This window comes from Emys orbicularis, chromosome 2 (assembly GCF_028017835.1).
Source record: "Emys orbicularis isolate rEmyOrb1 chromosome 2, rEmyOrb1.hap1, whole genome shotgun sequence".
In the NCBI taxonomy this organism is placed as follows: Eukaryota; Metazoa; Chordata; order Testudines; family Emydidae; genus Emys; species Emys orbicularis.
The window spans coordinates 32,251,667-32,540,024 of NC_088684.1; the positions used below are offsets into that span (position 1 = coordinate 32,251,667).

At 42.1% G+C, this 288,358-nt stretch overlaps 3 protein-coding genes across 5 annotated transcripts; 1 reads left to right on the top strand and 2 right to left on the bottom strand.

The window, feature by feature from the left end:
* Window positions 1-1,471: 1,471 nt before the first annotated feature.
* ENY2 (ENY2 transcription and export complex 2 subunit) lies at window positions 1,472-9,854 on the bottom strand. Of its 3 annotated transcripts, none has more exons than XM_065399247.1 (6): window positions 9,749-9,854; window positions 6,800-6,895; window positions 4,860-4,930; window positions 4,348-4,389; window positions 3,048-3,122; window positions 1,472-1,723 (listed from the first exon to the last, which is right to left on the bottom strand). In XM_065399247.1, the coding sequence occupies exons 2-6, from the start codon at window positions 6,865-6,867 to the stop codon at window positions 1,647-1,649; spliced, it is 333 nt and encodes a 110-aa protein (XP_065255319.1). In that variant the 5' UTR covers window positions 6,868-6,895; window positions 9,749-9,854; the 3' UTR covers window positions 1,472-1,646. The 3 variants fall into 3 exon arrangements, with proteins under 3 accessions (XP_065255319.1, XP_065255320.1, XP_065255321.1); XM_065399248.1 differs by lacking the exon at window positions 9,749-9,854 and adding an exon at window positions 7,448-7,534; XM_065399249.1 differs by lacking the exon at window positions 4,348-4,389.
* Window positions 9,855-10,161: 307 nt separating this feature from the next.
* Window positions 10,162-129,352, top strand: NUDCD1 (NudC domain containing 1). Its single transcript, XM_065398764.1, has 10 exons — window positions 10,162-10,323; window positions 25,533-25,687; window positions 54,696-54,881; window positions 66,761-66,944; window positions 79,086-79,271; window positions 82,895-83,099; window positions 92,739-92,883; window positions 104,016-104,141; window positions 123,882-124,041; window positions 129,060-129,352. Exons 1-10 carry the CDS (start codon window positions 10,206-10,208, stop codon window positions 129,350-129,352), a joined length of 1,758 nt encoding a protein of 585 aa, XP_065254836.1. The 5' UTR covers window positions 10,162-10,205.
* Window positions 129,353-255,004: 125,652 nt separating this feature from the next.
* Window positions 255,005-264,960, bottom strand: TRHR (thyrotropin releasing hormone receptor). The gene is made up of 2 exons (XM_065399730.1): window positions 264,181-264,960; window positions 255,005-255,412 (listed from the first exon to the last, which is right to left on the bottom strand). The coding sequence occupies exons 1-2, from the start codon at window positions 264,958-264,960 to the stop codon at window positions 255,005-255,007; spliced, it is 1,188 nt and encodes a 395-aa protein (XP_065255802.1).
* Between the last annotated feature and the right edge of the window lie 23,398 nt (window positions 264,961-288,358).

Below are 288,358 nucleotides of genomic sequence, written 5' to 3' on the forward strand. Positions count from 1 at the left end.
GCGGAGGTTTCATCCATCCTTTCACAAGGTTCGCAAGCTGACGTGATGGGATCAGCTCACATATCACTGTCAGTGGACAAGAGCTGGAGACAGTGAAACAGTTCAAGTATTTGGGGCAATCATCACTGATGAGGGATCCAGGGCAGAAATTTGGGCAAGAACTGCACAAACAGCAGCAGCAGTGGCAAAGCTAAAGCCAATTTGGAGGAATAAGAACATCTCCCTGGAATCCAAACTGAAACTGCTGCATGCATTAGTCATCTCCATTTTTCTGTATGCATGCGAAACATGGACTCTTACGGCAGAACTTGAACGTAAAATACAGGTTGTAAAGATGAGATGCTTCCATAAAATCCTGGGCATCTCCTACTTCGACCACGTCACTAATGAAGAGGTCCGGAACATCATCACCCAATACGCTGGGTCATATGAAGACCTCCTGATGATCGTGAAGAAGTGCAAGCTGAAGTGGTACAGCCATGTAACAAGATCATATGGCCTATCCAAGATCATCCTCCAAGGGACAGTACAGGGGAAGAGAAGAAGGGGTAGACAGAAGAAGAGATGGATTGACAAAATAAAAGAGTGGACAGGAATGGACTTCGCAGAGACTCAAGCACTAACACACAATCGTCAGGCGTGGTGACAATTGGTTGATTGCTCACCAATGGTGGTGCCCCAACCACCAATGCGATTATGGGAGTGATGATGATGATGATTGTAAGTTATTTCAGCACAATTATTTATTGTTTCAATTTGTGTCTGTTCTAGTCAGAATTTTAGATTCATCAGCTTGATGAAAAAGAAAAAAATTGCCAGTATGTAGTACCTTTATCCAGAAGGGCCTCAGTATATGAAGTATACTGAAGCATATCTGGATCTCATACACCACTGGAATGCTGTAAGGATGAAACACTGCAGTTGTTATGCAGCAGTAGCGGCATTTCTTTTTAACTAAAGAAAGAAGTTAAAGCATCTTTTGGTAAAGTTGGAATGTGAATCCAGGTTCAATTATTATCCAGAAGTCCTATAAATTATATACCTAAAAAAACTCCAAAGAAAGCACTTTTTGTAACTTTCTATCACCATATGGGATATTGGTTAAGTACTTGGTGGGAAGAATGTCATCAACAGAATTTTGTACAGAGTCCTTATTTTCCTTGGTGCTATCCAACTATTAACCATACTAAAAAGGATTTATACAATAGAATACTGTGTTCTATTGTCCAGATATTTACTTTTTTCAGATCTGCATTTCTATTATATTTACACACAATTTTGAAAGAGTGAATGTGTTTGTACTTACCAGGTTGATGTATTCAAAAATCATAAAAAATGCATTGACTTAACGTAATGACTTAGTGCAAAGTAGCAAAAGATGCCTGGAAATTAACATGTCACCAGCTTAAAAATCACTCAGTATAACAGAAGATAAGAGCCTTCAAAACACACATAACCACAAAAGTTTTTTTTTTTTTTAATTAAAACAGCAAGTTTAAGAAATTAATGCAGTGTAATGAAACACTTGTAACTAATCATACAAAAATGAACTTAAATTCTAAAACATGAAAAATGTATTCCAATTTCTGGCATGACTTACATAATACAGAAACACAAAAATACTGTACTCAGAATTAATGTCAATCTTAAAGACTGGCATGCTGGGCAAGGAAAGTTCTTATTCTTTGTAGGAGTTCTTTCTTTACACTGTCTGGTACCAAGGCTGAAATACAAATAAAAAAAGCAGGTAAGAAATAGGGAAAAAAGAAAAAGATATATGCAGCGCAGTATATCATAAGTTGCCCCTGCAATTCTGTTGATGCATGATAGACTTTCCTAGAACGCCACCAAGCCAATTCAGCAGTCTCCTGTTGGGGTTGGAGAGCAGAAGAAGGAAGGATTTATATTTGGCAATAGGTGGGATGCAATCAGCAGCAAAGGATCTGACTCACTTTCTACCTCATAAGCTCTGTTCTCAAACTGAAGAGCTAGGGCAGCAGTTCTCAAATTTCATTGCACCCTTCTGACAACGCAACTCCTTTCTGACAACAAAAATTACTACATAACCTCAGGAGGGAGTACCGAAACCTGAGCTTGCCCAAGCAGGCAGGGGTGAGGGGTGAGAAAGGCTGAGCCCCGCTGCCCCAGGCTGGCAAGCTGGCCAAAGCTGAAGCCCAAGGGCTTCCCTGGGCAGGGGGCCTGTAACCTGAGCCCAGCCGCCCAGGACTGAAGACCTTGGGCTTCAGCCCTAGGGCTGTGGGGCTCGGGCTTCGGCCTCTGGCCCCAGCAAGTCTAATGCCAGCCCTGGTAATCACATTAAAATGGGGTCCCAACCCACTTTGGGGTCCCGACCCACAGTTTGAGAACTGCTGAGCTAGGGGAATTCTATCATGGTGAATAGCCAGGGGACGAAAACAGGAATTCAGAGGTTTCATTTCTGAGCATATTAAATAGGCATTTTTTTGTTAGTTTGTTTATTAGCAGCTTTATCTTCTTTAACACTAGAGGTTTCCTAGATGGCCTGACTGGCTGTGGGGTAACTGAATGGACTGCAAAAAGGAGACTATAACACAAAGCACTTTTCTTCATGAGATGCAAATTGTCTCTCTTGCTGCTGCTCTTGTTATCTCCCCCCGATATTCCACTGACCTGTTAACCCAGCCTCACAGAGGTCTCCAGCCAAAACAACAGAGATATGAACACATCTCTCCCATACACCACACACACACAATTCTACTACGGTCAACGAGACCACTGGGGCATTTAATTGTTAAGCAGATTTTGCTGTCTTTTTAAAAGAAAGTTACATATAAAAAGATTTATTTTAAATACATGAGTCAGCGCAGAAACGATAAGGCTTTCATGGCAATATGAATTTACACATGTAGCCCATTTGTGATTACTAGTTAGGCTATTATATAGTTTCCTCTATATGCAATGTGTTAAAGTTATTGGTGCTTAGACAAAGTTTCTAGAGTATTTAAATGTGTAAGCTTAGTGTGGCATTAATGGTTATTTTTTGCATTAAATGACATTACTTTTCTTACCTCTACCTTTGGGAGTGATTTCTGCCACCAAGTCATCAACAGTAACATGCTCTAACCCCTTTTCTTTGATTACATCTAGGGAAGACCAAGAAAACCACTTGAATAGTTTAAATCCATTAATTAGAAAAACAGGCCTATTCAAATATTATAATACAAAACCTGCATATGTAGGTTAATCATATATATGTAATCCTATATATCATCATATAATTAATCATATATATGTTATCCTACTGTGGATTTAGTCTAATTCATATTATGGCGTTCAGATTACTATATCAGTGGGCGTGGTATAAGAACCTGAAAAGACAAGCGCACAGATCAATAAGCTCACTTGACCACCATTTAGCAAATCTATCCTGTATATACCAATGACAGGCACTGTCTGGGCATGTAGCAATGCAGCAATTATTTACAAGTCTCTAATTTCAGTTAAATATTATATGTAACATTAACCAGAAGCACGATTGTAAAGATTTGAAGACAATTAAAGAGATAAACACACTAATACTATACTGTCAATTGCTCAGGAATATAACAGCAATTTTGAAAGTACTCCTTTAGAAAGATCAGGTCTATAGCAAACATGTTCACAGTATTCTCCCTGTTCATGTTTTAGTGTGTTCATATACATATTAGGATTATTTTTCAGAAAATCACTTTCCTTAAATATAGTAAATACTTTTGGGAAATGCAGAACCCAATGCTGAAAGGAATTTCAACTTTGATGAGCATAGTTCTGCACTGCTGGAATGTGCTCTGCATTTGTAAATAATGACTGTTGTAACCAATACTGTAAAATGTTTCAGTTGAGAATAGAACTGAATAATCCTAGCACTATAAACTACTGAAAACTGTACTGTGACTGCCATCAAAAATGCCATTTGGGCACAGTAAATCTTATCAGAAGAAACTTTAAAAGTCGATATTCAAAGTTTTCTTTGTTTTGCTTTTAACAGGAAAACAATCATGTGCTGGTTTAGAAAGCTGCTAGCCCTCCATGGAAGCTGACCATTTTGATAATAAGAATTTTATTTAAATTTAATACATTCAGTATTTACCTTTACTATCGACACTTGAAAACAACATTTTGGTAATTAGCAGTTAATCTGATGCTGTTTTCCTTCATCTAAATCGGGGATTTTGTTTTCATGAAAATTTTTCACAAAAAAGAAATAAATGCACAAACACTCCTCCCTCCCATACAAACACATCTGCAGAAAATATCTTAGTTGTCCTGGGAGGCATCAATGGTTTTTAAATAAATTTTATCTAGCACAGACTATTATTTATGGCATACCTCTCTGCTTGCTGCTTTTATCCTCTTGTGACATGAAAATGACTTGTCAAAATGAAAAACTGTATCAGAATCAGTTCTTTAGACGTTAGCAATCAAGCAGTCACACATTTTAGAAGCTTAAATACAACAGACCTTGGCAACTACAATGAAGTCCAAATCAGAGGAAATTTCAAAAAGTCAGCATCAGCCAAAGATGTGAAAATGCATTTTGGGCTACCCAGGTTGCCTGAGAATTGGTGAACAGAGATACATCCAAGATGATTCCAAAACTACAAATCACCAATGTGAGTACAGTTGTAGTGAGAAAGTATCCCATAAGAAAGCATTCATACCCTGCCTCCAACTTTTGTCTGAGATGCTCTCTTGCCCAATAGCATCATCTCTATCTTATTCACACTGACCTTCAGGTATTCAAGCTTTCATCTGGAACTCTTATTTGGCTAGAAGTGATGTACCTATTCTCTTACCTTAGGCAATAACTAAGGGTGTTGAATGTAGTTAACCTTAATTACCTTTACAGTGTGCCTTCAACTGATCCTTCCAGCCACATTCAATTAATTTGGCTCTCAGCAGCTCTTTAAGGCTGTAAAGATGACAAAGTAAACTTACTAGAAGAAAAAGTGTTTTTAACTGCAAAGAAAGAATATTTCACTTCAAAGCAGGTTATAAAAAATACATCACTGTAAGCCTTTGTAGGCACAGCTGCACACTAATTCATGCTGGGAAATAAAATAAGCTACTGTATTCAAAGGGATCCAAGATGGCCAGGAGTAAGTGTAAGTGACTTTCAGTGTAAGTGACATGATTTCAAAGAAACACTTGTAACTCTGAATTTGACGTATCCAAACTATGTTTTCATTGGAGATTTAAACTGGGCACTGAATATCCTATGATATTTTTATCATCAGAGAAGTCTGGGAAAGGGGGAGCAAGCCTGGTATATAACCTCCTCTCAGCACAATCAACAAGTGCAGAACAAAACTGAAAAGGATTCAAGACAGTTTCACTCTATTTTGTTCCTTCAGCTATTGGTGAAGAAGCACAGGAGCAACCCTCCTTTACTGCCAGGGGGTACGCTGGATATGGGAAAGCAGCAGACTAATACGTAAAGAGGTGAAGGAGAAACAAATTAAAATAAGATGTGGTAAACTAGCATAGTGGCTTAGTAGCAGAAATTTCGGTCCTTTACTACATGGGCTGGGAGCGCACTTAGCCTTCGACCATCCTGCTTTGCTCAAGCCATCCCCCATTTTTGACTGAAGGAGTTGGCCCAGCAGTCTGAAGTGTGAAGTCTAGTCCTCTTTGACCAGTAAGATGTTAAGAGGTAAAATGTTTGGATGAGGAAGGACAAGGTAGGGGATTCTGGAAGACCAAATTAAAACCAATTGTGGTTGCTTTGCTGTTTTGGATAATTTGAATTCAAGAAAAAATTCTACTGCTCCACCACTGTATGTAACAGAACACAATCCTGATACTGTGCTTAGATTTTATTTGTGCAATAATATTTTAGGGAAACAATTTCTCTCCACTCCTCCTGCCAAAAAAGTTGATAAAAACTTATTTTACTCTGATTTAAGAGTAAACAATGCCTCATTATCCTTTTAAGCATCCTAGTAGCAAGTGTGCATTTTTTCAAAGCACTATTCCAAAATACATCATCACAACTAGGAGGGGAACAAGCGAAAAGTAACATGGCAGTGATTCACAAAACATGATAATGGGAAGGAAAATGTCCATGAGAGAGGACCTCTCTCTTTCAAGGGTCTCAGAAAATGAAGGAGTTGGAGATCCACTGATGCAAGGGATTTTAAACTTAGAACATTCTGACAAAGAGGGAGAAACAGTGCATATAGTATGAAGGGTGAAAGAGAGGGAGGAGGAAGAAGAGAGTTGAGAAAGCAAAGAAAATAAGTTATAGCTTAGAAATTCTATTATCCAGTCTCTTCTGGCTACCAATTCACTGTTAACTAGATAGCTGAAAGTCTAAATGAGAGATATTCATATTCTTCTCTCATACAGAAGCATGAGGGAAGAAATTCGAACACAGAAAAAGGAAAGTGCACCTCTCCCTCTTGGCCCAAAAAAAGAATAAATTGCAACCTCGTTGTTTAATCGTGTAATTTTAGATCCAATAAAGATGTTTTCTCCATTAACAACAACCCTGGTGTTCACTTGGGATTTATAAGCCAACTTTCCCACCTCTTATTATTTTACCAGCTTTTTTGTTTTAGTTAAAAACTGGCCGAGAGGGTTTATTTTTCCTTATTTTTGAATATTTTAATTAAGTCTTCTTTACTGGTATAATACACAAGATTTTCCCTACTGTTTTGCAGCATTTACAATTATAGAAGGGATTTCGCCTTTTTTACTTTTTAGGACATCCTTCATGCTATATCATTTTATGACATTTAATGAGCATAAAAACCATATAAGAAAAAAAAAATCTACTTACCGTTCTCGCTCTCCTGTTTCTATTAGTTTTTGGTTAATAGTTGCTCTCATCTGTGCATCTTTATTCATTTTGAAAACCTAGATTTCCACAGCAAATCTATAAAATTATATAAAAAAAATTTTTTAATAGCATTGCTTACTAGTCATTTGCAACATAAGAAAACATGTATGTAATTAAACAATTAAGTTTCCCTTACGCTCTCTACAGTCTGTTAGGCCTGGTCTACAGTAGAAAATTAGTTCGGCTTAACTACGTCAGTCAGAGGTGTGGAAAATCCTCTCCCCTGAGTAGCATTGTTAAGCCAACCTAGGTCCCCATGTATACAGTGCTAGATTGACCGAAGAATTCTTTCGGCAATCTGGCAACCATCTCAAAAAGGTGGATTACCAATAGGAGAACCCCTCCTGTCAGCATAGGCAGCACCTACACTGAAGCACTACAGCGGCGCAGCTGCAGCATTTTGAGTGTAACCCCTCAGTTTTTGGCATTTGTTTAATTTACACAATTAGACAAGAGAAAGATGTTAACTAAACTTACTGAAGACAGTCACAATAAGTCATCAGTCACACATTGTTTATATCAGAAATACTGATTAACAGAACTCAGCAAGGTGATCACATATGAATGAACCTTACTGTCCTCACATACATTCAGAAACTACTGTTCACTGCTGATGACCCAGTCAAACGGTATACAATAATCTTTGCTTCCTGATTAACTAGTGTTTTCTGCACAGTCACCTCCACTTTAGAATTCTGGTAAAAAGAGAAAAAATTGTCACAGTTCTTAAAGTTGTGTGCAGTGGTGCTGTAGCAATGTTGGTCCCAGGATATTTGAGTCACAAGGTGGGTGAGGTAATGTCTTTTGTTGGATCAACTTCTGTTGGTAAGAAAAGTACTGAACTCAGACAGAGCTCTTCTTCAGACCGGAAGAGCTCCATGTAAGCTCAAAAGCTTGTCTCCATCACCAACAGAAATTGGTCCAATACAGTAGAATCTCAGAGTTCTGAACACCTCAGGAATGGAGATTGTTCATAACTCTGAACAAAACGTTATGGTTGTTCTTTCAAACGTTTACAACTGAACATTGACTTAATACAGCTTTGAAACTTTAGTATTCAGAAGAAAAATGCTGCTTTTATCCATCTTAATTTAAATAAAACAGGGGTTCTCAAACTGGGGGTCGGGACCCCTCAGGGGGTCACGAGGTCATTACATGGGGGGTCGCGAGCTGTCAACCTCCACCCCAAACCCAGCTTGCCTCCAGCATTTATAATGGTGTTAAATATATTTAAAAGGGTGTTTAATGTATTGGGGAGGGGGGTCACACCCAAAGGCTTGCGATATGAATGCGGTCACCAGTAAAAAAGTTTGAGACCCACTGAAATAAAACAAGCATAGAAACAGTTTCCTTACCTTGTCAAATGTTTTTTTTTTTTTAAACTTTCCCTTTTTCTTTTTTAGTAGTTTACATTTAATACAGTACTATACTGTATTTGCATTTTTTTTTTTTTTTGGTCTCTGCTGCTGCCTGATTGCATACTTGCAGTTCCAAATGAGTAACTCCAGTGTTTGTAACTCTGAGGTTCTATTGTAAAAGATATTACCTCATCCACCTTGTCTCGCTAGTCATTAAATTCATGGCTCTAATAAGAGATTGCCAGATATTTTGATGAAGGTATGTAGAAAACTTTTGCTCCTAAATACCAGAGCTGCCTGTGATAATATGTACACATGATAATTTCTCCACCACTAAAGGAAAGGGAGGACAGATAAACAAATATAGTTTAATTTTCATGAAAGGACTAACAGAACTCACTTGAGCCACTTCATACCCACAACTTTATCACCTTACCTCGAGATCTGGTATTTCAGCCCTGATTTGAGGAAAGGCTGCTATCTGCCCTGAACTATGGAGTGGTTCTATGACATGGTCAAATAAGAAACTGGAGACCATCAAATTCAGCTGTGCTTGTGTCAGTCCTACTGAGCTGATTGCTCTCACCTCCCTGTGTAATGATGCAACAGCCAGCACCAGGACGGCAGCACAGATTTAGCAAAGTGGGGGTGAGGTACTATAAAGTTAGAAGAGCTGAGTTTCAGATAACCTTCAACCAGAGGGCCTTTGTACCCCACACCCCCGAGCCTCCACAGGGTAGAGACTCCATAGCACATCTGATGGAGAGGGAAAACCAGCACCACTCCCCAATAACCTGCCGTCTCCCTACCCCCAGCCAGTGACCAGACCCCCTCCCTCCCGGCTAGTTACCTGTCTTCTCCCTCCCAACTTCCACCATCAGCCAGTGACCAGACCCCTTACTCCCCCACTTCCCCGCCCAGTGACCTATCTTCTCCCCACCCCCCACCCAGTGATCATCCCCCCCGGGCAATGACCAGACCCCCACTTCTCTCCAGCCAGTGACCTACCTTCTCCCCATCCCCCCTGCCAGCGAGTGACCCGCCCCTCCCGACCTTCCCCCAGGCCCTGTGGGTCGGGGCTAGGGTGACAAGACAGCAACTGTGAAAAAACGGGACAGGGAGCCGGGGGGGTAATATGCGCCTATATAAGAAAAAGTTCCCCAAAACAGGACTCTAGGACTCTCTGTCCCTTTAAAACCAGGACATCTGGTAACCGTAGTCGGGGCTGAGCTACGCCTACTGCGGGGGAGGGGTAGCCACAGCGCCGCCGCCCGGCCCGGGGAGCACGGCGCCAAGCCAAGGCTCGCAGGAGCCCCAAAGCCAGGCCAGTCACTATGGCAGCCCTTTGCGCCTCGCGGCGTGGGGAAGCGCGGGCCTGGCCCCAGAGCCGGGAACCCAGCCGCGCGGCGGGGGTGGGGGCGGGGACTTCAAGCCGAGTCCCGCGGCTCCCTGCCCACTCTGAGCGCGCCCCCGGCCCCTCCTGCGGAGAGTCGAACCCCGCGACCGGTTCGCTCAGGACCCCGGGACTCACCCCCGCGGCGGCGCGCCCAGCTCTGTGGGAGGAGAAGGCGACGCCGTCTCCCAGGGAGAACCCAGCCCTGCCAAGCTCCTGCCCTTCCCTTCGCGCGGGGGATCTTGGGAAATGGAGTGCGGGACAACGTCGTCCCTTGTTCAGTTTAAAAACTACAACTTCCAGTATGTCCTAAGGTCTGGGCGCTCGGACGTGCCGGTGCCCTAGGAGGCTAGAACTACAACTCCCAGCATGCCCCACCTTCTGGCCACCCCCGTGCGGCATACAACTCCCGACATGCCTGGCGACTGACAGCAGCGATCCCTTGCGGTTAGAGCTCTAAAACTACCATTCCCATGGTGCTCCACGCTCTGCATGCTCCTTACCTGAGCCAGTGAGGCGCCTCGCTTCACGCACACAGTTTCCTTCCAAACTTTCTCCCTCGTCGCAGGCAGTAACTTCGGGCCTGGCCGGGGGGATGGAGGCGGCGGCCAACTGCTCCCTGCGCGTGAAGCGGCTGCTCTTGGACCCCAAGTTCGAGGGCTACAAGCTCTCCCTGGAGCCGCTGGCCTGCTACCAGCTGGGGCTGGACTCGGGTGAGGGGCGCTGGGGAAACGTGGCGGCGGGGGCGCGGCCGCGGCCGCGAAAGGGCAGGGTCGCGGGGGAGGAGGGGTCTTGGGGCTCCTGAGTGGGGAGATGCCGCTGGCAGGGGAACCCCGCCGCGGCAGCGCTGCGGGTGCTACTGGGTCTGGGTCTGGGTCTCTCCTTGCAGGAGCCGGCGTTTGTTTGCCCTGGCTGAAGCCTTCCCGCCGCGGGTTGCTTTGCTCTGCCGCCCGTCCGTGCGGGGTAAAGTCATTCCCGCCCCAGGTGGCTGGCAAGCTGCTATTGTGCTCGCCTGCAGGGCAGGTGTTGGGTAAACGTTCTCCGGGGCCTTGGGACAACCCCTCGCCTCGGAAAGCCCCAGGCCGGCTGGGAAACTTTTAAGGTGTGTGTTCCAGGTTTTGGGGCATTCGCCTCTAGAGCCACGTGTGCAGTACAGGCAGAGATCGCCTGTGTGGTCAGGGTTGTCATCCTCCGCTGATAGAGCTGTTCTGGCAGAAGTCTCTAGTACTCCTGGTGTAGGCCTGCGCTTTCTCTAGAGCCTCTGTCAGTCTGCAAGTAACTTCTGAGTTTTGTTGGCTTTGGGGGTTTTAGCATTTCATCGTTAATATTTCGTTAACACATGGTTGTGGCTGTAATACTCCCCTCTCCCCATACGCCTTCATCAGTAGTATAGTGATGTCCTCTTGTAGTGTGGTCCTTGGAGCCTGCACTGGGCTCCATCTTTTATATCAACCTCTTCCTAATAGGTGTCCTGATGAATTTGAAGCCCTCAGATCTTCTGGTTTCTGGAAGGGAAGGAGGAGCCCATTTTTTACCTTCCCATTCTGAGACTTCTGACAGTCTGTCTCCCAGACTCTTATGGGTTGAAGTTTTTCTGTACTTTTCCCTCAGCCTGTATTTTTTTGGGAGTCCTTGTTCCGGGTGAACAGTGCTAGTGTCTGTCTTTATATCCCGCCTTAAGATATGAACAGTCGCAGGTGAAATTTACATGTTTTTTGTTAGTTTCAAAGCTGCTCACCCAACAGTAGCTCTGAAACTGACCTTGAGGTCTTCTAATTTCACTCTCTCAGCTGCTTGGGAAAATTATGAGCAGTAGCAGAGATACAGACCCTAGTATTGCCAACCTTAAGTGTTTAAAAATCATGAACTGGACCTCAAAATCATAAGATTACCTTAAAAATTCATGTATCAGAGGGGTAGCCGTGTTAGTCTGAATCTGTAAAAAGCAATAGAGGGTCCTGTGGCACCTTTAAGACTAACAGAAGTATTGGGAGCATAAGCTTTCGTGGGTAAGAACCTCACTTCTTCAGATGCAAGACATCTGAAGAAGTGAGGTTCTTACCCATGAAAGCTTATGCTCCCAATACTTCTGTTAGTCTTAAAGGTGCCACAGGACCCTCTGTTGCTTTAAAAATTCATGAGATTTTTAAAAACAATTTTTTTTTTTTTTAAATTTTCCTTTTGGTTTTTGAGCCTGTGTGGTTCATGCATCTGAAGAAGTGGGTTTTTTTACCCCTGAGAGCTTATGCCCAAATCTGTTAGTCTTTAAGGTGCCACTGGATTCCTCGTTGTTTGTGTGGTTCACGTTTTCAAGCTTTGTCTCTTCAGTCATAAGTGCTAAAGATGTACTATTTTTTTTTAAATAGAAGCTGAGATTTTTATATAAAATGGCTATAAGATGGAACTTTAAGAAAAACACTAAATGTTATGAGATTTGGGGGAGGGGGAATTAAAATTAGCATCACCAAAACAACGCTGCATTGGTTTATGCTTGGTTAGCATTTGGAAGGTTACCTGCACAATCAACAGTGCTGGGGATATTATTATTATTTTTTTAACTTAAAGCTTGAATTTTACAGAATTTGATGTTTGAGGCTTGGAAAAATTGCCAGTTGTCATTGTAATACAGTTAACAAATAGTGCCTAGAGACCTCAGTTAGGGATCAGAGTACCATTGTGCTAGACGCTGTACAAACGGCAAATAAAAATAGATCCTGCCCCTGAGAGCTTGCAGTCTAGGATTACGATTGGACCCATCAGGTGAAGAAATAGAAGAAATTGAGGCATGGAATGGGAGGACAAGATGAAGGTAAATGACCGTATTTTGCGTATGTCTTTAATTTTTTTACTATAAATGTAGCTGAGTTGCAAAGTTTGTCTGTGGAGGTTTCAGAAGATGGTCTTCAGAAAACCTTTGATTTATTTTATAAATGGTAGGTCAATTACTTTTCCACCCAGGTTACAATTTCTTAGTCCTGTATATAGTAGGGTCTAATTTTTATCACTGAAGCTCTCCATATCTGAGCCCAACATGTGGTCAGAAAGGAAAATGGCTTATTCAACTGATAGAGTTCTATTTATAATTAAAATCAATATGCATAGTTATAATGCACTGTATTGTTTCATGTTTCAGGGCATGTCTTGTAATAAAACATTAATCATGTTGTCATGGGCAAGACATCTTATTGATCAGTTTTGATTTCATACTTTGTAAATCTTTTATAAATAAGATGTTTTAGGACTGTAAAGTGCTTTGACTTTAATGTTCAGCCCATGCAAAGAGCACATTAGACATAGCTGTAGTTTTAGTTGATGGTTTTGGAGTAGCTGAAAGTCCTTGTGTAGTTTATTATTTTATATTATAGTAATGACCAAAATATGCTAGGTGCTGTACAGTAGAAAGACTGAGACCCTGTCCTGAAGAAGTTGTAGTCTGAGGACTTAATCCTGCACTGGGGACCATGAGATTGAATCCTGTGCACATGTGGAGTCCTATTGAAGTCATGAGGTGTAATCATGGAGTTCAATGTGCTGTACTGGAGGAACCTAAGAGTATTGCAATAGTTAAGGCTTCCTGAAGATACATGCAGAGATGTTTGCAGTATTCTATTCTGGCAGCACTTCTTAGATGATGGCAGTAATAAGATCAGTAAAAGAACCTCAAACACTGATGTGTGGAACTTTATTCATGAGAGTACACTAGAACCTGTGTGATGGCCAAAATCAGAGGCAGGAAAGTAGCCTAAATAGACCAGTTGTCTGATCTGGAATTCTTGCTCTTATGTATTATATATGTGTATTTATTTTATGTTTCGGTTTACTCTACAGACTGAACCTTGGGTTAATTTATTTGGTAGAGTCTGTTCCATCGGAGTTTCTTGTCCACTTTTTGTTAGATACTTATAGTGCAGTATCAGTTTACATTGCTATGAAGTTATTGATAAACAGTTATGTTAGTACTGTTTGACTTCATCAGGGCTTTTCTTTTACAATTGAGTTTGATAAGAGAGAGAAATCTATTGTATAAGCACATGAATGCAAGACTTCAGGTGTACCATGAGCACACACAAACTGTTAAGACTATTATTAAGGTTGTAAAACTAAGCACTCAAAGTTAGCAAAAGCCAGAATTAAGGTTGCCAATAATGCAACTTTAATTTGGCCTCCTTTTGTGTATGCATTCTGATGGTCACATACAATTTTTTTCCACAGGACCCCCTAATGTATTAACATTTTTTGTGTATAAATTGAAAGCTAAAATTTAAATAAATTTAAAAAATTAAACTGAAAGGACAAATTTCATCACATTATGTTGACACTCACATGGTTCATCAGCAGGGTTGGAACCTTCAGATCCACTGCATAGACCTCTGCTATTTGAGCTAATGGAGTAACTAATAGCATTAGTAGGTTGTCATTCTCTGTGTGGACCAGCACTAGAGGTGGGATGGGACACTTAGCCAGTTAGTTTCACAGATATTTTCTGTCAGCAGAGGAATGGTGAGACTCAAATCTTGGATTCCATTCCAGGCTCTGGAAGGAAGTATATTCTAGTCGGCACAGATTGTTCTGTCCTAGGCCTTGGCTACACTGGCGCTGTACAGCGCTGCAACTTGCTGCGCTCAGGGGTGTGAAAACGCCCCCCCCCCCGAGCGCAGTGAGTACAGCGCTGTAAAGCACCAGTGTAATCAGCACCTGCAGTGCTGCACGCTCGCTCGCAGCGCTGCAAGCTATTCCCCTCGGAGAGGTGGAGTACTTACAGCGCTGCGAGAGAGCTCTCGCAGCGCTGGCGGCGCGACTACACTCGCAGCGCTGGGAAGTCCTGAGTGTAGCCAAGGCCCTAGTTCTGTGTCTCCCCCACCTCAGGCTTCTCATCTCAGTCCCATTCTCTTCCCCTAGCTAGTCCCAGTCTCCTCCACTCCTTGGGCTTCTCATCCTACTCCCAATCCCTGCCCATGGCTCTTCATCTGATCTCGGTCTTCCCTCCTTCCACTTTACTGGTTCACAGTCTCCCAACTCCTCATTCCCACCCCCAGCTTCCAGTTCCAGTCTCCACACCTGGCTTCATGTCAGTGATCCAGTGCTGGTTTCCTTCTCCCCCTCCCTGCCACACCCCAGTCCTATCCACAACTCAGGTTCCTCCCTTGTTCCCTCTGCATTCCAATCAGGCAGCTCCCTTCTCCACTTTGATTGAGCTCAGCAAGGGGGCATTAAGAATACAGAAGAGACAGGCTCCCTGCTCTACATTCAGGTGCCCAGTCCCAGACTGGAGCATGTTCAGTGTGGATGGGATCTTTAGTGAATTGAATTGCTAAAATATAGGAAATCTTTCCTGAGCATGTGTAAACTGATTTTTACAAAGGCTTTTAACTTAACCAAATATAGGTGGATTTTCACAGGGACTGCAAAAAGTACTTCCATAATGCAAAAATCCCACCCAATGCCAAATTTTAAATCCCTGCTCCAAAGCATGCTTCAAAGCATGGGGGCACTAGACCTGTTCAGAAAAGGTCTCCAGAATGTTTTAATGTGTACAATAATGTATTTTTCCTAGTCTCCCTCTCAGACATGGCTGAATCATTTTGGCTGAAATTTAAAAAAACAAACAAACAAACAAAAAAAGTCAGCCTGAGGCAGACTCTCAGCATGAAAATTTCAGCCTAAACAAAAGTGTCCACAAGCTGACTTAAATATGATGCTCCTGTGTCCAATATGGGTGCAAAAGAAAACCATTTCATTTTGACTGTATAATTTGCACATTAAAAAAATACTCGCTAATCTTTTTTTTAAGTATAAATAAATGGAGGTAAACATAATGAGACACTTTTTTTCCTCCAGAAATGTCTGAACATGGATGAAAGTGTCACCTAATTAAAAACATGCATTTGACATTTTCTTGATGATCAAACTGGTGTCATCTCTGAAAAATTATTCCTGAGGGCATTCTGTTCCAAAACACTAAAAACTGTGCGCACAATATTTTAAAATTTTGCAAATTTTATTTGTCAAATAAATGTGGAGGCTCCAGCGTGGCACTGGGGAGCACAGGCCACTGGCTGCACAGAGGTGGGAGATAACTCTGCAGCTCCCCCCAAGGACACGGACTCAGTGGTGAGGCTGCACCCAACCCTGACATGGCGCAAGGACTGGGCCTGCCCCAGAAATACCCCAGGGCCCTGTCCCTCTGCTAGGTGCACTAGGTGTGGGCAGGCAGGCTCAGCCCGGCAGAATCCAAGTGTGGAGGGGCTTAGTGTGGGGGGGATCCAGGTGTGAGCTGAGAAGGTTCTGTGTGGGGCAATCTGGATGCAGGCAGCTCAGTGGGGGGTACAGGAGGAATCTGGATACACAGGGGCTCGTTGGGGGGGTTCTGGGTGCAATGGTAATGGGACTCTGCAGGGGGGTCCAGGTAAAGGTAATTGGGGCTCAGCAGGGGGTGGGAGGGTCTAGGTGTGGGGGGGATAGAGCTCAGCAGGGGGGTCTGGGTGTGTGGGGGTTTTGTGGGGGCCCCAGATGCTGGGGGAGTGGGGCTCAGTGGGGTGGGGATCTGGGTGCAGGTGGCTTGTCTGGGTGGTCCAGGTGCAGGGGGGTGAGGCTTGGCAGGAGGCTCTGGATGCACGTAGTTAGGTGGATGGGGGAGTAGCTCCCTATACAGCTATCCCACCCCCTGCAGCTGAGGAGCAATGGGCGCAAGAAGCGGGGTGGTGGTGGTGGTGGGGAGTTTGCAGAACTTCCTGCAGCCTGGGGAGAAATCTGGGGGTGGGTCTGACCCGGCCCCGGATGCCACGCAGGAGAAGAGGAAGTCCTGTCCTCTCCAGCCCAGCCGGGACTAGCAGCTGAGCCTGGCACAGGGTAGGAGCAACCAGCCAGGTTTTCCCCAGTTCTGCCCCACAGTGATTTACCTCTCTGTCAGCTGCTCTGGGCACCCAGAACATACTTCTGGGGAGAGTTGCATGACTGCTCTTGTGGCTTCCCTTTGCTTCCCTGTCAGAAAGTCATTTTCCTGCACCGAAGCAAAGAAATCTGCAGGGGACATGAATGCTGTGCATCCGTAGGGGCACAGAATTCCCCCAAGAGTAAAAAATATTTAAGGAAGTTTGTATGTTGGAGAGCCTAAGGTAATGACTGCTCTCAAACATAAAGAAATCTTCCCATCTGCTGTTACAGCCCCAGCCTAGAAAATAAAAGGATGAGACAACTCTTTAAAATAAATCAGTGAAGTTGGGAAATAAATTAACTGGGTTATTAAATAATATGGTTATTAAATGTATGTTTATAACTTTTACAAAAAATTGTCTTTGATTGTGAATGTTTTTATATATTGTAACTATGTATGCACATATTATAAACATTCTTTAGCTTTGGTGAAAAATTAAGTATTTCATTTGTAAAGGATTTAGAAATTAAGTTTTTTCATGACATGTTCTTCTTTACTCTGCAAATTACTCTTTCCTTCATTCTGAATTTCAACTTTAAAAACCTTTTTTTTGAAGATGCATCTGCCGAGTGTCATTGTGTGGTAGGCGACAACAAAACTGCACAATAACACAGTCCAGTTGAATGAAATAGGTGTTCCTGTTACAGGGTTCAGAGGCACTGACCGGTCCCCAGAGAACAAGTAACTCCAGTTCAAGTTCTTTCCCTTTCATTATTGCTCTGAGGAAGAGGTATAAGAGAGAGGCTGATAGGGAAACAGAGAATGAATGTCATTGAATAGGCAGGGCTCTACACCTAGACTCATAGAACTGAATTGAACCTCAGGCAGAGGTGTATTTTTCTGTCTTTGTGTCACTTAATTTCTTGTCACAAAAAATATTCCAGAAGAAAATACTGACAAGTTTTTTTTTCTACTTCATAATTCCATTGGTTTACATATATTTAATGTAAATTGTTCTTGCAATAGACATAAATCATTTGTGAATGAACCCTTAACATATTTTCTCTCTTGTAAATTAATATCTGCTGTATTTTGTCTTGCTTAGTCTGTTTTGTGATTGCAGTGCACAATAGATCTCATTTGTTTAATATCTTTTTTAGTAACTGAATCCAGTAAAAATACTTCACCAATCATTATGTATTTTTCAGATGAAAAATTTTTTTTTTCAGCTAACTGTTTTATATGTCATGTATGAATAAAGGAATACAGAAGCCTGCTTTCCTTAATGGCATGTTTTTAAGTGATTTAATCCTTACATTCTTTCCATCCTGCCACAATCCGGTGGTACAGTTATTAATTTAACATTTGTGCTTAATTTCTTCAAGCAGGTTTTAAAACAAAAATAATTATCTAGGAAAATACCTATGGTCAATAAATAGGAACTTTGTAGCCTACTTGGATCTTGGGAGGGTGGTCCTAGGCCCGCCTGAAACTTTAAGGCCTCAAACTCCCTCAACTGAAGGAGGGGCCACAGAATCAGGACACAACTGCTGTATTCGGACAACAAATGAGAGCTACGCAGATTGACACCTACAGAGAATTAATATGACCTTTTTCCAGTGCAGTATTTTGATAAGTATACATGAAGTACCAGGTTTCATCCACAGGGTGGCATTGCAAAGCAAAGAATGGCAGTATATAGGAGCATAGTAAGCACTTCTTGTCCAAAATGAAGGCAAATTTAATAAACAGTTTTAAAAATGTTTACTAGTAGTTTTCTCAACCTAGAATGTATTGAAGACAAAATCTAGAAAAGCTTGTGAGACAGTTACTTTGCTGCTGCTGGTTCATTGGACGAGGCTTATGATGGCAGACCTTTATCAGCTTTCATTTTTTAAAAATCACTTGTGGGACAATGCCCTATCAATACAGAAAAATAGTTGTATCAATTTAAAAAAACAACAATCCCAAAACAAATACCAAAACTTTCAAAGGTGGGTAAGGAGGCCTGGTTCCTTCTGAAAGTTCTTGACACTCTTCTTAAAAGGCAAACAAAAACACACTACAGTACTTAGTGCTGATGAAGATGCTGGTTTGAGTGTCCTGGAGGAGCGTTCCCACATTTAAGCCCCTTTGCTTTCAGTTTAAACCGATTTTGTTTTACTGAAAAAATCCCAGGTTTTACAAAAAAAATACTCGTTGTTGTTGTTTTTTCTGGCTGGATTTGAACCAGTGTATCAAAGGCTGTGTTTCCTGAAGCATTCCTGTTCTTCAGAATTATTTTTTTGTAGAAACAAGATTTCTTTTCTGACTGATCTGGCTTAAATTCGCAGTCATTTTCTTTTAGCCTAACCTCTGTTCCTGATTTATCTCCTTTAATCTCTTGGCTCTCTTTTTAGTTTTTGCCTTGAGTTCTTTTGCTTTCCTCTTCATCTCTTAGGACTGCCAAGAAAACTTGAGCCTTTAGGACTGTAGAAAGAAAGGGCTAAACTTCCTCTTCGTTTAGGCCTTTCTAACATAAACACTATCTAAGCATTTGGTAAAATGACAGCAGATGGCACTTGTGCACAGGCTTCTTTTCTTTGTAGAACCTGCTTCATTTTATTTACTTAGGGCTGAAGACTTTCTTAAGCAAAACTTTTTGGTATAACCTGAAGGACACTTATTACTACTCCTGGGGGAATTCTGTGCCAAAATTTAAAAATTCTGCAAAATTTTGCATATTTGTCAAAATAACACAATATAATCATGCCAGTTTCAATTATTTTTCATAATTTATTTCAAAATACCTGTCAGCAAGTAGGTCTGTAACAATACAGACAACAAAAATGATACAGCAAAGGTTTTTTGACAAATAGATTCTTTATTAGGCATATTAATACAGAACTATGAGTAATAATTCATTTAAACTACAATACAGAAATGTATTTCCTGAACCCCTCTGAAGCAGTGCAAAGGCTTGGGAGAGTCAGGGTTAATGGAGAAGCTGAGGGAGAGGGAAGTAATTGCTGGGAAGGAGCCTGGGAGTGACTCAGGAGTGTTGCTGGGTGTGGGTGGGGAGAAGTATGGAACAGGGTTTTCTTTTGGGGGTGTGTTGGGGGGAGTTGACCTCCCTGATGCAGACCCTGGCAGGACCCTTAGCCTCTCCCATTCAGTCAGGCACATCTGCCTTGTCCCCATGTGTACCTGCACTCCCATTCAGCCCCTGCCCCAGTCTGTCCCCCCACTAGCCCTTCTGAACCCCTGTCTGTGAGTCCCAGAAGCCTCATGTGCCATGCTCTGTCCATATCCCATGCCTCCTCACCTGGCCCTGCAATCAGGGTGCCGTGAGGAACGCAGACTCTCCTCCTCCCTATCAGCTGCTGGTCAGCAAGCGGGCTGCCCTCAGTTCTGGTGCCACAGCAGCCCCTGGCAGGTGAAAGGCATAACTGCAGTGCCTCTTTGGCAGAATGCATTTTCTATGCAGGAAAAAAAATCTTCAGGGGATGTGAATTCTGCATGTCCGCAGTGGTGCAGTATTCCCCCAGGAGTAGGTTGACATAATCTTATTTCAGTTATTTAATTTAACCATTAATTTGGACATTTAAAAGAAAGTACAACATGAGACCTTAAGTCCACACTTGGGACCTGTTTAATAACATCTCAATTTCATACAATACCTGGATCCCATTAATAGAGGATTTTATATAAAGTAGTTTCAGATGTTCAGTGCTTTCTGAAATTATTTCAGGAGGGAAATAAAACAAATTAGTCCATTCACTGAAGCACATATCCAAACCATCCAGTATCTTGAGTAATTGGTCATTCCAGATCAATATATTATCTTTTTGTATGCTCTAAGAGCTCTGTCCCCCATTCTCATGAGGCTCACCCTTGTTGATATAGCATAGCTTCATAGAAGTTGTAGTTGCATAAAGGGAGAATGGGGGAGAGGGAGGGAGAAGAGGTAGTTCCATGGAATGCTTTGAATGTTGAGATTAAAATCTTGAATTTAATGATGTTCTTGAGGGAACCAGTGCAGAGAGCAGGATGTTCATAGCGCACACTGTTGATGAACAGGTAGATTGCTGAATTTAGAGCCAAGTGGACCTTTATCAGAATTGGTGGCTTCATTCCTAGGCATGATGCATTGCAGTAATCAAATTGTGAATGTGTGAACTGCTGTGGCCAAATCAAAATCTTGTAGTATGAAGCACAGACTTCTGGCCAGTTGTGTCTTAGAGTTTTTAGCAGCTGTGACTATTTGTCTAATTTGACTATTAGTATGTAAAAGTAGCAAGGAGTCCAAAAAGACCCATGATGACTGAATGGCAAATTACTATGATGATGGAGGGTAATATAGATATGGGGAATTCTTTGCAATTCTTCTTTTTCCTCCATCATGCAACCTCCATCTTACAGCAGTTTAGTTTTAGTCAACTATTGATAGGATTGGCAGAATTAATTTTTTCGTATAGTTTTGGTGGATATCTGTTTAAGCATTTTTCTATTTTTATTTTAATTTTTCAGTTGTGCAATATTATGGGTTTTAAGCATTTGTTTCAATTTTTCTGTTTAAATTTTCACAGATGTGGGATGTTGTGGGGGAGGTCAGACAATTTACTGACAGTAAATGCTGAGTTTCAAAAAGTTAAAGCACAAATTGTCAACATCATGTGAAAATATACAAAGTAAATATCCTTCAGTCTGTTGTCAAGAATCATTTTTCTTCCATTTGCATAGCTCTAAATTTTAATTATCAATGGAAATATTTTTTTTGTTGGTTTGTGTGTGGTAAACTTGATATTTACAGATAAAAATCTAATCCTTCTAAGCCTCATCTGAGTGCTGATGGCTCTTTAGAATCAAGATAGTAGGAATTAATGCTGTTAGCATTTGATGCTTGCAAAATGTAGAGCTGGGTGTTGTCTATGTACTGCTGGCATTTCTGCTTATGCTCTTTCAAAATCTTCCCCTTCAGCTTCATGTAGGTGTTGAATAGAGTAGAAGGAGAGGATTGAGCCTTGTAGGACTCCACAAGTGAAGGTTCTAGATGTGGAAGAATAGCAGTCCTCAACCCTGTGGATTCAGTCTGAAAGGAAGGAATGGAGCCATCTGACTGTTCTGTTCATCCCTGCTTTGTCTCTGAGACACAACAGGAGTATTGATGGCCAACATGATCAAATGCCATAGAGAGATCCAGCTGTATAAGTAGTAGCTTGATATTTGTATCTCAGTAGTGCCCAAAGGGTCCAATAAGGATCAGGCCCTCACTGTGTTTAAAAAATGTGGTCCTGCTCCCCCAAGGAGCAGTCCTACGCAGAGACTCCCTTTTCAAGATAGACTAACAGAAGCAAAATGTGAATGGTATTTATCTTGTTATTCATATTCATATTCCCCTATCTGGGTGCTAACATGTTGCATGATTGCTAATCCAATGTGCCTTTCTTCCATCCTGCCCATCCCACAGAAATAAAATTGGGGCTCTGTGTATGAGTGAAGCAGCCAACCACATGATGCTTGTAGGGTTACCTAGGGATGTGGTGGAATATCCTTCCTTAGAGGTTTTTAAGGTCAGGCTTGACAAAGCCCTGGCTGGGATGAATTAGTTGGGGATTGGTCCTGCTTTGAGAAGGAGTTGGACTAGATGACCTCCTGAGGTCCCTTCCAACTCTGATATTCTATGATTCTATTACAAAGGATGGTCTTTTCCTCATATTTAATATGAAACTTCATACTTGCAATGGGTCCTCAGCAGGATAAGTGCATTTGATAAGTTTGATTAAACTTGATTTAGAATAAGTTTTAAGTGCTGAGAAACTGTGCACAAGCAGCACGTGAATTACCACACTTTTTAAGCAATGCACTGAAGTGAATTAATAATTACGTCTCTATGGGTTACTGCAGCTTTCCTAGTAGTCCTTTGTGTTCTGGCAGTAAGTCTGAAGAGAAAAGCTTTACGTTCTATCTTGCTTTATTGTTCAATTATACTTACAAAAATGGTATTGGTATTTACTCTATGGAAAATAAATGTAATTTGTGGGGGAGAAAGCTTGTTTATGCTAATTTGATAGGCTGCTATGTTATATAAGTTGATTAGGACACTTTTATTGTAAATTGTGATTTATAATCCATTCCCCGGTAAACTTACACAATAGGACTGAAATATTGTTTAATTTCATATATTTCTTTAGTAGCTGAGTGAATGTGCAATAAAAGGGACACAGAAATGGTTTACTACTAACCAGTTAGTCCATTAATACAAATTAAAATGAATCACTGTTAAGATCTACCTCCCCATTCAATTCACACCTACTCTTCAAACTTCCCTTGCCACTTCCATTAGTGCCCATTCTAAAGTTCTTTGTAAACAGTATTTCCCAAGAATGTAAAACTTGACCATTTAAATAGCTGGATCTTTTCTGGCATGGTTATTTTGTTTCATTTTAATACCTAAACTGTTCTTTATAAATTGATTTATGTTTCTGGAATTTAAAGTGTTGTGGAAACACTAATATTTTATCAAGAGAATAATACACTTTTTTTCAAGGATGAAATTTCTTTTGTATTATTATTCAGTACTTTACCAACCGGAAAGCTCTATAAACCGGCATTTCTGATCTTCAACCGGACTATAAACCAGACTTTTAATGGTGTGGGGCCGATAGGCTCCCTACCTGGCTCCGTGTGGCTCCCTGGAAGCGGCAACATGTCCCTGCTGCTCCTAGGCAGAGGCAGGGCTAGGCGGCTTTGTGTAATTTGCGTGCTGCCCCACCCTGAGCACTGGCTCCACAGCTCCCATTGTTGTGTTTGAAAAGCTTGTTACCAAGTGAGACAATACCTATTGCTTTCTAGGTGAAAATCCTTTAAATGCTTCAGTGTGTGAATCCTACTAAGCCAAAAAAGATTAGTTTGGTTAATATATCAGTACATGGAGCAGATGTTATCAACTTGGTCCCACTGAAAGAATTGTCTTGGACTATCTTTCCAATTAGTTTTTAATTAATTACAATATATTCACCCTGTTCTCTGGTCTTCTCATTTTGGGGATTATATAGGGCTGGAGGGATCCTTGAGAGGTTATGCAGTTCCTCCCCCTGCGCTCAGGTAGGACCAAGTATACCAAGACCATCTCTGGCAGGTGTTTGTCTAACACAGTGGTCTCCAAACTTTTTTGATTGTGCACCCCTATCAGTAAAAATTTTTTGAGCAACTGACAAAGCAAAAAAAACCAAACGCTCCTCTTGCTGCGCACCCCCAAGGATCCTCTTGTGCACGCACCCCACTTTGGAGACCACTGGTCTAACCTATTCTTGAAAACCTCCAATGACTTGGATTCCACAACCTCCCTTGGAAGCTTATTCCAGTGCTTAACTACCATTATAGTTAGAAAGTATTTCCTAAACTACATCTCCCTTGCTGCAGGTTCTCTTGTCCCATCTTCAGTGCACATAGAGAACTATTGATCACTGTCCTCTTTGAAGATATACCTATCTCATAGAACTGGAAGGGACCCCAAAAGGTCATTGAGTCCAGCCCCCTGCCTTCACTAGCAGGACCAAGTACTGATTTTGCCCCAGATCCCTAAGTGGCCCCCTCAAGGATTGAATTTATAACCCTGGGTTTAGCAGGCCAATGCTCAAACCACTGAGCTATCCCTCTCCCTTTATAACCAACCTTAACATATTTAAAGACTATCAGTCTTTTTTCCTCACTAAACATATCCAATTTTTTAAAACTCACTAGGTCATGATAACATCTTTGATAAAGCTTCATTTCACAAACACTTCTAAAGTGCCATTTTGGCAATAGCTGTCTTTAAGTGCTAACTATTGTAAAATATTTAGTTAAAATGAACTAAATAAGAAAGAGGCTTACTGATTCAATCATCGCTGGTACGTTTTTTTTCCCCTCTTCATTTTTGATACTTTAAGAAAATCCTCTTAAAGCTTGTGGAATGGGACAGTAACTTCTTATTCACTGCAGAGAAGCTGAAATCCATTGTACAATTCTGCAAAGCCACATGATTTGGGCTGCCGTGGGGTTGCTGTTAAGTTGCAAGTATCAACAACTATGAAAAGGCATGCTTACACAGTCATTTTATAAAGGTTTTATGTAAGAATATGACTGGATTTTTCCACTAACTTTTAGGTATAGACTGTTCCGTAGTCTAAAACCCGATGTCATGTGGTGATGTGTGCTTGTTTGTTGCTACTTTATCAATGATTTTTGTAGGAGTGGGCAGATTAAAACACCTCATTCAGAGAAGTGAACGTGCTGAACTACCCAGGGGGATAAAAATGCTGAGAGGTCTTAAGGATTGAGTTGTTGTGGCTTTTTGGGGGGGGGATTGGATGGATGACTGTATTTTTCAAGGTGAGTGGTACATTTGCTTCCCTGAAGGAGGTGTTGGTAACTTCCATTAGCCGTGAATAGTTTGATATTTATTAGCCAAGAAGGACGTTCTCAAGACTCCTTCAGCTTCAGTGAGTGTGTTGAGGCCATATACCATCAAATAGTGGCATGGTGGCTAATGTCAACTCTGGTTCAGAGTTTTCTGCCTTTTTAGTGGCTGGTGATTTGACCCCGTGGCTGGATTATGAAGTCCAAATTGCCAGGCGGAATAACCCTGCTGGCTGTGGTTTTGCAACTGTGATGGAGGTAGAGTAGAAATTTTTTTTTTCTTTCCTTACTATGGTGGTGTACTTCTGTCAGAAACCTTTATGCTCTTGATGAATGGATTTGGAGTGAGTTTTTCACAATTGATGTTCTCACCTGGTGCCTATGTGCTTCATCTGCTGAAGTTTCATGGTGATTTCCTCAGCATGTGTGGGGGAGGGACAGTGTAGAGTGAAGGCATCAATGGTAGTGGTGATCACATAAACATAATTCCTCCCATCCTCAGTCTCCTTAAACCAGTCTGCATGTAAAAAACTTTAAAATCATTAAGCTTTCAGCACAAATTTGGAAGGCAAGCCACCCAACTACAAGCTCAAAAGGCTAATAGTGCAATATGATTAACTGCATTTTCTAGTTGTTAAAATTAGTCTTTCTGGCTTTATTTTTCAGCTGTAGCAGAAGTGAAACTTCGAGATGATCAGTATACCCTGGACCACATGCGTGCCTTTGGCATGTATAATTACCTACATCTTGATTCTTGGTACCAGGATAATGTCTACTATGTTGATCAACTTGGAAGGGTTATGAATTTATCAGTGACTCTGGTAAGAATGACATTTATTTTAAATCAATGAAAGAGATGTGGTGGGACAAGAGGAAAAGAAAATGAATAGTATGCAAGCACAGAAAACTGAAGAAGGGAAAATCCGAGGAGGAGTGTAGAAAGCGGGGGTGGGGAGCGGGGAATCTATAAGGGAAGTTGAGAGGGAGTTCTATGGCCTTTGTTATACCAGAGGTCAGACTAGATAACCACCCATGGTCCCTTCTGATATTGGTATCTATGACTTGGAGAAAGAGAGAAGGGTGCAAGGTAGGGTGTGGGGTTTGAAACAAAAACCAAGGCAGTGATGGGTTTCAGTACTGTTTTCTCCCAGCTCTTCCTTTTCTGAAAAGTGTCCTACTTTATTTTCATTCTGAAAGGGGAAGAGGAGGGTGCCTAGTGACTGGATGAAGGGGAGAAAAGAGTGGCACCCTTTTCTAGTTGGCAAAATGGTCCTCCTTAATTCTTCTTGACATGTTCTTTTTTTAATTTGAAAATCTCTTCACGGTATAAGCATAAGAGAGGTTGTGAGAGGTGGGAGTTAGTGACAAGGGCAAAAACTTAATTTGGGCCAAGTAGATGGGTGAAGGACCTTTGGGTTCACTTAGTGGAATCTGAGTAAATTAGACCAGTGGTTTTCAAACTTTTTTTTCTGGGGACCCAGTTGAAGAAAATTGTTGATGTCCGTGACCCATGGAGCTGGGAATGAGGGGTTCAGGGTGTGGAGGGAGTCAGGGCTCTGGGCTGGGGATGCAGGCTCTGGGGTGGGGCCAGGAATGAGGGGTTTGGGATGCAGGAAGGGGTTCCAGGTTTTGGGTGGGGGGGGGACTGAAGGCTGGGGCAGGTAATTGGGGGATGGGGTTGGGGCACGGACTTACCTCCGGCAGCTCCCAGTTAGCAACGCAGCCAGCGTGCAGAGGCAGCCTTCCCGCCTGCCCTGGCACCCCGGACCGTGCTGCACACCAGAAGCGGCCAGCAGCAGGTCAGGCTCCTATGCGGAGGTGTGCAAGCGTCTTCACGCGACTCTTGCTCGCAGGCACTGCCCCCCCACCCAGTTCCCATTGGCCGGTTCCTGGCCAGTGGGAGTGCAGAGCCAGTGCTCGGGGTGGGGGCAGCACGCGGAGCCCTGTGGCCCCCCTGCCTAGAAGCTGGACCCACTGTTGGCCACTTCCGGGACGCAGTGCAGTAACAGGTAGGGACTAGCCTGCCTTAGCTGGGTAGCTCCACTGATGGGACTTTTAATGTCCCGGTTGGCGGCACTGACCAGAGCGACCCAGTGTCTGACATGCCGGGACCCAGTACTGGGTCACGACCTGAACTTTGAAAAATGCTGAATTAGGCTAAACCAGAAAAGATAGTGGTTCTGTGGTTTTATATCGGCATTCTCCAGTAGTAGAATCTATGCTATATTTTGAGGCTGTTTTATTTGGATTCAACAATTTCCATTATACGGTAATTCTGTATTCTGCAAGGGAAGATACTACCTGGACACAATGTTTCTGATACATGTCTGGTATTGTACTTAACAATAATTGTAATAAGCAGACATTGGGATTTATGGGAAATAGGAGAACATGTTACTGGTGATACTAAAATGGCATTTACAAAGTTAATATTTTTAGCTTTGGACATGCCCATCCCATGTGAAGTAAGTCTATATCTCTGACAACTGAGGCTTATATTTAATCGGACAACCTTTACAGGTAATGTGTAAGAACATGGCTGAAAATTTGTGATTTGGTGTTAAATTGATGTTTTGATTGACTCAACACTTTTCACTTGTCAATATGGATTTAAACATTTTCTTTTGGTTAGATAAACACTTTGTTCATAATTGGATCTAGTTGTGAATTTAAACAGCAGTGCCTCATGCATATTCTTGATTTAACATTTTAGGGTCGGAGGCAAAATAAAATGCTGATAGATCATTCACATGATAAGATTTTCTCTGGTAGTGAAAGATTTAGGGCTGCTAATTCTGTTTTCAAAACAGTGGTAAATTTATATAACATGTCAGTGGAATTGTGGAACATTGTTACAGCTTGAGGATTATAGAGACTGTAAGCCTATAAAATACCAATTTGTTGTTTACTATTACTTTCCTGTTCCTTTCTCATATCTGTGTTTTGGTGGTGGCCTCCTTATTGAAATATGGGGTTTTTCCTAGGCTATATTTGGGTTAGAAATGAAGGCTGTTAAAGATTTTTAGGAGGTGGGAAGGGATATCTGTAATCACTTAATTATAATTCTTGTAGATGTTTAAGATCAGTGATGATTACATATACTTTCCAATTTACCTTGATGGAAAGCAAGTTGGCTGCAATGATGAGGTTGAAGAGTGGCATTGTTAGAGACAAAAATGGAGGGGAATCCTTAGGTGACTCAAAAAAGGGGATGAGGAAGGAGATGGTCTGTCTTACCAAAAGGTTACCCAGCTACCCTATTTCGCCTATCTTCCTTCAAATGGCCTAAACAACTTGCATATTGCTTTGTCACCTTAACTTTTAGATACACAATCTTCTGCATAGTTGCTTTCAGGACCATGCAGTCTTTTCATACTGTTATCTCTGAGCTCTACAGAACTTGGTTTAACCCTGCTGTCATGTATTTAAGCCATAATTACACTTAGTGGCAGTAATGAGATATCTGACCCTTTAAGATTGAGAATGTGAGTCTCCATGGCTATGCTAATCCATTTCAGTGATTGGACTGCAAAACAAATCTGTGGGCTGAAGGAAACCACCACTGAGAAATTAAGTGGGTCCACAGTGGCAGTTCATGGTTAAGAGGGTTGCTCATTCCGTTTAGGACTTGGAACTGGAGCATTTTAGTATGTGGATGGATTGAGGCTCCCCTCTTTCTTGAGCTAAAAGTGTTTACCCAAAGCTGCTGGGCATAGTAGGGCTTTCTGGGAAGAGTGACACTTTATAAGCTACTTTCCCCTCATAAGGTGAGGCTGTCGAACGAGTTGTTTCTGTATCTCTAGGAGAGACTGTCTTTACTTGTGGGTTTTGGACTTTGCCAAATCTCAGGGGACAGTCAGTATTCCCAGCAGAAATGTCTGGGAGAAAGAAACCTGTCCAACGGAAGCATTTGTGAAGGGTGGGTTTGCAACAGGGCCAATTATTTGTAGTTTTACTGTATTATAGGGCTGAGAAAGGAAGGGTTTTATGGATCCCATCACACTGAAGTCTAACTTTTTCGTTTGTTAAAAATAGTGAAATACTCTCTCCAACTATAATTTTTTTTGAGCATTTAATTAAGAACATAATTGCCCACTTCATAAGAGACAGTAGTTGGCATCTGTCATATGCAGTTAATTGAAATCATATGGATATTCTTTCATAGTACAATTCACTCTACAGAAATCCCTTGGCAACGAATAGGGAAATATCACAACGACTCATTAATATCCTCCCATAAGTGGTTTTTTTTTGTTTGTTTTTTGTTCTATTAAAGTCTGTGATTACTTGTCACATCCTCATATTCTAAGCAGAGAAATCACTTGTTTCATGACTGTTTTGTTTGAGGTGGAAAGAGAACTTTTTAAAGGTATGAAAATTAATTTGTATACAGAAACTTCAATAAGATCACTCACTATGAGCATGCTTCACCACTCATATCTATCAAATGTATATCTATACAAGCAGGACCGGCTCCAGGCACCAGCTTACAAAGCAGGTGCTTGGGGTGGCCACTTCGGAGAGGGGAGGCATGTCCAGCTGTTCGGCGGCAATTCGGCGGACGGTCCCTCACTCCTGCTCCGAGCGAAGGACCTTCCGCCGAATTGCCGCCGCAGATCGTGATCGTGGCTTTTTTGTTTGTTTGTTTGGCTGCTTGGGGCGGCCAAAACCCTGGAGCCGGCCCTGTATACAAGATATAGTTTCTAGCCAGTGATACTATTTAACTACATGATATAAATGAGTATCACCATTGACTTAAGTGGCAATATCTATCAAAATAAAAAGTGAAATGAAGAACAAATATAGATTCATTTTCCAAGGGGCTAGATCTTGTGTCCTTCCTTCATTACTTATCAGATTTTTAAAAAAGCAGGTAAATACCTTCTCTTCTGCTAGGGTCTACGAGATATCTACTTCTGTAGCAACTTTCCTCTGAGGATCAAAGTGCTTTACATACATCTGCAAATGTGATGTAAATAACTATTATAACTAGCTTACCAAAGATGCCATCCACAAATGCAGAGATGAGTACAAGGAAGTCTTTGCCACTTTTTCAGATAACAAACATAAAATGAAAAAGATGAGAGATGATCATGTGCAATTGTTCTAAACTGCAGTATGGTGTTCAGAACACTATTTAAATCTAGTTGAGAAAGAAGTAACATTATCTTAGCCAAAAGCAGTGTGGAAATGTAAAAATTCTTCCACTATCACATTCAGCCTCATGGTGGTTAAATGAAAGGAGGACTGATGCCTCAGTTTCTCAGTTACATTTAGTGGAACTCTTGAGAGTATTGTGCTTCTACATTTGTATCCAAGTATCATATGTTGAAATTTGCATTGAGGTTGAGAAGAACTTCATGTAAAATGCATATTCTATTTTGATCAACTTAACTGTGTGGGGCATTGTAGGGCGCTGTGAGCCCTGTGCAGGACTTGCAACTGGAGGCCCTCCAAGCTGCTAGGGACCAATAGCTTGAGCTGTGAGCCATGCTCAGGGCTCATAGTTGGAGGCTCCCCCCGCTGCCAGGGGCTGACAGCCAACAGGCAAAGTAAGTAATACAGTGTCTACAAAGATACTACATCGACCCAAGAGCTACGCCTCTTGCGGAGGTGGCGTTGTTAGATTGGCTTAGTGGGTGACTTAAATCGGTGGGAGCAACGTTGTAGTGTATGGAGTTAGGTCGACGTAACCTGTAGTGTAGACCAGGTCTTATTCAGAAGTAAATTGATTTTAGTTCTTCTTTGAGTGGTTGCAGATGTGTATTCCACTCAGGTGTATGATTGTCTAGTGCACAGGGAGCTGGAGACATTTTTCTTGTAACTGGATCTGTTGGGGCGGCATGCATGCCCTATAGGCCTTGTGGCTCCTCTCAAAGCTATATAAGGTTGGCACTGCCCTGACCCCTCTCCCTACAGCTCCTTCTTACCTCCTGCAGCCTGAATCAGAAATCCCTGTGTTGGTTTTCTCCTCATGGCTTTTCTTCTGCATCATAGTTTGTGGCTCAGACCTTAGTAGTGTAAATTAGCAGCAGATAATAGTTGTAGTGTAGTTTTAGTATAGTGTTAATTAGTCTATTATTATGTTCTGTTTAGAGTTCATAGTTAGTTTGTGCTGCCCACCACTGTAGGTTAAGCAGCACTCCATGGGCTTCAAACATTGCCCATCATGTGGGCTGTGACCTGCTGCTTATTGTGCCTTGGCAAAGGCCATGTTAAAGAAAAGTGTTATATCATTCTTTTCTTAAAAGAACTCAGGTTGTCCGAGACCTTCACTGAGGCTGCTTCAGAATTGGGACTTCAGACTGTTTGGTCTATTGTCCTCAGACATTCTCCACCTCTGTCAGAACAGACCCCTGGACTCTGATTCCCCCTTCAAGAAGGGGAATGGTTGTGCATTGCCTCTGAATGTCCATTGTTCAGAGGACTCCTAAAACAGTCCAGAGATGCCTGAGATTGGAGAGGGATTTGTCCTCCTCTTCATATAGATCAGGGCCTCAGCATCAGCAAGACTCAGGTTTCCAGTGTAGAGCTTGGGTGCCAACCCCTGTCTCTGCGGTACCAAGGCAGGAGGATCCTGGCACCATAGTGTTGTCTCTGAAACCATCTGCAGGGTGGTTGTTGACTGGGTACCTATGGATACCATTGCAGTACCATTACTTTTGGTGCAGTTGACCATACCAGCTTACATGGCAGCATCAGACTTGCTTTCTGTCTGTCTGTATCAGCATTGGCACCGGGCTGGTACCAGCCTACTCCAGGCTCTTCATTCTCTTCAGCTTTGGGACAGATTGCCTTCAGCTGTTACCATTGCAGAAGCAGGCACCATCCGCGGCTCCTGTGCCAACTGGGCAGGTATTGCCCTGGCCCCACACCGCTCCTGGAAGCGGCCGGCACTGTGTCCTTGCGGCCCCTGGGGAAGGGAGGGGCAGAGGGCTCCACGCACTGAAGGGTACCTCCACCGAGGCTCCCATTGGCCGCAGTTCCCTGTTCCCAGCCAATGGGAGCCGTGAGGGTGGTGCCTGCAGGCAAGGGCAGTGCACGGAGCTCTCTGCCCCCCGTCTTTCTCCAGGGGCTGCAGGGATGTGGTGCTGGCCGCTTCCAGGAGCGGTATGGGGCCAGGGCAGGCAGGGAGCCTGCCTTAGTCCCACGGCGCCACAGGGGTGGCAATCCCGCGGGCCAGATCCAAAGCCCTGAAGTTTGCCCACCCCTGACCTAGATGGAGCTACTGTAAAGTTGGTGCATAACTGGTTGGAAAAAACATTCCTAGAAAGTAGTTATCAGTCGTTCACAGTCAAGATGGAAGGGAATATCAAGTGAGATCCTGCAGGGATCAGTTCTGGGTCAGATTCTGTTCAATATCCTATCTTCACCAATGATTTAGATAATGGCATAGAGAGTACACTTACTAAGTTTGCAGATGATACAAAGCTGGGAGGGGTTGCGAGTGCTTTGGAGGATAGGATTATAATTCAAAAAGATCTGGACAAGCTGGAGAAAGAGTCTGAAGTAAATAGGATGAAATTCAATAAGGACAAATGCAAAGTACTCCACTTAGGAAGGAACTATCAGTTGCACACATACAAAATGGGAAATGACTGCCTAGGAAGGAGTACTGCAGAAAGGGATCTGGGGGTCATAGTCATGAGTCAACAGTGTAACACTTGCAAAAAAAGCTAACATCATTCTGGGATGAATTAGCGGGAGTGTTGTAAGCAAGACACGAGAAGTAATTCTTGCGCTCTACTCTGATTAGGCCTCACCTGGAGTATTGTGTCCAGTTCTGGGCGCCACATTTCATGAAAGATGTGGACAAATTGGAGAGAGTCCAGAGAAGAGCAACACAAATGATTTAAAAAAAAAATCTAGAAAACATGAACTACAAGGGAAGATTAAAAATATTGGGTTTGTTTAGTCTGGAAAAGAGAAGACTGAGGGGAGACATGAAAACTGTTTTTATCAAGTACATACATTTTTTTACAAGGAGGAGGGAGAAAAATTGTTTTCTTTAACCTCTGAGGATAGGATAAGAAGCAATGGGCTTAAATTGCAACAAGGGCAATTTAGGTTGGACAAAAACTTCCTAACTACCAGGGTAGTGATCACTGGAATAAATTGCCTAGGGAGGTTGTGGAATCTCTGTCACTGGATATTTTTAAGAGCAGATTAGACAAGGATGGTCAGGGATGGTCTAAATAATACTTAGTCCTGCTATGAGTGCAGGAAATTGGACTAAAAGACCTCTTGAGATCCCTTCCAGTCCTACAGTTCTATGATTTTTTTTTTTTTAAAGTAAGTTTCTAGTCCCCATTGATGTGGAGAAAAGCTGGAAAATGTGACCAAAGTTGAGCCTAGAGGCTCAAAAACCACAAGACAAATCCCCAATTTATTATTTTTTAGGAAGCTCATGTTTAAGTCTTGTGATTTGCGGGGAGGGGGACAGTCCTAACTCATGATATTTGACCACTTGGGGTTGGCAGTACTGGAAGTGGCTGAAATGTGCCTGATGGAATCTAACCCTGAATTTCAATTTTCTTTTCTCTCTCCTGCCAACAGTTACATTTGGGATTAAAATCTGGGCCTCCAACTTTGTTTGCAAAGGAGGTTTTGTGGCAGCTCATTTTGGTTAAATGCTCCTTTTAAGATAGGTACTTCCGAGTGTGAAGATTATTTTCCAGATTTTTTTGTAATCTGTTTCTTTCTTACATTAGATCTGTCAGGTACTGATTTCCCTGTTCTGGTTGTAGGAGTGAATTGTGATCTTTGGAGGACCAGATTGGTGATGTCACACAGTTCTGAAACCTGAATTTGAGACTATTTGGACACTTAGAGTTAAGACTCACTATTTCCTCTCCTTTCAATTGGAGATTGAAAGATGTGTGGTCTCCTGTGACATAACCCTGAGCATAGCCCTGTGTCATTGCTGTATTGTTGACACTTTTATTTGAGTTGTAGGGTATTACAGAGGTCAGGAAAGACTTGTTTCTCTCACATATTCATCAGTGCACAACTTGCTAGATATATTATACGCTACTTCACCCTAAAGAAAATCCTATGTTTCAATGGAAGCTTAAAAATTAAGTCAAAATAAGGGAGCTGAAATGACTTACTTCTGCTCTTGCTTGCTCTTTCACTCTGCCCTCCAACAAGCTTTTTAAATGAGTGGCGCAGTTCAAGCAGGGTAGTGATGCACATATAGCAACTCAGTATATCACCGTTAGGGAATTAATTTGCAACTACTCAATTACAGGCTTTCTAATTGCCTGACAGCTTTGTGTAATACACTGTCATTTCTAATCTGAATTCGAGTAGGCCCAAAAGGCAATTGAGCAATATGTTCTTACATCTGCTCATCAGCCAGTCCATTTTGTTACTGCTTATTAAAATGGTACATACCTTAAATCCAATTTGTTTTGTATACCCATGAACATCTTGTAAATGCAGGTCTAATTTTTAATATCTGCAAGATATGAGAAGTTTCAAGTACCTTCAAAAATAGTGTGTCAAAGGCAGACAAAGCCTGGGCTTTCACAAAAAAAGTTTTGACCAATTTTAAAGACCACTCTGCATATTTTATATTTTGTGGGGTTTTTTTGCTTCAAGCAGGTCAAGGAGTAGGTGGTGTGGTGTTGTTTTTTTAATAGTAGGAGTGGAAACACCCAAAGCTAACGTTTGTTTTTGTCTAGTGTGTGATATCAGAATACATAATGGGCAAAGATGATGAGGTTCCATAAGTACATAGACATTGTTTAAATAGTGTGATTGTGACTTTAGGATCTGTAACAAGACATTTCTCATTTATCAACAGTGCACTGTTTTCTTGATCTCCTGCGGAAACTTTATACAAAAAGGGTGAATTTGGCCTTGAACACAAGTAAAATACTGGAGAAGTTGTCCTTGTTTTCATAGGTACCATATTTCCCCAGGATTTTATGAAAGTGGATGTAGCTTCCATTGTTGCACCAGAAAATATTTTGGTGACATAAGGGCTTCTCACTTTGAAATGTAGTTCCCTCCACCATTTTCATTATAAAAATATGCAGGTACTCAATTGGCAGTACTTCTTTTTAAATACATTGAAATATAAAATGTGTCTCAACCAGCAGTCTACCTCAGGTTCTGTCCCTGTCCTGTTTCTCCTTCAAGTATTTTTCCAGCTCTTTTTTCCTCAGGTTTTTTTACTTCCAGTTGTCTCCTTATTACATTTGTCAGTTCTTCCTTAATTCTTGATTAATTTCTTTGATTCTATGTTGCTTACTTAGAAATTCTACATCAGCGCAGCTGATGAAGATGCTGTATGCCGAAAGGAGAGAGTTCTCCCGTCGGCATAATTACTCAACCTGCATGAGAGACGGAAGCTATGTCTGCAGGCGAGCATCTCCCTCCAACTTGGTGTTTGTGTGGACAGTGCTTAGGTCGCTGTAATTTGCATCGCTCACGGGATGGCTTCTTCACACCTCTGAGCGACATAAGTTATATCAACATAAGTGGTAGTATAGACCTGCTTTTAGTTGGATCTCCGGAATCTTTATTTTTCTCATGTTCCTCTTTGTTTTTAGTATGTATTTTACTTCCTCCTTTTCTTTGGTCTTTTTTTCTTTTCTATCCGCAGTATAGGATGTAGCTAGAATAATGCCTCATTTGAAGTGAAACTGCTGTGATAAAACACCAATAATTGTCTAACACTTCACAGACTGTTATATTTTTAATGACTACTGAATCAGGGCTGTCATACCATTGGGTGTTTTGGGGAGTTCATTAGTCTCACATTGTGAGTCAAAGCTGATCTGCAAAAGGTTTTTAAAAGGATCTTCTGGTTGTTTTTATGATGTCTAAAAGTGAATGAAGGGGGAAGGGTTTAAGGTTTTTCTGGATTTTTATCTTAGAACAGCGGTTCTCAAACTGTGGGTCAGGATCCCAAAGTGGGTTGCAACCCCATTTTAATGAGGTCGCCAGGGCTGGCTTAGACTTGCTGGGGCCTGGGGCCAAAGCGGAAGCCCAGGGTGGTAGCCGAAGCCCGATCCCCACCGCCCAGGGCCAGAGTCCAAGGGCTTCAGCGCTGGGGGGTGGGACTCCGATTACAGGCCCCCTGCCTGAGACTGAAGACCTTGGGCTTCTGCTTTGGCTCCGCCACCTGCGGCAGTGGGGCTCAGGTGGGCTCACGCTTCAGTGCCCGCCCTCCTGGGGTCGCGTAGTAATTTTTATGTTAGAAGGGGGGGGGGGGTCTCGGTGCAGTAAAGTTTGAGAACCCTTATCTTAAAAGTATCAGGAATGTGAAGTCTGGTTTTCCTTGGTTTTGTTGGAGGATCTCTAATGGGGCTCAGTTCATGCATATTGTAAACTCACACACATTAATGGAAGGGGTGAGGAGGTGTTCCATGAAGAAATCATTTATATAATGTTAATCAGTCACTGGAGTTTTAGCTATTAAACTAAAAAACACAAATACTCCAAAGCAGAATTTTAAATATAAAAATCTTTTCTGTCTTGATTGTTTGATGTCTCTGAATTCTTTTGATGTCATAGTTTCACTAGTTCTAGTTTCACTAGTTCTACCTTCACTAGTCTTTCAAAATGTAAAAGACTTGAATTCCTAGGCTGTGTCTTTATAAGGAGAACAAAAGTGTGCTCTTAACTTGGCCTGATCTTTAACTCAATCTGTTTAACTCGTGAAAACTACAAACTGTCTGGTCTTCATTTTAGGATTTCTACCTCCAGTTAGTTAAAAATACACCTATTTTTCATAATCAGCACAAAGCCCTACTAGTTTTTAAAAAAAACCACCCTTTAGTTAAGAGATTCTGGATGCCCTCTGTAAACCCATAAGGAAGCAAAAAAGGACACAAGCCAAATATTCTTATCCTCCTTGTACATTCTCCTTTGAGAGGTTTTTAGCCCAATACAACTTTGTGTTTACCATGTATTATGTTTTGCTTCTAAGATTAATTTGAAAGAGCTGTTACTCTTAATGTGTTAATCAAGGTATAATGTGTTTACACTTACTGTGAGCAGTGGTGATTGCCAACTATATGTTGGTTTTAATTAGGGCTGTCAATTAATCGCAGTTAAGTCATGTGTTTAACAAAAATTAATCACGATTAATTGCACTTAACAGTAGAATACCAATTGAAATGTATTAAATATTTTTGGATGTTTTTCTACATTTTCAATATTGATTTCAATTACAACACAGAATACAAAGTGTATAGTGATCACTTTATATTATTTTTTATTACAAATATATGCACTGTAAAAATGATAAACAAAAATTGTATTTTTCAATTCACCTCATACAAGTACTATAGTGCAATCTCTTTATTGTGAAAATGTAACTTACAAATGCAGATTTTTTTGTTACATAACTGCACTCAAAAACAAAACAGTGTAAAACTTTAGAGCCTACAAGTCCACTCAGTCCTACTTCTTATTCTACCAATCCCAAGTTTGTTTACATTGATGGGAGATACTGCTGCCTGCTTCTTATTTACAATGTCACCTGAAAGTGAGAACAGGCGTTCGCGTGGCACTTTTGTAGTCAGCGTTGCAAGGTATTTACATGCCAGATATGCTAAACATTTGAATGCCCCTTCATGCTTCGGCCACCATTCCAGAGGAAATGCTTCCATGCTGATGATGCTTGTTTAAAAAAAATAATAATAATGCGTCAATTAAATTTGTGACTGTACTCCTTGGGGAGTCTCCTGCTCTGTTTAACCCACATTCTGCATATATTTTCATGTTCTAGCAGTCTCGGATGATGACCCAGCACATGTTTGTTTTTAAGAACACTTTCACAGCAGATTTGACAAAATGCAAAGAAGTTACCGATGTGATATTTCTAAAAATAGCTACAGCACTCGACCTAAGGTTTAAGAATCTGAAGTGCCGTCCAAAATCTGAGATGGATGAGGTGTGGAGCATGCTTTTAGAAGTCTTAAGAGCAACAGTCTGATGCAGAAACTACAGAACTCAAACCACCAAAAATGAAAATCAACCTTCTGCTGGTGTCATCTGACTCAGATGATGAAAATGAACATGTTGTCAGTCTGCACTGCTTTGGATTGTTATCAAGCAGAACCCATCATCAGCATGGAAGCATGTCCTCTGGAATGGTGGTTGAAGCATGAAGGGACATATGAATCTTTAGGGCATCTGGCACGTAAATCTCTTGCAATGCCAGTTACAATAGTCCCATGTGAACGCCTGTTCTCACTTTCAGGTGACATTGTAAACAAGAAGCAGGCAGCATTATCTCCTGCAAATTGTAACCAACCTTGTTTGTCTGAGGGTACGTCGACACTACCCGCCAGATCGGCGGGTAGTGATCGATCTATCGGGGATCGATTTTATCGTGTCTAGTGTAGACATGATAAATCGATCCCCGATCGCTCTGCCGTCGACTCTGGAACTCCACCACGGACTGAGTGGACTTGTAGGCTCTAAAGTTTTTCATTTTTTATTTTTGAATGCAGTTTTTTTGTACATAAGTCTACATTTGTAAGTTCTGCTTTCACTACAGTACTTGTATGAGGTGAATTGAAAAATACAATTTTGTTTTGTATAGTGCAAATATTTGTAATAAATATAAAGTGAGCACTGTACACTTTGTATTCTGTGTTGTAATTGAAATATATTTGAAAATGTAGTAAACATCCAAAAATATTTTAAAATAAATGGTATTCTATTGTTGTTTAACAGTGTGATTAATCGCGATAAATTTGTTTAATCACTTGACAGCCAGCCCTAATTTTAATATGCATTTTTATGGGATTCTATAGAGGCTGCACTGCAAATTAAAACATTTGTATGTGACGTTTTTCCAGCTAGCTGTTTTTATAATTGAATTAAAATTAATGAGACAACATTAGTAAGGTAGTATGAAGCTCTGTCTGTCTGTCTAATCTGCTGTTTGTGATAGGTAGATATATGCAGTCTCACGTCGTAGCTGGCAACTTTGTATTTAGTTATTACTTGTTGGTATCAGTTAATACAACAGTAGCACAGCTATGTGTAATTGCTTCTTGTTTTCAAACAGTTTCTAGGACTCATTTGGAGAACTTTCCTCGTTGCTGGGCGAAAAAATACCTATGTTAGTGTAGTTTAATATGAAGACTATAATGCTCATGAGAGTGAGGTAGCCACAATTCAAGCTTTTCTCTTGCCCCAGTATTGCAGCTCATTCATACCAACACTACAGATAATCCATGCCTTAAGCCAGGGGTCTCAAACTCAGATGACTCCAAGGGCCGCATGAGGACTAGTGCATTGGCCCGAGGGCCGCATCACTGACACCCCCCCACACTGCCTCTGGCCCTGCCCCCACTCCACCCCTTCCAATTAGGCCCCGCCCCTGCCCCACCCCTTCCCTGCCCCATTCCAATCCCTTCTCTGAAGTCCCCACCCCAATGCTGCCCCCAGGGGGTGCAGAAAGGGTGCAGGGTGCAGCGGGGGCTGAGGGCAGGGAGTTGAGGTGCAGGAGGTGTGCAGGGTGCTCAGGGCAGGGGGTCGGGGTGCAGGGTGCAGCAGGTGGCTCAGAGCAGGGAGTTGGGGTGTGGGATGCGGCAGGGAGTTGGGTGTGCAGGAGGGGTTCAGGGTGTGAGCTCCAGCCTGGTGCCGCTTACCTAGAGCAGCTCCGGGGTGGCAGTGGCGCTCACTGGGGCCAGGGCAGGCTCCCTGCCTGCCTTGGCCCCCGGCTCCGTGCTGCTCTGTTCCAGGAAGCAGCTGGAACCGTGTCCCTGCAGCCCCTGGGGGAGGGGTGGCAGCGGCGCTCACTGGGGCCAGGGCAGGCTTCCTGCCTGCCTTGGCCCCCGGCTCCGTGCTGCTCTGTTCCAGGAAGCAGCTGGAACCATGTCCCTGCAGCCCCTGGGGGAGGGGGAGGGGCTCGGGGTTCCCTGCTTGTGCTGCTCTTGCCGCTCTTCCAGGTACCTCCCACGAAGCTCCCATTGGCCACGGTTCCCTGTTCCCGGCCAATGGGAGCTGCGGGGGCGGTGCCTGGAAGGAGGCAATGCCGGAGCCCTCTGCCTCCTTCCTCCTCCCCCCCGGCCCGAAGGGGCGTGCTGCCGGCTGCTTCAGAGAGCAGCGTGAGGCTCGCAGTGTCAGGAGGCTATCCCACGGGTAGGCAGAGGGGCGGGGGAGGGGGGGGCACGGGGAGCTTGGCGGGCCACACACAAGAGCCCCGCGGGCCGCATGTGGCCCACGGGCCGCGTGTTTGAGACCCCTGCCTTAAGCATCACTGCTAATTGAGTGAAAAAATCTTCCGTCAAAGATGCATGTCAGATCCAGACTCTATGTTCTTAGTTACAGATCTTCAGCTAGGGATATGAAAACATTTTGGAGGCAACATCTGCGGTATGGATCTGAGAAGTTTGTCCTTGAAACTTGTTGAACTGTATGTGAGCTGAGACTAATGAAAGATTCCTTCTTGCTCTCTCCTACTGTCGCTCTTTTTTTCTTTACAGCTCTTTTGCTTCCAAATCAACCCCTCCAATCACCGACCCACCCTCCCCTTTTGTGAAGTGATCACATCTGTTCTCCTTGCAAATCTTTCCAAACTTCTTTGCACCCTGTTAACATCTTCCATGCTGTTTTAGTGTAGGGATGCCAGATTAAAATTTAAAATGAGATGTGGGCTTCCACTCCACACTATGGTGAGGACTGAAGAGTCTGACTTGAAGTGCAGCACCACTTTTCATCTGATGGCTCACCCCACTCCCATTTGTCCTACAATTTTTTCTTCTCCTTTCCCGGGGGCTTGCTGCCCTCACTAACTGCACCATAGTGATATGGTCTGTTGTTTATTTTTATTATGGTAGCCCCTATTTATGAAGTTTATACAAAAATAAAATGTTTAAAGATCAGGGTCCTGTTGTGCTAGGCACTGTACTAACAAGAAATAAAGAAGACTGTCTGCCTGAGAGGATTTACAATCCAGTTTTCTGATATGAAACAGTCATTGGGCTCAGACAGAAGTGGCGGGTAGAGTTGAGAGGATAAGGTAACAATAAAAAAGTGGAAGTCTTGGCTCACATGTTGCCTAATCAGAATTGGTGTCTTGTTAATAGTACTGTTAATCTCTGATTGCTCTTCTCCCACAGCCCCCCGACACATACACCTTACTTCCTTTTCCTTCCAAACGTAGGCACGATGCTCCTTAACAAGAATATACTCTACCTTAATTGCCTGTTCCTGGATAGATCACTGCCTCTTGGACCTGTAGATTGCATATCCATAGGGCTTCGTCAGCAATATGGTACTGATCTTATATATTGCAAGGACTCCTAATCATCTGGACATCTTTAAGACTGTATGCTTTTGGGGGGCGGGTACTGTCTAACTGCATCTTTCACTGGCAAACAATGTTGTCACAGTATTTCTCATTTGTTTATTAACAGTCGACTATGCCACATTGTCCCTTTTCCATGGCCACATTTTTTGTGCCATTGTACTCTAGCAGTCCAAACATTTATTCACAAAAGACCAATGCAAAATTAGACCTGCTTGGATAGAGTTTTAACTGATATTAGGATGTTTTCAATGCAATTGTGAGACTGTTGACAGGAATGTTTCTCAGTTGTAGTCACTGAAATCTGCATCTTGCCCTATATCCGCAACGTGCAAAGGTTGATGTTGACAGGAAGAACACAGTTGAGGACATGAAATCCAGGGCTAGGGGCTGAAGAGCGTGGGTGAGTTGCCAATGTAAACACGGGCCTATTGTTGCAAAACTGTAGCTCCCTTCAGAACCTAGCAGCCATCAGAAGTTGCTACTGGAGCAACAAGATCATTCTTCCCCTGAAACAGGGTGCAACGGAGTGGGATATGTCAGAGTTCATAATTTCACACAATCTTGTTCTGTGTGGAAATATTGGACATTGACTGCACAAGCCTGGACATACCCACAGACAACCTGTTTTATTGCATTCCAAACAGAGCCCTCCCTAAGTAAAATGTGTGATACCTTGTTGAAGGACTATCAAGAGAAATCAAAGACCACAATCTGGGGCCAGTGATTTTGAGTGTGTTTTGACTACGGCCTACCCCCATGAAACAATGGGTTTTCCACCACAGGACCTTGAGGGGAAAGGGGCAAGCGAGTGGATCTAAAACTTCCTAGGACTGAGGTGGCCAACCTGAGCCTGAGAAGGAGCCAGAATTTACCAATGTACATTGCCAAAGAGCCACAGTAATATGTAATGATTATATATGTATAATGGCCAGGGTCAGTTACAGTGCCCCTTGCATTCAGGTCAGCGTGGCCTGGCGGTTAGTGTCAATATAACAGCCTCCAGACACAGGGCAGTGCGGCCTAGTGGCCAGAGTCAAGATCATGACCCCCAGAAACAGGGCAGTGTGGCCTAGCGACCAGTACCCGGGGGGGCTGGGTAGGAGGGCTCAGGCCCACCCAACTCCACTGGGCCCCAACCCAGGGCCCTAACAGTGGCGGAGTGGTCTGCCACTGGGTCAGCGGGGACTCCCACCAAAACACGCTGACCTCACTCGGATGGGAGATACCACTCGTTCACCCTCCCTGGGTCATTTCCTACCGTGTTTCCCGAAGCCACAGTCCATGGGGTATCGGGGTCTCTGGGCTCCTCAGCGTGGATGATTCCCTAGGACTCTGCTGGCCACAGACCTCCAGTCTGACTCTCAGGATCTCCGGCTCCCACAGGCGAGGAATGGGACGGCTCTTCTTCCCCTCTGGCAGCCAGCCCTTAATGAGCTGAGCTGCTTCCTTTTATACCTAGTCTCCAGCTGGAGCATTCCCAGCAGGGTCGTGGTCTCCTTGGCCCAGAGAGTGGCGTTAGTCCTCGCAGTACCAGTGCGTAGCAAGTGTGCCCCGTCACATGAACAGATTTCAATCTTACAAAAATTCTGTTATTTCCATCTTGGATGTGTGACAAAGCTCCAACCTTGTCTCAGTGGGTCCCGCGCTTCCAGGCAGATTACGCTAGCCTCATTGTGACCCTCCACGTAACCCTTCTCTTTCTAGAGGCAAGGGTCACAGCCTACTGAGCCATTTACATCATAAGCCAGCAAGGGAGGTGGGAAGAAGCAAACCTCCCTCACACAGTCTCTGTTGTCTCAGTCTCTGTGATTAATCGGGGATAGTGGGGGCAGAGGAGGAGGGGAGGGAAGCCCGGGCCCACCCTCTACTCCAGGCTCCAGCCCAGGGACTCTAATGGTAGCAGCTATTGATAGCAGTCTTCTTGAAACAGGACGAGTAAAATTCCCTGGGCCACTTCCCCATAGCAGCCCCCACACTTCCTCAAGGTCTATTTCACTCTTACCTCTGGACCTCCTTCCTTATGCCTGATAGTGTTTGTACTGCCCAGTTTCCCCAGCAGCACAGCTTCCTCCTACAGCTCCTGACACACATCTCTAACTGACTAATTGGGAGGCTTTTAACTAATTCCAGCCAGCCCTTGATTGGATTCAGGTGTCCCAATCAACCTAGCTGTCTCCACTGCTTTCTAGAAGGATCTTAATTGGCCCCAGGTGTCTTTATTAACCCAGAGCAGCTAGATGCCATTTGGTTACCATGGTAACAGGGATTTGTTTAACCTGGGGCTAACATACCTGTTTCTCACTACTTTCCTATAGCCATCTGGCCTTGCCCCATCACAGATGTTGCTTCGTCAGTGACTAAAGGGAGCTTCAAACAATCGGCTTCGGCACTAAAAGGGTCAATCAGAAATCTGATTTGAGGTCTTTCTCCACTGCAAATCTTGGAATCTTTCCTTAACTTTCCAAAATTGTCCTTAAGATCTTTAATCACGCTCACATATCTAGTTGTGCTCCGTTTTAGGGGTTCTGCTGCACCTTCTTTTGATCGCTTGAAGTTGTGGCATTGAGGGAAAGTGTGTCGGCTTTCCCTCAAGCATTTGTCTGTGAAACAACTGCAGTTTGTTCATGAACACAAATACACTTTGCACTAGATCAGACAGCAACTGGAATTTTCCTTGTAAGTCCGCGTTTAGTTTATCCAAATGCAGCAGCATTTCTGCAAGAAATGCCAAATCTAGATCCCACCAGGATCTGTAAGCTCGGGGTGTATTCTGTGCTGCTTCTCCATAAACAATTTTACTGGTTGCATGAGCTTGAAAAAAACGGGAAATAACTTTACCTCTCAAGACCCATCGAATTCTGCAGTGAAATGGCAAATTGGCAGGGGAGTTGTCTTCATCTAGTTCTTCAATTAGATTTTGAAATTGTCTATGATTGAGTGCATTTGAGCGAATGAAATTCACAATGTGCAAGAGAGGTTTCATGATGTGATCAAATTTGAGATTTTTAGATACCAGTTGCTCCTGGTGACTAATACAGTGAAATGTCCAAAATTCAGGAAAGCTCTAGTCAGACTTACAAAGCCCTACTAATCCATTCACAGATCCCCCACATGGACGGAGCCCCATCCGTTGCAATGTCAGTGAACTTCTGAGAAGGCAAGTTTGTTTTTTGCAACTACAAACATTAATGCCTCCTTTAGATCTTGTCTAAAGTTCTGTCCTTTAGTGACACGATATCGAGGAGTTCTTCCCTTACAACTAGTCGTCAGACACAGTGTGGACAAATACTGATAATTGAGGTGTATCCTATACATTGCATGACTCATCCAAAGCAATGCTCAAATACTCTCACTGCTGAAGTCGTGAGTGCAGTTGCAATTTGATGTCACTTTCCAGGTCACAGATTCGGCGTTCTGTTGTGTGGTGTGAAAGCTACAAGCCAGAAATTTTCTTCTGTAGATTCTTGTTCTCTGGTGACAGGATTGAAATCACATCAGTGAGGCACATAATTATAAACTCACCTTCAGAGTAGGGCTTTTTCGCACGGACTGTGTGCCAGGCCACATAATAGGAGGCTAACATTACATCCTGCAGTCGGTTGGCAAATCTGGTGAAGAACTGGGCTTCTACATAGTTTTCAGTTTTAAAGTGTGGTGTTCAGAATCTTGTGGGAATTCTTGATCCATATGTGCATGGCTCAAAGCGAAATGGTGCTGCAAGTTTGAAGATTTGAATTGAGAGATACATGTCTGGCAAAGAAGACACATGGCCTTACCATTACGTTAAACGAAAAAGTACTTATTCTCCCAGTCCTGTTGGAAGCCTGGATTTTCATCTGTGTATTTTCTTTTCCATTTTCACTTGCCTTCCATTGTTAGATGGTGTAAGAAAAATTTGGATAAAAATTTCCATAGCAGCACACAGTGTTTACACTCCCATTTCCGAGTCCAAACTGAGTAATGTGCTCATCGCGAGCAGTCACTTAATGTCACAGGGGTGATGTGACATAACTATGGAAGCTACTCACCGTGTGCTTGTGCAAAGATTCAAGGAGACATGCGCCCACTTTCCAAAGTGCCGGGGGGTGCTCGACCCCCAGTTCTGCCCTGGCCCTGCACACACTCCACCCCTTCCCCCAAGTCCCCAGCCCCACCTTGCCTCTTCCTGTCCCCCCTCACCCCCCCTCATTCTGCCTTCTCCTCTGAGCGCCGCGTCCTTGCTCCTCCCCTCTCTCCCCAGAGTCTCCTGCATGCCACGAAACAACTGATCACGGCGGGTGGGAGGCATGGGGAAGGGGAGGGGGAGGTGCTGATCGGCATGGCCTCCGGAGGGCAGGAGGGGGCTGTTAGGGCTGCTGGTGGGTATTGAGCATGGAGACAGATGGGAGATGGGGAGAGGGAGGAGTGAGGATGCGGCGCACTGAGGGGAGGGGGTGGGAAGGGGCAGGGGCCTTGGGGGAAGGAGTGGAGTGGAGGCAGGGCCTGGGGCAGAGCTGGGGGTTGAGCACCCCCCAGCACACTGGAAAGTTGGTGCCTATAGCTCTAGTCCCGGGGTCGGCGCCTATGCCAGGAGACACATATTAACTTCTGAAGAGCCACATGCAGCTCTGGAGATGCTGGTTGGCCACCCGTGTCCTAGGAGCACAGGGGGAAGACAGAGGTCTGCTTAAGAGGGGGATTCTGCCTGTGTAGGGGGATTGACCATGTGTAAGCAGGACTTGCAGGAGAGAGGATAGGCAGACTCTGCCCACCCTGACACAGAATCTCAGAAAGGGTGAGCTGAGACTGGGTGTGTGTGTTTGAGAACTTATGTTTTCAAAGATTGGTGACACTCAAATGCTTTAACAAAGTCACTGTGGTTAAGAAATTCCTTTGCTTAGCTTTAGCTCCTTGCTCCTTTCCTGCTATGTCATCCCTGAAATTCCTGTCCTTCCCTAAACTAGAAGCCCAGCATACCGACAGCCAAGGTGGAGCTACGAGAGAGCGTGTAAGCAACTGAGGTGCTTGGAGGTCTCAGACATTGATTTCAAGGTCTAAGGCTGCTGAACAGTGGCGCCCTCCATCCCAAGGAAGGGTGTCAGACCACAGGTCTGACCCTGAGAGTGTGCCCTCCCAGAGAGAGTCCCAGAACTAGGAGGAATGACCAAAAAATGCTACCCAGACCAAGTTGGCCTTGGAAGCATGTGGCATCCAGAAATTGGGTCTATGCATGACAGACTGGTGAAGGGGTACTGGGCCAGGTTATCTCTTAGAGCATTCCCTGGCTTTTACTCTTAAGAATAAAAGATGCTTCCACTGAAGCCCCTTTCCTCCTTGTCCCCTGTGGTAGCAAATGTCACTACTGATGCATCATTGAGCCTTTTCTAAAGTGTTAATATTGATACGTTGGTGGGTGAAAAATATTTAGAATAACGACTTGCCATATTTGTAGCCTTACAGAAGAACATCTTAAAATTGTTACAGGGCCTGCCCACCGATCGTTAAAATAATACACCAGTGGGCAAATCCAAAGAAAAAATAATTGCTGATTTAATATTTGGGGTGGATGGGAGGAATGTGGGACAGTTCTGTAATTTAGCAAGGATAGAGGTTGTTGAAAAGATGTATGTCCGTGTAAACAAGTTATTGAATCATACATTGAGAGAGAAGAGAGAAATTCAGTACTTTTGCTGTGGAGATTTCATGATTAGAAGTCTTATTTTATAAGCCACTTTTGTGAAACCCTAAAGAAGATGTTTCTGTTTCTTCTAATTGTGCTTGGATGTGCTGCTTTAGTGCATCTGTGCCTCCCTTGTTTATTAATAGCACTCGTAGCTGAAAGGTTAGAATGACATACTGATCTAACTGCAAACTGATTCAGGAACCAAGTCAGGAATGTATTCAGTGTGTGTGTTGCTTTACCCATAGTAAATGCTAACCATTCAGGCCTGTTTACCTTGGAGATCTTGGTTATGAAACAGACCTTTAGATTTTAGGTAAATAGAAGCTGATACAATGATGGGATTGATTTTTAAGGGAAGAACACCTTCTGACCCTTGCCACCTTCTAAGAGAGCTTCTTTGATATTTTATATTACAGTTAGTCGATATGCAGATTGAACTGTATTTGAAAGAAAGCCTGGCCATACAATTGAATAATTTAGAATGCCGTCACCAATCCTATCTATTTTGTCTAACTGCTATATAGCACTCATCACCATGGTGTCTTGGTGCTAGGGTATAGGCATAATATAATTAAAAAAATAAAGGCAACATATATTTCATTTTTCAGATGGGTAATGAGCAATTTTTCTATGCTACTGCAGTTGCAAGACTTTATATGTAATTTTAAGATATTGGTGGTCAGCTTTCTGTGCATAAAATGGACACCTGTTTGTGAAGATTGATGTTTGTTTTCCTGTTAGTAATTGCATATATAAGAAATCCGTTGTATCTGATGCTTACAATCGGTAAGAAAAGAAAATGCATCAGATAGAATGTAGAGTTTTACATATCAAGATGTAAAATCCCATTGTACTTTTTTATTATAACACAAAGCTTTTGTTTGAGTGCTTGAAATGTCCATTACAGTGTGTGTGTGTGTGTGTGTACGCATGCGTGCCTTGTGCACTGGTGTGGAAGAATTTTCCGTACTAGTAGGGGCAGCCATGCCTGCGATCTTATGTCCCTTGTGCTCCAAGCTGAGGGTATAAACGGCGGTGCTGCCCTGCCCATCCTTCAGTTCCTTCTTATAGGTCTGGATGTTGTTCAGAGAGTGCTGTCAGCTTGATTCCTCCTGTGAAAGTGCCTTCATGGTTAGTTGTCTATCTGGTTATAGTTAACTGCACTTGTTTTGGGGTCCCTTTGGATCCTCTTTCATTTTCCCCCCCTTTTCTTCTCCCCCCCCCCACCCCCCACAATAGTTTGTGGGCTCCGGACTGTGCCCTCTACTTGGGAAGCCTGTAACGAGGCCTTCCAACTTCAAGCCCTGCTCCCGGTGTGTCACACTGATGCCCATCAGTGATCCTCACTCTTGCTGTTTTGAAGTGCGTGGGTGAGGATCACATCAGGATGGGTGTCCAATTTTCCAGGGCTTCAAGACAAGGACTAAGAAGCAAAGAGAACAGTATCTCAGATACATTCTCATGGAAGTCGCCCTTTGCCTGGCATCAGAACCACTTGTGTTGGATCAAGGGAGTCCCTCCATTACTCCTTCCAGGAGTGGTCCCATGGCCTTATAATCTATGGACATACAGAAGGAGAGCCCCCTCACTGGAGCAGTCTTCAAAGACGCACAAGCATTCTGAACACCCTTGACCTCCAAAGCTTACAAGAAGGATAGCTTTGAGATCATCAGAGTCCTTGGTATGGGACTCCTCTGCTACAGAGGTTAGCCATTCTGATACTGAAGATAGAGAGCAACCTTCAACCTGCCGCTTCCCAGTACCACAACCTGGTGACTCTCTTAGAGCTGAGTCCTTGTCTCTGGTACCTGTTCGAAGACCGTCGAGACCAGCTACTTCCTTGACACAAATGGTGGAGCCATCAACCCTTTTCACAGTGGGGCAGAGACCCCTGGCAGTACAGACCACTCTGGGGCTTATTCAGCTGCAAAAGATCTGCTGAGCTTCTTGGTACTGCTCTTGCTGATCATCCAGACCCACAATGTCCTGCTGGGGCAGTTGCCCATGGTGCCCACGTTGATGCCCATATCTGTATGTGTTATGGCACTGGTGACTTCAAGCCCGATATTGCTTCCCTCGATCCCCTAATGCCAGCTCCAAGATCACCATAAACCACTCTGCCTCAGATCATGGTACTGATAGCCAGGAAGCCCCTGATGTTGCCACCAGTATGTCCCATCATAGATCACAGTCTTGATCTCAGACGCTGACAGCTGGTATTGCACCACCTGGCTTACAGAGTCCTGAGAGTGTGAAATGGGTTCCTACATTTCCCACTTCAGAGAATCCAGGGCATCCTCTCAGCAAGTTTGCCGATGACACTAAACTGGGACGAGTGGTAGATACGCTGGAGGGTAGGGATAGGATACAGAGGGACCTAGACAAATTAGAGGATTGGGCCAAAAGAAACCTGATGAGGTTCAACAAGGACAAGTGCAGAGTCCTGCACTTAGGATGGAAGAATCCCATGCACTGTTACAGACTAGGGACCGAATGGCTAGGAAGCAGTTCTGCAGAAAAGGACCTACGGGTTACAGTGGACGAGAAGCTGGATATGAGTCAACAGTGTGCCCTTGTTGCCAAGAAGGCTAACGGCATTTTGGGCTGTATAAGTAGGGGCATTGCCAGCAGATCGAGGGACGTGATCATTCCCCTCTATTTGATATTGGTGAGGCCTCACCTGTAGTACTGTGTCCAGTTTTGGGCCCCACACTACAAGAAGGATGTGGAAAAATTGGAAAGAGTCCAGCGGAGGGCAACAAAAATGATTAGGGGTCTGGAGCACATGACTTATGAGGAGAGGCTGAGGGAACTGGGATTGTTTAGTCTGCAGAAGAGAAGAATGAAGGGGGATTTGATAGCTGCTTTCAACTACCTGAAAGGGGGTTCCAAAGAGGACGGATCTAGACTGTTCTCAGTGGTAGCAGATGACAGAACAAGGAGTAATGGTCTCAAGTTGCAGTGGGGGAGGTTTAGGTTGGATATTAGGAAAAACTTTTTCACTAGGAGGGTGGTGAAGCACTGGAATGGGTTACCTAGGGAGGTGGTGGAATTTCCTTCCTTAGAGGTTTTTAAGGTCAGGCTTGATAAAGCCCTGACTGGGATGATTTAGTTGGGGATTGGTCCTGCTTTGAGCAGGGGGTTGGACTAGGTGACCTCCTGAGGTCCCTTCCAACCCTGCTATTCTATGATTCATTGCCCCTCTCATCGAAGTCATGCTAACAAGAACAGGTTGAAGGACTGGAGTCCTGGTGTAGGCACAACTGGTGTCTGGTGCTATACCAGCCCCACCATTGGCCTTTCTGGGTACCATGGGAGATGTCACCAATGTCCAGGTCCTTGTCTCCACTGCTCTACTGAAAGACATCCCCAAGAAGGGAAGTTTCCCCATCTGATACCAATGGACTGTTCAAAGTCAGTACTGAGCAGCCACTGCATTACAGAAACATGCCCCTCAAAGATGGAGGTTTCACCTGGTGATGATGACAGACCACTTGATGTTGGTAACGAGCTTCTGCTGGGCACCAAAGATCAGGACTGCCCACTGCCTGTATTAACTGTTTTCTACGTTGACAGTTCAAGACCTTCTTCAAGATGGTCCTAGCCTGCTGCCTCTGAATGCATCATCCTTGTCACGACTCGAGGCTCTGGTACCAAACACACCTAATGATTTTAAGTCCTGTTAAGAACTCCTGAAAAGGATGGCTATGTCCCTTGGTATACAAATGGAGCTTGTGGAGAGAAAAACCTCACAAATTCAGACATTTTACCTTCTGCCTCAAGTTGTCCTCCCTATAAGTCAATAATGTAACATATTAAAGCCTTATGGGAAATTCCATCATCCATCGTGCCTGTGGCGAAGTGTATGGAATGCAAGTACCAGGTTCCATCACATGGGTTCAAACAGTTCTGTCAGAACCGCACCAGGCTCCTGGGATTGTTAGCAGTAAATGAAAGATTTGCCAAGATAGAGCAAAAGCTACACTGTAAAGAAAAGGATGCAAAAGATTTTTAGTAGAACGGTTTATTAAGCTGAAGGTTTATAGCTCTGCATAACTCACCATCAGGCCCTTTGACCCGTTATAACTAGGATGCTATGTCCAGGTTCATCAGTAAACTGCCTGAAAACTTCAGAGGCAAGTTCCAATTCCTCCTGGTGAAGTGTTGACGGGTTGTAAAGTTTGCTCTGCAGACTTCCCTGGATGCTGTAGACTCAACTGCCAGAGTAACCGTGATGGCAGTAACCATGAGCTGCTTGTTGTGGCACCAATTGGCGATTTATGTGGAAGTACAAGTGATATTGAAGATCTCCCCTTCGAAGGCTGTGCTTTAGTGTCCTGAAGACTGATGAAACATTACATATGTTAAAAGATTCCAAGGCAGTGTTGAAATTCCTGTATAAACCAGCCATCAAAAGAGCAAAATTTTGACCTCAGTTTCAACTGAGGCAGTAGTAGTCTATACCTAGACAAGTAGACCAGTGTAGGCAAAAACAGAGGCAACGAAGGAGGGGAGTGGTTATTGAAAACCAATTTAATCACATATAGAGTCCTTCTAATCTGAAGAGATCAGTCACGTAGCCAGGTTAATATGACTTAAGAGCTTAACCAATAATCACAATGCTGCCAATCCTTTAGTAACTAAAATCTAATGGTTTATTAATAAAAGAAAAGAGGAGAGTTAAAATGGTTAATAGATCATATACATGCAATAATTACAATGTTCTTATCAGGTTTGTAGCAGTGATGTTATAGACTGCTGGCTTGTAAGGTGTCTCTGCTAACTTCAAAAGATTGGAACATCCTCAGTTCATAGTTCAGTATGCTCCTTTTAGTCATAAATCCACAGTCCAGAGAATCAGGGCAGGAAAGCGACAAAATGGAGTAATTCCAGGGGTCTTTTAGACCCTCTGCCATGTGTCTGGAAATTTTCCATTTCAAACAAAGCTCACAACGCAGTTTGTGGAAAGTTACTGGTACAAGATGGAGTCCAGGGTGACATGAGCATATCACATGTCTTGATGTCTCACAGGGGGGTAGCCATTGGCCCCTTGGAGGCTGAGGAGTCTGCAGGAAGAGGCTGAGGAGTGTGCAGGAAGAGACATTTGGGTGAAATGAGTCTCTTCTATGGCCCATTGTGAGAGCTAAGGGTCTTTAATAGGTCATCAAGCTTGAGTAGTCCATTCACTAGACTGGGTGTAAACTACCTTGGGTGTTACCCCAGGCACAAACACATTTGAAATACAGATATATAGCCAATATTCATAACTTCAGATCCAGTGATACATGGATTTAAACAGGATAATCTTATTTATCAATTTTTAACTTTCCATTGATACCTTGCATGATATACTTTGCACAAAATTTGTTGCAATTGTCTAACTGTGGCAATATCAATGATATACATGGTCATGTTTCAGTCATACAGCATCACACTTAGTAAAGGCAGAATGACATTTAGGCACATTCCTGGCTCCTTTTTGATGGAATTGATACAGAGCACTGAGTGTGGGGTGAGGGAAAACCAAACACAATTGCATTGATCACTGGATGCAGAATAGAGTAAATTTCAAATATTAAGCTATGTAATAAATACAATTTAACAGGAACATCCAAACAGGTTACACTGATGGAATTTCTAATATGATAGATGGCAGTTTCTGAACTCAAAAATTGTTGCATCCAACATGGACAAATTCTGTATTAGATTTCGTCTTGATAAAGAGGACCTGACCACAGAACTAAAAATCTGTGGTTGCGTAGGTGCAAGTTATCATTACTTACGTTTGTTGAGCGCAAACAGAATAGAGTCTAAATCAGTAATATGTATACAAGGTGTCTTAAAAAGAACAATTTCAGAAAGCGGTTTCAACAACAGTTGAGCCAGATTAGCTGGAAGAGAGAATTCGAACAAAGAAGTGTGAATAATTGGGAATGATTTAAGTTTTTAATAACTGCCCAAAAATCCACAGGTCTAAAATTGACAGATGACTATACTGGTGGGAAAAAAACTGTTTTAGAGGGGAAGTGAACGCATCTCTCTCTCTTTAACAAATGGAATAAAGTGATGTTGATAAAAATTAATACAAGTTAGAAGCTAGAAATTGTAGAAATTTGATAAAGCAAAAAGACCAAAGAAGAAAACAATGGCCAGCAGAGTTAAGGACAATAAGTTTAAATGTGAAAACCGAAAGGAATCCTAAGAATGACACTGGTTTGTTATTCAGTTGAAATGGTAGAATAGTTAATAATGTAGAAGAGGCAGAAATGATCAATAGAGATGCCCATTCTGTATTTGGGGGTCAAAAGCCAGATGATGTAGTCATGTCATATGATGAAATACTTTTCTTTCCAACATTAACTGAGGAGGCTATAAAACAGCAGCTACTAACGTTAGATATTTTTAAAACATTAGGTCTAGACAACTTGTATATGAGAGTTTAAAAAGAGCTGGCCAAGAAACTCTGAAGTGTTGATTTTTTTCACTAAGTCTTGGAACATTGGAAAAATTCCAGAGGACTGGAAGAAAGGTAATCTAGTGCCAGTGTTTAAAAAGAGTAAATGGGATGACCTGGGTATCTATCTAGACTGGTCAGCTTGACATTAAAAACTGTATCAAAATGCATGCACACAAGAGGCTGAATTAAGCTTGCACAGTCCTATCCAAATCTTTTCCCCACCATGTCATGTATGAAAAGACTGATATCAGTTACTGTTTGCTTGCTTGTTTTCTAGCCATCACTTCTATTAAAATTTAGCTTTCTGTATAAAACAACTTTTCTAGAAAGTTGAGAAACCGAATGCATTTCTTAATAGGCCAGTTAAAGTTGGTTTTAATTTCTAAATCAATTTAAAAAATTTTTTTAACATCTGACCAACTGGCTTTCCCATGGTGTTCTCAATCTTTAAAACTCTCAGATTCTTGATTTGGGTTAAAATCTGGACTGTTTACAATAGTTGATTCATTAATGAAGGAAAATAACTTGTTCTATCCTGAGCCCATCTGGTTTGTTCTGGCCTTAAAGTATATGAACCTTTGACAAAGGATGTGTGTAAGCTTCTGGAAGATGTGATTTTTTTTTTTAATTATTATTATTAATCCAGAGTAACCTTTCAGTATTTACAGTACCAATTATTTTTCTTTCAATAAAGACCTAGTGTCTGGATGAAGTAGAGAACCCACAATTCACTGTTGCTTTGAGCAGGCAGCCTTGATAGTACTGTATAATATTTGGAACAGCTGTGTCCACTCTGTTTATTAGATCTGCATATAAAGGAGATTTTGAGACTCATTTGAAGTCTGATCCCTTCTTGATCGTTAAGTATCAACACAGAGGACTAGACTTGATGACTTCTATATTTCTGTGATTCTATCCCCTAGCACTTCTTATGAGAATAGAGATGTTAACTTTCACACTCCCAGTTAAATTCCAACTTGGGCTATTATATTCTAACTAAAATGTTTCTGCAGCTTTAGTTAAATATGATTGTGATCAGTTAAGTCCTAAACAGTCTAATGTTGCTGAGAACTGAAACATGGAAGTGGCTTCATCTCAGTAGTGGATGAAGTGTTCCTGTGTTTGTACTATGTCTATTTCAGTTTGTAAAGTGCTCTAAGATGAAAGATAATTTCTTAATATAAAATATTTAGCATGTTGGTGGTGACAGATGTAAGAGCTAGCTATAAAATAGAATTAGCTTGTTCTGTACCATGCAGTTAAATTTGAAATGTGGGTATATTTTGTCTGATTTAGCAGAGGTTATTAGCAGAGAAGCTGGTGAACAGGTTTCTTAATCTAAAATTGGGTGTAATAAAACAACTATTCATGAAATGTTTTATTCATATCTAATTCTGTCAATATCTCATTGCTTTTTGCTTATAGGACACTGCCTTTCGAAAGCCGAGAGAAGTATTCAGGCTACCTTCAGACGTGACCGCTTGTGATAATCGCCTTTGTGCATCAATACACTTTTCATCTTCTACCTGGGTTACCATTTCAGATGGAACAGGAAGTTTGTTTCTTATTAAAACGGGCAAACGTGGAGATGCTGCATCTGAAAAGTGGGAGGTAAGTTTTGCTAAAATATTAGTTTTTATAAGTGTCGTTCTCATACTATTCCTGTTTTAGAATTCAATCTTGGAAAGAGCTACACACTTTTCAGAGTAGTTTATACATTTATAAGCCCAGAAGGGACCACTGTCATCTAGTCTGACTACCTGCATAATACAGGCCACAGAAGTTTCCTGAATTAGTTCCTGTTTGAACTAGAGCATGTATTTTAGAAAAACATCCAATTTTGATTTTAAAATTGCCAGTAATGGAGAATCCACCACAACCCTCAGTAAGGCCAGGTCTACACTACCGCGGTAGTTCGACGGCTGGCAATCGAACTTCCGGGTTCGATTTATCGCGTCTGGTCTGGACGCGATAAATCGATCCCGGAAGTGCTCGCCGTCGACTGCGGTACTCCAGCTCGGCGAGAGGAGTACCGCGGAGTCGACGGGGAGCCTGCCTGCCGCGTGTGGACCGCGTCTGAACCGCGGTAAGTTCGAACTAAGGTATGTCGACTTCAGCTACGTTATTCACGTAGCTGAAGTTGCGTACCTTAGTTCGAATTTGGGGGTTAGTGTAGACCAGGCTTAAGTTGTTTCAGTAGTAAATTACACTCATTGTTAAAAATTTGGGCATTACTTCCATTCTGAATTTGCCTAGCTTCAATATCTAGCCATTGGATCGTGTTATACTTTTTATCTGTGCAATTAAAGAGTCCATTATCAATTTTTTTTTTTGTTCCCCATGTAGGTACTTATAAATTATGAACTGTGATAAAGTTATATCTTAATCTTCTTTCAAGGGCGGCATGTGGAGACCCATTTGGGGAGGTTAGACCCTGAGCAGATCTGTAGTTGGTTGGCATCCTGTGTCCAGCTGATAAAGTCCTTGCACTCCCCGACGCTACACAGACGATCCAGCTCCTCCTGCAGCTTTCTTACCTGTTTCCTGAGGACTCCAGCAACAGACATCTGTCACGCTGGCTGGTTCTTCCCCCCCACCCCCACCCCCCCAGCCTGGCTTTCGTTGGCAAGGGCATGCAGGCTGAATTCCCAGCAAGGCCTGGGAGGGAAGCCTCCATGGTCGGGATGCCTGTGTGGCGGCAGGCCCCATTGGCAGGTAAAGAAGAGCTAGCGGTGTTTTGACAACACGCTGTTTTTCTCCCATAGCAGGTTCTTCCTTTTAGAATACCAGTATCAAGAACTGTTGCAGAGGGTGGTGGTAAAACTTCAGATTCCATTAGAAGAAGTTCAAGATACTCTTGGATGTCCTGCAGCCCACTGGATCATTTTGGGTACCTCTTCCAGTGAATGAGGCCGTTATGGTACTAGCTAAAGTGGTATGGCATACATTAGCAACATGTACCCCACCTCTAAAAGGGCTGAGAAGCGCTACTTTGTGCCTGCAAAAGGGGCAGAATTCTTGTCACCCATCCTGCCCTCCCCAACTCACTAGTAGTACAAGCAGCCACGGAAGGATCCAGGCAGCAACATCCTAAGACCACCCATGCAGACAAGGGAGCTAAATTCCTTGATCTTCTGGGGAAGAAGGTATTCACATCCACCAGCTTCCAGTTCAGAATCTTTAACTACCAGGCTATGTAAGCAAAATATGATTTTATGAAGTATTTGAAGTTCAAAAATGGGTCCTGTCCTGCGGGGGGAATTTAATTCCCAGCCCTTGTTGAGGAAGGTAGACTTGCGGATAAAACCTCACTGCACGCTGATCTATAGTGACTGCAGCAGTAATGCATTGAGAGTCACTGCTTCACTCTTCGGTTTCCCAAGAAGGTCCAGAACACCACTGAGGATTTGCACTTCGGTGAAGCCAATCTCTTTAACAAGAAAACAAGCTAACTTTTGCACTCGTTAAGATTCCAGGACATCCCTCCACACCTTGGGCATTTATACTCCTGCCCCAAAGAGGAAGCATCATGAACAGATATATAAGCCAAGGCCTCTTCCATATCCTTTCTACCACCAACAATCATATGAACTGCCATGTAAGCACCAAACGGTGCAGAAACCAAGGTATGCAGCTGTGATGTTCCCCTCTGGCATTACCTGGATCGGTGATCTGCTAGGTCACTCCAATCCTCAACTCTGGGAGCCAGCCTTACCCTGCTCTGCTGTGAGACCCCCCACTCCTGGGCTGTTCACGCACAGCCTTTGGCATGTAAGCTGCTCCTTGGATTGTGCAACCGAATGACACTAGCCAATATCTCCGGTCCTAGACACAACCCTAGGAACCTCAGTCTTGCAGTGTCCAGTTATGCCCACTGGACGCTGCGAACTTTTGAGTTTGTCAATTTAACAAAGAAATTGATATGTACCAGGCTTGTTATCCCAAGGGGAGTCTTTGACACGCTTCAAACCAAATGCACTGCTTCAGGTAGAATAAACAAACAGATTTATTAACTACAAAGATAGATTTTAAATGATTATAAGTCAAAGCATAACAAGTCAGATTTAGTCAAATGAAATAAAAGCAAAACTCATTCTAAGCTAATCTTAACACTTTCAGTGCCCTTATAAACTTAGATGCTTCTCATCACAAGCTGGCTGGTTGCCCTTTAGCCAGGCTTCCCTTTCATCAGCGCTTCAGTCGTCTGTAGAAGGAGGTGGAAAAGAAAGGAAGCGCGTGGCAAATAATCTCTCCCTTTTATCATGTTATTTCTTTCCTCTTGGCTTTACCCCTCCCCCCCTTCAGAGTCAAGAGAGCATTACTTCATCGCAGTCCCCAACTGATCAAAGGAAGGGGGGTGACTCACTCTAGAGTCCAACAGATCCTTCTTTGTTGCCTAGGCCAGTGTTCTTTGTTCCTGTGAGGCTGGGCTGGGTTTGTCCCATACATGCCCTGATGACGTGTGAACTGCTCCTCTGTTCTTAGAGAGTTTTTGCCTGGGCTTGCTTTAAGCCATGAGGAACATTTTCAGCCTCATAACTATATACATGAAATTATAACCTATAACATTACCATAACAACAATGCTCAGTACATCATGAGCCTTCCGAAGACACCCGACGTGGCAAACTTTGCATTAGATACCACACAATCATATTATAAGGATGAACATGGGGGTGTAGGGTGTTCCCATGAGGTACAGAATGTCACAGCAGCCCCATCCTTCTTGACAGTAGCTACCCAACCTCATCTACTGGCTAAAAGTTACTTTTGACAGGACGCTTGAGAGTTGCACACCATTGCAAGGATGCGATCCCCACCTGTTTCCAAAGTCAGCTTTGGTGGCCAACTAGTGTATTTTGCCTACAACTGGAGAGCTACAACAATGGACAAGTGGGTACTGGATATCTTCCACTTTGGCTATGCTGTCAAGTTTTTCTCCACCTCCTCCAAAACCCCATTCCTGACCTCCCTTCAAAGACCACTCTCACAAGGAAATCCTCAAACCGGAAGTGGAATCTCTTCTCAAGTGAGGAACTGTAGAGTGAGTGCCACCTCAGCAACAAGGGAAAGGCTTCTATTCCAACTATTTCATAGTTCCCAAGAGAAAGGGAGGATGGAGGCCCAGAATTTATATCATCCTCAGATTTCTTTGCTTCCCCACAGAAAAATGACTTCTGAGGGGAAGGAAAGGGAAGCCGCAAGAGTGGTCACTTGCTCCTCCCCGCAGCCTGGAGCAGCTGGCAGAGATGTAAATCAGCACTTGGGAGAGGGTAGAGGGTCTGGGCGTGTGTGAGGAGATGTCAGTCGTTGCCGGAGGGGGTGGGGCCAAGTGGGCAAGTGGACGAGAGAGACTCTGTCCCTCTGGCTCGCTATTGCAGCACGCTTGGCATGGGGAGGGTCCAGGCTTTGGGATGTTTGGAGGTAGGCATGAAGATGGCTCTGTCCCCTCAGGCAGAGCATAATGTAGCAGCCTGCCTGCTTAGTTGTTCCCATTGTTGTTAGTGGTTTGTTCCCATTCTTAGTGAATTCCCCCAGGAGCATAAAACACGTGTAAAAGTTTTAAGGCTCCTTTTCATTGCCAAAGTGGTGTAAAGGACCCTTATTGTAAATGATAGCGTGGCCTTATAAATGTTGATGGTGTTTTAATGATTATAACTGGTCTAAATGTATGGACTTCAAAATTTTCCTATCAAAATATGCTCCATTAACTATTTACTACTCACCTTTCTGGAGATGGTCAATAGCCAATATAAATTGTGAATTTCATTCCCTAGCCCTCACTTGCTTTTCAGTTGCCTATGATGTAATACTAAGCATGTTGTTGCATATATATTTGACTAATAACTAGAAATAAAGGACCAAACCTAGCTCATTACTGTTAGACAAAGGGGGTTTGGGGATTTCTTTCAATGCTCCCCACTCCTATTCTCAATCCATTGTATTGTAGTTTAAATGACCAAAATATTTGAAACTGGTGTGATTATACTGGGTTATTTTTACAAATAAAATATGCAGAATTTTGAAGAATTTTAAAATATTGTGCTCAGAATTTTTAATTTATGGCGCAGAATTCCCTCAGGAGTAGATCATGAGTGGGAGTTAGACAATTCAGTGTTGAACAAAGTCTTCCCCACTGAGTGAAGATGATCTTGGGACCTGTTTGTCTCCCAGAGGAACAAGAAGTTCAGCATATATTGTTCCAGAGCAGCACTAGGTCAGGACTCTAGGGACAATGCTTGCCTGCTGTTCAGAACCAGCCATTTGAAGTACGCCTTCCTTCCCATCCTGCTACTACCCCAGGTTCTATGGAAGATTCATTTCGACAAAGCACGAATCATTCTCATCATGCCCAATTGTCCTAGACAGTTGTTGTTTCTGGACTTCCTACAAATGTCAATCCATCAGCATTCAGTCCTTCCTGGACCTGCCAACTCAGGCAAATGGTGGGATCAGACCTTCCAGTCTGGACTCCACCTCATGGCTTAGTATTTGGATCACTGTCAGACCTAGAGCATTCATGTTTAGAAGCTGTATAAACTACACTTAATCACAGCAGGAAAGATTCTACCAGAAAATATTATCTAGCCAAATGAGGTATTTCTCTATCTGTGCACGATAGAATCAGTTATAAGGGTCAGCAGGTATTCCTGCTATTTTAGACTACCTCCTCACTCTCATGATGTCAGGTCTTTCTATTAGCTCTCTGTGGATCCACCTAGTAGCAATCAGTGTATGCCATCTTCCAGCACATTCTATTTTTACTCTCCCCGTATCTACCAGATTCACATCAGTAGTGAAGCCAACACTGCAGTGAGACCTCAGTCTTGTATTTTCAACACTTACAGGCTACCTTTCAAACCATTGGCCATGTACTCTATGTCCTACCTGTCTATGAAGGTCATGTTCCTGTCACAGTTATGTCTGCCAGTAGAGTAGGGAAGTAGGGGGTCCTCATAGCTGACATCATATGCTATATTTTATAAAGAGCAGGTATCCTTTTGCCTCCCCCTGAAATTTATCCTGAAGGTAATTTCTGAGTTCAACATAAACCAATTGATTCACTTACTGGGATTCTTTCCAAAGTCTCCTGCTTCCAGTGAGAAGAGGAGATTTCATTCTCTCAACATCGGAAGAGCATTGGCATTCTACCTGCAAAGAGCAAAACTGTTTAGGCTATCATGTAGACTATTTGTTGCTCTAGTTGAGTGAATATGGGGACAAGTGATATCTGTTCAGAGTCTCTCAAAGGGGATTTCTGTCTGTATCCTCCTTTGCTATCATTTGAAGCATTTTCCTCCTCTGGGCAGGTTGCGGGTCCATTCCACAATAGCACAGGTGAACTCAGTAGCATCTCTTCGAAAAATGCTGATGCTGGATGTTTGTAAGATGGAAACCCGGAGTTCCATTCGTGCTTTCACAATACATTATGCTTTGATTCAAGTCTTTTCTGCTGACACAGCCTTTGTACTGCTTACTAGTCACCCACATGTGGAATACACATAGGGATCAGCACTTGAAGAAGTAATGGAGGTTATTTACTTGTATGGTCCCTATTTGCATTCCATTACCCATTCTCCTTGCCCTCTGCTTCGAGTCATGACTTGATTCCTGGGAGAGAAGATTCCTGGGACAGGCAATCAGTCCGCACCTCCTCTTATATCCTGGGTGCAGAGCACAAGGAGAGTCAGGATTCAGGCGCAGACCAGTGCATGCTAGTTGCAAGATTTTCCCGTCTCAAGTGCATGGTGCGCACACGTACCCACATGTGAAATACAAATAGGCACCATGCATCTCAGAAAACTTATGTGTAACTGGAGGTTAACTTCCATTTATCTGGGTCTTGCATGACACTTTGACAGTGTGTCATGGATACGTAGAATATTCTTAGAAATGTGTTAGTCTGGGGTCTCTCTCAAGAGGACTTGTCCTTGTTTGTTGTACTCTTTTGAAGCATGCCTCCCAATACTGTTCCATAATTAGTTGCTTCCTGAAATGTGAGATCTGATTTTGTTCACAACTTATTCCCTCTGACTCTGAATTTATATAGATAGTTAAGTTTTAATACACACAGTAAATGGGATTTGTAAACATTGTTCCAAGTAATTAATTGCATTTAGTTTAACACTAATAGTGTTTTTCTAACAAGTAGTTAAGCATGGAGAGGAAACTTCAGGAATGATATGTCCACCCAAACCACTTTCCTTCCTTTATTCCCCAGATGCATAATTTACTTAAGAGTTTCTCAAAAACCATACATGACTACATTTTCTGGAAAGGCAAGGTTTTGTAGCATAGAAACTGAGCTATTTTGCCTTCCATTTCATGGCAAAAGTTGTAATAGCACTTTCAATATCTGAAATATTGATTAAGATTTCAGGCTGTGTTGTATATCTAATCAGCGGGTCTTGTTGCTTTTTGTTGTCCTAAACAGTAGCCTGCTACCCTCCTCAATCCTTTGTGAAGCATGACACTTATTAAAAATGAGGTGCAGGGAATCTTTGACCCATCTCTATCTAGATGTATCTTTGCTTGGGCAACCAGGAAGATAACTACATGCTGGCATAGCAACAGTAGTTTAGTAGTGCTAGCATGTAAAGGAGTGATGGCTATATGACAAAATGTAAAAACAAGTGGCACGAGATCATATAGTAGTAGGTATTATAGCCCTACTAAATCAATACACTTCTACACCTTTCAAACTGAAACAAAGGGTTAGTGTCCTTAGAAGTAAATTACCTCTATTAAGCTGTATGCTAGTTTTCTTTAGCATCTTTTTTTCAGGTCAAACCGACTAGTAATGAACTCAGTTTTCCTGAGAACTAGTGCGTAATCACTTGAGCACTGATGATGATGATGATAAATTCTGAATTACAGAATGTATCTACATGCTACATTGCTTACTGTTTATATCTAGGACAGCCACATGCTTTGTGCTTCCCAGAACAGGAAGTTAAAAATATTGTCCTCAAATAAAAACACGAGGCTCTAGTGGAATAACAAAACTGCAAATTGCATCACTCTTGATCATTATTTATCTTCCAGAAGGTTTGGATTCTGTTCCCCACTTAAAGGAGACTTGGCCAGTTTGGGTTTATACACCTATTCTGGGAATAATATCCGCTGTATATTACTTTAAACTAGATATCTAAGCTTCAATATAAAAGAAACATTAAAAATCTAATCTCTGATTGTCCCTAGTCTTCTGGGTCTTTTAGCCATCCGTCTTTTTGGATCAAACATATGTAAGAGAATTATTTCTATTGTCCTCAAGAGTGCATGAGAAGTCTGTAAAAGGAATATAGCCTCCCCTTCCCTCCTTTCAACCTCACACTTAAGGCTAGAGGAGTGATAGCTCCTGCCTCCTCAGCTGGCTACTCTAGGCCCCTCCATATTTTCCCTAGAGGTTTACTTCCAGCTTCTCCCCAATCTAACCCTGCTAGTGTATTAGCAAAGTAGTGTCACTGGCAAGGAATCTGAGAAGCAGCTTGTAATTTGGAAAGGAGGAGTCTAGAGTCAGAACAAGCTCTGTGAAAGTTTGCAAGTTAAATTACCTTGCATGGATTGTTAGTGACACAAGATCATCCCTTTCTGAACTACTTCTCAGACTTCTTGCCGCTACTTTGCTAAAACACAACCATACTTGATTAGATTCTGGAAATATGCAACTGGGCTGCACTATTGCCTTTGGTTTATTTAAAAAATATTATATAGTTTATTACAACGACTGAGAATTAATCATGCAAGAAAGTTCTTCAAATATGACAGTGTTTAAAAAAAAAAAAAAGTGCTTGTCAATTTGGGAAACCAGAGTGCCATTCAACTATGTTGCCAACCTGGAAAGGCACACTCAAAGACACCACCGAGAGGAGTATGCTGCATTTGCTTTAGAAAAAAAATTACACAATAAAAATCATAAATGATGACAACATGCATGCAATTCTGGTGAACCCAAATCAAGAAGTCTACTATAACACAAGGTATTTTGGACTCAGTGTTCACAACTAAGGCAACGACAATAACTTTTGATGAACCTGCCTTACTGGATGCTTGCCTAGAATTAATCACTGTAAATGGAAGACCATTTAAGCTAATGGAGAAGTCAGGATTTTGCAAAATTGTTGACTGCTTACTGGAAGGCTTGGGGACAAAACTGAATGCTGAAAGTGTACGAGACAAAATTGCCACTGTAGTAGTTACCATTCAGGAGGGGATCAAAAAAGAAATCGAGGGATGACTAATTTAATTGAAAGTGGATTGTGCCACACAATTTGACTGATCCCTTTTAGGGATTAACGTTTGATATATTATTGCAGGACAATTTGTTCTTCCGACTCCAGCATTTAAAGAGATCAAAGAAAGACACACCTCTGAATATTTAAAAATCTGATTGTTAAAGTGGGTTGGTATGTACGAAATCACCCAAGCCATCCATTTTATTTATTTATATATATAGATATAGATATATATATAGGGGGGGTGCGCGCGCAGTATTACAGATAATGGAGCAAACATAGTGAAAGCAGTGAAGATAATGATTGAGGACCAGGAAACTGAAAAAGCAGAACAACAAATTCTGAATAAAGAGCAAACAGAGTTTACTCTTTTAGGAAGATCTTCAAGAAGAAGATATGGACCAGATCAGAATGATTTGATTCATGTGGTCGAAGAAGCTGTATTTAATATATCTGCTGAGGCCATGGGTGTAACATTGAAGGGAGTTTACTGTTCTGCCCATACACTGCAGCTTGCAGTTGAAGACTAACTGAAGGAATGTACAATCTGGCCTAATTCATAAAGCTCAATATGTCTGTGTTTAAAAAAACAAACAAACAAAAAATCTGAGGAACCAGGCGATGATGCTCATGCCTGTTGCCATAACTGCAGATTCTCCATATGTAGATTGGCGCTTCTGGAGTAACGCCTCAAGCACAGACTTGTGGGATCATATAATCATGTGGACCTGGGATGACCTGCAGTGGCTCCCAGAACTTTTGTATGAAGAAGTAGACGTTCTGGTAATCAGCTTGCCATGACCCTTCAGCATCCAAACACATGCATGAGGAGGCCATGTGAGCTCAGAAGTGGGTCTCTATAGCCACCAGAGAGAAGCCTCCCCAGCCTGTTACAGGTCTGTGGCTAACCAGTTAAGTGTTGGCAAGTCAACAGATAGGGTGGTGGTTGTGGAGGCTTGTGAGGCAATCATGACTGTGATTTACCTAAACAGGATGGGCGTTAACAATGTTCCTGAAATAATTGCTGGCTTTGAGAGAATGGGCTTCCCAGACTGACTTGGGGCTATTGAGGGGACTTACGTGCCCAAAATTTCCCCTCTGCAAGGAGCACATAAGTACATAAACCACAAGTGATACTACTCCATCATTTTGCAGGCCCTGGACAACCAGAGAGGCAAGGTCATAGACACCAGCATAGGATGTACTAGCAAGATGCATGATGCCAGTGTTTTCCGGAGATTGAGACTGTACCTTCATGGACAAGCTGGGACATTGTTCCTACCAAATGACATTGTTATAAATGGAGTAACTGTCCCCGCTTTATTCTAGTGGACCCTGCTTACCCCCTTTTGCCATAGTTTATATATCCGTAACCTGATTGCAGAAGGCCTGGCAAAAAGAAGGTTCAATTACCTGTTCAGTAGCTGTAAAATGGTGGTGGAATGTGAGATTAGTAGATTGAAATCAAGATGGCGCCGCCTTCAGAACTATGCATCCGAAGAAGTGGGTTGTAGCCCACGAAAGCTTATGCTCTAATAAATTTGTTAGTCTCTAAGGTGCCACAAGTACTACTGATGTTGTCAATGTTGTTCACATTATTGTGGCCTGCTGAGCACTGCTCAATGTCTGCTAGCCAAAGCTGAGCCATTTCACCAGGAATGGATCCAAGACACTGCTGGTCCCTGTCATTACTGGAACAGTATTCACGTGCACAACAGAACTCAGAGATGCTTTGTGTGCCCACAGAATGGGTGTGTATGGTGCCATGGATGATGGGGAATGACATAGTATTTATAATTGTGCCACATTCATCTCACAATTTCTAGGACTGAGGTAGTTCAAGAAGATTATACTCTGTGTGTGTGTGTGTGTGTGTGTGTGTGTGTGTGTGTGTGTGTGTGTGTGTGTGTGTGTGTCTTTATATGTGTGTGCCACCATTACTGATAGACTAGGGACAATTGTTGCTTGTTAAAATTCAGTGACTGCTTATTCAATGTGAAGCACCATGGAACAATGGGTTTTCTCCATCTTGTGGGTAGGTGCTTAAGGAGGTAGTCATCCTGTTTTCTAGTGTGATTTGGTGGTCTGTAGCAGACACCAAATAGTACCCCGTCTTGTTCTTTATTTGTTATGACATTGATCTGTCAGCATGCAAGATCATTTTCTTCCAAGTTGTCAGTGACTTGTCAAAAATGAGATTACTGATTTCCAGTTTGCCATTCTCTTTCCCCTTCTGTGCACTCCAGTCTTCCTAAGCAGGTTATAACCATTGATTTTAACATTACAGTCATGCCAGTCTTCTCACCAGACTTCAGCCGTACCAACTAGGTTGAATTTTTGTTCATAAATGAGCAATTCTAATTCCTTTTGTTTTATTACACCGGTTCCTGGTATAGATGTATAGGCAATTAAAACATTCCTATCTTCATGTCCTTTTTTGTCGTGATCAATTTTATCAACATTTTGATACTGTGCTAAATAAGTGCTTGTTTGACCTGAGACAGAATAAAAAGATATGGTCTTCAGAACCAAAGTTTCTATTACTGTAGCTCCCATCTCTGGATCAATTTAAATGACTCAAACTATTGGACTCTTTTTGTGCAACAATCCCACATTCTAATACAGTGGTTACCAGATGAATGTATCATTCAAGGTTTAAACTAGATCAGACAGTTCTGATCAGCTTTCATCAAAATGCAGGAGCAGATTGGGCTGCTCCAAACTCCACTCACAGATTTTAATAAGGTGCTCCCCCATCTCCGCAGTTTTAAAATGATTAATTTCCTCCTCTTTCTCCATTAATAATAGGCATTTATCATACACAGTTTTCTACAGTTGTCTAGTAAAGGAACCCTTCAGAGTTTAATGGTAAACAACTCGTTAACCAAAGAAGGTTATTTTAAAAATCTGATTTTGTTTTCCAAAATTGATTGATTTATTATCAAAATCATCAAATCATGTATCCACTATCTTACTGTGTTTGCATAGTACCTAGCATAATGGCCCTTTTAGCTGCTACTTTAATATACAAATTAATAATAAAAAGAATGTCAAAACTATCTGGGCAAAGGAGGCAGGACGAACAAACCAGAGGCGGAAGCCACTGAGTGATCTGTGTTGGCAGTGAAATCCTTGGGGTAGCTTCAGTCAACTTTCTCATTCCTTTTCTAGTGGATAGCAAAGTAGCTACTATGGACTCCTCTCTTCCCCCTCCAACTTCTTTCTTTTTTTTTCTTTTCTTCTTTCTGCTTTACAGATTATGTTTAATGAAGAACTTGGGAGTCCCTTTGTTATAGCCCACAGTGTTTCCTTTGTAAAGTCAGATGTGCATTCAGTAGCTGGGCTTCTGCTTCGAGTAGAAAAAGATGAACTGGATGCAAAAGGAAGTGGCTTCCATGTGTCCTTGGAATGGGTTACAATCACAGAAGTAGACCAAGAGGGTGAGTATTTTATGTTTATATTCTTGGCAGATATTTTGAAAAGCTGAAATCTCACTATTTTAAAAAATTATTGTATATGTTTAGTCATTTCACAATTCTAGTTATTTTAATTACGTTTTTCAAAACTTTAACTCCGTTTTCTATCTTGATTTTTTTTTTTTTTTTTTTTTTTTTTTCCCAATTTGAGTTGGGAGTGGGGAATGTGAACCTATAATTGCTAAATATCTCTGAGGCCAATTAAGGGCTAAACAATACAAATGCTCATATGATGTGGGTGACTAGAAGAACAGGTTAGTGCAGTAGCACTTCACATGTGGAGATGTAAAATGCAGACTCCCAGAGTGGTCCCAAATAAAAATGAGTTAGGTCTTCTCACCTTAGTTTTAGCAAACCATTGTTCCAATCTCCAAACCACTGAACAATTGGGTACTATTTTCAGCCTCTGGTTAAGAGGCTTGGAACTTGAATGGTAAAGGGATTTACAAATTAGGATTAGAAAATGAATATAATGGGACATAGTATAGGTATACAAATCAATGGTATATAGAGAGAATATTGAATGCTCTTTAATCTTTTCTATAATAAAAAGAACAAGGAGACATTTAATTAATCTGACAGTGATTTTTGTATACAGTGATTAAACTGTGGAACTCATTGAGTTTAGTAAAATCCAGCAAATTTAGCCAAGAGTTTAGTAAAATCCAACAAAGTATATAAGTATAGATATATATGGCAAGATAGCTAGATGAATGAGTTAATATAAACATCCATAGTTGCATTAAATAGGATAACTTTTATAAGGACTCTAAGACCCCATGTTTCAGAATATAAAACGACCAGTAACTGATTAGGGGTAGGGGGAAGAGTGCATTTTTGAAGTTTTACGAATTTAATTAATCCTGGCTTATAACTAAAGTATAGAGCAGCTAATTTACTTTTTTCTGTCATCTTGGTTCTCTGTCCCCCTCTCTCTCTGTCTTAACAAGTTAACTCTTCTTTCTCCTCTCTTCTCTCTCTCTCTCCCCCCCCCCCCTTTTCTCCCAGATCAAATTTCTAAGGGTCCATTGCAGCCTAAATAGCATCTCAGTGCCTTCTGGTCCATAATAGACTTTAGACCTCCTGGATGCAGAAGATCTGAGTTAACAAGACTGGACTAGTTGATTCTGCTCAGCTCTGTTACCATATATAGTATCCTAGTTCTCAGGGAATTAGACTCCATTGAACATGCTTATGAGGTCTCTAAATGTTTTAATATTGGAGCAGACTCTTTTCTAGATGACTTGTCAGTTAAGAGTGAAATAAATGGCCTGAAGATGTAATAATAATAAAAAAAAAAAATCTGGGTATTGAGGAGGATTCTTCATCTTCTCCTTCCTTACCACTATGCTGAAGCACTCTAAAGATTAGGATGAAGGCCCCATGCAGCAATTCAGTGGTTGCAGGAGAGGAGCTTTTTGAATTTATAAAGAAGTATCTTAGATGATTCACCCCTCCAGTAAGTCTCAGCTGGGCACTGTGGGAGGATTATTCCAGCCAAGATCTACATTAAATCCTGTTTGCGTCATAGCAGTGGGAGGTGGGGATTTTAAAGGGAGCTGAGAATCTGCAATTTGGAGCATGAGATTAAGGAAATGACTATTATGACCTCCCCTCCTCCTGGATGAGTATAACCTGCATTGGGGGTGTTGACTTTTTTTGTTGTTGCTTCTTATGCTGAAATTTCTTTTGGCTAGTTAGGCCTACTTCAGAGATAGGATTTAGGGCTTATAAAGAGAGCCTGCTATTATTTTCAGCTGAATTTAGCTCTAATGTTGTATTGTTTATCTGTTTCAGTTGATTATACTTTTGGTTTTGTTTCCTCTTCCTTGTACAATCTTTATTTCTAGTTTAACTTCAATTTTTGTTTCTAATTTTTACAAAAATGCTTTGAGGTCCTCTGATAAGTTGATACAGAAGTGTAAAGATTTATTCATTCCATATGTTCTAGTTAAATGACTTTTAAATTTCTTTGTATTGGCTTCTGTTTTTATTTGTACTTTTTTGGGGTAAAGATCTTCCTTGCCCCCTCTCTTTCCTGCTTATTTTAAAGTACAGCTTTAAGGAATAAAGGGAGTAATGCATACTTGTATATATCCCCTGTATTCCCATCTGTGTGATTAACTGAGCATAACTCTGTGCTCATCCTAGTTTACATTTAGTGAGAGTATAAGAAATCATCTACTCATAAAGAGGAGTTTTTCCACTATGCTGAAAACTCCACCAGTGTTAGCAGGAAAGTGCAGTGTTACCGTACTATGTTACCTACCAGCATTGACATTTAAGATGGCATATCTGCTTTAAGGAAATCTATGTAAGCAGAAGGAGCCAATTCTATTGTACTGAGCTTTAGAAGCTTTTGTACTATATTCTTTATTAAAGGTTGAGAGTCTTCAGTTTTCTCCATGGCCATTTTAAAGAACTAATGTGTAGACAGTCTGCATCTTGATGCAACAAGATATGTCCACACAATCCTCTCTTAATCTCCTAATGCAAGGCCATGGACTAAGGGCATGGCTACACTTGCAGATTTAGAGCGCTTTGAGTTAAACCAGCCTTTGTAGAGCGCAGTAGGGAAAGTGCTGTAGTCTGTCCACACTGACAGCTGACAGCGCACTGGCGTGGCCACATTAGCAGCTCTTGCAATGGCCACAGAGAGCAGTGCATTGTGGTAGCTATCCCAGCATGCAAGTGGCTGGAACGTGCTTTTCAAATGGGGTGTGTGTGGAGTGTGACAGGGAGTGTGTTGTGTGTATGTGGGGGGAGAGAGAGTGGGTTTTTGAGGGGCTGAGAGCATGTCAGCATGCTGTCTTGTAAGTTCAGACAGCAGCAGACCTCCCCCTCTCCCCCGGCCTCTCTCTCTGTCTCACACAGCATTCCACAGTAATGGTTGCTTTGTCTCGCAGCAGATAAGCATGCCGGCTGTCAAAGGGCACATCCAAAACAATGACAAGAGTGGCCACTTGACTTAATTATGGGATTATGGGACGTTTCCGGATGCTGATCAGAGCGCAGTAATGCAACACTTCGTTCACACTGATGCTGGGGCACTCCAGCGGGGGCGCATCAAAAGTTATTCTACTCGCCGAGGTGGAGTACTAGGAGCGCTCCAGCCGTGGAGTCAGAGCGCTCTACGTGCCTTGCCAATGTGAACGGGTAGTGAGCTAGTGTGCCCGGGGCTCCTTTAGTGCACTGTAACTCGCAAGTGTAGCCAAGCCCTAAATTGAAACGCTGATGGACTTTAATGAAGTTACAGATTCACGGTGTGTGAAATTCACACCTTCTCACGCACAGCCAGAGTAACTGGCTTTGTGCAGGGATTGGGGTGAATAATCCACCATACAGCTGTTGGGGAGATCGCCAACAGTGTCTTTCCATATGCCCCTGTTTAGTATGGGACTCCCCCCTAGGGGTAGGTCTGTAGCCTATATACCCTTAACCTCAGTACCCTTAACATCAACCTGTTTGGGGCTATCATGGAGCCCAATTGTGGAGGGAACCTGAGTGTCCACGTTTCCTAAATTAGTTTTTGCGTAGTGTACAGAATAAGTGGTAAAGGGAGCCTTGCTTGCTCTTCCACAAAGGGTGACTTCTGGATAGTACTTGTGCATATGATTTTATTTATTTATTTATTTTATTTTTTATTTTTTGCATGGTGATTAGCATCACATTACTAAATTTGTGCTGAGGTGACCAAGAGTAGCATTAGTGTTAATAATGCTGCTTCATATTTTCCCTTCATCTGTTTCCCGTCTGTCGAATCTCTTCCCTTCCCTTCTGGCACCTACTGTCCTCACACCCAATTTATTTTCTGTATCTTCCCTGTGTCTACCTCCAATTAATCCATGCACTGAGGACATGAGAAGGAGGCGCTCTAGACCTTTTGAGTTCTAGCCCTTGCCCATTAAGTTCCTTGGCGACTTCATGCTGCAGCATGTGAACAAGAGTGTGGAGAATAGCTTCATCCTGTTAATCAGTGATTTTGGAGCTCAGCGTGCTGTGCTGTGTGCGCTAGCTCTCCACTGAGTTGTCTCACTACCTTGTGCCCAGAGCTTTCACTGATAGCTTAGCAGGGGAGACCTCAGAATGCAGTTGATAATCTTGTAAGAAGTATTCATACAGCTATGCAAAGAGACTGAAATTTAGGAGCATGGTTTAGAGCGGGGTGGGCAAACTTTTTGGCCTGAGGGCCGCATCTGGGTATGGAAATTGTATGGTGGGCCATGAATGCTCATGAAATTGGGGGTTGGGATGTGGGAGGGAGTGAGGTCTCTGGCTGGAGGTGCGGAGACTTGGGTGGGGCTGGGGATGAGGGGTTTGGGATGCAGGAGGGTGGTCCAGGCTGGGACCGAGGGGTTTGGAGGGAGGGAGGGGGATCCAGGGCTGGGGCAAGGGGGTTGGCGCATGGCGGGGGAGGGGTGCAGGTTCCAGGAGGCACTTACCTCAAGCATCTCTCGGAAGCAGTGGCATGTCCCCCCCTCTGGCTTCTACATGGAGGTGCAGCGCCAGTGGTCAGTGGAAGCTGCAGAGCCGGCACTTGGGGCGGGGGCAGCATGCGGAGCCCCCTAGCTGGAGCCAGAGGGGGGATATGCCACTGCTTCCGGGAGCCACGTGGATCCACGGCACAAACTGAGCGGGGCAAGCCTCCGACCCTGCTCCCCGGCTGGAGCTCGAGGGCCAGATTAAAAGGTCTGACAGGTCGCCGTAGTTTGCCCACCTTTGGTTTAGAGGGAACACTGATCTTCACCCCGGTATTCTATGCTGCTTTTATATGTGGATTTTCTTTCCATTAATAAGTTTGGTGTATGTAAAAAGAGCAAAATATTAGAGCTGAAGTCAACTATGGAAATCCAAAATGATAATCTTACTCTAACTTTATGTACACCACTAGAAATATATGGAAAAATATTTTTGCTTAGATAATACTTTATGGAATTGGAATAAGTCATTTTACCAGGAAATAACATAGTTGTTATAATAAAATAATTTGTGCCTCTCTTCTTACCCGCAGTTAAAGTTTACAGAGTAGATAACCTTGAAGAAAAGGTTCTGCAAGAGGGCTGTAGATTAAAGGCAGTTGAAAATATCCAATTTTTTTGCTGAAAATGTTTCGTTTCCCCCCCCCCCCCCCCCCCCAAGTTATTCATAAAAAATGCATGAAAATGTTATGGTGAAGTTTGAAGAAAATTAATCAGTTTCCAAAAACCAAAGCTTTTTGGATTGGTCTTGTCAGAAAACCAGAACATTGTCAAATGAATTTTTTCTGTATTAAAATTAATTAATTTTTACAAAAAGCCATTTTCCACAATGTTGACCAGCTCTACTGTAGATGATACATGGACTCTATTTCTCAAATAGGTTTTGCTTCTCTTTCAAAGAGCCATTTATATTATTTACTTTAATCTAGCTGAGTAACACAAAGTATAATTGTTAATTTTCTGTGTAACAAGGTTTTTATCAATGAAAAGACAAAACAGCAAGAAGTAGTGATCAGTCCTTTTGACTTTGAAGTTAGGCAACGTACACTTCTTCAATAACTTAGCACTTGTATAATGCCTTATGTCTTCAAAGTGCTTTACACACGTTAATTTTAAGAACCCGATACAAGAAATTTTAATGTTAGTCATCACATTCTTTAAATGAAAAATGTTCAATGTCACTAGCTGGTTTATAATTGAAAGTTTACATTAAATAATTGAATGTTTACACACTTATGGCTGTAGCCTTTACTCAGTTCATTCCATCAATAGGCATTCTTCATGGGGATATGGCTCTTATTGTTTGTACTGTACACCCCTATGAATCCAGTACCTGTCAAAATACTCAGTACCATTGTGTGCTTCTGAGCTGTGGGAATCCATGGCCCAGTTGTTGTTCCCTCTTTTTTCTATAAAATGAAAAGCCCAGCAGCAGCTTGGACTCTGAACTCCTGGGATGTTAAATGAATGTCTCATTGATTTGGTGAATATTTCTGTACGCCTTTATGAATCTGAAGTTTACAAGAATGACAGATTGCCCTGCCACCTTAATGCACAGAGAGATTACATTTATGTGAAATCTTAGGGTTTTGATAAGGGAAAGCTTGCACTGGAAAAGGAAATCTTGATAAGTTTCCTTTGGTGAATAAATTTGAGTGATAAAGTAGCTGAAATTGAGACTGATGTAGATAATTTGCAACTCACTGAAAAATATATCTTGGGATATTTGTTTCATTGCTGTATAATGTGATGCTGTTGATTGAAGACCCTGGTTATCGGAAACCCTTCCCATCATTGAACATTAATGATAAACAGGCAACATTTTCTAACTACAATCAATACAAAAATAACTATGAAGTTTCAAAAAGCAAACTTAAATTGTAAAGAAATAACAGTATATATATATTTTTTAATATTATAATTCAAAGTGATGGATGAGCCTGACTTGTAGATTAAAATAAATAAATACATCCATGTGAAGTTGAATTGAGGCAATACAAAAGCTGTAATTTTTTGATAGATGGGGGATCATGATACTTCCTTTTTATTGCCACCTTTGAAGAAAATTCTGTATCACAGAAATATATGGATGAAAATATGAAAAATTTCAAGAGTGAAAGCTGGGAAGTCCTCCTTCAGAGATGGTTTTGGTTGAACAATGTCATGCTCACTTGAAAATTGTGTGCAGACCATCTGCAGTAGAAAACTTCATTTAGTTGTGAGGTATGCCCTTCAGGACAGACATGCTGCCCTTGTGCACACTGCTCAGATGATGCATGTTCTTTGTCCAACCCTTTTCTTTTGATCTGGATGTTCCCACCTGCTGGTCGTCCCTCTTGGCCCCTTTTTCATTCTGCCTGAATTCCACTAGTTGGGATGTTTTATTTTTAGATGTGTGATCTAATGTTCTAAGATTCTGGGAAAACTAGGAATTTGTGGTCAGTGTGCTATATCCTCAAGCTACTCCCTGGTTGACCTGTGATCCACAGGTATCTCTAGTTCCCCTGACATCCTGGGTAAGAACAATTGAGACCAATAACTGATCCCCCTTGTCCTGGTGGGAAACAGGTTGCTAGCTGCTCCTGGCAGAGGTGGATTAAGCTTTTGGGTTCTGAGCCAGAGCAAAATGGGGGCCCCTCCCCACCCCTTCTGCATGCAGGTTTCCCTCCCCCCTCCCACCCCGCCCTCCTGCTGGGGATAGGGGTCGGGGCGCAGGGGCTTCCCCCGCTCCCCAGCAGGAGCTCCGGGCAGGTGGAGCAGGTCGGGGTGCGGGAAAGCCCTTTTCCAGGGCCCCCCAATTGGCCAGGGTTCCTGGGCATGGGCCCCGTTGGCCCAGTGACTAATCCGCCACTGGCTCCTGGCTGAGTTCAGATGCACCTGTACAGAGCTTATAAATTCTGTACTGCTCTACTGGCTCTGTTAACTATGCACTTCTTTGAGTGCTGTTGTTGCACTCAAAAATTGTGCATGCTTCATAGAGGTTAGGAAATACAGGTAGATGTTAGTTAACTTAGCCATATTACATACACTTTCCTTGTGCAACATTGTCACACTTATGTTTTTCTTACATTTTTGCATTTCCTGAATGTGTATTGCACTAGCTTAGCATTGTTCCACCTTTAACATTTCATTAAGAATAATTTTGATATATTGTAATTATAAAGTTCAATGATGGAAAAAGGTGTGATTAATCAGTTGAAAACTAAATTACAATCTTCAGCATGCAGCAAAATTTAATAAGAAAAATTATAATCTTTCAACCAATCTTTTTATAGTAAGCAATTAAATTCTCTAAACCTAGAACAAATATTATAGTACTGTCCTTTTTAGAAGGAAGTATAAAACGTGATCAGTGGCAAAACTTTATTTAAGGTTTTAAATCAGGAGCAACTGCTATTTAATCACATTTTTGTCAGTATACATATTTCTTTTCCCTTAAATATCATAGGAAACTTTTCTTTTTCTTATTAATTATACTGCTCATATCTGGGGTTGTCCACATTTGAAAATGTATTCATATCACTACTTTGATAGACTGGATGAAATTAAGATATAAATCTAGATCTCACACACATTGAAGTGTCTAGACATAGTTACTGTTTGGTGTGTAAATTTTTTCTTGTTTGAAAATAATTTCTATATTTGTTACCTGTTAGAGGAAAAGGTGTGTTTCTATCCTTTCATAAGGAATGTTGATTCATAATCACTAAATCTGTATAAATCAGAGGATGTGAAGCCTAATAGAAACCAAAACAAAAAGTGAGGAAATGCCAAGTTTAGGCTGTGAACCCTCTGTGTTTTAACTAGTTTCCAGGTATCTAATGTATCTGGTATCTGAGTCAAAATATATCTCTAGTGCTTCTCTGTGTATCAGATGTGTCCCAGTAGAGAGAGAATTTGTCAGAGCTCTGACTGCCTTATGTGCAAATGAACTATGTGTGCGTGTGCGTTTTTTTTGTTTTTGCTTTTGTTTTTAACACTACCAAATATCACTCGTTTATGGTCCAATTGCTTGATAGGTTTTTTTATATTTTGTTAGACCTCTGAAACATCTTTTGGTAACCAGATGACAGCATGTTTAAGTAGTAAACCACAATACATGCTTCATAATCTATATAATAAAATTCTAGGATTGTCACTCAGAAGCCTAGAATGTACTTTGAGTCCACGTGATGTGATGGAAGCATGGTTGAGAGCTGTTTTGTTTTGTTCAGATTATCACCAGGTTGAATCATCACTGCATTTTAAAGTCTATTACTATATAATTTTTAAATTCTCAGCCATTTTGACTTTATGAATTACACCCATGTACTGTACAGCTACAGTAAGGCATGTTCCTAGGCCACGCCAAGAGTTTTAACCATTGTGATGTCAAAGTTAACTCAATCAATCCCCACTCTTACTCTACAGCAGTGGTTCTCAAACTGTGGGTTGGGACCCCTAAGTGAATTGCGACCCCATTTTAATAGGGTTGCCAGGGCTGGCGTGAGACTTGCTGGGACCCGGGGCCAAAGCCCGAGCCCCACTGAGTGGCAGGGCTCAGGTTACAGGTCCCCTGCCTGGGGCTGAAGCCCTTGGGCTTTGGCCCACCTCTGCAGGCTTTGGCTTTGTCCCCCCCTTCCCCACCCTGGCAGGGCTCGGGTGGACTGAGGTTTCGGTGTCCCCCCTCCTGGGGTCATGTAGTAATTTTTGTTGTCAGAAGGGGGTCGCAATGCAATGAAGTTTGAGAACCCCTGCTCTACAGCTAACAATTTCATGGGCTGTATGAGGGAGACTGCACTGATGGTAGATTATTTGCCTTAACTGCCATATTCAGCACCCAACTATCACTCACACCAATCAACACATCTCCTGGCACAATCTACTCCAGACACAAATCAACACACCCAGCATACACAATAACCCCAAACAGCACTCTGAAGCCTAGAATATCTGAGGCTTTGTCTACCCTTGGAACACTAGAGCCGCCGCGCAGCTGCACTACCTATGCCAATAGGAGAGGTTCTCTTGTCAGCGAAGGTAAATCCACCTCCCCGAGAGGTACTAGTTTAGGTCAGTGGAAGAATTCTTCCGTCAACCTAGGGCTGTCTACACCAGGCATTAGGTCAGCTTAGTTACATCACTCGGGGGTATGGATTTTTCACACCCCTTAGTAATATATGTCTAGCTTTTTAGTGTAGACCCAGCCTATGTCAGTGTGACGTGATAAAAACAGCTGTAAGCATGGTTGAGAACTCTTTTTGTTTAGAATATCATGAGGTTCAATCATCACTGGGATTCGTGGTCTGTTACTGAGAACTTAATAACTGGACTGTCATTTTTGTTTTGTTTTTACATATGGCTTTACAGGTTAAACCTGTGTGACAGCATAGGCTTTCATCTACTAGTTTAAAGTTAACTAATTACAGTAGAACATCTTAGGAATGAAGATTGTTCATAATGTCTGAAATGTTCGTAACTCCGAACAAAACGTTATGCTTGTTCTTTCAAAAGTTTACAACTGAACATGGGACTTCATATAATTTTGAAACTTTTCTATGCAGAAGAAAAATGCTGATTTTAACCCGCTTAATTTAAATGAAACAAGCACAGAAAGTTTCCTTACCTTGTCAAATATTTTTAATCTTTTCCCTTTTTTTAGTAGTTTACATTTGACACAGTACTTTACTATATTTGCCCTTTCTTTTTTTTTTTTTTTTTTTGGACTCTGCTGCTGCCTAATTGCGTACTTCTGGTTCCAAATGAGTTTGTAACTCTGGTGTTTGTAACTATGAGGAACACAGATGAATTCTGATCAATCTTTAGTGGAAGGCAAGCAAGACATTTACTTCAGTAAGAGTGCAAGAAATGATCATGTGTACAAACAAATCTCAAAAAAGCTTGGGATATCCTCTGTACCACCTATCAGTACAGAGATCGAGTCATGTGGCTTAAAACCAACTATTGCAAGTTTAGGGATAGTAACAGCATCTCTGAGAACTTGCTTTTAAACTGCAATGTAGACATATCTATACTGACTCTTACTGAATTGTGCCACCTATTGTACAGTGTTATTTCCTTTAATAGTATCTTAATTTTCCTTGGACATAAGAATGGCCATAGTGGGTCAGACCAAAGGTTCATTATTATCAAGTAGTGACCACGCCTGAACTTACCTAGCTTGTGTGTCATTATGTATTCTAATACAGTTTTCATATGTATAAAGGTCTGTCTAGCCTTTATATTGAAACACTGCCTTGGCATACAAAATTTGGCAGATCTGAAATATTTGCCCACATTGGTGTATTTGCTGGTTTTAAAAACAGACAACACCACTACATTTTGAGGAATAATAATGTGTCCTTGTATAACACATCTCTACTTCCAGTGACTTCTAAGTTAGTCAGGTAATAGCCTACTTACAAGTACAATAGTTTAATATGAAAGGAAATAGAAGTTAAATATGGAGTATCGAAAACAAGTAGAAATAAATGATCTGTAGAGAATTTGAACAAAGTCTAAAATATTTAGCTAGCTTCTCTGACATCAATGGTTGTTCAAAAGTGATGAGTTACTATTGAGCTGAGTGAATTTAGATGTTGAGGCAGAGGGGGAAATGCTGATACCAATGTCGGCATGTTATGCTTCTGTTTTGTCTCCATGTATATTGTTGGAAGCACAGCATGGGATGGATTGATAGCTGTACATTTTGTACAAATGCTGGACAAGATAAGCATTTTGCACTAAGAAGGGCCAGTTAGCATTAACCAGGATTTGTGTGGAACCTGTAAAAGGCATTATCAGTTAAATACAGGCCATGCATATATAATTTTCTGCAAATTATTATTGAAAATGGTATTCTGCTCTGTATTTCTCATGGAAGACAACTGAATTGATGACCAAACACCATTAAAAATTAAAATTTCCTTAAATTTGACAAAAACAAGAAAGCAGAAGCCCATTTCTAAAAGCTAAAAAACAGAACTTTCCAATAGCAAGGCCGAATTCCGTGTAGTAGTGGAGAAAACAAGAATTATGCTGCATTATTAAGAATGAGTAGGCAATGGGCATGCTGTGATTGCTGCTCATTATAGCAAATTAGATTCACTGTTACTTGTTCTCCCTCATTCCATTGTTCATCCCCACCTTTTGGTTCATCATATGTTAAGATTGTAAATTGCATGGGGCAGGGACTGTCTTTCTTGTGGTGGTGGTGGTAGTACAGTGCTTAGCACACTTGGGCTCTAATCCCTGCTTGGAACTCTAGGTGATACAGAAGTACAAATGATAAATAATTACCATACTGGAAGGAACTAATGGCCCATCTAGTCCTTTATTTATCATGTCTCCAATAGTGGCTAATGTGGGAGGCTAGAAAAATAGGTGGGAAAACCTACAGTGTACCTGATTACAGGGCTTTAATTTCAATCCTGATTAATTTCAGTCTCCTATGGCTGCTGGATATAGGTTTGTGTAGCAGATCTCTGGTATCGAGGACAGAGATGAACTGCTGTTTCAGGGCTGCAATATTATGAATTGACTGATGTGGCTATATATTATTTTTAGGTACAATCCATTTGTCACATTTATAATTGAATTTTTTCCTCCTAGAAAATATTACTTTTCTGTTTTTGTATTCCTTTTACAGATAATCAAAGATATGAAATCTTCAAGCGCAGAGTACTCCAAGGAAAGTCAGTCCCTCATTATGCAGCTATAGAGCCAGATGGGGATGGTCTAATGATTGTCTCCTACAAACCCTTCAGATTTATGCAGGATGAGGAGAATCAACTTGAAAAAAAGGAAGATGGGAAAATAGCAGATAAAAAGAAAGGTAATATTTGTTCTGGTCATGTTTTCCTAGACTTCTGTAATGAAACCATCCTTTATTGTAACAAAATAATAACGCTAGATGATTTAATGAATTTCCATATATCACTACAATATTTTTTTTTCACTGTCTTAAATTTCATTGTAAATGTTTATTTCCTGGACAAAGAGATTTAGATATTTATATTTTATGTATGTAATTTCTCTTTGTGTATGGTGTTTGCCTTTCTTAATTGTAGAAGATGCCTTGCAACTAGAGATGTGCGAAGAGTTTTGCTCTGCAGAAGACACACAAAGTTCATGCTTTCATTGCCTTTGCATGAAAAATGAGTATTACACATGTAGAAATAGAGATAGTAATTGAGCTGTAAGTATCTGTGGAAAGAGGACATTCATTGAATTCTAACTTCATCATGCGCTGATCAGTGGTGTGAAAGGCAACCACTAGCTCAGCAGGAAGACAAAATCCTCCAAATGTTTTCATCATCAACATGCTGAGTGATTGTACCAGTTAGCACAGAGGGCCTCTCTTAAAAAAAAAAAAAAAAAAAAAAAAAAAAAAATGTTGTTCTCTCTACGGGTAGTCATATTGGTTTGCCTATTGGGTGTATCCTAATCAGGATCATTGGTGGGCTATTTTATGGAAAACACTGTTTGTGGATTATTTTCACATGAAATCATTTGCTGTGGTTCACTGATGTGTATTTCAAACCTTCCATAAAGCTGTAGCTAAAAGAAGCCTGAAATATGCACAGGCTACTTCTATTAGAAAGGTGTGTGTTTTTTTGTTTTTGTAGGATCGTAGGCCTGGAAGGGACCTCGATCAGTCATCTAGTCCAGGCCTCTGCACTCATGGCAGGACTAAGTATTATCTATCCTGACAGGTGTTTGTCTAACCTGCTCTTAAAAATATCCAAATGATGGAGATTCCACAACCTCCCTAGGCAATGTATTCCAGTGATTAACTACCCTGACAGTTAGGATGTTTTTCCTAATGTCCAACCTAAACCGCCCTTGCTGCAGTTTAAGCCCATTACTTCTTGGCCTATCCTCTGAGGTTAAGGAGAACAATTTTTCTCCCTCCTCCTTATAACAAGCTTTTATGTACTTGAAAACAGTTATCAGTTCCCCCTTTATTCTTCTCTTCTCCAGACTAAACAAACTCAGTTTTTTCAATATTCCCTCATAGGTCATGTTTTCTAGACTGTTAATCATTTTTGTTGCTCTTCTCTGGACTTTCTCCAATTTGTCCACAGCTTTCCTGAAATGTGGCACCCAGAACAAGACACAGTACTCCAGTTGAGGCCTAATCAGCGTGGAGTAGATTGAAAGAATTACTTTTCGTGTCTTGCTTACAACGGTCCTGCTAATGCATCCCAGAATGATGTTTGCTTTTTTTGCTGCAGTGTTACACTGTTGACTCATATTTTGCTTGTGATCCACTGACCCCCCAGATCCCTTTCCACAGTACTCCATCCTAGACAGTCATTTCCCATTTTGTATGTGTGCAACTGATTGATCCTTCCTAAGTGAGTACTTTGCATTTGTCCTTATTGAATTTCATTCTATTTACTTCAGACCATTTCTTCAGTTTGTCCAGATCATTTTGAATTTTAATCCTATCCTCCAAAGTATTTGCAATCCCTCCCATCTTAGTATCATCTGTAAACTTTTATAAGTGTACTCTCTATGCCATCATCTAAATCACTGATGAAGATATTGAAGAGAACCGGACCCAGAACTGATCCCTGTGGGACACTACTTGATGTGCCCTTTCAGCTTGACTATGAACCACTGATGATTATTCTCTGGGAATGGTTTTCTAACGAGTTATGCACCGCCCTAGTAGCTCCATCTAGGTTGTATTTCCCTATTTTATTTATAAGGCGGTCATGCGAGACAGTATCAAAAGCCTTACTGAAGTCAAGATATACCACATCTGCTGCTTCTCCCTATCCACAAAGGTTGTTACCCTGTCTAAGAAAGCTATCAATTTGTTTTGACACGATTTGTTCTTGACAAATCCATGCTGACTGAAAGGTCACAAATAACCACCCAAAGGTTATCTAAATGGGTGTTGGACTGTATTAGCCTTTGCTGTACAATAGCTTGCCTGGACCCTCTGCGCAGATTAGCGTCCATTCCACCAGAGCTCAAGAAGCCTCTTCTGCTTCCCTAATGGACTTTCCAATCGTCGAGATTTGTAAAGCAGCTACCTGGAGTTCAGTTCACACGTTCACCCATCACTACTCCTTGGTAGAGGGTTCCAGATCTGATGCCCACTTTGGCGGAGCTGTCTTAGTCATGGGCTCACTAGACTCTGAGCACCCACTTTGAGGACATGAGATCTCTTCTTATGAGTCATCTAAAATGGAATCCATATGGACAACCACTCCAAAAACAAAACTGTTATTTCCATATGGACAACCACTCCAAAAACAAAACTGTTATTTACAGTACAGTAACTGGTTTTTGTGATTTGTTGTCATAGAAATGTAGGGATATAACGGACCTCAAGAAGTCAAGTCCAACCCCTGGTGCTGAGGCAGTTCATGTAAAAAGACCATCCCTGACAGGTGTGTGTTAAATCTCTTCTTAAAAACTGCCAATATTGGGGATTCCACAACCTCCTTTGGAAGACTATTTCCAGACCTTAACTACTCCTATAGTTAGATTTTTCCTAATACAGTATCTAACTGGACACATGTATTTCCACAACCTTGAGGGGAGGGATAGCTCAGTGGTTTGAGCATTGGCCTGCTAAACCCAGGGTTGTGAGTTCAATCCTTGAGGGGGCCACTTGGGGATCGGGGGCAAAAATCAGTACTTGGTCCTGCTAGTGAAGGCAGGGGGCTGGACTCGATGACCTTTCAAGGTCCCTTCCAGTTCTAGGAGATGGGGATATCTCCATTATAAAAAAAAAAAAAAAAAAAAAAAAACCCGCCCTCCTTCCTGACTGGATTCTGCAGTTAGGAGACTGAAGGCTAGTTACAGCTGTCCTGCCCTTTATTCTCTTGGCTACAGTGTGCCAGAGGGCATACTGGGTGCAGGCGTGGCCCCAGTGAACACTAGTATTTAAAAAGATTGAGACCTCACACACATGGGGCACATGTATCAGAAGTGGAATATATGTGGACAACACATCTCAAAGAACCACTGTTACCGTGGATTCATGAAGATAACTCAAAAGGTGCTGAACCTAGATAATGGGATTAATGCTCACTGAGACATAGTGCCTTTGCTTATTTGAATTAATTTGTGTATTGATTTCATAAAGTTATGACTAATTAAAAATGCCATGTTAAAAAAACTACAAGTGCATATTTATATTGTTCAGCTGAGTGTACACCTGCATATTTAAATGTGCACATGAGTGTAAGCAACTCTCCATAACTGAGACACAAGTGGACTTTGGTCAAATATCTACTGGTAGCCAGAAAACTATGTTCCTCTCTATTTTTTAATAAGTGATCAGGATATCTTTCATATGAAGTTTTCAGAGTAGAAAGTGAATACACACACTTTACCAAATTTCTCTCTTCCTCTCTCCCCCCCCCGCCCCCCCCCCCCCCCATATACTTTGCATTTTGTAACTGACTTTGCATTTATATGTGTTTCCATTTGTAGACCCTGTCTATTACTGGCAACAGACTGAAGATGATTTGACAGTAACAATTCATCTTCCACAAGACATCACTAAAGATGACATACAAGTACAGTTTTCTCCTGATCATATCATTGTAGCATTGAAAAGTCAGCCTCCTTTGGTGGAAGGAAAACTCTGTTCATCTATTGACCATGAAAGCTGCACATGGATAATTAGAGATAATAGGTATTAATAATCTATATATTGATTTTACTTTTCGTATTAATATATATTAAGTCAAAGTACGGTTTTATTTTTAAAAAAATCCTGTTTGTTTCTCTCCAATCCAGTCCATGCAACAGGCACCATATAAATTCCATTGAAGTTGATGTCAACTAGTGAAGGATCAGGCCTTTATTCAAAAAGGGCCTGCTCCTGCAAACACTTCTGTAAGTTACTCATGCATGAGTAGTTCAACATGCACAAGTGTCTCATGATTTTCCAGTCATTCTTTGTCTCTGAAATGAAAATGTTTTAAAACTTTCAAAGTGACACATGTAAAACTTTATAAGCAATAAGGTGGTTTGGAAGAAGAAAGGTTTTGAAATAAAAAGCTTATTCAGTCTTCATCCGTATTCACTATATTGGCATCAGGGTCTGCAGAATTTGCACATGCAAAGATCAGTTGTGGGTGCAAATTAGGAAGTTAGAGGCATAAGTACTCAAACTGCCACCCACAATTCATTTCTCCAGATTCAAATAGTGTGAGCTCCATATGCATATGCTAAAAGGGAGGCTGGAGCTCCTACCCTGTTAAAAATGTACCCCTTTAAAAAAAATTTGGTTATACAGCTTCAAAGACTGAAGCCTTAACTGGCTCAGCTTATAAGCCAATTTCTTTATTACAGTTAAAAGGAACAGTGAAACTGCCATGTATACACATTAATGTCAAGGTTTTAAGAGCTCCTTATGAATTTTTGTTGAACTAAATTACTGTGCTTTCACAGCAACCACTATTCAGAATGGTTTAATTTGATGTATTTAGATAGGTGTACAATGGAGGGCTACTTATGGGATGGAAAATTCTTCAACATTTTCTTTCTGGAGCAAAGATTTGTGACATCTTAGTGGGAAATGCTCTCTGGTAGCCTCGTAGTTTGGAAAGAGGCTGTTCAATCAGACAGCTAAAGAAAGACAAATCTGGGAGCCAAATGGTTATGCCACCTGCAGCAAACTTGGCAAAAATATTCAAACATTTTTTCAACCTTCTTAATATTCATATCTTCATAGACATTAAGGCCAAAAGGGACCATTATGATTATCATCTAGTCTGACCTTAAATGAGGAGTTGAATTAATGTATATCTTCAAAAATAATTTGTTTTTACAATTGACAATGGTGCAGCTGCTGCTTTTCTAAAATAATCGACCTTTGGTGATTGAATTTACCACCTTGTTCTGCCCTGTTGACCTTTCCAGTATTTTGTGTCGCAGTGTTCTTTCCTTGTTTTTAACATATGATTAAGAGCATAATATGCATGGAAATTAATTTTGTTTAAATATAAAATTATACTACATTAAGTACCAAACTGCAGTGTATGTCAGGGAATTGTTGACACAAATATTAATTTTAAAACTTTTTCAAGAAGAAAGAGAGCAAATCATTGGGGGGGCGGGGGGGGGGGAAATAACTAGCATGGTTAGCTTTAGGTTTTGTTCTATGAGCAAAAGTGGGCAGCCAAGAACATCTGTAGTGTTCTTCTGAAAGCCACTGAGTCAAGTGCAGCTCATGCTGATTCAATGTCAAACATCAGATGAGATCAGAATCTAGTCTTCTGTATTCACAGTCTAATATTCTGACACCAGAGCTTCATTTTTTTTTTTTCAATAAGAGACCATGTATTGTTGGGTAGGTGACTGTACTGCATATGTTTGGCAGCCTGAGAAGCAGATAGTTAGTTCTCAGCAGCCAGTTAGCTGAAAAAATTGTTTCCAATCTGAATCTGTTTTTGTATCGAGGCGTGGATTCTGTTCCAACTGGGTATGAAATTATTTCCCTTATTGTTCAAAACATGGTCCTTTTCCTTCCAAGAGCAATTTTGAAAATGAAGAGTTCTTCGAGTAGGTACAGCCATGTATTCCACTTAGGTGTGTGCATTTGCCCAGTGCACTGGAGCCGAAGAATTTTGCCTAGCAGTACCCATAAATGGCCAGCACTCATACCTAGTGGCCACAGCCCCTCCCTTGGCTATGTGAGACGGCACTGTTCGACTGCCCCTTCCGACCCCCCCGTTCCTTCTTACTACCTATCGCTGGAGTGGGACCTCTGTGTGGTTCTAACCTCACAACTTCTCTACTTCTTAGTGACTTTTCTAGTTGTACACAGCTAATTAGAACTGGGGTTGTCAAACAATTAAAAAAATTAATCGCAATTTTAATCGCACTGTTAATAATAGAATACCAATTTATATTATAAATATTTTAGGCTGTTTTTCTACATTTTCAAATATTGATTTCCATTATAACACAGAATACAAAGTATACACTGCTCACTTTATATTTTTTATTACAAATATTTGCACTGTAAAAAAGATAATTGAAAAATAGTTTCTTTTAATCTCATACAAGTACTGTAGTGCAATCTCTATCATGAAAGTGCAACTTACAAAATTTAGAATTATATTTTTAAAAAAGGCACTCAAAAACAAAACAATGTAAAATTTTAAAGCCTACAAGTCCACTCAGTCCGACTTCTTGTTCAGCCAATCGCTGAGACAAACATGTTTTGATTACTTTTATGGGAGATAATCCTGCCCGCTTCTTATTTACAATGTCACCTGAAAGTAAGAACAGGCGTTTGCATGGCACTGTTGTAGGTGGCATTGCAAGTTGTTTATGTGCCAGATATGCTGAACATTCGTATGCCCCCTTCATGCTTCGTCTTGTAAGCTCTAAAGCAAAAATAATAATTCTACATTTGTAAGTTGCACTTTCATGATAGAGATTGCACTGCAGTACTTGTATGAGATTAAAAGAAACAGTATTTTTCAATTATCTTTTTTACAGTGCAAATATTTGTAATAAAAATATAAAGTGAGTAGTGTATACTTTGTATTCTGTGTTATAATGGAAATCAATATATTTGAAAATGTAGAAAAACATCCAAAAATATTTATAATAAATTTAAATTGGTATTTTATTATTGTTTAACAATGCAATTAAAACTGCGATAAATAAAAATATCTAGTTAATTTGTTTTGAATTCATCTTTTGCATTAATTGCGATTAACAGTCCTAATTAGTACCTTAGTATAGTGTTAATTAGATTTAGTATTCATTAGCTTTAGTAAGTATATTTCCCTGGTGATGCCCTCATCAATGTTTCAACATGTCCGTCGTGTGGAGGAGTAATCCCCACACACGTGCTTGCTGTGCTTAGGTGAAGCTCATGGCAAGGAAAGGTGTTTGATTTGCAAATCATTCACAAAGCGAACTCAGATTATGATGGATCTTCGTCTAAAGCAGCACTTGCTCGAACAGGCCTTACAGTTTGGTTCAGCTCGGAGTCCCATGTTGGATCAGAGATCACCCTTCGGTTTTGAGGGAGCTTCCGTTTCACATCCTAGAGCTTGTGCCTCTCCGAAGGGTCTGAGGAGTTGCTTCCCATCAAGTGCACCGAGGAAAAGGTCACATAAGACCAATCGTGGCCATTCCTGGTCGCGCAGAGACTTGTCTGCCTCCTCCCGAAGGAGTGTGGACCAGCACGGTGTGAATGCCGGTTTATGGGATGGAGCAGGTCCTGTCTACTGCTCCGCAGTACGACAGAGGGAGGAAAGAGACCCCTTACCTTTGACTCCCTTTCCAGGCTCAGAGTGTCTGAGTCCTATACTGACAAGGGCAGTGCCAGTACTGACTGGTTTTGTGCCAACAGTGTATCAGGAGGCAATGGACCTGTTCTCCCTTTCTTCCTGACCTTTCCACTTGCCAGGACTTCATCCTCTAGGTCATCTTTGCAGCTTGGGGCATTCTGATGATTGATCTGTTTGCCACGAGACACAGCAGGAAATATCATCTGATCTGCTCTCAATGGGGCCTCATCCCTGGCTCTCTGTCCAAAGCTTTCCATCTCAGCTGGCAGTTGGCTCTCCTGTGGTTCTCCAACCTTCTTGCACTGTCAATTCAGCCTCTCCCTTCCTTGCCATCCTGACCTATTCACACAAAAATTACATCCCATGCTTAGCTCCCTGCATCTCTCAGCATGGCTGCTTCATGGCTAAATGAGGAGGAAGAATGGTGTTCAGCAGCTGTTCAACAGGTCCTACTCAACAGTAGAAAGCCCTCTACCAGAATGGCTTATTTAGCTAAATGGAAGCTGTTTTTGATGTGAGTGTTGGCCTGTGGATTTCACCCAATGGTGACTTCTATTCAGGACATCTTGGAATACTTGCTGTACCTTCAGTCCTTGGGATTTGCACTTAGCTCATTGAGAGTGCATCTGGCAGTGATAGTGGCGTTTCATCCTTCATTCAAAGAATATCAGTCTTCTCCAATACCATGATAGCAAGATTCTTAAAAGGTGTTCTTCATCTTCATTGTCCAGTCTGAGAGCTGGTTCCTCTGTGGGACCTTAACATGTTCCTAACAGCTCTAATGGGACCTCGGTTCAAGCCCCTGCATCTTGTTTGTCCCTTTCTGCTTTTGTGTCAGAAGACTGTGTTCCTGATAGTGATAACATCAATAAGAAGTGAGTGCGAGTTGCAGGCTCTACTGGTTGAGCCTCCTTCTACACAGTTCTCCAAGGACCAGGTGACTTTATGACCACAAACACAATTTTTGTGTAAAGTGATATCTCAGTTTTATTTGAAGCAGGCAGTGTATTTACCTGTGTTCTTTCCTGAGCCACGTTCATCTCCGGAGGAGCAGTGTCTCTATACGTTAGATGTGAGCCAATGTCTGGCCTTCTATTTGGACAGGACTAAATTGTTTTGTGCTTCGCCTTGCCTGTTTGTGTCGTATGAAGGGGCAAGTGGTCTCTTCACAGATTATCTCTAAATGGTCTCCTTGGGAGCCTAAACAGTTCATAGAATCATAGAAAATTAGGGTTGGAAGAAACCTCAGGTCGTCATCTAGTCCAACCCCCTGCTCAAAGCAGGACCAACCCCAATTAAATCATCCCAGCCAGAGCTTTGTCAAGCCAAACCTTAAAAACCTCTTAAGGATGGAGATTCCACCATCTCCCTAGGTAACCCATTCCAGTGCTTCACCACCCTCATAGGGAATTAGTTTTTCTAATATCCAACCTAGACTCCCTCACTGCAACTTCAGACCATTGCTCCTTGTTGTGTCATCTGACACCACTGGAACCCCCCTTCTGGTAGTTGAAGGCTGCTATCAAATCCCCCCTCACTTATTTCTTCTGCAGACTAAATAAGCCCAGTTCCTTGAGTTTCTCCTCATAAATCATGTGCCCCAACCCTCTAATTATTTTCGTTGCCCTCTGCTGGACTTTCTCTCCAATTTGTCCACATCCTTTCTGTACTGGGGGGCCCAAAACTGTACGCAGTACTCCAGATGTGGCTTCACCAATCCCGAATAGAGGGGAATAATCACTTCCCTCGATCTGCTGGCAGTGCTCCTATTAATGCAGCCCAATATGTCATTAGCCTTGTTGTCAACAAGGGCACACTAACTCATATCCAGCTTCTTGTCCACTGTAATCCCCCAGGTCCTTTTCTGCAGAACTGCTGCTTAGCCAGTCAGTCCACAACCTGTAGCAGTGCATGTGATTCTTCCGTCCTAAGTGCAGGACTCTGCACTTATCCTTGTTGAACCTCATCAGATTTCTCTTGGCCCAATCCTCCAATTTGTCTAGGTCACTCTGGACCCTATCCCTACCTTCCAGCATATCTACCTCTCCCCCCCAGCTTAGCGTCATCCGCGAACTTGCTGAGGGTGCAATCCATCCCCTCATCCATATCATTAATGAAGATGTTGAACAAAACCGGCCCCAGGACCGACCCTTGGGGCACTCTGTTTGATACCAGCTGCCAACTAGATATCGAGCCATTGATCACTACCTATTGAGCCCGACAATCTAGCCAGCTTCCTATCCACTTTATAGTCCATTCATCCAATCCATACTTCTTTAACTTGCTGGCAAGAATACTGTGGGAGACCGTATCAAAAGCTTTGCTAAAGTTGAGGCTAGCTAGTATGTATTTGGGTCTTTGTCTTTTTTCTTTTCTTTTTTTTTTTTCTTTTTCTTTTTTTGAAAAAACACCCTTATCAAAAACCAAGCCCAACATCTGAAACCTCCTCACAGTTCCAGAACTTTGAAAAAGTTCAGATATGGATTTGAACTTTGTGACTTTGGGGCCTTTTTCCCCCCAAGAACACCCAACTTTATTTGAATATTCTAAGATTTTTTTTTCATCATGTTAGGATTCAAAATTTTATTAACGAGGCAGATATTGTAAAACACTATCTTACTGTGAACTGGAATTGTCCCGTTTATTTCATTGGAAAACTTCTTAGAAACTGGTATTCTCAGAATATCTGTGACTTCTAGCAAACCAATCTTTTTTCATGAGCTAAGTACAGCAGATACAATATCTTAACTCAGGGTAGTTTTTATTGCTACCTTCACTGTGTGAGAGCTATTGTGGTTACATGTTCAGGGTGGCAGCTGGACCCTAATGCAAATTGCATAGGAGTTTAATAGGAATGAGCCTAGACCAATGTTTTTAATTATGTTTGTCATAGTATTGAATTTCTATTTTAATACAGAGGCAGAGTTAGTAGTAGTGAATTAGAGTGAAAAATAAACAATTAGGTATCAACAGCATCCTGTTTTGAGAAAAATAATATATGGCTTATTGGTTTGCACCTCCATTGTGAAGTGTAAATCTTGAGCAATTGCCTATTTAGAAAAACAAAACAAGACACCTTCCCCTACATACACATTTGCCCAACACCCTGAAATTCTCTCAAGGGTTATTCTAGGCTTACTAGATCAAACTGAGAAGTTAAATAATTGGTGATATAAATTAAATGTAGGGCTGTGAAATGATTTAAAAAAAATAATCCTGATTAATCACAGTTTTAATCGCACTGTTACACAATAATAGAATACCATTTATTTAAATATTTTGGATGTTTTTCTACATTTTCAAATATATTGATTTCTATTACAACACAGAATACAAAGTGTACAGTGCTCACTTAATTTTTTTATTACAAATATTTGTCAAGCCGGGCCTTAAAAACCTCTAAGGAAGGAGATTCCACCACCTCCCTAGGTAACCCATTCCAGTGCTTCACCAACCTCCTAGTGAAAAAGTTTTTCCTAATATCCAACCTAAACCTCCCCCACTGCAACTTGAGACCATTACTCCTTGTTCTGTCATCTGCTACCACTGAGAACAGTCTAGATCCATCCTCTTTGGAACTCCCTTTCAGGTAGTTGAAAGCAGCTATCATATCCTCCCTCATTCTTCTCTTCTACAGACTAAATAAGCCCAGTTCCCTCAGCCTCTCCTCATAAGTCATGTCCCCCAGCCCCCTGATCATTTTCGTTGCCCTCCGCTGGACTCTGTCCAATTTGTCCACATCCCTTCTGTAGTGGGGGGGACCAAGACTGGACACAATACTCCTGGTGTGGCCTCACCAGTGCCGAATAGAGGGGAATAATCACTTCCCTTGATCTGCTGGCAATGCTCCTACTAATACAGCCCAATATGCTGTTGGCCTTCTTGACAACAAGGGCACACTGCTGACCCATATCCAGCTTCTTGTCCACTGTAATCCCCAGGTCCTTTTCTGCAGAACAGCTGCTTAGCCAGTTGGTCCCCAGCCTGTAGCGGTGCATGGGATTTTTCCTTCCTAAGTGAAGGACTCTGCACTTGTTCTTGTTGAACCTCATCAGATTTCTTTTGGCCCAATCCTCCAAATTGTCTGTGTCACTCTGGGCCTTATCCCTACCCTCCAGCATATCAACCTCTCCCCCCCAGCTTAGTGTCATCTGCGACACATACACTACTTGAATGTGGTTAATTGAAAAATGCTATTTCTTTTGTTTATCACTTTTACAGTGCAAATATTTGTAATAAAAATATAAAGTGAACACTGTACACTTTGTATTCTGTTGTAATAGAAATCAATATATTTGACAATGTAAGAAAACATCCAAAAATATTTAATAAATTTCAATCAGTATTCTATTGTTTAACAGTGCGATTAATCACAGTTTTAATTTTTTTGAGTTAATCGTGTGAGTTAATTGTGATTGATCGACCTTTTATTTATATATATATATATATATATATATATATAATATCACACACACACACACACACACACACACACACACACACACACACACACACACACACACACACAGTTTTAATACCTACTTTAATGACACTAAATTTAAAATGAAAACTCAGGAACAATGAGGATTCACAGAAATAAGTCTTTCTGTATTTAGACTCCTAAAGTCGATTAAGATGTTGATGTAATATACGTAGACTTCTGTAAGGCATTTGACTTGGTAGTACATGCCAACTTAATTTTATATCTTTCCAGTCTTTTAATCAACATGGCACACATGAAGTGCTTTAAAAGCTGGCTAACTGATAGGTCTCAATGTAATTTTAAAGGGGGAATCATCATTGAGTGGGTGTGTTTCTAGTGAAATCCTGCAGGCATCAGTTTTTGGTCCTAGCTATTTAACATTTTTATCAGTGACCTGGAAGAAAACAAAAAATCATTGCTAATTAAGTTCGCCAATGACAAAATTTTGGGGAAGTGGCAAATAATGAAGAGGACAGGTCACTGAGACAGAGGAATAAGGGTTGCTTAAGTTGGGTGAAAATTAACTATGCATTTTAATATTACTATATATAAATGTATACATCTAGGAATAAAGAACACAGGCCATACTTACAGGATGGGGAACTCTATGTTAGGAAGAAGCGACTCTCTAAAAGAATTGGGGGAAGTGGTGGAGAATCAGCTCATCATGAGCTCCCAGTACAACACTGGCTAAAGGGGCTAATGGAATTCTGGGAGCTATAAAGAGGGGTTTCTCGAGCAGAGAGGTAATTTTACATGTGTGTTTGGCACTGGTGTTGACCACTCTAGAATACTGTGTCTAGTTCTGGTGTCCACAGATATTGATAAATTGGAGAGGGTTCAGAGAAGAGCCACAAGAAAGATTACAGGATTAGAAAACGTGCTTATAGTCGTAGACTCCAGGTGCTCAATCTATTTAACTCAACAAGAGAAAGGTAAGGGGTGACTTGATTGCAGTCTATAAGAACCTACATGGGGAACAAATATTTAATAATTAGCTCATCAATCTAGCAGAGAAAAGGTACAACATAATCCAATGCCTACAAATTGAAACTAGACAAATTCTGACTGGAAATAAGGCATACATTTTTAACAGTGAGAGTAATTAACCAGTGGAACAACTTACCCAAGGGTCTTGGTCTATTCTCCTTCATTGACAATTTTTAAATCAAACTTGGATCTTTTTCTAAAAGATATGATCTAGGAATTATTTTGGAGAAGTTATTCAGGAGATCAAACTAGATGATCACAATGGTCCTTTCTGGCCTTGGAATTTATGAAAAAACCTCTAGATGTATCTATTTTTGTTTTGACTTTCTGATGGATATCATTACTTTGGAGTAACTACAAAAGGCAACTTTTTATTGCAAATTATGTGAATGGCAAAAATTAGGATATAATTTTTGGATTATTAATCCTTTTCCCCCCTCTAAAATCCACATTTAGAGGTGGTGATTGTCAGCTTGAGAACGTAGTGATATTATCTGCAATGTTACATATATTCTTACCTTCCAACCCCATATCTATCCTTTAGTTTGGAGATTTCTCTAATTAAGAAGGATGAAGGACCCATGTGGCCAGAGCTTATAGTAGGTGACGCACGAGGAGAATTCATCATGGACTCTTCCCAGTGTTCTGCAGTAGCTGAACGTCTGATGCATCTTACCTCTGAAGAAATGGTAAGAAATTAAAAATAAAAATAACACTTGAAAATCCTCATAGCGATGCTCAAGTTGTACCTTCTTGGGGAGCCAGGCTCTCCCTTCCCTGACATTATGTAGTCAGTCAGGTCATTTAGGATTCTAACTACGAACATTTCTCTTCTGGTCAGTTACAATTATCAAACCATAGTAGCACTAAGTAGCTTTTTAATAATTTTTTGTAATTTACACATACAATATGAGGTTTAAATTGTAATGTAATCCACACACATACTGAATTCAGCTGACTTAGTGTTTGCTCAACAAAGCACACAAGGATGATTGAGTGTGGTGTGTTGTATTTTGTTTTCCTACTATAATTAGTCGTTGGCTGCATGTGTGTTCTTTCAGTATGCTGTCCCAGCTCTGCACAGATAGTGGACACAGCAGATCTCAATCGAACTGTCCAATAAAACCACAGACACATTGCAGTAGCCAAGGCACCTGGCCAGGTTTATTGTCGATTGAAGCACGGTCCTAGTGTCCCGGAGACTTTACAGGACCACTAACACATGTATGGCCGTAACAATGGACCAGCTCAGTGAATGGCGGGACTTTCCATCCCTCGCCTCGGCTGGACAAAGACAAACCCTCTGTGACCCTTCTTTTCTACACTGATAAAATCAAGTTCTTGTCCCTCTGAGGTGGTTAATTACCACCGTTTACCTTGTACATGTTGATTCGATCAGAACATCTCTATTCTTCACCCTTCATCCTAATCTTATATTTAACAGAGGGTCAGTGTGTCCTTGTATTATCTTCAGGGAGTGTGTTTACACCATAACACTGTATCAGGGTGTTCTGGTACCACCCTTCTGAAATGTGTTTGCGTGATTGTCCTGTGCCTAGGACTACTTAGGAATGTGTGTGTTTTTTTTCAATGCCAGCGCTGTTCTTGCCAGATTCTGTGAACTTGCAAGCAGATATGTTTTGTGACAGAGCCTGACTTCTGCTCATAACCTGACTTTTACTAACTTTGCTTTATATCAGCAAGGCTTGACCACTACTTTAGTTCAGGCCTCAGGCCTCTTATACCAGACCTCATGTTTCAGGTTCTTTCTTTCTACTGCATCTATCAGTTGTGAAATGGCTGTTCCAAGATGAGTTGATTAAAGTAATTTTTTGGAGGATGTTTTTCACCTGAGAAATACGTTAGTAAAACCTAATTATGACCTACAAAAAATAAATGAAAACCCAGGAATTTAATTTTCAGCTGTTTAGCCAAAACACAGAAATGTTCTGTTTAGAAAGCCCAGTCTTTATAGTTGATATGTAAGCAAAGGTAGTCATTTCCTCATATGAGCACCGAAACAAGCATATAGCTACTCAGGTACTTGTTTTGAGAGCCAAAATGCCATTTTGTGAAGCCACCATTGTAAATTGGTTGCCATAATGTGAGTGCCTAAATTTAAAATGTGGGCTTCTGACTGTAAAAGACATTTTTATCTAGCTCTCAGTTGAAGGCACAGACCTTTGTGTGTCTTTTAATATCTCCATCTGCAGTGAGTGGGTCCAGTCCAGGGGTTTCCAAATTTGGTTCGCGGCTTGTTTAGGGTAAGCCCCTGGTGGGCCGCGAGACGCTTTGTTTACCTGAGTGTCTGCAGGTACGGCCGCTCACAGCTCCCAGTGGCTGCGGTTCGCCTTTCCTGGCCAATGGGATCTGTGGGAAGCGGTGGCCCCTCGTCCAGTCTAATGTGCAATGTCAAACACTTATTTCAGATCCCAAGAGATGCTCAGATTCAGTAGATGGGATGTATCTCACAGTTAGAGGTGGCCAAACTATAACTAAGAGGCAATCTAAATTCACTGCACAATTGAAGATTTGGAACAATTCAATTGTTCAAAATTTGCTCACATTTTTATGGTCAAGAAGAAGTGTCTTTAGACTTCAGTCACCTCTGTGACACAAGTTCATGTGAATTCCTTATACTGCATGTGGTCTGATTCTCAGCTGGTCATTACCCCTTGCTCCAGCCTTCTGCCCTTGTGCTTAAACTCGCTGGGTGTAGCTGAGAACCATGGTGCTCTGTCCAGGTAATATGCTGATACACGTTTGGGGCCAGTGTGTCAGCTGTGAATGGTGAGGTCCTGATGTTTTACCAGAACTGATTTTGGAGAAGGATAGTATTCTCTGGCATGGAGTATAGTAATTCTTACAAAGTCCATGAGCTTCAAGGGTGGCACTGTGTGGTTCTTCCTGCTTCTAGAATCAAAGGCATTGGGGATAACTTCTCTTTTAAGGAAGTGATGATCAGGCAAGGACATGGACGTGATGTTTACATTTTTGGTGTGTCTTCTGCCCTGGAGATCTATCCATGTCTGAGTGGGTGAGACCATTGCCTGCTTGAATGAGTCTCACTGTAGCTACCACGGAGATGAGACTGTTATCTTACAACATTATATCGCATGGTCTGACTGTTCACAATGATGATTATTTAATACAATTTCTGCCCTGGGTGAACATTTTCTCAAAAGGCACTTTTGCCTCACTCCCATTGAGAACGAATGGAGCCTTTTTTGAAAGAGCGAAGTTCTCAGTAATAGAACACTACTCATCAGCCCCTGCTGAAGACTTAAGTTTCAGTTTGAAAAGTAATGGCAAAAAGTTCAGTAATCATAATTTTTTAAAAAATTATAGCCCAGGTATGAAATTTCAATGAGTTCTAACTATATGGGAAATTTTGAAAGGTCTGAATTATTCTATTATAAAGATTGTTCATGCCAAAAATTTGTCTGACCCAGAGTGGTAAATTTCTTAAAGGACTCATTTTAAAATTAATTAACTCCTAAATTGATTAACACATTTACTTGCAAATTCTCAGAAAATTCATTCAGTACTGAAAGTTCTGTAACTTTGGGGAGGATAAGGTGCATTTTTCATATATAACAAAGTAGCTGAATCCCTGCTTTAAGTGCCAATCTCAATGCTCTCAACTATGGAACAGCAAGTGGCATTTTCATAATTATTCCACTGTTATAAAATATAACACAGAAAAATTAACAAGGGTGCAAAGTCAAGCACTCAAAAGGTACGAAATGCTAGAATTAACTATGCTTATACATCCTAAATTTGACCCCTTAGTGCGTATGTGTTTTGATACAAACTTTAATTACATGATCAGATACTATTTTTTCCACAGGCCCCCTGCCTCATTTAGTACATAGGATAGACAGTGTTTGAGTGGTCAGAAGGTGAAGCATGAAGTAGAACCGGTCTATCTAGGTGTGACCTTAGACCGCACACTGAGTTACCATGCCCACCTGAAGAAGACAGCAGCTAAAGTTAAGACGTACAACAATCTTCTTAGCAAACTGGCAGGTTCATCATAGGGTACTCGTTCTCCAACTTTGTGGACGTCAGCTCTTGCCACCTCGTATTCGGTGGCGGAGTACTGCGCACCAGTTTGGAGTCGATCGTCACACACCAAACTGGTGGATACACAGTTACATGCCGCCAAGCGTATCATCTCCGGCACCCTGCGTCCGACACCACTCCCAGGACTTCTAGTTCTGAGCAATATTGCTCCTCCTCATATCAGACGAGAGGTTGCCACTGGCAAGTTACTGGAGAAAGTACGCGCCAGCTCAAGCTTGCCGCTGCACAATGACTTTTTTAAACCACCAGCTGCACGTTTGCTGTCACGTCACCCATTATGGTCTCATCCACCATGCCAGGATGTTAGGGTGGAAACACTCTGGCGAGAGGAATGGATATCTGTTATAATCCCCAACCAGTGCCTTGTCGCCAACCCCACAATTTGCCCTCCTGGTTTTGACCTGCCCTGTCACGAATGGTCCCTGTTGAACAGGTTCCAGACCAGGCAAGGTCTCCGTGCAGCCAACCAGTATCACTGGGGCCTTTGTGACAACCCCTTGTGCAGCTGCGGCGCAACACAGACGATGACGCACATTATCGATGAGTGCCTGCTGACTAGGTTCAGCGATGGCCTCGAAGAACTGCACCACGTCACTGAAGATGCCATCGCTTGGCTAAATGACTATGCACATGCTAAATAAAAGTAGTTACACAGCAGCTATTCAATACTGTGTGGCCCTATGCATTATTTAGTGCACACTATTCAAATCCTGGTCAGCAGACAGAATTATTGCTTTCCTTATGGTTTATCTGTGGTGCTCATCATTATAGAATCTGAATGCTTCACAAATAATAATGACTTTATTTTCACCACTCCCCTGTGAGGTGAGGAGGGTGGTATTATCTCCAGTTGACAAAGGGGAACACAGGCACAAAGATTAAGGTCAAAAATGTCCACTAGCTTTGTGTGTCCAAATTGAAATGCTTAGGACCTGATTTTTCAGAGAACTTTGCATTGTATAGCACTTTGTGTTCAAAGTGCACTCCCATTGACTTCAGTTGGAACACTAGGACTTGAGAGGCTCAAGCATGCTCAGTGAGGATGGAACCTTTGGAAATTTTAGCTATTAAGCTCTAGCAAGTCTCTACTGAGCATGTGCACACTGATTTTTTTCAAAAGTTTATAACTTGGCCAAATTTTTCATAGAGAGGGAAGAAGGCACATCCCTGACAGGTTACCTTCCTACCAAATTTTGAGTCCCTGCTATAAAGCATGGGAGAGCTAGAGCTTTTCAAAGAGGTCACCAGCATTTTGTAACATGGGTAAAAGAACATATTTTCCCCCCAGCCTCATTCTTGGAAACAGCTGAACCCTTTTTGCTGAAAATTTCCGGAAAAATCAGTCTGAGGCCGACAACAGCATGGATAATTTTAACCTAAGTGGTTAAAGTTTGGCAAAGCTATAAACCACTAAAAACAGTTTGTTTGTTTTTTAGTGAGAAGTGTTGGGCAACCTTAATAGGCAGCACAACAATTCCCACCTATAATAATCTGCAGTATATATTGCAATACTGTTACGGGTGGGTTGAGAATTACATAGGTTTTTAAATATGTTATGGTCCTGTAAATATAACAGGTATAGTTTATAGAAACTCTGGGCCAAATTCATCCGTGGTGTAACTCGACCTTATGAATGTTCCATCAAGGATTAGTTTGGCCCATGAATACATCAAAATAATAAGTGAAATTCCAACCAGTATGATTTAAATTCTTGTTTTTAATAAATTAGAGTATCTTCTACATTTTCCACTCTGGGGAAATTGTCCATAGTTTAATATTGATTGAGTGTAAATGACATTTAAAAAGAAAACTCAAAAGATAAGCTTAACTCACATTTATAAGAAGCTTTCTCCTTTTTTATCATCCCGGAAGTCCTGTTTAAAACAAAAACAAAAAACCTGTCATTTTAACTGCCCCTTGGGCTTAATTAGAAAGTGGTATCTGATATAAAATCTGGGAAGTGTGACTCCCTGTGGATCCTGATGTATTGAAGTTTTGAATTAATCTTTTTTCCACCCCTCCAGATGGGGTTAAAGAGAAAAGTATTGGTCTTTTGATCATTAAGTCACAATTAGCAACTTGTAACTCAAAAATTACATCACGCTTTAAAAAAAAAAAAAAAAAAAAAAACTATCTCTGTGATAGTTTGGGGGTTTTTTGGGGGGTGGGGAGAGTGGGGGGTAGGTGTCCAGTGTTTAAGCTGTAGTTTGAACTTGCTAAGTAATTCACCTTATTTAACAAATTTCTTAAGCACATAGTAAAATATTTTTTTGAGCTTGGATTTTTATAGCTGTAGATGCATTATATAAGGCATGATCCTGCTCAGTGCCCTCAACTCCTATTCATGTCAATGCTGATAACCTAGTAGGTGATATAAAGTAACCAGAGGACACTTTTTATTAAAATCATTGAATTTTGCAAGTCAAATTCTGTGGTGTATAGGTGATATGATTCAATATTTGGGTGTCTTTACAGGTAATCTTAAATTATACACCTGGTATTTTATTAGTGAATCAGGAGTGTTAAAATTTTATATTTACAAACAATGGATTTAGCTATTGAGATAAACAAAAATGCTAGTTAATTTTAAGATTTAAAAGGCATAAACTGGCTTTTTTAGTTAAAACCTGAAGTTTAGTATTTTATTTTAAAAACTAGTTTGTGTTCAAATGATGCTGAACTACAAAGTAACAATTTATCAAAAATGCCATTGCAATTTTCAGATTTTTAAAATATTTAAAAATAATAAAGTTTTTAGAAAATCCAATAAAATATATTTTTCTAACATGCACAATATGTTGATTCTAATCTTTCAATCTGAAATGAAGGCTCATTGTTACTCATTTGCATCTGTTTGCTAAAGAATAAATTTTGTGGTAGAATAAATTGAAATGCTCCAGGAGAGAGTGTTTTCTAATAAAAATTTTAGAAGGCAGGGTTGTGTTTTATTATGAACTTTGAAAATGGGACCTACACCAATATTGTACTTGGTAGACTCTGCATGTTCTTAATACGGTCTCTTAAAAAATTGTTTTGAGATTAATAGAATGCAGACCTGATTCTTCCTCTCTCTCCCTCCTCTCTCCCTCTCCCCCCCCCCCCCCCAAGTGATCACAGGCTACCCAGAACATTTGGGGAATGCCGGAGTGCACTCATCCAGGTCAGCTGTCTGATTCTAAGGAGAGTCTGATGAGATGATAGCCCACAAGCTCCAATATGAAATATTCCCCCCCCCCCCCTGAAATCTGCTGGTATTAGAAATAATCATGTCCCCCAGCAGATCTGGAGTATGATCATCTTTTGGATACTAGAGGTATTCAGAAATGGGAAGTTGAGCTAAATTGAGGTTGCACTGCTCTTCACCCTACTACTTTGCCTCTTGATTTTAACATCAGCATTAAAGAAAGAGGTGTGGTTGTTCTTCAGTCCTGTCTCTTAGCCTACAGTATAATTCATGTACCCTGTCTCTTCCCTTGCAATTTTAAAAACATTTCTCATGTTTTCTCCTTATCGGGTAACCATGTGTCCCTGAAAACTGGAAGTGTTCCTCTTAAAGTTATAAGAACATTTTGTTTGGTTTTTGTTACTCCTCCTTACAGATTGACCATTTTAAAGAAGTTATTGGCTAGCTGAGCTGGTGAACTTGATGACAAACTGAGCATATGTAACTCAAGTATTTTCCCCTCATGGCACTTTGCCCTACGTTCCCAGAGGCCTTCCCATGAGCCCCCACCTTCCAGTTGCACAAGTCCTCAAGACAGCCTTTCCTGCATGTAGAGGCACTAATCCTGCGGGTGTGGGAGGGAGGAGGAAGTTGGTGTGTTTTTTTTCAGCCAAACAACCTCCTTTTCTCTCGTTATCCCTTGGTGGGAGGGGGAAATCAGTTACGATCAAACAGAAACCAGTTTTGACAGGGATATTTCAGGTCAAAGCTTTGGTTTGATCCGAAACTAAATGTTTTGTCATTTCCAGGTATTTGTAACCTTTTGTGTTTTTTAATAAAACAAAAGAAATGGAGGGCTCAATTCAAGGATGAGAAAAGTGGTGGTGGTACCGCACCCCACCCCTTAAATCTAATAAACCCCATGGTTAGGATACTCACCTGGGATATAGGAGACCCAGATTTAAGTCCCTGCTCCGCAGCATGATCCTCCCAGTGCCTTAATCACCAGTTTATTTACCTGCTGATGCGGCAGGTTCGGCCGATCGCAGCCCCTACTGGCCACGGTTCGCCGTCCCGGGCCAATGGGGGTGGCGGGAAGCCCCGGCCAGCACATCCCGCGCCGCTTCTCGCCGCCCCCATTGGCCTGGGACGGCGAACCGCAGCGAGTGGGGGCCGCGATCGGCCGAACCTGCCACGTCAGCAGGTAAATAAATTGGCCCGGCCCGCCAGGGTGCTTTCCCTGGCGAGCCGCGTGCCAAACGTTGCCGACCCCTGCTCTAGAGTGTGGTATTTAGGGCACTCACCAGGCATGTGAGACACCCAAGTTTGAGTCCCTACTCCAATCAGTTTTTAATTATTTATACAAAGAGGAGCTTCTTCAACATCAGAGACTGAGCGACCCACCCCAGAATAACCAATAGCCCAGGGATTGGGGCACTAAGAGAGGGGAGACTTGGCTTCAACTCCTTGCTCCAGAGCAGTGATTTGAACCTGAATCACCCACATCCTGGGTGAATGTCCTTAACCTATGGACTTTTGGGTATAAGGGTGGGTGGCCGCTCCTCCTCCTTCTCTGATTGTGTGTGAGTGGTGTATAAGTCCCCTAGTGATCTAGCTCAAAAATTTGTATTTGTCCAAAACTATTTGGCAGATTTGTGTCAAATTTGCAAATAGTAGGGTTGACCTGAAACTACAATTTTGGCAAATAATTTATTCATCTAGAATATTTTGCCCAGCTCTATAAACTATTCCTCCAGGCAGTGAAAGCCCCATTCTCACTTACTCTGTTGGACAGTTGATTGGCAGTGGATGGGAGGTGCTGGTAAGCCAGTTTGGAGCTGGCATAGTCCAAGTTTGGAGATGGAATAAAGTTCCCTTTCCCTATCTCCAGTCCCTGATCAGTCCTACTTTCCTGAGCCTCCTGATCATCCTAGACCAAAGACAGTGTTCATAGTCCCCCGTTGCAACACGTTTTTATTAGGATACAAGTGTTTGGGGGATAAAAAGACACTCTCCCTCCCTTCAGCTGGAAGCTGGGTGGATATGGTCCCTTCCCTCCCTCTATTTAATTATTTCCATGTATTCATATTTTTCCATTTTATGGCACAGTCAGTCGGTTCTAATTCTGAGTTATCCATTCCCTACATAGAAGTACATGCATGATCAAATGACTTTAAAACTTCTAGTTTAGGCTTTCATTTTCTCTATGAAATGAAGAAAAGAAACTTTGTTATTTATAGCAGATGATATTTCTGTCACACGTTTTGAGCCAATAGATCTGTAGTCACACTATGTACCACTGAACTGCCTATAGACTCATAGACTTTAAGGCCATAAGGGATCATCATGATCATCTAGTCTGACCTCCTGCAGGTTGCAGGCCACAGAACCTCACCCAATCCACTCATGAAATAGACCCATAATCTCTGAGCAAATATTTTCTCTCGTCTCTCAATTTGAACAATATTATGCTGGTGGCATCCATATGCAAGCATAATAATTTTAAGAAAGATTCTCAAAAATTAATGTCCTAGAGCAGATGCTTGAGAACTAGTTGTAACTGTCTTTCAGGATAAAACATCAGCTACTTTAATTCTGCACCGCACCTTGGCTGTGAGCTCTTCATCTCCTAAGCAAAGCAGGTACTAATTATGAAGAGAGAAAAGGGAGAAAGGTGCTGTTTACTTGCAATGCACCTTTCACCAATGCATCCTGAAAGGAAGTAGCTTTAATAGAGGTATCAAAAAACTTAACATAAATCATCCAAAAACTTGAATGGAAAGGTTCTAACAGGCGTGTGTGAAACTGAAGAACTCTAAAACAGCTCAACCAGTTAACTTGTGCTTTGGATTGTTTCCTTCCTTAATGAGGGCTGCTAAACATGGCAAGATTGAAATTTCTAGCATAAACTGCTTTTCTGTTGTTCAGGATCAAAAATTCCAATCTATAGGCAAAATGCAAGGAGGCAATAAATACAAAGCGCAAACAAATTCACTTTGGTCAAACTTCAAAAAACACACATACACACACGTGCTCACACCTCGTAATTTTGAAGGCTTCTGTTAGAAAGTGAATTTGAACTAAGTCTCTTCTCCACTGAGAAGCTCAACTTCCCTCAGAAGAAACCTTTCCTCATAACAGCCCCTTCCCCCCTGCACCTCCCAAGTCAGGCTGCCCACTGTTTCCTCCATCCAGATATTTGTAAAAATTGTCTGTATTATGACTAGCTGTGATTTCAGACTAATACATTTGACCAAAGTCTCACTCTTCTGATTCCTAGAAATTAGAGATGGAAAATACTGTAGCTTATCAACAGTAATAAATCCCCTTTCAGTGTACGACTGTTCCTTACAGTTGTAGATTGAGTACTTTATAAATGCCTAACTAGAAAGCAAGAACGACATTCTAGTGCTTTATGAAGTCTAGTTTATTAAAGTGATTTTTTTTTTAAAAGGACTGGTTATCTGCTTTCTTGAGTGCATCTCCCTTAGCACATATCCACTACATACTGTGCTCTCAATTTTTGCCTTGAGAAATAACAGCCAAAGGTCAAGCGTGTATCCTTTTCCATTATCAGAAGGATAAGAGAGCTATAAATCTTATGTCAATTTTAAGTGATTACTAGAAGTGCTGAGAGGAGGTTTGTATTTGGAAGATAAACAGGAGCTACTACATAGTGAGTCATCCCATCACTTTCTGGCATTTCTGCTAGTTTTAAAACTGAAGGTAAAAATACCTGTCTCGCTGTGATGACACTTTACTATGCAGTCAGTGTAATAAGTATGGGAGAAGCATGGCAACTGGTAAAAGGTATAGACAATCCAAAGGGCCACCCACAAGTGAACAAAGTCAAAATAGAAACACTCCTTTTGTGAGTATTCTTTTGTCAGTATCCTATGCAAATGAAAAGGCTCTACAACTTCAACACCAATGAATGCAAAATTAACATACACCTGTGAATCTAGGAGTACAGCTGTGCTATGGCAAGTAACAACCATTAGCTGAAGGGATGACTTTAGTTTGAAATACCTAGATTGGAGCCATATTCATCCCTGATGTAAATCCATTGACTTAAATTTGGCCCTGGACAAACTGAAACCCTAGTTCTCATTCCAGCATGGTTCCCAGCCCTTTATTCCAGAGAAGGTACCGGGTACAGTAGCTAAAATGATTACCATGAAGTTTACTTTGAGTTTTTTGGAAGAGACCTTTTAAATGTAAGTTTTATTTGATATACATGGACATTAAAGATTGCATGGCCCTTTCCCTAAGAGAAGGGAATTGTCCAGGTATTCCTCAACAAAAAGTTCCCCTTCCAACCCTGTTGCACATTGTGTTGCATACCAGTTATCTACTACCTTCCACTCCAGAAGTGGCTGCTTTTCTGGTAGATAAGTAAATGCATGAAATGCTTTTGGATCATTGAGTATGAAAGAAGCTGCAGAACTGTAAATTGTTATATAAATCATTGCTGTTCATCTATAAAGCTTCATTATGAATATATAGTTTAGTATAATATTGTGTACCAGGTATTCCAGATTTTCAGTGCATTTAATTGTTTTCTGGTTTCAGAATCCAAACCCTGACAAAGAAAACCCTCCTTGTAATGCACAGGAATTGGAGGAATGTGATATTTTTCTTGAAGACAGCACAAGCTTATGCAGATTTGATGGTAACACCTTGAAAATCACTCATGTGGTAAGTGAAATATGAAATCCAATTATGCTTACCCAAGTATCTCCCCTTCATACTTCTATACTGAAAAATCTTGATTTCTGTTTTCTGTGGTGAGACGTCTTAAAAACCACACCAGACACTCAGCTGGTATAAATTGGTGTAGCTTCATTGAAATCTTGTAAATACTTTCTGTAATGAAAAACCTCAGTAATAGTTAGCTGCATATTTGCACAAATATATATGCTGTAGCAGTACACTTCTGCAAAAATGGAAAATCTCTCCCCAGCACAGGTTTTAATTGATGATCCTTATACAACCATGCTATTTTGGAAATCTAAGTTCTTCTAGTATATGTTCCTGTCGGTGCTCCACTATAGGATGTGTGCATGCAATTGCAACCAGAGACTACAATGTAGTGACTGTAGGAGAGCAATGCCTCATGCTCTGAATGAGAGGTTATGGAGAGGCATGAGCCTGCCACCGCACTGTTCTTTCTCAACTGCCTGTGGCTCAAGAAAGAGTTCTGCTGTATGCAGCTTCCTGCCTTCATTTTGTGAATTCTTTACCATATTATTTATTTTAGTAGTTTTTTCTGCATTCATTTGATACCTATTTATTTTATTTAACACTGGTGTGTTAGTAGAAGAGGGGAGAGGGGCTCCTTTCCCTCCACTTCTTGGATCTTTCAGCCCTAGCTCTGGAGAAGTCCCTATCCCCCGGAACATTGGTCATAGGCCATCTCGGTCCTTGTTGTTGCTTCATTTGCAGTTCTGGACGAGGAAACCTATCTCTTCAAACAAGGAAATGAAGAAAAGAAATAGGTAGCCCCATAAGACCCATTCTCAGGAGACCTCTCGTCCCTCTAAGGGTATTGTAGAAGCTCTGACTGAGTGCGGTACTGAAGCCTTGGTACAGAGGCAAAACCTCATTTGGACATAGCTATCACCAGAGTAACTACTGAGGCAGCACCGTCTGACACCTTGCAGCACTGCAAGAGACCCAGGTCTATCAGTGCGATGGTAGCAGCATCTAACCATACCTCTGAAAAAGGAGATGACACCACAATTACCTCGATACCTCAACAGCCTCCATCTCGCCAATCGGAATCATCCCAAACTTCATGTAAGGCTATCAGAACCCTCTACCTCCTCCTTCCCAGTTCCTTTCTTCAGAGGATCTCATTCTCTCTCATGAACCCAGAGTCACCAATATGGAGAAGATCTACCAGTGCCATGTCCTCAGTACCTCTGAGAAAGTAGCAAGTTGAGACTTGCTTAAGTCTCCAGGCTTTGGTACCAGTTAGGACACTGGAGGCCACCCTGATCCTTAGCTCGGGGAAAGATTTGTTGGGGAAAAAATGGAGGAAAAAATCCCTGCACTTAAGGAACTTGGAGAATCATAGGGCACAGTTGTGATTCATTGTGCATCCTAATATAATTGCAGAATCTGCACAGATGATGCTTCTTACTGAACTGAGCATGTGCAGAGAGAATAGTTATGAGGTCTTGTGAGTTCCATCAGCCTAAATGATATCTTCTGTGTAAAAGGAAAGTGTACATTTTCTGTTTTTTCCTGCTTCACAAAGTTTTGCTAACAGTCATTTTTTCCCTTCCCATGGGCTCTCCCAGTTGCATCTGCTTATTTGGGGTAGTTGAGTAGATAAACTAAGCTCCTCTGAATCCCATCTTTGCAAACTGTAGATAGAACAAATGTCAATATTCAAAACCAAAAATGAAATCTGTCCAGTATTCAGAGGCAACATATACTGCCTGTTTAGCAGTCTGTGTTATGCTCCACTTTTGTCTTGGATACTTGCTTGACTAGTAGTTATGCTGGTCTTCTGGTGTCTTTGCACCAGTATTAGGCAAGTTTAGTCATTTGCAAATAGTCTTTTATAAAAAGTGATTTTGAATTAATTTGTTCATTCTTATTAAAGTGATGTTTCGGTAGCACTTGCTATTGTTGGAAGTATTAGCAAGCAGATGTGATGCATGGTTTACAACATAGCTGTGTTTCTGACTTGCATTATATGGTGCTCTAATGTGAGAAAATACGCCCCGTGGATTAGATTTAAGACTACCAAACTCATTTCACTTATAAACTCTACCATATATGAAAATAGATTCTGAAAGGGAGAAGTCTCGTGTATCAAAAGAGTGGATGCTAAGTGCTATGTCCCTGAAGATCAAACAGTGCATGAAAACATCTTTCATACTAGTTGAATATTTTCAGAACTAGTAGAAAATTGTTCCAGTACTTCACAAATCTTTTTATGGTTTTATAAGACTAGGTTGCTGTTTGCTGAAAAATAATCTTCCATGACTAATCAACAAAGCACTTTCTCCAAAGTACTGTATGTGAGAGTAATAATGCATCTTGTTTGTGTCCAACCCAAGAGGCTAATATATTAACTGCAATCATTGTGGGGAAGATCATTACAGAGACTGTACATATAACAAGCAAAGAGATGCTTATGAGATGAGAGAACTCCTCTTTACACTCAAAGATCAAATAATTTCCAGCTAGCTACTAGGAAAGAACAGGCTCAATGCAAATTGATTTGTTTTTAAAATACTTTATTAAATCCCCCTCATCCCTGTGTGTGTGTGTGTGTGTGTGTGTGTGTATGGTGGGTGGGGGAGGGAGTTGTATCAAATCTACAGGTGACAGACAACCCTTTGATCCTGAGAAGAAGGGGAGGGATAGGCTCAGGCTACTCACAATCCCTCCTTTCTTTCCCCCTGCCCAGAGCACTAAATGTAGGACAAGTAGTAATGGTCCTAATCTGCAGCAAGGGAGATTTAGGTTAGATGTTAGGAAAACTTTCTAACTATCAGAGTAGGTAAACCCTGGAATGGGTTAGCAAGGGAGGTTATGTAATTCCTGTCATTGGAGATTTTTAAGAACAGGTTGGACAAACACTGTCAGGGATAGTGTAGGTTTACTTGGTCCTGCCTTAGCGCGGGGGTCTGGTATAGATGACCACTCAAGCTCCCCTCCAGCCCTACGTTTCTATGAATCTGCATAAGAGACCCAAAAGTTGGCTTGTTGACCTTGCTCGTCTGGAGGAATGAGGAGAGTCTTTAGTTCTTCACAGACTGAGGTATCTTTGAGTGTACCGTCATTTTGTCTTGTGAGGAATGCAAGAGAATTCAGAGGCTGGCTGAATCCTAGGGGAATAGGCTGAAGGGGGCCAACTCTGAATGCTAGATATTTGACATGGAAGCCCTTTAACATCACATTGGACACAAGTAAATGCCTGGAATTTTTTTGGACAAATGGAGAGTTGGTGTCTCCCTCATTAAAGTTAAAAATATAAGAAGTTGTGGCCTCCTGCTTTAAAATCTATCTGTGTTTTGTTTCATTCTCACGTGTCATGATCAATTGTGGATGAGCATCTGTGATCCTTTACAAAAACATGGTTAAACGACTGATTACTTCAGCGACTTATATTTTGTTTGCTGAAATTTGGACAGGACACTCATATAGTGATGATGTTTAAGTTTCTAATCCTATTATTTTTGAAAAATAGTCTTTGGGAATTGAAGGAAAATTGTGTAGGTTATTAAGTTAGCCAGAAGAGAAGGTCTGACATTTGGTTTACAGTTTTTATGTTAGGAAACTTATCAAGACAATAAAGTGGACCAAAAATACTTGTAGAATTGGCTCATTATCAGCTTCAGATATCTATTGAGACAGGTAACCTGGTAAAAGGAATTCTTGTCAGGGTGAAATGGACATCCTCAGATCCACCTTGCTGCAGGCCTCTGGATTCCACTAGAAAATCCAAAAAAAGCATGAGGACCTGCATGAGGCCGGAGATGATTTTAAAGATCAGGTGGAACCTCTTTGTTTTCTGCTAAGGAATCAAAGCTTATCCTGTATTCTCTTGGGTATATATCCTGTCCCTTGGGCTTCCCCCAAAAGGGGAAAGTTATGGCTTTCTCTGAAGGCTGACTCTGAGAGCTGATTATCCACCTCCATCTCCTGTGGCGGAATGCAAGACTACTTTCAACAAGCAAGCTGATTCTAAAGGCTTCTGGAGTGCATAGCCCACCAGCCAGTCACTTTCTATAGCCTACTAGGATCTCTTAGAGTCTCTAGCCTCTGATTGTCCCTGTTCACTTTGGACACTTGGGACCTGATCATTACATGGTGGGGCTATGAGGTTTCATTTTCAAAAAGCCCTCTGAATTTGTTGTCCAGATAGCCTTTTCTCAGGAGGGGATGCTGTAGGTAATCCAAAAGCCCTTTTGGTAAAGAAGGCCATAGAGTCATTTCACCTGATGAAAGGGGTTTTTATTTCAGGTGGTAGTATCTCGGCTCTCTATGAGCTGAGGGGTGAAAACATTATGTACTTATTGTCTTGTAATAGGGGATACTGTGTGTGTGTCTGGCCAGCCGTTAGAGAGAGAGAGAGAGAGAGAGACACACACACACACACACATACGTCCCTGCCCTTTTAATCTAAATGAAGTTGACTCTCAGATTTGTGGCTAAAGAAAGCCTCAGGGCAAGAACAGTTAGTAAGCAGCCTCTTACTGTCTAGAAAAATTCTAAAACAAATTCTGTTCATGAACTGAGTATCTTCACTTATATTCTTTGTAGCTTAAAGTTACACATCTACTTTTCAGTTGATTCTTTTTGTTGGTGATAAAGCTAGAATAAATTAGTTAAAATGTTATGGAATGAGCAGCAATGCAAATTATTTTAGCCTACAGAGTATATATGCATGATAGTGTCCAATGTGAACTTCTTTGGGTTGGCTTTTGATATCAGAAACACTGAGCATTACATATATTTTTTTCATTCACTCTCTCCCTTCCCCTACTTACAAGTTAACTTTTATCCATAACAGTTCTTGTATCATGATTTTAAGATATAGCTGTTTTCCAAGTAAGGACTAGTTATGAGGATTATTATATTTAGGGCAGGAAAACTTAACCATTGATTAAGCAGGCAAACCTTTATGCGAAAGAAAATGACTGCAATAAAGGAGTGTGTGTGTGTTTTCTCCTTACAAGCCTCCAATAATTGATGTCCAGGCATTATCAAGATTCTTTCTTTTCATTTGAGAGAAAAAGTGCATCCCTGGAATCAAGAAGCTAATAGCAGTTATTGACACGTCGTTTTGTTTGACTGTCTCTCTTTTTCAGACTAAAGAAAGGACAGCTGATCTTTTATCTCATATAGGTGGATACTATCATGTAAATCAAAAGGGATAACGTGATTCTAATTAATTAATGTAACTATAGTCAGAACTCTCATAATTCTTTTAATAACTGACATGGTGGCTTTATTTTAATTAGCTGTAAAATTTGATTAAATGAACTTAAAGACATTTGGGTTTTTTTCTGCTTGCTTTGCAAGAGCCATGCGAAAAATGGTTACAGCAGTGTTATTAAATTGACCTGAAATGTGAATTTTCATGATAATGTTCAGATTCTAGAACAGGGGTAGGCAACCTATGGCACGCGAGCTGATTTTCAGTGGCACTCACACTGCCCGGGTCCTGGCCACCGGTCCAGTGGGCTCTGCCTTTTAATTTAATTTTAAATGAAGCTTCTTAAACATTTTAAAAACCTTATTTATTTTACATGCAACAATAGTTTAGTTATATATTATAGACACGGCTGCTACTCTGAGACTTCTAAAAAGAGACCTTCTAAAAATGTTAAAATGTATTACTGGCAGTCGAAACCTTAAATTAGAGTGAATAAATGAAGACTCGGCACATCCTGTTCTAGAATTACCTAAAACTAACTCCTAATCCTCCTTCTCCTTTTTTAATAAATCAGCTACACGGTCAAAATGTTCACTTGGCTGCTGGGCCATCTGTCTTACTCTTTATTAGGTGCTGACAATAATAATATTTTAATGAGTAGCTTTTGGTCAGTGTTAAAATTTTAATCTTAAAATTAGTCAAGAAGATCATTAAAACTTCATTAAGAACCAGCCTTCATGGAAAGTAACATTGTGATCTGAAGATAGCTATTTCAAGTGAGTTTTAGCCATGGTGCAGTATGTGACAGCCCATTCATTAACCTGCGCTTCTCAGTGGAGGCATATGTTACCGATGCTCCATGTTCTGGCTGCCCATTGGCTTCTAGGTGGAGTTAAAGGTGTTGGTTATGACCTAGAATCTCTAAATGCTTTGGGGCCTGCAAAAAAACCTAGAGTTTTCAGGTGCCTAAGTAGCCCCTGGAATCATGGTTAAAGTTGCCTCGTCCCATCCCCCCCACCACCACCACCACCACCACACACACACACACACACACCAAAATCTGAAATGCCCCTGTTTCCTCCCTTCCCAGTTCACATCCCCAACTTTGCCATGTGCAAACGGCTAATTTAAAAATATAATATAGTACTTTTATCCGATTTAAAGTAGTTAGCTATTAATATTATTTAACAGTAATTTTTTCCAGAACTCTGCATTTATTTATTGTTAGTTTGGTTGGTTGGTTATTGGCTTAGCTTTTTTTCCTATTGATTTTCTGTGAATAAATGTTGCACCAGTGACCTGCCATAGATGAAGTTTAAAACTGATCTGTCTATATATATTTTTATTCTCCTTTTGAGGATAACATAGATAAAAATACACTTTTAAGTGCATATTGTTTTTTTGTTTTTTGTTTTTTTTGAAAGTGTGCCCACAAGATGCATAGTGCAGACTCCCATCCTGCCCCCCCCCCAATTTTCTCTCTAGCCTACGTCGCCCCCTTTGCCCCAGGAAGAGGTTGTAGCTGCCCATGCTAGGAAATCTTGACAGTTCTAATTAATAAAATATAGAAGAAAAATGGGACTGTTTAAAAGGCAGCTACACATATGAAAGGCCAAACACTGGGAGGAGAACACCCTACTCTCTTCTGTATAGTAGGAAGGGGCATTCTTTAGGTAGGTTGCATGCTTTGAAAGGAAATGAGTTAGTTTTGTTTGGATCTTAGTTTGTTGAGCTAGAATGATGTTTAACAGCAACAAAGTGTTTTATCCCAGCAAACAGGTTTATTTCAGACCCTTTACCGTTCAGATTCATCAGCGACTATTCTTAATGTTTCCAGCTACTGTGTTAAGAAGAGAGCAAAGTGGAAACAACAGAACTCAGTTTTGGCTTTTTTTATACCCATGTATGCTCATCTGCCCCACATGAGTCACAAAGCTTTCCATTCTGCCAGCATAGAGGCATCAACTGAGAAGGATTTAATTTTTAAAAAATAACATCCCTCTTGTTTCAAAATCAGGGTTTCTTAAATGTATTTATATATTTATTTGACTAACTTCCAATCTGGACACAAGATTTGAGAAGTAAGAATTTATTGAACTGTATGATTTTAATCTTATCAATGTTCCTTTTAAGTTTTATAGTTGTGAATCATAGATTTTTTTTGGGGTGGGGGGTTAGTTCTTGGAAGAAAACCTCTCTCTCTTCCTCTTCTGCCCCTCTGAGCCTGTGCACCCCCATATGCACCAGAGGATTGTGCAGCTATATGGTTAAAGCTCTCAGCACCAGTAGGATGATATTTCTTTGGGACAGAGTGCAGTCTAGTAGAGCAGAAGACTAGGAGTCAGGACTCCTGATTTTTTTTCCTTGCTCAGAGAAGTTGGAGTAGATATTAAACTTATTTCTTAATTATGTTGTAAATCTTGATTTGATCCCAGTTTGAATGGCCTTTGTCTGTTTTTCCAGATCTGAAGAGATTTATACTCGATAGTGTTTTCACCAAATGGTGTAGAACATATCATTACTTTTACATACTATGCAGTTGTAGATTTCCAAAGATGAGATTTTCATTTCCACTTGAAGTGGTTTGATTACAGCAGTCACAACAAGCTCAAAATCTTAAATAAATAAATAAATTCCTCTCTCATATTTCATGGCCACAAACCCCAGGCCATTCTAAGCGTTTTAGAAAATAGTGCAGTTTAGGCAAACTTTAATTAAACTGAATGCAAACAGCTGTAGTTTTTGTACGAGTACTGAATCTTTTCCTCTTAAGCAAATTTTAATGCTTTAGAAAATACCAGATTCAAATCTGAAAAAAACAAGATAACCTATTCATCCACAGAACTCAACAAGCGCATAGGCAGTGAAAGGTTCCCTAAAGTGTCTCTTAATAAACATTAGCCCTTGAGAGCAAGGACCAACTATAGTAGTCAGAGGGAAATTTTGCCTCCCTGATCATCCAATAGATAAGGTCTTTACTGACACCATTAACAAGTATTCGTACCTATTGTGGTGATGGTTTTGTGATTTCAGCACCTGTCCATGAGGCAATTTAGTGATAGCACCATGTAGCTGACAGATAGAGAGGACTTATGGTCATTACTGACCTGACTTGAATTATGGGTGTTTTTAAATCAGTGACCCTGCAATTTAGCGCGCACACGCACACACACTACAGTTTTAGAAAAGGACACATTTAATTCAATGTGTAATCTTGATCACTACCTTTAACAGTACATTTTTTTCCTTATGTAGTGTCTTACATAATTAATCTCCTCCTGTTGTTTTCTTCCTCTTTTTCCCCATCTCCTTCCATTAACCAAAACAAAGTCTGAATAATTGGCCTCGGAGTAAGAGTTTCCACATCTCATTAGTTGTCCTTTGGAGCTATCCACCAAATTGTCACGGTGTATGTGACTGTTCGTATTGTAATAGTGCTCAGAGGCTCATCTGGAGCCCCATAGTGTAGAAACTGTACAGATGTGGTGACCGTCACTGCCCTGAAGAGCATATACAAGACAAAAGGTGGGAGGGGAAACAGCAGAGCCACAGAGGTGAAGTGACTTGCCACAGGTCACACGGCAGGTTAGTGATTGAGCAGGGATTAGAACTCAGGTCTCCTGACTCCCAGTCCTGTGCCCCATCCACAAAACTGTGCTGCCTTGCACTTTGAAAGTCTAATCAACAGGAATGCTAATGAACTGCACCATTTCCAAACCCTTTTGATGGGAAAGAAAATAAATACATGTCTATTTTTAATTCATTTTCATTTTTATCTATTATAAAAGCAGTAATCTCTAGTCATAGTATTCAGCCTTTTTGAAAGATGTCCTAAATGTTTCGTCTTTGCATCTAATCCATCCTACTCAAATTTAATTGCTTTATATATCTCAAAGCTTACAAATCACTTGAACCATCTTTTTTTAAATTTTAAAACACCAAACACTTTTAAAAATATTTTCCTTTTAATAGTTGAGTTTATAATTCCTTATTGTTAGAGTATTCCAGCCTGGTAGTCCAGAAACAGATGTCTTCATGTTTTATAATGCATCTCAGTGATATAAAGAAAAATGAGGTAAGGCTGCTATGGGCCAGGGGAGAAATACATGAAATTTCATGCCTAGACAATTTTTCTTTGTTAGAATTAACACACAAATACACTGTTTCCCCTAACTTTCCACCATGTACTTTGTTGTGTTAATTCATTTCTGCACACTTTGCTCAAGTTATATGTCTGAAATCACTTGACGCCTCTGATTCTGAAGTCTGTGAAAATCCTCCTTGTAGAAATGATTCAGGGGAATATCAGAATTCCTTTACAGAGATGTGAATAATAGTTATTGTTCACCTTTAACTAGATGATGGTATAAAATATTAAGCTTTGTATATCTTTGTGCTCATAAGAGAGGTAGAACTTTTGTGAAACATTAGCTCAAGTTATGTCTGCACCACTGATTTCTGTCAGTACAGCTATGCTGGTCACAGGGCCGGCTCCAGGCACCAGGCACCCAAGCACGTGCTTGGGGCGGCACCTGGTAAGGGGCGGCGGGAGGAGCGCAGCTCAGCATTCCACGGGGGGGCGCTCCGGCGCTGCTCGGCGGGGGGGGGCAGCGCTCGGCGGGGGCGGGCGGGCTCCAGCAGCGCGGCGCTCGGCGGGGGGGCAGCGCGGGGCTCGCGCGGGGAGGGGGTTCCGGCGGCCTCGGCACGGGGGGGCGGGCTCCGGCGCGCGGCAGTCGGCGGGAGCGGGCTCCGGCGCGCGGCGCTCGACGGGGGGGGGCGGCGCGGGCGCGGTGCTGGAATGGGGGTTCCGGCTGCGCTCGGCAGTGGGCGGGGACGGGCTCCAGCGGCGCGGCGCTCGGTTGGGGGGGGGGCGGCGCGGGGGGGGGGGTTCCGGCGGCGCTCGGCGCGGGGGCGGCGCGGCGCTCGGTTGGGGGGGGCTCGGGGGCGGCGCTTTTTTTTGCTGCTTGGGGCAGCAAAAAAGCTAGAGCCAGCCCTGGCTGGTCAGGACCGTGATGAGCTCTGATTCCTAATTGACATAGTTTTACCTTCAGAAGCCTCTACTGTAGACACAGTTATACCAGCAAAATTGAGATTTTACTGGTATAGCTTGTTTTACTTTGGGGGGGGGGGGAGTGATTTTATTACAACTCTGCAAAGCACAGGTTTGCTATTAAAGCTGCTTCCATACTAGGAGCACTTTGCTGATATACTATCCCAGTATTTCTGTACTCCTAGTGCAGACATAGCCTCAGAATGTTATTCAACTTGTTGCTGTTGGGTAAAATTAAGAAAACAAAATATTTAAGGACATTCCCCACCTTGAATAATATCTAAGTGTACATACCATGAATTAAATCTGTTCAGTAAGAGGATTTTTATTGTAACTTCATTTTTTTCTGAGATTTTTCTTCTAAAACATCCATGCAAGGTGTCATCATTTAGAGTGCTAGCCATTAGCCTCCACTGAATGTACTCTAATTTAGTCCTATAATTTGTGTGTTTAAAAATAACACTTGTCATATCTAACTCAAATGGAATTGTTCAACTTCCCTATAAGGAATTACACTGATTGCTTGCTTTAAAAGTTAGGAGGTAAAAGTTACTGACTCTTCCATGCTCCTTTAGTTTTATGAACAGCAATAGCCAGGGCTAGGCCAGTGGCAACCCAGTATGTTATCACAGATCAGGACCGGAAACTTCAGTTTGTCTCATTCCCAAGTCAACAGGGATTGGTTTTGCTATGAAAGGCAGGGCTATTTGCTGTGGAGGGAGTAGCTGCGTCAGAACAGGACTGGCATTGATGGGCTTTGGACACACTATGTGACCTGGGTACTTTGAAAATAGTTGATTAATGTGGAGTGAAGGAAGAAAAAGGAAATTATTTGGATTGATGAAGATACGAAAAGGTTTCCCAGCAGGGGCTCCTTACATCTAGAATCACTGTGTGGTTCCTGTCACTTCCTCTCTTCCCCCACCATGAAGGGGAGGTCACAGCTGCCAAATTTTGTGCAAATTATTTGCAAATACGTTGTATAATAAATATAAAATTATAGAATTAAAGTTAAACTGTGGTTAAAAGAATGTGTTTAAAAGAAAGGCCCTAACTAGCAAATAAAAGAAAGCCCTTGAACGTAACGAGTTGCAAGGCCAGAAGGAATAAAATAGGGAGGCTGTCTGGTTCACAAGAATAACGCATGAAATAAAGGAAAGTTTCTAAAATGAAGGCCTCTGACCGATAGGGATGACTGCAGATGGTTTTAAGTAAGACAAAAAAATTGTCTTCGATTGAGTCTATATGGACCTTCCCACCTCACATACCAGTGCTGTCTCAAAAATTAGGGCCTATGTGAACCCAGTTGCAATGAAAAAAACTGTTGGTCAACAAGAAGGAGGGGAAGAGATAAAGAGGAAAGGCCTTGGAGAGAGGAGGTTGAAAATTTTATCTGGATTAAGACTGGAAATAAGGATGAAGGGTCTCAAATTGTTTTTAGCTGATGTCAGTAATTGGCAATGACATCACTTGTGTGTTAAAGGTTATATAAAAAAGTAATCTCTTATAGGGTTCATTGCTAATACCTGCCTGGTCAACTTGGAGCCAACCAATATGGGTCTAAACACCTCTGGGTTTAGCCCATTTGTAAGTATCTTGATCAAATGCTTATAAATGTTTTGTTTCTATCTGGATGTAGAAAATCGCTTATTTATTAGGTTTGTTAGACATGTTTAGGGAAATTGTACAAATACCATTCAGCCTTTGGATTTAATAATGAAATTTATGGTTAAATTAGTGTTGTGGTAAAACCCTGCATAAATAATAATTCCAACATATGTAAATTAGCTCACTGAATAATTTGTGTATTTGTAAATGTTATAGGATCGGGGGATGATCGGGCAATATTCTACATAACTGTTACATTCCCTTTCTTCCTGTATCTCAACTTAACTTCTTGCTGAAGCACAGTTCTGACTTTTCAGGACTTTTTGAAAACTATTATGCACAGTTAATCCTCAGGGCTATTGTAAGTAAATCTTTGATAAATAAGTGTTAATACCTCCCAGTCAATTTCAAATAATACTATAGACTTTTGTAGTAACACATTTAATGTACACAGAACACATTTTAATAATAATACTTTTAATACTATGAATAACTTTGAGGAAAAGCTATTGGACAATAAATCTACTGGTGTTCCTAATTCAGACTGCTCCACCTTTGTTTCTGTTACATATATTCAAATATAAGGTTTCAACATGACAGTTTCTATACTTTAGCACACAACTCAAAACACACTTCCCCTCTGATTTTCTCTGAGATGATTTCTCAGTGTTCACTCTGGGACCATAGTATGTAGTGTGTGACCCGGACTCATCAGAGCTTGAGAAATGAAAGCATCTCAGTCCTTTCAAACACTTCAGAACCCTGTCAGCAAACAAGCAGTCTGTGGATTTCCACAGCTAGCAGCATTCCAGACCTTGGGTTAGCAGCTGTCTGGTCTTCTCAGGTACACCCTGAATAGGTACAGTTATTGGGACCCATCCCTCACAGCAAACATAATGGTTGGTCCTGAATCAATCAGCAGCTCAAGTCTAAAGAGCTATTTTTAACCTTTTCCCCTTTGCTGTCTGGCTCAGCTTTCAGAGGGTGATTAAGGTATGACAGGTAGGTTTCCCACAATGAAAATTTGCCATACCGCCTCAGAAGAGCTACTGGGCATGTCTGGTAAACTACTGGTACTACTGGTAACTTCCTGTACTGGCAGTTTCTGGTCTTTCTGAGTTGCCCTACCTTGCTCTTCGTACGTATGCAAAGACACAATGTCCAACTAAGATTCATGTCTCTTCCCCCACTGCTTCACTTCCCCTCCCCTGGAGAAACAAAGTCAAATGTTGCACGATAACACATGTGTGTTAGCCAAGTAATTTGTATCTAACCATACACTTCAGCTTAAGGTCAACACATCCTGCCCCAAGCAGTGGTGGGAATAGGACAAGAAGCTGCAGAAAACTTGGCAAGTGAATAGATGCTGAAGGGTGTCTGGGACATATATGGGTACTGGATAGGGGCTCTCTGGAGTGGGAAATCCAGGGCAGCTGGGTTTCTGGTAGTGTGGAAGTGGAAATTTGGGATGACTAGGATTGTCCACTGGGAAAGATGCGAACAGGTTCAGCAATTGGGAGAGCAGGGTGGGCAGAGGTCTGGGGATAAGGAAGGTGGAAGTTTGAGACAGCTGGGTTTGTGGGGGTATTCAGGGGGGAGCTGGGGAGAGATGAGCATGGTTGGGGGTAGAGTTCATGGACCTGGAAGGTAGCTGGGTAGAGTGGCTGAGGGCTGAGTGGAAGCTGGGACTTGGCTGGGGATTGTGTTGGGGGGTGCTGGCTGATTTGCAGAATGGGTAAACCGTGGCAGCACTCAACCCCACCCCTCTTCACTTTCTGTACCTGCTCCCACTTGGTGGCTCCTCCCAACCTTCCCCGTCACACACACACACACACTCATATCCAGCAGGGGGACCATATGGCTTCTGATATCCATGAGCCACAAATGCAGGCCACTTGTTCCTAACTGAACACACAATAAGAACAGGAGTACTTGTGGCACCTTAGAGACTAACAAATTTATTTCAGCATAAGCTTATGTTAGTCTCTAAGGTGCCACAAGTACTCCTGTTCTTTTTGCAGATACAGACTAACACGGCTGCTACTTTGAAACCTGAACACACAATATTCAATCTGGACTACAGGACTATGCTAGGTGTGGCCTGCATGACTGTATGTCACGTGAGATGTCTTGCATAGATTTTTGGGAGGAAAGCCAGTCAAACAGGGTTGTGTGAGGGAAGAGGCAGGGGCCTCTGTCCTAGATTCGTCTGGTTCCTGCTGCTGCAAAACCATGGTGGCTTCAAACTTGCATAGTTCTTCTCTCTGTTTGGTTGTTTCTGCTTCTTTTGGATAATAGTGTGAGATAATCCTTTTGCAAAGTAGCTGGTTGCAGTATACACCATGCATCCAAATGATCTGTTCATAGAAATGTCAATTCCATGCAAAATATATGCTGCTTATATTGTGCCATTTGCAATACTGAAATACAATAATATGTCTAAACCATCTTAAACATAACTGATCACGTCTTTCAAAATACTACAATTACTTCTTGAAAAAAGACAGGGCCAATTCAATCAGGGTGGATGTAGTCCACTCCCAATAATTGATGAGGCGGTGTCAATGCCAGGAGAGCGAAAGTTGCTTTTCTAGTGAGCCAGCCAGAGTTGTCATAGAAAGCCAGGTAGGTGTGGAGTGCATCTGTATTATCACAGAAATCCTCTGATTTTAGGGCTGTGGAGACCGACTGTATTTGTACTAAAAAGCAGTGGTTAAAAAACACTTTCAGAGTGTGGGCCACTTCCTGAGAAAGCATTTCATGGATCTTGATCCCATTTGTGATCCCACAATATCTCTGGCAATTGTAGCTCTAAGATACCATGGGGATAGGGGCCCTAGAAATTGCAAAGATACAGTTATAGTGCTAGGTTAATCTGTACATGTATAGGTCATGTTAAAATCAAACCACATCTCTGATTACGTGAATTGAAGTTTACAGTTAGTAAAACCTGAAAAATCTAATTAATTTCTTTTCCCAAAAACCTCTCTCTGCCATTTTCTTCCCTTCATTTCAGTCCCCACTTCCTACACGCATCTCTCTGTGACACTCTGCTGTGCTCCTCAGTGTCCACTCCGACTGGTCTGCTTGTTTCTGCTTTAGTACTTGGCACCCTTCCATCTGCTAGATTGTAAACTTTTTTGGCGCATAGACTATTTGGACTTTCCATCTTGCCCATGTTGAGCACATTTTCAGCCCTTAGTAAAAATATAATTGTTTACATCTCACTGCCCACTCTCCATAAAGTTCCTGATTGATGCTCTTGACTCCAGCCATACTGGCAGCTCTTTGCCTGTTGATGGCTAGGAAATCTGTCCTTGCTGTTCTCCTTGTTGCAGTAAGCCCCTATTGACTGCTGGGGTTACTTCACATCTTTTACAACTGCTAATACATCTGAAGAGCCTGGATGCTTATGGAAGCTGCTGTAGAGGAGGAGGAGCTGCTGTCCAAGGAATCATAGACTTTAAGGTCAGAAGGGACCATTATGATCATCTAGTCTGACCTCCTGTACAACGCAGGCCACAGAATCTCACCCACCCACTCCTGTATCAAACCTGTGTCTGAGCCATTGAAGTCCTCAAATCATGGTTTAAAGATTTCAAGGTGCAGAGAATCTTCAAGCAAGTGACCCGTGCCCCACGCTGCAGAGGAAGGTGAAAAACCCCCAGGGCCTCTGCCAATCTGCCCTGTAGGAAAATTCCTTCCTGACCCCAAATATGGCGATCAGCTAAACCCTGAGCATGTTGGCAAGACTCACCATCCAGACACCCAGGAAAGAATTCTCTGTAGTAACTCAGATCCCACCCCATCTAACATCCCATCACAGGCCATTGGGCATATTTACCGCTAATAGTCAAAGACCAATTAATTGCCAAAATTAGGCTATCCCATTATACCATCCCCTCCATAAACTTATCAAGCTTAGTCTTGAAGCCAGATATGTCTTTTGCCCCCACTGCTCCCCTTGGAAGGCTGTTCCAGAACTTCACTCCTCTGGTGGTTAGAAACCTTCGTCTAATTTCAAGTCTAAACTTCCTGATGGCCAGTTTATATCCATTTGTTCTTGTGTCCACGTTGGTACTGAGCTTAAATAATTCCTCTCCCTCGCTGGTATTTATCCCTCTGATATATTTATAAAGAGCAATCGTATCTCCCCTCAGCCTTCTTTTTTTTTTTTTTAAACAAGCCGAGCTCTTTGAGTCTCCTTTCATAAGACAGGTTTTCCATTCCTTTTTAAACATGGGAGACCAGAACTGCACACCGTATTCCAGATGAGGTCTCACCAGTGCCTTGTATAACGGTACTAACACCTCCTTATCTCTACTGGAAATATCTCGCCTGATGCATCCCAAAATCGCATTAGCTTTTTTCACGGCCATATCACATTGGCGGCTCATAGTCATCCTGTGATCAACCAATACTCCGAGGTCCTTCTCCTTCCTGTTACTTCCAACTGATGCGTCCCCAGCTTATAACAGTAATTCTTGTTATTAATCCCTAAATGCATGACCTTGCACTTTTCACTACTAAATTTCATCCTATTACTCCAGTTTACAAGGTCATCCAGATCTTCCTGTATGATATCCCAGTCCTTCTCTGTATTGGCAATACCTCCTAGCTTTGTGTCATCCACAAACTTTATTAGCACATTCCCACTTTTTGTGCCAAGGTCAGTAATAAAAAGATGAAATAAGATTGGTCCCAAAACCGATCTCTGAGGACCACCATTAGTAACCTCCCTCCAGCCTGACAGTTCACCTTTTCAGTACGACCCATTGTAGTCTCCCCTTTAACCAGTTCCTTATCCATCTTTCAATTTTCATATTGATCCCCATCTTTTCCAATTTAGCTAATAATTCCCCATGTGGAACCCGTATCAAATGCCTTACTGAAATCGAGGTAAATTAGATCCACTGTGTTTCCTTTATCTAGAAAATCTGTTACTTTCTCAAAGAAGGAGATCAGGTTGCTTTGGCACAATCTACCTTTTGTAAAACCATGTTGTATTTTGTCCCAATTACCATCGACCTCAATGTTCTTAACTACTTTCTCCTTCAAATTTTTTTCCCAAGACCTTGCATACTACAGATGTCAAACTAACAGGCCTGTCGTTGCCCAGATCACTTTTTTTCCCTTTCTTAAAAATAGGAACTGTGTTCGCAATTTTCCCATACAACCCCTGAGTTTACAGATTCATTAAAACTTTTTGCTAATGGGATTGCAATTTCATGTGCCAGTTCCTTTAATATTCTTGGATGAAGATTATCTGGGCCCCCCGATTTAGTCCCATTAAGCTGTTCGAGTTTGGCTTCTACCTCGGATGTGGTAATATCCATGTCCTCATTCCCATTGTCATCCTACCATTATCCCTAAGCTCCTCATTAGCCTCATTAAAGACTGAGGCAAAGTATTTGTTTAGATATTGGGCCATGCCTAGATTATCCAACCTCCACTCCATCCTCAATGTTTAGCGGTCCCACTTCTTCTTCCTTTGTTTTCCTCTTATTTATATGGCTATAGAACCTTTTACTATTGGTTTTAATTCCCTTTGCAAGGTCCAACTCTACATGGCTTTTGGCCCTTCTCACTTTATCCCTACATGTTCTGATCTCAATAAGGTAGCCTTCCTTGCTGATCACTCACATCTTCCACTCCTTGTAGGCTTTCTGCTTTTTCTTAATCACCTTTCTTAGATGCTTGCTTATCCAGCTTGGTCAACTCCTGCCTTTGAATTTTTTTCCCTTTATTGGGATGCAGGCTTCTGATAGTTTCTGCAACTTTGACTTGAAGTAATTCCAGGCCTCCTCCACCTTTAGATCCACAAGTTCTTCAGTCCAATCCACTTCCTTAACTAATTTCCTTAATTTTTTAAAGTTTGCCCTTTTGAAATCAAAAACCCTAGTCACCGATCTATTTTTGTTTATCATTCCATTTAGTTTAAATTGAATTAGATCATGATCGCTCAAACCAAAGTTGTCCCCTATAACCATTTCTTCTATGATGTCCTTACTACTCACCAAAACCAAATCTAAAATGGCATCCCCTCTTGTTGGTTCAGCAACTACTTGGTGAAGGAATCCATCAGCTATCGCATCTAGGAAAATCTGAGCCCTATGATTATTACTAGCACTTGTGCTCCAGTCTATATCTGGGAAGTTAGTCTCCCATGATCACACAATTCCCATTAGTATTTACTTCATTAAAAACATTAAAGAGGTTTCTATCCATATCCAGATCAGATCCTGGTGGTCTATAGCACACCCCAAGCACTATCTCAGGTGAGGCTCTAGTAGCTTTCTTCCCCAATGTGATTTTTGCCCCGACAGACTTGGTCTTATCCATTCCATCCCTCCTTATTTCTTTACAGTCTACCTCATCATTGATATACAATGCTACTCCACCACCTTTGCCTTTATTTCTGTCTTTCCTAAACAGCACGTACTCCAGTCATGACTACTATTCCACCATGTTTCATTTATCCCTATAATATCCGGTTTCACTTCCTGCATCAGTAACTCTAGATGCTTTGTAGCTGAGGCTTGACTTTGCAAAAGGATTATCTCACACTATTATAGCTGAGGCTTGACTTACAAGATTTGGGTTCAGTTCCCAGCTCTACTGCAGACTCCCTGCATAACCTTGGGCAGATAATTTAAACTCTGTGTCTCAGTTCTCCATCTGCTGTATCTATGTGCTGTCTTTCATATTATCCTTAGAATGTAAGGTTTTTGGGGGGAATGGACCATCTCTATTATATTTTTGTACAGTGCCCAGCATAATGGGGCTGTGGCCTCTAGGTACTACCACAATACAAATAATTAACAATCAATATAAAAGTCCAAGTACTGGGGGGACTGCCCTTACCAAAGTACTGATCTACAAGATTCAATATCATACAGAACCTACTTAGAGGAGTAATAATACTAATAAACTTGTAGCATGATCTGAAACCAGGTGTAGCAATCTCACATCCCCATCACCTGCTTCAAATTACAATAATTCAGAGTATCTTAATTTAGCAGCAACTGCTATACTCTTGGAATGTGTGAACATTTTCAGGTGTAAAGGAGATCTCAAGTACATTTATTCCTCTAGAAAATATAGGTGTGATCTGAGCATCAAACTGGGAACAGGGAGCTCCTGACTGCTAATCCTTCAGTGGCTTTGGCCATGTCACTTAATTAATTTCCCTTTTTCATATAATACTAACCTCCTTCTTGAGGATTTGGTAGCTACAGTGCTACATAAGCGTATTATTGTTAATTATCCAAGAAGACTGTTTCATAGTAAATTAAAGTGATATGTAACATTTAATTGTGTGTTGTTGTGTTTAGATAGGATACTGGGGTGAATCCTACTAGCTTTTCTCATATAAGCCTTGTTACAGCAGTCAGTGGGAATCTCTCACATGTGGAAAGTGAATAGAATTTGTCCTGATAATTAGGGCTGTGGTCCGAAACCTAATAATTATGATCAAACTGAGTCAATACAATTAAATGGCTTGAAACCTTTTTGTGACCCCATCCTGGGTGCCTCAACACCCAGCTGGAGAACCCATATTCTAGAGACCATCAAGCTGTAGAGCTCTGCAAAGCTTGTAAGCTTCTCTTCCACCAACAGAAGTTGGTCTATTAAATTATATTACTTGACCCACCTTGTGTCTCCCATATTCTGGGCCCAACATGGCTACTACAACATTGCAAAAAAAAGTTTCAGTAATACAATATTGCAAGAAAACATTCCCTGGTCCTAAAAATATACCAAGTCTCTTAACTGTATATATGACAGAAAATCTGCTGCTCTTTATATTGTGAGTACTTTTGTGAGTACTTTGCAATTTTTGAATTCATCTTCAAGATTTATTTAATTTCTTTTTTAGGTAAATCTTGGAAGCAACCAGTATCTCTTCTCAGCAGTGGTGGATCCCAAAGAAATGCCTTGCTTCTGTTTGCGGCATGATATTGATGCTCTTCTCTGGCAGCCACGCTCTGACCAACCGGACAATATGTGGGAGCACATTGCAACTTTCAATGCTTTAGGTATGGAATGAACTGCTCAGTGGCCTGTCTCTTTCTAACAAATGTTACTCAAGGTTTTGCCATCTCATTTCCATTAGATCTATGTTTTGTTCATGAGTTACTCTAATTAAATTTTGATTGATTAGTGCATTAATTCTGTTGATAAGAGAAGGTTGGATTAATTTTAGAAATACTAGAACAGAAGGTATAGGTAATGTTTGTGCCTTGACAGAAGATCAGCTTAGAAGTTAAAAAGGTTATCTAATCACAAGAACGTTGAGGTCAATGCATCATTCTTCATAACTAAATGTTTATAAATATGTGAACAAGAGGTTTAAGAATACTTGACACAATATCAGGGAGAAGAGATGTGCCTTAAATGTCAACAGACTTGGGCTATTTCAGATCATGGAGGGGAGCTCAACGGTCAGAGAAAGCTCCCTTTTATAATGAGGGGTTTCAGCTTGAGTACCATTGCCGACCTCAGCTGTGGTCATATGGCCCAGGAAAAGAGGTAGTCTCTTGGGTAAGTAGGCCCCAGGCAATTTCAAGCTTTTTAGCTCACAACCAGCATCTTAAAGTCTACCAGAAACCAGCAGGCATCTAGTGCAGGGCATAGAGTACAGGTGTAATGTGTTCATGGCAAGGTACATTTTTAATAAGTGGTCTTCAGAGTCTGGTGACTCTTTAAGTTCAAGGTGACAGGCCAAGTAGCCTCACATTCACGTTTTGTATTATTTTTCAGCTTTTCACATTTAAAATGAAGTCTCGTCTTAGTAACGATTGTGTAATTTTCTTTTAAATAATTAACCTTGGCAGCAAGGAGACTGATATTGTTCATCTTTTACACCTTGGCTATTTTTATCTAGCTGCTGGTCTGTAGACATCATGGTCATAGAGTTCAAGGCCAAAAGGTACCACCAGGTCATCTAGCCTGACCTGTGTTTCATGGGCCATCAACACCACCCAGCAGCTGAAATTAGACCAAAGTATTACAGCCCACAGGAGACTAGACGTATTATGTGCCACAGGCAGAAAATAGGAAGGAACAAGGTGCACAAGTGCACAAGACCCCACATAGCAGGGGTTAAGTGAGATATACTCCGATAATCCTGGCAAGTGACCTGCACTCCAGGCTCCAGAGGAAGTCAAAACCCCTCCCTAAGGTGACCGCCAATCTGCCCTGGGGGAGAATTGCTTTCCGAACCCACATATGGCTATCAGTTAGGCCTTGATCATGTGAGCAAGAATCCCAGCGAACCAAGCATCTGCTTGGTGCCACCTTAGAGCTTTGGCCCTCCCCATCCTAGGTCCCATCTCCATCCTTAGCCAATCCTGATGCATCACAGAGAGACTTTAAAAAAAAAAAAAAAAAAATCTCAGGATACACTGGGGGAGAGAAACATCCCTCTTTACCCCTGCAGATGGCCAGCTGAAACATGCACTTTTAGGAACATAAGACATAAACCAGAAGTGAGCCCCAGGGCTGCTGAACGTAGGCTACCCCCGTACCATCACAAACAATCCCATCACACAGTTGCACTAATAAATTTGTCTAGTTCTCTCTTAAAACTAATTACGTTGTTTGCCCCCACAACTCCTATTAGAAGACTATTCCAGAACCTCACTCCTCTGATGGTTAGCAACCTTCTTCTGTTTCCAGCTTGAATGTGTTCATGACCAGTTTATATCCGTTTGCTCTTATGCCAGTATTGTCCTTTAGTTTATTAACCAGTTATTAATAAAATATCTCTTCTTTTATTTCAGCCTTTTGAATCTGGTTTCTATTTCTGAATCTAAGGGTTGTAGCTCTGAGATCTGTATATCTTATTTCCATCAAAATCAGTCAAGCACAAGATTTCACATACATTGTGATAACTATAAGGTCCTTCCCCGTGGTCTCTGGATCTTATTTTCTGCCGGAGCCACAGTAAAATCTCCTAAACTGTTGTCCCAGCGCCTCCAGTTAGAGGTAGACATAACTGTTGTTGCATGCTTGCAAGTTTATGAATCCCATAGATTTCCAGGACTTGCAGCTAGGAAACAATGAATAACTGCTTGACTAGGGTATTGATAAGCTAGTAGAATGCAACAGGCCACAGAACACTGCTCCTGTGGTTGCCTCTTGCCTTCACATCATTTGTCCTAGTCATCATGACTCATGAATGACTTCCATCAGATGAAATAGGAGGGCAGAAGAGACTAGATCTCAGTCCAATAAACACTGGTCATTGGTACAAGCCCACATTAAATCAGTGAGAGAAGCAAAGAAATCCTTCACTTCCATTATAACTTCAGCAAAGTCTGAGAACACACTTGTTCTGGATAGTGGCCTACCTAATCAAACCAGACTGTGTTTCGGGATTTGAACTCCCATACCTGATTTTCTTTTTCTTTTGTATTTGTTGTTTTATTTTGTACTGGAACTAGCTTATTATCAGCCTCTTGCCTTGATCTAATGTCACATTAGGCTTCAAGTACCTTTAAAATCTGCTATCGTTTCTCAGTCTTTGTATATTTGTCATTATTTTTGTATGCAAACTGGTTTTATAATGCTTTAAAAAAAAAAAAGACAAGGCAAATCTTTTTCCAAACTAGTAGTAATTAATTTTAAGCATCTTACAATTAATCATTAATACTGTTTTAAGACTTTAGGTGCACCAATATTTCTATAATTTTGGAAATAAATGGAGGAAAATTTAAAATTCCTCTTCAAGTTTTCTGTGCTTGTGGGGGTAAAAACATCATTGTTCCTCCACATTTTCCTCCTTACTGTACTATCATTTACAGTACCATGTTGAAGTTTACACTTCTGTGCTAATCTAGTTTACCTTTTATTTGCCAGAAAAGACATGCGTCACCACCTTGTTTATCAACACCCAAACATTAGAAATATCACGCTAGAGCCAGTCAGTGGTAGTAAGTGAGCAACTTGTGGGGTATAAAAGGTAGTTTTAAAGAATCCACAGTGCTCATTTTATTCACTAACACAATGCCTGTAGTCCTGTTCTCTTCTTTTCCCTATTTTCATTGCTGGTCTAAAATCAGTCCCACAGTACATAGAGAGTGATTGGAGAATTGTGATCATTTGGGGCCAAATCCTCCTCTTTGTGCGAAGTAGAGCCAAAAGAACAACGTCTTCACTCCCTTTCCTTGCAGTAGTCACCATTGTATGTGTGTGAGAGATGAGGTAAAGATTTTCCATGTCCTGCATCCTTAATAAAGCACACATTTTTAAGTGAGGGTGAAACATTGGAGCAAACTACCAAGGGAAGCGGTGGATTCTCCATCTCTGGATGCCTTTCTGGAAGTTTAAGACAAACACAATTTATTGGTCTCAATACATGGGTAATTGGGTGAAATGTAATGGCTTGTGATATGCAGTAGGTCAAACTAGATGATCTAATGGTTCCTTCTGGCTTTGAGCTCTATGAATCTGTGAAGGAAAAGTTGGTTTTTGAGAGTCACCTCTCCCCCACTTACAAGTAACTCTACAGGGGTTTTATTCCCCTCTCATTACTGCAGCTGGTTGGAAGGATGGGAGTGTTTGGTCTTGCCCCTTCTAAATCCCTGGCTGACTTGAAGGCCTCTCTTCCTTCTCTCCCGGCTGCTCAGCAGTCTGTATTCTGCTACCAGCTCCATGTTGCTGCCATGGCTATGTCTAGACTAGGGAAGTAAGGCATTTAAAAATTGTTAATTAAAACACGTTCATTTACTTTTAAGCCGCAATGTAAACAGGCCAAGACGTATTTCAACATATCATATGGTAGTGAGTGGCTCTAGACTCCCTCACCCCCAGGATTGTTTATAAACCCGACGTGACTTGTCTACTCTAGGATTTAAAAATGTGAATTAAATGTATTAGCTAACACTCTATATAAAAACTTTTCCTGGGCTGGGCTAGACTACCTCTTAGAGCATTCTTGGGTCCTTATCTGTGCCATTGGCTGTCTAGCTTAGTAGTAACAAGTTATTTCCAGATAAAACTGTGTTAAACTGGAGTTAAGGTTGAGCAAATATCAGTAACTTAATACAGACATTGCAGGAATGTTGTATTTATTCCAAAAACAAGCATTTACAAACCCAGGAAGTTTAGAGTTAGGGTTAAACATAAAATAAATCTAAACATGTTAAGGTATGGACAGCTAAGGTACCCAAACAACCTAAATTCAGCCCTGTAATGACACCTATGGGGAACAGGAAGAAATAGAATGTGTCTCTGCTACTAACAGAGATGTCTTTTTCAAAATGGCCACATAGTTTTCAATGAGAGTGAAGCCAAACTACCCTTGGAAGATGGTAGCCCATTTTGCTAAGACCGGCCCTATAGCCTCACTCCCATTCAAAACAATATTGGATGACAATCAGTTTGAAAGAGGACTGTTGTCTAATGTTGTTCAGTGATGGAAAATATTTATTCTTCAGCCCCTGATGTAGCCTATTCATGATAATTCAGTGAGTTGTAACTCTATGAGGAATTTGATGGATCTGTGTTTTACTGTTAGGATGTGTTGGGACAAAAACGATGTGTCATAGGGTGCTAATTTCTTAAAGAACCGACTTAATTTAACTCATGGTTTTGAAGAATAAAAATTCTTCAAATGTAGCCTATAGATGATATTTCAGTGAGTATTCGGTATTCCAAGAGTAAGTGCTGTACGTTTTTGAAGAATACAGTGTGTGGTGTTTAGAGTTTTGCTAATAGCTGTTTTGATCTCGCTTCTTTGGGAAGTGGTACCAGGCCTCATAGTTCTCACTGAAGAAGTATGTTCTGAGGAGGAGACAGTGGAAGAATGTCTCTGTCAAGAAGGGGTCTTCAGGCATAGAGAGGGGCATGCATAGAGGTGTCAGAGATAAGTGTTAAGAGGACAAAGGGAGCCATTAGTACGAAATTGTCCTTTGTGTATTTTTATCTTTTTGTGACCTTTTGTGCATTAGTTTTATAATATAAGCACAGGATTCTGAAATGGCAGTATAAAGCACAGTTGAAATATATATTGACTTTCTTTCTTGCCTCTGTATATCTGTATGCTTTGCAGGTTATGTCCAAGCATCAAAGGAAGACAAGAAATTCACCGCTTGTCCTCCAAATTATTCCTATGCTGCTATTTGTGAGTGCCTGCGTCGAGTGTTCATCTATCGACAGCCCACTCCTCTGTCCACTGTTCTCTACAACAGGAAGGAGGGAAGACAAGTAGGGCAGGTTGCTAAGCAGCTGGTAGCAACCCTGGAAGCCAGTGATCCTATCTTGGGCTTTCAAGCTACAAATGAGAGATTATTTGTTCTCACAACAAAATCCTTGTTTTTAATAAAGGTAAACACTGAAAATTAATTATCCAATATGTCATGTTGACTTGGATGTATTCACAATTGGTCTGAGAAATGGTGAGATATTAGCTACAAAGTTCAATCACGTACTACTGAAGTTGAAGTAAAATATCATATGTAGCCTGTTTAATTTTTAAAAGGACAACCAAAATATGTTCACTGGAACTTGTCTCTGTGCCCAGTTGGATAAAGCTTTTCAACTCCATTGTCACTGAATTTTTGTGGGAACTTCCAATTCTATGGAAAAGTGCAAGAAAACTGTCTGTGCTAGCAGCATTTTAATCAGTTACCAGAGTCATGTGTGAAATGATCCATCCATGCATTGCTTTTTTCATATAGTTTTTCTACCACACTTCTGCCATTCAAGAAGATCTTGAGTATTCACTTATTTCTATTTTGTATAATTGCCACAGTCTCTCTGTGGGTATTATTCAGATAAATAAAACAAGGCTTTGTTTTATTACAAGTTTATATAAACACAAGGCAAAGATCACACTTTATCCAAATAGATATTTTACAGAGCCATTTAAATTATTTTTGAAAATTTTAGTCTCAGTTTATGTTTAAATGTCTTTACTTAGTATTAGCAAATCATGGCTCATTGGCTAAATGATGGTGTGTTGGGGCATCTGCTTTTCTCAGGCATATTTTTTATTCAGGTCAAATAACCACATTATATACATGAAGTTGTAGTAATCTGATTGAGACACATTTGTGCTTCCCATTAAATCTTCAAACATTTTAAAAACTTAAAAACTAAAATGGTTTTGGTAGCTTTCTCTTGGGGACAGAGGAAGAGAGAAGAAAACATTTGTCTGTGGATGAAATTTAAAATGGTACAGGTTGAAGTACAGTTGTGAGATTCCAAGTTTGTATATCAGTTACTTCCACATGAAATCTGATCCTTTACCACTAAATCATGGGCATATTACTTGACAGTCAAACTTAACCTGAGATACTAAACTCAAGCTGTGCTGCTTCTGCCTTATACTTCATCACCATGAATATAGATTCTGCAATTAGGGTTTAATTAACCATTATCTCCTCATATTCCTATAACTGTACTGGATATGCTCAGCTTACAGGAGTAAGGTTTAAGAAAGAGGTGCTGCTTTTACATAGTGGCCTTGCTGACCATAACAATGTGAGGTTCTGTTTAACAAATATATTTGTCAAAAGTTCGATCTACAGAATTTTTTAACATCTTTAAAGAGACATTGCTAACATGGTTAAGATGAAAAACTGGTTGGTCTTGAACTCCTCCCTGTTTTAGATTTTTGCTTAAGATTCCTAAGCAAAGTATCTCTTTCAGCTGATATCTTTCTTGAAGTTTAAAAGTAACATAAAAACATGTCACTTCTATAAACTGAACAGTGAATTTGTGTTATGTCGTCCTCCATGTTGTTGCATATCTTTTTCTACATTATTTCAGATTATAGCAAATATTAGAAGGAAATGTCTCTGCTCGGGAGGACATAACAGAGACGCTTCTAGGCATGACCATCTTGATTGTACCCAGGAGCTCATGAAAGTTTTGATTTGCAGACCCATGTCAGTGAAATGAGAATGAATAAAATGGTAAATTCTTAAAAAGCAGAGGTGTGATCACAGATTGCAGAGTGCAAGTCTGCTCTTCTGATGAGGATTTAAGGGGCCTGATTCTCATCTTGCTTACATCAGTTTTACACCACTGTACATCTATTAATTTCAGGAGTTACTCTTTCCAATGGAAAAGAGAACACAATTGGGCCCAACCTCCATGATGTCTCTTTACTTTTACTATCTATAAAACAGAAAAAAAATCTTTAATATTCTGTTATGTAGAATATGTAGTGTCATGTGTGTCCTACTTCTGAATTTTCACTGAGTAAATAAGCAATATCAAAAACAATATGGTATTATTATAATCTTTTAAACAGCTTTGCTTTATACTAACTCCAAGTGCATGCGGCAAAGAATAGTTGGATTCGTTTCTTCTCAGCCTAAGTAAAATTGAGATTTGTACACATCTGAGTTCAGATCTCCCAAAACATAACCAGCTGGAATACATAATGCAGAAAGAGTCAGCTCATATGGGGGGAAATGTATCAGTCAGATCAACTGTGAAACTGGATTTCTTCAATGGAGGGAAGCTCCAGGATAAACTAATAATAATTCAACTATTTCATATAAAATTACACTTACTAAGGCTTAGATAGCAAAAAGCTAATTTCCATTATCTTCTGGACAGATTAAGCAAAGTCAAGTACAATTGTCACCTTCATAGCCTTAGTTATAACAAATAGTAAGGGAAAGGATGCTGCTAGAATGTTCTGAGCTTCAAACAAGGTCACATTTACCCAGCAGCAAAACTGACTAAAGTGGAAAAAGTGTTCCTCCTTTTTCTGAATACTCTGCTCACTTGTTAACAATGGGAATGGACCCTGAAATGTATTCTGCTCAAAAAACTTGCATAGAATAATATGTTTCCATGTCCTTCCAAAGAGTTAAGAGTATTGTTTATTATTTAAAAGATCAATTGCCTTGATGAGCCATACATGCTGATATAAATCAACCTACTTTTCTGCTCAAAAAATCCATAATTAAATGGTTGCCAGTTGCAGAGCCATATTTGTTACTTTCGCATTCCCATTTTACATTCATTTTATTTCGAGGCTTATATCTGTCATATGCTACCATAGACTCAGACATAGTAGAATGTGATTATTCAAAATGTATGAGGTGTGGTCACCTGATTTTGTGCGAGGTTTTTGTTTTGGCTGAGAATCTGCACCTACCATGGAGCTCTCATTTTGTACTGCTCTTTATGATTCCCCAGCCTGCAAGCAAATGTGGTGGATGCTATTTACAAAACGTCGGTTGTTATAGGTGCAAATAATCCATTTCAAATACTCTTTTTGTAATGTTCCCTCTGCCTGGATGTGTATAACTGAAATATGTATTACTCTGCAAGTTAAAAATAATTAAAACATTAAATTCATAAATAAAACTTTTTTAAAAAAATGTTTAAAATGACTTTTTATCCCTTCAGTTTATCATTTCAAATGTGCACCTTTTCTTTTGCTAAAACCATTCCTAATTTTTTTCTGAAGGTTGTAATACACAAATACCAAAGAATATTCAATACCTGGGCCAAATTTTGGTGTTTGCACTGCAGCATAATGACTTCTGCCAAAAGCAGTGGTACTGTGCTCACAGATCCTTGTTATGATAATCCTTACATGCACTTTCCCATGGATAGCCTCTTTCTGGAAGCAATAGGAATAATTTGCAAGGGGGTCAAGCTCAATTTGCGATCATTGTATAGTCAGGGAGTCAAATATGCATATGCCCCTAAACATGCACATTGCATCCTCTCACCCTTTGGCTGTGTCTTGTTGCATCTCTGTGCACTATAAGACACAGAGGATCTGCGGAGCAGTTCCTCACTTTTTCCCAGAGGAAGAACTGGAGTGGTCAGCATTGTTCCACTGCACAGTGCTGCTGGCTGGTTTTTTATTTTCTGGCTTGCATGTATGCACTGTGCCAGCCAGAGTCTGGATCTAGGTTTGTGAAACGACAAATGCAACGAGATTAGTAGTTGAGGCTGGTTTGAATAATGGACATTATTACACCTATAACTTTGAATTTTTCTGGCTTTTGGCAGTTTGTGTCTTGCTCTTCACATTATGCAGATCTAATGTTTGTATTGGGTGGAAATAAAGGCTGCAGTCGATTGTGCGTTAGTATATATTAACATTTATATACAAATGGTTGTTTTCTGGTTCCATCATAGAAGTAGATTTTGAATAGCTTTTTGAGTAAAACTGAATCTTTATTATCCCAAAGTCTAAGATGTAGAGAACCAGTGCAGATTGCCTCACTTACTAGCCATATTAATGTAATTACAATGGCATTAGTCCAACTCCTACTTAGCTCTCGACTCAGGTCTCTTATCTTACTTCTGTGGGAGATCTAATTGCTATGATAAATGTAGGTATAAACATTTACATATAGACTAGTATTTTTATTTTTATTTTTATTTTTTTTGTTATACTGTGGCCCAACTACAGTTTGCCATTCATTTTTTCAGTAACACTAATGGCACTCCAACCTGTTAAATAGAGCAGACATGCACAGTTAAATTCAAATGAGCATTTTGGGGTCTGATTTTTTTCAATGCAGCCTTACTTTGGAATTATGTATATTGGGGAGTACAAATACCTACATCTGTGCTTTTCAAACATTAATAACTGCACTTTAGACAAATGGGATTTGTGTGTGTGCAAACTGTTTAGTTTCTGCGAGGATTAGTGTTTTAGAAGTATGTGCAGGTGTTTGCAACTGGTAACTACTTTCTGAAACCTGTTTGTATGTATGTATTTGTATATAAAAACTATATACCTTGTATGTGCAAGCAATAGAAAAGGTCAAATTCTGAATGTATATTTAACATGAAAAATCTTAGGTACAAAGAACTGGGTATAAACAAAGATTTTTCCACTTAAGTCATGTTTTGTTTAATATTTCAAAATCAAAGCTATTCTGATTAATGATTTATTTGATGGGGAGTCTTTTAATTGATTTAAACAATTTCAAAACAATCTGACTCTATTTGCAAATATTGAATATCTTTATTAATGTGATATCTTTCATAATGAGGTGAGAAATGTGATCAGTGAGAGTTGCAGTTGAAACCTGGAAAAGACATTTTCTAATCTTACTGGTGTAATGTTATAGGTAAAATAAAATGTATAAGCCGTTTAAACAGATGGTAAAAGAATGTTGAAACTAACACTTCTGGGGAATGATCAGGAACAATACAAAATACACTCTTAATGTAGCAAAATAAGTAATTGTACAGTGTGTAATCTTTGCTACACAAAGTATACATTACCATGCATGGTTTATCATCATATAAAAGAAGCTCTCCATATTGTCCATACGCCATTCACTCCCGTTGGTGCTCTTACATGCATTCTGGACATGTCTCCAATTGGAGAGGTATTCATAAGCTGTAAGACGCACAATTTATTACATATAGAAATTTCATCTTGACGTTAATTGTGCTTGTTATGGACTGTGAAGGATGTCACAATGGATATATACAAAGAGGTCTCTTCATTTAACATTGCTGATGGCAAAGTATCGAATCCCCATTAACTGGAAACCTCTCCAAGCATTCAGGGACTGCTGATTTATCTAAAGGACTTTAAAGCACTGGAGAATACATGTTTAAAGAGCCAACAGTCTGCCCAACTTTGAGTGAAAAACTTTCATTGAGTGCAAAAATCTGGACTTGGACCTAGAAATAAGTACCTGGATGTGAAAAAGACTTGAGATTGTTAGCTCAGTGTCCACTACGAATGTATCTTTTTTTTTTTTTTTTTTTTTTTTTTTTTTTTTTTACTGCTTTGGTTTCCAGTTCTTTTTCCTTTTACCTGTTTCTACCATCATTCCTGCCCTCATGGTTGTCATTTCTAGTCCTTCATCAAAATGAAAAAATCTTTGTAACCTTTAAAATTCGTTTTTACAAAATTGTAAATGTGCTTGTGTAATTTTAGTGACGTGGGAGGAGGTACATTGTAATGCCAGTCATGACACCTGACTGGATAGGAAACATCACCTAAGGAGGTTTTTCAGCTATACAGAACTGTCTGCACTTATTAGGTATAGTATCTTCGGGCGCTATGCTCATTACAAGTAATGTAGCCTCTGAGGTTCGTAGGCCCAAAAGGCCATGCATGATACGTAGACTTTGGCTCAATCATTGAGTAGACACGTTGGTGTAAAACAAAGGCTAAGAAAGTAGTAAACATTTATCTTTGGTAGAAAACTAAGCTGTTTTGATTGGGAAAGGGAGAAGATCTGTTGAAGTACCAGTTGACTGGAGAAGGGCAAACAGAATCATTGTGTTAGAAGGGACCGCAAGGGTCATCTAGTCTAACTCTCTGCCAAGATGCAGGATTTGTTGTGTCTAAACCATCCAAGACACATGGCTATCCAGCCTCCTTTTGAAAATCTCCTGGGAAGGTGCTTCCACAACCTCTCTAGGCAGTCTGTTTCATTGTCCTACTGTTCTTACAGTTAAGCTTTTCCTGAGATTTAATCTAGGGCTGTCAATTAATTGCAGTTAACTCACGCTATTCAAACAAATGAATTGTGATTAATCACCCTCTTAAACAATAGAATACCAATAGAAATGTATTAAATATTTTTGGATGTTTTCTACATTTTCAAATAGATTGACTTCAATTACAACACAATTTTTAAACAATTGTTTAACAGGGCGATTAATCGCGGTTAATTTTTTTAATCACGCAATTAATTTTTTTAATCGCTTGACAGTCCTAATTTAATCTAAATCTGCTATGCTGTAATTTGAACCCATTGCCTCTTGTCCTGCCCTCTGTGACAAGACAACAACTTTTCTCCATCTTTTTTTATAGCAGCCTTACAAGTATTTGAAGACCATTATCGTGCCCCGTCCCTCAATCTCCTCTTTTCCAAACTAAACATACCCAGTTCCTTCAGACTTTGCTCATATGGCTTGCATTCCATCCCTTTGATCATCTTTGTAGAATGTAGAAAAGTGAACAAAATAATGAATTTTAAAATATATATTCATGTAGACAAACGCTGAATCCTTTGTGACAAGTCATGTGATGCAATGAATATGGATACAAAATAAGAGATTCTACCAGACTTATATTAGTCCCATTGCTTTCAGTATGACTGTTTGTAAAGTTAAGGTGCAACTCAGAGGAAGTGACAGACTCCAGCCTGAAATATTTATTCTTGTCTACAGATAAACACCACCTAAAGGAAAATGCAACAAAAAGGTTTGCAGAGGATAAGATTTAACAAAGTATTAGAGAAGGGTTGCAAAAGTACTAAAGGACTGTAGTTTTTAAAAAATGGCTGCCGTTTTTATAGGTGAAAAGTCTAGACCAGGGGTTCTCAAACTGGGGGTGGCGACCCCTCATGGGGGGGTTCTGAGGTTATTATGTGCAGGTTGTGAGTACATGCACAAAACTGAGAGCAAGTACTATAAAATAAATAATTCTAGCATTTTTGGAAAATTACACATACCTTTCTGTCGCAATGTAGTGTATTTATTTCAAAAAGTATTGTAAATGTATAATGCAGTGATTGTTGTTCCTAAACAAAACATATATTTGTTTTATCACCATTTTAAGGAAATTGGACTCTGGGGATTGTAGTATCATGTGCACAGGTTTGTTGTCTTTAGATTAAAAAGGTGGAACTGAGACAACATTAGAGGGTTTGATTGTTCAGCAGCTGAAGGAGCATTAAATCTCAGACCAATCAGAACACTGAGATCAGCACACACAAAAATGATAATTTAACAGTCAGACACACAGGCAGGGGCAGTGCTAGCAGAGGATAAGTGCTAGCAGAACTTGTGGGGGCTATAGCCACCCCCAAAATTTGCCATAGCCACCCCTCTCTGCGCAAAGGTCAAATCTTACACAGAACTTCTGCAATTCTGCACTGCTGCTGGTGGCAGTGCTGCCTTCAGAACTGGGTACCCAGCCAGCTGCCGCCGCTCTCTGAGCACCGAGCTCAGCAGCAGTGCAGACATAAGGGTGGCAATGGGGAGCTAAGTCTGCTCTGAAAATTGATGTTGACAAAGTTTCTTCGTTTCCCCCCTCCCCCCGCAGTATTAAACAGTAACTATTGGAAGAAAAACCTTTTCTGCTTATAACAATTATTTTAGTCTTAATTTAAAAGTAGTGAGAAGATACATTCATTGTAAACAATAGGGTTATAAATTTAGCTTTTAAAATAGTGTAAAATATTTTTAAGTGGTTTTTAATTTATAAGGGGGGAGGGAGTCACTCAGAGGCTTGCTGTCTGAAAGGGGTTGTCAGTATAAAAAGTCTGAGAACCACTGGTCTGGACATTCATTTTTAGGTCAAAAAAAATCAGACAAGATAGTTTAAAATCAAAAACATTGATCTGCTTCTTGGAGCTGTACATTGTGCTGTATCTTTTATGGATTTCTGAAGTACATGAAAGCCATGATTTTTTATTTTATTTTTTTTTTTTGCCTTCATACAAAAAAGAAAAGAAAATCTATGTGAAAGGTCCCAAAAGCCTGTTTCATTAACGAACCATATAGGTGCTCCACTTTTAGGTGCACATGTGCCTCTTGAGCCCTCAGTCGGAGATTTCTAGCTAGCACTGTCCGACCTGCGCATTCGCCCTCTGCCTCCTCATGGGATACACTGAGGCTACATAGGGGTATGTGGATCATTTTTTTTTTTCTCTCCAGGAGACTTGTCTTCTCCTGGCAGGGTTTGCCTGGCTTCCAATGCTGCCTCTCTTGCCAGGAGGCTATACCAGTAAGTGACAGGCACTCCAAGTGTGTCCACTGCATCCAGGAGTCCCACATCTCCCAGGAATGTTCCTTCTGTTTGGCCCTTAAGCCCAAGGCTAGGAAGAACAGGCAGAAAAAGCTCAGACTGTTGGCTGTGGAATACTTCCTGCAACTGCCCTCTGACCCATGACAGAAGACCTGTCCCCAGGCAGATCCAGTGCCCTGTCAACCTCCGGGAATGCTTCCCCTAAGAAAGAGAAGCCTGGAGCCTGCTGGGAAGGCTCCCAGAAAGAGGAGCACAGAATCTCACTGTAAGGAGCCAGCTCCAAAAAAGACCAAGTCCCTGTCAAGGTCCTTGGTCTCTGAGGGTACCATTGAGGCCAAGGACTCTTCCTTTCATACTGGCGGCCTGCAAAGCCCCAGAGCTCTAAGGAGAGGAAGCTCACCTCCAATAGGGCACCTATTGGCTTCTTCAGTAAGGAGGGTAAGCATAGGCTACCATGGAGTTTGGCCCTGCCATTGGCATCCTATTCAGCCATTGGTGCTGTCACATGCCTTAATCCAGCCTTCAGTATTGATGCAAGCAGCTCAGCCGGCAGTATGTGTGCATGGAGAATCTGTGCAAATGGTTCCCTTGGTACTGAGCAATCATTGGCACCTGACATCTACAACGCCTGCAGTACACCCATCACTATTGGTACCATCGGCTCCAGCTACAGCAACCTCTGCTATGGCAGCGGTACTGTGCAGGTAGTGCACCCCGTGCAGTAATCGTAGTTCTTCAAGATGTGACCCTATGGGTGCTCCACTGGCTGCCTTCCTTCCCCTCTGCTTCAGTTGTTCCCTAGGGGATGACTGAGTAGAGAAGAAATTGGGGTCAAGGGGGTGCAGAGAACTGTCCTTATATAGCCTTGGTGTCTGGCACAAGGAGGCATAGGGCATGCGAGTGGGCCGAATGAATGCTGCTGGAAATCTCTGATTTAGGGCTCAAGAGACACATGCACATGTGAAGTGGAGCAACCATAGAGAGACACATGTCAAAGAAATACAGTTACTGCACAGGATGAGTAACATTTCCTTTACAGTTTCACCTTTTTTCCAGATAGTATACTAAATTGGAGGAAAAGCTGTTCAAGCGCAAACCTATTTATGGGGGAAATCTCTCTGAGTTTGAAATTGATTGGTTTTGTGGCTAACAATTTCATGGAGTGTGCCTTGATCCCTTCCAGATAGGTCTGAGACCTCCCTTTGTTTTGGGGATTAGAGAGTAATAGAAGTAAACCCCCTTCCCTCTGTATAACTGAGGAACACCCTCTATGGCTCCCAACAGGAGGAGAGATTGCACCTCCTGAAGGAGAACCTCCTCCTGAGAGTGGTCCCTGAGGAGGGATGTGAAAGGATGGTAGGAAGCGGGAATAGAAATAAATTGAAGGGTGTATCCAAATACCACTGTGCTTAGGACCCACTGGTCTGAAGTGATGTGGGAAAAGCCTCCAAACACAGTGGATGACCTGAAACAATTTCAGGAACTCTTTTTAAAAGAGAAGCTGCCAGCCAAGACATCCCCCTAGAAGAGGTGCAAGAAAACTAGCACAAGCCACTGCAAATCTTAGACATCCACTGCCTCCAAAATCGCTCTACCAATCATTGCCATAATGGAACCGGCAGAGCATATCTGGCAGACCCCCGCCTCAATACCACCTACCAGCAAATGAGCGGACAGAAAGTACTTGATCCAGGCTAAGGGGATGGACTTTCTCTTCTCTCATCCACAACCCAGTTTCCTAGTTGTGGAAGCCACCAATCATCGCAGCAAACAACTTCAATTCCGGTCCACTCCACAAGACAAAGAACACAAATGTTTAGATCTTCTTGGTAGAAAGGTATACTCATCAGCTACACTCCAATTTAGGGTAGAAAATTACTCCGCCCTTTTAGCCAAGAACAGTTTCGATAACTATAGTAAGCTGCAAGAATTTCTTGAGGCCTTACCGGAGGAAAAACACCCCCAACTCAACGCTATCATGACGGAGGGGCAACTAATTGCCCATATAGCCCTACAGGCCTCAATGGACATAGCGGACACTGCTGCGAGAACGACAGCCACAGCTGCCATAATGCGCAGGGCCTCGTGGCTCCAGTCATCCAGGATCCCGAAGGAGCTCCAACTCAAGGTGAAGGATCTACCTTTCGATTGGGAGAAACTTTTCTCCACAAAAACTGAAAACATTCTTCATTCGATGAAGGACTCTCAGGCCATTCTATGTATGTTAGGCATCTACACGCCACCAAACAAACAATGTTGGTATCAACCATACCAAAAGGGCAGAGACACCTCTCTCCATCACCCACAACAACAGCACTTTGACCAGAACAGAAATAAGCAACACTCTCAAAGACGTAGGGTTCCCCAAAATCAGTCCTCATCTTCGCAACCATCTACTAACAAGCCACAGTTTTGAAGTCTTGGTCGAGGGCATGAACGACTTCCCCTACAATAGAGCACTGTTAGATACTCATACCCAACCTTTTGGTCACTGCCTGTGCCCATTCAACCATGCCTGGGCAGCAATAACAATGGACCAATGGGTACTGGAGATTATAAGATCGGGTTTCGCCATCCCTTTCCTCTCCCTACCCCCTTCACTGTCCCTCTTCAGGGACCCTTCTCACGAGCACCTTTTACAACAGGAAGTGAACCATCTTCTACAGTTGGGTGCTGTGGAACAAGTTCCAACTCAATACAAGGGGAAGGGCTTTTACTCCCATTATTTTCTCACCAAAAAGAAATATGGTGGATGGAGACCCATCTTAGACCTTCGGAAGCTCAACAGGTTTGTGAGGAATCACAGGTTCAAAATGGTCACACTTCCCACTATCATCTCAGCGCCAGACAAGGACTAGTTTTCAGCCCTCGACCTCCAAGATTCACAGTGGGCCTCAATCACTATCCACACAGTGTACTACCTTTTGGCCTTTCCACTGCCTCTTGAGTTTTTTCCAAAACCCACGTGGTAGTGGCAGCCCACTTATGAAGAAAAGGAGTGATGATCTTCCCGTACCTAGACAACTGTCTACTGGAAAGTACAACTCAAGAAGAAGCGACAAACATGGTGCAGACCATTATCGAGCTGTTCCAGTCACTGGGATTACGAATAAACGTACTGAAATCTATACTGACCCCAGTTCAACAACTGGAGTTCTTCGGCGCCTACCTCAGTTCCATACAAGCCAGACCCTGTTGCCCGATCACAGGCCAGAACAATAATCAATCTCATCTCGACATCACTGGCAGCCCTCAAACGTTTTCCAGAACCTAACTACAATTATTAGGTCATATGGCGGCTATGACGTTCGCCATGAGACACGCGAGACTGCATATGCATTGTCTACAGGACTAGCTGAGCACAGTATATGCTCCCAGCAAACAGTCTAAGCAAAAGGGTGACAATACCCCCAAAAGTTATTGCATCCCTACAATGGTGGATGAAACCAGAAAACATCTGCACAGGGATCCCCTTCCAACAGGATCCACCATCACTAATAATCACAACCAATACATCGTTGATAGGCTGGGGAGCTCACTTGGACCAGCACACCCTACAAGGCAAGTGGTCAGTGACAGAAACCCTGCTCCACATCAATCTCCTGGAGCTCTGAGCGATATACAATGCGCGCAGGCACTTCCTCCCGATCATATGAAATGAATCAATCTGCATACTGACCGACAACATAGCATGCATGTTCTATATCAATCACCAAGGAGGCGCTCACTCCCATTCACTCTGCACCAAGGCCATGAAATTGTGCAACTAGTGTATTCACCACAACATAACCATCTCGGCATCTTACCTCCCGGGGTGCCAGAATATGACGGCAGACATGCTAAGTAGATATTTCTCCCAGGAACACGAATGGGAAATACATGACTGTGTCCTCCAAGCGATATTCCAGGAATGGGGCTTTCCATCAGTAGACTTGTTTGTGTCAGCAACAAACCACAAGTGCCCACTTTTTCTGTTCCATGGCGGGACTAGCACCCCAATCCCTAGGGGATACCTTCCTCATCACGTAGGACACAGCACTCATGTACGCATTCCCACCAATACCTCTAATCCCACAAGTCATTCACAAGATACAGACCGACAGGGCCCATATCATACTGATCGTTCCAATATGGCCCAGACAGACTTAGTTCCCTTACCTGATGTGCTTAGCAGTGTGTGCTCCATGAGTTCTCCCCTTACGGGTGGATCTCCTCTCACAGAACTAAGGCCGGATTCTCCACCCAAATCCGGAGAAACTTCACCTCAATGCATGGCTCCTACGTGGTTCCAACGTGACGAATTAGCCTGTTCAGAAAGAGTGAAACAGGTGTTATTAAATAGCAGGAGATCCACCATATCTACCTCCAAAAATGGAAGAGATTCTCACTATGGTGCCAACAAAAAAAATTATTGGCATGCAAGCGTCTCTACCGATCATACTAGACTACATACTGGTAGGATGGGTTGCCCCTCCCCCGTCCAGGGTGCCACCTGATGTGCTGCGGTCCCACTGAGCCTGCCTGTCCCACCAGCCTGGGTTCCCCTTACTCTGTGCTGTTGTGACAGGCTCTCAAGCCCCCTTCCAGCACACACACAGGTAGGGACACACCCAGCTGTAGAATCACAGAGTCTGCAATCAGCTCTGTGTGGGAGGACTCAGCTCGGGGATTGCTCAGCACTCCTGTGCACACACCCTCTGTAGTGTAAATGCAAAATTATATTCTTGCATTGTATAGAGATCTATACAGCATAAGCTTATGAAATTCGCCTCCTCCCTCAATGTGGAGGAAGATATGCAAACCTTCTCCCCTTCCACCATTATGAATTGCACAGATTGGGTTTATTAGCTACAAAAGGTAAATTTTAAGTGATTATAAGGGATAACAAACAGAACAAAGCAGCTTACTGAGCAAATAAAACAAAACATACAAACTAGGCTTAATACATTAAAGAAATTGGCTACAAATAGTAATTTCTCACCCTAAATGTTGTTTTATGCAGGTTGCAGAGTTTCTGGAAGGTAAACTGCACTGCTTGCAGCTTACATCTCCAGGTATCCCCTTCACAGGCTGACCTTTCTCGCCTAAGCTTAGCCCCAGCCTCCCCCAGCTTAGTTCCTTTGTTTCTTCAAGTGTTTTCAGCAGTTTTCCTTCTTGGGCAGGGAGGCAGTAGAGAAGAGCCAAGATTAACTCACTCCCCAGCCTTAAATAGGATTTGCATATGGCAGGAATCCTTTGTTTCCTAGTTTGAACCGCCACCCCTTCCTATGGAAAAATACCAGCATTTCAAGATGGTATCCTATACCAGGTGACATGATCACATGACCCGGCAGTGTCAAAGCAGCCGAGGAAACTTCTCAAGAAGGAGATTAGTATCTTCAAAGTCCTATTGTCCTTCTTAATGGCCCATCTAGGCTGTTTGCATACTGTCTGGGCGTTTCCCCAGGTACACCTAGCGGCTATTACAGCCTTTCACCACAAGGTGGAGGGAATGTCAGTCTTTACTCACCCAACCACTAGATGCTTCCTTTTTGGTATATAGAACATGTACTCAGAAGTCCAACAACTTACACCCCCATGGGACTTGAATCTTGTACTCCAATGCCTCACCAGAGCACCTTTTGAACCATTGGCAACTTCTTCACTTCTTCATATGTCTATGAAAGTCAAGTTTTTAGTAGCGATCACCTCAGTTAGATAAGTCAGCAAAATCGAGGCACTTATGGCCAAGTCCTCTTACACTATGTTCACTAAAGACAAGATCATGGATGGCTTTTAAGAGTCACCGGGAGATCGATGCTGATTCAGGGAGACTCCAGGCCAATCCTGGAGGGTTGGCAACCGTATATGCAGGCTGCCATATATAGGCATCATAGCACACCTTTGCAAAACACTATGCCATCACTCAGTGCTCTATGTCAGATGCTATACTAGGCCTTACTGTGCTCTCGGCCACAACACATACAACTCCGAAGTCCCTACCGTCCACAGTAGGTCACTGCTCTACAGACATCTAAAGTGAAGCACCCACAGGGACACTACTCGAAGAAGAAGAAGCTACTCATCTTGTGCAGAAATGATGGTTCTTCGAGATGTGTGTCCCTGTGAGTGCGCCACTACTCAACTTCATCTCCTCAACTTCAGAGTTCGTTCATCGAGCTCTGCGGTAGAGAAGGAACTGAAGGGTCGGGTCGTGTGCGCTACATGAGGTGCCAACGGCACCGTGAGACGACTACTGTGCATGCGCACCCCAACTTAGCACTGCTACCGAAAATCTCTGATCTGCAGATCAGAAAATCTACACCCCAACACCTAAAGTGTCCCCCTGTGGCTGCTCCACATCTTGAAGAATCATTGTTACTGTGGAAGGTGAATAACTTCTTCTCACCACAATCTATCCTCCTCCACCATCGTGAGAAATTCATCTCATGTCATCTGGCATCTGTTTTTTAAATTTTAATATACTCTGACAGAGGCTAAAGTCAGTGCCCAGCAATGCCTGCTGGTTAGCAATCCTGAGCTGTAGGCCAGAGTCAAAAAAAGCTTTCTGCCAAATGTATAGCGTATTTTAGCATCCTTTGATTTCAGGTTAAATGCCTGTTACTCCTGATGTTTTCTTTCATTGGCAACTGAGACCACCAGTGACCCTGTAGGGCAATGGGTGTAAAAATGCTCAAACCCCTGAGAGAGTAGACAATACCTATGCTCAACCTGCTTTGATGTGGGGGGAAGGAAGGACAGAGCTTGTCACTTTATTTTGGTGGGCTCCAGGATAGCTTCATTAATTGCTGCACTACCCAAAAAGGTCCTACAGCAGTTGAAATGTCAATCAGCCTGTCAGATGACTCCTGAACCTCTTTTACTGGATATCCAAGGCAGAAGCCACCCTCTTTAAAAGGTCCTGATGGGCCCTGGTGAAGAAGAGGCTGAAGCCAAAATGGCTACGGTGGAGCTGTTACCTGGGATTTTCAGAACCCAAAGCAGTGGTAACTAAACTGTTTGTTTCTCTCCAGGTGGTGTCAGGAATAAATCAATGGGAACACAGTGCTTCCATTTCATAAATGATTGATACAAGCAAGCATGCTCTTATCTAAAACACACACACACACACACACACACACACACACACACACACACACGCACGCACGCAACAGGTTTAGGACATCCCAGATGTAGTTACTGTCTGAGATGATTTTGAGTGATTACCAGCCAGGCTTCCAGGGCCCTCTTTCCATCCAGCTGATGGGGAGTTAAGATGTCAGCTCCTTTGGACTGCTCCGAGGTATTTACTTTTACCTAATCTTGTATACCTGACTGTAACAAAGCACATAACCTATAGGGACTCCTAGTGGGTCAGCATAATAACCTCTACTGGGTCACCAATTCTTCTAATTTCAACAAACTGCTTATTATCTCAAAACATTTCTAGTATTTCTAGCCAAAACAACAACGTGTCAGGGGCACCAAAAACCAAGGTTGCTATTCACTGACTCTTCCATAATTCTCTATCCCATCCTTCCATTCTGATTAGCAAACTGCAAGCATGCAGCTATCTGACCTTGCCTCACAAAGGCCTAAGATTATTTCTAGCTCTGTGGTATTTGGTTTTCAGCTGGCAGTGGCTGAACATACAAAATTGCTGACTGCAGTACTGTCAAGTTCTGGGGTACATACAGGAATGTCAAATTCTGGGGTAAGAGTCACTTCCAAGGGGAGCAACCTGAGCAACATCCTTTTGTTCAATACCAATCCACCTAGGGATGGAAGCTCCAAGTCCCAAATGTCAAAAAGTGTGAGAAACAAAAGTATCTGTAAGAAATTTTCCAATCACTGACCAAGACGATCAATGGAACTGTCTCTTTTGAGATATATTTACATTTGGACTCAATAGACTTAATCAGTACAAGTTATTCCTTCATTACCTGTGGAGAATTATTTCCTGGTTAGATTATTGACATAGTGGCTTTACAGGTCTGTCACATTTAATATGGGTGCCAGGATTTTTGAGTCAAAATGTTTATTGTTCATGCTCAGTTTTTCCCTAACCAAAAATAGCTTTATCATTCTCAATATTTCCAAAATAGTAAAAGTAACAAACCTAAATTGTAAACTAAATGCCTGCAATATTTCATTTTGCAAATTTTCCTTTAGGATACAGATGCACACGTAAATATACAAGAGTTTGTGGATTCTTAAACATGCCAAGTATATTTAAACCAAATCTAATGGACAGATGTTGCCTGTGAATAAAACAAACATTGTACATTGGATTTCAACCCTGAGCAGATTTGTTTATAAATGACAAATCCCTGAAAGTAAGGATTTCTAATGGAATTTCTTACAGACCCTTAATCAATGTCTTTTTGCTGAAAACGTTCATCTAGAATTGGAAATGTCTAGCATTTTATTTTCATTACTGTTTTCATTTTTGATCACCAGAACTTCAGCATGTGAGCTAAATTTCTTCAAACATTTTTAAAGCGCTAGTCCCCTTTGAAGCCCTTAGCAGCTATAATAAAGACCTTGAATTAAAGCCACTGTGCAGTTCCTGAGCTATTCAGCGAAAGAGTAAAAGTTTGTACTTAGTGCTATAGCACCATCCTTTCAGAGCTCTCAGAGGACATTGTGAATGGATAAGGAGAGAGAGGATTTTTTTTTTTTTTGTAGCCAAGTGGCCAGCTTTATTGAATTGTCTCTAGCTGCTGCCTAAGAGCAACCTTTCCAGGCAGCAGTGAAAAGGTGAGTGAAGACCACAGGTTTCCCCACTGTGTTGTTCAAATCTATGGCAGGCTGACATTTATTGGGTGTAGGAGGCCCTTCTTATTCCCAGGGCTGAGCAAGGCCACACCCAAATGGAGCCCCACTTATCCCCATTTTCTCCTCCTCTGGGGCCTTGTCAACACTCTAAAGATCAATCTGCAATGCAGTAATGGATTGTGATATTCCCCTCTCAACAGATTCAGCATCAATGTGGTAGTCGATAGCTGATGACTTTGGAGGGAAGTAATTCAGGGGGAACCTGCTTATAGTGGAGAAGAGTGAAGTCCCCCTCTGAGCTTGTCCACACTAGGGCTGTGTCTTCACTATGAAAAAAGTAGCTTGAAACAGGTTTAAAATATAACGTGAAAACTCCAACTGCCTTGTCTTCACTAGGATTTTAACATGTCTTAGCTGGTCAAAACAACCATAGTTTTAACACATTAGGGTTTATGTCTTCAAAGCCAAAAAAAAATCCTAGTGGAGACAAGGCGAGAAGGTTACTCACCCTGTGCAGTAACTGAGGTTCTTCGAGATGAGTGACCCTGTGGATACTCCACTTCAGGTGAATGTGTGTCCCTGCACCTTTGATCGGAGAATTTCAGCAGCAGTGGAAATGAAGAGTCTCGATGATTTTCTGAAGGGCTTAGTTCTGTCAAGGTAGAATGCTAAGGCGTGCCTGACATCTAGAGTATGTAATACTGAGTCCTGTGTACTCCCGCGAAGTTGGTGGGAAAATGAGGGAAGATGGATTGGTTGGTTTATGTGGAAGGAGGAAGATACTTTAGGTATAAATTTTGGTTGAGGTCTTAGGGTGACCCTGTCTTTAAAAAAGATGGTGTAAGGTGAGTGTGCCATGAGGGCCCCTAACTCACCCTCTCAGTGGGTTGATGTGATAGCTACTCAGATGCTACCTTAATCGATAGATACATCAGAGAACATTTTACTAAGGGTTCAAATGGGGGCCCAATGAGGCAGTGTAGTACTAATTTCAAATCCCAAGGTTGGGTAAGTACATGTTCTTCAGGGTAAATGTTTCTGATACCCTTAAGGAAACGTTTGGTGATTGGATGGGCAAATATCAATATCCTGTTGATCTTATGGTGAAAGTGGTAATAGCTGCAACATGTACTTTGATTGTGCTAATGGATAATTCAGATGTCTTTAGCCCCAATATATATATATACCAATACCAAGTGCAGGGGGACAGAAATAGCCCTAGATTGTTCCATTTGTGCAGGTAAGGTATTACGCATGGTTGTCCCTCTGCTGTTTAGTAATGTCTTTCACCTGTTTCGAGCAGGTTAGTTCGTCATGATGGAACCATGTAGGAGCCATGCTTTCGGGTGAACCCTCTTCAGGTTCAGAAGAGTGTGTGGTGAACATAGTACCATCCGCAACAGGTATGAGTACCAATTCTGTCTGGGCCATATTGGGGCTACCAAGATGACTTTGGACTTGTCAGTTGGTATTTTGTGTATAACCCTTGATAGTAAGGGGATTGGCGGAAATGTGTATAGCAGAGGTGCATCCCATTTGAGGAGGAAAGCATCCTCCAGAGATTGGGGCTCCAACCCTGCTCTCGAACACAATTGCGGGCATTTGTAGTTCTGAGATGTTGCAAAGAGGTCGATAGATGGGTGACCCTAGTGTTTGAATATGTTCTATAGGACCATGTTTTTTAGTTCCCACTAGTGATTCTGAGAGAATTCTCTGCTCAGCATATCCACTGAGTGTTTTGACAAACTGGGAGGTACGAGGCTGAGATGCTGGCATTGTGCCAGATGCACCAGTTCCATAGTTTCATGGCTTTGGTCCATAGGGAGTGCAACCTTCCCCCTCCCTGCCAGTTTATATAAAACATACAGGCAATGTGGTCTGTCGTTACCCATATAGTCTCATTCCTGATCAATGGTAGGAAGTGCAAGCATGCATTGCAAACTGCACACAGTTACAGAAGATTTATGTGCAACAGTGTCTCGGAGGGAGACTACCTGCCCTGAATTGTGTGGTGTTGTAGATGGGCTCCCCAGCCTATCAGGGAGGCATCAGTTGTGAGAATCATTAAAGGTGGAGTCTGTGTGAAATGAACTCCCACACATACATTGTGGGGTTTGTCCACCCATGTAGAGAGTCTTTGACTTTGAGTGACATTGTGGCGCGTCTGTTCAGGCTGTGTTTGTGTGGTATGTAGACGGTTCTTAGCCAACCCTGAAGGCAGCACATGTGAAGAGGCATGTCATACCACGAATGTGGTGGCTTCCATATGGCCTAGTAGTTGGAGGCAGGTCCATGTCAATGTGTGGATTGTTCAGTACCAAGGAGATCAGCTTGATTATAGTGATGAATCTGTTCGGTGGTAGTGAAGCTTTGGCCTCCAGAGAGTTGAGATGGGTCTCTGATGAAGTCCAATTTCTGTATGGGTGGTAGAGTTGATTTTTGTATATTTAGTTGTAATTCTAGTTGCAAAAAGAGGGTGATAGTCCTGTGAGTAACATTGAGGGTGAGAGCTTTTAGTAGACAATCGTCCAGATGGGGGACGCCTCTTGTATCCCCCAGGTAGGGGAACCCCTTGCTTGCGGAGATGCACTGCCACTACAGCAAGAATTTTGGACAACACCCACGATGCTGTCAAAAGACCAAAACGTAGAACTTTGTATTGGTAATGTTCTCTTCCCAGGATAAATCTGAGGAATCTCCTATGAGCGGGATGTATGGTATGTGAAAATAGGCATCTTGGAGGTCAAGAGCTGAGAACTAGTCCCCTTGTTCCAGTGCTGATGTTATTGTTGCTAGTATGACCATCCTGAATTGTTGGATTCTTATGAATTTGTTAAGTTTCCTGAGGTGTAGAATAGGCCTCCATTGTCCATTCTCTTTCTGGGTTAAGAAGTAGTGGGAGTAAAAACCCTTGCCTCTGTGTTGTGGTGGTACCTGTTCCATGACACCCAGATGTAGAAGGTGGTTCACTTCTTGGCATAGAAGGGGCAGGGAGGGAGGGTGAGTAGGGGGGATGGAGGTAAATGGTATCGAGTAGCCTGTGTTGATTATTTCTAGGACCCATTTGTCCAAAGTGATGGAGTATCACGCTGAATAGAAAGGGCTCAAATGGTGTCCAAAATGGAGTATAGCTGGTGATGAAGTCAGCATTGATGGATGGGGAAGGTCGCTCAGGCCCTCAACCAAAAACTCAAAATTGTTGTTTCACAGAGGATGGTTGGGATGCTGATGATTGAGGTGAAGGTGGTCGACACCTTGGAGGTCTCTGTCTCTGCTGTTTTGTATCATAGTGTCTCTGTTGTTGTACCTATGGGGCAGATCTTGTGCGCTGGGAGGATAATATTTACCCTGTTTTCTTCTGGTTGCAGGTGTGTATATCCCCAAGGTGCAGAGAGTCGCCTGAGAATCCTTCAGGGTATGAAGGACTTCATCTGTCCTTTGAGGCAAACAGGTTCTGGCCATCAAAGGGGAGATCCCCCACTGTTGACTGTACTTCCCTGGGGAAGCCAGACAGGTGGAGCCATGCCACTAGGCGCATAACTATAGTGGTGGCCGTGGAGCATGCTGCCATGTCTGATGCATTTAAGGATACCTGTAAGGTGGCTCTAGCTAGAAAATGGCCCTCGGCTATGATGGCTTTGAATTGGTCCCTTTTGTCTTCTGGGACGTAATCAATAAAATCTGTGAGTTTGGAGTAGTTTATGTGGTCATATTTATCCATCAATGCAGCATAGTTGGCAATCTGAAATTGCAGAGTGTCTGATGAGTAGGCCTTGTGGCCAAAAAGATTTAGTCGTTTCCACTCCTTGTCATATGGGGTGGATTTAAATTGGTGTTGTCTACCATGCTGGTGTCTGTGTCAATGATTATAGAGTTCAGTGTGGGGTGAGAAAATAAAAAGTCCATCCCTTTTCAGAGGACATAATACTTTTTTATCCACTCTCTTGCAAGTCGGCAGTACTTTTGCTGGGGTCTGCCATATCATAGAATTATAGAATATCAGGATTGGAAGGGACCTCAGAAGGTCATCTAGTCCAACCCCCTGCTCAAAGCAGGACCTAATCCCCAACTAAATCATCCCAGCTAGGGCTTTGTCAAGCCAAACTTTAAAAACCTCTAAGGAAGGAGATTCCACCACCTCCCTCAAGTGCTTCACCACCCTCCTAGTGAAAAAGATTCCACCACCTCCCTCAAGTGCTTCACCACCCTCCTAGTGAAAAAGTTTTTCCTAATATCCAACCTAAACCTCCCCCACTGCAACTTGAGACCATTACTCCTTGTTCTGTCATCTACTACAACTGAGAATAGTCTAGATCCATCCTCTTTGGAACCCCCTTTCAGGTAGTTGAAAGCAGCTATCAAATCATAAGAACGGCCGTACCGGGTCAGACCAAAGGTCCTGTCTACCGACAGTGGCCAATGCCAGGTGCCCCAGAGAGAGTGAACCTAACAGGCAATGATCAAGTGATCTCTCTCCTGCCATCCAGCTCCACCCTCTGACAAATAGAGGCTGGGGACACCATTCCTTACCCATCCTGGCTAATAGCCCTTAATGGACTTAACCACCATGAATTTATCCAGTTCTCTTTTAAACCCTGTTATAGTACTAGCCTTCATAACCTCCTCAGGTAAGGAGTTCCACAAGTTGACTGTGCGCTGCATGAAGAACTTCCTTTTATTTGTTTTAAACCTGCTGCCTATTAATTTCATTTGGTGACCCCTAGTTCTTGTCTTATGGGAATAAGTAAATAACTTTTCCTTATCCACTTTCTCCACATCACTCATGATTTTATATACCTCTATCATATCCCCCCTTAGTCTCCTCTTTTCCAATCTGAAGAGTCCTAGCCTCTTTAATCTCTCCTCATATGGGACCTGTTCCAAACCCCTAATCATTTTAGTTACCCTTTTCTGCACCTTTTCTAGTGCCAGTATATCTTTTTTGAGATGAGGAGACCACATCTGTACGCAGTATTCAAGATGTGGGCGTACCATGGATTTATATAAGGGCAATAAGATATTCTCCGTCTTATTCTCTATCCCCTTTTTAATGATTCCTAACATCCTGTTTGCTTTTTTGACCGCCTCTGCACACTGCGTGGACATCTTCAGAGAACTATCCACAATGACTCCAAGAGCTCTTTCCTGACTTGTAACTAAATTAGCCCCCATCATATTGTAGGTATAGTTGGGGTTATTTTTTCCAATGTGCATTACTTTACATTTACCCACATTAAATTTCATTTGCCATTTTGTTGCCCAATCACTTAGTTTTGTGAGATCTTTTTGAAGTTCTTCACAGTTTGCTTTGGTCTTAACTATCTTGAGCAGTTTAGTATCATATGCAAACTTTGCCACCTCACCGTTTACCCCTTTCTCCAGATCATTTATGAATAAGTTGAATAGGATTGGTCCGAGGACTGACCCTTGGGGAACACCACTAGTTACCCCTCTCCATTCTGAGAATTTACCATTAATTCCTACCCTTTGTTCCCTGTCTTTTAACCAGTTCTCAGTCCATGAAAGGACCTTCCCTTTTATCCCATGACAGCTTAATTTATGTAAGAGCCTTTGGTGAGGGACCTTGTCAAAGGCTTTCTGGAAATCTAAGTACACTATGTCCACTGGATCTCCCTTGTCCACATGTTTGTTGACCCCTTCAAAGAACTCTAATAGATTAGTAAGACACGATTTCCCTTTACAGAAACCATGTTGACTATTGCTCAACAGTTTGTTTTTCTATGTGTCTGACAATTTTATTCTTAACTATTGTTTCGACTAATTTGCCCGGTACTGACGTTAGACTTACCGGTCTGTAATTGCCGGGATCACCTCTAAAGTCCTTTTTAAATATTGGCGTTACATTAGCTAACTTCCAGTCACTGGGTACAGAAGCCGATTTAAAGGACAGGTTACAAACCTTAGTTAATAGTTCCGCAACTTCACAATTGAGTTCTTTCAGATCTCTTGGGTGAATGCCATCTGGTCCCGGTGACTTGTTAATGTTAAGTTTATCAATTAATTCCAAAACCTCCTCTATTGACACTTCAATCTGTGACAGTTCCTCAGATTTGTCACCTACAAAAGCCGGCTCAGGTTTGGGAATCTCCCTAACATCCTCAGCCGTGAAGACTGAAGCAAAGAATCCATTTAGTTTCTCCACAATGACTTTATTGACTTTAAGCACTCCTTTTGTATCTCGATCATCAAGGGGTCCCACTGGTTGTTTAGCAGGCTTCCTGCTTCTGATGTACTTAAAAAACATTTTGTTATTACCTTTGGAGTTTTTGGCTAGCTGTTCTTCAAACTCCTCTTTGGCTTTTCTTATTACATTCTTGCACTTAATTTGGCAGTGTTTATGCTCCTTTCTATTTGCCTCACTAGGATTTGACTTCCACTTTTTAAAGGAAGTCTTTTTATCTCTCACTGCTTCTTTTACATGGTTATTAAGCCACGGTGGCTCTTTTTTAGTTCTTTTACTGTGTTTTTTAATTTGGGGTATACATTGAAGTTGGGCCTCTAGTATGGTGTCTTTAAAAAGCGCCCATGCAGGTTGCAGGGATTTCACTTTAGTCACTGTACCTTTTAACTTCTGTTTAACTAACCCCCTCATTTTTGCATAGTTCCCCCTTTTGAAATTAAATGCCACAGTGTTGGTCTGTTGAGATGTTCTTCCCACCACAGGGATGTTGAATGCTATTGTATTATGGTCACTATTTCCGAGCGGTCCTGTTGGACCAGCTCCTGCGCTTCACTCAGGACTAAATCTAGAGTTGCCTCTCCCCTTGTGGGTTCCCGTACCAGCTGCTCCAAGAAGCAGTCATTTAAAGCATCGAGAAATTTTATCTCTGCATTTCGTCCTGAAGTGAAATGTTCCCAGTCAATATGGGGATAATTGAAATCCCCCACTATTACTGAGTTCTTAATTTTGATAGCCTCTCTAATCTCCCGTAGCATTTCATCATCGCTATCACTGTCCTGGTCAGGTGGTCGATAATAGATCCCTAATGTTATATTCTTATTAGAGCATGAAATTTCTATCCATAGAGATTCTATGGAACATGTGGATTCACTTAAGATTTTTACTTGATTTGATTCTATATTTTCTTTCACATTTAGTGCCACTCCCTCCTTCCTCCCTCCACCTCCCCGCACAACCTGATCTGTCCTTCCGATATATTTTGTACCCCGGAATGATTGTGTCCCATTCATTGCTCTCAGTCCACCAGGTTTCTGTGATGCCTATTATATCAATATCCTCCTTTATCACAAGCCACTCTAGTTCACCCATCTTATTATTTAGACTTCTAGCATTTGTGTACAAGCACTTTAAAAATGTGTCACTGTTTGTCTGCCCTTTTCTGATGTGTCAGATTCTTTTTTATGTGAATGTTTATCATCTGATCTGGCCCTTACTTTATCCTCTTCCATCCTCTGCTCCTGACTATAACCTGGAGATTCTCTATCATTAGACTCTCCCCTAAGAGAAGTCTCTGTTCGATCCACATGCTCCTCTGCAGCAGTCGGCTTTCCCCCATCTCCTGGTTTAAAAACTGCTCTACAATCTTTTTAATGTTTAGGGCCAGCAGTCTGGTTCCACTTTGGTTTAGGTGGAGCCCATCCTTCCTGTATAGGCTCCCCCATCCCAAAAGTTTCCCCAGTTCCTAATGAATGTAAACCCCTCCTCTCTACACCATCGTCTCATCCACGCATTGAGACTCTGAAGCTCTGCCTGCCTACCTGGCCCTGCACGTGGAACTGGGAGCATTTCTGAGAATGCCACCATAGAGGTCCTGGATTTCAGTCTCATCCCTAGCAGCCTAAATTTGGCCTCCAGGACATCTCTCCTACCCTTCCCTATGTCATTGGTACCTACATGTACCACAACCACCGGCTCCTCCCCAGCACTACACATAAGTCTGTCTAGATGCCTCGAGAGATCCGCAACCTTCGCACCAGGCAGGCAAGTCACCATACGGTTCTCCCGGTCATCACAAACCCAGATATCTATGATTCTAATGATTGAATCTCCCATTACTGGAGTTTTCCTAGCAACTGGAGTTCCCTCCCCCGGAGAGGTAACCTCAGTGCGAAAGGCAACCCCAGCACCATCTGGAAGGAGGGTCCGAACTATGGGAAGGTTTCCCTCTGCTCCCGTTGACTGCTGTGCTTCCCTGGGCCTTTCATCCTCCTCAACAGCGCAGGGGCTGTCTGACCGGAGGTGGGACAATTCTACAGTGTCCCGGAAAGCCGCCTCAACATACCTCTTTGCCTCCCTTACCTCCTCCAGTTCTGCCACCCTGGCCTCCAAAGTCTGTATGTGGTCTCTGAGGGCCAGGAGCTCCTTGCACCGAATGTACACATACGCCACCTGCCCACAGGGCAGGTAATCATATATGCTGCATTCAGTGCAATAAACTGGATAGCACCCACTCTGCAACTGGGCTTCTGCCTGCATTGTCTCCTAGTTAATGAAAGGGTTGTTTAGAGCAAGAAGATTTGAATGTAGTTTGATTTATAGGTTTTAAGGGGAATAAAGGGACAACAGATAGAACCGGCAAGGGACCCTTGCTCCCTTCCCAATCCCCTTCCAAACTCCCTTGCGAAACTCCCTGTTAGCAGCCCCTGTTCGCAAAAGCTCCCTGGTCGCTTGTGCGCTGCTTTGTGAATGCCCCGCCCACTGATTAAGGCTCAGCCAATTACCAGAGGCTTCTAGCTTTCAGACCTTACTTTGAAGCTCACAGCTTCCAACTGCCAGCCACAGCACACGGTCCTTCGAACAACCAAACAGACTGACAAACACAAGCTCAGCACACGGCAAGTAACCCCCAAACACAGACAAACACACACTACAGACAGTCACTTACCCCAAGGGTGCTGTATTTGCTCCTCCTTCACCTGGAGAACTCCCTTGCGAAACTCCCTGTTTGCAGCCCCTGTTCGCAAAATCCCCCCTCATTCTTCTCTTCTGCAGACCAAATAATCCCAGTTCCCTCAGCCTCTTCTCATAAGTCATGTGCTCCAGCCCCCTAATAATTTTTGTTGCCCTCCGCTGGACTCTTTCCAATATTTCCACATTCTTCTTGTAGTCTGGGGCCCAAAACTGGACACAGTACTCCAAGTGAGGCCTCACCAATGTCGAATAGAGGGGAATGATCACATCTCTCGATCTGCTGGCAATGCCCCTACTTATACAGCCCAAAATGCCATTAGCCTTCTTGGCAACAAGGACACACTGTTGACTCATATCCAGCTTCTTGTCCACTGTAACCCCTAGGTCCTTTTCTGCAGAACTGCTGCCTAGCCACTCGGTCCCTAGTCTGTAGTATATCTTTTTGGCTGGCTCCAAAGTGCTTGGTTTATTGGAAATACTATTTTTGATGCTGATGAGGTTTTCAGAATGTCCAGTAACTTATGTTGTAACTCTGGGACCGCCTCTAGAGGGATCTCCAGGGAGTCTGCAACTCTCTTGAAGAGCTCCTGAAAATGTTTGAAGTCATCAGCAGCTGTGGGTGGTGGCGGCATTATAGCCTCGTCTAGGGAAGAGGAGGAAATGTTGGCTGGTGGTGTCGTGTCCTGTTCCAGGGCCATTTCCTGTTCCTCAAAATTTTCCTCGGGGCTCTGATGGTGCAGCTGATGAGGGTGCTGGGGGAAATCTAAACCTCTCCTATAGGAACTCGGGGGCCTGCAGTATTGTCTCCTGTATGCTGCTCAAGGGTCACAATAAGGCTATTGAGTGGGAAATAGCATAGAGGTCTGGGTATCAATCCTGTGATGAGGTTTAGGCTGTACAGGTGGTCCTAAGGTTGCAGTCTTTTGTATGGGAGAGGAGTGGTGTGATGAAAAAACACCCTCTTCCTCCTCCTCCTCCTCTTCCTCCTCCTCGTTATCTTCCTTCTTGCTAGAAAATGGAGGGGCCAGCAGTGAAGCAGGTTGACATGGTACCATGCGTGCCAGAGATACATCAGTACCGAAGAGTGGAGATTCAGGCAACAATGAGACAAGTAAGTCCTTGTGCTGCAGGAAATGGCACAGTGCCAACGGTTTCAGCGCAGAAGTGGTTGGTGCCAAAGATGTAGTTGCGGGCGTCAGTGCCAACATCTGAGTGCTCTGCACTATCGGAGAAGGTGGTGGTGCCACAGCCTGCAGGGAGCGTCTCTATGCCATGTCTTTGAGTGGTTCCGTCGGCACCGTAGCAGAGGAGGTGGGCTTTTGTTTTCCTCTCAACTCTGAGCCTGCCCCTTTGAGGTCATTGGCTGTCACAGTACACACGGTACCAGAGGATCCCGGTGCCTCATATGTACTCAGCTGTGGTGCGGTCGGTATAGAGGACACAGAGTGAGCCGGAGACAATTTTTTCCCCCCCCGTGTCTCTTTCAGGGAAGAAGTTGATGCTCTTTTCCTCACTGCCTTTTTGGAGGAATCAGCCTGTGAAGAGGATGAAGTCTCTGGAGATCATTGTCCAGAGGGGTTCTGGTGGCCAGGATCGAATGCTGGGCGCAGAGACTTCTCCATAAATATACTGATCTCTATCCTTCCTGGCCCGAGCCTTTAGAATACTGCAGTGAGACCACTTTTGTGGAATACGTGTGTCACCTAAGCATTGGACGCATTGAGAGTGACCGTCCGATACCGGTACAGCCTCCTGGCAGGAAAGCCAGCGCTATGGTGGTTCAGCCATGAGGGTGAACACGACTATTAGAAGGGGTAGGAAAATGTATGATTTTTTTTTAATGAGAAAATAAACAGGGAAGAAAAGGGTAAGTAAAGCTAACTGGTATACTAAAACTACTCTAAACACTAAATAAAGCAATTGGTTTTCACACTGCTGGGAGCTCCGTCTCAGGCCAAGGATGCTTGAGAAGGAACTGAGGAGGGGGTCTGGTCACGTGCACTAGATAGTCCCTGATAATGACACGAGATGGGGACAGCGCATTCATGACCCAGACAAGCACTGCTGCTGAAATTCTCCGATCAAGGGTGCAGGGACATACATTCACCAGGGACACTCCTTGGAGAAGAATCTATAGTTTTTACTGCAATGTAGATAGGCCAGGTCAACTGGAGAGGGGTGGGATAGTATGCTGTTGACCTCCCGTAGTTATGTTGTGATAAAAACTACCTGCGCCTTGTCTCCACTAGGATTTTACACCAGGATGGCTAATATGCATTAGTTATCTTGCTTGTTAAAAAAAAAAAAAACAAACAAAAAACACATTTTTTTGACAGTGAAGACATGGTAAATTCTAGGCTCTATATTAGGAATTTTAAAAACTGCCTTTTTCCTGGGGGGACAAGCTCTATAGCTGTCTGCACTAGCATGTTTTTGAAAATCTCCCACTGCTGTATCACTGGTGACACTAGTGGTGGTAATACTAATGGAGACATGTCCCTGGGTGTTTTTACCACCATGTCATCTAACCCTGATTGGAGCAGGTCTAGACAATCTGGCAGTAAAAGTACCTCTACCCTCTCTTCACTTGCACTCCCACTGCTGCTTCCACTGGTGAAACAGCACCAGTGGTAACGTAATGGTGGGTGATTTCTCCCCAAAATGCTAGTGCAGAGAGGCCTTTTAAGTGGAGTCCACTGAAATGTATTGAAGCAACTTTCAGTCCACATTAGCATAAGCAAAATTTCACTAACAAAATTTGCTATAAGTGGGTTCCATTAAATTGGAGAAGCCTCAGAATATTTGGGTGGTGTTAGGGAAAGCATGTCTATATGCCATTAAAAGATTATGGTATATACAGTGTTCTACATATATCCTGTAGCATTCTACATTACACTATATTCTAGGCCTGGTCTACACTAGGAGGTTATGTCGAATTTAGCAGCGTTAATTCGAATTAACCCTGCACCCGTCCACACAACGAAGCTATTTATTTTGACATAGAGGTCTCTTTAAATCGGTTTCTGTACTCCTCCCCGACGAAGGGAGTAGCGCTAAATTCGACATGGCCATGTCGAATTAGGGTTAGTGTGGACGGAATTCGACGTTAATAGCTCCGGGAGCTATCCCACAGTGCACCACTCTGTTGATGCTCTGGACAGCAGTCCGAGCTCGGATGTTCTGACCAGCCACACAGGAAAAGCCCCGGGAAAATTTGAATTCCTTTTCCTGTCTGGCCAGTTTGAATCTCATTTCCTGTTTGGACATCGTGGCGAGCTCAGCAGCACTGGCAACGATGCAGAGCTCTCCAGCAGAGGTGACCATGCAATCGCTGAATAGAAAGAGGGCCCCAGCATGGACTGATCGGGAAGTCTTGTATCTGATCGCTGTGTGGGGCGATGAGTCCGTGCTTTCGGAGCTGCGATCGAAAAGACGGAATGCGAAGATCTACGAGAAGATCTCAAAAGCCATGACGGAGAGAGGATACAGCCGGGATGCAACGCAGTGCCGCGTGAAAATCAAGGAGCTGAGACAAGCGTACCAGAAGACCAAAGAGTCAAACGGACGCTCCGGATCCCAGCCCCAGACATGCCGTTTCTACGAGGCACTGCATTCCATTCTAGGTGTGGCCACCACCACTACCCCACCACTCTCCGTGGACTCTGACGATGGGGTATTGTCGACAGCCACTTCCTCGGAGCTGTTCGCAGACGGGGAAGATGAGGAAGGAGATGAGGAGGACGAGGCAGTCGACAGCGCTTTCAACGCTGATTTCCCCGACAGCCAGGATCTCTTCATCACCCTCACGGAGATCCCCTACCAACCCTCCCAAGGCGGTAACCCGGACTGTGAATCAGGGGAAACATCAGTAGGTAAGTGTTTTAAACATTTATTTTGAATAGAATAGGCATGGTATGTTAGCAATGGGTTTTTAATGATTAGTTTGCCCTAGGCGCTTAACTTTTTAGTCCTTGCCAGTGCAGCTACTGGAAAAGTCTGTTAACATGTCTGGGGATAGAGTAGAAATCCTCCTGGGACATCTCCACGAAGCTCTCCTGGAGGTAATGTGAAAGCCTTTGCATCAGGTTCCTGAGGAGAGCGGCCTTATTGCCTCCTCCATGGTAGGAAACTTTTCCGCGCCAGGCTAGCAGCAGGTACTCTGGTATCATTGCCTGGCAAAGCATGGCGGCATACGGCCCTGGTGTTTGCTGGCATTCACGCAGCATGCGGTCTTTCTCTGCCTCCGTAATCCTCATCAGAGTGATATCACACATGGTGACCTGCTTTGAATTAGGGGAATTTTAGTATGGGGACTGATTGCCTGTTCCTTTAAATAACTGTAACCGGCGGTTTACAGCCATACGGTGGGGGCGGGGAGGCGAACCGTTCCTGCTGAGCGGTTCGCCAGCAGCATGCAGGGATCTTTCCCGGGGACAGCCGCGACGGGGGTGGGACAGGGGCAGAGGTCATGCCAGCTGGATCGCCGGCAGCGTGCAGGGATCTTTCCCGAGCCCAGCCACGCGGTGGGGGCGGGGAGGCGAACCGTTCCTGCTGAGTGGTTCGCCGGCAGCATGCAGGGATCTTTCCTGGGGACAGCCGCAATGGGGGTGGGACAGGGGCAGAGTTCATGCCGACCGGATCGCCGGAAGCAGGAACTGGCCAATGCTAGGAGCATTGCTTGGAACGTGAAAGGAGGGTACTGCTGTAAATTAAGCTTTAAGCAGCCAAAAGTCTAAGCTTAACATGGCCGCCTGCTAGCAGAATTCCGGTGTCCAGCCCCGCTTGTGTGATCTGTACAGCAAGACCCCAGGCACTCAAGGTGAAGACAGAAAATTCGACCTTGTACTGAGTGCACATGTGATAGGTACTGTGCATGGTCTTGTTCAGAGAAAGACTATATTCATTGTTCACAAAAAATTATCTTTGTGAGGAATTCACTCCCTTTTTCCCATCCCACAGCTACGACTGTCTCCCGAGCTACCCTGGCATCCCCCTCCCAGAGGCTGGTGCAGATCAGGCGGCGAAAGAAGAGGACACGGGACGAGATGTTCTCAGAACTTATGGTCTGTTCCCGAGCCAAGGCGGCACAGCAGACCCAGTGGAGGGAGAACATGTCGCAATACCAGCGATCACACACCAAAAGGGAGGACAGGTGGCGGCAGGAAGACCAGCAGGCGACTCAAACGCTGCTTGGACTAATGAGGGAGCAAACGGACACGCTCCGGCACCTTGTAGATGTTCTGCAGGACCGGAGGCAGGAGGACAGAGCCCCCCTGCATTCTATCTCTAACCGCCCTCCCCCGCCACAAAGTCCCATCCCCCCCTCACCCAAAGTCCCAAAAAGGAGGGGCGGCAGGGGCCGTGAAAACAGTCACTCCACCCCTGCAGACTGCTCAAATTGCAGAAGGCTCTCATTCCCAAAGATTTGATACATCCTTTCCTTCCCTCCAAATGCACCTCACCCAAGCCCCCGTCCCAGTTTCATCCCCTAACTGTGTAGTTATTAATAAGAAATACGTTTCTGTTAATTACTGTTTCCGTCATGTTCTTTTAGAGGAGAGTGTGTTTGAAGGGGGGGAAGGGGGTTGGTAATTGGAGAGCACAGTCACCTTTACCAGGGTACAGACACGGGGGCAGGTTCAGCAAAAGGTCACACACACATTGCAGTCACTAGGCACACTGGTCAGTCTGGGAGGTGGTTTTCATGTTCTGTGTGGGGGGGCTATGTGAGTTTGTGGCGGGGGAGGGTGGTTAGAGATCTTATGCAGCGGTCCTTAGCCTGGATGACAGAGCCACGCAGCAGGGGATCTGTAACCGCCCTCCCCCGCCACAAAGTCACATAGCCCCCACACACAGAGTCCCGAAAAGGAGGGGTGGCAGGCTCCGTTGAAACAACCAGTCCACCACTGCGGACCGCTCTAGGAGCAGGAGCCTGTCATTCCTCGAGTTTAGAAGTGTCCTTTCCATCACTACACCTGCTCCCCACCACAGTCTGCGTCCCAGTTTCAACCCTTTACCACGAAATCCTTAATAAAGAAAACGGTGTTAATGAACAAAGTTTCATTTATTTTATTTTTAAAGGTGTGTTGGAAGGGGGGAAAGTGGTTGGTAACTGGAGAGGATAGTCAACATTAACTGGGTAAAGAAACGGGGGCAGGTTCAGCTTCTCTGTAAACAAACTTAATAGTCACAGGTTACCCTGCTCACTCTGGAACCTAGCTTTCAAAGCTTCCCGGATGCACAGCGCGTCCCGCTGGGCTCTTCTAATCGCCCGGGTGTCTGGTTGGGCATAATCAGCAGCCAGGCGATTTGCCTCAACCTCCCACCCCGCCATAAACGTCTCCCCTTTGCTCTCACAGAGATTGTGGAGCACACAGCAAGCTGCAATAACAATGGGGATATTGGTTTCGCTGAGATCAGAGCGAGTCAGTAAGCTTCTCCATCTCCCCTTCAGACGTCCAAAAGCACACTCCACCACCATTCTGCACTTTCTCAGCCGGTAGTTGAAGAGTTCTTTTTCACTGTCCAGGGCGCCTGTATAGGGGTTTCATGAGCCAGGGCATTAGCGGGTAGGCTGGGTCCCCGAGGATCACTATAGGCATCTCCACATCCCCACCAGTTATTTTGTGGTCCGGGAAGTAAATACCTTCCTGCAGCCGTCTAAACAGACCAGAGTTCCTGAAAACGCGAGCATCATGAACCTTGCCCGGCCATCCGACGTTGATGTTGGTAAAACGTCCCCTATGGTCCACCAGTGCTTGCAGCACCATTGAAAAGTAGCCCTTTCGGTTAATGTACTGGCTGGCCTGGTGGTCCGGTCCCAGGATAGGGATGTGAGTTCCATCTATAGCCCCACCGCAGTTTGGGAATCCCATCGCAGCGAAGCCAACTATGATCACCTGCATGTTTCCCAGGGTCACTACCTTTGAGAGCAGTAGCTCAACGATTGCGTTGGCTACTTGCATCACAGCAACCCCCACGGTAGATTTGCCCACTCCAAATTGATTGGCGACTGACCGGTAGCTGTCTGGCGTTGCAAGCTTCCAGAGGGCTATGGCCACTCGCTTCTGGACAGTCAGGACTGCTCGCATCCAGGTGTCCTTGCGCTTCAGGGCAGGGGACAGCAACTCACAAAGTTCCAGGAAAGTTCCCTTACGCATCCGAAAGTTTCGCAGCCACTGTGATTCATCCCAGACCTGCAGCACTATGCGGTCCCACCAGTCCGTGCTTGTTTCCCGGGCCCAGAATCGCCGTTCCACAGCATCAACATGATGACCCATTGCCACCATGATGTCCACGGCGCGGGGTCCCTTGTGAGAGGTCTGTGCCCCTCTCAGAGTTAATGTCCTCACCGCGCTGCCGTAGCCTCCTCGCCCGATTTCTCAGCATCTGCCTCTGAAAAAGGTGCATGATAAGGCGTGAGGTGTTGACAATGGCCATAACTGCAGCGATGATCGCAGCGGGCTCCATGCTCGCGGTGCTGTGGCGTCCGCGCTGTCAATCACCAGAAAAGTGCGCGAACTGATTGCCCGCCGGCGCTTTCACGGAGGGAGGGCGGGAGTGAGGGTTGAATGACGACAGTTACCCAAAACCACCCTCGACACATTTTTTTGCCCCAGCAGGCAGTGGGGGCTTGACCCAGAATTCCAATGGGCAGCGGGGACTGCAGGAACTGTGGGATAGCTACCCACAGTGCACCGCTTCCAATGTCGACGCTTGCCCCGTTAGTGTGGACTCACAAAGTCGAATTACTGTCCTTAGTGTGGATACACACGTTCGACTTTGTAATATCGGTTCCACAAATTCGCTTTAAGTAAAATCGAACTACTCTCGTAGTGTAGACATACCCTTACAGTCTCTAACTTCAGACTACACAACAGTTCAAGAATGAAATCATAGAAGATATCTTACAAAGTTCTAAAATATATACATATGCAATATAATCTTAAATATGAGTTGTTTTATATTTCCCCCGAAAACGTATGGGAGAAATGTGGGAGAAATATTATTGCAACTTTTCACCAAATGCAAAGAATGTGGTAGCAAGTTGGTTTATTTTTAATTAATCAAGTATCATATCTGTCTGATATGTCATGTCTGTCAGAACAAGAACAGAAAAAGCAAGCCATGTCTGAGAAAATCAAAGAAAATCATAACACAGAGCACTAATATATGTGAGTCTGCTGGAGTTCATATGTGCATTTGCTCAATGTGCCTCAAGCAACTAGACATATCAAGAAATAAGTAGATTAAAAAACAAAATTGCATTCACTGTCCAACATAGGGACTTGGAAAATAAGTCCTTAACAACAAGCTTGAAAGAGATTCTATCATGAAAAAAAGTCTCTCTATAAGAACTCCTATTGGGAGGAATCCATGCAGCTTGTTTATTTTTTGAATTTCTGTTTTTTCCCTGTTCGCTAAACAGTGTTCATTGTCCAATAGTTAGTGTCTTTCTCAAATGCTCTAAATGTAATGTTAACTAATACATATTTTTTTTAAAAATTGCCTTTCTCTCTTAGTATTTTATTCTTTAATTTTCAAGGCAGTGCCATCAAAAGATCCCTTTGGAGCTAGCACCTCCATCACATGGATTTCAAAAGGAATATTTTCCTTTCAAAAAAGCACAAAGATCTTAAGACAAGATTCCTCTCTTCCCTCTGTTACTTGTCATCGTGAGAGAGAGAGCAGCAGACTATGTCTAAGTGGTCTGCGAAACATTGTCATTACCATAGAACAGTGGTTTTCAACCTATGGCTGCAGACCCCTGGGTGGTCCACAGACTATATCTAAGATTTCCAAAGGGGTCTGCACCTTCATTAGACATTTTTAGGAGCTCACAAATGAAAAAAAGATTGAAAACCACTGCTTTAGTGAGATAAAATAACTGCACTGGGACCAGCAGGCATCAAGATCTCTAGCAGCCATGCCCAAGCAAGTATTGTTAGCAGGTGCCTGTATAGTGATTGCCACCTACCATCCTAAAGGCAAAGTTCTTTCTCATGTGTGATCAGTGAGAATGGATATATGCCTAGCCACAAACACAGACTCTGGTACGGAGTTGATTTCAGCTGGCCCTAAGCCATGTTACTAGACTGATACTGTCTCAACAGTGAGGCTACTTTGTGTTGGGCTGCAGAGTTAAAAAGCAAACACACACAGCCGTACTGGGAGAAGCCACAAAAAGTGGGGAAGTGCTGCTGCTGGTTGGCTGGAAAGGTTCAAACACTACAGCTGGTGCTGTAGTTCTGAAAGTGGAGCTACCTCTGTGCTTTTCCTTTTTGACATCCGCATCCCTGATTAGGAATGTAAATACCTGTGAGTAACACAAACTACATGGTGTTCTATGTCCACTCATTTCTTCTCCACAGAAGGAATAACACATGCCAGGGGCCCTTCCTTCCCTGGCTGCTCAGAATCCATGACAATATGTTTATTTTCAGGGTAGTCCTATTGCATTCCAGTGCAAATTACATGGATGATAAGAGAGGATCATGCATTTAATGACTCTTTTTGAAGTTTTATTCTCCTTGTTATAGAAATTTTGGAAAAGGTCCAGCTTTTTGGCCACAAACCTTGTGCCTTGGTTATTAATTTTCTTTCTGTTTCCCACTGTCTATGCAGTGTGACTTTTTTAGGGTCTGATCCAAGTCTCATTGAAATCAATGGGAGTCTTTATGTTGGCTTCAATGGAAAAAGTCCAGCAAAACCCATCAGAAATTTGCTACTCTGAGGGCTTATGGTTGTCTAGTGCTGGATTTCACTCAGAATGCCCTCCCAATTCTGATCCACGTCTCTCTCTTTATTCCAATTCTCCTTAAAGCTCACTTATTTAATTCTGATGAGTCAATTAAAATAATAGTTTTTATAAAAAAATTACTTGTAATTGAATCATCAAGATGCATATCATAGTGGGGCAGTAGCACTTTCTGGTTAATATTGATGTGCCATAAATTAGTAACAGTGATCTTGGTGCTCTAACTCTTGTTTTATCTTGCCCATTCCCTTCCTCCTATGTTTTAATTTTGCTCATTTCATGGCATGTAAATTTATAAGCTCTGTGGGGTAGGGATCTCTATTTCCACTCTAAAACATCCAACACATGTACGGATGCTGTGAAAATAAGAAAGAAAAACTGCCTCAAATGGTGAAGGCTCCCTGGAGTCTGACTTCAAAGCATAAGGATGAGTTCACACTAGAACATGGACACTGAGCGCCATTAAGAGTTGGGCATTTGCATATTGTGGTTTTTATTGCTACTTAGATACTTACGATAAACCCTGCTCTGCGAATGGGAAACACCACAAATACTGCTAAGAATGGAACTTCTGTGAGAGGTGGACATCCAGTTTTTCATGGTGCCCAGCAAATAAATGGCAAGTATGCTTTTGTGCAAAGTGTCCAGCACTAATCCTGAACTGGTATGAATTAAGGTTTGTCTGTGCTGCATGGTTTTTTTTGCCAGCATGTAGAGTACAGACCTGGGTAGCCCCCCTAGCATGGATATAAATAGCTGTGTAGACTGTGAGGAATGGCTTAGGTGAGTAGAGTACAGACGTGGCTGAAGGGTGTGGGTATGTACCAGAGTACATGCCCTACACAGATTTTTACTTGCCCAAACCGTGCCTCCCTGTCTACACTGTTGTTACCTGTGTAGTGTCCCTCTGCAGGAAAAGGCTTTAGCAGGGGGAGGTAGTGGGGAAAGGATCTGAACACGAGTATCCATGATGAAAAATAATTTAGAGCTAAAATGTATATCTTTTGAAAGGCCCTGGGCATTTTTAAACCTCTGATTGGAAAAATATTCACATATTGATTTCCCCCCCCCCCCCCAGTCCTGTGTTTTTTCATGCTGTTTAATCTTTAATCTCCTATGCAAAAATCTGTATACTCTTTTTCCTCCCTTTGTACTGTATCAATAGATGTTGCACCAAGGAGCGCTCATTCACTAACCTGTTCCTACCCTGTTGAACTCGGCAGCTACGCAATTATAAAATAATTATATCCTTTTTCTATGATTATATAGAATTGTGAGTCAAAGTGTATTACCTTCCATTTGAGAAACCTAGTTAAGTGAAACAGGACACCTACCACTAAGATAAATAAATGGGCTTATGTCAGAGCATGTAGGCTGAAAAATTAAAATCAAGTTAACTATGTACAGACTAGAAATTAAAGCAAAAACCACTGTAGGCAATTATTTTACATAACTAGCTAGCTGCTGCTGCTCAGGATGAAATAGCTCAAACTGTCGTATTACCGAGCAACCAACACTACCTGCAGTGTGAAATAATTGCAGTGCCCCAGGCACACATGTGGGACCTGGACACCAGTGAGATATAGACTCCATGCCACATCAGACTAATCATACCATTATTAGAGAGAATTACGTTTGAACAAGTGGGCCTAATGCCCGTTCAGCATAGTGTATGGTGGAGGGCTTCATTGTGTTTTTGCCCCACCGTCCTCAGAATAACTGTTCCCAATTCTTTGCTCAGGTATTGCAAAAGGAGGCTTGGACAACCACCTTCTATTGTACTTTTCACATTTAGTAAAACCTTAACTCAATTCTTCTCTGGAAGAATTAAAAACAAAACCTTTGAAACCCCTTTTTTTCTTTTAAAACAAATACACATTCCCACCCCAAATATCACATGATTGTCCTAATTGCATAAAAATCAACAATTCAAAGAAAGTCACCATAAACAAAAGCAATATTGACTAGTTTGTTTTCCTTGTCCAAGCTGAGAAAAATGCAAAAGGAAAACTGGCATAAACAGTTAAAAGTAAACTAGATTTTTAAATTATTCTAGTTTCAGTAAGCTGAAGTGTTACAAGTAGCAGATTTTTCAAAGATTTTTTTAAATACATTCTTTTTCAGCTGATGTTCTCCTTTTTAAGACAGTAGAGAGAGAACAGAAATAACCCTAGCATGAATTTGGAAAGATAGTGTATATCACAGTACAACTGGATGGGGAAAAAGGTACAAAGGAGAAGAATAGAAAAATTTGAACTTATGAGAAGATAGTAGAAAAAAATCTATAATTATATTTACCGTTCTTCAGAGATTGTGACAGGGATTGAGGCATACAATTGCTCTCTGTGTTAATGGATGCTTTAGTGACTTGAATTACGTGTTGCTAGGCAAAGGGAAATCAGTTAAGTCATAAAGGGAAATAAACTGAGGCAACTACAGATTTAGAGTAATCCCCACATTAAATGGATGAAAATTGTTCCATTTACGTGCTTGCTAGGTCCTCCTAGTGCATAGATTGTAAACTCTTTGGGGCAGAGACTGTCTCACTTAGCACACAGCATGTACCACAATGGGACCCGGATCCTGACGGAGGCCTCTGGGCACCAGGCTGAGAAAAAATAACTGATTGCTTGTCCACAAGCAGATAAGACTTCACATTTGGTTGTCTGACAAGCAAATGTGTTTTGTCCCACTTTTGTGGCTGTGGTCATTTCTCTCAAGTAAATAAAAATAAAATATTGCTGCTGTGATTGTTTACAGAAATTTCTCAGCTTTCTGCTTATTCTCCTCTGGACTATTGAGACAGCTTTTCTCATTTGTATTCTCTTGTCTTGGTTGTCTTGTTCTCCATCTCTCTTCTATGTCTAATTTTGTCCTTGTTATAATATAAATTAAAATGCCACAGGCACTGCCAGTCTGATTGTGAGTCACAACTGAGATTTCCATTTAAAAATAAAAACTCTATTGTCTCAGTGATATTGTGGGTAATCTCCACCTGGTTTGAAATCCAGTTCAGCTCATGCAGATCAGTACTGGCCTCTGCTAGTGCTGCTGGCTGTTGCTGTTGAGCATAGACTGTGAGTGCATTCATTACTATGCATTGTTCCTGCTCCCCCTTTCAAGCCAGGATGGAATAGCCTAATGGGTTGGAGAACACTTGAACTTGGGATAGTCATTCACTGTGCTTTACTGCACATGTGCATGCATGGAATTCTTTTGATTGCTTTTATTATAGAAAACCCGTCTTACCACTGCAGTGCTACAGGACAATAAGAGCAATGTTTCCATCATGAGCAATATGTCCTAAAAGGCAGATGGCTTGGTGGTTAAAAGCTTTGTCCACTATGACTGCAAACCTCTCCTCACAGCACTAAAAAGAAAACATTCAAATGGAGGCTCAGCCTTGGGCATACTCAGCAGGGCTTTTTTTTTCCTGATCAGACACCATTTTCCCAAGTCATCACTTGTGAGTCTGACAACAGCTTGGCTCATTCCCCTTCCCTTGACTGGCTGCACTATTCTGTTGTTCAATCTCCCAATTACGTGGCCTCTCCTCCAACTAGCAGAGCAACTCAGGTCTCATCTCACTGGCTGCTCAGCCTCAGCTTGCCCCTATGAGCCAACTCTGGTCTTTTTGCTCTTTGTGTTCAGCACTTCTGGTCACCCTCCTTTCTGACTGGTAGCTCAGTGTTCCTGTGCCTGCTGGCTCTCAGCTTGCTCAGCGCCTCCTCTCATGTCCTTGCCTGGCAGCAGGATACATGGCCCTCTTGCTCAAAGAGCACTACTATTTGATCTTGGCTTCTGGGCAAAAGGATTCTTTCATCAGCCTGTCAGGTGCTTCCGTAATATAAATAACACATGATGTTCTATATGGCTCTTTCGGTAGAGTATACATTCCACTGTACTTCAGTTACATGAAAGATCATGGAAAGTGACTGAAGAACCCAACCCCGTATCTGCCCTATGAGCAGAACTTCCATCTCAGTGCTAGCTTGTACAAGAAGGCGCACAGGGGCAGCAGGAGAAAGAGAGAAAGTTATACTGGACTTTAACACAATGGTAACCCTTCTCTCCCCTTTTCCTAATACCATCTCTCCCTGCATAACATAAAGTCATATCTAGGAGAGACCCGAAAACAAGAATCCCCTAGAACAGCGGTTCTTAACCTTTACTGCAGCCTGCACTCCTTTGGTTCTCAAAATATGTTCTCGCACCGCTTATCAAAAATCAAAATATGTTCTCGCACCCCTTAAACCTAAAAAATATGTTCTTGCACCTCTTAAACCTAGATCTATTTTTGTTTGTATATTACAGTAATCGTTAAAAAATGTATAATGTTAATAAATACATAGGTTTGATGAAACAAAGTAGTTGTACTTACGTGCCTGTGCTTACTTTGTATTTTCGATGATTTACCTTCTAAAAAAATCTGGCATGTCTCACACCTCCAGAAAGGGCATCTCGCACCCCCAGGGGGTGCGTACACCCCAGGTTAAGAACCACTGCCCTAAAATGAAAAATGTTGCACTTTTGAAATTTGGCTTCATTCCATACCAGAATGAAACTGAGATGTTACAATTGTTTTGTGAAAAAACTAGAGAGATTGACTGAGACAGGAAGGGCAGGGACTTGAACCTGGGTCTCCATGTCCCATGTGAGTGCACTAATGGTGGCCTTAGAGACCGTTAGATACACCCTCTCTTGCACTCTCCCCAGAAATTTCATCCTGGATCTGAGCAAACCTACCCAACAAAAGTTTGGTTGAAACTGATACATTTCCATTAAAATGCTTGGTTTCAATGAACTGGCATTTTCCAATGAAAACAAGTTTGATTGAAATGACCAGCTCTAGTCCTATCTGAGTGCCTGATCCTGCAATCACCTATTATTTATATGTATTATGGTTGCATCTTGGAGTGCCAGTCATGAACCAGGACTCCATTGTGCAAGGTGCTATTCAAATAGAACAAAGAGTCAGTCCCTGATTCAAAGAGCTACTACTAACTTCAATGCTTAATTTTAATGGCACTCCACACCCAGAAGCAAGTGTTTGCAGGATCAGGCCCCTAGATCCTAAGATTCTTGGAGCAGGGCTTATATCTTCATTTTCTTTGTAAAGTGCTATGTTTGGCAATAGTGCTAAATGTAAGTATTGAATAATAGCAAATTGATATATGAGAAATAAAATATGAGTGTAACTGCATCTTACATACTAGTTTCACCAACTTATTAATTATAGCCATTGAGTTGTAACTAGTTTATTTCTTGTTTATGCGATGTCATCCACAAGTGTATGGTGTTTTGCAGATAAATAAAACACGCGGCAGGTGTTTCAATTTGTGTTAGGTTCTGAACACTGGTGAATTTGATATGGTGTATTTTGTGTAGCAATTTGAACACATACTTCATGCTAACTCATATTGGGCCATATTTTCTCCTATGCCAAAAATACCTTTGGTGTAAGATGAGGAGTGGCCCTCAGATAGCAAGTCATGGTTCACAGGTTGACAAACTGTCCCCACCTCCATGATTTCAGTTAGAGCCACCTTTAGGCGGCTCTAATTTATGACAGCTAGTTCCGGTCACTATGGGACCATATGCTGGCTGAAAATTGGTGTAGTGTTGTGAAGTTCTGCTATGCTCCTTTCCTCCCCGCCATGTCCTCTGTGCTAGTTGGGGAGGGGGAACACTTGACCTAGGATCCGGTTATGTTACTTTGCACCTGCTGAGAATCCCCTGAACTATTAAGCTGCATCCAGACTCTGTCCTCTTTGCACTGCTCAGGGGAAACGAAGGGGACAGAACTGGAGCTAAGAATCTGACTCATTAACTTATATGCCAGCAGCATTAACTGATGTAATTAAACTCTAGAATTAATCATTGTCTCCGTATGTGAAAGAGCATAAAGCATTACTTGGCAGACCCCACAGAAAGTAAGCACTGGATTGTCTTCTGAGTGATCGATCTAAAAAGAAAAGAGTATTTAGAATTCCAAGCATTTCTCTGTCTCCTCCATGTCTGACTGTCTTCACAGTGCAGCATTTCCCACCTCTGCGGCAACTGGAGGCCCACACATCTTTGTTGTAAGCCTGGGCTTAGGACTGCCCAGAATTCTCTGCTTCCACATGGCTCCCACAGCAGAGTCCAGGTGGTCTTCCTTCAATAATGATAGCAACCTCCTTTGTGAATAGGAGGTTGCGAAGACATCCAGTTTTCGACCGGAACACCCAGTCAAAAAGGGACCCTGGCGGCTCTGGTCAGCACTGCTGACTGGACTGTTAAAAGTCCGGTGGGTGTGCAGCGTGGGCCCAGGACTAAGACAGGCTTCCTGCCTACCCTGGCTCCGTGTGGCTCCCAGAAGTGGCCGCCAGATCCTTGCGGCCCCTAGGTGAATGGGCGGCCAGGGAGGCTCCGTATGCTGCCCCCACCTCGAGTGCCAGCTCTGCAGCTCCCATTAGCCAGGAACCGCAACCAATGGGAGCGGCAGGGGTGGTGCCTGGTCGCTCATGCACCTCGGGGCTGCAGTGACCTGGCGGCCGCTTCCTGGGAGCTGCGGTAAGCACTGCTGGGACCCCGCACCCCAAACCACCTCCTGCCCCCCAATCTCCTGCCCCAGCCTGGAGTCCCCTTCCACACCCACACTCCCTCCTGGAGCCTGCACCCCCCAACACTCCAACTCACTGCTCCAACCGTGAGCCCCCTCCTGCAGCCCAAACCCCTCATCCCCGGCCCTTTCCCAGAGCCCTCACCCCCCTCCCTCACCCCAACCCCCTGCCCCAACTGGTGAAAGTGAGTGAGGGTGGGGGAGAGTGAGTGACGGAGGGAGGAGGATGGAGTGAGCAGGGGGCATGGTCTTGGGAAGGGGCGGGGCAGGGGTGTTGGGTTTTGTGCAATTAGAAAGTTGGCAACCCTATTTGTGAAGCACCTCAAGTTCTGCTGCTACAAGCGCTATGTATGAGCTAGCAGAGCTTTCCCTGGGTTCTAAAAAGATTTTTAACTAAATGCCTTTAACTGTTTCTTCTTTGGCTTTGAGGTTTTTCAACACTCTATATCGATATCTATATCAATATCGATATAGATATATAAATAAGCTTTCTGAGGAGGGTTTGAAGGACAGCACCTCTCTTCCCTGTCCCCCTCAGAAATGGCACATGGGCAGAAGACCACAGGAGCTTAGCTCTGAGCCAGCATAGGGGTTGAGGTCCATCCTGTAACCATGTGCTTTATACTGCAGCATTTGACTTTGTCCCAGAGAAAGGAAGAGAGGAGTGGACATGGATTTTACCCAGAATACTCTGTGTCTCTAGCCATGCCCAGGACAGGCAATTTAAGTAGAAGGAACTGGAAACATCCAGAATAAGGCTGTGGCAGTTACTGGACACGCTCAGTAGCTGTTTCTGAAGCTGTATAGGAAGTTTTCAAGATGGCCAATCTGCCATCTGGGTCACACCCAGTTATGCTTTGAGAGATGAGCCAAGGGTGCTGCGTGGTGGAGTGTGTGTGTGTATGAGGTTATAAATATAGGAGTTAGACAACCCTGTGGACTCAGCAGCTGATCCATGCAACGCCACGAGCCGTCTGCTGGGACGGCTGGGTCCCAGTTCCTGCACCACTTTGGGTACTGATTACAAATCTCAGTTCTTGGTGAAACTGCAAAGAGAGGTCAACTATTAACCCAAGGGCTTGAATCAGACTGACTCAGTCGCCCACTATGTCAGGGAGATTCCTGTTTATAAGAAAAAACTCCCAATTTAATGTTATCTCCCACAACAGCAATAATCCCTCTGCAGCTCGGCCCCTGCCACTCAAGTGCTTTTCTCAGAGGTCTATTGCTTTAGGCTGGGAAGAGGAAGGGGGGGGGGTCAATTTGTTGGGCATGTCAGCCTGGTGCTGCTGAAGCCAGAGGGTGGGGGGGTGTGGAGCCAGGTGTGGGGTGGGTAATGGACTCCCCACACAATGTGCCTGGCTCTCCAGGGGGTCTTGGCTGCTGTCTCGTGGGGAACCTGGTGGGAGCAGGGGAAATGAGTCTGACACCAAACTTCCAGCCCTGGGGGCAAGGAGAGCACAGAGGGATCCCTGCAGGGCAGGGGGTAGGGGAAGTCTAGGGGTATGTGCACTAGGTGCAGGGAGAAGATCCCTGGGAGAACAGGGGGGCCCGTGGGAGCCACTCAAGAGGTGGGGGACCAGAAGAGGGGAGCTTAGGGATACAGTTGACTGGGAGGGGCAACTCTCAGGCTGCGGGGGAAACAGACCTGATTGGGGTGTCAGGGATAGAGTGGGTGAGGGGAGCCCAGGGCTGCACTCCTCGGGGGGACCTATCTTGATTGAGGCAGCATCAGCATCTAGGAGGAAGGGAGTACTGCTCCCAAATACTGCCCCTGTGCTGGGGGGAGGGGAGAATAGCTTTTTTTGCTTTGCTGTCCCCTTCTGGGACCCCAGAATTTAGGGTCTGGCCTGATTGGGGAGGGAGTGACACCCCCTAGTGCCTGCCATTCACCAGTGCTTGCCGGGAAGCACTGTAGCACTCCATCCCTCCCCCCACAAAACAAACTGTGATGGTGCCTCCTGTGGAATGCCCTCCTGAGTACTAGACGCTGGGGACAGGGAAATGTCCCAGCTACTGTGTGCCAGTCCCTGGAGGGGGACCAAACCCCCTCCACGCCAGGGCCAGCTCCAGGCACCAGCCCAGCAAGCAGGTGCTTGCAGGAGCGCCGCCAGCTTTTCTGCCGCCCTAGGCGGAAGGTGGGAAGGTCCCACCCCAAAATGCCGCCCCCCACAGAGGCGGCGGAAGGTCCCGCCACCGAAATACCGCCGCGGTCGCTGCCCCCCAAATTGTAGCACCCTAGGCGACCGCCTAGGTCGCCTAATGGGTTGCACCGGCCCTGGGTGCTTGGGGCGGCCAAGGGGAAGGGGTGGCACGTCGGGCTGTTCCGCGGCAATTTGGTGGCGGATCCCTCTCGGAGGGAAGCACCTGCTGCCGAATTCCTGCTGAAGAAGAAAGCGGCACGGAGGAGCTGCCGCTGGAGTGCTACCAATCGCGATTGCGATCGCGGCGCTTTTTTTTTTTTTTTTTCTGCCGCTTGGGGCGGCAAAAACCCTGGAGCCGGTCCTGCTCCACGCATTCAGATCCTGCTGCTGAAAGGCACCCTGTTCCTAAATACTGTGACCACAGCCCCCTATACTCAGGCTCAGATCCTGCAAACGGGAGGAACACCACCTGCAAACCATATAGTGTGACCCAACCCTAGAGGGGAACACCCATGCATTCTCTGAGCCAGACCCAGGGCCGGCTCCAGGCACCAGTCCAGCAAGCAGGTGCTTGGGGCGGCCAAGGGGAAGGAGCGGCATATCGGGCTCTTCGGCGGAGGGAAGCACCTGCCGCCGAATTCCCGCCGAAGAAGAAAGCGGCACGGTGGAGCTGCCGCCGATCGCGATTGCGATTGCGGCTTTTTGTTTTCTTCCCCTGCCGCTTGGGGCGGCAAAAACCCTGGAGCCGGTCCTGGCCAGACTCACATGGGGAGGGAGAGGGGGGACTGCCCCCAGTACTCAGAATTTTGACATAAACCCCATAGGTTTTGTCTCCCCTGCTATTACAACACGGCCTCAATACACACTAATGGTGTGTGTGTGTGTGTGGGGGGGGATTCTTCAGATTATTAAAGAGGTTCCTAGCTAGTCCCTGCCCCAAAAGGGAGGTCATGATGCAGCTGGGACTTTCCTTCCTTCTTGGACTTATTAGCAATCTAAGTACCACCACAACTCTCCTTCAGATTAATTGGAAAATGTTGGTCAGTGTGGCTGGAATGAGGCTAGCTGTGGAAATCCCAGACTCTTTGCTGACAGGGTTCCAAAGTGTTTGAAAGGACCGAGATGCTGCCATTCTTCTCAAGCTCCGAAGAGTCCACATGACACAGGCTACATATTATGACCACGGTACAAAGACAGAGGGCTTCTCTACACAAATGTTCAGCTTGGTGCAAGTCGGGGTGTGAATCTACCCCGCATTAGCCTGCTGCAAAGTATCTGGGTAGAGCCTGCTGACATGCAGTAACGGTTCATTAATGCGCTTTGATCTAATTTTAAAAAAGCTGATAATGTGCATCAGCAGGCTCCACATGGACAGTTAGCTTGCAGCAGGCTAGTGTGGGGTAGTTTCACACTCCAGCTTGTCGTGGACTAAAGTGTTTGGTGTATGGAAGTCGTGAGAAATCATCTCTGAAAGGGGATCAGAAAGGAATATGTCTGTGTGCGCGCTAAAATATATAAGTATGGAATGTTACGTTGAACCATTATATCTGAATATATATAATAGCAACAAAATGGGAAAGTGTCTGAGGAACACTAGTAGATTTACTGTCTAATAGCTCTTGTTTAAAAGTGGTTTATAGTATTTTAAATGCTATTTACAATATTTTACATAACAGAATATTTTCTGTGTGCATTAAATGTTTGTTTTACTAAGAAAATGTATGGATCTCTCTCTCTTTGAACCTAATTTGGAACCATTAATATCTATTTACCAGGCTTTTACATATAATAGCCCTAAAGTTTTAACTCTGTGTAATGCTTCTGAAAAGATAGAACTCTGGCATGTGCTTCAGCAAACGATTAAGCTGAGGTGCAGGAAGAAGAGGAGTGTAACACTTATGTGTAATGTTGCCTCAGCATTCCCCTACCCAATTATACACCCAACACAGAAGCTCTTTTCATTGAGAGCAGCACAGAATCAGTAGCAAGGAGCAGGGGTAAGTTTGTAACCTCCCCCTCCCACCTGACTCCTAGGCATTGGACACTTCTTCCCAGAGCTTGCAGAGCAAGCAGGAAAGTTTCAATGGAGCCTCCTGAATCTCCAGGCAATGCAATGTCCCCAAAGTGTTGGGGAGGAAGAAATTAGACATTCCTGCTCTCAGCCACCATTCACCACACTGGAGGGTAGGGATAGGATACAGAGGGACCTAGACAAATTAGAGGATTGGGCCAAAATAAATCTGATGAGGTTCAACAAGGACAAGTGCAGAGTCCTGCACTTAGGACGGAAGAATCCCATGCACTGCTACAGACTAGGGACGGAGCAGCTAGGCAGCAGTTCTGCAGAAAAGAACCTAGGGGTTACAGTGGACGAGAAGCTGAATATGAATCAACAGTGTGCCCTTGTTGCCAAGAAGGCTAACGGCATTTTGGGCTGCATAAGTAGGAGCATTGCCAGCATATCGAGAGACGTGATCATTCCCCTCTATTTGGCATTGGTGAGGCCTCATCTGGAGTACTGTGTCCAGTTTTGGGCCCAACACTACAAGAAAGACGTGGAAAAATTGGAAAGAGTCCAGCGGAGGGACAAAAATGATTAGGGGGCTGGAGCACATGACTTATGAGGAGAGGCTGAGGGACCTGGGATTGTTTAGTCTGCAGAAAAGAAGAATGAGGGGGGATTTGATAGCTGCTTTCAACTACCTGAAAGGGGGTTCCAAAGAGGATGGATCTAGACTGCTCTCCGTGGTAGCAGATGACAGAACAAGGAGTAATGGTCTCAAGTTGCAGTGGGGGAGGTTTAGGTTGGATATTAGGAAAAACTTTGTCACTAGGAAGTTGGTGAAGCACTGGAATGGGTTACCTAGGGAGGTGGTGGAATCTCCTTCCTTAGAGGTTTTTAAGGCCCGGCTTGACAAAGCCCTGGCTGGGATGATTTAGTTGGTGTTGGTCCTGCTTTGAGCAGGGGGTTGGACTAGATGGCCTCCTGAGGTCTTTTCCAACCCTCATATTATATGATTCTATGATTCAGGCAAGGTCTGTGCTGAGGTGGTTGAAGAAGGAAACCATCCTCTTACCCCAGGCTCTTTTACCTGCACAGCTTCAGTGGACATGAAAGGTGGCAGGTCCTGTGACAGCTCTGATATCAATGAGTCATTGGGGCCGATGGCTCCAGCTTACTCATTCTGTGCAGTTGATCCCTGCTCAGCCTGGACCCAGCAGGAGGGAGTGTAGAATGATAAAATCATAAAAACTTAGGCTGGAAGGAACCTTGCTAGGTGTAACTCATTTTGGGCCTTAGCCTTGTCCCTATATGCTTGTGCTATTCTTTTGTAGTTATCCTTAGCCATTTGTCCATGTTTCCACTTTCTGTAGGATTTCTTTTTGATTTTTAGGTTATTAAAGAGCTCCTGATGGAATCATATTAGCCTCATACTATTTGTTCTATTTCTCCTTCACACTGGGACAGTGCACTGTTGTGCCTTTAATATTGTCTCTTGGAGAAACTGTCAGCTCTCCTGAACTCCTTTTTCCCTTGGATTTTCTTCCCATAGTAGGTTTGAGTTGAATAGCACTTCGAATTTTTTATATAATTAGTGTTTTTCAGCTTTGGAAATTATTATTCTGGAGAGCTCTTCCTGCAGGGGCAGTCCTAAATTCAGTGCCGAGAAAAAGAACTGGGCCTGTCCCCCATTGCCACAGAGATGAGGAAGAGCCCATTGTGAAGTCTGTCTGAGATGGAGGGTCCTAGAATGAAAACTCACAGGTGACACCAAATTTTGCCTTTCTCCTATTAGAGTATAACAATTTTAAGGAAGGTCAAATTTGGAGCATAAAACTTGTCCTTTTACTAGCAACAAACCAAGCTATGGAAAGTTTTTTTTTTTTTTTTTGTAAGGCTGAAGGCATCTTTTGTTATTGATCATAAATTATTTCATTTGCCTAGGAAGACTTTTTGTTCCTGGTATGGAGTGCCAAAAAACCCTAAGGGCACAGGCAGAAGGAGATCAATCTAGTCCTGAAAGGAAGCACAAAGGAGAGAGCTTTGTGAGCAAAGATCTTTCATCTTCTAGAAGCATCAGATTTGTAGGAATAGAATACACTAGTCATTCTTTTGTGACTCTACTAAAGGTCCTTGTTGGCTGTTTTCCTTTTGTTAAAAAGGAAAAGGGGAAACAACAGCCTTAGCTTTTGTGTTTTGTAGCAATGAAAGGAAAACAGAATTGATTTCTATTGCAAGTGTTGTGACCCAAAGGATATAGCTGGAGTGTTGTACCTCAGCTGTTCGTTTGTGTGAAAGTAACCTTTCATTTTCAGGTACTAGATGGCTTTAGAGCAGAATTTATATTACCGTTCATTCAATTCTTAGCAGATGTTTTTCAAAATGAATAGCGGTAACATGATGACCCCCTAAGCTAAAGTTAACACAGATAGATTGTGACTGAATGAATACATTTTTTTTAGGAGGGATTGAATGGTTGTTGGGATCTGAAAAAGGAAGGTATATGGTATTTGTTTCCAGCATCTCAAGCATGAGAAAATGGCAGAAGAAGTTTGAAGATATAAGAAAGTAGAACGGACGCTGAGCTACTGAATAAGGACCATCAGGATTTGAGAAGAGATTTTAGAATGAGTATAATAGGAACACAGAAGTATAATTCAGCTATAAATGGGATTCAGTGTCTGTGTAATGTGACACATTTTAAAATTAACAATTACTAAAAAAATTATAAAATGTAATAGGAAATCTGTTGAACACTCCACAGTTGTACCAATGTAACAATGTCAGTTAGGATTTTTTTTTTTAACCGATATAGTTATACCTGTACAAGCCCTCGTGTGGATGCAGTTATATCGATACAAAGGTGCTTATACAGGTATAGCTTGTTTCCCTTCCAGTAAGCCCTGGTCTACATAATAGAGTTAGGTCGACATAAACTGCCTTGTGTTGACCTACGTAAGTGTCTACACTAAAATTTAACTCCACTGATGTAACTCACCCGCTCCACCAACTTCATCATTCCACCTCCACAAAGGTTGTAGAATCAATGTCAATGTAGTTAGGTTGATGTAGCGTTAGTGTCAACACTGCAGGCAAGTTGACCTACATTACGTCGACTTACAGCCACCACAGAAACTAAATTGTTTTTGCACATCCACACTACACTTCTTGTGTCGGTGGTGTGCGTCCTTACCAGGAGTGCTTGCACTGACTTAACTGGCAGTGTGGGGCATGGTGGGACAGCTTCTTAAAGGCAGCAACAGTCAATGTAAGCACATTGACACTGCGTCAACCTAACTATGTCGACCTAAGCGCTGCATCTCTTGTGGAGGTGGAGTTATTAAGTCAATGTAGTGGGCGAGTAACGTCGGTGAGAGCTACATTTTAATATAAACACTTACAGAGTTAGGTTGATGTAAGCTGTCTTACTTCAACCTAACTCTGTAGAATAGACCAGGCCTGCGTTGCTTACATCAACTGTTGCTAGCTCCGTAACCTTACCAATGGCCATTTTGGAACCCTTGGGGCTTACTGCCTGCCTCCAGGTCATCTCTGCACCTTCCCCCTCTAATTCATTGAGTAGGCATCAAGACCCACTTGACCAAGTACAGCAGGAAACCAGACTCCGGTACTGGGATCAAAAGGATGTTGCTCAGGTAAATCTTCTCTTCGAAGCGCCAGAGGAGGCGCCACCACAGCTGATTTTGGCTTCATCCTCTTCTTCACCTAGTGAGGCACTGGTGTCAGAAGATTCCTCACTCCAGCCTGATGAATACAGGGCCCATCAGGACCTTTTAAAGAGGGTGGCTTCTGTCATGGATATCCAGGTGGAAGAGGTTCGGGATCATCCCACAGGCTGATTGACATTTCAGCTGCTGTAGGACCTTCTTGGGTAGTGCAGCAATTAATGAAGCTATCTGGGAGCCCACCAAAGTACTGTGGCAGGCTCTGTCTTCCATTCCCCACACATCAAATCAGGCTGAGCGTAGGTATTATGTACCATCTCAGGGGGTCAAGCATTTTTACACTCACTCCCCTCTGGGGTTACTGATGGTCTGAGCTGCCAAAGAAAGAGAACACCAGAGGTAGCAAGCATTTAACCTGAAATCAAAGGATGCTAAAAAACACTATCTCTTTGGCAGAAAGGTTTTTCTGACACTGGCCTAACCAGCAGGCATTGCTGGGCACTGTAACTTTAAACTTTGGGACAGTATATTAAAATTTAAAGACACTGCGAGAGGATACAAGACGTGAATTTCTCATGATGGTAGATGAAGGTAAATTAGTGTTAAGAACCTCTCTTCAAGTGGGTTTGGATGCTGCTAACTCTGCAGCTAAAGCCGTGGCATCAGCCATTACAATATGCACATGTTCATGCCTCCACTCATTAGGTCTCCCTCCAGAGGTCCAACAGACCATATGAGACCTGCCCTTTGAGAGGTCATCTATCGTCTCTGAGCAGACTGACAAATCACAGCCTGAAGGAATACAGAATGACACATAGGAAGGAAAAAGCAGTTTTGTTCTCTGCAGCCACACTGCTATCCTGCTGTCATGCCTTCCCACCAGGACCTAGTGAGAAAAAAGCAGAGGTTATAGAAGAAGTCCAACTCCTCCTTTTTTCTGCTGTAGCTCCTACTTCATCTAGACAATCTGGGAGTGCTAAGTAAACCTATCAATGTGTTCGTCAATGACAGCATGTCAGCTTCTGCAATGCCAGCCTCTCCAGCCCCTCTGTTTGCCAGCCAGCTATCCCATTTCCTAAATGCTTGGTCCCTCATCACTTCAGACCAGTGGGTCCTAAGCACAGTGGTATTGGTATACACCCTTCAATTTATTTCTATCCCCCCTTCCCACCTCCCTTTCCCATCCCTCCTCAGGGACCATCTCATGAGGAGGTTCTCCTTCAGGAGGTGCAATCTCTCCTCCTGTTGGGAACCATAGAGGGTGTTCCTCAGTTATACAGCGAGAAGGGGGTTTACTTCTGTTACTCTCTAATCCTCAAAACAAAGGGAGGTCTCATACCTATGTAGACCTGCAACAGCTCAACAAACATCTGAAGAAAATAAAGTTTCAGTTGGAGATGCTGTCTTCCTCTATTCCTTCTCTGGATTATGGAGACTGGTATGCTGCCCTTGACTTGAAAGTTGTGTATTGCCATAAAAAGCAACAGAGGGTCCTGTGGCACCTTTAAGACTAACAGAAGTATTGGGAGCATAAGCTTTCGTGGGTAAGAACCTCACTTCTTCAGATGCAAGTAATGGAAATCTCCAGAGGCAGGTATAAATCAGTATGGAGATAACGAGGTTAGTTCAATCAGGGAGGGTGAGGTGCTCTGCTAGCAGTTGAGGTGTGAACACCAAGGGAGGAGAAACTGCTTCTGTAGTTGGATAGCCATTCACAGTCTTTGTTTAATCCTGATCTGATGGTGTCAAATTTGCAGATGAACTGGAGCTCAGCAGTTTCTCTTTGGAGTCTGGTCCTGAAGTTTTTTTGCTGTAAGATGGCTACCTTTACATCTGCTATTGTGTGGCCAGGGAGGTTGAAGTGTTCTCCTACAGGTTTTTGTATATTGCCATTCCTGATATCTGACTTGTGTCCATTTATCCTCTTGCGTAGTGACTGTCCAGTTTGGCCAATGTACATAGCAGAGGGGCATTGCTGGCATATGATGGCATATATAACATTGGTGGACACGCAGGTGAATGAGCCGGTGATGTTGTAGCTGATCTGGTTAGGTCCTGTGATGGTGTTGCTGGTGTAGATATGTGGGCAGAGTTGGCATCGAGGTTTGTTGCATGGGTTGGTTCCTGAGTTAGAGTTGTTATGGTGCAGTGCGTGGTTGCTGGTGAGAATATGCTTAAGGTTGGCGGGTTGTCTGTGGGCGAGGACTGGCCTGCCTCCCAAGGTCTGTGAAAGTGAGGGATCATTGTCCAGGATGGGTTGTAGATCACTAATGATGCGTTGGAGAGGTTTAAGCTGAGGACTGTAGGTGATGGCCAGTGGAGTTCTGTTGGTTTCTTTTTGGGGGCTGTCTTGTAGCAGGAGGCTTCTGGGTACACGTCTGGCTCTGTTGATTTGTTTCTTTATTTCCTTGTGTGGGTATCGTAGTTTTGAGAATGCTTGGTGAAGATCTTGTAGGTGTTGGTCTCTGTCAGAGGGGTTGGAGCAGATGCGATTGTACCTCAGTGCTTGGCTGTAGACGATGGATCGTGTGGTGTGTCTGGGGTGGAAGCTGGAGGCATGAAGGTAGGCGTAGCGGTCGGTGGGTTTTCGGTATAGGGTGGTGTTAACGTGGCCATCGCTTATTTGTACGGTGGTGTCTAGGAAGTGGACCTCCTGTGTAGATTGGTCCAGGCTGAGGTTGATGGTGGGGTGGAAGCTGTTGAAATCATGGTGGAATTCTTCCAGGGTCTCCTTCCCATGGGTCCAGATGATGAAGATGTCATCAATGTAACCAACAGAACTCCACTGGCCATCACCTACAGTCCTCAGCTTAAACCTCTCCAACGCATCATCAGTGATCTACAACCCATCCTGGACAATGATCCCTCACTTTCACAGACCTTGGGAGGCAGGCCAGTCCTCACCCACAGACAACCCGCCAACCTTAAGCATATTCTCACCAGCAACCACGCACCGCACCATAACAACTCTAACTCAGGAACCAACCCATGCAACAAACCTCGATGCCAACTCTGCCCACATATCTACACCAGCAACACCATCACAGGACCTAACCAGATCAGCTACAACATCACCGGCTCATTCACCTGCATGTCCACCAATGTTATATATGCCATCATATGCCAGCAATGCCCCTCTGCTATGTACATTGGCCAAACTGGACAGTCACTACGCAAGAGGATAAATGGACACAAGTCAGATATCAGGAATGGCAATATACAAAAACCTGTAGGAGAACACTTCAACCTCCCTGGCCACACAATAGCAGATGTAAAGGTAGCCATCTTACAGCAAAAAAACTTCAGGACCAGACTCCAAAGAGAAACTGCTGAGCTCCAGTTCATCTGCAAATTTGACACCATCAGATCAGGATTAAACAAAGATTGTGAATGGCTATCCAACTACAGAAGCAGTTTCTCCTCCCTTGGTGTTCACACCTCAACTGCTAGCAGAGCACCTCACCCTCCCTGATTGAACTAACCTCGTTATCTCCATACTGATTTATACCTGCCTCTGGAGATTTCCATTACTTGCATCTGAAGAAGTGAGGTTCTTACCCACGAAAGCTTATGCTCCCAATACTTCTGTTAGTCTTAAAGGTGCCACAGGACCCTCTGTTGCTTTTTACAGATTCAGACTAACACGGCTACCCCTCTGATACGTGTATTTCCATGTGGCAATTCATCAAAACTACAGCTCCATGGGTTTTCAAAGTGCATGGCGGTGGTAGCAGCTTTCCTGAGGAAGTCAGGAGTCCAAGTGTTTCCCTACCTGGATGACTGGCTGATAAGAAGCTGATCCCAGACCCAAGTGCTGTCCAGCGTGTCTCTCCTACAATCCACCTTCCACGCTCTAGGACTGCTTATGACCACAGTGAAGTCTATCCTGTCTCCTGTGCCAAAGATGGAATTTATAAGAGTGGTCCTGGATGCTATGGAAGCCAAGGCATCCTAAGTCAAGGATGGATGATGCTTGGCATTGCTTTAGACCTCAAGGGTTATCCTATCATGATAGTGTGAAATTGCCTCCAGCTTCTGTGGCATTTGGCCTCATGCACTTGTACAGTCTGGTACACCAGGCTCCATCTCAGGAAGCTGTGAGGATGGCTAGTTTCAGTGTACTTTCAGATCTTAGCCTCTCTAGGCTGGTGGAGAAACTCTTCAAGTAAGTGTGTGGGGGGGGGGGGCGGCGGGGAGGGGGTTTCATTTGCTCCTCCTCAGCCATCTTTAAGCCTAGGTACAGATGCTTCTCCCCTAATTTGGGGAACTCACCTGGGTTCTCCGCAGATGCAAGGTTTATGGTATACACAGGAATTTGACAGTTAGGTGCATGTTTGCACTCTATGTATGCTGTCCCAGCCCTGTACAGATAGTTGGTTCAGCAGACCTCAATAGTACTACCCAGAAAGAAGGACGACCAGCACGGTTTGGTGACAAAGGCACTTGTCCAGGTTTATTACCCTCAAGACAAAATCCTAGCACCCCATAGGAGCTACAGGTAGGCTAACACCTGAGTGCCCTGTGGCAAGGAATGGTTCAGTCAGCAGGGAATTTCTGCTGTCCCCAAGGCCGCACAAAGAGTTAAAGTGAGGCACCCCAATATTTATAGATGGAGACAAACAATTCTCATATCATTTTATGAGTTTCATGACATCTGCTTGTTACCTCCCCTTGTGTCATGCTCCAGGTGTCTCAACATCCCTATTCATTACTTCTAGTAGACCCTCTTATCTGATGTTAGGCCAGGATGTCCCCCGCCTAATCTTTTGGAGTGTGTTCTCACACATTCCCGTATCTGTTGCTTCTTAGGAGTGCCTGTGCTTTAGCCACATGAGCAATACTTTTGCCTAGGTCATATAGTGAACTTGTAAACATCTACTTTAATACATGGCCTAACTTTGGTTTACCACCTGTGGTTCCGGGCTCAGCTCTCAGGCCCAGCTCCAGGCTCTCTCTTTTGCCTAGAGAGTTAACTGTGCATAGAAATGGCAGTGATATGCAGGTCATTTGACGTGCTTGTCAAGCCTTCCTTTCCCATGTCAAAGGAAGAAATCTGCTTGTGCTTACAGATAATACAGCAGCCACATTCTATGTGAACAGGCAAGGACAGGCTCGGTTGACTCCGTTAAGAGGCAGTCAGGCAGTGGGACTCTTGTCTTGCCAGTTCAATCAACCTCAAAGCCTCTTGCCTTCCATGCATGCAGAACAATCTGGAAGACTATTTAAGCAGATCTTTCACTGGTTATCCAAGTGGTCTCTTTGCCAGATTCATTTTCTAATTAGGGTGACTCCCATATAGACCTGTTGGCAATAAAAGACAGCAGGATGTGTCATCAGTTTTGTTCTCAAGCAGGTCACAGCTTCCTGGGTCAGACAAGCTCCTGTACTCAATTCCTCCAATTCTCCTCATATCCAGAGTGTTGTTGAAAATCAGGCGGGACCATGTTCAAGTCATACTCATAGCCTCAGCATAGCATCAACAGCATTGATTTTCCACTATGCTATCCCTCTTGAACAGAGCTCCACTGCCACCAGACCCAGAGCTAATCTCTCAGGACCATGGTCGTCTCCTCCACCGCAGCCTGCAGACCCTCCGCCTGTCAGCCTGGATGCTCTGAGGCTAACACTCAGGATGAGTTTTGTTCAAGGGGGGTTCAAAATGTACTTTTAAACAGTAAAAAGCCATATAATAGGTCTACTTACCTGGAGAAGTGGAAGAGATTATCCACCTGGTTCCAGGAGAAAGGGGTTGCCCCAGTCCAGTCTCCAATACAACATATTCTGTACTATCTGGTATTTTTAAAATAACAAGATCTGGCCATTAGTTCCATCAAGGTTCATTTGGCAGCTCTCTCTGCTTTCCGCCCTTCAACTGATAGTCATTCCATTTTTTCCAATTCTGTATCAATCAGGTTTTTGAAGGATCTGGAAGAGTTATATTTTCACATAGAGTATCCTATTCCCCCATGGGACTTAAACCTGGTGTAGTCAAAACTAATGGGTCCTTCCTTTGAACCTCTAACTACTAGTTCCTTGCTACATCTTACAATGTAGCTTTTTGGTGGCAATTACTTCAGCCAGGAGAGCAGATAAACTATGTGCTCTTATGTCTGGACCTCTGTATATGGTCTTCTTTAAGGACAAGGTTTACTTGTGTCCCCATTCGAAGTTTCTCACAAAAGTGGTGTCTCACTGCCACGTCAATTAGGCAATACACCTACCTTCATTCTTCCCAAAGCCTCATGCTCATAAGGATGAGGGAAAACTCCGCACTTTGGAAGTCTGGAGAGCATCAACATTCTACATTTCACTCCTACTCATTTTACTCCTTCTGATTTTGACCTCCAGGAGAAATCCAGTAATGAAATCAGCACAGATATTGTACTTCAAAATTCAGTCTCAATGCATTTAATAACACAAATCTTTTAAATTTTATTTAACTGGCGTATTCATCATAGGTAATGTATTGCCTTAAGTGGCAGTAGTAGAAGTACGTGGCTCTGAATGTGAAGATAGTGTGTTATGCTTTTACAAGTATTTCCCTAAGGGACATTTTTATTAGCAGCACTAAGAGCATGGCTTTTCAGAGGAAATCTAAGATTGGTATCAGAGACTGGATACAGTTGCAGCAACATTATTACCAGAAGGAATAACTAACTCACCATCATCATAATTGATGGTCTGAATGATTTCATTAGGGAGAGACACAGCCATGCTACTCCAAGCTTTGATCTTCTCCTGTTCTCATAAACTATGGAGGGCATTTAGAGGGGTGACCTCTTGGGAAAAAATGGGTGCTGAAGGAAGAGGTCAAATTAGATTGCCCTCTTCCTTCTGAATCAGTGAATTAACATCCCAGAATTATGCTAAGAAATCTTTACCACTAGACGGGCTGTCTTTTGTAGGTAATGTAAAACCTTAGTCATGCTGACTTGTGGTCATTATAAACATCTCACAGCACTTTTGGCAAGATTAAAGATATTAGTCTCATTGTTCTGGACAGATTCCAGTTTGGCTAATTGATATACAATCCCCCCACCCCCTCTATTTCCTCTTTAGTTTCATTTGGAATCAGAAGTCTTCACTTGCCCTACACTGTTGTATAGCATTGCTGTACACGGTTGAACGTTTTCTATTGTTCTCCCCAATGGTGGCTACATTTCACTGGTGGGTGAAGTGATTCATATATCCTGTAACAAATGCATTACCTCACTTCGGGATCTGTCTGAGTGAAAGTACTATGTAAGTTTAAGATCAAAGAGCCATGGTGTAATGTCAGTTTTTAAGTAGAGCTCCCCATTTGTATGGCATAATGCCATTAACACCGAGAACTCTGAAAAGTAGTTTTATTTTCCTGGCTTATGTTTCTACTTTTCCATTTTTTGTAATAGTGGGAGGAAAAAATAAAACATAACAAAAATGTATGAGGAGAAGACAGAGATAAGACAATTCTTGATAACAGAAATATGATCATAAAAAGGAAAGCCACAATGAAAGCAATTTCCTAAATAACGCTCATAATAACAAAATGTATTTTAATAAGCATTTATTTTAAGTAAATGTTATCTCTTCTAATGTCATGGCATGATACAAAATGGTTGGATGGCAAATGCAAGTTCTGCAAAGAGGGATTTATCAGGCAAAGTAACCATGTGAAAGCAGTGCTAATACATTAGAGAGGCTGAGAGAGAGAGAGATGGAAGTGTGCCAGTTGCCTAGTTACATACAAATTGAACAGTAGAGCAAGCATATCACACAGTATATATTTTCCAAGACGCAAATGAAAATTGTTTAGAACTATAGGTGTCTGAAATTTGAAAAGTTATCCCATCTCTATTAAAACAAAAGAAGCAGATTCACTTTAAAGTTCAACTATTTTAAGAAAATAAATGCTGTAGTTCTCTGAATACCTCAACTAGTTTAAATCTATTTCTTTTCAAATACAAAACATTAGATAGGCGCTAAAACTCCAGAAAGATGTTTATTTTTTCTATGTACCTACGTTATTGCAAAGGATTTAGTGATACTGATTCAAATTCACCCTTAGTTTTGAAGTAGAGCAACTTTTGGTATCTTCCATGAAAGCTGCTTCCTCTTATGCCTGAAATGAATTTGTGTCCACTATGTGTAGTTGCTGTCCTCTGGTGTCCGTGTATTGTCGTGGCGGGACAGTTTGCGTGCTCTAAGGATCCCCAGAGTTTGTGTCAGCGGGGGCTTTTTGCTCCTGGTAGGTTCAACCATGCCGCATTGGTCTGTGGGGGAGGGGCCAGACAAAACAGACACCCTGGTCCTCCAGGTTGGGGGTTAGGCACAGGGCTAACAACCCTGTCCCGTAAAAAACAAAATATGCTATGGAAACAGCAACGGAGAAATTGACCATTACTGTGTGTGAGGGCCTTCAGGAGTCAATGACCCGTATGCCTGCCAGTGGTGAAAGCCAAAAGGAAGCCACTGGCATGAAGACTGAAGTGCTCAACACCAAGACAAAAAACAAACTTGGTTTTTGGCATGTACGGACAATGTATGAAGCAGGGAAGCTAGCTTAGGTCACAGCAGAGATGAGATGCTACAGCTTACACATCCTGGGTGTCAGCAAGAGCAGATGGACGGGATCAGGAAAATTAACAACGGCCTCAGGAAAAACTTTGCTGTTTTCTGGATGGGATGATGGACAACACCATGAAGGTGTTGCCATTCTTTTGAACAAGGGAGTGGAGCATTCCCTGCTTGAATGGAAATCCATCATCAGCAGACTTATGATAGCCAGACTGAAAGGGAAACATAATAATATCACCCTGATTCAGTGCTATGCTCAAACAAATGACAGTGATGAAGAAGTAAAGGACAAATTCTACCTTACCCTACAGGCGGAGTTAGAGAAAGTACCATGCCACGACCTAACTATTGTCATGGGAGACCTGAATGCCAAGATCGGTAAGGACAACACAAACAATGACAGAGCAATGGGGAGACATGGGTGTGGCACTATGAATGAAAATGGAAAAAGACTTGTTGATTTCTGTAATATGAATGACCTAGTCATTGGTGGAACCCTATCTGAACATCGTGAAATTCACAAGCTGACATGGTGTTCTCCAAATGGCAGAGATAAGAACTAGATTGACCATATCATGATCAATGGCAAATGGCGACACTCACTGACAGATGTGAAAGTGAGAAGGGGTGCAGATGTTGGCAGCGACCACCACCTCGTGACAGCCTCCATCAAGCTAAAACTGAGAAGTGTGGGTCCACCAAACAAGGGACATAGACGTTATGATATTGACAAGCTAAAGTCCCTTGTGTCAAGGCTCCTTCCCCACTCTGAACTTTAGGGTACAGATGTGGGGGCCTGCATGAAAACTTCTAAGCTTAACTACCAGCTTAGATCTGGTCTGCTGCCACCACTCCCAATGTGCTAATTCCCTTCCCTGGGTAGCCTTGAGAGACTCTTCACCAATTCCCTGGTGAATACAGATCCAAACCCCTTGGATCTTAAAACAAGGAGAAATTAACCATCCCCCCTCCTCTCTCCCACCAACTCCTGGTGGATCAAGATCCAACCCCCTTGGATCTACAAACAGGGAAAATCAATCAGGTTCTTAAAAAGAAGGCTTTTAATTAAAGAAAAAGGTAAAAATCATCTCTGTAAAATCAGGATGGAACATAACTTTACAGGGTAATCAAACTTAAAGAGCCCAGAGGACCCCCCTCTAGCCTTAAGTTCAAAGTTACAGCAAACAGAGGTAAACACCCTAGCAAAAGGTACATTTAGAAGTTGAGAAAACAAAGATAAAACTAACACGCCTTGCCTGGCTGTACTTACAAGTTTGAAATATGAGAGACTTGTTCAGAAAGATTTGGAGAGCCTGGATTGATGTCTGGTCCCTCTTAGTCCCAAGAGCGAACTCTCCCCAAAACAAAGAGCAGAAACAAAAGCCTTCCCCCCACCAAGATTTGAAAGTATCTTGTCCCCTTATTGGTCCTTTGGGTCAGGTGTCAGCCAGGTTACCTGAGCTTCTTAACCCTTTACAGGTAAAAGGATTTTGGAGTCTCTGGCCAGGAGGGATTTTATAGTATTGTACACAGGAGGGCAGTTACCCTTCCCTTTATAGTTATGACACCTTGAAATACAGAAAGCCTTCGTTCTGCAGTTAAAGAACAGGTTTCAAGCACTTGCAGATCTCGATGAAGAGGAGGGGAATGCAGATGAGGAGATCAACAAGAAGTGGGACAAAGTAACAGCAATTTATAAACAGAGCAGTGAAGCCTGTCTAGGCTACAGGCAGAAGGGAAGGAAGGAGTGGATTATACCCAGCACATGGAACTCCATAGAAATCAGACGAGCCCTGAAGAAAAAAGTTTTAGACACAAAATCCCAGAAGCTAAAGGACAAATACCATGAGCAGTATAGCAAGGCACATTGGGAGGTCAAACATAATAGAACAGTGCTTAGAATGGCAATGGCAACTCTACATAAATTTCATAGACTTTGTGAAGGCTTTTTATAGCATTCACAGGACCAGCCTATGGCACAGTCTATGGGCGTATGGAATTCCTTTCCGTATAATCAACGTCATCAAAAGCTTCTATTTCAACTTTACATGCATGTTGATCACAGTGAGCTCAGTTTTGAAGTCAAAACAGGAGTACATCAGGGGTGTGTCATGTCTGCAATCCTCTTCAATATTGCCAACGACTGGGCAATGCAGTGTACAACAGAAAACATGCCAAGAGGCATTAAATGGACACTCTTCTCATCCCTTGAAGACCTGGACTTCGCAGATGATGTCACTCTCCTATCACATACCCAACACCATATACAAGAAAAAACAACTTGACTCAACGCATTCAGCCAGCAATTAGATTGAAAATCAACCACAATAAGACAGATATCATGACCTTTAATATTGCCTCACAATCACCAGTACGGATAGAGGATTATGTTCTCACCAATGTAGAAACATTCACATACTTGGGCAGCACCATCAGCCAGGACATCTGGAACAAAATCAATAAAGCCAGGAACACCTTCAGGAGCTTAAATACAGTCTGGAAATCATCAAAATACAACACCAAAACCAAACTCAAGATTTATCAGAGCTGTGTACTTTCAACACTATTTTATAGTGCAGAATGCTGGAGAATGAGAAAGTATGACATGTCCAAACTATCTTCATTCCATACAACCTGCCTCAGAAAAATCCTCCGTATCTTTTGGCCCAGAACAAACTCAAACACAGTGCAGCCAAGATGATCTGAGCACCATCATTGCCAGGAGGTGTTGGAGATGGATCTGTCATGTGCTTCGGATGGAAACTGATTCCATCACCAGAGTAGCAATAAGATGGACAGCTGAAGGCAAGTGAAAATGAGGCCGCCCGAAAACAACATGGCAAAGAGCTGTGGAAGCCAAGCTGAAAAACCTGGGGCACAGCAGGAGAACCCTTGAAAGACTTGCCAGGAACGGACAGGAGTGGAGGAGCTTCGTCACTGCCCTAAACGCTAGAGGTGTAATAGGAACATGATGATGTCATCTAGTTGACTAGCACAATGGGCCAACTTTCAAAAGGATGTCTTAAAGGACCTCTGGATCTCGCATTCAGACATTCCCATTGGCACATGGATATGTAAATGAATAGTTACAAGCTAGTGTAAGTGCCAAAAAGAGTGTCCAAATGGGCATATCCAAGCTGAAAAATGATCCCTCTCTCTTTCTCTCTCTCCACACACTCACAAACACATGTTCATATATATGTACACACAGAGAATGGTTTTATTTTGAAACATGTTAGAAGAGTAACAAAAGTGATAATGTGAAAAGAGTAAATTCATTGCAGCCCATCTGATTTGAAATGCCCGTGTCTCTCTGAGAGTAGGTTTAATACTTCTCAAAGGTCCTCCATTTCATCTTAAGTGCTACTGTAGTGAGTAGTTTATCAGTTGACATATCAGTTCTTGTGCTCATTAAACTCAAGGGAGTTTTGGTCTTGTGCGTTGCAAGCAGATGAACAAAGGAAACCGAGGCCACACCCCAAGCAACATGGCCAAAGCGTGCTCTTGGGAGTGAGAGGTTTTGCACAGCAGTTGGGGTCAGATTATTTGTGAAAGAAGAATTTGCTGAAGTAAGCAAGCAAACAGGCAGTAGGATCAAGCTGGATTCTTTATTTCAGTTAACTCAGAATAGGTACTAACTTTCCACTATCTTGTCATTCTCTTTTCTCTTCCTAGGGATCTTTCCCAGGCTCTCTCTTGTATTCCTAAGTTTGTATTGCATTTATTGATTCTTCTATTCAATTCACAATAGATACAACAACCAGTCTGGCTGGAATTGGAAGAGGTGTTTCTTGCTGGAGTGCTGAAAGTGTTACTTCTTGCTCAAAACATTAATTGAAGCTATGGGCTTAAATTATAGAGAGCTGAGCACCTACAGCTTCCACTGAGGTCGCTAGGTGTATGTTAGAAAAAAACTAGGTCATACACTTTGTTGCTTCTGTAGGCCAAACATATAGCACAACCAGGGACTTCTTGCTTTCTTCCATCTCCCCACAAGCTCACTACGTGCCCCTCTCCTATCCCTTTCACTTTCAGGGACTCCTGCAGCCCAGTCTGTCCTCTTCAACCCGATGCCAGGGACTCTACATAGCTCCACATTTCCCTCCACCCATACCAGCCGCCCCCATTCTCCCACCCCCTACAAGGGACTCTGTGCGCATCCCTTCTCCCATGCAAAGGACCCCATTTTCCCCTTCTCCACCATTTCAGGGGATGTATTTCTCCCATGTCCTCACCCACCCCATACCATTGTCCCTCATTCTCCCCACCAGGCCAGGGGCTCTGAAAACAACACTCCCCTGACGGACATAGCTATGCTGACCTAAACCCCAATGTAGACGCAGCTATGTTGACAGAAGAATGCTTCCATCAATGCAGATAATAGGTAGTGTTTCTGCACCAATGCAAAACCCCCTTCCATTGGGGTAGGATGCATCTGTACTATGGGGTTATGCTGGCATAGTCTCTGTGGTAGACACAGCCTATCCTTATTCAGTTATTTCTCTCCCAAGGAGAAATTAATCCACTGCTGAAGTTTACTTGTACACTCTGAAGCCAGGACAGATGCAGGAACATGATGTTCAGGTATTCTACTAAAATACAACCCCTTTTACAGGCCACGTCTGAATAAAACTGAGGTAGTGTGTGTGGAATAGAGCTATCTGCTCAATGGATAATATTTTTGCTGTAATAGGACCAAAACGCAGTGATACTGCCTTAGCACAAACTTTATAAAGCAAAGCGTCATGACCCACAGCTGCAGGGTTCATGGGCGCAGCCATGCTCCAGCCTGCCACCTGGCAACCTGCTGACAATTGCTTACCTGGGACCATGAAGCCTAGTCCCAGTGCAGCGACTGGCCCACTGGCCCTATTGTAGACAGCAGCAGAAACAGGAAGTTATCTGAACAACTGGGCTCCATTCTACTCTGGACTGTGTGCTTCCTGCTCCTGTGGCTTGCTATCCTGACATGGTGCGACTCCTAGCATCTGACTTGTGGTTCTGATCTCCAGTTTGTCTCCTGTCTCTGACTCCCTGGTATCCTGACCAGGCCTGGCCCTGTCACATAGTTCTGATCTTCAGTTTGTCTCCTGCTTCCGACATCTGGGTATCCCAGCCCAGCTGACTGTGACTCCTGTCTCATGACTGCAGACTCTGGGTCTGACTGCTCACAACCTGGCCATCACACAAAGGAAGAAGCAATTATTTTGTGTGTGTACACACTGTTGGTGTTCTTTCTTTCTGAAGATATTGTGTGTGTGCACGTGCACATGCAATGCCTGCATGATCTCTGGTTGTATCTAACATAAAGTGGCAGCTGCCTCTATAGCAGGGAAGATCACTTAAAGGGGATGAACCCAGAAAACATGTACTCATAGGTACAAGTGACTCACATGCCAGTTTTGACATGACAGAAATTAGTTTTAATAAGGAAACTCTTATTTGGTATTTTTGCAAAGCAAAGTGGATGGACATTAACTTCTGTTTGGTGTATATATAGAACAATGGAGAACGGAAGGAGCCACAGGCTTGTTCTGGACAAACTGCTAATATTGCTTCACTTGCCCACTTTGAATGATTCCTTAAGGCAAGAAAACAATTGCTACAAAATGACGGCCACTATTACATTCCCAAAGCTCAGAGCCAGAGTATATTGCAATAATATTGCATTTTGTGATAATACAATATGGCACTGGGTGTTGGCTGATCTGACATCCAATATCATGCAGCATTATTCCAACCTTTTGCCCCTGTAATATACTGAAATGTTAATGAAACAGCAGATAGTTGAAAACGCCTACTGTTAAACTGCATTTGAAACATCTTCTATTCAAAATCACTTGCTGTGCTTCATACAAGTTCGATCTATTCCACAGATGCTAAATTAACAGATAACCAGATGTACATTTTGCTTAGAGCATCAGAAATCAGCAATTCATTGTACTGAGCATCCCAACGCAGGAAATAATAAAATCAAATGGGATTTACCATGCAGGTGTTTGTTAGTTATAGCATGAAGTTGAGATGTTCTCTGTAGACTCGAGCCAAAATTTGAAAACTTCAGGCAACTAAGTCTATAGTTGGGCATCTAAATTAATAGCCTGATTAGTAGGTGCTGAGTAACCCAACTTTCACCAAGAACTGAGGATGCTGTCAGCACTTCTGAAAATCAAGCCATTAAGGTTAGAAGCTTAGCTGTGGATTAAGGTACCTAAATTGGCACCTACATTTAAAGACTTGGCATTTTGCTTTTTTTCACCTCTCACCAGTGTAAGTAATGGGTAGAAATTGTTTGCTTCAAAATCATATATATATTCCCAATAAAAGCTTTCACACTAGACTTATTTTCTGTCTGAGGAGCTCAAATATTTTCTTGCCACTGGCCTTTTGATACTGAAGAAATAAGGAATAAAGTTCCCTCAAGGGATCACCTGCTTACCTACAGATAGTTCAGATTCCCGTTGGTAGTTCAGCTATCGTTATGATTTTTCTTCTCTGAAATTACAGTAGTCGTGTAATTAACTGAGGAGGGGGGAAAAAGCAGAGAGGATCAGCCCTTGGAAAAACACAACAAAAAGGAGTTACAGCCACTAGCCTTGCACCCTTAGAGATCCTTGGTCAAAATTAGATTTACAATAGCGTAAATGTCTTCATTTTTAAATTAATCTAGAGCAAATGTTTTTCTATAACACAAATACACCACACTAATTGGAACATGTGATAGTTCCCAATCATATGAGGCGCAGGATTGGAATAGAAGGGGATGCTACAAGTTAAAACTGAAATTCAGTGGTAAATATGTCTTTTCCCCCCCTTTATTTTAAAGATTGAACTTCTTTAATGTGACTACCACTGGCTATTCAGGAATTCCAGACATAGTGTGGAGTGATGAACAAATTTGCATCCATCATCATAAATTCCATTACTTCCACATTCATTTATAGAGCCCTTGAGTCAAATTCTGCACTCTGTTACCCTGCGGTGACTCTGAGAACAGAATGAAATGCCATGGGTGAGATCCCAGCCCCACTGAAGTCAATGGTAATACTGCCATTGACTTTAGTGCACCCAGGATTTCACCCCTTCTGTTTTGATAAAGACACATTCAGTATCTAAATAGATCCCTGTGTTTTAAAGTCCACACTTAGATATGATGGGACTAAGGTCCCAAATCAGCTTCGTCTGGCTTTCAAAAGCACTCCGGATTGTGCAGTCCTCTGTCTCAGGGACGTGAATTCCATAGGGGAAGGGTATAGTCTTGGCTTCAACTGCCTCCAGAACATTACTTGGAAACTCTCAGAATCTCAGCGTGCTAGAGTTGCAACATGGGTGTAATGATTCCAGCCTGGCAAAAGTATGCAAGTCCATGTGCTAACATTCTAATGGCCGTTTCTGTTCTGTGTTTTGTTAGTCTCTGCAACCTGCAAAGTTTGTATTATTTAATTGAAAGCCTAGATGGCAGAGTGATGGAAGCCCTATAGCTACATAAGGTTGGTTGGTGAATAGATTAGATTACAGAAAAATTTACCTCCTGCAGAGAGCAGTGATCAGTCAAAGAAGCTATACCCCCGACCCCATCCCTAACACAAGAGGGGTGGCCTGCCCAGGTCCAGGAGTCAGGCATGTCTGTGTTCTAATCATGGCTCTCAAATGGATTCCTTCCTTGGCCTTGAACAGGTCATGCAAACTCTACCTGCTTTAGAGAAACTGAGGCAGAGGTTTAAATGACATACATGCTGAAGCCCTAAAAGGGAGCTATTTTTAGAGCTCCATCTAGAATGTGGTGATATTCCCTTCCTCATCAGAGTGTAGTGAGGACAAATTAGTTAATACTTGCCAAGTGCTTTGAAGATGAAATGCACTACACAAGTCCTACATATTCATGCTAAAGCTGGCTTTCTTTGAGCTGCTGAAGTTTTCCTTACTCTATCTATTATGATTGAGGCAAGTGCACCTGTGCTTACGGATTTGTTTTTAATCTTTCTGGCTGAAACAGATGGACTCTCTGTGGAGCACAGCCAGCATTTAAGAGACATCTCCCCCACAATTTTGATTAATTTAAAAGGTTAAACTTCAGCAATGGGGGTGGGGGAAATTCAGAGCTGAGGTACTGATAGGGCTCTTTAGTTCTGCTTCCTCCAGAGCTTGACAGTGCCTTCAAGCTTCCAATCTTTAAATGTTTTGTAAATTAGGCCCCAAGTATCTCATGTTTCACAGGAAAACATTCAATTCTAATTATTCAGCCAAACATGAAAGCGTGCCTAGCTCTAAGCAACCAGACAGTTTGCAGCACTGATTAGCCACCCAAGCATAACCATCCTGAAGCTTTGATTGTTCATCCAGTTGGGAAAAGAGCTTCTAGCGCTAATAAAAACAAAAGCAATAAAACGCATAAAACACTATATATCGCTGCAGAGTTAGGATGCCATTTTGATTTGAGAATTACAGCGATTGGGAACTGCATCTCCAGAGTAGGGGAGCTGATGCGCTATGGTCCATCAGTCACTATCACAGAGAATTAAGTGCATTAAAGCTGTGGTAAAGAAAGTTACAACAGTTTTGCTGAGAGTAGGAAATCCACATGATAAGTGCTGCTTTGCCATAAATAATCTGTGAATTGCTGATATGATGCTGGTTGCTGGTATCTAGACCAGCATTTCACCAAGTGTTGAAAGCCGAGTCCCCTTTCAGGAAAAATGAAATAAATTCCATCCCCCTTCAACCTCACCATATATTATTAATAGCCTACACAAAATGAGTTGTCATATATGGCAGATTGAATAATTTTCCATAATATGATACCTTGTTGCTTTTATTACATACTTTGGATAGCTCAGTGGTTTGAGCATTGGCCTGCTTAAACCCAGAGTTGTGAGTTCAATCCTTGAGCGGGCCACTTAGGGATCTGGGGCAAAATCAGTATGTGGTCCTGCTAGTGAAGGCAGGGGGCTGGACTCGATGACCCTTCAGGGTCCCTTCCAGTTCTTTGAGATAGGTATATCTCCATATATATATATATATATATTTTGCTGGGCAATGAAATAGTTAACATTTACATTTCAAGTATTGTCAATGGCATCTGAGTTAGCACCAGTTGTGTCAGGATCTCTGCAAACTCAGGCCATCATTGCTGCATCGGTAATTACACTCAGGTGACCATTTGAATGTTTTCTTCACAACCACAACAGCTACTGCCATTTTTTAAAAACTGAAAATTCACATGCTGGAGAACAATTGAGGCCTATCTATGCCTCCTTGCTAGACCTTCCCAACAGCAGTCAAGCACCCCTTGGGAAATGCTGAGGTAGGTGATAACCTCATTTATAGCTAATAGCAAGTTAATAGAACTGCAGCAATTCTTTACAGCCATTAATAGCCAGAGGCGTGGGAGGCACTTTGTTTGCCATTGCATTGTATCCTCAGGCTCTTGAGACACAATTATACAATGAGGTTTTCTTGGAATGAATAATAAACTCAGTAATCCAAGATCCATAGTTTGATTTCACCTTCTTTCTTTTTCTTTACTTACAAATCATAATTCATAGATTCTAAGGCCAGAAGGGATCATTGTGATTGTCTTGTCTGATCTCCTGTATAGGTCAAGCCACAGAACTTCCCCAAAATAACTCTTAGAGCATATATTTTAGAAAGACATCCAATCTTGATTTAAAAATTGTTACTGATAGAGAATCCATCACAACCCTTTGGTAAATTGTTCCAATGGTTAATTATTCTCACCATTAAAAATGTAGGCCTTATTTCCAGTCTGAATTTGACTAGCTTCAACTTCTAGTCATTGGATCACGTTATACCTCTCTCTGCTAAACTGAAGAGCCCATTATTAAGTATTTGTTCTCCAGGTAGGCATTTATAAACTGTAATCAAGTCACCCCTTATCCTTTTCTTTGTTAAGATAAGTAGATTGAACTCCTTGAGTCTAACACTATAAGGCATGTTTTCTAATCATTTAATCATTCTCATGGCTCTTCTCTGAATCCTTGTTCGGGGAGATTTTGGTAGACAGTAAAAGGCCAGGGACCACTACTAATAGTGTAATATTGATTAACATACTTGTTGCTAACAGCAGCCAAATTAGTGGGCCTTTTTGCAGGTCTGTGCAGCACCTTTAGCCTTAGCATGACTAAGACAGTAGGGAAGGGGGCTTGGTTGACCAGGGAAAGGGAACCTCTTGCTCAACCTTTGTCTGACCCCATGCACCTCCATGATGAAGTCTCTGTTGGACATGCTGGGGTCTGTGTTTTGGGGAAAAAAACAAGAACCTTATTTATATTTGCCTTCGGGATGTGTTTGTTAGGGCCTCAAGGCATGCAGACTCTGCAAGAACACATCTGGCTAATTAGTAATCTGAGGAGACCTTTTGTTTAGCTTTTGAAATTGCTTGCCTAACAAGTTTTTGATTGACGTGTTGTTGTTTGGGCTTGTTGGATCTCTTCGTGGACGCATCTTAGGGTCCCCATCAGCAGACAGAAGAATGGCCATCGGAAGGCAGCCGCTGTACCACTTGAGAGCCACACCAAACTTTGGTATTTATTGAGGGTTGGGGGTGTTGAACTAACTTGATGAGGACTTGAGTAAGTGCTTGAGACTAAGAAAAGTATATCTTTAAGTAAGAGCACTCTTGTGTTGCACTGTTTGGGCAGCCATCTATCGGTTGAATGGCCAGGTCTCCATTGATTTATTTCCTCACACCACCTTGCACAGAGAAAAGTTACCAAGAGCTTTGGGTCAAGAGAACCCCAGGTAACACCCTCCCCAATTTATGAACACCCTTCTGGAATTGTGGGCATCAGACCTGGACACAGTATTCCGGCAGCAGTGGCACTAGTGCTAAATACAGAGGTAAAATAGCCTCGTGCTGTTACTCAGGATTCCCTTGTTTATGCAGCCCAGCATGTATTAGCTCTTTTGGCCACAGAGTCACACTGGGAGCTCCTATTCAGTTGATTCTCCACCACAATCCCCAAATCATTTTCAGAGTCACTGCTTCCTAGGATAGAGTCTTACTTACCCATCTGGTAAGTATGGTCCACATTCTTTGTTCCCAATAAGAACTAAACACCCAGACCTTTGAAGTGGTGAGTGCCTTCAACATCCATAAACTTCAGTGGACATTGAGAGCATCACAAAGGATCAGACTAGAAATCTTTGACTCAATATGCCTGATTCTCAACCATACCGGGAGGTTTTATGAGATACAATAATTTGTATATAAGGAAAAATGTATGGAGCATCCAACATTCAGTGGGCTTCAGTATTACACAATATACAGTATTATCACAAAACACACTATTATTGCAAGTACTTCATGGCTTCAACTGCTGATGTAATATTATCTTTATTCTATGGCAATTGTTTCCTAACCTTGGAATAGTGCTTTAAGGGCCAGATCCTGAGAACAAATACTACTGAACCTAATGCTTGCTTCTAGAGTATATTCATTGACTTCTATGGGTGTGCTCACCTCAGTTACAACTGCACTTGGTGGTAAGTTGTTTGCATGATCTGGCTTTCCAGACAGTAATTATTACTGTAAAATTCCAATTTATATTGATTTCATGGAAAGTTATTGAGATAAATGAAAAAGATTTATGTGAAGAAAGTCCATAGCTGCACAGACATTTTGCATCCTAAAGGGCAGGTACTATATTTACATTACCATCCTTGCTGCGGTTGTGTCTCAGCTATTTTCTTAGGGCCAGTGTGAACCACTCACAATGATGAGAACTTACTCACATGCATTGTCTCATTTACTTCAATGGGACTATGCATGTGATTTTGAGAGTCATGACATTAATATATGGCCCTAAATTAGTTTTTGTAACTCCAGAAAACCTTGAGCCAATTTTTTTCTCTGGCTATATCCCTGGAACCCTGATGACAGAATTTGGCCTCTTCTAAGCAGAAGTATGTTTTGCCTTATTTTATGTTTTTTCCCCTCTGCTTAACACATTTCTCTAATTTTTGGCTAAGGGCTCTGACATAGCCTGAAGAGAGGGACTATGCAGAATTACATAGGTGGATTGTAATAATGCTGGATTAGGTTTGCACAGTCCCCAGTCATCATGGCAGGGAATGATTCATGTGACATTTTCTATTCTTATTACAATCTTTGTCACAAAAATTAGGTTTTAAATTCCTTAGTCATTCTGCAGAAGAGAGCACTTTGATCTTTACAATGTTTTACAATTTAATTAGAGAAAATTCTCCCCCTTCCCCCACCCCTTGTTCCTCTTTTACAGACTCACTACTTGATGAGAAGGAAGTGGAAGGGAAAACTGCACTTACATAGCTCCTTTCTCAAAGGCTTCTATAAACTTCAATTCTGAAACCTCATAAGGGCATAATTATATAGACCCTGCTCAGGCAAAACTCCTATTGATTACAGTGGCTTCAAAGGGAGTTTTGCAGGAGTCAGAACAGCAAGACCTCGCCCTCATCATCCTATTTTACAGATGGCCAAAATAGAACCCAGAGAGGTGAGCAGACGGATTTTCAAAGGGGATGATGCGGGTGCACAGCCAGGAGTCTGAGCAGTCAGCTTTGCACATTGTAGAAATCACTGTAGGAATCACAGGTGAGGGTGGACTGTACTGCAATACTGAAAATGTTAGTGCTAATGTGATCCTGGGATGCATAGACAGGGGAGTCTTGGTAGGAGTAGAGGGGTTATTTTGCCTCTGTATTTGGCACTGGTGTGACTGATGCTGGAATGCCATGTCCAGTTTTGGTTCCCACAATTCAAGAAGGATGGTGATAAGTTGAAGAAAGTTCAGAGAAGAGCCACGAGAAAGATTAAAAGATTAAAAACATGCCTTATACTGATAGACTTAAGGAGCTCAATCTATTAAGCTTAATAAAGAAAAGGTTAAGGGGTGACTTGATTACAGTCTATAAGTATTTACATGGGGAACAAATACTTAATAATGGGCTTTTCAATTTAGCAGAGAGAGGTATAACATGCTCCAGTGACTGAAAGTTGAAGCTAGTCAAATTCAGACTGGAAATAAGGCATACATTTTTAATGGTGAGACTAATTAACCATTGAAACGATTTACCAAGGGTCATAGTGGATTCTCCATCACTGACCATTTTAAAATCAAGATAGGATGTTTTTCTAAAAGATCTGCTCTAAGAATTTATTTTGGGGAAGTTCTATTGCCTGTGTTATGCAGGAGGTCAGACCAGATGCTCATAATGGTTCCTTCTATGAATTTCATTGAATCTATGAAAAATTCAGTTCCTGCTCTGAGTCTAAAAGCTGCATGCACAGCCATCAACGTTTTCCAAAGCCAGCTGTCAGCCTTTCTTCCTTCCTTCCTGCTTTACACTGCTGCCCATCACTGCAACATCTGAGTGCCTTCCACATAAATTGATAGCACTAGCAAAGTCCCTAGTTTACTTCATGGAGTCTCTGGCACTTCTTCTTTACTCAGGTAAAAATGAGGGGATAGGGTTTGTGCTTTTGATATTTTAGAATTTTTTAGTTTCTTTATGTGAGGTTATGGTACCCAGGTACTGCTAACCATATATCACTTCACCCTTCTCCTGCTCTGGGCTCCAAACCCTGTGCAAGGAGCTACACCAGATCTGTTTGGTGACCTCCAAATAATAAAGACCCTGGAACTATAGAGGAGACATAGAGATGAAAAAGGTATTTTACAGATAAGAGTAAACCTTCACGTAGCTCATATTATGCTAGCTCAGTTCAGGCACAAGAAAAATGTTGGAGACAAGGGATAGATACCCAGCTGCTATAGCATATTTTGACCCCAAAATGATACATTGCTATCAAAATGGAAAGCCACGTTAGACAATATCCTTTGCCCACTGCACCCCAGAAGACAGAACTCCACGCTGTCCCAGGGAGCACAATGACCCACTGTGTAGTAGGTTCTGCCCTGTGAGCTGCAAATGGGAATCCATACGGGCAAACCTGAGTGGCACTGCAACCCCTGTGCATCATGTTGCAATTCCTCTCCTCGTTGGCAACTCATCATGGCAGAGGGCTGGCAGGGCCGAACCTAAGTTGGCAGTGGGGTGGCCATTGTGGCTGCTCCTTGCTGCTGCTAGAGACACCCACCATTAGTAACATGCATAGAGCTGCAGGCACCACTGGTTCTCCTTCCACCAGCCTCACCTCTGCTCCTCTTGCTGCTGCTGTGCATCTTCATCCCCCGTCCCTCTCCCAGGCCTGGGTTGGGGACTGAGGGGGTAGCTTTTCACGGCCTCTGCTGGGTGTGGCAGGGAGGAGGAAGAGGAGCAGAGGAGTCTTCGCATTGCTAACAAGAGGGGAGGAGGGAGCAGGGCTGCCTTGAGCTGCTGGGCTCTTTCTGTTCCCTCCTTTCTCCAGATGTCTCCTGTGAGAGTGGTGTAAGTCCTGAGGGTAGGGGAGGGTAGAGAGAGCTCTGCCTGCTTCCTGCAGCAGCTCTGATTGGCTTTTCTTCTGCAGGAGGTGGGGCAGTCAGGAAGACCAGCTAATCAGATAGGGTTTTCCCATAGTCAGAGGTGTAATTTGGAAGAGCTCTGGAGTGTCTTATGTTATTTGGAGACTGGCTTCAGCCCTGGCCAAACTCAGATGACTCATGAAAAAAGTCCTGTGTTGGCAACACTAAGTGAGTTAGGAGCACAAGTCCCATTGCCTTTTAAGAGAACTTGTGTTCATAAGCTTCTTCAGCACTTTTGAAAACCCCACCCTTTATATTCTTTTTCAAAGGCACTCAGCTCCCATTTAGGCCCTAAAACTGGCCAAAAGTGTCCCCGTGTAAGCTGCAGGGTGCTGAGCCCTTGAAAAATCCAACCCTTCGCTCTTTTGAAAAAAATCTTGTCTTGAGTCACATTTTCAGTCCAGCCTCAATGGGGTTACTATTTTTGAAGATGCAGAGTTGCAAGTATGAGCAAGTATGCTCACAGTTTTGTTCCTGTGATTATTTGCTCCTTGACTGTACTCACGAATCAGGGACTTCAGATAGTTAGGCATATACATGCCTGGAAATCTGCTCCCTAGTCCTCTTACTTATAAAGTCCAAGGGAAGGAAAAGTCTTGACATTACATGAACAATAAAAGCAGGCAAAATCCCCCTCATAAATAAGGGTAACTATTAAGAAAAGAAAAATGAAAACTGTAAGATAGACTAGCAAAATCAAGATGGAATCCCAAACACTGAAGAGGATAGGAGCAGAGATGAATTATACCTCCAGAGTCCACTGCCATCTGTTCAGAATAAGCATCTCTGGAAAAGGGATAAAATATCAGTTCCCAAGATAGCTTTCAGTGCTTACACAGCCTTTCTTGGAAAATGCAAACAATTAAAGTACAAACCAGGAAAAATCCTTTGTGAAATAGAATCCAAGAACAGAAATAAGTAAGAAAACTTGTATAAAGAACACATACAAATAAATCTTCTGAATTCAAAGAAATCCTTTGGGAAATTAAAACTTTCTTCAATATTTGAGGGATGTACAGGTCACATTGAATAACAATGGCACTGCTGCTCTTTCCCAAAGTCAAACTTTCCCAAAGTCTTGTGGGGAGCTGTAGTTTTTTGTTTCCAGTTTCTCATGGAGACATGGGCCTTTGAGTTCAGATCTGAAATCCTGATCCAAATTTCTCAAAAGTTTACAGGTGTTGGAACTGTGGTTTTGGTTCAGGCGTATCTCTAGAAATGTAGCTTGCATCAGCTCCACTGGAAAATATGCATCCTGAATGTTTGTTTCTATCAATCTTGTGTCCGGCACAAGGGAAGACTTGTATAAAGTCCAGTCAAATTCTTAAAATTGCAACTTTACTAGTAGCTAGAAAAACTGCAACTGGTAGTAAATTCTCAGATATACTAGTTTATACAGATTCTAAGATTAACATAATTTTGTTACCAGTCAACCTATTCAATTGGGAAAGCCAATTGAATAAAAAAAAAAATCCAACTTAAAATTCTTGATTTGTATTAGCTACAGGTCAATGGGGAGAGGAAAATGAATTGATCATAGACAAAGAGTAACAAATCACAGAGAGAATATCCAGGGCCGGCGCAACCCATTAGGCGACCTAGGCGGTTGCCTAGGGCACTACAATTTTGGGGGCAGCGACCGTGGCGGTATTTTGGCGGTGGGACCTTCCGCAGCCTCTGTGGGGGGCGGCATTTCGGGGTGGGACCTTCCACCGCCTAGGGCAGCAGAAAAGCTGGCAGCGCTCCTGAGAATATCACTTCCAGGTAAATATTGAAAATCACTCAACACACACAGTTTTACCAGGAAATAGAGTTTGAATCCACTGCAAAACTCCACTCCACTGTAAAAGTTACTTGACTGGCTTGAAAAAAACATGTTGGAATAAACTGTAAGAGGCAAAAGGGTAGTGAGGGTGATCAGGCTGTACTGTACTCCTTGTACATGGTATGGTGCATAGCTGCTATTAGCAGGTCAGACTTCTGTATCAGATATGGACTGGCTGCAGAGCTTCCATCATGGAGAGAGATAGAGCAGATGTGTTTAAAATACTTTAATGCAGTGCTAAATATGGCTGTTGCCAGCTCAGGCAAAGAATGTCACACTTTGCTTCACCTAGTGGCTGAAAATTAAAATACAATTTTAGCATTCTATCACCTCTCTCCCTTTTAGTTTTATATTCCTACCATTTACAAAATTTACACTATCATGCTGTTGTTAAAGTGCGGTATGCATCAGTCTGTTAAGCATCTCTAAATCAAACTGGCTTTCTAATTACATGACCGCAATGCATAACAACGTGGTCATCTAGCTGTCCTTAGTTGCAACTGGTTGTGGTCGGGTTGGAAACTGAATCCTCTTTTTGTTCTGCGCCTGCCAGCTGTAGAGTTTGCGCTGTTGATTATTCCTTCTGAGGAACAAACTGAAGATATCGATAGTTTCTGTTGAACTCTCCATTGTCAGTCTTCTGTTCCCAGACAGTAGTTATCAGTAGTTCACGGTCAAGCTGGAAGGGCATATTGAGTGGGGTCCCACAGGGATCAATTCTGGGTCCAGTTCTGTTCAATATCTTCATCAATGATTTAGATAATGGCATAGAAGGTCAGTGGTGGATTAGCCACTGGGCCAATGGGGCCTGTGCCCAGGGGCCCTGGAAAAATGGGCACCCCTACACCTCGATCTGCTCTGTCTGCCCGCCCGGTGCTCCTGTTGGGCAGCAGAGTCAGGGCATGGGGGCTTACCCCGGTCCCCGCAGGAGCGCCAGGTGGGGGGAGTGCAGCAAGCCCCTGTGCCCTGACCCCGCTTCCCGGCAGGAATACTAGGTGGGGGGCAGGGCAAGCTCCCTTGCCCTAACCCCATTTCCCTGGCAGGAGCATGGAAGGGGGACAGGGGAGGGACTGCAGGTGGAAGGGATGGGGAGGAGCCCCCACTTGCTCTGACCCAGGACCCCACAAAGTTTGCGGACAATACCAAGCTGGGAGGGATTGCAAGTGCTCTGGAGGATAGGAATAAAATTCAAAAAGATCTAGACAAACTGGAGAAAGGGTCTGAAATAAGTAGGATGAAATTCAATAAGCACAAATGCACAGTACTCCACTTAGGAAGGAACAATCAGTTGCACACATACAAAATGGGAAATAACCTCCTAGGAAGGAGCACAGCAGAAAGGGATCTGGGGGGTCATAGTGACTCTCAAGCTAAATAAGAGTCAGTGTAACACTGTTGCAAAAAAGCAAACATCATTCTGGGATGTATTAGCAGGAGTGTTATAAGCAAATCACAAGAAGTAATTCTTCGGCTCTACTCTGCACTGATTAGGCTTCCACTGGAATATTGTGTCCAATTCTGGGCACCACATTTCAGGAAAGATGTGGACAAAATGGAGAAAGTCCAGAGAAAAGCAACACAAATGATAAAAGATCTAGAAAACATGACCTATGAGGGAAGATTGAAAAAATTGGGTTTGTTTAGTCTAGAGAAGAGAAAACTGAGAGGGGACACGATAATAGTTTTCAAGTACATAAAAGGTTGTTACAAGGAGGAGGGAGCAAAATTGTTCTCCTTAACCTCTGAGGATAGGACAAGAAGCAATGGGCTTAAATTGCAGCAAGGTTGGTTTAGGTTGGACATTACGAAAAACTTCCTAACTGTCAGGATGATTAAGCACTAGAATAAATTGCCTAGGGAGGCTGTGGAATCTCCATTATTGGAGATTTTTAAGAGTAGGTTAGACAAACACTTGTTTGTGTTGTCTTGGTCTATTAGTTCTGCAATTTTCACATGCAGATACTTTATTCTTTATGTTCTTGCTGATGCCCGGCCACTAAACTGACTGGTTAGCCCATTCACAGAGCTTAGTTAGTCCTTGATGTCCTTTATAAATAAGATTTAGGATTTCTCCTCTCATTGCATTTGGAATTATGATGCAGTTGCCTTTAATCGTGAATTCATTTGACTCGCTTTATTGTCCACCTACTGCAAAGTAGTCTCTTTTTGCTTCTTTAGTGTCCTTTAGATATGTGGGCCAGATGGCCCTGTCATAATTTAGAACTTCTTGAAGTTGTGTGTCTGCTAAGGTTGCTTTTTGTAGCTGGTGTGTATATATATACAGACCAGTGTCTCTTTTCTGACACTGGTCTGTATATATCCACATACACCTTTACGTCATGTGTGAGCTCACAGGGTGTTGTGTGTAATGTTGGGCTCTATGACAGAGTGTCCGCTACCACAAGATTTCCGCTGCCCCAGTAACATATTTAGCAATTGGGTTAAATCACATTGACCTTACCAAAAGACAATGGCAACTCAGAGGTACCTGATCCAAGGCTTTTCTGTTGATAAGCATTACAAGCAGTTTATGGGTTGTTAACAGGGTAAATGAACACAATCCACAAATATATCTGTAAAAGTTCTCACAAGCCCATACGCTGTTTCTCAGAGTGTGAGAGCAAAATGCGACTGGCTTCCTCTCAGATCCATGTTGTTGCAACAATACACCACCTAGGTCATAGCTGCTTGCATCCATGCTGACCATTGTGGGTTTGTTCACATCATAGTACTTGAGAACTAGAGCTTCTGAGATCATTTCTTTTACCTTTTAGAAGCCATTTTCTCAATTTGGCCCGCATTGCCACAATGTGTTGGATTTTAAGAATTCACTCAGTGGTTTTGTCACTGTAGAAAGGTCTTGTAGATTTTGATCAAGGTAATTCACCATCCCCAGTACACGTCTTAGTTCTGGTACATTCATTGATGCATTCAATTCTTGAATTCCTTTTACTTTCTCAGGGCTAGGACTGATTCCATCTTTGTTTGTCTGTCCCAAAACCTCAATTTGGCAGAGGTACAAAATGCACTTTTCCTTGTTTAGCTTCAGTCCACTCTAAATGATTAAGCTTAGAACTTCGTTGAGGATTTTGTTGTGTTCTTCCATCGATGACCCTTATATCAAAATAATGTTCATGAAAACCACAGCACCATTTGTCTTTAACAGTTCTGCCATCTTTCTTTGGAAAATTTAAGGTACACTGGTAATCCCAAAAGGTAATCTTTGAAAATAAAATCTCCCAAGGAGTGTGCTAAATTTAGTCAGCACACTCTTTTTCTAAAGGAATTTGCCAGAATCTGTTTGAGGCATCCAGCTTGGAGAATACTGTATCTCCTTTCACTATGGGAAGGAAGTCATCCAATTTTGGAAGGATATATTTTTCTTTCACAACTGCTTCATAAAGTCTGTTGAGATCCACAAAGATTCTTATTTTTCCATTTGTCTTTATAACCAGTACAATTGGAGAAAACCATAGTTTTGACTCAGATTTTCTCAGTTATGTCAATGTGTTCCATTCTGTTTCCACTTTATGAAGTAATGGGATAGTAATATTGTGAGATGTATGTGTACAATATGATTCAGCATTGTCTCTAAGGGTTATTTGTACCACATCTCCTTTTAGAAGTCCAATACCACCATATATGCCACCAGGTTCTTAACCTTTCTCACTAGGCCCATCATGGCTGTCATATTGTGGCTGAGAAGGTTGTTGGTCTTTGATCACATGCACTCTGAATGCAAAACTTTTGCCTTTGTAAATTATTTCTGTGGTGAGCTGGCCACAGTTCAGAATACTTCTAGGGCTAGTCAGGGCTGTGTCCGGTGATTTCAGCTTTGGAAGGGGTAGAAGGTGATTATACATCCCTTCTGATATGACTGTCATGTCTGCTTCTGAGTCGAGTTTAAAGTCAACAGTGTTTCTGTGAATATTCAGTTTCATTCGCCAGGCAGGCTTTGTTTTATCACATGTAATAGATCCCAGAAACAATGGCTGCTGACTGTTTGTAGTAGTCTGTTGCCTGAATGCCTTAGTGCAGCAAACAGCTGCAAAATATCCATATTTTGTGTATTTATTAAATCTTGCATCTTTAGCTGGCCACGCATCACTTCACTGACATTTTCCACATCTTGTATGGTTAGTCTGAAAGGTTTTGTAGTATTTCTCCCTTTTTGCTTTAGGGGTTTTATGATAATTACTTGTAGCAGTCATGTAGTGTCTCTTTATAGCTTCTAAATTAGTTACTGGTTCTTCAGGTTTTTAAAGTTGCTTCTGCCTTTTGTTTTGCTGCTTCACTAGCTCAATATTCTTTGTTATTTGGATGACTGTGCGTAGGGATACATCTGTCTTTAATTGTAGCTGCTGTGAGAGGCTTTGCTAGTATGCCAAATAACCAGTCTATTTCTGATATTTACATCTTTTACTGTCCTCAAATCACAATTTTCTTCTAAGGCATGCAAAGCTCTTATAAAAGATTCAACAGATTCCCCAGGTTCTTGAATTCTATGGTGAAAACACACCTTTTCACAAACTACATTTCTCTGAGGTTTAAAGTAGGCCTCAAACATAGCCAGGACTCTTTCATAAAGTCATCTTTGTGACTGTCATCAATAAAGGCAAAGGATTTAAATATGTGCTCTGCCTGCTTCCCTATAGCATAAATTCAAGACAATACTTGAATGTCTCCAGTTTCCTGGTAAGAGTTTAGTAGCAATGCAAAGCCTTGCAAAGACTCTCTACTTCCAATCTGTCCATTCTGAAGTTCTCTGGGGCATTGAAGAGTAGCATGTTTATGAGATTGATCCTGCAACCTTTGTGGCTTTTCTTTCTCTTCTGTTAGCTGTTTTCCTTCTATTTCTGTTCTCCTCCGGGACTACTTAGGCTCCCTTTACTTATGACACCATATCATGTTCTCCTTGTACATGGTATGTTGCAGGGCTGTTACCAGAAGGTCAGGCTTCTGTACCTAATTTGGACTGGCTATCTTGCTTCCATCATGGAGAGAGCTACAAGAGATGTGTTCTCTTTAAGATACTTTAATGCACTGCCAGGTATGGCTGATAGCAGCTCAGGTAAGGCATGTCACACATGGTGCCACCTACTGGCTGAACATTATAATATGCTTTTAAGATTCCATCACACAGGGGAGTCCTGAAACATGGGAGGATAACTGTGGGAGTACTGAGAAAAAGGGAGTGTCAGATTAATTTATTGGAGTGTTGGAGAGGCCTTCAAATTTGGAAGCAAAACTGATCATGAAAATGCCTAGACCACAAACTATTTTTTGTTTATTTCTACTATATGCATTTCCATTTGCCCAACAAAATTATTTTGCTACAAGAAATGCACAGTAGTTATCCTTCTGAGATGCCCTACATGGATATTCATACCATGCCTTCGTTTCTTGACGAAGATTTTTCTTTTTCTCTGTTTGTGCATCTGCTTTTTCTGTCTGCCTGGGAATGGAACCAACATCTCTGAAATCCTGAACAACCGCCTAATCATTTAGCTGAATCAGAAGACTGGATGAATCTCCCTACTTATTGCTCCCATTAACTAGGGAGAGCAAATTAGTTCCAGTGTCTTCTCTCATCGCAATATTTGTCAGCAGCATCAGATTGTAATTTGAATCACAGAACACATCAGGCATGAAAATTCTATAATAATTCATTACTGGAATAAGAACAGAAAATAAAAGCTTTATTCAGGATTTTGATGTCAGACGTTAACACAATATTAGTTTATATTTGTAACAATTACTTTTTTCATGTATTCTTTGCTGTAGGCATCTCATTAACATGACTGTGATTCCTAATGGTATCACAATCCCGTTGTTTATACTGTTATGTTGAAAGAGGCTATGGATGCTCCCTGCTCACCCCTTGCTGCCCAGTGTGGCGCTGTGGGTGACTTGACTTCATTTCCCTGCCAGTTCATAAGGTCCTCCCTCAGGAACCTGGTTCAGAGCTCCCAAACTTAAAGTACATAACAGCAACTCTCTGAGACTATTTAGTATGGTCTCCAGGAATCTGAGGCCTAGTCTACACTTAAAAATTAGATCGATCTAGCTACACCAATCAGGGCTGTGAAAAATTTTGTGCCCAGTTTATCACTTTTACCTGTCTTTGTCTTAAACATGTTCTAGTAACATTATATAGAGGGAATTCATAACTACACTTGTAAAATGCATGTCTTAATCTTATAATGATATTAATGGCCAGTCTGTTGTTAGTTTTCAAATGATACTTTGCAAGGCAGATTTTGTACAAACATCATTGCAGTAGTGTTTGGGTGTGAATACATGGGTGTTCAGAGTCACACCATGTGACCACCATGGGATTTAATCAGGTTCATGAGTGAGCTGTAAGTGGATTGAGTTCTTGACCTTCAAGCAGAAGGGCAAACTAAGACTGTTGGGTTCCCCACACCGCTCAGTTAGGTTTCACTTATTTTATATTTATTTTATGTGAACATAGGGTGGTTGTTTTCCCAACTCTAAAAGGTTTTTGTGGTTCTATATTCCCAAGGACTCTGAAGTGCTTGTGAGTGAAAAAGCGGGGAAGTTACATTTTAGTTTCCTAGAGCCTGGATTGGGAGTACTGTACAGCAGGGATCGGCAACCTTTGGCACGCGGCCCGTCAGGGAAATCCGCTGGTGGGCCGGGATGGTTTGTTTACCTGCAGCATCCGCAGATCCAGCTGATTGCAGCTCCCACTGGCCGTGGTTCACCGTTCCAGGCCAATGGGGGCTGTGGGAAGCAGCGTGGGCCAAGGGATGTGCTGGCCGCCACTTCCCGCAGCTCCCATTGGCCTGGAACGGCGAACCACAGCCAGTGGGAGCTGCAATTGGCCGACCCTGCGGACGCTGCAGGTAAACAAACCGTCCCGGCCTGCCAGCGGATTTCCCTGACAGGCCATGTGCCAAAGGTTGCTGATCCCTGCTGTACAGCCTTGTGTGGGAGATTGAGCTATAAGTTTTATTTAGTTTTGAACCTGGTCCTTGTTGCTGACATTGACTCCTGGCAGAAAGGTTATACCACGATACTTACCACGATACTTAAACTATTTGGGTCAATGTATTCCCCGTTCTCTAGTAGTTATGCTGGTTTTGATTCGAAAGATCTCATGGCAACTTTAAGAAAAGAATGTCAACTATCAGGGGGTAGCCGTGTTAGTCTGTATCTACAAAAACAACAAGGAGTCTGGTGGCACCTTAAAGACTAACAGATTTATTTGATGCATCTGAAGAAGTGAGGTTTTTACTCATGAAAGCTTATGCCCAAACAAATCTGTTAGTCTTTAAGGTGCCACCAGACTCCTTGTTGTTTATAAGAAAAGAATGGTGGATAAAACCCTGAGTTCTGGCCAACACTCCCCGTCTTCGTGTCTAATATCTGTTTTTAAGCTATTGCTGACTGGAGAATGGTAGCCACCCTTTGAGCTGCCTGCAGTGCTGGGCAAATTCTCCAGGGGAAAAAGTCAGTTGAATTTTTGAATTGATTTTCTTTTGAAGTTGTTCTCACCTCTTCTGTGTTTGCTTTTGCAAATATTTGAGCAAGTCAGATTACTGACCAGAATGCTCACCAAAATACCAGTTTTATTCAAATATTGATGTGTACAAATGGCAAGAGAATTTAGAATTCATATTATGAGAAAGTCTAAGATTTTGTCATGTTAATTTTTAGTAAAAGTCACGGACAGGTCACGGGCAAAAAAGAAAAATTCACAGAAGCCTCTGACCAGCCTGTAACTTTTACTAAAAATAACCCCGATAAAATGGGGTGTGTGGGGGGATGGGATGGGGGAAGGGGTCCAGCAATCACTGCTGCAGCTGCTCCCAGTGGCTGGGAGCTGCGGACCCCACTGCTGGTGGAGAATCCAAGCTCCAGGACTGGCAGGTGAGAGTTTCCAAGGCGCCCACCCCAGCTCGGAACTCTTGGGGGCCCTCACCATTTCTTGGGAGGTCTCCTGCCGCTGCGGCGGCCGCCTGCTGCCTGGTGGAGTTCCAGGTGCCCCTGCCGCCTGGTGAAGCTCTGGGACTGCCTGCCTGGGGGCCACCCGTGGCAGCTCAGACCTGCGGGACCCTTGCTGTGGCTCAAAGCTCCGGTGGCTTGGAACGCCAGGGAGGCAGCTGGAAGCTGGGGATCCCCCACTGCCCACAGGGATTGGGAGGTGAGGGGGGTTCCCACCACAGCTGGGAGCTCTGGTGCCCCCGCTGGCTGACAGCTCCAGCCCCTCTGCCGTGGGGCTGAAGCAGAAAACATCATGGAGGTCTCTGGAAGTCACGGATTCTGTGACTTCCATGACATAATCGTAGCCTTAATTATGAGTATTTGCTCCTGTAGTCTGAATCTAAGATTTACCTTCTACTCATCAAGAAATAGAAGCATACCACGTGACCCAGTGTGTTCAATCAAAGCAGCGTGGATTTTGAAGGTATATAACTTGAAAGGAACTCCCTTGAAACAAGCTATAGACCACAATCTATTTGCAGAACTTATTAATCAAAGGTGGGATTTCCGAAAGCATGCAATGTTGGTCTAAATCTGCTCCCAATGATCAATGGGAGTTCTAACATTCACCTGAGTAGGGGCAGAGTTATTTCAAAGATGAGCACTTGGGACAATCTTACCCAAGTAAGTTAGAATAACTACTAAACAAACAAAAAATTACAAACTGTTCTCAGAGAATTTTCAAACTCAAAAAGAATAAGAATGCATTGAGTAAATGATTCCCTATGGATTATTCATCTATCTCTAGCCTTCATTATCTAAATCATTATTTTTAAATCACTCTGGGATACCTAGTGTATGAAAGGCAAAGTAGTCTGTTCTAAAGAGCCTTGTATATACTTAAAACTATTTTCTTGTCCTCATTATAAATATTAATACAGGGTTTCTCCAAGTATTAGCTGCCCAACTTGAAACTGCTTGTTCACTATTCACTTTAGTTTTGATTGAGTTATATTTATCATCTAAATCATAAATTCATTGCTAATGGAGCTGATTATCAGAAAAGTATGCCATGAGCTTTTAAATTATTCATGCTTCAGGAGACATGCATCTTATTTAGGTATAACTAGGTATATTTAGGTATAACTAGGTAAAATTCTGCTGAAACACAGATTGTATGATTTTATCTTGCCTTTATTCTGTTCCTGGATATTTCAATGTCAGTGTAGCATGTCCCTGGACCATAACTAAAAATGTCAGTGTTTCTTTCCCCTGACTGACCCTCTAAATCACTGGTTCATTACTCCAATAAGCAATTGTGTGTATGGGATGTAAGCTTGCTCTCATTCCTTCTCTACAGTCTTCTGTAGAAGTGGATTTGCTTTTCCATTTGCAAATGGCTCCCCTCTGAAAAGGTGTGGGACTTTGTGACATTACCCAGAGTACAATCTGGACTGTTAAACAGCTGTATCCCCTCAGTTGTCCAATCTGGGGTGCCTTTTACAATGTTTTGCTGTAAGAGCCACCATTCCTGGTCCTGCTCACACACAGCCTCCAGCATGCAAAATCACTCCCAGCTGAATTATAGAATTGCTTCTAGCAAGCCACTCCTGAATTACACTGCAGAGCAACACCAGTCAACTCCCAGTCTCAGCCTTGTCCCCCAGAAATGAGCGTCTTGCATTGCCCAGATCCCTACTGGACAATGCAAGCTCACAGAAAGTCTGTCATTTCATGGAAAATTATATGCACAGGCCCTGTTATCTCAAGTGAAGATTCCCAAACACTTCAATCCAAACACACTGGTTTAGATAAAATCATAAAAAAAGTTTATTAACTGCAGAAAGATACATTTTAAGTGATTACAAGTAATGAGGCATAAAAGTCAGAATTGGTTATAAAGAAAATTTAAAAATAAAATGCAAGCTAAATGCCTAAGTTATCAAGCTAAAACAATGAAGAGTCCAGTGGCACCTTAAAGACTAACAGATTTATTTGGATATAAGCTTTCATGGGTAAAAAACCCACTTCTTCAGATGATACTTAACAACGTTTCTCTCACCATAAGCTTACAGCAGTCTTTACTGGATGAAAAGCCTCAGTCAGGACCACCCTTCCCCATTTCAATGATGCTTCCTTTGTCTTTCAAGTGTTGTTGATGTTGTGAGTAGCGATGGGGGGAGAGAGGTGATTTGGGATCCTCTGTTTCTCCTTCTTATACCCTCCTCCCATCTTTGAGGATTATCTCCAGCTAGGATTCAGGCAACAGCCAGTCTGTTTACATGGAAACTCCCAACAGTGTCTTTGCCAATATGTAAAGTCCTCACTCACACCCTTCTTCCTGCCAAGGAATGGCTGCTTACCCAGGTAATAGCCCATGATACTTCATCTGATTATGCTAATACCTGGCTGAGGTGCCAGTGTGTCTTTGTCGCTGAAAAACTAGTTTGGGCTGCTTTTTCTAAACTTGCAGCATGTCTCAGCAAAGTCATACAGTAAAATGTTATAACTTTACATGCAATGTTGTTACACACATTTTACCAATAATTTTCAGCAGATTATGAGTTTTAAAATGATATCTCACAAAGGCATACCTTGTACAAAATTTTTCATGGTCTTGTAAGAAGGATGAACATATGGATACAGTCTGTCACAGACTTATACATCCTTCTGCTTTGAGGTGCTCCCAGAACAGGTGCACAGGATCTTAGGGCTGTTCAGGAAAACTGATTTCACATGAAGTCATGGTGTGAGGGGGGGAAAGTTAAGAACCTCAATCTAAAACACCTGACTCTTCTTGATTTATTTAATCTTAGAAATTTACCTTTAGTTCTGTATTTAATTGCCTTAATTTACAGTATTTTAGGATTTCATTCTGGAAACACTGGAAAAGCAGAAATTGCTTTTCCAATGTCAGAGACATCGGTGTCCTGTCTCTGACAGTGGGCAACACAAAATGTTTCAGAGGAAGGTGCAAGTCATAGTAGGAGGTAGTATTGTAATAATTGTGCCTATAAATTTACCCTGACTGTGAGCTCAACTGTGGGAATGTGGATAAAAGTTTACTAAATGTTCCAATCACGACATCATGATAAATGTTGATGGGAAAATGTGTAAAAGGGAAACAGACTGAATTAGTCCAAACATAAAGGCCTACTGCTATAACTCAAGGAGTCTGTTGAGATCACGTCTGCCATAAGAAAAGTGTGGGACTGGAAATCAATGAACCAAAATTAGTCTGTGAAAAATTAGACCTAAAATAATGGGAGGACAGGCTATTCCACCCACGACTCGCTTTTGGGGTCCTTAAAAGAAAAGACTTTTTGAGGAAAATAGGACATGAAGGAGTGTAACAATTGTTGAGTGAAAGACGGAGAAAGTTTCACCTTTATGGCTACCACCCCCACCCTGGGATCCACTCTAACACGATAGGGTCTTTGTCGTTTTGATCCTGTGAGATATCCTGACCAGACTGGGTCAGAGAGAGATGAGACTGAGCCAGAGACTCAGATGACATCACCACCTCCACTGGCTTTGGTTAAATGCCGAACACCATCTGGGAAGTGATACTTGGTCACACACGCACGCCACCCTCCTGTGTGTCCCTTTCCTTCCCCACCTTATTTCTCCTCATTCTTATCCCTTTTCTTTTTCCTTCCAGTTGGCTGAGACTGTAAATTTTCCAACACTGCTCTGACCCTGTGACTGGAGAGGCAGTTAAAAACAATGCTCCAGACTGTACTGTACCAGTACAAATCTGTCAGGTCTTGGAGTGGCTAATACGACTTTGCTTCTCCAGCAGTGACACTGCAAGTGAGAGTCAATAACAGACACAGAAGCAGCATTCTCTCTCTTTGCCATTCTTTTCTCCCCCCGTGCATGTATGTGCGCGTGCGTGTGTGTTGGGGTGACCAGATGTCCTGATATTATCAGGACCATCCCGCTATTAGGAGCTTTGTCTTATATACACAACTATACTCCCTGGACAGCGGGTATCAAAGGCCGGGGAAGGCTGAGCCTCCCCAAATAACCCTGCGTGGCCCTGCCCATGCTCCACCCCCAGCCCAAGCCCCCTCCTGCTTCCTGCGTGCTCTGCTGGGGCCCAAGCTGGGGCTGGAGCTAGTGGGGGATGGCCTGCGGCCAGGGACTCTGGGCGGCTGGGGTCTGCGCTGCCCGCCTGCCTGCCCGGTGCTCAGAGGGTGTGGTGGAAGGGCTGGAGGTGCCCAGGTGGCCCTGGGCTCGGGGGGAGACCTCTGGGCTCTGGTGGGGAAAGGGGACTGGGGGGGCGGGGCCCCGGGCCCATGATTCACCTGTCACCCGTGACTATACCCTCATTCCCCTTCCTCCCCCCCCAAAAAAAGTTACCCAATTTTTCATACTTGCTATCTGGTCACCCTAGTGTGTGTGTGTTTCTTGTTTTGTTATCTAGGAAATGGGACTGAACTTTAACAACAGCTACAATAACAACAGCTCTAGCCCTTCTCAACTAATCCCTTCTCTTTTCCCCAAAAAGGACAGTTATTACCATCTACAGGATTGTCAGTTAGGGTTTTTTTCCCCCTTTCTAAAACCCCACTACAGCTTAAGTGAAAGGGAGCAAGGGATGTTGTTAAATGAAAGCCTTACTTAATACTTTACATTTCAAATGTTTTGCCGGCTTTTCTTCCTATTCTGTATCTTTAATAAAAGGTTAAAAAGATTCTTAATAATGTGTTTGCCATGGTACTAAGCAGACTGAGGTCTCTGCATAGTACCTTCCCGAACCTTGTTTAAAACTGTTTAATGTTGGACAATTACAGGATCACGTTAGCATCTTCAATTCTTTGGGTCCTTATATTCCATCAAAATTAATATGACAGAAATTATGGGACAATCTGGAGCACATTAGGCTTCAGGTTTTGTTTTTGTCTTGCAGGATTACACATGTTGAATAGACATAGTCAAGGTTTGTCTATTTTTAAAAACACATACCTAGCTCTTCTAATTGTACTTCACACCTTTTAAAACAGGTGTTTCTTTATATATAATATGTCTTTCTCTACTTATACAGCTCTGCACATTTCTATGCTTGAGCTGTAAAGATGTGTTATTTTGTGGTTCACATGTATGAGGGTAATGATCTCATGAGAATGAGATGATCATTTAGATATTTTGATCAAATCTTACTTTCTAAAAGCTAGTAATTATTAGTGCTTGTATTTGCCCCTAAATTATATGGTATTGGAAGGACAATTTATTAGATATTTATAAATAATGGAAAGGATTTCATACTTTTTTTTGCAAGCCTCCTGGCTACAGGAAAATAATAATTTCAGGTTAAAACCGTGCTCATTAGAGCTGATAACAATTTGACTGAAAATTAAACTAAGATGGAAGATTTCCTACATTGCCTGTGTCTGATCTGGAAAGGACTTGGGAAGTTCACATCACTAGAGATGGTCCCTGACCCAAAGAGCTTGCAAGACAGATGAATGGGAGGGCAGAGGGGAGAAAGCATTATTCTTAGAGCTGGTTGGAAAAGGGATTTTCCATCCTATGAAATATTCCCAAGATTTAAAAAAAAATCATCCTTAATTGGGTCAAAAAGTCAAAATGTTCATGAAACAACATTTTAAAAAATCATTTTGTGCCAATTGAAATATTTCTTTTAAATAAGTTTGAAATTTTTTTATTTTGACTATTTAGTGTTTTTAATATCAAATCAACTTCAAAACAGAAAGTCCCTTTGAAACAAAATATCACAACTTTTTTCCGAATATGTTGAAATGGGCTGTCTTGACATTTTCAAAATATTTTTTTAAATAAAATGTTGTTGAAATTGATACGATTTTGTGAACCATATCAATTTTACTTAAACTTCATTTCCAAACCAAAAACTGTTTTGACGGAAAATTTCTGACCAGCTCTATGTATTATCTCATGCTGCACATGGTGAACTTAGAACTTAGACATGGAGATCTCAAGTAAGTGAGTCAAGGTCACACAGTAAGTCTGTGGTAAACCTGGAAATTCAACCCAGTTGTTCTGAGTTCCAATTCAAATCTTAACCATAAGACCACTATTCCTCTGCTGTACATTGGGTAGTTCCTCAGATCCTGTGACTCCTTGCCTGGGCCTCAGACAGGTAATATTGAGAGAGAAATTCTGCATTTGGGGAAAGAAGAAGTAAACTCTGGCAGGTTGATTTTTTTTAAATGGTGGTTGTTTGAATCTGCTTAAGGGCTAGAATGTTAGAAGAAGTAGTGTAGAGGTAAATTAGTGGGCAGAAAGAAATGATGTGGTCAAAATGCTCAAAAATTCACTTATCACATAGTTCTGAGTTTATCATATGGATATTACTACTACAAATATACACAGAATATGCCAATATAAAATGAATTTTTCATCAGAGGGATTCAAAAACAAGAAAGCAAATCATTATATGCATGACAAAGTTAACCAATTTTGCAGTTTCCTGCAGTGTTAATTTTCTTTGCAACATTCTCCAATCACCTTATTCAGCAACTATGAATTATTTCCCTGCAGCTTTTTCTCTGTCTTTAAAGTGGATTCCTTGTAAGAGAACAAGATTATGTTCATTATGAGAGCTGTAGCAAGCTGTTTGCAAGAGATTCAAACTCTGGCAAGCAAGCCCCTCCAAGCTCACTCCTGTTTGCCTTTGAAAACATAAGAGAAACATAGGAGGAGACACAAATGACAACAATAACAACTCTTTCCTCTCAGTTCCTCAGTAAATTGAGGACCCCATTTGGTAGAGATGGAGTCTGTTATGTAGGCGCTCAGAAGTTCTGAAGATCAGTCACTTTTATTTAGGAATTTAAGACTGGGTGATTCAAAGTAGAGCTGGTGAGAAAACAGTTTAGCTTCATGAAAAATTTGAGATTTTGAAATCTGGTTCCAATGCAGAACAAAACTGAGATCTTTCAAAAAAAATGTTGTGATACCCAGAAGACCTGGATTTGAGCCCCTTCTCTACCTGATTGGGAATGGGGACTTAAACCTGGGCCTTCTGTGTCCCAATCCAGTGTCTTAACCATCAGGCTATAGAATCAGTCTCGTGCTTCTTGACCCGATGAATATTTAATGAGTTAACCAAAGTGGAACAGCTAAAACAGGAGATAAAGTAAGCGCGAGACTGACTCTTTGCTTGGTTAAGCCGTCTAGAAGAACAAGGTTCAAGTCCCTAATCATGAATCTCTCATGTCCCAAACCAATGTCCTAGCCTTGTGGGGTTGTTGTGGGTGGGGCTCTCCCAAATTTCATGCTGGAGCTGAGAAGCCTTCCCAATGGAGTTTTTGTCAAAACCTGTGTTTCCATGTTACATTTATGTTTCAACAAAATGGCATTTTCCAGGAGAAAAATGTTTCCTCTCAATTGTTTTAACCAGCTGTAGTTCAAGGGAACCTAAGAATATAATAAATAATGACTATTCAGCATGAGTATGGGTGGCAGAATCTGGTCCAGTGCTAGCAATAGTGATTGTCTTTGTTTATGCTTCTTGTGGTTTGCAATTGCTGTTCCACTATAATCAAACTTCAGACAGAGTCAAAGATAATCCCTTTAGGAAACCAGGGATTTAGTGAATATTTCTTGTTCCATATCTAACCATCAGATTAAAAGAACCTTCATATTCTTCAAGAAGAAAATGTATTAACCTTCTATTTGATATATACAAGCCTGGGAACCCCAAGAGGCCTTTGAACTTAATACCAGAGGGACATGATTTGACAGCACCTTATCTTCTTAACTGTGCCTGCATCTAAACTTCAGCAATGATGATTCACAGCTTTGATCTCAGCTGTATAAATTGTACAGTTTATTTCTGTGTAAGAGCTAGCTCTAAATGTGCTTGGAGTTCTGTTTCTCTGTCTTGTGACTCATTTTAAAAGATCATAATAAGCTATTTGTATTTGAAAAGAGTGAATAATGAAACATATCCAAAATTAAAATACTTCACCCATGAAAGGGAAGGTGCAAAGAAAACAGCCAGTTCTATTATGATAGTAAGTTAGCATTTAATGTTTCACATTTTCAAAGTACTGCCCATATATTAACCTATAGAATTAATCTGCAGCTTTTGATGGATTCTTTCTTTTGGGTGACAATGGATTCTGCAAGTGTGAGTAAAACAAACTACTGCTGACATTCTTAGCCTGTTTTCATTTTGTCTGTGTATTATCACAGATGTACCTAAAGGATTTTTCGAATCCCGTTCTAGCAGTGCACTACAAACAAACAAATAAAAGAAAACAAAAAAACCCTTCATATTTCCTCCTCCGAAAAGCCCAGTATACAAAGAGGATGACGTCCTTCAATAAAAAGTTGAAAACCTATAGACGCAATGTCTGACATACTGAATGTTATGCTATGTACTTTTAAAACTGTACCACTAGCACTGCAAGGTGAATATGTATTTAACCCCCTTTTAAACCTGGGGAATCTGAGGCAGACAGTTTAAGGGTTTTGACTAAGGCAACAGAATGAATCTGTGTCAAAACTGGAGTTAGAGATTGGAAAAGCCAGGTTCCAGTCTTGTGATCATACCATTAGACATTTCCTTTGCAGCATGAGTACTCTGCTTCTTGCAACATTCTCAGTTAGTGATCCCATAATCAGGGCTGGCTCCAGGCACCAGTTTAACAAGCAGGTGCTTGGGGGGCGGCCAAGGGAAAGGGGCGGCATGTGCGGCAATTCGGGGGCGGCAGGTCCCTCACTCCCTCTAGGAGTGAAGGACCTGCCGCCGCCGATCGCGGCTTTTTTTTTTTTTTTTTTTTTTTGCTTGGGGCGGCAGAAATGCTGGAGCTGGCCCTGCCCATAATCTAGTACATGTGACATAAAACTCCTATGCTAATGAATTCACTACTACTTCTATTCCCAAGGGAAATCTGGAACATACCGGAGCTGAATGAGTAGTCAGTAAGGCAGAGGGAAACCCACCTATTTCCGCTTCAAATTTTGCTTTCATGGTAGTAAATGAGATTGTCTTCAAAGCGGTGGGGGGAAAACCCAGAGCCTTTTATAAGCAATGGTGGAGGAATGCCGTTATTGATAGCAGTAAAAGAGAAGCTCAACCTTGTGAGGTTATATTTGGAGCAGTAAGGAGGTGCTCTGTGAAATGCAAATAACAATTTAATCTTAGTTAAAAATAAATGATTTAGTATGACATACTCTGTTTTGTTTTTTGTATTTTTAAAAAAAGCCCCCACAGCAGCTTATGCTGTGATGGAAAAAAGGGGACATTTTTGTTGAATTATCTGGGGTTTATTAGTATGAATGACTTTCTCTGTTGGGTTTAATGAGCCCAGCATGGAGAAACCCAAAGAGCTCACATCTTGAGCAGAACCAAGACAATGCTCAGATATTTCTCTGATCCTTGTGGCTGTGCTCAGCTCCACAGCTGGACCACAGAGCTACATTAAGTCAATGGAACATTAACACAAACACTAGCTAAAATGAAATGCTTGTGGGCAAATGTACAGACTTTTTGTCCTTTAAGGATCACCATTAAAATCTAGACAGGTTGCAAATTTGGTGCTCTCCATTTGAGTGCAGTTTGGGACAATCACAGCACAGGAGAGAGGCCTAGTATAGAACAGCAGAAGGAAAAGAAATGGAAGCACCTGGGTGAGTTCTAAATTGTTTCAGGGCTTTTGAAAAAATAGATCTGTATATTACATAAAATACTACAGGAATTTCAGGCCTTTTATAAAATGTTTATAAGGCTAGTTACACAGTAAGAAAAATAAAATCCTTTAAGAGGGGGGGAAAAGCTTTCTTTATAAATATTTTAATTCATAAAGTTATTAGGTGTGCACAATAGTGTACCAATATTCAGAAGTAACATGGGACCACAATCTGACTCCATAGTTCCTAATTTTCACATAGATATAACTGGAAGTGAAAATATACCCACCTAGCTTGTGGATCTGCCACAGAGCAGACTTGATAAACTGCCAGTAAAGACTTTTTAATTTATCTTTCTGAGTGTATCTGACCTGGACTTAACATTCCCCAAGGCAACCTGGAAGACAAGAAGGCAAGAATAATTTTACTTTTATCGAGAGGGGAAAATAACCAAGGTAATCAGCTAAGCAGCTGGAGACAAATAGCAAAGGGGAAAAATACAAGGCAGACCTATACTCAGAATCCAAGGCCAATATGTGGGCTTCCCAAGAGGAGAATTCTCCACTGTGACCCTTAGAAAACCGGAAGAATCAAAAGGATCCCTTCTCAGGTTTCCAGATTAGGCTAGTATCCTACACCACAACATAATGTCAATCTCAAGTATTTAAAAAGCATAAAGAGCAGGAATTAAAGACAATATATTTTGAAGCCATGATCATAAACACAAATTGCCAGACTATCCTTTGTCCCATTTTCTGTTCCAGCAAACTGAACTAAATCAAAATTGGTGTTTAGGTACATACTAATAGATCACTTATTAATCTAATACAGGAAACAGTAATTCAAACAGGGTTATGCATGCAGACAGCTTTTTAAACTTGTTATTCAAATCCTCCCTGTTGTAATATCATATTTCCTCGTTCTTTTTCTTAAATGGGAAGGTACACATTTCTGCTGCCCAACCCATTCATTACAACAGTGGGTGGGTGGACCTCCCAATGCCATTTTAAAAATGTGCTAGTAATGATAGTTGTTGTTTATTTTCTGTTGTTCTCTGACAGTGTGCTCAGAGCTTCACAAAGCACAACGCCCCTTTTCTTGGGAACTCACAGTCTAAATAGATGGGTAAATAACTTAGAGACAAATACTTGGGATGAGATAACTGGCTCTGTGGATGAAGGGAAAGCAGTGGATGTGTTATTCCTTGACTTTAGCAAAGCTTTTGATACGGTCTCCCACAGTATTCTTGCTGCCAAGTTAAAGAAGTATGGGCTGGATGAATGGACTGTAAGGTGGATAGAAAGCTGGCTAGATCGTCGGGCTCAACGGGTAGTGATCAATGGCTCCATGTCTAGTTGGCAGCCAGTTTCAAGCGGAGTGCCCCAAGGGTCGGTCCTGGGGCCGGTTTTGTTTAATATCTTTATTAATGATCTGGAGGATGGTGTGGACTGCACTCTCAGCAAGTTTGCCGATGACACTAAACTAGGAGGCGTGGTAGATACACTAGAGGGTAGGGATCGGATACAGAGGGACCTAGACAAATTAGAGGATTGGGCCAAAAGAAACCTGATGAGGTTCAACAAGGACAAGTGCAGAGTCCTGCACTTAGGACGGAAGAATCCCATGCACAGCTACAGACTAGGGACCGAATGGCTAGGTAGCAGTTCTGCAGAAAAGGACCTAGGGGTCACAGTGGACGAGAAGCTGGATATGAGTCAACAGTGTGCTCTTGTTGCCAAGAAGGCTAACGGCATTTTGGGCTGTATAAGTAGGGGCATTGCCAGCAGATCGAGGGACGTGATCGTTCCCCTTTATTCGACATTGGTGAGGCCTCATCTGGAGTACTTTGTCCAGTTTTGGGCCCCACACTACAAGAAGGATGTGGAAAAATTGGAAAGAGTCCAGCGGCGGGCAACAAAAATGATTAGGGGTCTGGAGCGCATGACTTATGAGGAGAGGCTGAGGGAACTGGGATTGTTTAGTCTCCAGAAGAGAAGAATGAGGGGGGATTTGATAGCAGCCTTCAACTACCTGAAGGGGGGTTCCAAAGAGGATGGAACTCGGCTGTTCTCAATGGTGGCAGATGACAGAACAAGGAGCAATGGTCTCAAGTTGCAGTGGGGGAGGTCTAGGTTGGATATTAGGAAACACTATTTCACTAGGAGGGTGGTGAAGCACTGGAATGCGTTACCTAGGGAGGTGGTGGAGTCTCCTTCCTTGGAGGTTTTTAAGGCCTGGCTTGACAAAGCCCTGGCTGGGATGATTTAGTTGGGAATTGGTCCTGCTTTGAGCAGGGGGTTGGACTAGATGACCTCCTGAGGTCCCTTCCAACCCTGATATTCTATGATTCTATGATTCTATGATGATCCAGGACGGTTTATTTCAGTGCACAGCATTGAATAACAATGTTTCGTTCCACACTGTGTAAAGAGAGATGTGAATAAAGTAAATGGTTGCTTTGTAGAATGGATGAGAGAGGTGTTTGAAGTATAAAAGGCCACATGGAAGAAGCCGTGAGCAGCGGTGGATTAACGCACAAGCCCATGGGGCCCGTGCCCAGGGGCCCCGGCCAATTTGGGGGCCCAGCAGGAGTGCCAGAACCTGGGTAGAAGTAGGAGGGGGGAACCGGTGCCAGAACTGTGGCCCTGCCCTGTGCCTCCTCTTCCTCCTGGAGCCACACCCCCTGCCAGGCAGGAAGCTGGAGTCGGACCAGGGTAAGAGCTGCCCAGGAAGCTGTGGGGAGCCCTGGACCCTCCACCTGCTCTCAGGGGGCCTGAGAGCATCCCCTGGCCCTTGTCTCTGCCCCCCCCCCCAGGGCAGGTGGAGGACCCAGGGCTCCCCACAGAGGCCCTGGCTGATGGCTGTTACCACAGCCTAGCTCCTGCTTCTTACCTGACCAGAGGGTGGAGCCTCAGGAGGGGGGGAAGGGGAGTAACGGGGGGGAGGGGCTGTGGCGAGGGAGTATGTGAGGAGCCCAAAAGTTCTTTGTGTCAAGTGCTCCAATAAATCTTAATCTGCCTCTGCGTCAGGACGAGAGTGTGAGAAAGATGCAAATGGAGCAGTGAGGTTATAGGGTTGGGAGGACTGAATGGGTGGTAGAGGGGGAGCAGGAAGAAATGAGAGCAGAGATGCAGAGAGGAACTGGCTTGAGCGGATCCTTTCTTGAAGATCAAGGGAGCAATTGAAACTTGACATGGCGACCAACTAAAGTTTTATCACTAGTGCTAAATCCATCCAACAGGAAACCCAAAGCACAGACTTCTGGGGTCAGCTGAGGCAGAGACAGCATTGTTTTGCAGTCTTTTTAGGCTCCAGTGTGTCAGAATCAGAAAAGCTTATCACATTTTGCCAATCTCAGTAAAATTATTGTGCCACATTTACCCTCATTTGCACCTAGTGCAACTCCACTGGTATAGAATCTGATGTGTTATTTATTTCTGGTTAATTTGTAATAGTGGTCTGTAAAATAGTAATCACCATCTCAAAATGGTCCATCTTTCTATGGGAGGCATATTGCTAATGCTAGGGGAAGAGGGTACATACCTTACAATAAAAATAAGCATAAATATCTAGTGTCTTGGTTGCTTTTGTGGGAGTGTGCTATTAATATTTTAACAACAGGAGCCAAACTGTGGCTAATTCACTAGGCTCAACTTTCTTGCCATCTGCAAGCATTCCCAAGGTGAGGGAGCATTCAGATTTTAATTTCTTGAGAGCAGGGACTAGCTTCATTGTGAGTTGTTTATAGTGCTGAGCATGTTGTCGGTGCTTAACAAATAATAATTAATGAGAAATAATTGTCTAACCCAAACCCATCACAGCCACGCACTGTTTTTCTTTAAAAAGCAACAGAGGGTCCTGTGGCACCTTTAAGACTAACAGAAGTATTGGGAGCATAAGCTTTCGTGGGTAAGAACCTCACTTCTTCAGATGCAAGTAATGGAAATCTCCAGAGGCAGATATAAATCAGTATGGAGATAACGAGGTTAGTTCAATCAGGGAGGGTGAGGTGCTCTGCTAGCAGTTGAGGTGTGAACACCAAGGGAGGAGAAACTGCTTCTGTAGTTGGATAGCCATTCACAGTCTTTGTTTAATCCTGATCTGATGGTGTCAAATTTGCAAATGAACTGGAGCTCAGCAGTTTCTCTTTGGAGTCTGGTCCTGAAGTTTTTTTGCTGTAAGATGGCTACCTTTACATCTGCTATTGTGTGGCCAGGGAGGTTGAAGTGTTCTCCTACAGGTTTTTGTATATTGCCATTCCTGATATCTGACTTGTGTCCATTTATCCTCTTGCGTAGTGACTGTCCAGTTTGGCCAATGTGCATAGCAGAGGGGCATTGCTGGCACATGATGGCATATATAACATTGGTGGACGTGCAGGTGAATGAGCCGGTGATGTTGTAGCTGATCTGGTTAGGTCCTGTGATGGTGTTGCTGGTAAAGCTTATGTACATATCTACAACCTCCCTGCTAGCAGAGCACCTCACCCTCCCTGATTGAACTAACCTCGTTATCTCCATACTGATTTATATCTGCCTCTGGAGATTTCCATTACTTGCATCTGAAGAAGTGAGGTTCTTACCCACGAAAGTCTTAAAGGTGCCACAGGACCCTCTGTTGCTTTTTAAAGAAAAACAGTGCGTGGCTGTGATGGGTTTGGGTTAGACAATTATTTCTCATTAATTACACTGCTCTACAGCCAAAATGCTTCTGAACTAAATGTAGTCAAACTTTACTAATTCTGGGTCACTGAGAACGAAAATGATGCTTAAAATTGTTGATTGGCTCTAGTTTTCAAGATATGCTATTGGGTCAGTATATACGACCCTTGACTTGGGAATGGCGGAGGATAAGTGAGTTATAAAGGGAAGGGATCTCAATTTAAACCAGAAATGACTAAAATACATCTTTGACTGGATCTATGAATAAATCTATGACTGGGTTTGGACAGTACTTGCTTTTTAGGCAAAACAATGAATGATGCAGTCTGAAGCTGGTATTGCGTCATACATGATATGAATTGCACCATGTTATTCCTAGAAGTCATGGATGATGCAATCATAACGAAGCTTACATCACTCTGCTGAACAAATTGGCCTATATCAGCTCTAGAAATCATACATTGTCGTGCTCTCTTCTTTGTCAGTGTTTGATTTTGCAAAGGGACACATTTCTGTTTAGCCAAAGTGATCAGAGATGCCTCGTACTTGTGTGAACAGTGCAGATAACTTCTGCTATGTTTGTGGTGAAGTGACTTTTGCATCACAAAAGCGCAGTATAACCACTATGGTTAAGAAAGCCTATCACCTTTATTTTGGCTGCAAAATTGGAGATCAGGACAAGAGGTGGGCCCCACACATATGCTGCAACACTTGTGCAACAAATCTTCGCCAGTGGTTGAACAGGAAAAGGAAATCTATGCCTTTTGCAGTGCCAATGATTTGGAGAGAGCCAACAGATCATACCAGCAATTGTTACTTCTGCATGGTGCCTCCAGTTGGGAAAGGTGTGTCAAAGAAGAAAAAGTGGACTGTGCATTATCCAAACATTCCATCAGTTATACGCCCAGTACCTCACGGAGAAGGACTGCCGGTTCCTGATGCACCAGAATCATTCTCACTTGAGTCAGACGAGGAAGGGGAAGAGGATGAAACTTCTGGTCCTGAACCATCAATGTCACAGGACCCACATTTTCTCCCATCCTCCTCCTCTGAACCACACCTCATAACACAAGGTGAACTGAATGACCGTGTCAGGGATTTGGAACTACCCAAGAGTAAGGCAGAGCTGTTGGGCTCCAGACTACAGCAGTGGAATCTCCTGGCAGGTGATGTTAGAGTTTCCATGTTCCGTGACCGTCAAAAGGATCTTGTCCCATTCTTCTTCATGGAAGGTGATCTTGTAGCCTGCAACAACATCGATGGTGTGATGGCAGCCCTCAACATCGTTCACGATCCAGATGAGTGGAGACTGTTCATTGATTCATCGAAGACGAGTCTTAAAGCTGTTTTACTGCATAATGGCAATGTTTTGCCATCAATTCCAGTTGGTCATGCAGTCCATAGGAAGGAAACCTATGACAACATGAAAGAACTTTTGAGGTGCATAAACTATGACCAACATCAGTGGCAGCTTTGTGGCGATTTGAAGGTTGTTGCTCTCTTGCTTGGTCTGCAGACTGGATACACAAAGTACTGCTGTTTTCTCTGCGAATGGGATAGTCGTGCAAGAGATTCCCACTACATCAAGAAAGATTGGCCACTCCCACAGTCATTGGAGCCTGGGAGGAAAAGTGTTCAGCATCCACCACTTGTTGAATCAAGGAAGATTTTGTTACCACCCTTACACATCAAGCTGGGTCTGATGAAGAACTTTGTCAAGGCCATTGACAAAACACAAGCAGCTTTCAAGTACCTCCGTGGAAAATTTCCAAGGTTAAGTGAAGCTAAGATAAAGGAAGGTGTCTTTGTTGGTCCTCAGATTCGTGAACTTCTTCGAGATGATGCATTTGACCATGCACTGCGTGGCAAGGAAAAGACGGCATGGAAAGCCTTCCAGTTAGTGGCAATACATTTTCTCTGAAACAACAAGGCAGACAACTACAGGTTGTTGGTGGGAAAACCTCCTCAAGGCATACAAAAGCCTTGGTTGCAACATGTCACTAAAGATACATTTTTTTGCACTCTCATCTAGATTTTTTTCCACCGAACTGCGGAGCAGTGAGCGACGAGCACGGCGAGCGATTTCACCAGGACATTGCAACAATGGAGAAACGCTATCAGGGCAAATGGAGCCCATCAATGCTTGCAGACTATTGCTGGACAGTGACAAGAGATGCTCCATTTAATGAATACAAGAGACAAGCCAAGAAGCGCCGAGTAGACACTGAATAGGACTAAACTATGTACAGAATAGTTTTTTGCCTTTTGTTTCATAATACATTTTATTTATATAACCCTTTTGCTGATTTTTAAAGTGTTACATAAACAGGACAGGTGAAATATTATCATGTAAAGCAACCATAAACACATGAAAAGACCTAGGTTTACAATTTATGATTAAAACTCTACTATCTACACAATAAACATAGACATAAAATGTAAAAACTTAAATATCTTAGAAACAGTAGCCAATCAGTTGTTTTAATTGTCATATTTGAATTCAGCACATCGAAATACATAATAAATAGCACATTTTATCTCTGAAGCAGACGACTTCTCAAAAATTGTAGACCAGTGTTATTATTTGTTAAGCACCGACAACATGCTCAGCACTATAAACAACTCACAATGAAGCTAGTCCCTGCTCTCGAGAAATTAAAATCTGAATGCTCCCAATACTTCTGTTAGTCTTAAAGGTGCCACAGGACCCTCTGTTGCTTTTTACAGATTCAGACTAACACGGCTACCCCTCTGATACCTGTTTTTCTTTGAGACTTGCCTTTGTGTTTTCCCATTTATGGGGTAGGGAGCCGTGGTGACACTGACTGGAGAGCAGATCCTCACTGGGACCAAATGAATGCCCTCTCGTGGCGTCAGAGTTTGGAGTCAAGGCTATAAATGGATAATGTGGTCCCAACTGGCTCAATTCCCGCTTCTCCATATAGTTGCGAGCATAGAGACGGTGGGTGACATTCTCATCCCAGCTCCAGCCCCATCATACTTGGTAGCAGGGCAGGAATGGTGTAAAGGGGCTTTAATAGCTCTGGATCTGGTTGGTGGAGAATTCCCCTGATGCAGGAAGTAAAGATGCTGGTGCTGTCCTCTCAGGACCCCTTTGCAAGGTACGTTGAGGCAGGGCTGGGGGTGGGGAGGCTTAGGGGTGTGTTAGGTGCAGCAATGTAGCACATAGCCCCTTGGAGGCTGTGGGCTGTGCTGCCACCCATAGGCAGGCAGCGGACAGGCTGCTGTAACAGTCTTGAAAGGGGAGAAGAGGTTTGCACTCCCAGTTTTGACTGGTCAGCATAGTTTCATGGCAAGGTTTTTTCCAAAGCCAATCCTTTTCAGCTTGGACATTTCATTTTTCAAAATGACAACTTTCAAACATGAAAACAAAAAGTTCCATAATCTTTCCACAGAAATGTTCAAACCCTGAATCCCAGATCTGTCTCTACATCGTAAAATAAACACATGGGGAATTTTTCCACCAGGCATTGGGCATTTGTGCATCCATGTATTGGGGCTTTCTTTTCTGGAGACATCAATTCCTGTCTCATATACCTTCAAACACAAAAGCCAAAAGAAGCAGACCATTGGCGGGAGGGGGCTCCTAGTCCTTGAACGTAAGCACTGCCTGATGGATCCGAGGAGTCATTTCCTACCATATCAGTTTCCAAAGTGCATTCAGCTGCTGTCTCTATTGGAACGGCTTTAAACTGACCCATGATATCATCAGGAATTATTCTTTTGAACAGCTCCAGGGTAAGTCTCACAGCTGAGGTAACAAATGTTCTATATAGGTTTTCCTTGGGGGGACTCTGAGACATTCAAGAGTCTGGTTTGTTTATGAGGTTTCCTGTTGCTCACCAGGATAGATCTGTGCCTCAGGCTGTCTTGGCTTTGCAGACCAGCCTCTTCGTGCATCCCTTACCCCCTTACAAAGATTCAGATATAGAGAAATGGATAACAATTTACTCTGGTTTTTGGAGTTGGCTGTCAGGTGTGTGGGTTACACTGGCACCCTGCAGTCTTGGATGTGTCTTGTAGGTTTATTTTATTTCAGATGCATCCATCTGGAGTCTGCATATGTCCAAACTGCCCCGTCTCTATATCAAAGTCCTTTTTTGCAACACTTGAGCCCAGACTGCAAAAAGCTGCTTTCATATCCCTTCTAAAAAGCAGTGAACAGCTGTCTCTACCCTTGTGGGTGTTCTTACAATCTGTGATGCTGGTACAGGTGTATTATCACAGAAAGTCCTAGGTGCCACATGGAAGGAGTGATGTACTCTCTGCAGTGACCTTGGATGGGAAGGTGGGCTTAAGAGACACAAGGCATTTTGAAATGGGGAGCTTGGCAGTGCCTGGAAACAACAGCTTACAATAGAAAGGAGTTTTTAATTGTATCAGACTTGGGGATATTTATCAAATAAACTATTTGATTATTATTATTTTAACCCATCTTATTTTCAAACACTGTTATTATCTCTTAAAAGCTCACGGTAATTGATCAGACTTTTCATAATGTAAGGAAGTAATATGTAAATATGTATAGATTTATTAATAGATTTTAAGGCTATGTGGACCATTAGATTATCTAGTCTGACCTCAGTATATATTATATTAGATAGGTATTTTAATTAATCCTCTTTTATTATCTATTAAGTGCTTTGAAATCCTTAGTGAAGAAAGTAGCTCTCCCATGTAAATGTGTTTAGTATTTATCATATCAAATGTACATAGATAATAGTATAGATCAACAAAGGCACAGGCTATGATTAAATAGTCCATTAATAAAAGCCTGGATTCTTCATGCACTTATGCAAATTCTTCTATTTCAGTTTAAATTTTAAGTACTTTAAATGTTATCACTTAAATTGTTAGAGTAAAAATATTTTGTATCTTTCTCCTTTAGGTGTTAGCAGGTCAGAGGTAGCTCTGAGAATATAAGGCCTGGTCCCCACTAACCCCCCACTTCGGACTAAGGTACGCAAATTCAGCTACGTTAATAACGTAGCTGAATTCGAAGTACCTTAGTCCGAACTTACCGCGGGTCCAGACGCGGCAGGGAGGCTCCCCCGTCGATGCCGCGTACTCCTCTCGCCGAGCTGGAGTACCGGCGTCGACGGCGAGCACTTCCGGGATCGATCCGGGATCGATTTATCGCGTCTAAACCAGACGCGATAAATCGATCCCAGAACATCGATTGCCTGCCGCCGGACCCTCCGGTAAGTGTAGACGTACCCTAAGAAAATTAACAAATTTTCTTTCCTTTCTTTTCCGTTTTATTCTTGACTTCTGTAACCCTTCTGCCAGCTGGAGCCAGCAGCAACCAGGGCCGGGTTCAATTTCTAGAGGTTCCTTTTCAACAACATAACACAGAAACAGCTTGAGTCCCCACTCATGTGAGTTCAGCTCTCAGTGATTTTTAGCTCTTAGCAGGCAGGGCAGAAACACAATCCTACCACAACTGATTTCAGCTCTGATTGGACATTTAACATAACAAAGAGGCTCCTAATGAAGCCTATCTAGCTCTGTTCTTTGAACATTGGGGAGGAATAGATTAAACTAGTCTAGGAAGGACCCTTGAGGGTGTGCAGTCTTCTAGTTGCAAATACCTGTCCCCACCCCTGTTACTTTCACAGGGCTCTGACAGTCGAGCCCCTGCTTAACAAGGTTCTTTCAACTGAGGATGGCACTCCTCATTTGGGACAGGGTAAGCACAGTCCTGCTTTCCTGTATTCCTACAATAATTACAGCACTGGTAACCATATTTCACTACCCCTGCATTCAGTACTATGGTCATTTGTACCCAACACCAGCCAGAGTTGATCCTTTGACACAGCTGTAAATGATGAATATGTAAACAAAACAGGAGCAAGCTGTATTTACATAAACACACCCAAAGTCTCTTCCCCTCCCAGCTAGCTGTCAGGGAAGCATTCATTCAGACCCTGCTTACACTTCTATTCTTATTTTCATTTGAAACATAGATGCTTGGTAGTTGCTATGGAAAGACATAGACTCTGATCTTGCAAACACTTATTCATATAACTATGTACAATGGGACTACTCCCATGAAGTTACTCACATGCATAAGTGTTTGCAGGATTGGGGCTGAAGTTATTTATTCAGAAATGAATCTAATTCTTCAAATTCTGTCTTCATGCCCATGGTCTGAGTAAACAGGTGGTGTGTGGTGGGAAATAAAAACAGATTGGGAAGAATGGAAGCAGTTTCCTAGGCTACTGACTGAGGCATCGCCTTTCTGCAGTTGTTATTCTAGCCTACGGAATTGGCAGCCCTTCTGCCCTCTTTATATAAGCCTGTGGACCCTGAGCCATCCCCACCAATTTCCTCTGCGCTAGTCTGCTGGGTTCTGGCATGGTTCACACAGAGGTGCGCTCATCTGTGCATCCAGGAGCCCATTCCTTTCACAGCTGCACTGTGGGATATAAATAGCAAGCAGAGCTGCCTTGTGTCATTGAATACATTTCTACCTCCATTCTGACTAAAATCTGTAATGACATCTTGGCACAATATTATGGTTCAGTGCTACTTTCCAATCACAGATTCATTAATAGATATGATCAGTCTGACTGATGAATGGAAACTGTTTCTACTGTCAGTGGTAGGAGGAAAGTGATTAGCATTTTTCTTCCAGGATCGCTTGCAGTTTTTTCCATTACATGAAATAATACTTTGTCATTAAATAGTGGTATACATCTGAGGCTCTCAAAACACTTTTCATACATTAATTAAGCTCCACATCATCCCTAGGAGGTAGTTAAAAATTATGCTCATTTTACAGATGATAAAATGAAGTACAGAGAAGTGAACTCACTTGTCCAAGGTGACACAATAAGTTAGTGACAAAGCCTGCAGTAGAACCTAGGACTCCTAGTGTGAAGCCCCTTGTTCTCATCACTAGACAATATTTCCCATTAACGTGGGAACTTTCTTTACTTTAAACAGCAGGCTTTAAAATCCAATGGAACCGTAAACCCTCAAAGTGATCTTTCCATTTGAAACCGATCTTTTTCAAAGATGCTGAGTAAATGAGTCAATTTCTTTCATATTATTTCATCTTGTTACGGTAATAGCTTGTCTTTTTAGTTGAGTAAAAAAAAATCCGAGGTCTAACTTCAGGCCAACACAATAAATATTTGTTCCTTATTGGTTAGTGATCACTGGGGTCCTTGTAATAACACTCAGTAATGTCATCCTGGTGAAATTTTTTCCCCAGACAGTATGGGTTTTTTTCTGTATGGTTCCCCAGTAATTTTGGACATAACAGCAGATGAAATACCATCAGCAACGTCCTACCTCTCTAACTTACATTTCTAGTTATTGTTCCCAAATAGGCAGCTTCAGGGCGTGGCTGTAGCTATTAGTCCTCTCTTGTGATTTTTCCAATGGATGATTTATGTTCCCAAATGGGCTGGTGTAGGCTTACCTGGGATTATTAATTCCCTTTTGTGATTTTTCCAGTTTCCATTATGATGTAATAGTTGAGAGGAGAGTCAACTATTGTAGCAGTGAGATGTATAGAAAGCACTTGCCTGAGAAACAGAATACAAAAAGCCAGAGTGAAAAATTTGATTAACTATGTTGTATTATTAGCTAGTGATATCAGTTCTCCATACGACCAGACATTATTGCTGCTTGTGTTATTTTGATAATGCTTGTATTTACTATATATTCTTGCAGAAGTATTTCTACAACAAATCTACACATTGCATAAGTTTTTCCAAGGCAATATGACATTTGTACATATCCATTGTTTCCATAAGTGAAATGTAACATAATTGTTTAACATACTACCTGTAATGATTAGTGAACATATATTTAGCTTGGTTAATTACAGTTCATTAGTTACTTTAAAAAGCTTTTTACAGATCCAGATTAACATGGCTATCCCTCTGATATTAGTTACTTTGAATTTGTAACATAATCTGTAATAAATCAAATGCACATTTCAAATGACACCAGGCAGATATTCTCCATCATTTTAAAATGCCTGCAACCCTACAATCTTGACCTGTGCTCTTTTCATAAATTCATTGATTTTAAGGCCAGAAAGGACCATTAGATCATCTAGACTGGGTCTGGTAAATGAAATGACTCTAGCATAAAACCAGGGTAATGGAGTGGTGAATCAAGTCCAGTCAAATCCGTTTTGGTGACTTCGTTTAGCCTCCTTAAATCCCCTTGGCAGTTTCAGTCAGATACAGCCTTTTTTGGACCCAGCTGTCAAGAGATCTGGGTATTAATCTGGTTCTGACAATGGCTTGCTGTGTGACCTGGAACCAACACATTAAGCTTATCAGAGTTTTGCTATTGACTTCAGAGAGAGAGAGAGAGAGAGAGAGAGAGCAGGGTGAGACCTTTAACCTCACTGAACCTTATTTTGCACAGCTGTGAAACAGGCAAATGACTGATATATTTCATACTGGGGGTGTGAGGTCTAATTAAATAATTGTTTGTAAAGTGCTAGATAAATGAAATATTAAGGCCAGTCAGTGGTAGGATGGGATTAGGATTTTCTAGCTTCCTGGTTTCTGGCCCTATTTTTATAATTCTGTAGGGTTTTTAGAGCTATGGGTTCTTGGGTACTTTATGTTCTTATACAGTGTTTGTGGTTGTACTATATGAGCACCTCCTACAGTTATAAAGTGTACAGATAAAGATACATTTCTCTGTTTTTTCTCTCCAGTCAGCAAAAACTGGACTTTGTCCACTATCCATTTAACTTCCTCCATCCTTAAATTTCAGCAATCCTACTTGAAAATTCCCCTTCCTGATTGAAATTTTGCACTGAAGATGCTTCTTTGAGTTTTTTACATGTTGCCCTGTGAAAAATTTCAATCTCCTTAATTGTCAAATGAAAAATCTGAATTTTGTGAGTGCTGCAAATATGCACGGTGAACAAGACAAAAAATTGGCCTGGATGTATCAACATATTTTCACCAGTTTCACTTGGCCCCAGCAAGAATCCCTCATAAATCTGAAACAGGACTGAGAGTTCAAAGAGGAAACCCAATAGGACATTCCAGTTTGAAATTCCTCTCCTCCTCCAGCAGTGGCATTGCTCTGTAACAGCTTGCTGCTGAGTTATCATGTCTTGACACAACATGTCTTGAAGCCCCCTGTGATCCCAAGGGCAGACATAAAAACACACAAGTGAGGGTGTTAGCTTGTTAAATTACAGGCTGTCCCACTCAGTGTGAGAGGCTTGAAAGGAATATGAGAACAGAAATCTTTATCCTTTCCTCTCTACCACATATGGCCACTAGTTTGTGATCGCGTGGTTGCTGCTGATATTTTTAAAAACAGTATTTGAATAAATAAATAAATAATATAGGATTTAAAAACGTAGTGCAGTCTTGTTGTCATAAGACCATAAGAACCTAAGAATGTTCACATTGGGTCAGACTAATGGTCCATCTAGCTCAGTATAACTGTCTTCCAACAGTGGCCAATGCCACATGCTTCAAAGGGAATGAACACAGCAGGGCAATCCTTCTCCTGTCATCCAGTCCCAGCATCTGTCAGGCAGATCTTTATCATAAACCCCCTTAGTTGTCTCTTTTCTAGACTGAACAGTCCCAGTCTTTTTAATCTCTCCTCATATGGAAGCTGTTCCATACCCTTAGTCATTTTTGTTGCCCTTCTCTGTATATTTTCCATTTCTAATATAGCTTTTTTGAGATGGCGAGACCTGAACTGCACGCAGTATTCAATGTGTGAGCATGCCATGGCTTTATAAAGTGGAAATATGATATTTTCTATCTTATCTGTCCCTTTCCGAATGGTTCCTAACATTCTGTTTGCTTTTTTGACTGATGCTGCACATTGAGCAGATGTTTTCAGAGAACTATTCACAACGACTCAAGATCTCTTTCTTAAGTGGTAACACTAATTTAGATCCCCTTTTTTATATTTGGAATTATGTTTATATGCATTACTTTGCATTTATCAACATTGAATTTCATCTGCCAATACACTATATCCACTTGATTGCCCTTGTCCACCTGTTTGTTGACTTCCTCAAAGCATGCCTCACAAAGCTAGTAGAATTATTTCCTTTTACAAAAGCCATTTTGACTCTTCCCCAACAAATCGTGTTCATCTGTCTGATAATTCTGTTCTTTACTATAGTTTCAACCAATTTGGTACTGAAGTTAGGCTTACCGTCTTGTAACTGCCAGGATCACCTCTGGATCCTTTTTAAAAAAATTGCGTCACATTAGCTATCCTCTGATCATCTGGTACAGAGGCTGATTTAAGTGATAGGTTACATACCACAGTTAGTGGTTCTGCAATTTCATATATGAGTTCTGTGAGAACTCTTGGGTGAATGCCATCTGGCCCTGGTGACTTATTACGTATAACTAACCAAGTTGTTCTAAAACCTCCTCTATTGAGACCTAAATCTGGGACAGTTCCTCCGATTTGCCACCTAAAAAGAATGGCTCAGCTGTGTGAATCTCCTCACATCCTTTGCAGTGAAGACGGATGCAAAGAATTCATTTAGCTTTTCTGCAATGGCCTTGTCTTCCTTGAGTGCTCCTTTAGTGCCCTGATCATCCAGTGGCCCCACTGATAGTTTGGCAGGATTTTTGTTTCTGATGTACTTAAAAAAAATTGCTGTTTGTTTTTGAGTCTTTTGCTAGTTGCTCTTCACATTCTTTTTGGCCTGCCTAATTATACTTTTATACTTAAGTTGCTAGAGTTCATGCTCCTTTCTGTTTTCCTTGGTAGGATTTGACTTCCAATTTTTAAAGGATGCCTTATTGCCTCTAACCACCTCTTTTACTCTGTTGTTTGGCCATGGTAGCCTTTTTTGGTCCTCTTACTATTTTTTTTCTATTTGGGGGGTATATGTTTAATTTGAGCCATAAGTATGATGTTTTAAAATAGTTTCCATGCAGCTTGCAGACATTTCACTCTTGTGAATTTTTCCTTTTAATTTCCATATAACTAGCTTCCTCATTTTATTTAGTTCCCCTTTCTGAAGTTAAATGCTACTGGGCTGGGCTTCTTTGGTATTTTTCCCCTCACAAGGATGTTAAATTTAATTACATTACGGTTGCTATTACCGAGTTGTTCAACTATATTCACATCTTGGACCAGATCCTGTGCTTCACTTAGGACTAAATCAAGAATTGTCTCTCCCCTTGTGGGTTCCAGGCCAGCTGTTCCAAGAAGCAGTTATTATAGGTGTCTAGAAACTTTATCTCTAAATCTCACCCTGAGTGACATGTGTCCAGTCAATATGGGGATAGTTGAAATCCCTATTATTGTTGAGTTTTCTATTTATATAGCCTCTCTAATCTCCCTGAGCATTTCACAGTCACCATCACCATTCTGGTCAGGTGGTCAATAGTATATTCCTACTGCTATATTCTTATTATTCATGAATGGAATTTTTATCCATAGAGATTCTATGATACCGTTTGATTCATTTAAGATTTTTTACTATACTTGACTCTGGGCTTTCTTTCACATATAGGTCCACTTGTAGGAGCTGGATTTTATAATGTACTATGAGAATTAATGTATGATTTGATTTCATCCTGTTAGCCCCCCTTTTTGAATAGCAGAAAGCAATGACAGACCAGAACAATCCTTATGAGTGCATTGTGTCTATGTTAAGTAGATTAGAGGAACATTGAAGGCCTGGGTCTCAATGTAAATTGTCTTGGTTATTGATTGTAAAACTTAGCAAGGTTTAATTTGCAATGCCTTTTTGCTCGATATAAAATACTACTGTTTGTATTCTCAATCTGTTTGTGTGAATTAGGAATGTATGCATCAGGAAAAGATAAGGTGTGAAGGCCATTGTTATAGCCAGATGGTCAAGGAAGAAGGAGTGAAGAGACTTAAAGGACATCAAAGAATCATCAACGCGCATCCATAATGAAGGGCAGATTAAAAGAACAGGAGTACTTGTGGCACCTTAGAGACTAACAAATTTATTAGAGCATAAGCTTTCGTGGGCTACAACCCACTTCTTCGGATGCATATAGAGTGAAACATATATTGAGGAGATATATATACACACATACAGAGAGCATGAACAGGTGGGAGTTGTCTTACCAACTCTGAGAGGCCAATTAAGTAAGAGAAAAAAAACTTTTGAAGTGATAATCAAGATAGCTCGGTACAGACAGTTTGATAAGAAGCAAGTGTGAAAATACTTAGATATTTTCACACTTGCTTCTTATCAAACTGTCTGTACCGAGCTATCTTGATTATCACTTCAAAAGTTTTTTTTCTCTTACTTAATTGGCCTCTCAGAGTTGGTAAGACAACTGCCACCTGTTCATGCTCTCTGTATGTGTGTATATATATCTCCTCAATATATGTTTCACTCTATATGCATCCGAAGAAGTGGGTTGTAGCCCACGAAAGCTTATGCTCTAATAAATTTGTTAGTCTCTAAGGTGCCACAAGTACTCCTGTTCTTTTTGCTGATACAGACTAACACGGCTGCTACTCTGAAACCTGAAGGGCAGATTGACGACCCTGAGGTGAAGGCTGGCACTCCTAAGGACAATTGATTAAATCGGAACAAAGGACAGGATGACCCTCTCAGAGGTGTATTGGAATGTTTACACCAATTAAGAAATAACCGGTCACAAACTGACACAGCAAAATCCATAGACTTCAACAGAGAAAAAAACCTCTTAGAACAGGGTGGTTGGCCATGGGACTTTGGGTTCGTCTTGCCACACTCCAGGAGCATCGGATCGCGACTGACAAGAGCCCAGCTTCACACTCGTGCTCAATCTAACTGGCCATTAGATTGACTCAAGCTACAACAGACTGGTAACTATGAACATCACTGGCAGGACTGTGTGTGTGTGTGTGTGTGTGTGTGTGTGTGTGTGTATGTGTGTGTGTGTGTGTGTGACTGAAAAGCATATGCTAACTGTTGTATTTCCAATAAGTGCTGCGTATTTACCTTCCTCTATAAAGATCCCGTGTGCTTTGTATGAGCATAACACACTCCTCCACCAGCACAACTTACTGTCATTCCTATATATGTTGTACCCTGGTATTACTATGTCCCATTGATTGTCATCATTCCACCCAAGATTCAATGACGTGTGCTCTGATGCCTATTATATCAATATCCTCATTTAATACGAGGCACTCAGGTTCACTCATCTTAGTATTTAGACTTCTAACTTTTGTCTGACCAGAGAACTGCAATGTTGCCAACCCTGATGACTCTTATGATGTTTCATGTTTTTTCTTAAAGCCCCAGATCCTGGAGTCATGTGATAACATGAGAATCTAAGCTTTCCTGGGGTGGGGACAAGAGAATTTCTACCTCTCGTTGTGGAGAAAAGAGTGAAATTGTGACCCACATGTGACCTAAAGGCTCAGAAACCCAAAGGCAAAGAAAGATACCCCAAAATGTATTATTACTATTTAAAATAACAGAATTATTAAAACAATCTTATGATTTTTTGCAGGGGGCCTGAATCTTGATTCTTGCATGCTTGGGACTGTTGGTACTAGGACTGGGATCCAGGAACTTATGCATTCCTAACCTAGTTCTGACATTAACTCACTGTGTGACCTTGAGCTTCTGATTTAACCCCTCTGTATCAGTGTTGCGCTATCAGTATTTTAACAAGAGACATGCATAGCAATACTCTGTGATCAATCTATCTCCAGGGTGGAAATGCTCAGAGAGGTGAGGAGGAACTGGGGAAATGTACTCTTTTATTTTTCCATTGAACTTTCCTATAATCACAGCCAAGGCAGGAGGCGCCACCATTTGGCAAACAAACTTCTCAATAGCTGCAATGTGTTGGAAATGTTGATACTTGGATCTTAAAAAAAAAAAAAAATACATAGTATATTGATGGCATGGTGTAGTATTCGGCCAAGAAAGGGGTAAGATTCATAGATTCATAGATTCTAGGACTGGAAGGGACCTCGAGAGGTCATCGAGTCCAGTCCCCTGCCCGCATGGCAGGACAAAATACTGTCTAGACCATCCCTGATAGACATTTATCTAACCTACTCTTAAATATCTCCAGAGATGGAGATTCCACAACCTCCCTAGGCAATTTATTCCAGTGTTTAACCACCCTGACAGTTAGGAACTTTTTCCTAATGTCCAACCTAGACCTCCCTTGCTGCAGTTTAAACCCATTGCTTCTTGTTCTATCTTTAGAGGCTAAGGTGAACAAGTTTTCTCCCTCCTCCTTATGACACCCTTTTAAATACCTGAAAACTGCTATCATGTCCCCTCTCAGTCTTCTCTTTTACAAACTAAACAAACCCAATTCTTTCAGCCTTCCTTCATAGGTCATGTTCTCAAGACCTTTAATCATTCTTGTTGCTCTTCTCTGGACCCTTTCCAATTTCTCCACATCTTTTTTGAAATGCGGTGCCCAGAACTGGACACAATACTCCAGCTGAGGCCTAACCAGAGCAGAGTAGAGCGGAAGAATGACTTCTCGTGTCTTGCTCACAACACACCTGTTAATACATCCCAGAATCATGTTTGCTTTTTTTGCAACAGCATCACACTGTTGACTCATATTTAGCTTGTGGTCCACTATAACCCCTAGATCCCTTTCTGCCGTACTCCTTCCTAGACAGTCTCTTCCCATTCTGTATGTGTGAAACTGATTTTTTCTTCCTAAGTGGAGCACTTTGCATTTGTCTTTATTAAACTTCATCCTGTTTAACTCAGACCATTTCTCCAATTTGTCCAGATCATTTTGAATTATGACCCTGTCCTCCAAAGCAGTTGCAATCCCTCCCAGTTTGGTATCATCCGCAAACTTAATAAGCGTACTTTCTATGCCAATATCTAAGTCGTTGATGAAGATATTGAACAGAGCCGGTCCCAAAACAGACCCCTGCGGTACCCCACTCGTTATGCCTTTCCAGCAGGATTGGGAACCATTAATAACAACTCTCTGAGTATGGTTATCCAGCCAGTTATGCACCCACCTTATAGTAGCCCCATCTAAATTGTATTTGCCGAGTTTATCGATAAGAATATCATGCGAGACCGTATCAAATGCCTTACTAAAGTCTAGGTATACCACATCCACAGCTTCACCCTTATCCACAAGGCTCGTTATCCTATCAAAGAAAGCTATCAGATTGGTTTGACATGATTTGTTCTTTACAAATCCATGCTGGCTGTTCCCTATCACCTTACCACCTTCCAAGTGTTTGCAGATGATTTCCTTAATTACTTGCTCCATTATCTTCCCTGGCACAGAAGTTAAACTAACTGGTCTGTAGTTTCCTGGGTTGTTTTTATTTCCCTTTTTATAGATGGGCACTATATTTGCCCTTTTCCAGTCTTCTGGAATCTCTCCCGTCTCCCATGATTTTCCAAAGATAATAGCTAGCGGCTCAGATACCTCCTCTATTAGATGAAGACCTTGTAGAAGGAACATCCTTTTATGGGACTTTTTTTTGTAAATATCTGTGATTAAAAGCAACCTGGCCCATTCCAAAAGTAGAATAAGCTGCACTTTAGATATATTTTGTTGAGCCCCTGGGATGCGGCATTTTGCCGAGGAAGGATAGTGGTAACCAGAATTGGGCTGAGATCCATGGGAGGTGGTGGAATCATTCCACTCATTCTTTTAGTTTAGTGACAGGATTTTCACAAGGCCTGCTGGGAGCCCTGGCTAGCTTCCCCCAACACATCAGTGCTCTGTTTCTCAGCTGCCACATTTGAAACGACATGACTAAGTCCTTATGGACACCTCACAAGAGAGTTGAGAGGATTCATTTGATGGCATATGTAAAACACTGTATAAATGCTTAATGCCATTCTATAATAGGAGGAAGAAAAAGTAATGACAAGGTAAATTCTGGGCCTCCAGCCTTGAAAACTCAATCTTATGAGGTGCTAAGTGACCTCAGTGCCCACTGAAGCCAATGGGCTTTCAGGGTGTTCAAAGCCTTGAAGGATTGGGTCCTGCCAGTATTTATTTGAATTTCTGCCAATTCTATTTATCGCTCGAAGGCTTTTAGGAAAGAAATACAATATATTTTTCTGCTAAACAAACTTGATGATATTGAGCAGTGGGTGAATAGAATCAAATACTATTCCACTGTACTTTAGAGTTAAAACCCAGGGTATTTGTAGTATAAAAATAAATCTCTCAGCATAAAGGAATGGAGCTTATATATTTTATACTTATGGCATTGTAGGAGTTGTCTTTCCAAAGGCTCTCTAGCTAGTTAATTGATACTCTTTGGCAACTTTACAGGAAATAATCTTAGGGAGCAAAAGCAATCAAAAGGGAAATGTGCCCCGTGTCAGAATCTATTTTAACATAGTGACGTGTGCTGTGACAGATGTATTCCAAACATGTTGAATGCTTTACTGTGTCAAAACATTTTTAAATACTTCTTTCTCTTGCAATAAGGGGAAATGAGACATCAGATACTAGTCAGGAATGGAGTGGCGTATGAAAGAGGCCAAAATGACCCTTCACCAAAAACACAACCCACACCTGAATGGAAACACTTTGGAGGTTTTGAAGAGTTTAATTAATGGGATCTGGACCAGGTGTAGAAAACTCTAACCCATTTTCTCTCTAAATGTTCTTTTGCAAAGGCCACTCTAGTGTAATTTGTGCACTAACAACAAAAGTTTTACCACCTTGCAACAGAAAGGTAAGTGCAGCGCCACTATGCATCTATCCAACAGGTTCACCTGGTGCAGTGTTCTGTTCCATCTAGTGGCACTGAGACCACTTAGAGAGAGAGAGATTAATGAGTCTGCTCTACAGCCTTAGCTAACAGTCATATGGCTTTTAGCTCATGCAGTGGAGGCTCATGCATTTAGCTCCAGAGGACCCAGGTTTGATCCCGCCCGCTGACAACCGGGGTCTGTCGGTGTTACAATTGTAAGCATCCTGAGGCAGAGACTGTGTCTTGCTTTATGTTCTGCTTAGCACAAGCCCAACCCCACCATCAGTACTCAACACATAAACAATAATATTCTTTCTAATTTAGGGTCTGACCCAGAAAACACTCATGAACAAGAGTAACTTTACTCTAGTGAGTTTAGTGGGACTACTCATATGAGTGTTTGTAACATTGGCACCAATAGGCCCCAGTCATGTGAAGATTTAGTGTGTGCTTAACTTTCTGTGCCGTTAATAGTCCTAACTTCTTTTGGCAGGCAACCGGCTTTTCTATACATCTGTACAGTCCCATGCACCCCAGCTGTATTACATAACTCATAAAGCTGGTTGAAAGCTATTCATTGACCACATTACTGGACACATTTAGCATTTTATGGAATCGTATATTCAACGGATCCATTTTTCTGGTATTTGACCAGGTGTAATGAATGATCCTAAAAATACAAAATTTATATAAGCAACTCAACTTGTGGCTGGTTTTCTGCACTGAAGCACTGAACTTTTATAGGGTTTCCTGTCACAGATATCAGTGCTTCTAAGTCTTGCTTCTGTTTAAAATCATCTGGTATGCCTGTAGCAAGCTGGGAACCACCTTACTTTTCTTCACAATTCTCATACATGATGGGGGTAGGTGAACTACCTTTCCATGCTATTAGGGAGTAAAGCAAGCAAAATATATTATTTAATTTATATTTTACAAATAAAGCTGCAGAGTAATTAGTTAGTTTGACACTTTATTAGAGATGCGACAAAAAATCCCTGTCACAAAGAATCTTTACAATGGCACATATCGAAGCATAAAAGATGGTTTTTTTTTAACAAATTCATTAGAATGACTACACAAATCAGCAGCACATTTTTCTACATCGGCACTGATGGATTTCTGGATTTTATTCATAACTTCCTTATGAGCCACATGCAGTAACAGAATGAGATCAATACTAAGCTGGGTGGGAGACAAAATCGGAGTCTTTCAATAGCTTCAGTCTTTGAAACATCCAAATAAATACGTAGGTTTCCAAAAATCCACTCCCATACCAGGTGAATCTGGCATCCTGATGATTTGGACTGGTCCAATTCAGCTTAGTTTGATGCATTAGGATTACCCAGAGCTAGCTGAAGGCCCCTTAGAAAACAGTAAGTTATGAAAAAAGAGTGTAACACAACAATTTTGGTTTCTGAGGATGTGACAAAACAGTCAATGATCATTTTGCAATTTCACCACAATTTGTAACAAATAATACAAATACATAATAGAATTCATACACTATTCAGAAAATAAAGAAGCACATACAATATTGTTAAAATTCACAGCAACTTTTACTTCAAATATTTATGCACTGTTGAAATAATTAGTTTGTTCCATAGTGGTAAAGTTCAGGCCTGTTTTTTGTGTATGTGTTTTTAAAAAACAATCAGGACCTCTTTTATGCTTGTAAAGGCTAAAGGACTGATCCTAGTAGGTGCTGTGCAATAGGAGTTACTGGTGCTTAGTGCCCCTCAGAACCAGTCCTTCAGTCAGTTGTTGTATTAGGCTTGGAACCTGCATGGCTGAAGTCAGTGGGAGTTATGCCATTGATTTTAATGGGAGCTTGATCAGACCCTTTTAGAATAAATCGGAACTGCTTTGCGCTAACCTTAACTCTGACCTGAAAGAGCTACACTAATTCTTTTTTTATTCTGAGAGTATTTGTGTGTAAAGAAAATTGTACTAAAGTGCAGGGTATTGTATTTGCTCTCCAGTAAAATCTGTATAAGAACTTCAATTTGCATACAGACTGTACTTCCAGACAGTAGATGCTAGAGCTGTATCTAACCAACCATCATGTTTAAAATTATATGTCTAAATATCAATGCACTAATCCAGTCTTCTTTTTATACGAATTTCATTCACTGAGAATTCACTGAGATAGATATTGCAACATTACTATCATTCAAGACATCACTTCCAAACTGAATGTCGTAAACATAAGCTAAGTAACTTTCTAAGCAATAATATTTGAACATAAATAGTTAACTACTCCATTTGGTTATGACATATAGTCTCTTTCAGTTCAAGCAGACAAGTTTTTCTGTAATACTATTATTGAGATTACACTCAAACAACTGTATAAATGAAACATGGTATCGTATCTAATCTGTTCTGTGTAATCTGTACAAGGATGAAAAAAGCAGATCAATGTTATAAACAAAACTGCAAAGAAAGAAATTGATAAGTCACAATATTTAGAATGAGATGGGGCACAAGTTCTAAATTGTTAATTGTAATGCATATAAAATTAAAATACAGGTCATGAATAATGCGTACATATCTATATTTAATCACAACAAATGAATCTAAAACAAAGGTCCATATTTTCAAAAACAGCATCTAAAGTGCACACATAATGTGTGCAAAATCACTTGTGCCCACAGTTTTACATGTGTAATAATTTCTGTCTGCAAAAGAGATTTTAGGCATGCAAATGATTTGTTGTTGTTGTTGTTTATTGCAGGCCCAAATGATTGGGCATGCAAAATTGTGGGTACAAATTTAGAGGCTTTGTTGATACACCATTAAGATGTGGGCCTAATTTGAACTCACAGAACATGGAAATATGTGCTAAAACCAATGCTATTCAGTTTTTGGCAAAAGTATAAATTAAGGGCCACATTTGAGCTGGTGTAAATTCAGAGTAATTCCAGTGAAATCAAAGCCCTGAAAGCAGTAAAAATAAGATCAGGTTTGGCTCAGAGTGACTCAAGAATGTTTAGCTCAGCTCTCAATACTCTTACTTTTCATACAATAACATAACTTTAATGTAGTTGTATGTGGTTTGTTTTTCTTCTGTTTGTTGACTTTAATAACAGATTTTAAAATGTGGACATGTACCCAGTTCCAGCTCTCATTGCAACCTCTGGCAAGGAGAACTAAAGGAATGGGTTATATTTCAGACCAACAACAATATTTTCAAGTATACATGTTGCAGTACGGAGAAATAAAATATTCTGTTTCGGGAGAACAGAAGCTTGTCATTGCATGGGTCACAAAGGAAGATTTCTCCCAATGGAAAGCACTGCACAAGTATCTAGCTGTACTGTGGGGTTTCCCACCCCCCAGCCTCCTCTAAAGTAAGGTATTGGTCAAGGCTAGTGGTGGGATATTGAAGTTGATGCACCAATTGCCTGATGCAGTAAGGCAAATACTACCAGTCAAATTCATCCCAGGTGTAACATCGGTTTCACTGGTGTTATCCCAGGGATAGATCTGACTCATTGTTTCTATCTTTCCTATCTCCCCAAATGCTGCATGTTCTACAGTTCGCAGATTTCTAATATATTTACTTTGACCCTTCCCCTCTTAACACCATGCTGAAAAAATACACATCTTCCTCTCTGTTCCTTATCTGACTTATCCAGTCACTCAATTTCTCTGTCCCTGTGACTCCTGCACCATAATTTTCCAGCATAATCATAGATCCATAGAAATGTAGAGCTGGAAGGACCGTGAGAGAGCTTCAAGTTCAGCCTCCTGCTCTGAGGGAGCTCATCCCTGACAGGAGTTTGTCTAACTTGTTCTTAAAATCCTCCAATGAGGAAGGATTCCACAACCTCCCTTGGAAGCCTGTTCCAGAACTTAACTATTCTGAGTTAGAAAGTTTTTCCTAATATCTAACCTAAATCTCCCCTATTGCAGATTAAGTTCTATACTTCTTGTCTTACCTTTAGTGGACATGTACAACAATTGATCACAGTCCTCTTTATAACAGCCCTTAACATATTTGAAGACAATTAGCAGGTCCCTATTCAGTCTTCTTTTCCCAAGACTAAACATGCCTATTTTTTTTTTAACCTTTCCTCATAGGTCAGTTTTTCTAAACTTTTATCATTTTTGTTGCTCTCATCTGGACTCTTTCCAATTTATCCAGATCTTTCCTAAAGAATTGTGCCCAGAATTTGACACAATATTCCAGCTGAGGCCTCACCAGTGCTGAGTGGAGTAGGACAATTACCAACCGAGTGTTGCATATGATAGTCCTGTTAATACACCCCAGAATAATATTAGCCTTTTTAGCAACTGCATCACATTGTTGGCTCATATTCAATTTGTGATCCACTATAACCCTCAGATCTAACCAGTTAGGTGATAGTACTGGTGAAAAGGATCTGGGGGTTACATATATTTTTCAGCTGTGCCTTTGATTTAACTTCCTAATTCTTGTTGATTTCAGACCAGTTCTTTAATATGTCAAGGTCATTTTGAATTCTAATCCTGCCCTCTAAAGTGCTTGCAACCTCTCCTAGCTTGAGTCATCCACTACATTGATAAGTATCCTCTCCACTCCATTATCCATTATCCAAGATTGACTCCTGCAGGTTTCCACTAGAAATGCCTTCTCAGTTTGACAGCGAACTGTTGATAACTACTCTTTGAGTATGGTCTTTCAACCAGTTGTACATCTACCTTATAATAATTCCATCTAGACCACATTTCCATAGTTTGCTTATGAGACTGTCATGTGGGACTTTGTCAAAAGCCTTACTAAAATCAAGATATATAGTCAAAGAAAGAAATTAGGTTGGTTTGGCATGATTTGCACTTGACAAATCCATGCTAGCTATTCCTTATAACCCTATTATCCTCTATGTGCTTACAGATTGATTGTTTAGTAATTTGTTTCAGTGTCTTTCCAGATATAGAAGTTAGGCTTACTGGTCTATAATTCCACTGATCTATAATGTCAATGCTTGTTTCACTATGCACTGTAGTATCATTTCTCATCTAATAGAGAAGGCATTGTATAAAAAGTCTATTTAAGATCTTGTTTGAAGTACAATAAGACTAATAAGGCTTGAAGTCAACATGAATTGTTGGAGCTTTATATAACCACTTAAATGTCCACTAACAGGTGGGAACTCATGTTTATTATTAAGTTAAAAATCATATAAAATTAATTTTATTTTTTAAATAGTTCAGTACATTAATACATGTTTCTAGCAAGCTTTTAGGGCTGATCCTGCACATATTTTCTACTATGCGGAGAGGCTACTATTGTGAGCATTCTTATTGACTTCAGGGATTTCCATAACTATTGGGGGATGAGGGGAGAAGATCTGCCCCTAAATACTTATAATCACCATAAGCAATCTAAAATTGTACTTTTAGAAAGAGAGGCTAGCAATTGGAAGGCAAGATACTGGCCTAGATGGATTGATCTGAACCAGTATGGGCATTCTTATGTTCTTATTTTCACACTTGTAGCCATGTGATACAGGGTTACGTGTTACAGACACACAGGATTGGCTTCATAGAAATCACACAAAGGTAGTTCAGCATATTCTCAGGAATCTGGAAAAATATTTAGGCTATAATTCCGCAAACATGTACATGCTTAACCTGATGCACTTAAACTCAATGGGTCACAGTGCATAGGGTTAAGCATCTGCATAATTATTTTGCAGATTAAGGGTCTTCATTTATTATTTGCTAGCTGATGGTAGCTAGGTTGTGGGGCACTTAGGGATAGCTGACTTTGTTTTCAAAAAACTTTCAGGTGACAACTTGTGAGAATAGCTAGCGATGAACTTATTATTATGCTCATCCTCCCTCTAATCTTCGGTCCTACTGATTATCACACTCACTTATGGCCTCTTTGTTTCAAATTTTATCTTCCTGTGCATTTGTACAGTGCTTAGCACAATGGGCTTTCAGTCTAATATAGTAATAATAATCTGGACACTAGGCAGACTAGTTTCTGATTCAGCAGATTCATTGGTTCTATCATGTCCACTCCGTTTCTCTCTTATTTTATTTATTGGACCTGCATAGAGGGGTGTGTGAAAAAGATCCTGACATTACATATAACAAAAGGATGTTATCCACTACTTTACCTTTTCCTATCCCCATACCTCCAACACACACATTCAGATTATTATGGTTCAGGAATAACCTATGAATCCAGTTTTGCAGTTTTGATTTGACCATACATTTGGTTTTGCTTACTTGGAATTTTTTGGATAGCATAGCACTATACAATTGCTTTTATATTTTTTCATCTCTGCTGAATAAACATAAATGCCTACGTAAGATTGCCCAGAAAATCTTATTTTATTTATGTCATTTGTGAAACTTACTCAGGTGACTGTTCCTTTTGATTTCTCTTGTGATCAGACACCCATAGTTTAAGGCCATCACTTATGTTGAAAAATGAAATCGTACAGAGCTGAAATTTGTATTTTCAAACCTGACGGGGAAAAAATTGTTCATATTGTACATCTTCACTATACAGTATTAAATCTTAAAAAGGCTTTTGTCATGAGATATAATCACCTAGTGCTCTGTACAGAGGAAAACTTGTTTTCTCCTGTTCTGACAGCTGAACTTCTGCTGAGTTTTCTTGTTTGATTGTTGTGTGGCCTATTTTGAATTTTTCCCCCATGTTATTTCCAAAGTACCCTAATGATGCTGAACACTCCCTTTCTCTTGATTCCCAAAGTGATGGGGGCATTTCAATAAAGAGAATGTTAACTATGCAGGGTGGCCTGTGTTGATTAGTAAGATGGGCAGAATTCAATTTTTATTTTTGTACAGTTTTGACGGACAATATCAATGTTTATTTTTAAGGATTTTTTTATTTTTATCAATTTAAATTTTCACAGTTGTGCAAAATTATGGGGTTTGTGCATTTTTCCATTTTTATCCATTGAAATTTTTATACTCGTGGCAAATTGGAGTGTGTGGCACACAATGGTGGGGTCAGCCAATAATTATTTCGTGGCAGTAGATGCTGGGATTCAAAAACTTAAAGCTTTATAACACAAATTGTCAATATCACACATCATAATTTACAAAGTAAATATCCTGAAATCAAACCCTAATAAATTCTCAAGCAGCATTTTTTGCTTTTGCCTATCTGTAAATTTTGATGATTAGTGATGGAAATACTTTTTCGTTGGTTTGTATGTGTGCGGTGAAATCGATGTTTACCAACTGTGACAGGGCACCTGCCCTGCACTGGCCGTGAGAGGGTTAAAACCAGCCTAGGGAGGCTGAGCGGCAGGCAGCCAAAGGAGGGGCTGCAGGGGAAACAGCCAAATTAGGGCCCCAGCTGCAGGCAATTAGGGCGGTGGCTGGACCAGCCAATCAGGGCTGCAGACCAGATTGAGGGAGTCTGCTGCAGGGAGCCCTAGGGAGAAGACTGGCTTCCTAGAGGGTTCCTGGCAGGCTGCCAGGATTTACAGACTCAAAGCCCTGGGAAGAGGGCAAAGGAGCTGGAGCCAGAGGCAGGAACAGAAGCAACTGAGGCTGCGGGGAAGTGGCCCAGGGAATAGAGACAGTGAGCTGGAAGGAAGAGGCAGCAGGAAGCTGCTGTTTGCAGGGTACCTGGGCTGGGGCCCTGAGTAGTGGGTGGGTCTAGGCCTGCCCCCCCACTAGCCGCTGAAGGAGTGGCCTGGCTGTGGACTGTGGCTGGACTCTTGTTCGAGGAGTCCCCCGGAAGGGGGAGAAACCGGATGGTGACACAGCCAGAGGGCAGTGCCACGAAGCAGATGCCGAGAGGAAGGAGCCGTAACGGGTCTGCCGGAGGAGGCAAGGATGGGAGAGCCACCCAAGAGTGCACCTGCTGGGACTGAGCTAATTCCCGAAACGCCCAGCAGGAGGCGCCAGTGTGGTGAGTGACCCCGTGACACCAACATTTACCCATTAAAAAAATCTAATTCTTCCAAGCCCGCTGATAAGGTAAATCAGACTGAAAAGACTCATCATGCTCCATTTAAAAAAAAAAAATGACTTCACATAAGGGAGAGTTTTAAGAAGAACAGGGCCGTCTCCAAGCGGCAAAAAAAAAAAAAAAAAAAAGCCGATCGGCGGCAGCTCAATTGCGCCGCTTCATTCTTCTGCGGCAGTTTGGCGGTGGGCCCTTCACTCCATCTCTTCCTCTTCGGCGGCACTTTGGCGGCAGCTCAAAGAGGAAGAGAGGGACTGAGGGACCCGCCGCCGAATTCCCGCCGAAGACCCGGAGGTGCCGCCCCTTTGTATTGGCCATCCCAAGCACCTGCTTCCTTCGCTGGTGCCTGGAGCCGGCCCTGAAGAAGAACCTACAATATTGCAGATTTTTTAAAATTAAATTTTAGGGGAAATCTTGAAATATTTTGAAATTTCAAACTTTAAATGTTAAGAGCAAATAGGAAAAAGTTTTAATTTTTTTCACCAAATTTTTCTCCTTCTTTTTCCCAACCAGTGCTAGGCATTATCAATATTGAAACTTCAATCCTCTTGTAGCTGTCTGAGAGAGACTTGCTGTTGAGCCAAGATAAAATTAACTAGCAGAACGTCTAAGTCTGCTCCAGTACTTTTCAGCACATAACAAGTATACACAGGATTGAGTATGACTCTTGCATGTCAAGTAGTGTGTCTGTATACCAACTAGTTAAAATGTAAGACTTTGAAAGGCTTTATACAGATTTTGTTTTCTTGTTTATTCCCAGCTGTGAATTTATTGAATGTTCTTCCTATTTCATGCTATGAAAAGTAAGAAAATGGATTTCATGCTCTTTACCATCAGAAATCTATTCATTAAAGTGTGTCATGATCTTACAATTAGATTCACTCTAGTCTGAAATTAGGGAGTCTATGCTAGACAATAGCTGTAACCAGTAATGGTTTTGGCTGTTCTCTAACCTTTGACCCAAGATTGTTCCTCTAAAAAAATAGTTACATTTCTTTTCAATGTTAGTCAAATAGCCTGCGAGATTCTGACTGAGCACTCTAGGAAAAGTGATGAGTGCTCTCAGTTCAGCACCTTTCAGGAGGCATTCATTGCCTTGCAGGTTTGAGCATGGAGACATTGCACTTTTAAAATTGTCACAGTCAGATCAGCCTACTTTTGTCAGACGGACATCAGGTTTAGTTTGATTTCACTGGCAAAGAAAATACATTTGCAAACTTCTTGCTGTATTTGATAGATCAGCATAAACAGAGCCTGATCCTGAAGTCTCTGCTTAGGGAAAACCTCCACTGAACTCTGAATCGATGATTCATGATGTCAGATGGGAGTTTTGCCTGAGTAAAGGCTGCAGGATCAGTGCTAAAGTGTGCCTGGGCTTTTAAAAGAGAGCGTGAGAATGTAGGCCACAATTCAGCATACATGTAACACTAAGCAAATGTGTCATCCCACTGAAGTCAACTCTCATGGTAAAGTTACACACACACTTAGGTATTTTGATGAAGACAGGCGTGTAGAGATGTACAGTAGCTCCTGGATTCTGTGAGCAGAAACAACTCTTGGTTTAACACAGGGTGTCGTAAATATTGCATCAAAATATTAATAAAGACCAGAGTGATCCAGAATGGCATAAGCCTTAGGCCTGAAATTAAGAGAGATGAAGCAGCATGGAAAGAGAAACATCTTTCTTCATTCTCACATCACCTGTAAAAGGACATGGAAAAAATAGTTACTCTGTGAATCATCTGTTGTGAGATCAGAGGAGTAAATGGGAACATGACACTATTTCAGTCATACTGCATGAAAAGCTATCACAAAGCCAGTAACATTATTCACCATTAGAGCCAGGTAAATGTTTTGGCCAAAACTTCTTGTTGGCAAACAATGTAGCTTAAGTGACACCAAAATGTTTCACCAATTCATGTTGGTTACCCCCAAATTGTTCATGTTGAAAAAAGTCAAACAAACAAAACAAAAATCCAAAGAAATCAAAATGTTTCATTTTTGACATTTTTGAAATGAAATGTTGTGAATTTTTTTATTCAGGATTACTTTTAATTTAGAAATTCCCTTCCATTTTATTTTTTTTAAAGTAAAAAGCAACTTGAGATCAAAATGAAATGTTTAATTTGGGTCAACATTTCATTTGACCCAAAACAATTGTTCTTTAACTTTGATTCACTGAGAATTTTGAAAAAATGTTGGTTTTGGGTTGTGCCAAAAGGATACTTTTTTATTTTTCAGAGTTGTCAGTGAACCGAATCAATTATTCACAGAGCTCTATTTTATGTGGCTGTTTGGGAAATTAGCACCTCTTGAGTTGTGTCAGCTATGTTGCTGTGGTAGATGAGGAAAGCATAGTTTACCGTACCTCTAAATTGTGGTATTTAGCCACGGATGTGTGTCGGGGCGGTGTGTAAGTGGTTGCAAAGTGGGCACACAAGAAAATGCCACACCTCTTTCATGCAGAGGAGCTGGATCCATGCCAGCTGTGCATAAGTCTCCATCAATGGGACTTTTGGGGCAGGACAGAGGCGGAACCACTGGGGTCACAATAAAATGCTCATGATATCTCCAGTGTACTCATATGAAGTACATAAGGCTTGCAGCCCTATTCCAGTCTAACGGTGGGAATAACAGCCACGCATGGGCTGAACCATTGCCCCATTTTCTGACCACAGATGGAGTGAATTGCTCAGCCTTCCACCAACACATGAAGCTGACTTATGGCTTGATCCTGCAAGATGGTGAGCACCTCTTGTGAGGTGTTGAGTGCCTTGAACTCCCATAGCTGCATTCCATCAATGAGAACTGAGGGAGCTTAGTACCTTGCATGACTGGGCTTTTTGGCCTAGTGTGGCGGGGAAGAATTTCACTCCAATTCATTTGGTAAGGAGAAAATGATTTGATTCCCATTCAACCAATGCAGTGTTGACTGTCATTCTGGTAAGTCTAGTGCTTTAAAAGCATAGCACCGTACACTTCTGGAAAAAAACGAATGCTTCTCTTTTTCTTTTATTTGCACAAAAGTTTGATTTCCAATATTTTTTAAACACTTGACAGCTGCCAAAGGTATAAAGGCAGCATCTGTTCACTAGCAGATACTTTGTAGATAATTGGCAATTGCAGAACTGTCCAAAAGAATTTGCATATAAAATGTGTTGTGACAACTTTGACGTTTTTTGTTTTTGTGGAAAACAGCAACAAAAAAAATCCCAACTCTTAGCAAGAGCAATTTTTATCAAATTTTTTTTTGCTTAACAAAATTAGGAAGTTTCATGATATCTGAGAACAAATTTGTGAAATGTATCAAACAACTGCAAAAATTCAGGAAAAATGCCTCAAAAATGAGAAAGTAGTTGAGGAAGCCATCAATGGTAAATTCACAAAATGGAACAATAGGTGAAATTTTGGACTGCAAAATATTTGCATATTTCATAACTTTTAATGTGAATTTTAGTTTTAAATCTGCAAAAAGAACATTCAGAATAGTTCTTAAAGGTAAAGAATACTTTCTGCTAATGGACTAGGGTAAAGTATTCTATCTTTCTGCTGTCTGCAGGTGCAAATGTGTTTTCAACTCTCCTTGTATATCTTCACAGAAATTTTTTGGGCCCAGATACTCAGCTGGTATAAATTAGTGTAGCTCCATTGAAATAAATGGAGTTGTGCTGATTTACACCAGATGAGGGTTTTTGTGATCTGGTTCCTTATATACTAAATATACACAATGTATTAATTTCTGCTAAATGTTACCTCAGAGGATAAACAGGTATCATCAAAGGACACTTTTGTAGAGGACAGATAGGTATTGGTGACAGTAATGTCTTCTAGTTCAGTGCTGAAGTGATCAGACTCCTTGATGACACTGTAGTTTAGGGCCACACTGTAACTGGCAGGTTTCTCTGACTGTTTCTGCTGGCAATTGCAGAGTTTCTTGAAGGACGCTCTGAATTTCTGGGACATGAGATTGTAAATCACGGGGTTGATGGCACTATTTAGATAAATGCAGATTCTACAAAATAATAGGAACCAATTTTCTTGGAAAGGGTTGGAGAGAAAGGAGTTTACAACAACCAGTGTCCTATAGGGCATCCATAAAAATGCAAACAGGATCACAACCACAGCCAGCATCTTGGTAACCTATGGAAAACATAAAGATATACAGTGAAAAAGTAGAAAATCAGTACTCAGTGCTTTGTAGGGATGTGCATGTAAAATCGGTATTATATGTTAGTGATGGGCCCAACCTAAAACTCTATATGTGAAAAACCCTGAATTTGGTGATGTTCTGATCAATGTCTGGCTCTTGGTTAGAATTTTGCAACTTGTCCCTATCTCCTTACCACTATAATGGGCTGACCCAAATTCATGGATCCAAACTCCCCTGAACTTTCATAAAATATGGATGATTCCTTATGGCTAACATCCATATTATTCAATGAATATTGAACTAATCCCCATTAAACATATTATTTCAGTTCTGAGTCTTTGCAACTACCATAGTTAGAAACAAGTGTCTATCCCTTGGAAAGAAAGGCACTCCCATCCTCCCCTCAATGCTATGGAGCACCTACTTTTAGCACTGATCGTTTGTGACGTATTGTAACTGAAACCAACCTACCTACTTTAATGCCTACTGTTGCATAATAGCAGACCACCAAATTTAATACAAAGAAGTCTGATTTAGATTTGTTTCTAATAAAAACAATTAATTCAGACATAAGTTCCAACCAAATGATTCTGAAACTCTTAATGATTGCCTAAAAATTGCCAGGGAAATTGTGGGTTACCCTTAGAACCTAATAAACTTAGAAAAACTCACTTATTTCACTTAAACAGACAAGGTGGGTGAGGTAATATCTTTTATAGGACCAACTTCTGTTGGTGAAAGAGAGACACTTCTGAGCTTACATAGAGCTCTTCCTCGGGTCTAGAAAATGTACTCAGAGGGTATGTCTACACTGCAATAAAACACCCATGCTTTGGGACCCTGGATGGCTCAGCATGAGCCCAAACGTCTACACGGCAATTTTATAGCTCCACAACCCGAGTCAGCTGATGTGGGCCAAGAGCGGGTGTTTTATTGAAGTGCAGACATATCCAGGCTGTCAGAGCTAAATACAAGGTGAAACAGATTGTTAAGCAAAGGAGTTAACACATGTTGCAAAAGACCTTTTAAGGTGAACTGGGCAGTTAATACCTCACAGTTGTAGGACAAAAAACGGTTAGTAGGTTACTGATTGTAATGAGCCATAAATTCAGTGCCTTTATTGAGTCCTTGATTTGTAGTATCTAGCAATGTTACGAATATAAATTCCCAGGCTCACCTTTTGAAGGTGTTGTGCAGATTTCCTTTGAGGATGAGGAGTGAGAGGTCAGATGTGGAGTGATTGTTTTCTGAAAAGTGTTCACCCACAGATAATATGGTGTGTCTGTCATTTAAGATTTTATTACTTAAGTAAGTTTGCTTAAAAAGAAAGGCAATGAAAAACTCTCCCTTGAGGGATCCCCCAAAAATTGAAGTAAAGCCAATAAAAAATAAAAGTGAAAAATGAGGGCAGTAAAAACAAAACAATGAGTTCTTAATGAAATGAGTCCCACTATTCCGAATGTAGCTAATACATTAACAGTTTTATATGTACAATATTTAGTGCCTTTCACCCCATAATCTCCAAGTTATGCATTTAAAAAAGTCTGAGAAACTTATTAATAGTCAAGGTGAACCTTTTGGTGATGGTGAGTATACTGGAAACATAGCGGCACTACCCCATTGATTTCAGTGGGGCATCACGGAGTGTAAATCAGTATAGAATTATGGCCACTGTGTATGCAGGAAGTGGGTAGGGTGGGGACTCTTTCTAGTGAACTAGGAATGTCTTCTTTTAAAGTGCTTCTTTGTATGTTGCCGTCTCTTGTTGAAATAATGCAGTTGCATCTTGCTGACAAATTAATTAATTTTCCCTTTCCCTGCTCATTGATGCTGTTACACTTGATACCCTTTCTCAGGGTAGTTGTGGAAATAAGACAATGGTTCTACAGCTCCTACGACTATACAAGATATTCACAGTATATAATTTAATTGCTCCTAGGGTGGAGATGTAGGCGTGTGGGATATGAATTTTTATTGACTCTGCAGGAGGACTGAAAGTTACTTCCATAACTCTCCTACTAACACTAATATTGTGTTTTAGTTGTTTTGTTTTTGTGTCTTTGTTTAAAGCAATAGGATGTATACTTTTCTTGCCCCTTGTAAGCAGATTTTCATTATGTAGAAAATATGCAGTCTCATTGCCTGAGGTATGTTTTCTCCTATCTGGCTAGAAGCCCATATATTCCAGATGTAAATATTTATATATACTTATAAATGTTGTTTTTTTACTTATGGGTGTTGGTGATAACGTATCCAATTGAGAGTCTTATAATTTAACTTTTACAATTTAGGGCACTGCTTTATTTGCCCTTCTCTGGTCACAGGCTTATGGCAGTGTTGCAAAATAATCTTGGTCGGCTAAGACAGATTCTTGTTAGACAGAAGGAAAAAGAAGAGCGATAGGAAAGAGAAGAAATAAGGAAGGGAAGGAAACAGACACATCAGAGGGGAGGGAGGCAAAGTCTCCATTCCAGGTTGTGTTTGGGATTCAGACAGAGCTGGTAGAGGCAGTGATGTCATCTGGTTCCCTCTCTCTGGCCTGGTCTGGTCAGGACATCTCTCAGGATTAGGAAGAAGAAGATTCAAGGTCCCAGGAGATGTTGGGGGTGGAAGCCTTGATGGTGAAGCTTGCTCCAGTAGCCAATTTGTCTCTTTAAGGACCCCAAGAGTGAGTGATGGGCAGAATAGCCCATCCTCGTTATTTTGTCTACCATTCAGCCCTAATATCCAACATACCAATTTTGGTTCACTGATTTTCAGTCTCACACTGTTCTTGTTTACCAGGCATGAACTTAACGCAGTCCTTGAATTTTATCAGTTGGCCTTTTTGTTTAGACTATTCAGTCTGTATCCCTTTTGTACATTTTTCTATCAATATTTATAAGTTCATAAGATGTCACAATATCTTTAAGATTGTTGTTATGGGTTATTGTGACATCTTATGAACTTATACTCACTTTTTATAGTTGAACTCACAATTATGGTAAATTTATAGGCCTAATTATGACAGTTGGCCACAGAATTTCCCAAATTAATTCCAGTTTCAGGTCCAATAGCTGTGGTTGAAATAGAGCATGTCTTTTAGGAAAAAAAAGTCTAGTATTGATTTAAAAATATACAGTGATGGAGACTATACCACAGCTGTCGGTAAATTGTTCCAGTGGTTAATTACGCTGACTGTTAAAAATTTGTACCTTATTTGTAGTCTGAATACGCTATTTGATTTTACCTTTGTTTGTTGGATTGAAGAGCCCTCTATTATCAAATTTTCATTCCCTGTACTTTTAGACTCTGATCAAGTGTCCCTTAATCATCTCTTTATTAAGCTAAATAGATTGAGCACCTTGACTCTACCTTTAATCATTATCATGCCTCTTCTCTAAAATCGCTCCAATTTATCAACATCCTTCTTGAACTGTGGACACCAAACTGGACACACTATTCCAGCAATGGTTGTACCAGTGCCAAATACTGAGGTAATATAATCTCTCTTCTCTTACTCAATATTCCCTTCTTCATCTAGAAGATGCAGATGTCTTTCTTCTAATTTGTTTCTTTTTTTTCTTTTGGTGTTGTTTGTGAGACTGAAGCCTCATTCTCAGTTTGCGCCGGAAGCTCAAAAAGCTGCATATTTATCCACAACCTGTGACATCACATTGGATTGCATAGTACTTTGAAGAGTCACGGGGTGAAATCTTGGTCCCACTGAAGTTAGTAGCTAAATTCCCATTAACTTCAATGGCAAAAGGATTTCACTTTATATATCAAAATATCTTCAAAGACCCATCTTTGATCTTCTGGGCTATCACACATTTGTAGTCATTATATTCATCACAGGGGAACAAGATAGTCCCTAAAATACTCCAGGAGGACTTACATTTTTTTATATTTGCTATTAATGGTTCAGCCTCAAATTCATGGTTACAATGCTGCATAGCAATAGAAAAAGAAATCAAAAGCTGATGTCTATTTCAGTTCCTTTTCTTGAACGCTTGTGTCCGGATGATCACACAATAATGAAATGAATCTCAACACTGAATTTGCATTATACTTCTCTCCTTTTATTCTCGGTAAAGCAAATGAGACTTTGAACTATCTGGCTTCAAAAGGCAGATTTGCCAAGACACTCACAGTCTTTTAAACTTCTTGATCTTACTCCATGTCAACTTTACAGCTTTAACTGGATCATCTGGAGTGATTTGGACACTTCTGTTTTCTGACTCACAGTGCCATTTAGTACGGTAATGAGAACTGATTGGTTTCCTGAAGCAGTAGTGTGCAACGGGATCATTCTGTTCCATTTTCTCCTGCTCAGATTGTGCTTGAGTGCACTTACAGTCTGCATGGCCATCTTACTTCCAAAGTGATATGACTTCACTCTTGGTGACTTGTTCAATTTCTCCAAAAAATTAGTCTATATAACAGGAGAACTGCAGAACACTATATAAATAATTGTCATTAAAGTCACAGTTTCCATTATCACTGGAACCTTTCTCCAGGCACTAGCTGTGCCCAAATCTTCTCACACCTTATTGCTCACCTAAATGTGGAATACATTGATTCAGCTGATTAGCTACACCATTTTCTTTTGCCAAGTATTAATGAAACCCCATCTGATATCAATATCACCACCTTCATTAGATACCAGATGAATCTTATAAAATCTATAAAAATCATTGGCGCTAAGCCTTTGCTTAAAGTTGAACACATGCTTAAATTCTTTGCTGGATCAGAGTTAGAGTGCTCAGAACCTTGCAGGATTGAGGCCAAACTGTGATTCCGCTCTGAAAAGGGAAAATGTCAAATTTGCACCATCTTCCACCGCAGGTCTCCTCCCTGTATCGACTGGCATTCCTACGTATGCCCCTTCATGCTTTGACCACCATTCCAGAGGACATGCTTCCATGCTGATGACGGGCGTGGACTGACGCACATTCATTTTCATCATCTGACACCAACAGAAAGTTGATTTTCCTTCTTGGTGGTTCAGGTTTTATAGTTTTTGCACTGGAGTGTTGCTCTTTTAAGGCTTCTGATAGCATGTTCCACACCTCATCCCTCTCAGATTTTGGAAGGGATTTCAGATTCTTAAACTTTGGGTTGAGTACTGTAGCTATCTTTAGAAATCTCACATTGGTACCTTCTTTGCGTTTTGTCAAATCTGCTGAGAAAGTGTTCTTAAAACAAACAACAGGTGCTGGGTCATCATCTGAGATTGCCATCACACGAAATATATGGCAGAATGCGGGTAAAACCACAAAGCAGGAGACATACAAATCTCCCCCAAGGAGTTCAGTCACAAATTTTATTATTTTGAGTGCAGTTATGTAAAAAAAAAATTTCTATGTAACTTGCACTTTCACGGTTAAGAGATTGCACTACAGTACTTGTATGAGATGAATTGAAAAAACTATTTCTTTTGTTTATCCTTTTTATAGTACAAATCTTTGTAATCAAAAATAATAATATAAAGTGAGCCCTGTACACTTTATATTCTGTGTTGTAATTGAGATCAATATATTTGAAAATGTAGAAAACATCCAAAAATATTTAAATAAATGGTATTCTACTATTGTTTAACAGTGCGATTAAAACTGTGATTAATCACAATTTATTTTTTAAATTGAGTTCATTTATTTTGACTTAATTGCTTGAGTTAACTGCAATTAATTGACAGCCCTCCTGAAAATGTGAAATTAATGTGGATTAGTTGAAATGTGTTAAATCCCCGTATGAATGTTCTCATTCAGCAGTAAAGTGGCCTTATTTTGTGGTATCTTAATCCTCTTTGAATGTGTCCTAAGAGAAGAATTTGGCAAACCATATTAATATAGGAAGATATTTAATAGTTCTATTAAACTGTATTTATAATTGCACTGAAAATTTATCTTAAGCAACTACACAAGAGCAGCAAAAAATGAATGTCTATCAGAGATGGGCTTTACCTAATAGTCAAATGAAAGTGCTCTTCAAATGGAGATACTTTAAAGATGGCCCAAAGAGAAAAAAAAATGGTTTTGTGCCTTTCTCCCTCCTTTGGAATGTATAAAGAAGGCCTGAAAATTTTTCAAAAATAGGAGGTTTTTTTGGCTTCTCTTTACCTTAGAATTATCAGGAATATCAAATCTGGTCTTCTCTAGTTTTGCTGGAGAACTCCTTGGAGGATGCAGAGATGTGACTTGGAGGCTTTCTCCACACTTTTAATTATATGTTTTGGAGTGTTAAATCTTTAACAAATATATTTTCTCCCTCCTGTCTGTGAGGCATTTTAGTTAAAAAGGTGTTAACTAAAATTAACACTATTCAATGAGTTTTAAGCCATCGGGGAGAAAAAACAATAGCTTCCCATCTCATATAATTCAGTTTTGCTTGCTTGATATATTTGATTCTCCAGTCATTCATAGAGTGTTCCTGAAAAAAATGTTAGATTTTCTAATGTAAAAACATTTCAGGCCTTCTTTTTACATCATAAAAAGGGTAAAAAAAAAAACATAACCACCCATGCCAAATCGTCTCCATTCCTGGTTTGTCCCCTCCATTAGTGTTGCATTTTACCGCTGGTTCCAGGCATGAAAGAGCATCCAGGACCATCTGGACCAGTATGCAAACTAAGTGCATGCAATCCAGGCTGCCTTGTAAATTGTTCCATTGCATTTTCTATCAGCCAGTTTCTATCTTGGGCTAACTCTCATACTCAGGGCCAAAGCAGAGAGCAGGCTGCCTAACTTCACATACTTTTAGTCATTTTTCCTGCTGCTTGCACCCCAGGGATCAATTTCTATTCTGTTGCCTCAGTGCAACACCAATAAAGAGAATGAGGCTATACTGATATACATGAGGACAGAATCTGACCCTTAGAGCTCAATTCTGCCCTCAGTTATGTAGGTGTAGCACCCATTGATGTCAGTGGGAGTTTTCCCTTGGTGTGTCTTGGACTTTATTTAGACTGTAAACTCTTTGGGATAGGGACTGTTTTCCCATAGGATTTTGCAGCACTAAGCACATTGTGGATGCTACCATAATATAAATAATATTACAAATAATAATAATAATGCCACTCTACCATGTCTCCTCTCTACATACAGCACTACTTGCAAACACTAGATTTACTGAAAAAGCAGTTACAATAACCCAAGAAGTTGATGGTCTCCATGAAAAGCCCTTTCTCTCTTTATAAAACACAAAATATAGGTTGTATATGCTGTAAATTGTCATTTAAATTTTATAACATGGCAAGAGCCATTGTCTGCAGCGCTAAATAAAAAGACGATTCAATGTTTTGAAAGGATGCTAAGCAATACAAAGCGCACATTTACAAGCACATGGATCTATCCTTTGTGCTGATAACTTGAAAATTAGTCAAGAAGAGAAAAATAATATTAACTAATGGATGAAACAAACTCCACCACTTCTCACCCAAATAACCAACCACAAACAGATATGTGTGAACAATTACAAGCTACAAAATAAAAGGTAGAAAATGTAGAAAACAAAATAGAAGGAACAGTTTGTATTTGTCTTTACCTGGGAAGTCTAGATCTGTACGTGTTTAGTTCTTTGCTAACCAGCTCAATTAACTTGTGGGGTGAATGTCAGTCCCACAGCAAGAAAAACAACTAGCCTCATTAAATAGCAACAGTCTACACAAAGAACTATGAAAATCTGACTCAAAATTCTCATGTTTAGTTGCCTTATCCCTCACCATAAGGATGCAGATGCATTGAGCATTTCAAAAAAGATGACCACTTCAGGTATAATACCTACAGAAATCATGCTACCTGTTGGTTGCTGAAACATCTTTTTTAGTCAGTACTGAGACTCAAAAGCATGAGGCTTCTGAAAACAATTTTTATCAAAGCAGGTCAGTGTGGAGGAATTGGGTATCTGCATTAATATGAAAATATAAAGCATGATGTGGGCCTGATCCTGAAAGATCAATGGGCATTTAAGGTGCCCTGCACTTTCAGGATTGGGACCTAAAAGTGCTAAATGGTACATGAGAGCTGAGTATTGTATATAATTATGAAGATGATTGGTATGGACACACACCTCTGTGCTATTTTAGCATATATACCTATTTATAATGAATATGATCAAATCTATTAATCAAATGTAAAGCATCAAATACATTCAAAATATTTACCTATTGTTAATTATCTGACAGATGAAAATAATAATAGTCGTTAACATTTGTATAGCATTTTCCATCTATCGATCTTTACAAAAGTAAGTATATATTTATCTCTATGTCATAGAAGGGGAAACTGAGACGCATAAAGTAGTAACTTCTCTAGTCACATAGTGACTCATTAACAGAGCAGTGATTAAAACAGGACTCATGACTTCCAGTTTAGTATCCTATATGCAGATCACAAAAATAACTCTGGAATCATAGTGTATTTGTCTGACTTCTTAGCAGGCTGTAATATGGTGAAAAGTAGTTTTTTCTTAACATTTCATTTTGACAGTATCTAGTTGGTTTCTTGACATGTTGTAATAAGAGACTTGACTGTAGGAATAGGCAGTCATTTCTAGAGACTGGAATAAATTCAGTTTATTTAATGAAATGCTCTAATCACATGCCCTGAACTGGTAGATTTTAGGGGGGGGTTTTGTATGCCTTAATCTAAATAAAAGAGAGAAAGCACATTTTTAACATTTTTCATGTATTGTAACCCAATCTCTCTACTTTTTCATTTGTTTTAAAATCTAAAGAGAGTACATGTGTGTGAATATCATATTTAAATACATTTCCTACCTGCCTTCTAGAAGCAATAGTGCTACTGAAACCCCTGTTAGTCATCTTGGAATTCATAGTCTTGTTTTGGTGAGTTGAGTTGTTTTTCCGTGTCTTAGGGTTTTCTTTTGGATCTGAAGGGATGGGATTCAGGAACAATATTCTGGCAATCAGTCCATAGAGGACAGTGGCCAGTATCATTGGCACAACATAAAATATACCAAAGTCCATCATATATATAGGGGAGTAGTAGCTTCTAGACACCTTGTAGCCGCAAGAAACAATGATGGTATCTTTGTAGACAACTGTGTTGAGATCTAGCAGGAAAAACCAGAGGGAGGTGAAAGCCCAGACAAAAATAATGATCTTTTTGGCTCTTGAAAAAGTACATAGGAATTGGGCTTTGATTGGGTGGCAGATGGCAATATATCTCTCAACAGTGAAGGCGGTGATGGAACAAGAAGAAGCATTGATGCCTAGGTATTGGAGATACGTAATGCAGAGACATCCCACGTAGCCATAGACCCAGGATCCATACAGGCTCTCGGTGATGTTGGGAAGTCCTGCAGCCACCAGCACCATGAGATCAGCCACAGCCAGACTCACCAGGTAGCAGTTAGTGGGGGTCCTCATGTGTTTGGTCCTGAGGACCACCAGCACCACCATGATATTGCCCACTATGCCTAGTCCACAGATGAGGAGGACCAAGAGAATGGTAACTACTTGGTAGTCAATACTGATCACCTCTTGGCTTGGCAGCAGCCCTGTTTGGTTCTGTTCATCCCCTGTGCTGTTCTCCATCTTCACCAGCTTGAAGCTGCTTCTGCTGGGCAATTGCTGTCAGCACATTTTCTCTTTATCCCCCTGTAAAAAAGTTAAACACAGTGGAGAGTGGATGATGAACAGCCCCATCGCACAGTCTCCATAAGGTTACAGTCCCCACACAAGCCACCTTCACTTCAAGACTCCTGGGCTTTTTGCTTCACAAGTTCAATTACCAGACAGGTAGATCCCTCTCGGATCTTGTTTCATTAGCACAGGATAAAAAGCTGGTTCTTTGTAGCTGTTCTGAGACACTCATGAGAATGAATGCAACTAGAGATCAGAGCTTTCTCTCTCTGCAGAGCAGAGTGAGAGAGGGGGAAAGGGAGGGGGAAGTCAGAGATTCCTTTCCCTGCACTGACAGAGATCACCAGCTAGCTAGCACAATGCATGGGACTGTACCAATCCAATAACACCAGATTTCAGCATCATTGCTTTTCAGGGAGCAATCTCAGTGTAAGGGCGGGTGACAAGTATGGGGAGGCAAAGGGAGGAAGTTGTCATGCCCATCAGAATTCCTATGCCTTTACACTGTTTTGCCATTCTGCTGTCTGGTGGCTGTTGTCATTTTGTATATTCCTCAGCACTATACAAATTATTTGTAACAAAACACACATTATTACATTCTGATTTCCTATGTGTCCCTGAGGCAGGTTACACTTACCTTGTGCTCTGCAGGGTTCTCAGAGTACTTGTCCCATGAGAATGGATGCAATGAAAACTGTACCAACTTTTGAAACCTGCAGAAAACCCTGTCTTATACTTTACTCCACAAACGTTTTGCTTCACAATGGTTTGGTCACTAGGGCTGTGCAGTCCCTCCACCCCCTAAACACTCCCAGTTTTCTCTCTCTCTCTCTCTCTCTCACACACACACACACACACACACACACACACACACACACACACACACACACACACACACACACACACACACACACACACTTACTTCACTGACTCATAGTCTTCTTTCCCTTGAAGAATCTCCTCTGGTACCACAATCCTTAGGAAGAGTAAACCCATGCACCAACAAGGCAAACAGCACAAACCATCTCTCTCGGATCCACTAATGAAAAATCTAAAACAGGGCTGCTAGTAATAGCATTCCCTAAACAAACTGCACCTGGAAAATGTGTGCAGTGCTCCTTGCTCTGTAACATGCTATGAGTCTCCACGTTTTACAGAGAGTGGGTAGGAAATCCTTCACCAGTACTCACTTAAAGGGACACTGCCACCTTGATATCAGATGTTTTCAACTCATTATTTTACTTCTGTTTTTATTAGCACATTAGAAGTCTGAAGCTGTTTTGAAATCCATTTTCTCTTTCTCCATTTATGGCAATGTGTGGGTTTTGTCTGAAATTGCAAGGATTCCAAAAAATAACAAGTTGCGTGAATGGCAAAAGATGACTTGGGTTTCAAAACAGATTTTGGTTTTAAAAGTTAATTATTAGCACAGGCACACAGAGCAATAATATTTTAAAAATGGGATATTAAAGTAGGTCTGGGCAAAAATGGTGACAAAATAAGAGACACTTAAACCTTAGCTGAAAATTTGAATCAAACCATTTTTGAGGTTTGAAGGTTTGGTTAACTTAGTCCATTATTTTTCAATCTGTTACTTATAGTGATAATACTTACGTATCACTTTTATCTATAGAGCTGCAAGTACTTTACAAAATAGGGTAAGTACCATTATCCCCATGCAACAAATGGGGAAACTGAGGCATGGAGAGGTGCATTGATTGCCCATAGTCTCACAGATGGTCAATAGCAGAACCAGGATTTGAATTCAGGTGTCCGGACTGCCAGACCAGTCTTTTATCAACTGGGTCACCCTGGAAATCTCATAAGAAATGCTGTTCCATACAATTTTCAGGCTAGTTTTGCAGACCCAATTATTTTTTATAAAGCTGTAAGAAGCACATGGGCCCTGCTAATCACATGCTTGGGGGTGTGGGGAGGAGGATTAAGCCCTTCTCCCCCACCCCCCAACATTTTATCCTCAAGCCCAGGACAGATCTCACATTACTAGATTGAGGCCTTAATCCTGTGAGGTGCTGAATAGCCTTAACTTCCATTGACTTCAGTTGGAATTGAGGAGCTCAGAATGTCACCAGAATGGGCCACTTTTCACTGGCAGCTGACTACTGCAGCCTACCCCTCCTGTGCCTCCAAAAGTCACTTCTTAGGTAAATTCTGCTTCCCATTTAGGCCATATATTCAGGCACAGAAGGGAGAAAGGATAATTTGAGCAGGGGCTGAAAGAGAAGTGTGGTTAGGAGTCTGGTAATCTCCACATTGCCAGTAATATAGGGCAGGGAGGCAGGCTTAAGAGGTGATGGGGGATCTCTGGGTGGGGACAGGACAGAAGGAGTAGATGGACTGGATCATGACAGGAGTGGGACAGATATCTAGAGCAGTAGGTCAGAAACTATTTTTATAATGTGGACCCCATCTTTAATCAATTGAGCATGAATGCACTCAAACCCAACAGCAGTACCAGGAGGAATCCTGAAATCAGATGACCCAACTAGCACCATGGAGCTCCTAATACATTTGGTCTAGTGGTCCATTTTATAGTATACACATATATACAAGCACATACACACATTTAGATTATATGAACTAATGAATATGAAGACAGAGAGACAATCTATCAATCTACAACAGGCAGAAAAATCAGATTCCTGATATGTATTGTCTCTTATTAATAAATTTCTGCTCCATCAAGCTTTATGAGGGCATTATGTTTCCTAAAAATTGAAACTCCCTGTGCTGGTTGCTGCTTAGCCAGCAATGCTATGGGGCAATGTTTTTTTCACTTGTTTAAATTAAAATGTGTCCAAGTTCACCAGGGCACAATATGCCTGTCAATATACCTTCTTATTATTTCAAGCACACCCAGGAATGGAATGATGAGTCACTATAAATAACACTTTCCTCCACCAGCTATAAAGTCTACTCAATGTCATTTGTATCATTCTGATCACTTCTCCAGCTGGCCTTTAAATTGTTGTTCTCCTCTGAAAAATGGCAAGTTCTTACCCCTAAGAGCTGGTCTCTGACTATGCTCCAGTCATATCTTTTTGCTTTTAGTGATAAAAGTCCTAAGAGAGAGTGCAAGAGAGCTGGATTCCTTTCCTGTATATGCACCTTCAAAGGAGTTGCTTGCAGCATTCCGGTCAGTTACACCTGTGCAAACTCCTTCAAGGCAATAGTGCAGCACAGCACAGATGTTACCAAGGACATAAATTGAAGGCAATCACTAGGAAGTTTAGACTTGAAATTAGACGAAGGTTTCTAACCATTAGAGGAGTGAAGTTCTGGAACAGCCTTCCCAGAGGAGTAGTGGGGGCAAAAGACATATCTGGCTTCAAGACTAAGGCCTGGTCTACACTAGGCGTTTATATCGAATTTAGCGCCGTTACATCGAATTAACCCTGCACCCGTCCACACCACGAGGCTATTTAGTTCGACATAGAGGTCTCTTAAATTCGACTTCTGTACTCCTCCCCAACGAGGGGAGTAGCGCTAAATTCGACATGGCCATATCGAATTAGGCTTGGTGTGGATGGAAATCGACGCTAATAGCTCCGGGAGCTATCCTACAGTGCACCACTCTGTTGACGCTCTGGACAGCAGTCCGAGCTCGGATGCTCTGACCAGCCACACAGGAAAAGCCCTGGGAAAATTTGAATTTCTTTTCCTGTCTGGGCAGTTGGAATCTCATTTCCTGTTTGGACATCGTGGCGAGCTCAGCAGCACTGGCAACGATGCAGAGCTCTCCAGCAGAGATGGCCGTGCAATCCCAGAATAGAAAGAGGGCCCCAGCATGGACTGATCGGGAAGTCTTGGATCTGATCTCTGTGTGGGGCGATGAGTCCGTGCTTTCCGAGCTGCGCTCCAAAAGACGGAACGCAAAGATCTATGAGAAGATCTCTAAAGCCATGGCAGAGAGAGGATACAGCCGGGATGCAACGCAGTGCCGCGTGAAAATCAAGGAGCTGAGACAAGGCTACCAGAAGACCAAAGAGGCAAACGGACGATCCGGATCCCAGCCCCACACATCCCGTTTCTACGAGGCACTGCATTCCATCCTAGGTGCGGCCGCCACCACTACCCCACCACTGACCGTGGACTCTGAGGATGGGATATTGTCCACGGCCGGTTCCTCGGACATGTTAGCGGACGGGGAAGATGAGGAAGGAGATGAGGAGGACGAGGCAGTCGACAGCGCTTACCAAGCTGATTTCCCCGACAGCCAGGAGCTCTTCATCACCCTTACAGAGATCCCCTACCAACCCTCCCCAGCATTTAACCCGGACACAGATTCAGGGGAAGGATCAAGCAGTAAGTGTTTTAAACATCTAAACATTTATTTTTAACAAAACTGGAATATTAAGAATAAGAACAATGTCTTCTTCATGATTTCTTTACCCTGGGCGCTTAAGTATTCAGTTCTAACTATTTAAAAAAAATCTAACAGTGTCCGGTTGTGCATGATTCTGCTGCCCAAGCTGCTCCACTCTTTAGTCCCTGCCACTGCAGCTATATTAAAATGCGGTCTATATGTCCGGGGATAGAGCTGAAATCCTCCACGGACATCTCGAGGAAGCTCTCCTGGAGGTAATGGGAAAGCCTGTTCATCAGGTTCCTGGGGAGAGCGGCCTTATTGGGTCCTCCAAAGTAGGAGACGTTCCCGCGCCAGGAGATCCTCAAGTACTCCGGGATCATTGCCTTGCACAGCATGGCGGCATAGGGCCCTGGTCTTTGCAGGCTTTCCCGAAGCATCCTTTCCTTATTGCTGTCCGAGATCCTCATTATTGTTATGTCGCTCATGATGACCTGCTTTGAATTAGGTAGGGGACTGTTAGTATTGGGACTGCTTGCAAGTTCCTTTACAGAACTGTAACCGCTGGTTTACAGCCACGCGGTGGAGGCGGGAGAGGGGCAGCATACAGGGAACTTTCCCTGGGACATCCGCGAGGGGGTGGGACAGGGCCAGAGTTCATGCTTGGCCGATTGCTGGCAGCAGAGACTGGCATTGCTTTCAATGTGAAAGGAGGCCAGTGGTACTACTAAAGTTTTAAGCAGCCACAAGTCTACGGCTTACCATGTCTGCCTGCTACAGAAATTCCGGTGTCCTGCCCCGCTTCCCAGATCAGCAGTGCAAGACCCCAGGCACTGAAGGCGAGGTCCGAAAATTCGACCTTGTCCTGAGTGCGCATGTGATAGGTGCGGTGCATGGGCTTGTTCACAGAGAAAGACTATGTTCTTTGTTCACAACTACATTTATGTTTCGGAGGAATTCACTACCTTTTTCTCATTCCCACAGCCACATCTGCGACTGTCTCCCAACCCAGCCTGGCATCACACTCCCAGAGGCTAGCGCACATTAGGCGGAGGAAGAAGAAGACGCGAGAGGACATGTTCTCAGACCTAATGGGCTGCTCCCGAGCCCAGGCAGCACAGCAGAACCATTGGAGGGAGAATTTGTCCCAAATGCACCTGACACACATGGAACGTGAGGAGAGGTGGCGGCAGGAAGACCAGCAGGCGACTCAAACGCTGCTTGGACTTCTGAGAGAGCAAACGGACACGCTCCGGCGCCTTGTTGATGTTCTGCAGGAATGGAGGCAGGAGGACAGAGCCCGCACTCCCCCGCCACCAAGTCCCATACCCCCCTCGCCCAAAGTCCAAAGAAGGAGGGGCGGCAGAGTCCGTGAAAACTCTCACTCAACCCCTGCAGACTGCTCAAGCACCAGAAGGCTGTCATTCCCCAAAATTTGAAAAGTCCTTTCCTGCCCGCCTCACCCAAGCCCCCGTCCAAGTTTCACCCCCCAGTTTCATGTGTGGTTGTTAATAAAAAATACGTTTCTGTTCATTTCTGTTTCAATCATGTTCTTTTGTGGGAGAGTCTGTCTCAAGGGGGGGAAGGGGCTTGGTAATTGGACAGGACAGTCACCTTTAGCAGGGTACAGAGGCGGGGGCAGGTCCAGAAGCAGGGCACATACACAGTGCAGTGACTAGTTACCCTGGTCAGTCTGGGAGGTGGTTTTCATGTTCTGTGCGTGGGGGGGGGGGGTTGCTCTGTGACTTTGTGGCGGGGGAGGGCAGTTACAGATCTTATGCAGCGGTCCTTGTCCTGGATCACAGAGCCACGCAGCAGGGGATCTGTAACCCTCCTCCCCCTGCCATAAAGTCACATAGCCCCCACATACACGCAGTCCCGCTCAGGAGGGCTGGCAGGCTCCGTTGAAACAACCAGTCCGCCACTGCGAATCCTGTCATTCCTGGAGTTTAGAAGGATCATTTGCATCAGTATACTACACCCGCTCCCCACCACAGTCTGCGTCCCAGGTTTAAAACATTCCCGCGAAAACAGTAATCAAGACAACGGTGTTCATTAACAAAATAAAACTGATTTTATTTTTTTGGAAGGGGGTGGAGGGGGTCTGTAACTGGAGAGGATAGTCAACATTAACTGGGTAAAGAAACGGGGGCAGGTTCAGCTTCTCTGTACAGAAACTTAAAAGTCACTGGTTACCCTGCTCACTGTGGAACCTAGCTTTCAAAGCCTCCCGGATGCACAGCGCATCCCGCTGGGCTCTTCTAATCGCCCGGCTGTCTGGCTGGACGTAATCAGATGCCAGGCTATTTGCCTCAACCTCCCACCCTGCCATAAAGGTCTCCCCCTTGCTCTCACAGAGATTGTGGAGCACACAGCAAGCTGCTATAACAATGGGGATATTGGTTTCGCTGAGATCACAGCGAGTCAGTAAGCTTCTCCATCTCCCCTTGAGACGGCCAAAAGCACACTCCACCACCATTCTGCACTTGCTCAGCCGGTAGTTGAACAGTTCTTTTTCAGTGTCCAGGGCGCCAGTGTAGGGCTTCATGAGCCAGAGCATTAGCGGGTAGGCTGGGTCCCCAAGGATCACTGTAGGCATCTCCACATCCCCAAGACTTATTTTGTGGTTTGGGAAGTAAATACCTTCCTGCAGCCGTCTAAACAGACCAGAGTTCCTGAAGATGCGAGCGTCATGAACCTTGCCGGGCCATCCGACGTTGATGTTTGTAAAACGTCCCCGATGGTCCACCAGTGCTTGCAGCACCATTGAAAAGTAGCCCTTTCTGTTAATGTACTGGCTGGCCTGGTGCTCCAGTCCCAGGATAGGGATGTGAGTTCCATCTATAGCCCCATCGCAGTTTGGGAATCCCATCGCGGCGAAGCCATCTATGATGACCTCCACGTTTCCCAGGGTCACTACCTTTGAGAGCAGTACCTTAACGATTGAGTTGGCTACTTGCATCACAGCAACCCCCACGGTAGATTTGCCCACGCCAAACTGGTTCGCGACAGACCGGTAGCTGTCCGGCGTTGCAAGCTTCCAGAGGGCTATGGCCACTCGCTTCTGGACAGTCAGGGCTGCTCGCATCCGGGTGTCATTGCGCTTCAGGGCAGGGGACAGCAACTCACAAAGTTCAAGGAAAGTCCCCTTCCGCATGCGAAAGTTTCGCAGCCACTGGGATTCGTCCCAGACCTGCAGCACTATGCGGTCCCACCAGTCTGTGCTTGTTTCCCGTGCCCTGAATCGCCGTTCCACAACATCCACATGACCCATTGTCACCGTGATGTCCTCGGCGCTGGGTCCCGTGCTTTCTGACAGGCCTGTGCTACTCTCAGACTTCAGGCCCTCACCGCGGTGCCGTAGCCTCCTCGCCTGGTTTATCTGCCTCTGCCTCTGGTAAAGGTGGATGATAACCTGCGAGGCGTTGACAACGGCCACAACTGCAGCGATGGTCGCAGCGGGATCCATGCTCGCAGTGCTGTGGCATCCGCGCTGTCACTGACCGGAAAAGTGCGCGAACTGATTTCCCGCCGGCGCTTTCAGGGAGGGAGGGAGGGCGGTAGTGACGGACGGATGACGACAGTTACCCAAAAGCACCCTCGACACATTTTTTTACCCAGAAGGCATTGGCGGCTCGACCCAGAATTCCAATGGGCAGCGGGGACTGCGGGAACTGTGGGATAGCTGCCCACAGTGCACCGCTTCCAATGTCGACGCTTTCCCCGTTAGTGTGGACTCACAAAGTCAAATTACTGTCCTTAGTGTGGACACACACGTTCGACTTTGCAATATCGATTCTACATTTTCGATTTAAGAGAAATCGAACTACCCTCGTAGTGTAGACATACCCTAAGCTTGATGAATTTATGGAGGGGATGGTATGATGGGATAGCCTAATTTTGGCAATTAATTGATCTTTGATTATTAGCAGGTAAATATGCCCAATGGTCTGTGACGGGATGATAGCTGGGGTGGGATCTGAGTTACTACAGAGAATTCTTTCCTGGGTGCTGGCTGGTGAGTCTTGCCCACATGCTCAGGGTTTAAGTGATCGCCATATTTGGGGTCGGGAAGGAATTTTCCTCCAGGGCAGATTGGCAGAGGTCCTGGAGGTTTTTCGCCTTCCTCTGCAGCATGGGGCACGGGTCACTTGCTGGAGGATTCTCTGCACCTTGAGGTCTTTAAACCACAATTTGAGGACTTCAATAACTCACACATAGGTTAGGGGTTTGTTACAGGAGTGGGTGGGTGAGATTCTGTGGCCTGCATTGTGCAGGAGGTCAGACTAGATGATCATAATGGTCCCTTCTGACTTTAAAGTCTATGAGTCAATGGTGTTGCAGAGGTGTAAGTGAGGCATTGTCCACACATCAGCTTTTGACGCTTGTAACTAGCTATTGTCATGGTTGGCTATACGCGTGCTTGGTGTCCACACACAACATGGTTCAAACGCTTACTAATTGTGGTCAGCTAATAGTGTTTTGCTTCTGCCTGAGGCCTGGGCTGGCACACATTTGTCTCACTGTAAATGGTTCAGTGCAGACAGGATTCATTAACCCCGTTCGTGTCACTGGCTGCTACTCCTTTTTACCAGCATTCTTTTCAGCAGGACATCTGAGCATACATGGGTTAAAGTACTGCTGGCATCACTCTGTGTACATACCATATGGGCAACCTGGATAGATGGCCAAAAGCGCCAGAGTGACTTAGGAACACAAGTCCCGCTTTGAACTCTGTCCTTTGCTATGGCATTATGGGACACTTCACCAGATTTTGCCTGTATGCACTAATACAAAGCTGTGGCTTGGCAGGGCATTAGATGTAGAAGAACAAACTTGGAAAACCTGCTGTGTGGAAAATATTTCTGCAAACATTTCATATACCAGGGATAATTTAATGTGAACATTTTCTTTATTTTTTTATGATATGTCAAGAAGGCCTGAAAGTTTTGTTTGGATTTATTGTTTTTACATTAGAAGGATCAGGTCTTGTCTTACAGAAATCAATCAGGTCCTTTGTCCTTGGAAGACAGAAGTCTTTCTGTTGGGTAGAGGTTTTCCATCTGAAGAAGTTTGTTGAAGGCTTTAATATGGAGATAATGAGCCATGTTAAGAATCTTGGCCTCAGTTATGATGCATACAAAGCACATGTATCAGGTGTGGACTAAAATTTGTAGCCTTGATTTTTTAAGTGCAGATACTTCACCCTTGTTGGTTCCCCACCAGAACCCAGCCTCTCTGGCATGATCTCTCCCCACCCCCACATTGTTTTTCTGCATAAAATGGTGTCCTCTGTGTGAAGTGAACGCACACATACAGTGTGTGTGAGGTCAAAAGTGCACAAAAGAGCAGGAACAATGCTCCTGTAGGTGCCTGCCCCACTACCTTACTTTGGGGTATCATTTATTCTGTGACAACCCAGATGGGGTTAGCAGCCACAAATGCAAATTTAAGGTAAATAAATCATATACTCAGAGTCAGAGCTTTTTAAATTGTTGGCTCTCTGCTTCTGTTCCTTATTTTGATAATTCTTCCAGAAGTCAGTAAATGCCATGTATATCTGATGCAATTGAACTGTAGTTTTGAGGCGCATACAGCTGCATCTTCATGATTTTGTTTTGTGTATTATTTCCTTCATTTCAACAATTCAATTCCATATTTTTCTTGTCTACTGACAAATTGATTGAGAACCAGGATTCAAAGCAGTTATATTGATAGAAGCTGTCAGTACTGATACTAAAAGAAAATCGATATAGCATGGAGAAATGGAAACAACATTTATAGGATACGTTTCAAAGAAGAGGAAAAATGAGACGCAAAATTGGAGATAAACAAAAATAGCATTAAAAGGACAAAAGGAAAGCACATAATAAAAAAAACCAAATGGGGTGAGAAAAAATTACAGAAAAAAGTAAATAATGTAAAAGTGTATTTTAGTCTGTGTAGCAGGAAGAAGGTCAGCAGAAAAAAACCACCCTGAAGCAAAAACAAACAAACAAAAAATGCCAGAAGGAAGTGGGTGAGAGGAAAGAATACAGTGATAAAAAAGGTTGTGGAGGAGAGAAGAATGCACAGTGCCATCACGGGGAAAGGCAAGGCTGCAAAGCTGAATTTTAAAAAAAGTGGCGGGAAGAAAAAAGGAGAAGCAAGCAAGCAAGAAAGAAAGGAAATGCCAGACTAGAAAGGTATGACAGAAAGGAGAATGTAGAAGACGCAACAAAGAAATGCAGTTACCTGGCTGGGTATTGACTACCTTATGCAAACAAAACCACTTGGATATGAAGTCTCACATCCACTTGCTTGTCAGGAAGCATTTTTGTAGCACATATAAGTATGCCAGAGATTCTTGGGATAGATCACTCCACCAAAAAATAAGGGGCACAGTTTTTGGGTCCACTCCAGCTGCTTTGTGCCACTCAGAAGGCACAAAGAAGCTAGAAAACTGGCTTAACTTGCTTCTTCAATAGAGTAGAGGAGGCTACTCCCTCATTCTGAACCCCAGCATCAGGGTGTTTCTAGACAGAGGAAAAGAGGTGTAGCTAAAGTCTCCTTATGGCTTGCTGGAAATCCAAAACTGGTCCAAGGATTGGGGAACATACAAGGTGCTTACAGCATCTTTCGCCTCCCAGATCATCAGCTGTGCAGGTATATCATAGCTGCAGCTGAAGATATAGTCCATTGATTTCATTCAAAGCAATGGTTTGTGACCAGTTTTCATATTGACATTCCCATCACAGGTGGTTCAGTATTCCTGTCACAGGAGCCTCAGGTGGAAATTGAATTCTGCGATCACTCTATCTGTGGAAAATGCTCAATAAAATATTGTGCGTACAAAAAGGGGTGTGTGTACATGAGAGGGGGGGAGAGAGAGAGAGAGAGGAATAAAGACTGGAGAAATAACAATGTGGCTTCATTCAATGGCTCACAAAGACTGAAGGGAAAAGAGAAACCTTCTTATTGGAAATCTAAAATAACAGAGAAGGAAAAGGTTGAATGGAAACTAACCTGGAAACTAACAGTGAAAACTTTACTAGAAGAACTTAAAGAAGCAAAAGGAAAAAAAGATCAACAGAAAGCATATTGTTAAATACATAGATGCAAAGAATTACAAGACCCTTTCTGTGATGGGACTGGAGAGAAGTTAGTAAGAAATGAGACTGAAGAAATTGCTGAGAGTCTGAATGTAATATTGGGTTTTCTCTTAGCATTCACAAAGGGTATTGCTGAAGGTCACATCTCAGATACTCCCATACATTTTTCTGAAGTGAAACAAAATAACTTTTTAAAATTTATGCTAGAGAAGACACTGTAGTTCAGTGGTACTCAGACCTCAGTGGTTCAGGAGCCAAATTAGTGATCAACATTACCCAAAAGAGCCACAATAGTGTGAATTCATGGTTTCATTTACCATTTATTCTCACAGCAAAATAACTGACCACGTATTCTCCAATTGGTTAATAACATAGTAAAAGCATCCTGGTTGGTTAATAACTTAGATTGGTTAATAATTAACTCACACAGTGTTTTAATACCATGTGCTGCAAAGAGCCACAGGAGACATATTAAAGAGCCACGTGCAGCTCCCAAGCCTCAGTCAGTATCACTGCTTTAGTTACACAATTGAATTAGAATGATTAAAACTTGACCACGCATCAGAAATTATGAATGAAACAACAAAGGAGACAAAATATTAGAGATTTCTGATGGTCAGCTAAGAAAAATGTGTACGAGCTACAAGAGGATCAGATGGCTGTTATAGTTCATGAACAACCAATGAGGAACTACATATTCTCCTGAATGGATCTGAGGAAAAGCCATCATTTGGAGGCTGTCTTGTATGAGAATACATGAGAACAACTGGATGACCATCTTTTGTGAAACAAAACTTAAACCCCCTCATGGTGAAATGAATTGCAGTGGCCAGAGTCTTGAAAAACAGTTTGTATCAGAGGAGAGAGAGGTCTGTGTAATGCTGAGGAGAAGCCAGGTGGGTGGGACATTGTAGATACGTCTAAGGAGAACTTTGCACAAGTTTTCAAAAAAGCTGTGATATGTAAAGAGATTCTTTTGTTTTATCGAAATTTTTCTTATTTTTCTTAATAAATCTTGGTTATAGTAAATCCATATGAGACATTGGACGGTAGAGGTGGGCATGGGTAATTCCTCACGGGCTATCTTGCCTGAAGAGGGGAAAGTAACTCCTAGCATGGAGAGGTTCTGAAGCTGCTCTCCACATGGAAATTTTTGTCAAAAGAACATGAACCAAGGGGTCTCCCCCAGACAGTCTCTCAGTAGAGCCCTGATCCAAGGCATGAACTAAGTGATCCTCTGCCACACGGTGTGTCTCTAGGGGCTTGATCCAAAGCCCCTGAAAATACTCCTATGGACTTCAATGGGCATTAGATCAGGCTCTCACAGTACTGAGTTTGTGACAAACACAAAAGACAGTCATGTAAGGGCCACAAAAGTGACATGAGTAAAAAATGGTGAGGGAACAGTCACCTGTGTCAAGTCATGTGTTATTGTTTCTGTTTCCTGAATAAATAATCTTTTTACAGTTACTCATAGCACAAACCACTTTGTCATAACAAAAATCACAGATATTTTTCTATCATTTGCAGCAGACAATTCTGTATTATGGCAATCTCAAAACAAAAACCTAGCCTACAGGATTTCATGATTACAGTAGTAAATAAATGCCACCATGAAACAGGGCCGGCTCTGGCTTTTTTGCCGCCCCAGGCAAAAAAGCCGCCGCGGCCGCCCCCCCCGCGGAGGGGGGGCGGAGCCCGGGGGGGCAGCGAGCCCCGGCGGGGGCTCCGCTCTCCCCCCCGGCGGCCGGGGGGAGGGCGCCGGAGGGGAGGGCGGCCGGAGCCCTGGGAGGAGGGTGGCGAGCCCCAGCGGGGGCTCGGCTCTCCCCCCCCCCCCCCCGGCGGCCAGAGTGCCGGGGGCAGGGCGGCGAACCCCGGCGGGGGCAGGGCGGCGAGCCCCGGCGGGGGTTTGGCTCTCCCCCCGGCGGCCAGAGCGCCGGGGGCAGGGCGGCGAGCCCCGGCTGGGGCTCGGCTCTCCCCCCGGCGGCCAGAGCGCCGGGGGCAGGGCGGCGAGAGGGCGGCGAGCCCCGGCTGGGGCTCGCCGCTCTCCCCCCGGCAGCCGGGGGGAGGGCGCGGGGGGGAGGGCGGCCAGAGCATCAGGGGGAGGGCGGCGAGCCCGGCTGTGGCCCCGCTCTCCCCGGCGGCCCGAGCGCCGCGCCGCCCCCCTCCAGGTGCCGCCCCAAGCACCAGCTTGGTTGCCTGGTGCCTGGAGCCGGCCCTGCCATGAAGGTTGCAATATAAATAAACTCTCATCTCCCTTCAGTTATCAAGAAGTCAGGAATCATAAGCAATTTTAAAATCAAGATGTTTTCTTCATAGTGTAAATGCACTCAGTGTTTGAGGAATTGTAAGATGACATTGGGGACTCTGTAGTAACATAATAAATAATAATAATAAGTAAAGATGGCAAAGTATGAAGAACTCTGCCACAAAGTGGAATGATTCTGAAAAGCTAAAACAAAGAAGATCCCAGTGTGAACATTGGAGCATTTGAAGCAATCACTAAGGGTATGAACGAACAGCTCAAGAACAGGTTAGGAGTGCAAGACTTCATGATCAGACCTCCAGAAGACAGCACTCTTAGGCACTGAGAGAATTTTAAGGAAAATCAGAAGAGACCGAGTATATTTGAGCACCTAAAATGCAGGAATTCTGCAGAGGGTTTAACAAAACTCCCAACTAGCCAAGCCTATGGAGTCGATTCATGGGTAGGACTTATTGGTGACTCATGGGGGTAAATTTTAGACAGTAGCTTTCCCTCTTTTATGCTTAAAAAACTTCTATGTTGTGAAGACTAAAACATGCTGTAATGCTGAGGGATAAAAATAAATTATTTAGTGTTTATATAGCATTTTTTCACCTTCAATCTTCTTTCCAAACATTAATTAACCTTCACAACAAACCTGGGACTAGATCCTTTAAAATGATGGGTGTCACTTCATTGACTTCAGTGGGATATAACAAGGACCAAACACAGGAGTAGGGGTGGACTTGATCAGGCCCCTTGAGGGTAGGCAAGTATTATTATCCTCATTTTATAGATTGGTGAATAGGATCAGAGAAATTAAGTGACTTGTCCAAGGCTACAGAATGAATCATTGTCAGAGCTCTCATGACTCCCACATGTATGCTTGGACCACCAGATTACATCTCTCTCTAAGGGTTTTCCATGATATAACAAGAAGGAAATGTTTTTGACTCCATTGAATGGGTTTTGTTAGCATGGGTATTTCCTGTAAATAGCAGACCTACAACTAAGACATTCCAATCAGAGAGATTTGGACAGTGAACAAACTTTACTTGTGCCACGCGCAGCATCTAAAAGGAGCCGTATCTCGACTAGAAGAATAGTATTTCTTTGAACTCTTGGTCTGGTTGCATCACTAAAGATGAAACCACTGCTAATCTTGCTCTTACATGGGTGACTATATCTCCTAAAACATCATCTGTGCTGCATTTTGGTTGCTCAACCCCCTCCCTCCCAAGGTATCCTTTGTATTTGCATAGTTTTGATAATGATTTATTTTCTTGACATTTGTCTCATATCTGTCCTTTTTCTGGGTATTCATTGACTCATGCAGCAAAATATTATAAGAGGCATTGAAGGTTTAACTAATGCAACAATCTGATTGATAGAATAGTCCATAGATTCACAGATTATAAAGGGCAGAAGGGACCAATGTACTCCCTTAATTTGACCTCCTGTATAATACAGGCTCTCCTCTGTAACCTACCCATTTTCTATGCATCAGACATTTTTTGTTTTTGTGATTTCTTGAAAGCATGTGCTGATTTTTCTACTCCACACATTGACTTCTCTTTAGACAAAGATTGTAGCTGGGCTTCTGTCATTTTGTGTGTTCCGGCAATGTCTCAATTGGTATCCAAGTGGCAAAGAGTAATCAGTGTTTTGCTTAAATCAGACCTCCACTATGAGGAGCTGATACTAAGGAGTTAGTGCTAGTGAGAGAGAGTGGCTGAGAAATGTTCTCATATTGTCTGGGGGGCCATGTTAAGAGTTTTCTCTGATTAAATAAAATAATCCTTATGTTGGTTAAATCTGAGATTGCATCTCTTGTCTCAGTTAAGCTGAGTCTGATGGACAAATCTAGTCTGGTAGAGTTTGTTGTGATCATCATCAGCTGGTACTTTGGGTCTGAGCCAAACTGTTCTTATGATGAAATTTTTCTAGGAAAAGTGACATTAGTAGGCACATTAATTAATATTTATTCGATGGGGACTGGAGGTTTACTTTTTTTTAATTCTTATTATTTTATTTGTGAAACTCGACACCCTAGAGACTGAAGTCCTCTATTTAGACATCTTCTCAAGACCTGAGGGACTAAAGAAGCTCCATTTGGTCTGGTTATTACTTAGTCCTGCCTTGACTGCAGAGGACTGGACTAGATGACCACCTGTTGAGGTCCCTTCCAGTCCTACCCTTCTATGATTTATTTAATTGAAGAGGCGGCTAAGAGGTAATGTGGTCATTGTCTACATAGGGGAGAGATTTCTGCCCTTTAATCTAGTAGAAAAAGCTCTTTAATCTAGTACAAAAAGGCATAATGAGATCCAGGGGTTGGAAGATGAAGCTAGACAAGTTCAGATGAGAAATAAAGTGCACATTTTTAACAGTGATGGTAATTAATTAAGCTTCAGAAGAATGTGTTTAGGGACATGGTGGTCCATTCTCCATCACTTAAAATCTTTGAAGACGCACGTCTTCCTAAAAGATATGCTGTTGCTCAAACTAAAATTATGGGCTTGATACAGAAATTGTTGGGTGAGGTTCTTTGGTTTATGTTGTACCAGAGGTCAGACTAGATGATTATAGTGTTCCCTACTGACCTTAAAATCTACCAGTATCTGAGAATTCAGTTGTACTTTCATTTAATCAAAACGGAGTAATTGTTAGAACTGTGTTAAATCTTCATAACAGAACCAGAACAGAAAGAAAATTGCAGTGTGGATTTTGCTACAACTCAAAATTCAGCAAAGATATTTCAGAAGTTTCACTAAGGTTTGCAAACCAGACCCTAATTTTAAGTGAAGTTTAGTCACTTGTATTAGAAGTGTGATAAACTTGGTAGTTTCAGCTGAGTTTTGATTTTGAAATTTCAGCATTTATTCATATCTAGACAATAGCCAGTAACCTGTACCCCACCAGTCAATGATTTAGAGTAAAATATTACTTGTGCAGATATACATTTTTATTAATTTAGATATACACTCACTCCTACTAGCAGCAGCATAGGAATCCTCTCTGATACTGTGTATTATCAGGTAACATACATCAATATTATATATCTAGGGCAAGATCTTTTGGTCGTGTAAATCCGTAAAGCTCCATTGAAGTCAGTGAAGCTAAACCAATTTATACCAAATATCCCTAGCTTTATTTTGAAGGTATTTTTTTGACATGCCAGTCTCAAGTACAGTAATATTATTGCTTGTGGGGTAATGGATGCACAGTCTAATTTGCTTATTTGCCCATGCAGCTCTTAGTAATCCAGAGAAAATATCTTTATTCTCTATGCATTAACATAGCTTAGATTCCTTTAGTTGTAATGAGGAAAAGCAAAGATTCCCAGTGCACCTTTTTGTTTAAAATCGAATTGAAGTTCAGAAACTTTATTTGCATAGCTGCAGTTTATTTGACTGTTGGAATTTTCTTTATTATTTCAAGCATGAAGTATATGATTCTGAGAGTGTATAATGGCCATAGTGCAGATATACAAATATTCTGCCAGCCATTTCTCCCTGAACAGGACATAGAACACTTCCAGTTCTTAAAGCAAAAAGTATTTGGCCTTTTTAAAATTTGGGCCAATGTCTGAAATGGCAGTACTGGAAAATCGCTTTGGGATCTTTAGGAATCAAAGATGCTGAACCAGAAGCTTCTCTGCAGCCGTTGGTAAGTGGAGATGGAAGAAAGTAACATGTGCTCCCACTGTTATTAGATTTTATGAGCCTTTGTACTCAAACAATGCAAAGTTAGCTTGACGGTCCTTTGTTTCATATTTTTATTGTATCATCTTATAAGCAGCATTTTTTTCTGCCACTGGATAATCAATCATTTCAATGAAGCAAATATATTGAACGTCAAAGAAAAAGTAAGTATTTTGCCTTTATGAGGACAAAAACTGCTGTAGTTACTTAGAATGACATGCAGTCCTGACTTTTCACTTCCTTCTGGAAAGAAGAGCCTTATTCGCTGGCTTATGCTATGCTTTATCTACTGAATATATTGGATTAAACATATTCAGTAGAAACTGCAGAGGCACATATACAGGTCAAAGCCTACCTTATTTTATGTAAATTAGATTAATAGCAGTGCCCACATATTGAAAAATATTTCAGATATTGGGAATTAACTGGGCCATACTTGCTTTTATATATATTTTTAAATCAAGTTATATATTTAATTACAAAGAAACCTATTTCTGCTAAGGTTAAGGGTTTAGATTCTGTGATCACATGTATATCCTTTATTATCTAAAAGCAAATGCCTACCTAGCAATGCAGCACTTCAAACTAGAACGTTAATAGCCGCCAGGTAGGCTCAAATAGGTATCTCAAATCTAAACTTCTGGAACTTTTGCTGATGGTGGGTTTGGATTTGAGATCCCTGAACCAAACTAATCCCTTTGGGTCTTGTTCCAGGTCAGGGGAGTCCCCAGAGAACTGGTCAAAACAGCTTTCCATCTACTTTGTATTTCTGGAGGGGCATAAACTAGGGGTCTAGTGTCTGGTCTTACCTTGCAATGTTTCAATGAATTTTTGTCACAAGGGAATTATTACTACTTAGCTTTTAGTCGTGAAGATAAAATGGCTGATGATCAGACAGTATTTAGCGATATTCATTTAATTATGTTCATAGTAGCAAGCTATCTTGTGATTCAGTTTGCTACTAGCTCTCATGCTAAAATGAAATGAAGTGCAGGGAGACTAAGATATTTTAAGCAGTGATTAACGGCTTGTCTACATGGCGTGTTAGTTCGCATTATAGCGGTGTAAGTTCTAGGGTGCACTAGTGTGTGCATTATCTGGCACATGTGAACCCTGTTGGTGCACACTAAAAGTCCCCTCGTGCACATTCATGCTGTCTTAATTTCAAATGTTACTATATTAATGTTCACCAGGGAACTTTTAGTGTGCACCAGCAGGGTCCTCACAGTCCAATTAGTGCGCAACATGTTTCTACATATTAGAATTTATACCCTTCTGGTGCAGACTAACGTACCATATAGACAAGCTGTTAATCACTGCTTAAAATACTACAACTTGTTAATATTTGTATGCAAACCCCAGTTGCTATGACCTTATCTGTCATTCAATTGGCCACAGGCACATCTGTAATTGAATGTTCAGCAGAGTTTTCAGTTCAAAATGCTAATCTAATAGTTTGGAAGGAAGTGTTTCATTTGGTGTTGCAAACTGATTGACAGCCAAGTGTTTTATCCATTGCTGGATAAATGTCTTCCCAAGAATCCAGTGAAAAGGCATGAGAAAAAGAAGAGTGCCTGAAACAACAGTTCTCAACTTGTATGTCATCCACCCATCCTGAGATGGGCTGGACTTGGATGGCCACTGTTCTGGAAGTTTGGGAGGGTCATGAGCCCTGCTCCAAGTCTGTGGGGCCAGATCCTCAGCTGGTGCAAATAGTAGCCACACCATTACAGTGCTGATTTACACCAATGATGATTTAGCTCTTGGTCTTTTACTGAAATAGATTGGCTCAGTTAAAAGTAACTGATCCTTTTAAACACACCACAAGAGACCCATACATAAGCAATTTTACTGACACATAGTGTTGTCTCTACTGAAGCACAGCGATAATGGATGCAATGACATCAGTTGTGCATGACTAGATGTTCCTGATAAATGAGCACAAATAATACATTAGCTTAGCTCTTTGGTACCACTTTGTCCCCCCTGTACTGCTGTATGGTACAGAGTGGGCAGAAAGCTCTATTATACTACTAACTCCTTCCTCTGGCACAGTGGATGTTCTGGGGACACTGGTGGAGGAAAGTGGAGTGGCCAGGACATCTCGTGTGCCAAAGATGTTCTAACTTACACTGGGCAGTGGGGGCACACTGCCTCCTGTCCCCCCACACCCTGTCCTCAGGCAAGGGGAGCAGAAGAGTGCAAATGCAACTCAGCCAAACCTTAGAATCTGGCCCACTGTATTTTAATTACATTGATTTGTCTTCTTTGGAAAATAGGATGTGACCAGCTAAAATTGAATGAGTCTTTTTTTATTTCAGAAGTGACTGAAAAACAAAATTAGACATGCAGCCTAAAGGGCAATACAGAGACATATCCATGTGAGACAGCTAAATAGGAATATCTGAGGAAGGGGTGGAGGGGGGCAAGGCCTGTGGCAGAGCCAGGGGTTGAGCAGTGAGCACCCCCCGGCACATTGGAAAGTTGGCGCTGGTAGCTCCAGTCCCAGAGTCGGTGCCTATACAAGCGCCGCATATTAACTTCTGAAGAGCCTCATGTGGCTCCGGAGCCACAGGTTGGCCACCCCTGGGCTACACTAACCCCAGACTAGCTAGGAAAGTGTTAACCTCCTGCTGTGGGTTCAATCAGCTCCACCCCACTACACATACAGTAGTGTCTAGTTTGGCGGGAGCGGTTGAAAGGGGAAAACCCAGCTCAATTGGCAGCTGCCTAGGAAGGAGAGCAGATCTCCAGGTCTCACTCTGTGGAAGAGGTTTGCCTGGGGCTAGGATGAATGGAGTGATGGCCTGAATGGAGTGATGGCCAAAAAAGCCCTCTTTTGTTTTGTCATTTCTCAAGGTTTTGGTGGTCTGTCCTGAGCCCAGGGGCGTCCCTGCTTACAGAATAATACTGATCCCAGTTATCCGAGGAATAAGTAATTTACATTATTAGAAATAAGCAAACTTTTGGATAAAATAAATTTTACTTGGACTTTCATCCAAAACTCTCAAATGAATCTGAACCAAGCATTTTTATTTGAGGAAAAGCTAGTTTTCCTGTATTCTTTCATTGCTTGTCATTTTTGTGCATCTCTGCATTCAAAGTGTGTTCTTTGCAAGGTTTGTTCATCACTATTATTTATTTGTCAGGTGGGAGAAACCCTGGGATTGGCTCCCAGTTCCTAATTCCCACACCTGAGTATATCCCTCTTACCCCACCCGGCATCAGTCCCCATTGGGAAACTGAAATAAACACTGCTCTCAGCAAGAATGCAATACTCTTAGTTAAGCCAGGCAAGCCCTCAGGGGTAATACCAGGAGGAAACCCCTGTGGGAAATCACATATATACATTCTCCAGCAATAATTCCCACATATATACATTCCCCAGTTCCCCAACACCTAAATAAAGAGATTAATGTTCTCTGACCCAATTAATAGTTCCAATAGCCCCTGCACAACCTGTGTACCCTTTGTTGCAGTCACTGATGCTAGTGTGCACTGCAAGCTTGTTGAGTGCTGGGTTATAATTCCTGTTGCCTGGACAATCCAAGTTTGTTGCTGCCGGGTGGTCTGGACCTCCCAACTAAGTCCAGATGTTCTTTGGATCAAACCCTTTGCTGCAGCTTCCAGATGAGTCTAACTGCTCTCTCTCTCTCAGTACCTAAACTCTGCACAACTGCAGTGTCTTTTCTAGCCTCTGCCCACAGTGCAGCTGGCTAGCCTAGCATCATCCAGGCCCCTAGCCAATCTCCACACTTGGTTTTAGAATAACAACACCCCACCCCCGCCACCTCCAATGAAACTCAAGTCAATTGCAAGCAAGTCTTTGGGTACGTCTTCACTACCCGCCAGATCGGCGGGTAGTAATCGATCTAGCGGGGATCGATATATCGCGTCTCGTTAAGACGCAATATATTGATCCCCGAACGTGCTCCCCATCGACTCCGGAACTCCACCAGAGCTAGCGGTGGTAGTGCAGTCGACGGGGGAGCCGCGGCCGTCGATCCCGCGCCATGTGGACCCCAGGTAATTCGATCTAAGATACTTCGACTTCAGCTACGCTATTTGTGTAGCTGAAGTTGCGTATCTTAGATTGATCCCTCCCCCCCAGTGTAGACCAGCCCTTAGTCTTTGTTTGCGAGTGACACTGCTTCCCCCAAGGAAAGTCTGTTGGTCTGTCAGCCAATCTCCTTTGGCCATTCTGTTCCCAAAATAGAGAGGACTGTCCTGATAGCCACAGTGTGGGTGATGCTCCCTGGTGCTAGCCAATCATAACTTTTGGGGATGGGCCTGTGGCGCCTCACACACTGGGTTGCAAATGAGCTATGGCACATGTAGCTAGGACTAGAAAATAGCTTTAAATTATTGTAAAATATTATAGTTTGTGTCGTGACCATTTCTATAACCAAAGACAATCTGTTAGCAGAGGTGAGAGATCACAGTCTTTACATCAGAGAACATTGTGTGTTAGCACCTACATGGCAAAAGGTTTTAAACTAATTAATAGGGATGCCATTATTTTGCAAGACTAAAAATACACTCTGATAATTGCTAGCATGGTTTAAAGGACGATGTTTGTTATCTGTGCATATACATTTGTTCTGACCACTGTGGAGATTAGATATGGACTGAACAAGGTCAGAAAAAAATCTGGTATATGATGAGCAATAGACTGTATTTGAATGGAACTTATATGAAAAATTGCATTCTTGGGCTGTTTCCTTACCCAGAAATTGTTTTCTCATGAAATCCCTATGAAGCAGCAATGTTTCACAAAAGAAATATGTGAAATTAGAACTTATTTTCACCTGACAGTAATTTAGGATTTCAAAGATTATGTCGTTTTTTGCTCAAACATGCAAATATGCATGGTTTTAGACTTGTCCATTCATTCTTGGGTACATACAATCAAGTATAAACTATGGACAACAATTAGAATCCAAATACTGAAATTCTCCCAAATCCACCAGATCCTTAAAGTTAGAACTCCCCCACTTCCTTGAGTTCCCATTATAGGTGCTCCATATCCCCCCTCCCCACTATGGACCTGTGTAAGTCAGGCAGAACCTAGTTCACACTCACCATTCAGAAAGCCAAAGAACAGATACTACGCTTGATCTTAGCTCAAAGAGCCGAGAATAGTACACATCAAGAAAACCCATTCACATTCCTGTATTTTTATAGATATTCAGTAATGGGGGTGGCAAAACTCCCATTGACTTCTGTGGTATAGAATAATGCTTTGAGAAGTCAAGTCAGTAGGTTTCTCTTTTTTGGGGTGATGTGGTTAAGCAAAAGATTCCCTCTCTCCCCCCCTCGATCTGCAGTATATGTAACAGAAAACACGCGCAGAAGACACCCACACAAGCAGAGCATTTCTGTGAAACGACACACAGGATGTTTTGAGCTGAGTAATAGCTGCATGAATGAATCAATTTGGCAGCTGCCAGACCTCCCCCACTCAGCTGTGACTCTGCTCTGCTTGAAAAGCTGAAGTCACAAGGAACGTGCCCTTGCTGCTGGTCATTTAAAAACAATCCAACATTTCTACTGTGGCCACTCCGTGGTCCTACTCTGGGCTGCAGCAGCCAAACCCACACCAATGCCAAGTTAATACCTACATCAGCACTACAGTGTTTCCCTGACATTCATAGGTGCTGGAACTAGGGATGCTGGGGGTGCTGCAGCACCCCCAGGCTTGAAATGGTTTCCATTAAATACAGGATTTACAGTTTGGTTCAATGGCTCTCAGCACCCCCACTGTACAAATTGTTCCAGCACCCCTGCTGACATTATCATTATTTGTATTTCTCCTTCTCCTTCAGATGGGTTTTTCATCATCCTCTCCTTCACTCCAGCTGACATTTCCGCTGTTGTATGCACCCAGTTTGACCATCTGTAGACTTGTCTAGCACCTTTGTAATGTATAGTTGAATTAGGACCTCCAAGGACAATGCCAGGCTTTCAGGGCCAAATTCTCTGC

Excerpts from the sequence above, each read along its gene's own strand:
- TRHR (XM_065399730.1), bottom strand. The coding sequence starts at position 264,960 with ATGGAGAACAGCACAGGGGATGAACAGAACCAAACAGGGCTGCTGCCA. Across the intron at positions 255,413-264,180 it reads CTATTGCTTCTAGAAGGCAG|GTTACCAAGATGCTGGCTGT; the intron begins GTAGGAAATGTA and ends TGTTTTCCATAG.
- NUDCD1 (XM_065398764.1), top strand. The coding sequence starts at position 10,206 with ATGGAGGCGGCGGCCAACTGCTCCCTGCGCGTGAAGCGGCTGCTCTTG. Across the intron at positions 79,272-82,894 it reads AATAGCAGATAAAAAGAAAG|ACCCTGTCTATTACTGGCAA; the intron begins GTAATATTTGTT and ends TTCCATTTGTAG. Across the intron at positions 83,100-92,738 it reads TGGATAATTAGAGATAATAG|TTTGGAGATTTCTCTAATTA; the intron begins GTATTAATAATC and ends TCTATCCTTTAG.
- ENY2 (XM_065399247.1), bottom strand. The coding sequence starts at position 6,867 with ATGAATAAAGATGCACAGATGAGAGCAACTATTAACCAAAAACTAATA. Across the intron at positions 4,931-6,799 it reads GAAACAGGAGAGCGAGAACG|CCTTAAAGAGCTGCTGAGAG; the intron begins GTAAGTAGATTT and ends TCATCTTTACAG. Across the intron at positions 3,123-4,347 it reads TAAAAGCAGCAAGCAGAGAG|ATGTAATCAAAGAAAAGGGG; the intron begins GTATGCCATAAA and ends GGTCTTCCCTAG.